Genomic DNA, 288,358 nt, shown 5'->3' on the forward strand with positions numbered 1-288,358 from the left:
ATTTCAGCAAAGATGTTTGGTTTTAATACGATTTTTGCATAGAAAATGTCTTTGGAAAACGGCTGTCAGTCCTAGCTGCTCCAGTGTTTGGAGTGAACAGCAGCTGTGTGCTTCACAGCTTGTTGATCGACCTTCACCTCAGAGATTCAAGCTAAGGTGACGTTTTCTCTGTCAAACATTTTTCTCAGAAACTTTGTGTGAATGAAAGTCCCACTTTTGGGAGCTTTTCTTTCAGTCACACTATTTTAAAGGCAGTCTGACTGGAACTTCTGGAATGTCTTGACCTGATTTGTGATCATAGAAGCTAGAAGTTATTATGGAAAAAGTGAAATAGAAGAGATTCATGCTTTCAGAAGCTGCTATGGTGTTCCGTGTGCCAGCAGCAGCCATGGCTCAGATAAGAGTTTGCTATAAAGCAGCACAAGCTGCAGCAGGTTCAAACACATGGTGTGATGAAGATGATGCTGGTGGTTCTGTTGGCCGTCTGTCTGAACTCAGCTTTGGCTGCAAAGGTGAGTTCCATCTCAGTTACCGAGTTCAAACCAGCTTTTAGGATCTGTTTTCCAACCATTAAAGTGAAATTAAAGTGTTTAAAGACAAATGAGTGAGCCAAACTGCACCCTCTGATGCCACTTTTGTGCAACAGCTATTATAAATATGCAAAAAGGTTTTTATAATGGCATCTGCTATTTTCCCCCACCCCAAACATTGATTATGTTTGGATGTATCATAAAAAATGCTGGGAAAACATCCCTTTTAAGTAAATAATTTCATTAAACAATGACATTTTTGAATGTTGCTATTTCCTGTTGTTTTTGTTTTATGCTCATGTTCATACTCATGTAAATATAAATGTGTTTTAATCTTTCCTTTATCTAATTTATTTTTTAACATTTTATAATAACAGTTCTGTGTAAATCTAATTTCTTTACTCTTTTAATTTTGGGTATTGTAGTGCTTAAAAAATAACTTTTAGTATGTTAATACATTTTATTATATTTTACAAACTTTTAGTGAAAAATGTTATGCACTTTTCAGCTGTGGCACAAAAACGCCACCCCTTGGTATTAGGTAGAAAATGCAATTGGAGGCGCTGGAAAATTATGATCTTAGAGATTTTTTTTAAACCAAAAATACAGTCAGAAACAGGTTTAAAATATGATGTGACATTCTTTTTGTCTAAAATCCTAGGTATGTAAAATTTAATTTATCATCAAATAATCAATTGTTTTGTGCACTTCTATATTTTTGGACTAAAAGTTAAGGTGGATGGAGCCCTGCATGAGCCTTCATCCATTATCAACATGCAGCAATCTCTCCTGTTCTTCTGGATAACAGTTTAGTGCTGAAGTTTGTGTCTGGAATCACTAAATAGCTGGAGATCAAAAAGTCAGTGTGTGCTCCACAAAGGCATGCAGGTACAATTCCAAAATGGTCATTGCAAAGAACGGTGCAGTCCACACTAACCATAACATGTCTTTCGTGTTCTGGGCTATCCTCAGGTTGAAATTTATCTAATTTATTTTCCGTGATTTACTTTACATGACATTTGGATTCATTCATCTTAGAACAATCCTTCCTGGTGTGGTCCTGTGTACATATTTTTTACAAGTTAGAGCCACTAAAAACTGTTAAAAAAAATTAAAATGTTTTTCTAAGCCTTCAGTCTCTTTAGATTTCAATATAAATGTTATCAAAAATAGGGCATTGGTGATAACAGTGGTATTTTAATAAAACCTTCTTACTACACTCATTGAGTTGCAGAATGCCATTCCCATGAAAAGTCTAAACATGTGCAAATGGACTTCCACATTCCAAACTCTTGCGTTCACACGTAGCTACGCAAGTTTTTACGATCCTGCGGCCCTTGAAGGTGGAAAGAATGTCGAACTTTAAAGAACCAGGGTCTTGGATTCGGTAGGGATGTAGTAATTTCGGTTTGTGTCCGCCTGGAATTCTATGACACCAAGTCTTTCGAATATTGGAGTAGAGCTGTGAAAGGAAAAGCTTGGGGCAAGATTCGTGAGGTTCACACCGCTTCGACATTTTGCACCAAGCCTCCTCCAATTGTAGCCAGCATTCAATAGTAAACAGTAACAACAACAAAAAAGAAGAAGCCCTTACCTGCTTGTACAGTGTGATTCCATGGCCTAAAAGCCCGTTCTTGAATCGCTCGTCGCATACCTGTTGTGAGTGTAGCGTAACATTGGAATAAATATCTATAGAACAAGTCAAACTATTTCAGATAATCTGATATCAATTAAAAACAATTCTGATTACAGAATGAATAATTTATTTATTAACAGCATTGATTGATGGCTTTTCAAATACATGTGAATCTACATAAAAACAGCAGATCAGACTTTGCTGCATTCTGGTTTGTTTGTTGGTGCAGCTGGGTGTGGTGCAGACCGAGGGCGGCCTGGTGGAAGGAGAGAGCATCAGAATGAGTCTTTTCAGGACTGTTGACGTCTTCAAAGGTGTTCCCTTCGCTGATGTCCCGGGAAAGTGGGAGAAACCCAAACCCCACCCGGGGTGGGACGGTAAGAGTTCAAACTCACCATGAGCTGGTGTGGTCCAGTGAGTCGTTACATCCCAGAGAAGCATCCAGATGACAAAACAGAGCGTTTCTTCTGGTTTGTGTTTTAAGGGGTCCTGAGGGCTACAAAGTATCGAGATCGATGCTTGCAGGTGACGCTGCTGCAGACAAAAACCCACGGCAGCGAGAATTGCCTTTATCTGAACATCTTTGTTCCCCAGGGGCTATCCTGTAAGTTACAAAAATTTTAAAAGATCTTCATGATGCAAAAAGTTCTGACATGGTGAATGTCTTCACATGCAGGAAAGTCCTCTCATAATTTTTACATTAAAGGGCTGTTCCGCCAACAGTTACCTTTCCAGGGTCATAGGGCTGTTGGAGCCTATTCCAGCAATTACTGGGTGTAGGTGCCCTTAAAAAAGCTGAATTTCAGAAATATCCTCAAAGATACTTCTATTCTGGGTCTTTATGTGTTTTTAAAGACCGATTCCAATGACTGATTCTCTTGTGACATTTTTCTCATGATTGAGGACATATATAAAAGAAGTTAAGCTTAAAGTTGTATTTCTTTGTTAAAATCATTAATCAGGAGCAGACGGAAAAATGCAGATCTTGTTAGTTACAAAGAAAATACCTTGGGCGGGCCACAAGCTTGTTCTATAGAACCTCTGCTGCATTCTGATGCATTCATTTGCAGACAAATAGACAAATATTTCCATGTATGTCTATTTTTTCTCATCTAAGCTGGTTTCTGGCTCAAAACTGTACAACTGGAAAACTTCAATATTCCTTACCATTTTTGTTGCACCGGTAATGCTAGATTGGGGTTGTCAGGGGCTGTAAGATAGTGGAAGAGCACACGAACAGAGAGCTCTCAGCAACAGGGAGGGGAAGGGGGGTTTCAACTGAGGTAAGCGATACAGGTTTTTTAAATTGTCAAAATATTGAGTCAAATCTTTGATCCTCGTCTTTTTCTAGTGTCCACCAACCTTCCAGTGATGGTCTATCTGTTTGGAGGAGCATTTCTGCTGGGGGCGTCCAACGATGTGGCCATTCTTGGAGACTCTCTTTATGATGGCAAGGAGCTGGCTGACAGGGGGGACGTCATCGTCGTCACTGTGAACTACAGAGTCGGCACTCTGGGTTTTCTCAGTACCGGAGATGACCGACTGCCAGGTGTTTCACTGTTTCTGGAGAACGTGACGCATACAGAATACATTTCCGGTTAATAGAACAGAGCCCTGTGGCATACCAGTGGTGATAGAGACAGACGGGGGACAAAATGATGTACAATGTCATGTTTCACGGCTAACAAGTGTTCATTTCTCTTTTAAATTAAACATGCATCTTAAAAATAGGAACCAGGAGAATGGCAATGATTAAATGAATGCCCTTCCTGACATCATTTTGACCTGGCTGAGGACCGGCACAGGGAGACCCAGACTTGGGCCCCCTTGTGGCAACATACAGTAGGCAGTAGCGTAAAGGGTCTTGCCTAAGGACTCGCACTGGATGAAGCTCAGTGTGTGGGTGATGTTTTCTTGTTTCCCATGCGTCAGTCCTACAAGCAGCCAACTGAGCCATCCAGCCGCTAGCCAGACAGGGGAAATACTTGTAAACACGCAAAAGGTTTTAAGTTATGAATTTGAGGTTTTTAGTTAAACTTTTCCAGGTTTGTGAACTTCACAAGTATGAATAAATGAACTGTTATTTCAGTGCACAACACCAGAGTTTCACATTTGTACCTTTATATATCTTTGTCACAATATGCATCCTTAAGGTTGGTTTTTCAGTTTTTAAATGCTTTTGGTTTTGCTTATTTTTTTCCGTTTACATCGAAAAAAGACATAAACCTGTCTGTTTTAGGTAACTATGGTTTGTGGGACCAGCATGCTGCCATATCCTGGATCCGCAGGAACATTGCAGCGTTCGGAGGGCACCCCGACAACCTTACCATCTTTGGCCAATCAGCTGGAGCTGCCAGTGTTAGTTACCAGGTCAGGTTCACAGACGAGCCACAAAGGGTCTCATGTTGTCGTGTCAGCAGGTTGGTTCCTGTCAGTTCAAGGCAACGTTTTTCTGTTGACTCGTTTCAGATGATCTCTCCGTACAGCAAAGGATTGTTTCGAAGAGCCATCAGTCAGTGCGGTGTGGCCCTCAGTCCCTGGGCACTCCAGAGAAACCCCCTCAAAGTCACCAAGAAGGTTCTTTACACCACAATTCATACAAAAAAAACAACATTTTAAGGTTATATTAAATATATTGACAGCCTTAAAGAGATAGATGAACTCAGGTTCTTTAAACTAAACACAAGCCGTCTCTCTTATCTGAATTTGGGCTCTTCTTGTTGCAACAGATCGCTCGGAAAGTCGGCTGCTCAAACACCAACGTGGACGAGATGATAGCCTGCCTGAAGGGTAGCAATCCTGTTGATCTAACTCTGGCAGGAAAAATCGACGTTCTACTTATTCTGGGAAAAGGTCAGAATCAAGACTTATGGGATTCATGGCAACTTTTCAAGAACTTTCCCTGCCCTGTTATGGGGCTCATTAACTGCAGGATAACTGTGGGCTGTGTCTCACTTTGCTGGAGCAGCTCAAAATGCAAACAGGAATTCTTGCAGTGGATGTCAGCTTCCTGATGCATGCTGCAGGGGTTTTAGACATTTTTAAAATAAGGATTATTGTGGGTCATACTCATTGTTGACCTTTACTAATTTTTCCCACTTCAAGAGCAAGTACATTGAAACAAATGTGTCACTTTTCAAAATGTCTATGAAGACTCTCATTCATCCAGGTTGGTTCCATTGTAGTAGTTTTAGGGGATGTCATCTGGACTTGGTTTTAAAGTTGGAAGACGTTTCACCTCTTATCCAAGAGGCTTTGTCAATTCTGAAATAGCTGGTCTAAGAGCTGGTATATATGCGCTCATGGGGGAGGAGTCAGACCTGAAACTGGAGGTGTTGTCCACTTAGCCTACGTGGTTTCGGGTCGTTAATAGTCCTTTGTCCTCAGCTGGGGGTTGGGGAGTCAGTGACTCCCTCTCCAAATGGTCGTCTCTTTCAGCGGTTAACGACTCAGGTGGAACTGGTTTGGTTTGTTTAGGTTTCAAAACACTGCCGTAGATGGATGGAAGAATAAACCTGAGACCACCATTCTTATTAAGAGAAGGTTTATCCTTCTTGACAAAGATGGCTTCTTTTACTCCTCGCTCAAACCATCCTTTCTCTCTGGCTAGAATTCGGACTTCACTGTCCTCGAAAGAGTGGTTCGTGGCCTTCAGGTGGAGATGTACTGCAGACTCAGGTCCACTTGGGTTGGCTCTGCGATGTTGGTAAAGCCGCTTGTGTAGCGGTTGTTTGGTTTCTCCTATATACTGTTCATTGCAGTTCTCTTTGCAGTGGATAGAGTACACATTACTCTGTTTTTAGCTGGGAATTTTGTCCTTTGGATGAACCAGTTTCTGTCTGAGGGTATTGACTGGTTTGAGATGAACTGGGATGTTATGTTGTTTGAAAATCCTTTTAAGTTTTTCAGACAGGCCTGAGATATATGGAATTGAAATACTGTTCCGTTTGGTCTCTTGTTCCTTCTTGTCTTGTTTTTGGAGAGGGAGTCACTAGCCGCGGTTACATGGGCAGAATATCTTGATCGGATCAATGGTCGGGTTAAAATTCACCCGTGCACATGGGATCAGAAAACCTTTTTCCGATTAGAACAAGCGTTCCCATGGCTCATACCTTTGGTCGGAATAAATCGTTTGGGCATGCGCAGTAGTGGTAAAAAAAAAACCCGGAAGAAGAGATGCGCCTCGTTGTAAAAAGACCGCTGCCACAGACTTTTGTGCAGCAGCTCCGTAACACGAGGCGATCTTCCAAACGTGCTTTTATTAATGTTATGAATAGTATGAAGCGCCTGCTCGCTCATCGTTTTTTTAATCTGTGTGGTCATTGCTTTTTATGTTGAAGAACGGAGCTGGAAGAGTTAGGACAGGCTATAAACACGCGCTAACAACATTAGCCTTGCTTGAGGACACAAAATCCAGGACCGTGCGAGAGACACGGCAATCTACATCTTGGCTGCACGTAAATATGTGGGATTAACATCGGCCTTTATTTTGCCGGGACAGTTTCTAAGGGCTGAGCAACATTTATTTCTGCTCTGAGACGTTCACACACCGCCCCAAACACGGTTCCTCCTGAGTCCTGCAGCCGCTAACCCAGAGTGGCGGGACGGCTCCCAGTCTGAATTCTCCCACACATAACAAAACAATAAAACGCACACGTAACTAAGCATCCCTCCCTCCCTTCACACACAAAGTTATCTGGCTCCTCTGCTCACTTGGTCCAAAGCGCTGCTGCCCTGCATACCCCTCGTGAAGGAGGGAGAGGCAGAGACCCAGAGGGGCGAGAGCGGAGCGGTGCTTTTCACGGGGCGTCCGCAGAGCAGCTGGTCGGTCCCGTATGAGCTCCAAAGCTTTCTCTCAGCGAAACACCGTCTATGCATGACGTAACCCAGAGCAGCAGTGACACATTATCGGAATGACCGTTTACATGCTCTACGATCGGATAAACGATCGGTATAACCCACCTATCTCGATCGGAAAGAAATTCTGATCCGAATGAGTCTGATCGGGGCAGAGTATTCCTAACGGCGCGTTTACATGACGCATTTTCTTTCCGATCAGGCGTTCTTTCCGATTACTTTTGCCCATGTAAACGCGGCTACTGACTCCCCAACCCCCAGCTGAGGACAAAGGACTATTAACGACCCGAAACCACGTAGGCTAAGTGGACAACACCTCCAGTTTCAGGTCTGACTCCTCCCCCATGAGCGCATATATACCAGCTCTTAGACCAGCTATTTCAGAATTGACAAAGCCTCTTGGATAAGAGGTGAAACGTCTTCCAACTTTAAAACCAAGTCCAGATGACATCCCCTAAAACTACTACACTTTTCAAAATGTAACCATTTGAAGACAAAGATGACATTACAGAACAACGTTTGCACAATTTTCCTTGCTTCCAAGTGACAATTTTCACTCTCTTCACAACTGTTGAATATATTGTAGGGATCCCTGGACATGACATTGAAAAATGATGAGAAATAGTTCCCTCAAATGGGCATTTTGTGCGCACTTGCCTTAGCAAGCTAGCACAAAATGCTAACTCTTCTAATTCTAATTTGTGGCCCGCCAAACAGCAACTTGTGCACACAACACAGTTCTTTGTGCACAGCAAGTAGTATTTTGTGTTCACAAATGAGCATTTTGTGAGGAAAAGTTAGCATTTTGTGTGTTCGAGTTACCATTTTGTGCACACAAGTTAGGATTTTGTGCACATAAGTTAATATTTGTGAATACCAGTTAGCATAGGCAAATAGGCATTGGTAAACTAGCACAAAAATGCTAACTTGTGCTCATAAATTGCTAATTAAATGCTAATTTGTGTTCACAATAAAGCAATTTCTACAAAATACTTTTTGTGTGAACAAAATGCTAATTTTAGCGCATTTTTTTTAATTGTCATGTTTAGGTATCTGTACATTATTGAAAGGTGATTAAAGACCAGAAATTTCTCCTAAAAAGGTTTCATGTTTTCTTGGCTAACAAGCAGGTGTGGTGATGGACCTTCTTCAACTCGCTCCAGTCATCGACGGCGATTTCATCCCCAACGAGCCAAGTGAGCTTTTTCACAACGCGGCTCAATTTGATTACTTAGCTGGCATCAACAGTATGGATGGACACTTTTTTGCCGGAGTCGATGTTCCATCCATCAACCTTGGAAATGCAAATACTACGGCGTAAGTCTAGACTCATTCAAAGATCCAGTGGCATCCTTTGAAGTCAAAGTTTTAGCTGCAGATGTGACTTTTTTGCAAAGCTCCTTTGAACATGGCACCTCTGCAGTTCTTTGCTGTCTTTGTGTTCATATGTTGTTCCACAGGGCAGGATTCCTGGACCACTGTTGTTTTTGGCTCTGTGTAATCACGTCAATGAAAAAAAAAGGAAAAACTTTGATCAACCTTTAAAAAATCAACTCTTAACCTATTAGAAATTACTCAACTGTACTTTCGGCTCCAACAAAATGAGTTCAATTCAGTCACCATTTTTTCGCAATACAGACGCTGCCAGGTTGGAGCTAGACGTCAGTAAGCAGCGGTTGGTTCTAATCGGTCTGAGTCATTATTTCTATGGCAAAACCTTTCACAATCAGGAATGTGGGCTCAGGAGAATCTGTGAATCAAATATTTCAAATTTTTGGCTTTTTGGAACCAGCGGGTAGTTCCTGTTTGGCACGTGAGGGGGGAGGAGTCACTCAGTCCCGTTCTCATGAACATGGACTCATCCTTTCTTTTGTGATCCTGTTTTCCTGCTCACGATGTATTGATGTTTCCTCTTCAGAGATCACGTGAAGGGTCTGCTGGCTGGTCTGACCAAGGAGAAGGGGGACGCCGCCATCCCCTCTGCCTTCAGTGTCTACTCCACTCACTGGGGTTCGTTTCCACCGCCAGACGTGGTGAAGAAGACTGCGACTGATATTGAGACAGATTTCCTTTTCCTGGTCCCAACTCAGGCGGCCCTTCAGCTTCACACAAACTACTCAAGGTCAGTTCTGACAGCTCCAACAGTCAGGAGCACATTCATTAAAGCTTTATTATCTGATTGATTTTAACAACGATACAATTCATATTCATAATTTGTGGTAGATAATACGATTCATACTTAATATTGCTTCCTTTTGAACGATCTGATTCACTGACCTAAAATGGATTTACGTGTCTTTGCTAAATTTAAAATGTTTCCACACATTGGATGGCTTGATCATTTTATGCAGCCGTGACACGTGTGTGTTGTCTGCTGTGATTGTACTTGGTTGTTTTTATGTTAAATTTATTCATCAAATCTAATCAAGGGTAAATATGAACAATGTCGTTGTATAACATAGTGAAGTTTAAGTTTTCATTTCAAGCTCACCACCCTTTCATTTTCCATGCTTTGATGCTGCTGTTTGTCCGTCAGCGGCGCCCGTACCTACTCTTACCTGTTTAACATGAAGACACGGATCCCCGGGTTTCCGTGGTGGGTGGAGGCCAATCACGCCGAGGATTTGCAGTATCTCTTTGGTAAACCGTTCTCCACCCCGCTGGGCTATGCCCCCCGTCATCGAGACCTCTCCCAGTACATGATTTCCTACTGGACCAACTTCGCCAAGACCGGGTAGAGATGTTGAACGTTGCTGACAGAAACCAGCCTAAGGCAGCTCAGTCTCCCGGTGTAAAGATCCACACCCCTTTTTCCAGTGATCCCAATAGTGGAAACAGCAGAGTCCCAGTACCTTGGCCCCCCTTCACCAGAAACCACCATCCTTACCTGATTATCAACAACAACATGTCTAAGTCCTCCGTCAGGTGCGAACCCCACTCCTCCCTCTCTATTGGAAACCTCATATGTTTCTTGTGTTATTTCTTTATTCTTTCCTTTGAGGCTTTTTTTTCGAGATTCTCTTAGATTTCAAAGCAGACACACACACACACACAAACACACACACACTCGCACGCAAGCACAACACCCACACCCACACACACACACACTCATAAATGAAAAAATTGGATAAGAATTACTCATTCTCAAAATGCATTATGATATATAGATTTCCCTTAAGTTTTGAAGGAGCATTTGTAGTTTATTTCTAAGGACGTATAAGACAAGTTTATTCATGAATTCTGCCACATGGACAGAAAAAATATGGTTTTGCCCACTCATGGACATGCTTTTTTAAAAACTGTACTAGATGAACAAATATTTATTAATTACTATAGTCTAAACCAGGGGTAGCTATTCTTATTTCTGCCATATACAATATATTTCCATAAGTATTTGCACCTACCTTGTTTTACATACAAATTGAAGTGCCATCCAATTCCTAACCCATGGAGTACAATATGATTTTAGTCCACCTTTTGCAGCTTTTACAGCTTCTGAGAGCGGCCCATTCTTTCAGAAATGTCTGCATGTCTGAGTGCTTTATTTTATGCAAAGTGATTAGGACACCTGATCATTCTGATTATTTGGATGGGTGGACCAATACTTTTGGTAATATATGGAATACAAATTTTCTTGGGCTTTTTCTTTTTGATAAAAAAAAATCCTGTCTTATCTGAGGTGACAGAGAAAACCTCTGGTTTGTCTCCTCAGCTATGACCTGAGATCTTATTATGTCAACTACTGGACTCAAACCTACAGCAGCCTGCAGAAGAAGACTGGGAAAGAGTTCAGCCAACGCTCTGTCTGAAGTGTCTGTTGGTTTTGCACATTTTTGAAACAGCATTAATTGTAAACAATGGAAAATTGAAATAATAAATAATGATGAAATCTTCTCTGGTAATTATTTTTTCTTCACCAAGACATTATGTGCCTCTTTCAGTCACAATTCCTCAGTTCAGTTCATAAATGTACAAACCTGAGGTAAAGACTAAAAATCAGGAGAAACCAGAATATTAAAAAAATTGATCTGCTGCATATTCTGCCTCCTTTAGGAGGCGCCACAACCAATCGTCCGCATCCATCGAACACTATCTTCTTCGTCCTTCTCACTCACACTAGCCACCCTCACGCCCTCCTTCTCTATATCCATTAACTTACTTTTGGTCTTCCTTTGTCTTTTTCCTGGTAGCTTCAACCTCAGCATGCTTTTACCAACATAACCACTGTCCCTCCTCTCAAGGTGTCCAAACATCTCAATCTGCTTTCCAGCAAATATCTCAAGAACATCTACCATAAGATGTTCCTTTGATATGTTCATTCCTGATCCTATCCATTCTGCTCACTCCCAAAGAGAACCTCAATATCTGCAGCTCTGCTACCTCCAGGTCTGCCTCCTGCCTCTGCATTAGAGTCTCTAAACTAACAACATGGTTGGTCTCACCACAATCTTCTACACTTTTTTGTTCATTCTTGATGAATGAACACATCAGACCTGAAGCCTTCCTCCACCCGTTCCATCCTGCTTGCAGATACCTCTTCACCTCTTTCCAACACTCTTTGTTGACTTAAAGTCCTCCACTTTCTCCACCTCTGCTCCCTGTAACCTCACAGTTCTCTTGAGTTCCTCTTTTTTAAACGCAGATTCTCTGTTTTGCTGCAGCTGACCTTCATTCCTCTCCTTTCCCGAGCAAACCTCCATTTACCTCCAATTGTGCCCTGTTGTCACTATACAGTAAATCACAATGTCATCTGCAAACATCATGGTGCATCCACAGAGATTCCAGTCTCATCTCATCTGTCCTCAGAGATGAGAGATCCTTAGAATTTGAAGGAAGCCAATCTCTCCACATGCACTGTAATGAATCATCCAAACCATCCCATCTTAGTGCGAAATGTTGAAGTGGTACAAGTCTCGCAAATCTTGCTCAAGCTTTTTCTTTCACAGCTCTATTCCGATATATGAAAGGCTTGGTGTCATAGAACTCCGACTGGGCATAAACCGCAATTTTTAATTTCTCCTCTATGATCAAATTTTAAACAGTTGGCACTTGAAATAAAAGCGATGCCATCCATACGTCACTACCAAACCCGAGTCCCTGACTAGTTAAGGTTCGACCTGGTCTAACTTGGTATGTACAGTGCTCAACATAAATGAGTACACCCCACTACATTTGTCAGAAAACATTTAGTGTCCTTTCAGAATCAACATTTTCTGTGAAATACTACACTACAAAATACACTTATAAAGGTAAGACATTGATTGTAAAAAAGATATGTTAATTTGCTCACACAAAAAAGCTATTGACCTAACAACATAACTCATGCCCATGTTGCAAAAAGGAATTCACCCCTGTCATAGTCTTAGGAGAAAAAAAAAATTAAGACTATAAAATTCTAATTAACAGGCATGGGTTAGACGGGTTGGTCTAATGATTCATTTAAGAGGTGTCCAGCACACAGGTGACTATAAAAGGGCATTTCTTAACAAAGAAAAGCCCTTCCCATTTCTTGCAGTCAGTAATGGCTCCCCATGGAAAAGAAATGTCATAAAATCTGAGAAAGGAAATCATTTCTTTGCACAAAAAAGGTGAAGGCTACAAGAAGATCAGCAAACAGCAAACAGATCAGTCGATTCCAACACGACAATGATCCAAAACCCAGTTCTAAAGCTACTGTTGATTTTCCGTTTAAGAACAGGCTGAAGGTGATTGACCGGCCAAGTATGTCTCCTAATCTGAACCCAATCGAACACCTGTGGGAAATTCTGAAGCCACAGTTAAGTATATCTCTCCATCCAGCATCCAGGCTCTAAAAGAGGTTATTCTTGAGGACTGGAAAAAGATAGATGTTGCAATATGTCGCCAACTTGTTCATTCCATGCTCAGAAGACTTGGTGCTGTCCTTAAAAATCACAGTGCTCATAACAAAATACTAGATGAAGTAGCTTTTGTTGCAGGGTGTATTCATTTTTGCTTCAGCCAATTTAAGTAAAAAAGAAGATTATGTGATCTAAGTTAGATCATTAACCTTAATTTCATGTTATGGAGTTAATGAAGTGTTCAATAAAACTCAACCTTGTTGAAAGTTAAATTCTTCTTTTGTTTGTTGAACTACTGATCAAACTAGTACTTTTATGCTGAGCTCTGTACGTTGGTAGCATTGGCATCTTCTTAATAAAGCTATCATTAGCAAACTAATTTTTGCTTGATAGTACTTTATTTTAAAGGAGCAAATTCATCTATGACATTGAAAGTCTGCATGCTGTTTAGTACATTGCAGTAAAAAATTCAACTTATAAACATTTTACATTTTTATTTTGGTTAATTGAGCAGATAAATTAATATTTATTAGTATAGCAGGCTAATTTTAGGCATAACTCCTCTTTCACGTCGTCTCTTCTTATTTACAATAGTTGACTGGTGCAAACTGTTCTCCAGAGATTTTTTTAGGGTGTGAATGTTGCTGTAAATTTACATTCACATGAGCAACTGGGTAACAAACTGGACAGAATCCTGCAGGAGTTTTTAACACAGATCATAACACAAAAGAGGATTTCTGAGACCAACGTTGATGAGGAATCTGGAAAAGGTGCAGTTAGAGGGACAAACATCCGCCCTTTAAGTTTTCTACTGGCAAAACATACAGGTTCCAGGAAATTAACAGCAGATGTGGCGGGGAAAATCAGAAAAAGAAGCAGGCCACCATCCCATCAGATCTGGATTTTGAAGCCTTGTTTGATAGCTGGAGAGTTTTCTACTCTATTTTCACCATCACATTCTTGTATGGGGAATCTTGTATTTCCTCCATTTGCTTTTCCCTTCCTTCTAATTCAGGTTCCCCCTCTCCTTCCTCTTGAAATGCTTCCTGACTGGAGTTCTGTGAGATGGCACACAGCCTCGGAACTCGTTTGGGTACAGCATAGTCGTCCACGCGGGGGTTGTAGGGGTACTCGTGACCTTTAGGGTCTGCAGTTGTGGCCATTATCTTCCAGGCATCTCCCTTCATCTCCTCAGGATTATCATAGACCACGGTGGCAGGGGTGGACTCCTGTGCCGGGGCAGCGACCGCGCAGCCTTCAGGCTCATCGTAGATGTGCTCTAACTTTCCATAGGTCGGCCCGAGAGTTTTGGTTTCATCCCGGAAGATGTTCCTGATCTTCATCTCGTCTATGCTGTCGTACAGAGGATCAGGACCTGGATCATCTCCAAAAGCCTGATGGGAGTTCTGAATGTCAATGGAGGCTAATGTGTCAAAGGGTAAGGAGTAATCTGGATCCTTGCTCATCAGAGGAGGAGTACAGGGGGGAATGGTCCTATCCCTCTTAACGCTCCGCCTTGAAACTGCCCCATGGCTGACCTCAGAGTATGTCTGGCCATTGTTCGGGCTGGAGCTGGGTTTGGGGCTGTGGTGAGGGCTGGGGGGCAAATTTGGATTAGTATCCGGGTTGGGGAGAGGGCAGCTGGAGATCATCTTGACCTGGCTCTTTCGTGAAACAGGGAGTCCACGGTTGTCCAGAGTCAAACTCTTCACTCCAGTCAAGATTTTATCTCGGGGAGGCTCCAGTTGAGACTAAAAAACAAAAACAAATAAATAATCAATTATTTACATCAATCAATAAGAGCTGACTGGCGACCTGTCCAGGGTGTCCCCTGCCTTTGCCCATAAGTGGCCAGGATAGGCTCCGGCAACCCCGTGACCCCAAAAGGGATAAAATGGAAGTAGATGAATGAAGGAATTAAAGGGGACCGGATAGTTTTAGGGACATTTCAGGTTTTTTTTTTAAAATCAAATTTCCAAAAAGTACAAATAAATTTACCTCGACCAAGTTTACATGCACACCATATTCCAAATAAACAACATTAATGGGCGAGTTAACTCACTGAATTTTCTATATTAGTGAACAACAAGGACAATGAATGTCTTTCCATGTTCTTTCCATGTTTTATATATCTAAAACGGTGCTTAAAGTTGAAAGAAACCTGTTTTTATTTACTCTACATGTGGAGTGATGAGGCTTATTAGTCCAGAATTTCCCCGGAAGGATTAGCTGAATGCTTCTAAATGTATTGAAAGTTTTTGCATCAAAACCTCCAATACTTGAAACCACTACTCTTTTCTTGCAAAGGTCACAGGGCATTGGGCACAGATGAATGAAAAGCACACTGGGACAAATTTAATTCCTTTAAATGTCTGCGTTGACTAAATTCTGTTAGAAAATATAGAATACAGTGGTGCCTCATTTATAGCAGGAGTGACGCACTCTACCTCACTGTGAAATCTGTGAGATATGGCTGTAGATGTTAAACTCCTCACTACACATTTAATGGGGGCTATACAAATAAAATTGAATTGAACTGAATTGAATTGAATGTACAGTAACGAAGGTTTTTACTCTTTTCTCCCATGTTTAAGCTCTCAAAGTTCAAACCATCACAGAAAAATCAGTCCAGCATTAATACACTAAAGAAAAAGATCTGATTCTGATCGAACATTGATGTTGATGGAGAGTGAGTGTTAAGGTTAACAGCCAATCAACATGCAGAACACAGTGCAGTGTTAAAAACAAACAAACAAACAAATAAACAAAAAACACGCACAATTACAATGAAAATAATCGTGAAATAGCAAAACCATGAAAGATAAACTGCAATATATACATATTCTCATGTTTTAATGTTAATTAGATGTAACGTGACCATCTTACTATTGTTACTAAATGTTTGAAATTTCCAACAAAAGTAGATGACATAAGGTATACTACATTATCTTTCCATTCCTTTGAGTGCACCTGTCTTTGACTTTATCCAGAACATGACTTTATTCTAGATGAGGTGATTGAATTTTCACATCGATGGCTTTCTCTCTTGCTGGAAAAGTTTGCATTTTTGTTTAGTGTCCATGCTAATAACTTGTCAGTCATCTGTTTTCCTACCATCTGGGGGCGCTGTTGCTGCTGTGGGGAGGTAGAGCTGTCGTTGTCTCTGTTGTGCAGGGTCTGAAGGTTTACAGGTTCGCTCACCATGCTGTACACGCCGTCCGCCTGCTGCAAACACAAACCATCAAGACAGTTTGTATTCTGCAGGAAAAAAAACAGGAAAAACTGGAGCACCATTTACGTTTAAATACTGTATGGTGGTGGTTTATCTTTTTTTTTTTGTTTCTTTGATTTAAACAGTGGAGGTTCCATCACTTGAACCAGTAACCAGTCCTTGGCGTTTATTTATTTATTTATTTTTAAATTTTGAAGCGAGAGCAGCAGTGTCAGCTGACCTTAGGAGATGGGGATTGTGGGATTTGGGTGCGGGGATGAGGCGTTGGCGGCGTCCAGCCGTGGGAAAAGGGCAGGTTGAGAGACGGGGGTGTTAGGATGGGGTTCGGAGGGGTGTCTGGTGGTCCCTGCCCCCCCGCAGAGATCTGTCTGTGGGGAAAGGAGATCTTCTGCTGGTTGATGGCAGCCTCCACAGCCTGGAACAAGGAGTTACCCTCCTTGGTGTCAAACTCAAAGTTCCCTTCACCGGAGTCACACCTGCGACCCGCCTCAAAGGAAAATGTGCACTAAAGACAAGAAACAGTCAAGAAAAGAGAGTGTCAGATCAAACTGACAATATGTGCCTCTTTCAATTACAATTTCAAAAAGTACACTCAGACTTAGGGCACTTCCAGGAAACAGGCTTCCACAGCGTGCATTCATTTCTGATAATCCACACTTTAAAGGCCATTATCCCTTACGTAATTTGTAATTTTATTTTCGGTTTGTCTATATTGCACAGTTTTTCCGTTTTTTATTTTCTTTATCTTTTATTTGTCACCTTTAGCTTTGTTTACATTAGTGTTTCAGCTGTCTTTATTCCTTCTTTTATCAAATAGAGCTTTTTGTAAACATTTAGCATGTTTGTTTTTTGCATTTTGCTCTTCAAACTTTTTTTGTTCTTTTTAATATTCTTTTCTAAATTTAAACATCCTGCTGCCACTTTGGAATTTAGCACAATATACAGCATGTTGTTCACCATGTGTTCAGACAATTCAACTGTTCCATTGTTTTCTTCAGCTAATTCATACTTTAGTGATTAGTATTATTAAGTTCCCTTCAGTGGTATTACACCTTCTTTAGCTAACTCCTTTGACGTTCTAATTTTGCCAACTTCCTTTGACAAAACACAGATAGGAGATTTTCTGTACATTTTCATTGAAATTGTTTCAGATTCTTTCAGTACTGTGTTACAGATTAATGGATCGTTCTCTAATCCTTGGTTTATTACAGTCTGGTGGTTCTCCATTTGTGTTTTTGTGGGTGTGCGTTACCTTGTCCCGTCCAAATCGTCGCAGGTACCGATACGGCCAGGAGTACACGACATCTCCCGCCCTGTCCAGCAGGTGTAGAGCATCCATGTCCGCCCGCAGGACGCCGTCGCCCTTTAGCCTGCAGCGATCAGACGCGTCCGTCTTCCGAACAGACACTCTGAAATCATGAACTGACACAAACATAAAAACCTCTTTACAATAAAATGACAGAACAAAAATAACTGGTAACTGATTTCTTCAGTTGTTTTTGATTGTTAAACAAAGACATTGTCTACAGACAAAAACAGAAGCAGGAACACTTATTGATCAAGTTATTGACTCAAAAACTAAGGCGGTTGGAATTCTATGACACTGAGTCTTTCATATATCGAAGCCTGGAGCAGGATTTATGAGATTTGCACCACCATGACATTTCACACCAAGACTTTTCCACCTGACTGTGCTACAGTCAGATGGCGACAGTCCAGTGTAAACTGGACGAGCCTTCAAGAATGCCTGTTCAGCACGTTCTTGAACACACATTACATTCTTGGTATGTACGTAGCGTTACAGATAAATAGAAGACCTGGATACTCGTGTGATTCAGTGGCTTTTGGAGACACTTATACGCTGTTGATACCCAACAGAACATGCATTTGTAATCCCGTTAACCTCATCCTGAGTCTTTCATCATATCATCTACATTAAAGCATCTTAAAGTTTTGGAGCTGAAAAAGTTAGTTTGGATAAGAAGAGACGTTATAAAAAGGAAGAAAACACTGCCGACACTTCCCACTTCTGAGTTTTGGGTGGTAGAACTGCAGCTGATCCACAGAGTAAACCACACACCTGTGAGCTGCTTCAGGATGTGGAACAACAGTAGCACATTCAAGAGCCGCTTATCATGACCTCACATGTTCAAAGATGTCACTTTTGTGGTGAAACATCTGCAGCAATAAAGTTCTTTACAAACTTTATCGCTACGACATCGACTAAAAAGCTATTTCCTGTTGTCTGACTCGTTTACAACAACTGATGCGTTTTCTTTGATCAATAGATCAACTCTACTGTTGACATGGAGCTTGACGTGAACAGCTGCAAGTCTTCTGTTCAGAATCCAGATCTGATAATGGCTCTTTCTTCTTCAGCTCTGTGTCTGGATCAGCCCAGTTTCTGCTCCAAGCTACTGCAAGTACGATTGTGAATTGTACTGTTTAAGACTAACCAAAAACTGTTCAGTTTGTTTGAAATGATCAAAAAGTACCCTACATCTTTTTCTAAAGTGTCAAACAAGATCATTAGAACAAGATGTTTGAATATGTGATGACAATTTTACAGTTAAATCCTGTTTAAATGCTAAAAGAAGGAGAACCTTTTTTGTAAAATTAGTTAAATCACTGGATAAATGCTAGAATTCTTCAAAATAATATAAATGTGTCAATAGAATGCTAGCAAAATAATAACAAAAGCTCAAAATGCAATAAGTTGAAACAAGAAGGTCTTTTATAACCATACGTGTCATACTTGGTTCACACATTTCTGAGAGCCCTATCTTATTAACATGATCATTACTTCCCTTTTAAACCCATTGTGTAAAGTCCTGGCTAAAGGTTTTGAGAGTGACACAAATATTAGTTTTCACAAAGTTTGCTGCTAAACTGCTTTTAGATCTATGTTTTAGTAGTTTCTGTTATGTACTGAAATGTAATTACAAGCACTTCCAAAGGCCTAAGAAATATTCTTCTTAGGCCGTGTGAGTAATGTGAAAACAGCACTATAAAAATAATTTCCCCCTTCCTATGGAAAGATTTTTTTCTAGTTCTCCTATTCTTTTATCGACAAGTACATGACATTTATAAAAATAGTCAGTATTTGCAGTGTTGGCCCTTCTTTTTTAGAACCTTTGCAATTCAACTGGGCATGACCTCAATCAACTTGTGGGCCAAATCCTGACTGATAGCAATCAATTCTTTCATTATCACTTCTTGGAGTTTGTCACAATTAGTGGGTTTTGTTTGTCCACCCACCTCTTTTTCAGGATTGACCAAAGTTCTCAATGGGATTAAGATCTCTGGAGTTTCCAGGTCACTGACCCAAAATTTCAATGTTTTGGTCCCCGAGCCACTTTGTTATCACTTTTGCCTTATTGCACAGTGCTCCATCGTTCTAGAAAATGCTTTGTTAGTCACCAAACCGTTGTTGGACTGTTGAAAGAAGTTGCTTTTAGAGGGGGTTTTGGTACCATTCTTTATTCATGGCTGTGTTTTGGGGCAAAATTGTAGGTGAGCCTACTCCCTTGGCTGAGAAGCAACCCCACACATGACTGGTCTCAGAATGCTTTACTATTGGCATAACACAGGACTGATGGTAGCGCACACCTTTTCTTCTCCTGACAAGCCTGTTCCAAACAATCGGAAAGAGGCTTCATCTGATTCATCTCATTGTTTTTTTTTGAGAGAAGTGGCTTCTTTGCTGCCCTTCTTGACACCAGGCCATCTTCCAAAAGTCTTGAGGGGACCATCCTGACGCTTGCTGGACCTTTTTGGATACCCTGAAGCCTTCTTTACAAGAATTGAACCTCTTTCCATGAAGTTCTTGATGATCCTATAAATTGTTGATTTAGGTGCGATCTTAGTTGCCACAATATCCTCGCCTGTGAAGCCATTTTTATGATGGCTGCCAGCGTTTCTTTGCAGGTCACAATGGTTAACAATAAAAGAACAATGCTTTCAAGGATCACCCCGCTTTTAACATGTCAAGTCTGTCATTCTAACCCAATCAGCCTGATGCCTAATGAATCAGCCTAATGATCTCCAGCCTTGTGCTCCTCAACGTTCTCACCTGAGTTAACAAGACGATGACTGAAATGATCTCAGCAGGTCCTTTAATGACAGCAATAAAATGCAGTGGAAAGTTTTTTCTTGGATTAAGTCAATTTTCATGGCAAAGAAGGACTGTGCAATTCTTCCGAGAATGTTTTTGATTTATGGTGAGAATAACTCATCTTTTGTTTTTGTCTTTTTGTTGTTTTTTAAATGACCACTTGCAGTATTGAAATATTGTGAAATCTGTTGATAATAAATTCATTATTATCCAGTTAGACCATGTTAAAATGTGTGGATCAAGTTTGAGACAGAGGGTAAATAAGGTGATTTCTTTCCTGAATAATCATGTCAACTTTCTTCTATCTTAAACTAACAAAGCGGCTGGGTAGCTCGGTTGGTAAGGTGGGAAGCTACCATGCAGGAAACCAGAGTTCGATTCCCAGAGGGGAATGAGCAATGGTACTGGGGGCAATTACCATATCAATGGCGAGCAGTTAACATCACCCAGTGAGGGTCCTTAGGCAAGACCCTTAACGCTACTGTCTCCCGAGTGCAGTTTCGGCTGCAGCTCACCGCTCCCCCAGGGGATGGGTCAAATGCGGAGAAAGAATTTCCCTTCGTGGGATAAAATACAGTGTATAAAAAAAAATAAAAATAAAAAAATAACACTGATCTGAGCAAAAAATTAACAAGTTACACAATATTATATTATTATTATCATAAATAATACTATCTATATCATGTGACACACGTTCAAGAAGACACTAAACAGTTTAGCCCATGGTGTTCTGACTGGATGAGCAGGTAGAGGCTGATTCTTCTTTTTCTGCTGTTTACTAGAGCATGTCCGCCAGCTGTAAGAGGCTTGATGTGAAATGTCAAAGTGCTACAAATCTTGTGAATCTTGCTTTAGGCTTTTTCTTTTACAGCTCTATTCCAATATATGAAAGACTTTGTGTCCCTTAATTCCAGCTGGGCCCCAAAGCGTATTAACAATTACTCCCTCATGATCTATTTTCAAACAGAATTAAAATCACTACCAAATCAGAGTCCCTGATTTGTCAACGTTCGACCAGTTTCACTTTAAAAGCGCATTTTTGTATATAGAGCCTGAAAACAGTTGTAGAAACAGGTGAACGCAAGAGTTTCATACGTGGAAGTCCAAAAAATGTGTTTATATGCTATAAAGCACATGTGTCAAACTCAAGCCCCTGGGGCCAAAAGTGGCCCGCCATGTCATTTTATGTGGCCCCCAAGGACATAAAAGTTTTTAATTTCTTAAAATAAATTTGTTTTTTGTTTATTACATATTATTTATGTGTAGTTGCTGTAATTATTCAGTGTTTGCAGGTCTTATGTGTGGATGCAGACAAATTGTTGTCATCAAACCAATCAAACCATCAAGGCTGTGTGCAGCATTTATTTGTAAAATGTAACACGTGTAACACATGTTCTTTCTAGCTCAGTTTTATGTTATTTTTCTTTATTCACTTGGACAGTTTGATTTTTCATTAATGTAAACATCTGTTTTCTGTGCAACTGTAATTGTCACTTTAAAATGTTATAGTAAATAAATAATGAGTTATTTAACATTAAGGAGTAGTTACATTTATTTTTCATTACATTTAGTTACATGTATTAGTTATATCGGGCCCTTTGAGGACAGCTACTATGCTGATGTGGCCCTCAGTGAAAATGAGTTTGACACCCCTGCTATAAAGGCTTAATCAGTTTCTTAGAATTCGTGTTTTGTGGTCCTTAAGGATACAGAACATGATGTTCTGTCACATCTCAAAACACAATACCATCCTCAGGTCCAGGGGTACGTGTTCCTGTCAGTCACTCCTGGGTCAGTTCACTAACTACCCTCAGCTGCCATCAGTTCAGTTGTAGTGACTCTCCAGTCCAGATTTTACTCAACCTTCTGGTGCAAGTCGAGGCAACAAAACCCCTCAAGAACATCGTTCAAGAATATTGATATCTTTCAAGATATAAAACATTACATTTAAAAAAAAAAGAACAATGTGGAGAAAGCAAAAGTTCATTCATTCATCTTCTTCCGTTTATTCCCTTTCGGGGTCATGGGGCTGCTGGAGCCTATCCCAGCCACTTGTGGGCGGGAAGTGCAAATCACAGCAAGAAATGACCCTGGACAGATTGCCAGTCTGTCGCAGGGTAGAGTGTCCACAATCACACACCCACGTACTCTCACCTAGAAACAATTTATATTAACCAATTAACCTATGAAGCATGTTTTTGGTTGGTTGGAGGAAGCTGGAGTCCCAGGAGAAAACCCACACATGCACGGGGAGAACATGCAAACTCCAAACAGAAAGGTCCCCCATTGATGTTCTGGTTCAGGTCCCCCAGCTGGGACTTGAACCAGAGGCCTTATTGCTGTGAGGCAAGAGCGCTAACCACTGCAACGCCATACAGCCAAAGCAAAAGTCCTTTCCAGAAATCAAATTAAAATGTTAAAAATTGAGACAAAAGAAGAAACTGTATAGGTCCAGTATTCTTGGGACATCACAGATTGACAGAGTTTTTAAAAGAAATGCATCTTCAATTTCCTCATATAAAAGTGTGATGATTAGTGTGGCACATATCCTGTATTGCTTGATGCTAAATAACCTTCAGTTGAAATGATAGACAAACGTCAACATCCAATCAGCGATCACCCATCGATCGTCTTCTGGTTTTCGTAAAAAAAAAAAAAAAACATGTTGAAGACAAAATTAATTTCCTCAAAATGAAATGTGGTTGAATGATGACGTTTGTCCATCATTTAAACTGAGAGACGTTCAGGATTACGCAGTACTGGATTTCATCATCCTGTGAGCCACAAGCCCCCGGCCTGGCTCTAGACTGGGACGCCAGTGACGTCAATCATGGTGTCAACATCAAATCTTACAGTGGCTGACTCACAAGGAGGTTCTGAAGTGTTCTTTGACACATTAACAAGGAGCTTCCGGTGATTAGAGACCCTGACACCATCACACAGCTTAGCTCCTGTGATCCATGGGCCTTTCAAACCCCTTCACCGCCTTATCAAAGACACAAACCTCTGCTACAGTCTAAATTACAGAAATTCTTCTTCTCTGGCTCTGGTTGGTCTATGCTGACATGGATATATTTGGACCTTTGGGCTTGCCATGAATCAGAATATGTTTAGAATAACAGTACATCATTTGTTAGAAATGTTTTTTTATCACAGCTGCTGCATGAAAATTAGAGTTCACAAAACATTTTAAATAAAGTTACATTTTAGAGAGAAATATGAATTACGGTATTTTAAAAAACCAAAACAATTCACAAATGTGGCCCGCAGAACATAAAAGTTTTTAATTTCTTAAAATATAAATAGGTGTATGTATTCATATCTAGGGGGAATTAGACTTGAAATATCGGATTGGGCAACTATACATTAGGACTTAAACACTGTCAATAGAACCTAACCTGACAGAATCAAATTTAAAAGGATTATTGCTAGAGTCACAATAAAACATACGTTTTCTCTGCAAATGTAATTGTCACTTTGAAAAGTTATAATACATAAATAATAATGTGTTATTTAACATTAAGGAGTAGTTATGTTTATTTCTCATTACATTTAGTTACATGTATTTGTTATATTTGGCCCATTGAGGACAACCACTATGCTGATGTGGCCCTCGGTGAAAATGAGTTTGACACCTCTGCTTTAGGGTCCACATTAACCACACCAGAAACCAAACAATAGTGTTGCATAAACCTTGATGAAATCTATATATTTAGACCCTGTCCACCTCAAAAATCTAAATCGGAAAATTATTACGCTCCACTTTAGGACAAACTCAGAAGCGGGGAACTTACAGGCAAGTTTTTTAGCCTAAAATGTTCTCAGCACGGCACTTCCTGTTAAGAAACAGGAAACTTGTCCCATCAAGATAAAAGTTGAAGATGTACTGCTTTTGGTTGGACACTGCAGAACTGCAACACCCTGCGGTGGCCTGAGATCAACACAAGTACCCAGCACAAAGTTTCCACTAGGCAGCCAAACAGAGAGTGTGACTACAAACCAGCAGAACCACAGTGGAAACTTTTTTAGGGGGAGTTTATTGCATAAGACGCTGCAGTGATGAAAATGCAGCCCTTCAATGCAGAAAAAAACAAACAAAAAGGACTTGATTCAAAGAGCTGCTTATGTTCCCACGAAATTCAGCTCTCGTACCAGAAGCAGATCCAAAAGTTTGTTTGTGTGTCGGATCATAAATGGCTACGCAAATGCTTCACAGAGAGGTTTGAAAGCTAAAAATTAAGATTTTAGCTAGATATTTTCAAGCATCAGGACCCATCACGATAAATCTACATTTTCTAAGGCAGAGGACCTTTCCAAATCCAAACCCTAGAGACCCACACCAATGAGAATGGTGTTTTTTCATTTTTCTGATTATAGAGGATATGTATAAAGAAAATTCAGCTAAAGACTACATTTCTGAGTATTTCTTTATTCAAATTGGTGTAAATCAGGAGCAGATGAGAAAAAGAGCATATTTGTGACATAGACAATACGTTGGACAGGTCACAAGCTCCCTGCTCCATTCTGATTCATCTACTTGTAGGCAACTAGGTCTTCGTTTTCTTCGTCTAAATTGGCATCTGACTCAGAATTGTACGGCTGAATAGTTCCAATATTGCTCGCCATTTTTCTTGCAGTGGAAATGTTAGGTTGGGGTGTGGGGAGCTGTAAGCTAGCGGGCGGTGGGTAAACGAAGAGCTCTCAGTTATGGGTGATGGGAAGGGGGCGTGCTTGCTCTGTGCCAACAGGCCTGTCCACAACTCAGAGATTAATTTAAAATAGACCAAGAGATGATAAGACTGGGTCTTTATGCATTTCTTTAAAGCTACGTTCACACCGACCTCAGCAACTTGCAATCAGGCGGCCAATTCCAAGGAAAATTGGAATTGGTGTTTTTGGCTTCCGCATTCAAAACTTTCCCATTCATACTGTTATGCACATTTTAAAGACAGCTTTTGGGCTCTACATACAAAACATGCGGCCAGTGAAAACACATTAAATGTTAAACCTGGTTTAACTTTGACCAATCATGCAATTGGATTTGGTAGTGGCATATGGATGATGTCCCTTTAATTCACAGAAGTGCCAAACAATTGAAAATTGATTATGGAGGAGAAATTATTAATTGCGGTTATTGCCCGGCCTCAAAAATTCTATGACACCAAGTCTTTTATATATCAGAATAGAGAAAGAAAGAAAAAAACTGGCGCAAGATTCACCAGGTTTGCTTTCAAGTTTCACACTAAGCCTCTTTTAACTGTAGGTGATGGACATCTGCTATAAAAAAAAGAAAAAAGATGAAGAAGCCCCTCTCTGCAGGACCAGTGTGAACACAAATGCTAAATGGACGTTCAAGAAAATGCTTTTAGTGCATTCTTGGACATGTGTCACATGCCCCGCATAAACATAGCTTTACAGACTAATGTCTTTCTCACATCAATAAACAAATTCTCATTAAACACCATCAAATGATGCTAAAGACTATCTTTGAGAAATGCTTTTTTTTCATGAAGCTATCATAACAAATCGTTTAATGTCTTTGATTTAATTAAATTGAAATGTTTACATGCAACTACTTTGCAACTATTGCAAATATTTACGGTTGGAAAAACTTAAATAATAAAATGTGCTAAAATAAAATGTTTCTGAAAATCTGCTTTGTGCGTTTTTTGTGTTCTTTTTGATTAGCATAGTCAGTAAAATCATGCATTTGTTCTTCTTTGTGCCCCTTCATCTTTCTCTGAACACGTTTTTACCTGAAGAAAGGTGAGAAAAAATGTGTCTTTCTTCAGCAGTCTTGGTTGGTGGTTCTTCTACAGGCTTGTTGTGTATGCCCCTGTTTCTATTTTTGAACCCATCACATGCCTGTTTGGTAACATGCACTGCGACGCATAAATTTGACCTCCTTCTGAGCTCGTTTCAGGCTACAGGAATTGCTTTTCAAACGTCTTGTTTTGTGCATCCGCTGAGCTTAGGTTACTAAACCTTAGGTTACTAAATTTAGCTGTGATAGGAAGGACGAGAGGAGGAAGTGAGATTTGGTTGAAGGTGCGACAGAGGAAGTCATGACGGCTAAAGTGAACACTGGTAAAAAAGTTAATGCAGCAAAAAGAAGCCTCAAGCTCCTTTAAACTTAGATTAATCTGTCAAGTAGGCAGGACTGACCCTCAGCTGAAATCAGAGGATTGATCACATCAAAAACTGGAGTACCTGTCTCTCTGCCGCTGTACAGGGAGTTATCCTCCATCCCTGCGCTCCTCTCCAGCTGATTTCCTCTCTGGAGGTTGCTGGACTTTGATCCTTGGTCCAGCCAGTTCATCTGCACACAAACAAACAAACAAACAAACGAAAATGATTCTATTTGTTTTCAATTATTTGCCAATAAGTGACCACAAGCATCAATTCTGACTCATTAAGCTCATTTTTCACAATCCAGCAGGTTCCTGCTGTGCTGTGAACATCAGAGCTGACTCAGCCTGATTTGTTTTGGTATTTCAACATCATAGGCATTGTATGTGAGGACGGCTGGGTTTGATAGAGGTGAAGCCTGAACAGAACCTCTACATCACGCTCTAGAGCAAACAAAGACAACAATCCCTTCCTTCCATTGCTGTCTTTGAGAACTGGACTGAGTGAGTGTGACGTCACCAATAGAAAATGGCTAACTTCTGACTCCAACCAAATTATGTCAATTCAGGCAACATTTTGGTTCAAAATCTGTCAACCAAATGTTTCAAACGTTGGACACGTGGACCGGCAGACACCACATACTGTTATTGAGGCGTCTGGTGGGTTTGTTTGTAACTTGAATAACATACATAAAAAGTATGAAAAAAGAGGATTATCAAGAATATGTTAAAAAAAAGGTATCAGACCAAGAATGGTTGTTCTGACCAATCGAATGACAACTGTTCTCTCTTCTCTATAGAACTCCATGGGAGTTTGGCTATTTGTAGCCAGTGGGTACTTCCTGTTTGGAACGCCATGGGGGGAGGGGTCAATCAGTCCGGTTCTCACATACAGTTCCTCCCCATCATGTCTACAGATTCAACCATCTTAGTATTTGTAATTATATAAAAGTAAAGATTTCATGACCCTGTTGTTGAGTAGACTCACTAACACGTCAGCTAATGTTTTACTTTTTAACCATTTACATCATCAAAGTTGTTGACATTGACGAACGAAGACTGTGTGACCTGCTGTTACCAGTCCCACTCGGACATTCACACACACTTGCCACACCAGGCAATGTAGGACTCAGTGTCTTGCCCAAGGACATGTGGGCAGGCAGGATAGGAGTTTAGAGACTTGAGAGACTTGAGATCTTGTTGTCGGTTGTGTTCAAGGGGCTGCAACCTTCAACACTTGAACACTTGACTCACAGGAGCCAATCAGATTGATTTATCACTGACCACAACCTCAAAGAAGCACCAAGTCTTTTATATGAGGCCAGAACAGTCTCATAATTCATACTTTTACAACATTGCTTTGAATTTAAGTGATTGTTGTTAATATGATAAATGTAAACGAACTATTGTTTCTTTGGCGATATTAAAACAAAGGAAACGGCATTTGTTATTTTAAATATGAAATAGTTTATACACAGTTTCCAATGACTTCCTTTTCAAAATAAAGGACACTGTGCCAAATAGCATCATTTCAATGCAGTAAATGAAGTAGGAAGTGTAATGTCAGTAGTTACATAAAAAAACAACTTTACACAGTTAATTTTGGTGTGTTACGTTTGTGAACATAATTAAGGAAAATTAAACTAGAGCTAATTAAGTGAACTTACCCCTATTATTTAACTATAAGGCGCGGTTAAAACTCTTGAATTTTTCTAAAATATCACCAGTGAGCCTTGGAACAGATTTTCTGTGGTAGAAAAATCTCTCAGTGTTTTAGCAAAACTTTTTTAGTAAAAAAGTCTTTATTTTACGAGAGAAAAGCCTAACCCTAACCCTTTAAAAAAAATAAAGTAAGTGTAAGCCTCCATCCACATTACCTGTCGACTGAATCAATCAATGCAGCTATTTATGGTGATGACATAAGACTTTAGTTTATCAAAGGAATCCGTGTGCCATGATCTATTTGGACAACTACTTAAATGCCGTGCACACCAGAAATCCACTCCAGGTGCGCAAGAATCTTCTTCTGAAGGGCCCAGTTTCCTGCAAATTCTTTTCAGTGTCAATGTCTCGTAAGTTCTCAACTTAGAATTTATGAAATTACTTTATTCTTGGAAAATATGGAAATTTTTTCTAATAATTCTACCAGTTTATTGTTGTCAATTTTTGATTTTTCTTTATCATAACGTTAACCCTTTGTTCTCGCAAAAAAAATTTCTGGTAATTTTACGACTTTGTTTTTCGAAAAAATTACGATTTTTCTCATAATTTACGTGTTTTTCTCGCAAAATGAAGTTTTTCTCAATTTTAGCACTTTGCTCCCTCAAAATTATTTTATTTTCATAATTGTATCACTTTATTCTTGCAAAATTACGAGTTTTCTTTCTCAGAATCTTTCTAATTTTTCTCATAAAATTACAACTTTTTCTTATAATATAATGACTTTGTTCTCAAAAAGTTACTAATTTTTCACTCATAATTTTGCAACCTTATCCTTATAAAAGGACAACTTTTTTTCCTAATTTTATAACTTTTTTCTCACAAAATTATGACTGGAAGAATGGAAGAACAAAGAAAGTTTTAACATTTCAACAGGAGCATTGTGGGATGTTATTCTGACTCTAAAATATAATCTAATTGGTTACATCTGAAAAAAAATTAGCAACATCAGATTAATACTTTAAATGAATATATTTGTTTTTAAACAGAAACACTATATGCATATATATGTGTATATAAAAAAACAAAAACAAAAAAAAACGCCCCTCTCACCCTCCGCGGGTGGTTGCGGAGATCAAACAAATTACACAATGTCTGGGCATTATTATGATTCATGTAATGTAAAGATTTGTAAGTAAGAATTTACAAGTATGAATAAAATGCTTTGAAATTACAATCAGTGCATTAATCAGAAAGTCCAGCTTTTTGTGAATTAATTGTAATCAAATTTTAATTGTATTCCAATTTAAAGGGTTAATTATGATATCTTTGGATTTGAGCCAATTATGAAAAGAAGACCAAAACTCTTTTACATGAAAACATTCAAAGAAAAGATGTTCCACAGTTTCTACATCATTTTCACAAAAGACACAAAGATCACTATCCCAGTTAAAGCGAGAATGTAAAAAATGATTGGAAGGGTAAATATTATTTAACGGGAATGCTCCAAAAATAGCACTGCTCATATAGCAAATCATATTGTGGCAATCTGGGGGTTAGCCCCGCCTTCAGCTTTTAAGACTCATGGGAAGTGGGGAATCTTGGTGTGTTAAATCGCTCACCATAAGTGAGGGAGCTGTGAGCAGAAGTGAGGTTAATGCTGTTTGGCTGCTGGTGGGTGTGTTCAAAGTAAACAGACAGATATGATTGTCCGCTAACTTATGTAAGTGTCGTTCTCGACAAACCGGGGTTGTGCTTTGCATGGGGCATGGGTGATAGATTCGGACATGTCCAATGGGGCCGCTACTAAGTAAGAGGATAGTGAATTAAGGCTCGGGCGCAACAGTTCTTGTCTGGATAGGGGGTGGTGATTCAGTGCTTGCCAATAGTAATTGATGCACTTTAGTTCTCCTATAGTGAAATATATGGCAGAGTATGGAACGGCCTGTAACTTGCGAATCGGAGCTCCCGCCTTTGAGAAAGAGGCACGTGTGTGTGTGTGTGTTTATGAGGAGGAGAAGGGGAGGGGTGGTGGGTGCAGGTTGCGTGGTAAAACGGCGCACGGAGACCATTGCGCAACTCCTGGATCATCAGGGGGGCTTAAATTACTCAGCTCATTTTAATAATGTCATTCTTCTCTAACTATTGCGTATATTTTTAATACTTGTCTGTATTTTCCATATACCTTTATTTTTACGGTTGTTTAGTTGATTATAGTAACGTCTAAATAAAGGCAGTAAGTAATGAAGGCTGGAAAACAGCTGCACTTTTTCAGACCATAAATAAACAATCGATCATTTGTTCATGAAAGTATTGATGATTTTGGAGGATTTTTACTGTTGGTGTTGCACAAAATGAGGAGAATGCCAAATATTTTTGGAGTAATCCCAGTGATGAGTTCTGTAATTTAGTTTTTGATGTTTTATGAGACCTAAACATGATTTTCACAATAACAGGTTTTTAAATAATCAAATCCCTCTAATACGTTTCACAAAGACACACACACACACACAGGACCAAAGACACACACACACACACAGGACCAAAGACACACACAGAACATCACACACCTAGCAGAAATGAACTTATTGCTAAAAATGATGTCAGTGTCACGGCAAGGGGTGGCTAGAGAGCCGGTAGGACCCAGATGCAGAGACTGGAGGCCAACGGGTTCTCTAGCCACCCCACGCCGTGACAGAATGGACCAGCAATTTTTTCTGGACCCAGCGGAGCGGGACATGCGGCTGCTAGAGGCTTACTGCCGGGAAGCCGAGCGTACAAGGTCTTATTGGGTCTTCGACCAGGCCCAGTTCTCCTCGTATGCCTGGAGTGGGAGCCCCCTGGACTTTACTGGGAGCCGTCTTGCCCTGAGGGGGGGTCGTCGTCGTCGTCGCCGCCACCGTCCTCGTCCAGTGGTGGTCCCGGACGCTCCACAACCACGTCCAGTGGTGGTCCCGGACGCACCGCAGCCACGTCCAGTGGTGGTCCCGGACGCACTGCAGCCACGTCCAGTGGTGGTCCCGGACGCACCACAGCCACGTCCAGTGGTGGTCCCGGATGCACCGCAGCCACGTCCAGTGGTGGTCCTGGACGCACCCCGACCCGTCCCGGCTCCCAGGAGGGTGCAGCCTGCGCCCCGACCAGTCCCGGCTCCCAGGGGGGTGCCGCCTGCGCCCCGACCCGTTCCGGCTCCCAGGGGGGTGCCGCCTGTACTCCGACAGGTCCCCGTTTCCATCGGCTCCACGCCTGACCCGCCAGAGCTCGGCTCCACGCCTGGCCCGCCAGAGCTCGGCTCCACGCCTGGCCCGCCAGAGCTCGGCTCCACGCCTGACCCGCCAGAGCTCGGCTCCACGCCTGACCCGCCAGAGCTCGGCTCCACGCCCGACCCGCCGGCCGACTGCTGGCCCGACCCGCCGGCCGACTGCTGGCCCGACCCGCCGGCCGACTGCTGGTCCGACCCGCCGGCCGACTGCTGGTCCGACCCGCCGGCCGACTGCTGGCCCGACCCGCCGGCCGACTGCTGGTCCGACTCCTCCAAGCCTGACTCCATGCCTGAGTCCATGCCTGACTCCATGCCTGACTCCATGCCTGACTCCCCCACGCCTGACTCCCCCACTCCTGACTCCCCCACGCCTGACGACCCCACGCCTGACGACCCCACGCCTGACGCCCCCACGCCTGATCTGCCTCGCCGGACGGCACGGAACCCTGGCCGTCCTCCGGACCTGCCTCGCCGGACGGCACGGAACCCCGGCCGTCTTCCGGACCTGCCTCGCCGGACCGCTCGGCCCCCCGGCCGTCCTCCGGACCTGCCTCGCCGGACCGCTCGGCCCCCCGGCCGTCCTCCGGACTCTTTGGTCAATTATGCCCGTCGAGGTTTGTCCTCCGGGGCCCCCCCCTCAGTTGACGAGACAAAGGCTAATGTGCTGGTCCATTAGCCTTTGTCTCGGTGTCCACGTCTTCATGCCATGTTCATTGTTTCATGCCACGCCACAGTGAGTTTTTGCTTTTGGTTTTGTCATCCTGCTCTGCAGCGCCTTCTGTTTTGTATTAAACCCTCTAGTCCCTGAACCGTGTGCCTCCGCCTCTGCGTCTGGGTCCTACCGGCTCTTGAGCCTCCCCCCTCACCCCGTGACAGAATGGACCAGCCAGGAGGAAGGCAGAGACAAGACTTATATACAGACAGGGCAGACAAGACACAGGTGAACACGATCAGGGCAGATGGGGACCAAAGGAAGTAAAACTCAAGAAACATGACAAGACAGGAAACCTTTCAAAATAAAACAGGAAACAGAACTTAACAAGACAAAACAAGAACTAAAACGAAAAACAAGACACAACAAACTCAAACCATGACAATCAGGAGTTGAGCTCTAAGAAAATGACAAAGGAGAAAAAAAAAACGAATAATTTGATTTATTATTTCTAATTATTAATATTTCCTGGCTTTGTTTGTTAAAATTTGCATAATTTGACAGAATATATTCATTATTCTGGATTAATATTCCTGCCTGTTTTTATTCACATTTATGTTTAAAAAGTTAAGTTAAAGTTTTAAAGGTTTAAAATATTAGCTTTAAGGCCCGTACACACCGGGACGAATATTTGCCAGGCGTTATTCGCCAGCGTTTTTCGCCACGTTTTTTGTGTTCACACCCAGGCGATTTTCGCTGACGATGAGCCAAGCGAACATGCAATTTCCTTCCCTGACATTAGATGGCGCTTAATGTAAACAGAAATACTCCTGTACACAAGGTGGCGCTGCGCAACTTTACGCTTCTTAAAGTCGCTTTTCACTCAGAAGAAGAGAGCAAGTATTTACGCGCTTGTCAGAATAATACAAAGAAAACATGAATATTTCAAGCATCAGTAGCTCCAACTGGTGCTTGGTTCGGGGATATTTTAGAATGTCCGTCATTATTTCTTTGAGGCAGTGTAGACGCTACTTGGCGTCTATCTTCTTCGCTGGTATGTGTGCTCAGCAAGGCAGTTTTGTGTTTGAGCGCCCCCAAGTTGTGTTTTACTGTAACTTCAGAAGCTCCAGACACGTGTGCAAAAGCGCCATTCTCATTGGTCGAATAGATTTCGACGCGACGCGTCGGAAAAAAAAAACGAACCCGAGGCGTTTTTTTTTTGACGCTTTGACGCGTGGCGTTTTTTCGCGTCGGTGTGCACACTCTCATTGGTGCCCTTTGTTTAGTCACGAGGCGTTAAACGTCGGCGAAAATCGCCGGCGAAATTCGTCCCGGTGTGAACGGGCCTTTAGTGTGTTCAATAAATATTTATCTTGTTCCGCCCGCAACCTAAAGTGTGTATTGGATTTAGGCCCCCTCTGCAACTGAGTTTGACCCCCCTGTAGTACGAGTCCAGAAAATTCATGCATGTTTTTGTGTGTAAAAGTGTGTAAAAAGAGCAAATAAATATAGGGCACACAAAAGGACGTCCTCAAATTGTGTTTGTGTGTGTGTATGTGTGTGGGGGGGCTAGGAGGTTTTTAGTGGCGCCCTTCATACCACTTAGTGCCCATGAAATAGCCCTCAGTCTCGAAAAGGTTGGTGACCCCTGGTCTATAGTATACTTGCTATACTTACACTCAAGTATGGTAAATGACATAAACTCCAGGTGGACTATTTTCTGTTTAGGGGTTGCACTACAGTTCAATTTGAAGATGAAGCCTTAAAAATTAAATGACTAAAAATAAATAAAATCTTATTTTAATATATTTTAAAATTTTACAATGTACAATGAGTATCTCATAAAGAAACTAAACCTAGTTCATTGTATTTTCTAAACAGTAAAATAGTTTTCAAAAGGACCATTTGTTGCTTTTTTAAGTCCTTTCACCCACTTTTAAGGTACACAGTAAAAATGAAGCTTTGATGCAACACTTAAAGAGTTGATTCTGACTCCGAGCCAGATAACGTATGGTCCTTCACTACACAGGGTTAATGTGAATTTTGACAGTTAACATAACTTTTGGGTGTCAATAATTGACACTATCTGCACAACTTTAACACTAGAACCCCTGCAGTCTTTTTTACTCTGCACATTTTAACTCCGAGCATTAACACCAACACTTAGAAAATGGGGGTGGGGTCTTACACTTGCTGTTTGACTACGAAGATTTGACACTGGGGAATTTGCTATGTACTTTTACATTTAGCTGAGTATTTTTTTTTAAACTTAAAAGTACTTTTAAGTCTCCAGAACCCGGGGTCGTGCAGGTCGGATAGCAGCCGACCCTTCTCACCCTGGACATGGATTACTTGAACTACTCCCCTTGGGCAGGATGCTAAGGTCCATCAGGACCAGAACCTCACGACACAAGAACAGTTTCTTTCCCTCTGCAGTCCGACTCATGAACATCTTTTAACTCCTCCCCCCTTAAACATTTTCACCTATATGTCCAGTTACCAGTCCACTACCTGCACCTTGATTTTCCTCTGTTTGCACAATGTATTTCTATTTATTGTTCTGACCATTGTCATTTTTTATTTTTTTAAATTTTGCTTACTGTTGTTCATTTTTTCTATTTTTACGTGTTTTATGTCGCACATTAGCACCGCAGCAAATTCCTATTCTGTGAAACTGCTCTGTTCACTGGAAATGGCAACAAATACTCCCTGAACCCTTGAATGATTTTATTTCAGTAGAAACTCTTCGTACTTTTTCTACCTCTGTATTTTTTAAAGGAAACCCCAGGATAGAGCATGATAGAGAAAAATGGAGGTGATGCATGGATCAGCATGTCAAGGCTCTTCCTGAAACCACACACTGTAGCGCTCCTCTATCTGCACGTGTCTTTTATTCAAAGTTTTCCTGATAAGAATTCATTTGTTTTGCTGCTGTACACATGCACACAACCAGCTGATTTAATGTACAAGCCCATCAGCTTCATAGAGAACACAGAGCAGCATAAACTTCACTCTGAGTCAAATGAGTCAAAATTTGTCCTAAAGTGCTGCACTTTATTCTTTTGTGCCCCAGAATCTAGATTATCCAGCTTTATATATTCAGTAGTCTGAAATGTCAGTGAGCACTACGCAGTATTTATACCCCTCTTAATGTTTTGTTTTCTTAAATTCAGTTCTATGGTCTGTTTGTTGCTTCCCCCCTCACTGTCACATCACTGTGAGTTGCTCAAAACCCACAGATGTCTTTAAATTTGAGAATTTCTGCAACTTCAGAACTCCAATAAACCCCAATGTAATCCAATACAGACACGGAGAAAACACGGAGGACTGATGAACCATTCCAGAATGGACCAGAGTGACAACACGAAAACAAGGACTCATCTAAGAGGTCATAAAAGAAGCAGAACAAAAGAAGAACTAAAGTTCTCACTTGACTAAGCTGAGGTCAGAGGTCATGATTCAGCAGTTAGAGATGGACTGAACAAAAACTGATCTATGAAGAAATCCAGGGAAAAAAAAGAGACATCAAACCTGATTCTACTTTTGAAACAAACATCTGAAATTTCCCCCAAATGTTTAACAAATATTCTGATGAAGCAAAAGAGGAACTTTCTAAACCTCATGTTGCATCTAGAGTCAAACTAACTGCGATTCACATTGAGCAACAGTCAAACACGGCGGTGGTAGGGTGATGGTGTGGTGCTGTGTTGAAGCTTCATTGATAGAAACGTGATTCTACCAGATAAGTATGAATAGGAAAAATCTTCCATGAGTTCAGAGAACTCATAGATTCTCCAGCAGAACACTGGCATCATTGTTGACAGCAGCAAATCCACGAATGGAACCGAGCGAAGGTGTTGGAGACTGGAGAGAGAAGACCCACTCCCATCATCTTTTGATAAATAAAAAAAATCTGTCATTTTCTAGGCGTGGAGTAAGCCATCCATCTGGTCAGCCGCTGGCTTACAGTCCCTCACACCCCCACCCTAACATTAGCAGTAAAATGAAAATAGCGAGCAATATCAGAGCTATCCAGCTGTAGAGTTTGGATCCAGCTTCCAGCTCAAAGACGTACATGGACCCATTTGTCTGCAAGTGGATGCATCAAATTGGAGTGGAGGAGGGAGCTTGTGACCCACCCAGCATATTTTCTATGTCCCAATCCTTTTTAAACTGTCCTCCATCATGAGAGTAAATTGCCAGAGAATGGTAAAACAAGCACAATTTTCATTGGAGTGGGTCTTTAATAAGTCAGATACTGCAAAACCCTTATTCTACTGATCATCTATCCCTGCTTTGTCTTGATCAGCATCACACAGGTTGCTGCTTCCTCTCCCAGCTGCCCCTCTATTCGTCCAAACGTTGCACTGACTCACTAGCAGGAGAGAGACCAAATTGAAATCTCCATCAAACCATCTTTCTAGTCTAGACAGAATCTGCTGAAAGTTCATGCTGGAGATATGTGTCTGTGTGGAATTTGAATCAGGAACTTGTCTGTGTACGTTAAAAAGGTTCTGCATTCGAATTCAGTTAAAAGTTTGTCTTCCTTGGATGAGAAATCTCTTTTATTTTTGCTGTATCATCATTTGTTTTCTGTTGGCAATGGACAGATCCTCATCTCACCTCATCATCCTTTTCTAGTTTCTCAAAGTTATTTAGAGTTCTTCCTCATTGTTTATTTTTGTTCATGTTTCATTTATTTCCTGTTCTGTTTGGGTATAGAATATAGGTTTTTCTTGCTGCAGTTTTGTAAAAACATTTTGTTACTTCTTAGTTTATATACTGTAATAGAAAAATCCAAGAAAGATCCATTTCCTTTACACCAAACTTCTACGTTTGTATTGTAACCAACAACACGTCTGTGTTTTGTTTGTTTCTGCTTCTGTCATGACTGTCATGTAGATCTGGTCAGATCTGCTTCTTGTGCAGGTTTCATAATGTTAAGTTCTGCACAACCAGGACGGCACTATTTTAGGTTTGGTTCCCAAATCAAAGTAAATCAGTTCTTCTGAATAATTTCGACTTGATGATTAGAAATTGTGTTTTTACTCATATATCTCTGTTTTACCTTGATGAAAGTGCTTTACACTCAGTTACATATTACACACTACCAGAACAGGAAGAGCAGTGATGGGTTCACTGTCTTGCTCAAGGACAGTTCAACACAAGGGCAAGCAAGGCGGGAATTGAACCTTCCAATCAGAGATCGTCCGCCACTACTCTGAGCCACATCCATTCTGCTGTTTATGAATAAAATAAATTAACTTTAACTCCAATGGAAATTGTGTTTTTGGTGTTTTCTAACATCTTCGTGTAGCATTTTTTAGATGATGGAGGACATTTAAGCTTAAAATTACATTTTTAGTATTTCTTTTTTCAAATCGTTGTGGATCAGGAGCAGATAAAATAAAGAGATCGTATTTGTGTCTTAGAAAATACGCCGGTCGCAGGCTCCCTGCTCTGCTCCATTCTGATGGATCCACTTGCAGGCAAATAGATCAATGAAGGTCTTTGTTTTCCTCTTCTGAGCGGGAATCTGGATCTAAACTGTATGACTCTAATATTGTTCGCCCTTTTTGTTGCACCGTTAAAGTTAGCCTGGGGTTGTGAGGGGCTTTAAGCTGTCAGGAGAGCATATAAACAGATGGGTGATGGGAAGTGAGGGCAGGCTTGCTCTGATCTAACAGTCCCACCCGCAACTCAGAGGGAAATTTCTGCTGCTCTGCAGAAAATTTCTCCTAGAAAACGATAGTTTTTTTAAACTTTAGCCTAAAAACAGAACAATCATAATCAAAAGACCACTGGGAACACTTTGAAAATAGATCAAAAGTTGATCGGAGTGGGACTAATTGTGCTTAGAGTCTTAAATTGGAAGTTTCTAGCATGCCCTTGACATCTGCTGGCACTCTTTGATGTTAGTCCTCACTTGAAGTAGCAGTGAAGGAACATTTGTCTGTTTTTGTCTTTTGTGGAAGTTGCAGCATGATTAGCTGTTGCTGTGGGTTTCCTGTCACACACACACTCACTGCAGAAGGAAGTGGAGTTGTGACTCAGGACTGTCAGCTGTATGTCAGCAACTTGCTATTTATAACAACAAACCCCCCAAAATGGATGGAGCAGCCTTTCAGCCGTTTTCATGTGAAACCCGTCTCCTGCTGCCGTGTGTCTGAAGCTGCTGGATGGAACTGGTTCGTGACCTTCATCCCGGACGAACATCGGACCCTCTCAGCCAAAGAGGAACACGAAGTGACGGTTAAAAGAGCAGCCGCAGATGTCCACACCTTCTCAGTGAAGCTGCAAGGCCGCTTCAGCATTTTTGAATGCCACATCTGCTTTTAGTGCAGTTCTGCATTATGGAGGGGGAGGTGGGGGGAGGTGGCAGTTTTTTCTTGTTTTTTTTTTTTTGTTTCAGTGGATTTAAATAACAGTAGCAGATCATTGAACCACTGCAAAAAAAAAGACTGAAAACCAAGCTTCTAGTCTCCATGTTTGCATGTTCCTCTTTGCATGAATCAGAAAATATAACGTAAAGAGTTTAAAAAAAAGCCTAATGTTTTTATTGCAGGTGGAGTAAACATAACTTTGCTTAAGAGCTGTCAATCCATGAGGCTCCACTTTTTTTCCACTGTTTTCTGTTTTTGACTGCTTTTATTGTGAAGATACTTTACATTTAACAACAATTTGACTATAAACAACTTGTTCACGACTTTTCATCCCAGAAATTGGAAATGATTTAGGCAATGATATCAGACTAATGCATGAAGTCGTTGGTTCTTATTTTTGCAACAAAGTCCTAAAACTTCCCTTTTCTGCAGACAAGTGTGAAAAACTCACTCCGAATGAGCTGTTCAGAGTTTTAAATTTCTTTTCGAAAGACCTGAGCATTAAAGAGACAGATGCTACTGTGTCTCGATGACTGCTCACAACTAGATTCTAAGAGCACGGATATTCAATGGTTCCTCAACGAGATGACCCAGAATCAAATATCAGACTGAGGAACAGTGCATAAAAAAAAAGTCAGACTAGCGCAATTCCAAAATCCTCTTTAAAAACCACTGACTCTCTGTACTTCAGCCAAAGAAGAGAGGAAGCATGAAGGAGAAGCATTTGTATTTTTCAGGAGGAAGAAAGAAAGCATTTTCTGAGCTGCTGAAATCATTTGTGTGCTATCCATGCAGAGCTGAAAACAAAGCAAAAAAATAAACTGCTCAACCCCGTATCATCAATTGTTTCTGCACATGTCTGTGACTTCTGCATTACAACAGGGTGACTTAAAAAGGTCAGTCTGAAGGTGCCTACACAGCGGCCGCATCAACTCACGTTCAACCGTCCACCTCCAATAGAGACAATGTAAACACACGTCAACCTGTATTTTAGGATCTCTCGCGTTCACGCATCGCTATGCAGGTTTTTAGGTCCGGTCATAGCCTCTTCATACAAATCAGGTTGTCACTGATCCCCGCAGACGTGGTAGTGGATTTGGTAGTGAGGAGCGTCCTTTTCAAACACGGAAGTGCAAACTGTTCTAAACATGATCATGAAGGAGACATTAAAATAATAATATGACACCAAGACTTTGGTATAGCGGAAAAAAGCTGTGAAAAAAAAAAGCCAGGAGCAAGACTTGCAAGATCTGCACCGCTTCAACGTCTCGTACCATGCCTCTTTCAAGTACATGCACTGGTATCGGGTAGCGAGAGTCCAGTGTGAACACCATATGCTAAACGTTCAGTGCATTTTAGAACACGCCACATATGCCCGGTGTGTACGTAGCTTTACAGCTCCTGAAGGAAATCTCCAAAACGTCATCATCTGTACCTCACATGGTCGCAGTCTGTTGCTGCCTGAAGACTTTTCAGGATCTTTTCATTTTCTTGTTGCTTTAATGCTAGTGTTTGGAAAGCTTGATGCAACTATTGGAGATGCTGGGCAGCTACAACAGCTTTTGATGGCCACCGCACATGCTCACACTCACATCTCAGGCAAGGACCTACACAGAGTGGAGTGCTGCTGTGGCAAACACCACAACACATCCACAAAGAGTTGAAGCTTTCAACCAGCACAGTGCCAAGTCCTCTGAACTGGTCTGTAACATGATCAACAGGACGATTCATGTTTTACTTTTCTGTGAGGAAAGACTCAGAGAAATTGTGCGATTGTGTGTGTGTGTGTGTGTGTGTACCCACAGGGAAGGCAGTCTCACACAATTTGTGAGTCCAGTCATCCACCTGGCTTCTGTCAGCAGCAAACACAAATATTTTTTCTGTGGTCTCTATCAGGAAGGACCTGGTGTCTTTGGGACATCCCTCCATCTCCACCTCAGTGACCCGGATGCAGTCCGCCAGACGGATGACCTGGGAATCGTGCCACAGCTTCTGTGAAAGCTCCAACCCCTCGAATGCTGCAGAGTCACACTGGGGTTTACCTTCTTGTGGTCCAGCTGCTTGCGCAGGTTTTTATCGTTCTTTTCCATATTTCCACCGTCTTTGCACTCGTAGAACTCCAGTCTGGAGATGGAACAGGAGCTTTCTCTGTAGAGGACGCACCACACCTTCCTCCACTTCTACACCCAAAAACAGAAACACGCAGCTCAGAGAACAAACCAGTGGGCCTGATACTAAAATGTCTGTGACAATCTCAACCTCTATTAAGCCATTTTTTACCTTTATTTAGTTTACTTCAGTTTTAACACTTTCTTTCAAAAAGTTTGTTGTCATGATTTACCATCTAAGTACAATGATCAACATTTTTCAGTAATAGTAAATACTGCCTGTCCTACAAAAATGTAGTATTTTATAAACAATTTTAATATCTTTTAAGATGTGTTACATATTACCTGCCATTATTTAACAGTATTCATCTTCATAACCACTTTTTGCTACCAATTTTGTTTACATTAATCAGCTCTTATTCACTTTTGGTACACTTTCCACATGGTTTTTCCATGTTTATTTTATTCACCTGTCCTAATTTTCTTTAGCTTGATTTGGCTGTTAAGTATAAAAGCGTACTGCATTCAATAAAAAGAAAAAAAAACTGATCTTCATTCTAACTTTTTTCCGAACAATTTCACTCTAATCTTTTTAAGAACTACAAAAGCAAAGAACTACAAACTAACCTTATCTGATTTGCCCTAAAAAATAATAATAGCAGATTAAAAAAAGTTATAGAGAAAATCCGAAAAACCAAAGCAAAAATCGGTAACAATTGTAATGAAAATTGGACAAAATTGTAGCAAAAATTACAAACATAGAAAGAAAGAATTCTAGTAAAAATCAGAAAAATTATATATATACATACTGGTATATGTCTTTGGGATTGCCTCCCAAACAATATAAATCAATAAACAGTGCAAACGAGTTAATGCTTGATACTTCACAATCATTTTTCTCTGTAATGTTAGTGGATAAAGTCAGTAGAAAGAACAGACTGGAGATATCGTGATGAGCACATAAACAGAATGGATCTTGTCTATGACACGGACACTTTGCAGCTTTTCTACTGTAGTTGCAGCTCATCTAATAGTTTTCATCAGCAGTTAGGTTCTAGTTCTTTGCTTTTGTAGTTCGAAAATTACGCAAAGGATTTAAACAGTTCACCATGTTTTCTTTGTTTGTTTCTTAATTCATGAAAAAATTAGAATGGAGATCACCCTTTTTTTTATGCAATATACTTCCATAGTTACGATATATTTTCTGCATTTATTTTTAAATCTCTTTTAATCTAGCTTTTACATTCTTGGCATGGTGTTAAGAATGGGGCTCCATCTTTAATGTTTCTTATTTTTAAACTATTATAATGTAGTCTGGCTTTTTTATAGCATTGTTCTGCTTTTTTCTTAACAGTTTTAGACTTCCTCTTTGATTTAGCTAGTTTTTTAAAAGAAGCATTTAGTTGAGTTATTTTAACCTTAGGCCAGTTGAGCTAAATACTGCTTTGTTTGGCAAATCTTTGGCAATGTTTTTACTTATCACTACTTTTTTTGCATTTTTTTATTTTTATTCTTCTGTATTTTTTAGGGGACACTATTCCACAGAGACAGAACTAATGATCTCTGCAGGTTTGGCTCCTTGGGTAAAACCCTAAACACCACGATGCCTGGTTGGCACCTGCATGGCTGCTCTTCCGCTATCAGTGTATGAACATTGTTAGTTTTTAAAGTGTGGTTTTTAAAGCACTTTGGACCTTTTAGGACAATGAAAGGCTAAATTTCTCACCATTTATCATTTTTTCATCAGACTATTTGAAACATACTTTTTTAAGCTAATTTTCCACATTTATAGGCACATTCATACCAAATATTTCTAGCATTGCATTTTGTCCACATGGGCTGAATAGTGGTGTAGTCACCTCACGGCGAGAAGTCCCTGGTTCACATCCCGTCTGGGTTCTTTCTGTGTAATGTTTGCATGTTGTCCCTGTGGGTTTTCTACGGGAACTCCAGCTTCCTCCTCTTAATTGTCCCTAGGTGTGCGTGTGTGGCCTTCTAACAGACTGATGACTTGTTCAAGGTTTACCCTACCCTCTCCCAACAGTAGCTGGGATAGGCTCCAGCAACCCTGTGACCCCAAAAGGGATTCAGTGGGTTCTGAAGACGGAGGACAGTTTGTCCTGCAGAGTTAGGCTAGTTGTAAGCTGTCTGTTTGCTGAAGTGTAAGATTTTAGCATCAGTAAACTATTTTCTTCTGTTTTAGCGAACCACCTTCTAACTTACGCCATACATTTAAGGCACTTTTTCGGCCCTTAACAGTTCCAGTCCACCTGTGGCGTAAACCTAATAGGACTTTTCCTGCTTCTTTTAGGCCCAAAATGCTTTACACTCACACATTTCACTGATGGTAGTGGCAGGGCTGCAGTGCAGGTTGGGCAGGCAAGGCAGGAACCAAACCTGCAACCTTCACATCTGAAGTTGCGTGCATCAGCGCCATAGCCACTCTGATATGTAGCAGCTATGCAATCGTTTTTCATTTTCTGGCTTCAGTTTAGATTATTATGGCACTTTTGAGCTGCAATACACTATTAATGACAAAACATTCACTTAGGTATAGATTATGTAATATTTGTGCATTTTCTGCACATAAAACTACATTACTACCATATTATTTATTGCATAGTCTATAACTAATTTAACATCACATTCCACTTAAGTTTGTGTTCTGGTTTCATTGCAGTTTTGTACCTTTCCAAAGCGCTGCTGCTGGAGGAAGAGCATTCCCTGCTTTCTGATGTCCTCCTCCATGATGGCACCACCGCAGGTGCTGCTCTACTTACTTCACCCGTCTCTACTTGAACTGCTGCTCCACCTTTTACCACGCTTGTTAATATAGTTCCTCCTCTCCTCCTTTTTTATTCTTTTTTTTTTTTTTTTGCTGAAAGCACTCTTGCCACGTCTTCCTTTTTCTGTCCCTCTCCACTTTGCAGTTGTACTCCTTTGCTCTTCACATTTCCTTTAGTCTTGCCTCTAGCGACAGTTAACCTTCTCGATCCAGCTCTGCTTCTCCACTGCTGCTGTGGTGCACCTCTTCTTGTCTCTCCTTCTTCTGTGGCGTCAGCGTGGTGCAGAGGCGTTGACTGACATCAGTGTTTCCTGCCCTCACCCTCTATTGCAATTTGTAATGCAGAACTTCAACTGGTTATAAGAGTCTCCTCCTTTCTCTACCATTTGTTTCCCCTTCCTGTGACTCCTTTTAGTTTTCTTAAACCCTTTGGTATGATCTTTAAGCAGCAGGTTTGATTTCTCCTTTCATTTTAAACACGGATTTGTTGAATCATTTAACAGTGTCTCTTTTGAAAAACTGAAAGACAAACTTGAATGAAATAGTTTGCAGGCAACCTCATGAAGTTGAAAGTCGCCCCCTGGTGGCGAAAGGGAAACAGCGCACAAGTCCTGTGGTCACCATGTCTATTTATGTCCCTCATGCTTCGGAAATTCTGGAACGAAGCTAGAGCATCTGTCCCACAACTTCCGGTATAAGGAGTTAATTACATGCTCACACATCAAATATAAATAGTAAATATACTTTGAAAGGAAGGTCTAAGGCTAGTAAAAGCGGACTGATGTTTAGAGCATTACCTTCACTTGTTTAGGCTTGTTGAATTGCATCAAAACTGTGTAGGAGGCTGATATTTTTCCCACAAGAACTACAGAATGTCCCACCTTGGCACACCACTGTGGATGCGCAAAATGGGCAGTACATTGTTCGTACATTGTCACCTGACAGGCGACAATGTACGAACACATAAATTCACTGAACACAACTGGCACAGTAGTGAGTTTTGTGATATCACTTGTCAACTGCGACTCTCGATTAAATAAGCGGTTGAACTGCTGTCACCTAGCTGACTGAAGGGGTGAGCTAAATGAGCTATCTGCCAAACGTAACTTTACCCAGTGTTAGACAAAAAGCGTTAGACGCATATGTCACCATGTGGAGAGCTGGCTAAATTTACATTTTTTAGACAAATGGATATTAGAAGGAAATTATGTTATCTAGTACAAATATCACATATCTCTCAAGGAGCGCTGAATAGCTTGGAACTGAATTCATCTTTTTTTCCAGTAAATAAGTCCGTTCCTCATTTCTATAGCATTCCACTTCCATTGTGCTTCGGTTTGTACCGTTGTGCTTTGGCTTATGTTGTTGCGCTTCGGCTTAAGCTTTCGCGTTGTCTCTTTTGCATGTAGTGTGAGCCGTTTCAGCCACCATAATGTAACGATTAAACAATGAATTGATTTATCCAACCAGATTGATCTGTCTGATGCAAGTAGTTCATTGATTCAAATCAAACTATACCGTTCATATCATTTCAAAATGAAATAAATCGATTTTCAATATTGGAAAATACCGTTTGGATTGAGGCACAGTATGTTTTTTTTTTTACTGTTTAGATACATATCTTCGCCAGATCTATTATGTATTGTATTTGGTAACGGCTTACTTTCAGCTCTGCATGGCACCAGTTAAAAAGAACCTCAGAGTGCTTTACATAAATAATAACAAAAATAAAAAATTGATTTAAAAAAGCGTGTCAATGCTCACTGGTTTTTTCCTGAGACTTCAGGGAAATTTTTTTGGCACTAGAATTTGGAATTGAAGATTCAGACACCTTTAGAAACATGGTGAACGCCCTATGTAGTGCACTGACCGGGAAGTAGTGAGAGAATTCAGACACAACCGGAGTGTAACCCTTGTGCTATCCCAGGCACTTTACCATTGGGAATTGGGTCATCTAGACCCACTAGACACTGTTGCTGAACCATTTTTCTTCAATGATTTGTGATCTTCACTGGTGTCCATGGATTACATGAAATCTTTCCACCTTTATCCACCTTTGTCATGGTAGGGAGAACAAGTCAATGTAAGGGTGGGGTCATCTAAGTTAGCACAAGGGTTAACCTGAGATCAAAAGCAGGATAATTTATAAAAATAAAGCACAGCTGAAGAAGGAAATGAGTGGATGTGATTGTGATGAACTAACAGAGCACTGACACTTTCATACTTCAGAGAGTTTTAAGAATGTAGATGTCATGTCTAGGGCAAAAATAAGGTATCAGATCAAAAAAAAAAACCGTTTAATCTCACAGTGATGCTGAAAAGTCCAACTGATGTGCCACTTCTCCTCTGTCTTCTCAGATTGTGATTCTCTAAAATAATTGCACTTTGTGTCCAACAGGTTTGGTTCACTGCAAGTGAATTTTATTAACTTCATCCCTTTATTTCACATATAAAGATGACACATCTCTCAAACTGAATTTTATTGACAGACATTTGTCCATCTCTTTATGGAGTGATTGGTTCATAAGGAAGACATCACTCCAATAAAAATGTTGTTGTTGGTATTTGAAACATATTCTTATGGGACATATATAAAATGATTTAAGATAAAAAATGCATATCTGAGTGTTTTTTTGTCCAAATTGTGGTGAATCAGGAGCACGGGGAAAATATGCAGTTTGAAAACGTTCTCAGTTTTGACATCGAAACTCAAATTGACACACACACTGACAGTTATATTGAAAATGAGTAGTCAACCAACGAAGAAATGAATGAGAAAGACTGATTGCAATCAATTTATCAAAAAGAAGGAAATGATAAACCAAGTCAAATGCTTCAGAGAGGTCTATAAAAAAGATGATGACTGTGCACGTGTGATTATCAAAGTTGTAATAAATGCCTTTGGTAAATTTAATAAGAGCAGTAGTTGAAGAAAACCTGACTATTGAGAAAGGATATCATTTGAAGCAAGAAAGTTGGATAATTGAGTAAAAAATAATTGTTTCAAAAGCTTTAGCAACACTGTTGATGATTAAAATGGAATGATAAGTATTCAAATTGCAACACCTTTATGTAATGGAATTACTTTGGCGTATTTCCATGTAAGTGGAATCACACAAGTAGAAAGGGACAGATTAAGAAGTTTAACAAGTGGAGTGGATAAAGCGGAAGATGCTAATTTGATTAACTTGGTCTCAATATCATCAGGACCGGAATCGCTACTAAAAGACAGCTTACTTATGGCCCTATCTGCTGGACTAACTCATTTAAACACAAAAAACCATTTGATGTTTGGGAATTGTAATTTGTTTCAGAGAGATAGACAGGATTGAACCACGGGTGATTGGGGGAAATGTTTGCTGAAGGCATTTGAAATTTAAAGTACATCATTGACAATTTCTTCATTGATTATCATATTATATAAAGTGCTAGCAGATGCATGACTTAATGTATTGATTTTTCTCCAGAATTGTTTTGGGTTCTTGAAGTCATTAGCTAAACAATTGCTATAGCAATTTGCTTTAGCGTTTCCTGTCTAAGTCGTACACATATAACGCAGGCATTCTACAGAGTTCTACAGACTACATCCCAGGTAGTTTAGAGTGTTTATGTTCACACTAAGCTCTTTCCCTATGTCTATAAAGCTTAATAAGGTCACCATTCACCCAAGGTTAATGATGTCCTTTAACCTCAACAGAGATCCAAGGTCGTGTCTATCAATAACTTGATTCAGTTTTGAGTAGAAAAGGTTCAAAGCAGCTTCAGTATCGGGTATAAAATTCAGTTTTTACCAATTTATCATTTGCAGATCCTGAAAAAATAAATGTGTGTTCAAAAATGCAGTACTATGAATTTTCATAAATATAGAAGGTTTATGAGGGGCTGCTATTTTCCATTTGCAGTAATTGATTGAATGATCACTAAGGCTGTCAGAAAGGACTCCAGATGAGGCAGTTTTATTTGGGTGAGTAACTTCCAATCAAGAAGAGATTGAGAGTTGGAAAAAGTTCAGCTGAATCTGAGGGGTCAGACCAAAATCGAAATCAAATCTCTAAACAAAATCAATCCCTTGGATATGCCTAAAATGAAATTGTAGATAAAATACTGAATCAACCTTTCGAGAAGAAGGAGGACGATGTCTTGCCAATTATTATTTTCTTAATAGTGTGCAAGAGAACTCAAATGAAGGTTCCTTCAAGCAATGCAAGTTTCACTTTAGGAATAATTCATCTAAATTTAACTTATGACAAAATCTAGCTACTTCCCCACCCCTGTAACCGCTGTCATCCGTGTACAGACCAACAATTCTAAGTTTAATAGAAGAGTCTGTGATGGTTCGGAGAGCCATGTTTCTCTAAGTTTGGTCAATTTTAGGAAGTAAGCTTAATCTGCAAACTGCGCTGTGCTGCAGCTGGGACACACTCGGCTTTTTGTGGTACGCGAGAGGTGTCCACTGCTGAAAACCTACCCAAAGCCTCTGGGAGAGAGGATTCATGATTTTTTTTTGATACAAAGACTATATGTGCCCGGTGTACGAAGTGCTGGATGAAAGCTTGGAGGACTTTATAGGGAAGAGGTCTTTCCCATCGGCTTACCTGTGTCAGATCAGAGCTATCGCTCGGCAGATGCTGGAAGCTCTGAACGGCCTTGAAAGCATCAACGTCTTGCATGGAGACATCAAACCAGACATCATGTTTGACAACCAACTCATAAACCCCCTCAAGTTAAAACTCATTGACTTCGGTTTGGCCACTGACACCGAAGAACTAAACAATCCACAATCAGAGGCTTAGTGTAGCTGCTGGGTTTACCTGAGGATGACCTTTTCCACTATGGAAAGTTCACACATGACTTTTTCACCAATGAGGAGGAATCCAGTCAACCCGGCTTGAGGCTCAACACGCCATCTGAATACAGTGAAGCCATGGGGGAGGTGGTGAAAGGACTGAATGAAATCCCAGACCTTGATGCCATGGCTGAGTTTCATCATGACACCTTTCCTCTGTACGAGGAGGACGACCATCATGTCTTCTTAGACCTTCTAAAGAGCATGCTGGCCGTCGATCCTCACCAAGCAATTACATCAAGTTCAGCCCTCGCTCATGACTCATATCCATGGGACACCTCTCAAGAGAAAGAATGGCCTCTCATGCTGCCTTAGCAAAACACGCGATGACGGAAGCTGGGATCAACATAGTGGGAGAGAGGTTTCCAGAGACTTTTACTTATGTTGTGAGGAAGGAAGGAAACACGTGTAGAACAGAGGGGGACATTTTCCAGCGACCCCAACACACAGTTTTTGGATGCTACACCTGAATTTCATTGTACATTGTACTGAGCCTCACTCAGTGCGAAGTGCTGTTTGTGCCACTCTTCCTGCATTACCGAATGTTATATCAAGACCTGATCTTCTGTTTCCTGACCCTGTTTCTGACTCTGTTTGCCTGCCGCCTGCTCGAACTCTCGTCTGGACCTTGACTATTCTCTTAATTCCTCTGATGCACACATGCTCACTATTGACCCCTGCCTGCCTGGGCCCGATTTAGCATAGTGGACTTTTAGCTGAGCTAATAAACCTTTTGCAATTAGATCCAGCGGTCTGCCTGTTTTGTAGTAGTAAATGTTTGCTTTAAAAAGTTTACAAGGAAAAATTTTTTTTTGTTGCAGAGAAATTGGATGGACATCACAATGCTCAAAATTCTTGCATATTTTGGTGTCCTTTTTTGTTAATATACCGCTTCATTTCAATAACTTTGTTTTCAAGAAAGCGTAACTTTTTCTATGTAAAATTACAACTCTCTGAATCATTTATTTATGATTTTATTCTTGCAAATGTCTTTTTCTAAAAACCACACAACCTTCTTCTCATAAATTGAGACTTTATTTGCATAAATGTAGGCATCCATCCATCCATCCATCCATCCATCCATCCATCCATCCATCCATCCATCCATCCATCCATCCATCCATCCATCCATCCATCCATGATCTTAACCAGCCCTTTTGGAGGTGCCAGAGCCTAACCTGGTTACTGTTTGGCGAAAGCGAGGTACACCCTGGACGGGTCGTCAGCTTGTCGCAGGGCATCTGCTTGACTTATTTTGAATAATAACCTAAAATAAACCTCCTACTCTTTGACATGTCTTTAGATAGGACATCATTGTAATTCACACTGCAAACTGAGGGTGGCAGCATTGTGTAATTGTTTTAACACTTCAGTTTTGCAATATTGGGTTCAGATGTGTGCACACTGCAGGAGAAGTGCACCAGAACCTGTGAGTGTGCTGACTCCAGCCTGTTGAGTGGATCCGCCTCTGCTCGTTCCACCACAGGCCTTTTGGGTATAGAGGAATTGCACTTGACACCAGAGATTGGTTGCTTCACCCCCTGCACCATGTCTGCCCCTGATGTAATAGCTCACCCACATTTAGTTATATTACAAAGAATCAAGATTTCCGTATTTGCTCTATGATAAACCTGGCTAGCAGGTTTTCTAAAACCAGAATATTATTATTCCCAGAGGAAAAATATAAAGCTTGATTTTCGAGACTGCTCATTTCCTTCATGAGTTTACAGAATCAGAGCCAATAACGTATAAAATTATAATTTTAGGTAGATGTCAACCAAGAAAGCATAACATAGAATTGTCTCCAACCCCAAATCTCTAAAGGCCTTTAGCCGAGGGAGCAGATCAGTGATCAACAAGGCGTGCAGTTAGAGAGCTAAGCGCGCGATGGTGACCGTGGTATGTTAGTGGGTCGCATTTGTGCACATTGTGTTCCCTTGAGTCTAGATTCCCTGGTTTGGTAACACTTGTCATGATCTTAAAACTGTGCAGAAATGCCTCTTGGTACTTTTGCTTTTACCTCATTTTCCTCGCACCATCATGTTTAGGCAACCGGGGGCTCAATTATGGTGCAGTGTGCAATTTTAGAAGTAATTTAAATGTCAGACTTTAAATGCTTCTTTTTTCAAATGTCCTGCATGAACTCAGGCCAAAATTGAAAACTATAGTTAAAAATATTTCATCTAAAATTATTGACAAAGATTTTGGTCAGAGCTGTTAGATACAGCTTATTCTTTCAGAGTATTTGTATAACAGGCACTTATTTTCACATTGAAAACATAACAGTTGTTTTTATATTTAGAAATTATAGTACAAGTACCATCTATACCACACTATAAGGCACACTTAAAAGCCTTAATTTAAAAAACAACAACAACAATGCACCTTATAATATGGAGCACCTAATATATGGAGTAATTTAGGTTGTGTTGACTGATGTATACGTGGTTTTTAGAGACACATAGTGCTCTGTCAAAATGTCAGTCCTTTTTTTTAGTTGCAAACAAGGTTGGGTGTTATTGTGAATACGCTAACATGTAGTAGCATCGGGCTGTGTTTTTTTACATGTTAAAATCATGGTTGGGAGTAAGCGTAGTCACATTTGTTTTAGCGGTCTCAGTCTGTTTTTTTACGAGTTGCAAAAAACGTTGGGAGTTGCAGGTATTCTAAATACGCAAACACAGGTATGGGTTCAAGTTGAATTAAACATTATTTATCTTACAGCGAGAAATTCACCCATCATGACAGCTCAAAGTAAAAAAGACAAATCACAGTATGACTACAGCCCACAAGATATCAGATAGAACAAACAAAAAAGTAAATAGATAAATAATTGTGCATGATAATAATAATTGGGTCTTCATGCATTAAATTGTGAGGAGAATGTCCAAGCGGGGGAGGGGAATGAAGGCATCTCTAACATTTGCATACAGTAAATCCAGCGTCTTTTTCTCACTTGTCTGGATCATTATGTACTGGACGAATGTGGGGAGGATGGCAGAGGGGGGGGGGGCGTGATTGAAGCCCCCGCTGATGAGCAGAAGGGACTACGGGTGGCGCGTCTGCATCCTGAAAACTCCTTCACATACACCTAGTCTCCTGCTTTTCTTTTTTCCACTCTCCGCCTCACATCTAAAGAAATCACTGAGTCGGGCGTCAGTCTGTTCAGCCATGTCTCCGTGAAAGACATGAGGCTACACTCCCGCTGTAGATGGGTCAGTGCCATCAGGTCATCATTTTTTTGCGGGGAAGGAACGAATGTTGCCTAAAATAATGGATGCTATAAATGGCTTGTACCCTTGTTTCCTCTCGTGGAGCTTTCGTCCGTACCTGCAGCCTCTTCGTTTCCTCTGTATTTTCTTGGGAGTCTCTGGTTTCTCTGCGTAGAGAAGGGCAGGGAGAGAGGGGCAGAGTTGCGCAAGGCCAACAACTGATTCCCGGTGTAAACATCAGAGCTGCTGCTGAAACCGTTGGGCTCCCCAGGAGAGGCTCAGAAAAATGCTTTAAAAAAAAAGGCAAAAAACCAAATACAAGAACTACAAAAGTAGTCTCCCCAAAGCACACCTACAACATAAACAAGGTAAAAATAGGGCTTTAAAGGGCGGAGTTGTCATGACCCACAGCTCAGACAACAGAATGCTTCTAACATGGCTAACATGTAGCATGTTACAAATAAGTTCTATAAGTTACTATGAACGCAGTAAATACAGTCTGACGGACTTACTACTGACTTAATGTACCTTGTTGTTCAGTGCACCTTATATGAGTCATAAATTCAAAAACAGACCATTCATTGACGGTGCACCTCATAATCCAGTGCGCCTTAGAGTGTAGAAAATATGGTAATTAGATCGGTTCCACAGGTAATCTATGGTTGCAGGAAAAGCAGCTTGACATGCAACAATTTGTGACAAACAGCTTTGAAAGCTAGAGTCCCCACAGTGTGAGTGTGTAAGCAAAAGTATGTCCCCACAACATCAGTAACACGGTCACACATGCACACACACACAAATGCCCACACACACACACACACTGGGAAACCCAGTAACACCAACCCCTCGGGGACAAATTGGTTTATAAAGTCGTCCCAGCATGCATCTGTCCATGCACTTCGCAACAATGTTGGCCAGAGGATGTGAGACTGTTCCTGTGTGTGTTGGTGTGTGTGTGTTTGTGTGGATGCAGTGGCCTGGAATGTGAAGAGAAGCCTCCTCATGATTCCCAACACCAGAGAGGAAAATAATACACTGAGGTTATACACGTCCTACTTCAAGTTCACAGCTGAAATCCAAGGAGATACTGGTGACATCGCAACGGAGGAGGAGCTTTTTTTTAATCAGGATTTCACTGAGCCTCAGTGTGTGTTTCTATGGACTCATGCCCCTGAACAATGCAAAGATGGAACTGTAACTTCTCCTGAAGTGACAAGCTGTCCTCCTGCAGCATCAGACGTTACCGCTAACCTGAGGCAGGTGGACAGAGCTTTTTCATGGAACCAAATCTAGGTCCAGCGTGTTAGCACACATTGTCAGTCTGTGAGTGTTGTTGTTTATTATAAGTCACATCTGGAGCGAGACACGAGGTAATGAGGTTCTGGAGATGCTTGTTGCCGTGGCAACCCTGTTTGAGGGTCCAGAGCTGCATCCCCAGTTGCCGTGCCAACCCTTCTCTAACGGCTGGCTTCGAGCGGTGATGTGATTTAAAAAAGGGAGCTGAGTGTGACAGGTTGATCTTTTTTATTTATTTATTTTGCTGCTACAGCCTGGTTTACAGTGTCCTTACACACATACACACACACATACATTGAGTTTTATCACAGCTGGATGCTGAAACCCATTAAGAGCATCAACAGTGAACTGCCAACATGATTATCTGAGTAAAGCTGTAAATAGAACAAAGTCATTGGGACACAGTAAATTTGTTTGTTTGTTCTGTGAGCAGTTTTGACATCTAAATACCACTCTAGATAAAAAACGAGTCCATATAAATGTTGAAGTAAATTCAGTTTATTTAACAAGAATTAATCCACAAAGAAGATATCAGCGTATAATTTAAATCAAATGTATTCTTTTGATCAACACAATTCTTTTTAGGCTAAATTATTTTTGCATCCACACAATGAAAAACTATTGCTGTTCCTTCACAGGACTGCATGATAGGTTTTCTTATCACAAATGATGACTGAGAGGAGCGTTCCCTAAACTAAGAGATATGTCGGGTTGTATGTTCTATCTCTACAAGGCAAAAGATCGTGATGGGGGTTTGAAGTATGAAGGAGTGGTTTGATCAGAAAAGCTTTAAAGACCCACTCCGATGAAAATTGTGTTTTTAACATGTTTTTGCTGCATTTTTATTTTAAATAAGGACATATGTAAAGAAAATTTGGATTTAAATAGCATTTCTGCTATTTAACTCAAGTCTTTGTGATTCAGGAGCAGATAAAAAGCTGTTTGAAAAAGCTTGTAGCTCCCTGCTCCGCTTCGTTTTGATGCATCCACTGGTAGACAAATAGATCCTTGTACTTTTTTTTTTCCTCGTCTGAGCTGGCATCTGGCTCCAAACTGTACGGCTGGATAGCTCCCATAATGCTCGTCATTTTTGTTGCTCCGTTAATGTTAGTTTAGGGTAGTGTGAAAGTTATGGAGTTGATTCAGTCTCAATAATCAGAGATGACACGGTAAATTATGAGACTCCCTTCACGCTGCAGGTCAATTAATGTCACCGTTGGCCAATCGAATGGCCCCTTAGACTTTCTCCAGCTTTCACACTGATGTCCGAACTAAAGGTGCACAGCACACAAGCATGGCGGAAAAGTTTTAAAGTCCTGGAGATGCAAAAGCCCCCTAGTTAGGAATAACAAAATCAGTCTTGTAACTCTGTTCTAACTTTAGGGGTAACACAACAGGCCAGTTGGAGGCGGACTCTCAGCCCAGATTTGAAGAATGGAGAGAAAAAAATGGGGGGGCTGAATTGATCTGTGATTGACAGGGAGGTTGGCATGAGGTAACGTAGTCATGCTGCATTTTTAATATGGAGAGTGGTACAAAGTGATGCCAGTTTCTCCTCAGAATTTCTGTGGAAGTTGAAGACTTTTCTCCTCCACCTTCTCATGATCCAGACCGAAGGGACCCGCTGTCTGAGTGCTAAAAGGACGCCAGCAGCATGGCTAATAAGGATAGAGTATTAGCAAACTATCCTGAGTGAAACATCACCAAGAGACACATCATCAGGAGACAGTTCGCTGGATTCAATGTCAAATGCATTCAACCACCGTTGCTTTGCTTCCCAGTCTACTGGAAAGTTGCAAAAGCCAGTAATTTTTGACGACCGATGGCAATAAACCTACGAGCCATGCTAAAGCTAACACGCTAACGACCGTCCGGCACAGAATCAAAGATGGGCGGGGCTTTTTGTCACATGTGTGGAAGGTGGAGAAAGTCTAAGGGGCCATTCGATTGGCTGAAAGCGAACACGCCTGCTTTACTGATGAGTTTGATTGAATGATTCATTAGCCCATGGTGACATTAATTGACCTGCAGCGTGAAGGGGGTCTCAAAATTCACCGTAGAAAAATCTCTCACAAATGTGGGGAGATTCACAAATGAGAGTGGGTTTGTGAATGCACATTATGCAATATGCACAAACTGTAAGTTCATATTACAAGTGTACCTAGTAATGATGTTTGTGAAGCATCTATTGTGCATTTCTGAAAAATGTATTGTGAATTTCTGAAAAATGTATTGTGTTTTTGTGAAACACAGTGTGCACATTTGTGAGAAACACTTATTGTGCATGTGTGAAACATTCAGTGGGCATGTGTGAAACACAACGTGTGTGTTTGTGAAACACAGGGTGTGCATTTGTGAAACACAACGTGTGCATTTCCAAATTAATATTGCACGTTTGCGTAAAATTACAATTGTGAATCAGAGCGTGTGCATTTGTGAAACACGTTGTGTGCATCTCTGAATATTGAGACTGAATTAACTCCATAGAAAGTGTGCAAACAGAGGGCTCTCAGCCGCAGAGAGGGGAAAGGGGCAGACCTGTCTTATACCAACAGTCTCGCCCAGAACTTAGCGAAGAATTGGTTTTGGCTAAAAACTCCAAAATCATTATTAAAAGTCCACTGGGAAAACTTTAACAATACAGCAAAATATGATTGGAGTGGGTTTTAAACTTTAATAAATGACACAAGCCTTGTAAACTCTAAAACGGAACTAAACTAAACCCAGAAAAGACTTGAAACCACTTAGAACATAGAGCAATAAAACAGGAGACAAGGAGGAAGAAAATTGGGCTCTTTGAGTTAATTGATTATCAGAAAACAGCCATGCAAAAATCTCAAATGTAACCTGTTGTGACTGTGACTGGAGATAACACAAACCCAAGAAAGAATGACTTAGCAACAAAACATGACCTGAGATAGAAATAAAACAGAACAATAGTAAAAAAAAACAAAAAAAAAACCCAATCATCAAACAAATTAAACCTTTTCTCAGTCCCTGTAGGTCTTCCAGAACTCAAATCAACATCAGGCAGTGTTTCCAAATAAGGTCACTGAGACATGTGTAGAGAAAAGGCGAAGTCTGGATTGTGAACAAGCACAAATATGTTCTTTGAAATAAAATAAAAACATAGTGGTATAGATCTGCTGCCCTTTTTTTTACAGGAAGCAAAAACGTCATGTAAAATGTGCTCTTTGTAAAACATGAACTCTTGATGGCATCGTTCTAGAAGGAAAAAAGTACCTCAGGGCAGTTTGAATTCTTGAAGCAGGGACGGAGTGGAAGATTAACGTATCTCAGACTGACCAGTCACAGTGCTTTGCTACTATTGATCTTTTAATTGCTCTGAGCATTTTGAAACCATGGTAACCACATCATGGATGAAATACGATGATAGGATACACGACTGTAAATGTTGCTTCTAAATGGTGATGTCTTCGTCCAAGTGAAATGTTCGACTATAAAAGGGATTTATGAATGTTTTGGTGGATTACCTTATGCAGTCGGTCATAAAATGTGTACTAAACAAATGTAATCCATCCAGCTTGATGCAGTCTGTACTTTGTCTACAAGTGGATGCATCAGAATGGAGTGGAACATGTAGCTACAAAAGGCATTTCTTAATCTGCTCCTGATTCACAGTAATTTGAATAAATAAATATTCAGAAATGCCATTTTACTTTTAAATTTCTTTATATATGTCCTCCATCATCAGAAAAATGCTACAAGAACATGTTAAAAACATGAAAACCATATTTTCATCTTAGTGGGTCTTTACAACTATGGTTTCAGTGATGTGGAGCCGCTAACACTTTTAGGAGAAGTTTTAGCCAGATGGTGAAGAACAGCAGTCTAACCTTGAAGCTACAAATGCATGAACTCGTTTCTTGAGACTGCTCACTGATGAGCTGGAATCTATCAGATAAACAGGACCTAAACTAGCTTAAAGGCCCACTCAGCTGAAAATTGTGTCTTCTGTATTCTTCTGATGATGACTGATACTTGTAACTCTTGTGCTATCCTAAGGACTTTACCGTTGGGAGTTGGGTCATCTAGACCCACTAGACAGTGCTCTGAACAATTTTTCTTCAATGATTTGTGATCTTCACTGGAGTCCATGGATTACATGAAATCTTTCCACCTTCATCCACCTTTGTCATGGTAGGAATAACAGGTCAAAGTAAGGGTGGGGGTTAAAGAAAATTCAACTTAAATTTAATTTCTGAATATTTCTTTATTCAAATCGTTGTGAATCAGGAGCAGACAAAAAAATAGCATTGGATAAAACTTGTAGGTGGGATGTAGAACCTACAGTTGGCGGGCCACAAGCTCCCTGATCTGCTTCTTCTTGATTCATCACCTGCAGACAAATAGATCCATGTACTTTCTTTGTTTTACTTGTCTCAGTTGGCATCTGTTTATAACTGTACGATTTAATACCTCCAATATTTCTCACCATTTTTGTTGCTCTGCTAATGTTAACTTTAGGTTATGAGGGTTGTAAGCAAGTGGGACAGAGTGTGAACAAAGAAAAATGATGGGAAGTATTAGCAGGCTTACTATGTGCCAATGGTTCCACCAACAACTCTAAGGTGAATTTCTAATGAACTACTTCCGTTCTGCAGAAACTATGTCCTAGAAAGTGACAAAACTTTTTAAATTTTTGATAAAAACGTCATAATCACAATTAAAGACCACTGTGAACGATTTAACAAAAAAAATCAAAGGATTATCAGAGTGGAGCGCAGGTGTGTCTTTCAAGGGTCCTAATGAAAAAGGAACGTGCCATTGATGTGCATGTGGTAAGTGTACTGTGAATCATTTGTAAGGATAACATGAGTGTGTGACACTGTGACACTGTCGTATTGTGGCCCATAGCCACAATACGACAGTGAGCAAATGTTGCAAGCATAGGGTGTGCAAATTATACCTAGGTGCCCATGGGATGTCCATATAAGTTACAATCTTTCTAACAGTTAGGTTGCTTTCAAGAAAGATGCAAGGGGACACACAAGAAGACACACTTATCACATGAACAGTGCTAATGGGCTCCTTGCACAGGGTTTGGGGGGAGGTTGAAAAAATTTGGTATGACGGGCCTGCATCTCACCTACTTCACCTTTACACACCCTGTAGAGAACACCCTGTTGTATATGTATTCACTACGACCTCTCACCCGCAGAATGGTCATAGAAAAAATGTGGATGAACATTTTCGTTCAACAGGTTCACTGAGTTGTCTAGGACCTTGATATTTCATGTTGACCACATGTGAGACCCCCTACAGGTTTACTCATTTTTCAGCCAGTATCTACCCGTAAAGAGGAGCAACATAATTGCTGAAATATTTAAGAAAATATAAACCATTATTTGAGGAAATGAGTAGATCAGACAGTTATAGAGTTGAGGTTATAATGGAAGTGAATTGTGTAGGCTGTCATCATCAACATTTTTTTTAATTTTAAGGTTACCTACCATCTGTGTTTAATACTAAATCAGTCAAAATAAGGAGCCAGGAAGACGATACACAAGCAGTAAGGTTTCCATTTTTAAATAGAATAAATTATTATCAGATATTAAAAGGACTTGATTGACTATAAATTCAGTTTGGCTGACTAGGCTTCTAGTTTATTTATCTTACGGTGTGTCTGACGTGTGTAGATGGGCCAAAGCCTAGTTTGGTGAACTTTCACATCTCACTAAATCTCCCCTGATGTGCTTCTCCAAAGGTTTTGTCAGGATTTCCATTACTGCCTTGTCATTTTGACCCTTTTATCCCACATTTTTCCTGTCCAGTCATCCACTCACCTGCAGCAAATATATTTACCACCATTTTCACTCTATTTGGGACAGGTTTTTTGGTGCTTTCACAGTCTTCTTTATGACAAACCTTCAAGTTTCCAACCCATTTATGGACTTCAAACTCCACGATTAAATCCAAACATTCTGATCTAAATCTCACTGTTGTTTGGCTTTGGATACTTTAGGTTCTAGATTTTCTTACCCTATGTGTTTTGTGTGTTTTGACCCTGAGGTTTGTCAAGAGAAACAACAGAAGAGACGAGCTGCAAGAGAAAATTGATTTGTTTGTGGATCTTGGGGTGTGTCTCTACAACAATCAAAGACAATAAAAGATAAGACACAGAGCATTCAAAGATATCGATGTTATAAACTCTATGTTTCTCTGTCCAAGGATTGAACCCCAATCCACATGGAGCTGTTACTCCTTTTGGTCAAGATATTAGTAGAAGTTCAGAGGCAGAAACTCGCCATCTTCTCATTCCCGAACCACAGGAAGTCAGAAGGGAGAAGATCTCATTAGACTGTCCTCACTCAGGATTTTCCTGTAGATTTAAATTTGGTTGTCAATTTGTGTTTATTTTTTAGTTGGTTTCATATTTCGCCTTCAACTGTCATCATTGTGCATCACCATGTCGCTGAGTTTAAATTGTTGTGTAATTTTAGACTGCACGATGCTACGATTAAGCCGGGCACATGACGCGTGTTCTTGAACGCACATTTAGCGGTGTTCACACTAGACTGTTGCTACCTGATACTAGCGCATGGTCTCAAAGTTGGAAGAGGGTTGATGCAAAATACTGAAGCGGGCCAAAATCTTGTGAATCTTGCTCCAGGCTTTTTCTATCACAGCTCTATTTTGATATATGAAATATTTTGTCATTTAATTCCAAACAGGCACAAATGTGTCAATGTTAATTTCTCCTCCATGACCAATTTTCATACGATTGGCACTTCTGTCAATTAAACGCGGGTTTGAGCCCGAAAACGGTCATAAAATGTGTGTAGCTACGCATGAACACAAGTGCCCAAAATGTACATGTAAATGTGTTTACTTTTCATTAAAGGTGGCTACTTGAATGCAAGTTGTCGAGGGCGGTGTGAATGTAGCTTGACGCTGGTGATCAGAGTGTCTGTGGGCGTCATGCGACCCTTTGACCTTCTGACTGAAAACAAAAGCTTTGTTCCTATGCCATCACAGAGATGAACTGAACTTCAGACATTTCCTATTCATCAGTGCAGTATTCATAAAAACTGTGGATTAGTCATTAGCATGTGTGCGTGCTTACATGTAAATAAATGAGTACACATCCTTGATTGCTGTGTGAATGAATGGGTTGAACAAGAATTTCTATGATGATCATACTTTGTTGTGCAGATGACAAAGCTGTTGCTGATCACAGTTTGGTTGCATCACTTTATTAATTTGCAACATTTCGTCTTTATTGCAGCTTTCTTGTGTCTTTCCCATCATGATCAAATTGTTGCAGAATCTCAGGTTCTACTGCAGAGCTTTAAAGGTTCGAAGCCCCGAAGCTCCTTCAGCAGAAGTTCAGGAGCTGGAGGCTCCATTAGACCCGCAGAGGTGAAGCCTCAAACAAATGAACGGATTCATGATGAGCACTGTGAGGCACGGTGATCACGTGACACGCATCCTTAAACGCGGAGTCGTTCCCGCGCCGCGCTCCGCCAGTCGCGCGCCTGCACTCATCTCTCGTGCCGGAGCGCGCGAACGAACACGGGAGCGCGCGCCACCGATCCAAGGACAGAGCGGCGGGCTCGCGGGTATCAGGTCACCTGAAGTCCTCGAGCATCGCCGGCGCGTCCACACGCGCCGCGCGGCACCGTACCTGCTCGGTCCAGCAGACGAGAACCGAACCCTCATCGCGCTCCGGTGAGAATCAACAGGACACCCTGCGTGGGTCCAGGTTCAGGTCCGACAGGGAGCACGACCGGAACCTCTCTCATCTCAGACAGGTGTCAGCGAACCCAACGACATCAGATCCACCATCCAGAGAAAATAAACGGAACCAGACGCAGGGAGCCGAACCAGGTGGGGACAGATCAACAGGAGACCGATCGAGAGAGGCATTCCAAAGCCCTCCGTGACTGACTTGGAACCAGGACCTGAAGCAGTAAGTGTCATTTTTTTCAAAATCAAGCAGAACCATCAGAACACAGAATCTGTAAAGTAACTGAGTATATTTACTCTGATATCTGAGCGAACACAACCATGAGTCCAGCTGTTGTCTGTGATCTCATCAGTCATTTCTCTCCATCACTTTACGTTTGTGCGTTTTTGTGTCCTTGTTCTGACTGGGATCCAAAGGTTCTGGTTCCAGTTTGACCCTAAAGCTTCAGGCCCATTTTTCCTTCAGCAGAGATGAAACCTGTCAAGTTTGTTTTCATCTGATACATTGAAAATGATCACAAATATAGGAGGATTTCTTTGAGTTGAGATGATAATCATTTGTATAAAAGAAACAAAAATAAAACATAAATATAATAATCTAAATTAACACTGATGATGTATAGTACACAAATACCAATACACTCCCAATACACAAATAGGCTAATAATTATATTAATTATATATATATATATATATATATATATATATATATATATATATATATATATATATATATATATATATATATATATATTACCCTCCTATTATTACCCTCTGCACCCAAGCGCGGGTCCTCTGCCAGAAGAAGCCTGGGAGCTTGGGGGTCCTGAGCAGTATCTTAGCTGTTCCTGTTCTTTTCTGGAATGAGAGGTCTGAGGTCTTTCCAGGTATCTATTGTAGCCACTCCTCCAGCTTGGGTGTTACTGCCCCGAGTGCTCCAATGACCCCAGGCACCACTGTCACCTTCACTATCCAGGCTTTTCTCCAGTTCTTCTCTGGTATTTTTCCAGTTTCTCATGTTCATTCATGTTCATGATGTTTTTTGTCACTTGGTACCGCCACATCCACCAAAACGGCTTTCCTCTGTTCTTTACCCACCAATATAATGTCTGGTTGGTTCCCCATCTCCATCCTGTCAGTCTGGATCTGGAAAGTGTGGCGGCAGTGGCTCAGGCGGTTGAGCAGGTTGTCCAATGATCGAAGGGTCGGCGGTTCGATCTCCGCTCCCCCCATTACCCCCCCCCCCCCCCCCCCCCCCCCCAGGCAAGACACTTCACCCTCCTTGCCTCCAGTGTAGCTCTACTGGTGTGTGAACACGTACAATAGTCCTGTTGATGGTCAGAGGGGTAGGTGCAAACTGGCAGCCAGGCCTCTCTCAGCCTGCCCCAGGGCAGCTGTGGCTACATCAGTAGTTACCATCACCAAGTACGACTGAGTAGTAAATGAATAATGGACACACTGTAAGCAATTTGAGGGTCTGGAAAAGCACAGATAAATCCAATCCATTATGAGGTACATAAACACTTATCAGAGTACCTTCTTAGCCGTCTTCTTGCCAGCATGTCTCCACCGAAGGAAAAAGTGTTGAGCCCGATGTTGATACAGATATTAAAAATTGGTGAGCGAAATATAAAGTTTCAATAAGTACACTTTCCCGATAGGGACAATGCGTAGGACTTCCAGAATATCTGCCTCTAGTTGCTTTGCCCCACCCTCGTGATTCCTGACCAAAGGGTTAAGAGATCTTTAGTTAAATGCTTTTGTTTACAAGCCTTAGTCCGGAACAGGAAAGTCCACCTGACGGCAGTCTGAATACAGACCAAATGCAAGGCTCAGGACTGTTCCGGACCAAATTAAGCAGACTGGATCCGGAACAACAGATTGTTCCAGTCTGAATACAAAGTGAATACAAAGTGTCCCTGGTGACATCTCTGATGTTAAAGGGTTAAAGCACCACACAGTTTCAGTGTCAGAGGAAAAATACTGAAAAGGAAAAACATTTTAGTGGGAAAATAAACATGTTGCAGAGGCATTCCTGGGTTCTTTCATACAAATAGCTAAAAAACAGGAATGTTTACAGGAATGCCCACTTTAAAAACTGTTGCAGGTTTGCAGTTTGGGTTCAATAAAAAGCTTATTTAAAAACTGGAAGGAAAACAAAAAAGTTTTCCTGCTGCAGCCATTTATCTGGAAAAAAAAGTACCACAAATACAACAACCAAAACAGAAACTGCCCTTAAAAAAATTACAACTCATTTACTCATAAGAGAAATCAAGTTTGTTAAAACATTTAACAGATCAGCCAATAATTACATTAATTATCAGTAGCAAACCGAAATATAAAAGCTATTTTAAACATGTTTTTGATAGTCCTTGTCAGTTTTCCAACATTATTATCTCTTAATTTTGGTTCTCTGATGCTCCAAATTTAATCTAAATTTCTTTGAATTTCTAATCTGGAATAAAAAAAACTGGTTTGGTTTTAGACTTCCTGACTGTAGGGGAATACGTTCATTTCCCAAATGACGTGGCCGGACGTGGAGCGTGCTTTTACTGCTCCTCTATACACATCTGCTTTTGACAGCTGCCATCTTCAGGTTTCTACAAAGCTGGGTAATAAAACAGATGTAGTAAGGTTGAGACACGCCTTTTCTTCCCCAATTTGAAATTATGGACAAACCAGGAATGTGATGCACTTTAAAAAAGCACTAAACACGGGTTATTGCACACCCATCTAGCCTATGGTGTTCACACAGGATCAGCATTGAGGGGCTTTGTCTTGTTTTGCTACTGTTTTGCTTGTTTTGCTACACTACATCACCTACAGTTGGAAGAGGCTTAGTGCAAAACAGAGTGAATCTTGCTCTAGGCTGTTTCTTTCACAGCTCTATTACGCTATATGGGAGACTTGGTGTCATATAATTCCAGTCGGACAAAAATTGCTATTATTAATTTCTCATTTATGATCTGTTTGCAAATGGTTGGCACTTCAGTGGATGAAAGGAGACGCCATCCATTACCAAATATGAGTCCATGATTGGTCAAAGTTTGACCTGGTGAAACTTGCGTTCTAAGGTGTTGGACATAGAGCCTGAAAAACTGTCCTAAAAATGTGTGTAGCTACCGTGAATGTTAGAATTTTGAATAGAATTATGCCTGAAACGTGCAAATATGCACTTTTAGATAGACTTTTCATTGGAAGGGATCACTTGAACGTTTCATTGGCGAAGGCGTTGGGAACGTTGCTTGACACAAACCAGAAAGTAGCGCATGTTGCAGTTCCTCCAAAAACGTCTGGGGGCAGGTTGCAGAAGAGATTAATCTAAAATTGTCTCCATTAGAATGAACGAACTATGAATTCATTTAGTTGGAGTCATAACTGTCATTTAACTTCTACTCCAACTGTCTGTACTGTAAAAACACTGAAACGTTTGATTGTATTTAACTACTATATACTACTGACATTTTAAGTTTTAATGTTGTTCAAATTAAAATTTCAAATGTGTCAGACATTCAAACAAAGAACTAAATGCTCATGAAATATTTAGTGGATACGGAGAGACGTGATCCAATAACCATGTCGCCCTCAACTGTACGAAATCATCTGTAAATGAGATAAAAGCTTTTTGTGAGCCCCCAGAGGAGTCGAAAAGTTTTTTGGAACTGAATTGAAATGCTAACAATCCAATCACATGAATCATTTAGACTTTAGACTAAAAAAAAAGCTGCTGCCCCTCAGACGGGTGAGAACTGGAGTCTCTGTAACTTTATGACAAGAGTCTGAAGATGCTGTCATGGCAACAGAAATGATTGCGGGCCCTTACGAAACACTTCTGTAATCATCTAGTGACATTCATTTATTCTAGAACCAGGTTATTGATCAGCTGACCTTTCAGGTTCTTAAGCTACAGGTTCTCTTCAGAATGGTCCATAACAAGTTGCTGCTCTGCGGGTGAAAAGTCGGCTCTTTTTTCCATTTTAAATCAGAATCCATATGATTCTGAGGTTTTGGGTTGATGCCAACTCAACCCCAGGAGGAACTCAGCTGTTTCTTATTCAGTTCTAGCAAACAATAAGCCACAATAAACAAAGTCAAATAAAAATAAAAAATCTCAGAAAAAAATGAGTCTTTACTTTAGCAAGATTTCTTTATAATGAGGTAAAAAACCAAACCCTATAAATTAAGAGTTAAATCCATGTAAAAGTATGAAAGTCTGTAGGTTGAAAAGAAAAATTTGACTTTGAATATTTTCCTCAGTATAAAAAAAAACAACTTGATCATATTTTTTTAACATTTTTTAAAATAATAAAGAAATGTCCAGAAATGAATAAAAGCAAGAATTAAAACAAAATATGCAAAAAAGTTTTCAAAAGGGAACACAAATCTTCTTTCACTTTCGGCTTCTCCCATCAGGGGTCGCCACAGCGAAACAACCCTCCCACTAGGATGAGTCGCATGGTTAACTTGGCAATGTTTTACGCCGGATGCCCTTCCTGACGCAACCCTCTCAATTCAACCGGGCTTGGGACCGGCACAGCAGCAGAGAAGGGAATAGGGAGCAGCCCGGAATCGAACCCAGGTTTCACAGACGGAAGGCACCAAAACATTATTCGAGCTTTGAAAAATCCCTACATTTTACTGTTTTACCTTTCTCGGTAATATAATTTGAAGAAAATGTATACAATATTTTTTGGACCATAAGTCTCTCTTGAGTATAAGTTGCAAATGCCCCAAAAAAAAGAAAAAAAAGCCTAATAAAGTAGAAAAAAAATCATATATAGGTCGCGCTGGTGGTATAGGTGGCACCTTTGTGAGAAATGAATTTTACAGAATACGGGAACAAGAATGGACATTTGATCTTGAAAGGCGAATCCTAATAACAAAACAGATAACAATAATAGACTAAATATCTGCATATTTCATTACCGTAACCGTATTTAGCTTTATGAAACATAGTAGTAGTCAAGTATATTAGTGCCACATATGGACAATTATTCAGATAACCATAAAGAAGATGCTCACAAGTCAGCTAAACTCTTTAAATAACTAAATCTGTTGACTTCTTTATCATTTGTGTTGCTTTGAAACAATTGTGCCAAGCCCTGTGTAAAGGCTGTGTCACACAGCTGCTACGTACAGTTTGATACTTTTATTGATCCCACAATGGGGAAATTCTACTCTGCATTTTGACCCATCCCCTGGGGGAGTGGTGAGCTGCAGCCTAACCGCGCTCGGGAGGCAGTAGCTTTAAAGGTCTTGCCTAAGGGCCCTCACTGGGTGATGTTCATTGCTCGCCTTTGATGTGATAATTGACCCAGTACCATTGTTTATCTCCCTCTGGGAATCGAACCCTGGATTCCTGCATTCTAGCCTCTCACCTTACCAACCGAGCTACCCAGCCGCCACATTTTGCCCATTTCCACGTGATTTATGTAATTAATAAGTGTTTCTGTTGAGGGTTTCGGCCGATGGGTCTTACAGTTTTTCTCAGTCTCTTTAGTACATTTCTCAGATCAGAATGAAATTCCCAAAACTATTTGTTCAATCTTTACATCATGATGTCACTTGTGCACATCATATAAGCCAGGGGTGTCAAACTCATTTTCACTGAGGGCCACATCGGCATAGTGGCTGTCCTCAAAGGGCCAGATATAACTTATACATGTAACTAAATGTAATGAAAAATAAATGTAACTACTCCTCAATGTTAAATAACTCATTTATTGATTTATTATAACTTTTTTAAAGTGACAATTACAGTTGCATAAAAACATATGTTTGCTTGTTACTCTAACATAAATCCTTTTACATTTGATTCTGTCAGGTTAGGTTATATGGACAGTGTTTAAGTCCTAATGTTTAGTTGCCAAATCCGATATTTCAATTTCAGTTCCCCCTAGATATGAATAAATACACACCAATTTTTATTTTAAGAAATTAAAAACTTTTATGCTCTCGTGACATCTTCTCAGAATATTATATATTGCCCAGTAATAAACAGACTGCAGACACTTTGTCACCTTTCCGGTAGCCGTGAGCCTGACACCCATGAAGAACACGGGGCAGGAGGCTCCGCCTTTATTTATACAGACACGTAACTTTGCGCTGCACAAAATAGTTCCCAAACAAAACATGTAGTGATATTCATCAAAATCTAACAATGCGCGTTCATGTTTGGTGTTACAGAGTGAAGGATAACAGTAATACCCCCCCCCCCCCCCAACACAAAATCCTCCGGCGGGTGGCCGTGTCGAGCACTCAAGAACGCACGCAGCGTGTAATGGAAATTAATACAATGGAAATTAATAATTAGAACGCAATAAATTTGTCGTATTTCCTTGCTAGACGGAAACTTCGGTTGTAGAATGAGGATGTGTGCTTCTGAAAGCGCGCGCTTGTGTGTGTAAAGGGAGCCGTGTGCCACGGGCAGCAGAGGCAGTGAGAGCGCGCGCCGACAAGAGACAGTGAAAGGCGCGGTGGGAGAGAAGGAGAGAACAGTGAAAGAAAGAAGGAAAGTCTGAACACAGGACTAGCAGAAAAAGTAAATTATCAGCAAAGATGAATGCGTTTAATGTGTTTATTATAGTTCCAATCACGCACCATATGCTGAACTTTCAAAAAAAAAAAAAAAAAGTGCGGTGATGAGGTCATTGTCACAGCCCTACTCGCGGGCCACATAAAATGACATGGCGGGCCACATTTCGCCCGCGGCCCTTGAGTTTGACACATGTGATGTAAGCAGTTTCTCACTTCTTTGAACAAGTTGCAATTGCTTTGGTACATCCATGCAAATGATTTTGTACAATTCTCTGCTCTTTGCTACATTATCAATTGTTTATGTCATGTTGATCAAAATGTATTATATAGTTCACTGTGCAATAGTCTTACTCCTCAAAACACCTAGTCATTAGTTCATCGTATAAGTCATTAACTGCAAAATGGTTGACCAAGTTGTCATAATGTGACAAACATATTTCACTGCATTGCAAGAGAGGATATTCGCTGTGATGTGGATGAGAATTTGTGGCCTAACATACAGGAACGACAAGAGGTGTAGGAAGACCACACCAATTCCTACTGCACTGCCTGGACTGTTGTACAGAATGTTGTCCTATCTTTTTTTTCCCTTTGTGTTACTGTTTGCAGTGGTTTTTTTCTATGTTGGTATGACATGGTCTGTCAACAAATTACAATATGAACAATAAAAGTGTAAATGTGAATCTTGTCCAGTCTCTTGCAATCAAACAAAAAAGGTGTAACTTACATTTTACATAATTGTCATCAAAACTTTAGCCATAGTTTACATCAGAACCTCCCTCTAAAGTACACACTTATATTGACAACATGACTAAGTCATTTGACTGTCTTGTTCGTAGACAATGACACAAGGACTTGACATTCTGATGGCACTGACATGTTCAATGACATAAAGACTTAGTTTGAGAGATGAACTAAAGATTTTAAAGAAGTTACAGGCTTTTGCAAGAAATCCATCGTCTTTTGCTGTTTGTACAAATTGTCTTGAGAAATGCAGACACGTATTTGCAAACTTCAATTCTGACCTGAGAATTGTACTAAAGCGACTGAGAAAAACTGTAAGACTGAGCTGTGTTTTTTCTTCTGTGTTGCTGTCCGTAATTACTGATACACACACCTACAGTGCCCTCTAGTAGTTGTTAGTGGTAAAATAACAAACACATAAGGTTGTTTATTTGAAGAAAAAAATAAAAACACGTATAAGTTGCAGCTGATTATGTCAACGCCCAGCCAAACTATGGAAAAAACCCAACTCATACTCCAAAAAATACAGTGCATAAGAATTTAGTTGTGGACACAAATGAGCATATCATGTTTTTTTATAATTTAGACTTAGGAAAGATTTTGTTTTAAACATCATAAAGTCTGAATTGAAAAAAAAAATCTTCAAAGTGTGCTGAATGGGTCCAGACGGTGTTATTGTTGGGTCCTAACCCGTTTCCCATTTGAGGTCCCACTTAGCCCCCCGTCTCTTTGTGGCACAATCACCGATAAATTAGCTTCACAGAGCGCCTTTCAAACAAGTTATTAGATGAAATAGATGATTTCTATCTGTAAAGCGAAACATATCTTTTTAACTTTAAAGGGACAATTTAATGTCTTCTTTTTTTTCTTTTTTTTGTGGGGTGGTAAAATAAGTTGTTTTTTTATCTTCTAATGTGTTTGATATGATTCAGTTATGTTTTATTTTGATCTATTATTCCTTTTTTTCTTTTAATTGTATTGTATATATACAGTATTATGTATCTGTGGTGGTGCTTATTTTTATTGTACAAAAATATAATCCAATTCTAATGATAAAAAAATGAAGGAAACAATCAAATCTTCTGTCCATTTTGTGTTGGAATTCATTTTAGTACCAAACAAAGATACATTTTTTATCTGGTTATTTCCAGATCACATTACGTCTTCATGTGGAGTATTTAGCATTTGTTTTGAAATGTGGTGAAGTGTGAACTGAGTTTTTTTTTGGCAACAATAATGTAATTCCTGCAGAGTGTGGAAGTCCTTTTCTTCAGTCTGACAGTTCCTCCTCTCCTTACTCTCTCTTTTCAGTGGAGTTGCGCAGCGTGCTCCTGCTGGCGGTGCTGCACTGCTGCTCGGTGGCGCTGTGCGGCTGCGAGCCCCGCCTGGTCAACGTCGGCGCCGTCCTGAGTCAGAAGCGCTATGAGCAGGTGTTCAAGGAGGCGGTGAGTCAGGCCAACGCGCTCTACGGCAAGGACAAGTTCAAGATGAACGCCATCTCTGTCACACACAAACCCAACGCCATTCAGATGGCGCTGTCCGTCTGCGAGGACCTGATCTCCAACCAGGTGAGATCACATGACTCAGGCCTTCACTTGCACCCTTTAGACTTCCCTTTTGATCCATTTACCCCCATTTTTCTAGCAGATTTAATGTTTATTCTTCTCCTTTTTTAAAGCTTTTTCCAGTTTTTAGGCTTTTCTTTCCCATAAATGTAAAATATTTTCTACATTTTATTTTTAAACACTCGGAAAAGTTCTAGAAGTTTTCTTAAAACAAAAGTTGATCAAACTGACTTAAGAGTTCAGGTGAATTGTTTGAGTTTACCTATTGGCACAATGGGAGCAGAAATTCACAATTGAAGTTGTTGATTAAGACGACCAAGTCCAAAGGGTTACAACAATACTGTGTTCGCACCGGCGTCTGCAACAGGTGTTCAAGAGGCCTCTTCCATTAAAAAGTATATGTAAACCCGTGTTTCTAGCTTCCACATTCAAAACTCATGAGGCGTCATTATGCAAATTGTCAAGTCAGTTTTCCGACTCTACGTACAAGTCGCTCAGCCACTGAGTGGGCATTGAAAGTCAAACCAGGTTGAACTTTGACCAATCAAGGACTCGCATTTTGTCGTGACGTATGGATGGCGTCCCTTTTATTCACAGAAGTGCCAACCGTTTGCATATTGACCATGGAGGCGAAATGAATTGTTGCAGTTCAGCCGGAATTATCCGACAGAAAAAGCTTGGAGCAAGATTTCCCAGACTGGCACCGCTTTGACATTTCGCACCAAACCTCTGCCAACTGTAGGGATGAGCGCTAGCTAGCGTTAAGGTAGTCTTGTGATTCAATTCAATTCAATTTTATTAGGATAGCCCAAATTCACTTTCACATTGAACTTTCGGTGAGTGGTTTGTATGTAGAGCAGATTTCAAAACTTGCATAGCAACGCTATGTTTTGAACGCGGAAACGCGAGTTAACGGACGTTTACATAGACTTTCACTGAAAGCGGTCGCTTGAATGCGAATTTCTGTGGCCGGTGTGAATGCAGCTATAAGCTAAAAGCGTGTTCAAGAACCGGCGTCCAGTGTGCTCTTGAATGCGCGACACGTGTGAATTCAGCATAAGACCTCCAGAAAACTGCCTAGAACATCACATGCTGCAGAAAGGCTTCATCCCCCTGCGGAGATCATGGAGTGAAGGAGTTAAAAATTATGCAGGAACAGGATTTTTCAGCTGTTGGTCGTATTAAATATTTGAATCTTGGAAAGTCTCAGTAGAAGTGCTCCAGGAAAATGAGAGGCTGTCATGTTGTTCCACTCTCCTTAAGCTGACTGCATAAATTTATAATGCTGCTCCCTTTGAGTAAGCCCCTCGCTTCTCTGGTGAAGGCAGAGCTTCTTCCTGATCCAGTGGCTTCTGTCTTCTGCTGCATTCGCACAGATAAAACCGAATTTTTGAATCTGTACAGCTTAATATTTGTTATGTTTTTAAGTCCTTTGAACATGAATAAAGAAAGCTATAAATAAAAGTGACATTTTCAGAGCTAGTTAGGCCATAAGGTTGTTTTAACCTATTTAAAAATGTTTTTAAACCTCTAATCTATGTTTTTATTTTTTCAAACAATTCTGCAAGATTGTGACAACACATGATTTAGTGACTTTTCATTTCTTATTATTTTAGTCATTACGCTTTATAGCTTTGTTTTACATAATTAATGCACATTTTTCAGTAAATATGAGGTTTAGTATCAAATTTGAGTACTGCGTTCTGGTAACAATAATATCGTTAAAGTTTCTGGTCCAAACATAAGAGATATTTATTAAAGAACATTGTTTTAATTGTCAATGTAAAGGAATTTTATTTTTGAGCTGAAACTCAAGTAAAAGCAAAGAGCGAGACCAACCCTGCAAACATTAGATAGTGAAAAAAATGACAAAACGTTAAAGAAAACCCCATGATGCCGATGCTTGATTTCAAAACGTCTTTATAAACATGTTAAGTGAAAAAGGTGGTACATGGATGCATCGGAATGAAGCGGAGCGGGGAGCTTGTGTTCGTAACTCTTTTAATCCTTTTCGTGTGTCATTTTTGTGTCTCCTCCTGACTCACAACATTTTTAATGAAGAGATTTTCCGAAATGTAATCTTAATTATCTTTTTATAATTCCTCCATCATCACAAAAATGCTACAAAAACATGTTAAAAACACCATTTTCATTGGAGTGGCTCTTTAAACTAAAATAAACCGTAACATTTCCTTCATTTCTATTCTTTTATATGCTACTCTTTTTTTATTTAAACAATTCCACACTTTTTAAGCCGGTTTTACATGTTGACACTTAGTAAAACTTTTTTATTCTTTTGACGCTTCATTAGGTAAACTTGTAGTCTTTCAACTTTTAGCTTCTTCTGCACATTCATAAAGTAACTTTACATTCAGAGCTTTCACCTTCACGACTTTCTCGTTCTTTCTTTGGATCAATCATAGAGCTGCTTTAAAAATGTCAGTAATTCATTTGAAAACACGAATTTATGGTCATTTTTGTTGACAAAGCTTTTCACTTTTTTAGGAATAATTTTTTATATTTTATACGATGACCTACCCTGTATTGCTATTTAACCCTGAACTCGGATTTCAGTTAAATTTGTTCACTTCTTTCAAAATACATTATGTCTAATGTATGTCTATGGGTTTTAATTATTTTATTTTGAAGTATTTCGAGCTGTCTTACCACCTCTATTACTGCATCGCTAACCCGAACAAACCGCCTCTCTTCTTCCGAGTTGTAAGGGGGCGTGGCTGCCTCCAGGCTTCGTTTCACGTCCGTTCAGCTTTTTTTAAATTTTTTTTCTAACTTGTCCTGTTCAACAGCTGGGCAGGCAGATGAGAACTGAGGGCCTCTTGTGTTGGACATATTTAACTTTAACAACAGGGGTTATTAATCTTCAGACAAACCAGAGGTATGTCTGAATAAACCCCTTTTGTAATTGAGGCCAAACTTTATTAATTTCACTCATGTTTGAAAATCTTTGGTGTTGGACCGGACGGAAAAGGAAAGAAGGGAAGAAGAGAGAGGGACGTTAGAGAGAGGGGGGGGGTAGGAGGGTGATAATAGGGGGGGGACCATGAAGCAGCATAAAGCAACAAGTTTACTGGTTGTTTATCATTACGGTAAGGTTCAAATGTAGTACAAAAAGGGCGGGGGCTGTCCACACACACTCAAACGTTATCAACACACCTGCTAGCTGCAGAAATGTCCACATGCCAACATGAACACAAAACAGATAGTGTTCACACACGCATACTTATGCCTTCAAACCAACTAGTGTGATATATTTCATTCGTTCAATCACGCAAACTATTAGTGCAAAGGTGAGCTGACACCTGTGTTCAGGTGAGTGTTTATGTTCTTCTAAAATGGATGGTGGAACGTGAAAAGAAGGAGGGAGAGTGCCCAGCCATCCCCACCCCAAGACCCCCGCCGCAGCAGCAGCGGCAGCAGCGGCAGCCGGAATTCACACAGACAACGGACGTTCAGCTTTTGCAAAAGCTCTCCATCTTCCGTTTTTGAACACAAATTTTGTTTCTTTATCCATTTTGATGAGCCATCTGATTGACTGAATATAAAAATCTGATGGTAGAAGCTACAGCAGAGTCGTTTAATGATCCTTCACTGAATTCAACAGACCATAATAGTCAAAACTTAATTTCTACGTCACACAAACTCAAACCAAAATGGATCTGAATTGAGGCCCTTTCTGCTGAAACCATAAAGGAATCACAGCCAGACCGGTTCTCATTGGGCAAAAATTTTGTCTGGATTTATTAAAGAGTGAAACTTTGAGTTCATTGAATTGTGCTGGAAATACAAGAACATGCTGTTTAACATACACGCAAGAGGAATCTGGTAAAGGAGACGTGAAATGGTTCAAGGCGCAAAATCAAAGCCGTGAACAGAAAAGCTGCATTTCTAATAATAGCAGGATGAAAGACACAAATAAAAGCAGTAAAAACCCTGAAGGGAGAGGAGCTTTTTCCGCGCTGATGTCACCTTCAAATTCACACATTTCACGCTGGGAAAGCGCCACTCAGGTCCGTGTTTGTGCTCTCCGAGGAGCCGGAAGACGCCGACAGTCTGCTTCTCTGAGACTGAAGTCAGACCCAGATGAGAGATCTCAATCAACCTGATGTTTGGGCCGCAGAAACACTCTCAGCCTCTTCACTAACACGTTTCCTTTGCAGAGGAATTGAGGCCAACATGGCAGCAAGCGGGCTGGACGGCAGATTAACATCTCTCAGTCTGTGCACGATCACAGATGTAATCCGGGCGTCCTCCCGGAGGACGGTGGAGGGATTATGCAGGCGCTGCAGGCTGCCTCTTCACACATGTTCACCTCAGATTTGATCCCAAACTCTCGGCTGCAACAGCCGGCCGGGTTCCCTCGCTCTGGATCTCAGAAAAAAACAATTGGAGCTGCAAGCGGGCTGAAAAACCAGAAGAAATGCTCAGATCCATTCATGACAGCCTGTGACTGTCAATAAGAGCTGGAGTGAGTGACCCCCCCCCCCTCCTTGCCCGCTGGTTCCAAGAAGCCAGAACCTCGAGAAATAAACAGTTCTCAGTTATTCTGTTTGTCACGATCACCATTCTTATTTTGCTACCTTTTCTAACATGTTCTTGCTAATCCTATTTTTTTTCATAATAATTGTCCTTCATGCAAGTTTTTCAAGTAATAAAACGACCAATCAGATACCCGGATAAAAGTACGTGGTCTCTCATTGATTGTTCAAAACGTTTGATTGACAGATTTTCCCAAGCCCGCTTTCAAGTGGTATCGGTGTGGACTTCCAACAAGCTCACTTCTGATGGGTGAAGATGGTTGCCATAGAAACCATAACTCCAACTGACATAGACCAATTACTGCTTACTGAGAATTTCTGACAAAGTGCGGACTGCATTGACTTGGTCTCACTTGGTCCTTTTCTCAGATACAGGCAATGATGACAACGCAGAAGAAGAGCAGTGATTTGTTTGGATCCATGATGCAGGAAGCACGAGGGTTAAAGTCTAGAAAAAACGTTTCCAAAGTGGGTCACCAAGACAGTCTGGGGTACTGAGCAGATTTTGACGGGACACCTCTATATCTATATCCCGTGTCATCAAAAAAACCTCCACAAACATTTTACATTAAAATCCGACTTTGACCATATTCATTTGTTTTTTTAAAAATCTTTTAACCTATTTTCGGTCCTCCCAGAGGTCTTTTTAATCATGGTTTGGCTGTTTTTAGGTAAAAATCAAAAAACTTGTGTCGCTTTTTAGGACATCGTTTCTGCAGAGCAGCAGGAGTTCATCAGAAATATACCTCTGAGTGGGACTGTTGGTGCGGAGTAAGCCGCCTCCACTTCCCATTACCTATCTGTTCACACGCTTTCCCACTAGTTTACAGCCCCTCACACCCCTAACCTAATGTTACTGGTGCAACAAAGATTGTGACAAATATTGGAGCCACCCAGCCGTCCAGTTCTGCACCAGCTACCAGCTCAGACGAGGAAAACAAAGACCTACATGGATCTATTTGTCTAAAAGTGGATCATGTTTTCTACGTCACAAATACAATCTTTTTCAAACGGCTTTTTTTCGTCGCCTCCTGATTCACAACAATTCCAATAAAGAAATACTCACGAATGCAGTCTTAATAATTCTCTCTAGATGTCCTCCATCATCATAAAAATGCCACAAGAACATGTTAAAAACCCCAAAAACAGTTTTCATTGGAGTGGGTTTTTATTATTTTATACAATAGAATACAATAATCAGCAAATTATATTAGGGAGAATTTTTTCCCCTATTTTTCTGTGTAGTGATTAACTGAAAAGCTTTATATAAGTAGTTTTTTTTAAAACTACAAATCTGGTTTAGTTCAGGAAATTAGATTTAAAAACAAGCACTTCATTCCCTTTTCCTTTTTCCTAATCATGCAGTTTTATGCTGATTCAATGATATTTAAGTTTATCTAAATGAACCGTGATCTGTTTGGTTAACAATGGTGAGATTTCCTGACATCAGAGGTCAAAGGTGTCTCTGATTTTAACATGTAAGGAAAGTTTCTTGTTACATAACATTATAGCTTTAAGACCATGAGAATGACAATGCTTTTCTCAGGCCAACATAGAAACAATAAAGTTATTAGAAGCTTCTGCCACATTTAATTTTGTAAACTTTTCGGGTTCATCTGTTAGTGCAGAGAGTTTGTGTTGCGTGGATGCGAGCATGAACACTGGTAATCATCTAATCAGGTCTTAAACAATTTCAATTTGATATAATTTGCAGTTTTTAGGCTTTGAGTCTAAACTATGTGTAAATACACGGTTATGAATTTGCTTCACTGTTTTTTTGCTCCTTTTGTTCTGTGAGTGAATTAAAGTCGACGCAGCCGAGCACATCAAAGTGTAATTGGCAGAAGCGCTTTAGACCCGTGCTTCTATATTTATGCTGTTTATCTGACAAAAGGGAGGATAAATCAGCTCAGAAATGATGCAGCCATGGACCTATGAAGCCAGGAGATGAGCATCATATCTCCTCCTGATAAAAAAATAAAAAGGGGGTTTCTCCTGCTTAATTAATCTGTCATTACTGGGCTGTACATGCTTAAAACTGTCTGCAACACACAACCATCCACAGTGAAAACACTGCTTTCTTTCTAGAACGATTTTTTAATCCACGTTTGAGGGAAAAATACTGCATAGGAGTCAAAAGTCTAAAATGCTCAAAAGAATCACGGTTGGATTGTGGACCTTCAGTATTCTCCAGCGAGCATCACACTCGTGGATAAAGCAGAACCTGTGCGCTTTAACCCTGCAGGGCAGCAGTCCTGACTGCTGCAGGAGCGCCGCTGGATCTTCTGGGGACAAAATGAACCGATGGCTCCTCTAACCGGAGCTTAAGCAGAACAAAGAACCGAGCAATCTCAAGTGAAAATAAATATTCAATGTGAGCACAATTTAACTGGCTTGTGGCGGCCAAGCGTTCATAGCGACGTCGCTTTTTGATCCTTCGATGTCGGCTCTTCCTATCATTGTGAAGCAGAATTCACCAAGCGTTGGATTGTTCACCCACTAATAGGGAACGTGAGCTGGGTGTAGACCGTCGTGAGACAGGTTAGCTTTACCCTACTGATGATGTGTTGTTGGAATGGTAATCTGTAATGGTAATGTGAGCACAATTCAAATAGGAGATAAGGCGTTAACAAAATTCCATGCACTATGGTTTTAAAACATCAAAAAGAGACGGGTTCCAGTAGGATCTTAAAAGGTCTTAACCTCTTCACACCAGAATTATTTCCAATCATGAATAAAATGTATTAATCATGATTTTGCAATCAGATAGAAGCTAAATGAAGTTGAATTAGTTAATTTGATTATATCACATAGAATAGATATAATTGTAGTTTTTTGATTCATAATTCAAAGTAAAATGCAATTCTCAATCGATAATTCTGCCTTGGAATGTGAAAATACACTTTCAATTTAGAATTCAATATTAAGATTTACAATTCAGTATGATCATTTTAAAAATAAAATATTAAATAACAAAATCAATTGCATTCTAAATTGTCATGGGTTTTTTATCATGGGTCATAATTTGAATGACAATGCATTTTGCACTTTACAATTCAATATAAAAAATAGAAAAGACATTTTAATAGATGGTTTGGTTTAAATTCATTTAAAATTCATTCAACATCAAAACCATTGCGATATGTCATCCTGTTTGTGTCAATATTCAAATGAAATTGCAGATCAGCGCCCCCTAGTGTAATGCATCATCATTTGCATAGCATCGTGCTTTATGATCAAACTTAAGACGCTCATCAGGGCAGGGGCCTGATATATGCAGATCCTAACGCTGAGGATGGAAGAGCTTTCCTCCTCTCAGCTCCAAACATGTTTGTTGTAACCAAATGTTTTTTTTGTCTCCTACACGTCAGATCATAAAGGTGCATTTTTAAGCATAATGTAGAAGGATATTTTTACAGCATCTCCAGAATGTATATATACTGAAACAGATGAATATATATGCATACATATTTATACAACACAACAAAAACATAAATACGGTGGACTAGTCTAATGGTTTTAACTAGTCTAATGGTTTAAAGTAGTCTAATGGTTTTACCTAGTCTAATGGTTTACCTAGTCTAATGGTTTAAAGTAGTCTAATGGTTTTACCTAGTCTAATGGTTTTACTTAGTCTAATGGCTTTAACTAGTCTAATGGTTTAAAATTAGACTTTGTGATGAAGATTGTCCTTTAATGTCACAGTGGATGCTAACAAGAAACTACAGCAGGCTTTTACGGTTTGATGGATAAATAAAGCAAAATCACATAACACAACCGTCGTAAAACTGGTATATAAGTCCCAGGATCAAGACTGATGTGATGAACAGAATCTAGGAGTTTTTTTTCCCCAAAATTAGACCTTCCTTCAATATCAGAAAAACACAAACAAAACGGAAATCATCTGTTAAGATATTAATTTGTTTTTTCTGTCTGTGACCCGGTACCAAGTTAGCCACACAGAGGTACTGGTACCGGTTCACAGGTTGGGCAGCACTGTTTTAAAGGACACAGCAGCCCCAAAGATGCAGTTGCAGTTGTAGTCATAAACACAGAAGCTAATTCTTTATGATTTTCTTCTCTAACCTCAAACGCCAAATAATTCCATTGGTTAGTTGAGTTTTTAATATTTTTTAACTGGACCTTATCTGGATGCGATAATAGGCAACCAGTGCATCAAGAGCATCAACTCCATCCATGGATTTGTTGTAAAGGCGGATGATGCTTGAGCATTCCACAGATGCATTCTTTTTTAGTTTTCTATCCCACCTTTGAACGATGGAAACTGGTTGGGCGCTTGCAAAACTATTGTAATCACTGCTTTGTTGTCAAACCATTTGACTGCTCTTATGTCCACGTTCTCCAGCTCAGCCTGCTGCTCTTCAAATGTCCCTCTTCTCCTTTTTTCTTCATCTCTGAGTCTGCACTGCAACTGCACCCATGCAGACGGTTTGGCTGCACATTCCCAAGGGCGGGTACGGCTTTGTTTCATTTAACCAAGAGACAATGTCACAGCCAACGGTTACGCGTTTTTTTGATTAGTCACGTTATGGTTTCACTGCACCAAAATGTGAGCAATGAAGTAATGAGGGTTTCTGTAGTCTAGTAATTGTAATTTATTGTGGTACTCCGTTACTAAGTAACTGTTCTGGAATTCAAGGGTTTTGTTTTTTTTCTTCGACCACAGTGCTGGGAATTAGGCAGAGAAAATGGTCTTAATTTTTCATATGCAATGTCTTAAAAAAGGTCTTAAAGTGAACCTGAAGAAACATGTAGAACCCCTTAACAAAAAAGGTAAAATTACTAACTAAAAAAAGGCACAAGTATCTAAAGCTGTTGCTCCTCTTTGTTTAAAAAAAATCTGTAAAACTGTTAACTGTAAAAAAATGCACAGATATCACAAGTATGATGTTTGAACAATCTTTTTTTTGAGGAACATAGAACATAGACGTATTTTGCTGGCCAAACGTTTCACAGATGAAAATGGTTGTTTTTGTTCACTAGACCTCGGGGTTACAGGGAAATCTGTTTTATGAATTCAGCTGAGCAGCTTTCAGACATGGCTTCAGCTTCGCCACACACGCCACACAGTTTCAGCTTGAACAGTCAAGCAAACACGACACGTTGCCACCTGCAGGGCACCGCCTTCAGACTGCCTGCTGCTGCAAAAAAATCTCCCCCTCTGCAGCCAAAATATCCCAAACGTCACAGCAGACGTGTTGCTAAACCCCCACAGTTGCAGTGTCTACCAGGAGCAGAGTAAACAGCATGAATTTGTTATAAAAAACTGTCTTTCTTTAGTATTTTTGCTACCTTACACCTATTTAATTGAAGTCCAACGAGAAATTGAAATCCCACCATGTTATTATGATGAAGGTTATGCATGTGCATTTTACTGGAAGACTTGCCTTTGATCTGTCCTTTTAGTTAATCGTGTGCTCTACTTTTTATTTTTTCCTTTTTTGATTGGACTAGAAGTCTATCTATCTATCTGTATGTCTGTCTGTCCGTCCGTCCATCTGTCTTACCATCCATCGATCCATCGATCCATCCATCATTCCATTCCTTCCATCCATCGATCCATCGATCCATCGATCCATCCATCCATCCATCCATCCATCCATCCATCCATCCATCCATCCATCCATCCATCCATCCATCCATCCATCCATCCATCCATCCATCCATCCATCCATCCATCCATCCATCCATCCATCCAAATATCAACCATAGGGACAGCAGTGGCTCAGGTAGTTTAGCAATCTGATACCCACTCCCTCCAGTCAACTGTTGTTGTGTCCTTGGGCAAGACATTTTACCCACCCTGCCTCCAGTGTGCCTCTGGTTTGTGAATGGGTTTGAATGACAGTCTGCTCCAGGGCAGCTGGGGCTACATCAGTAGCTCACATCACCAAGAATGAATGAGGAGTTAGTGAATAATGGACTCACATTGTAAGCACTTTGAGCATCGGGAAAAAGGCAGAAAAATCCAATCCATTTTTATTGTTATTATTTTTATTATTATTATTACAGTTTTTCTCCATTGGTTTGGCTAATTTCTTGAAACAGACATTACATTCTGAAAATTCTAAGATCATTTGGCAAAACAGTCTTACAGTTCAGCACAACACTATAGCTCACTTGCAAAATCTAATACATCTCCCAAAACTGTTCACTCATGCTTCAAAACCAAATTCCTTTCCCATGTAAAGAGTCAGTGCCACAAAAATGGCAAAGATCCTTCTCAATTGCTTTGGCTCATTTCTTGAAGCAGACCGGACGTTCTCAACACTCTTGGTGCTTTTGCCAAGATAATGTGGATGGTTCAGCGCAACCCCATTGTTTTACTTGCAAAAGCTCATATCTCTCCCAAAACACTATGATCATCCTTGGATGAGTGAACCAGGCCCTGATGAGCGGGCCACGATGGAAATTCACATTGTCCCATTCAATAACATGTAGTGGTAGGTGAGGCCCTAAGAGACCTCTCTCATTTTCAGGGATCAAATCAAAATAATAATAGATGTATCAAATGTTCCAAGGGATTCATATATCGTATTCATGGTATTATGTTCTTGACTAATTTTGACCATTGAACAGACTATTGTGCATGTGATGACTTACACAATGAAATGATGCTGACTCATTTTGGATTGAACAACCATTAGACTGAGAATCAACAATCAGTTTAGATAAACAAGATCTATTCACTTGACAATTGTGCTAAATATAGGCTACCTGTACTTAATCATTTATAAAGATGTACTGAGACTAAGATATGTACTACCACATTTGCAATTTGATGAAATTAATGAGAAATTCCATTTTGTTGTGAACAATTGCCAATTAGTTTGGAGGTTTGTCCATGTTGTTTTGAGAATGTAATTTCTGTTTCAAGAAATGAGCCAAACCAATGGAGAAAAACTGTATTAATGCCACCATGAAATAATATCTGTAATTAAAATAAATAAATGTCAGGTGTGTTGCATTGCAGAATACCGACAATACCCGAGTTGACTTTGCTTCACCTTTTGGTATTTTGGTTGTAATTGTACAATTCTTACAAAATGTGGCCTGATTACTGCACTAATGTAACACAATGAATCACTAATGCAAAAACCTTTGTGTCTGTTATTGTGTTGTTGGAATTTGGTCACGTAAACTAGTTTCAAACATTGAGATTTTGTGCTGTCTTTAGACATTTCCCTCCAAATCTTGTTTGGTCTCCCTTTATTCACCAACAGCTCTTTGACCTGTAAACATAGTTTGTAGACTTCCATGGGTGTACTATAGTGTCTATCTGAAGCTTTGGCTTGCTTTTATTTGCTGCTTCCCTGAACTTTGATGTGTTTTTTGGAAATATATAACGAGCTCAAACCACAAATTCTCATGGTTTAGAAAAGGAGAAAAAGTTTTGAGTAAATGACGCAGACGATGATACAATAGAATGAAACACAGGTCCTGTCAGAATCCGTTGTTCTCATACCTAAACTTGGATGTTGCAACTGGATGGCAACATCAACAAGAAAATCACAATCAATATTCAAGCTGGATCTGTCCTTCCTCTGCAGGTATACGCAATCCTGGTTAGCCATCCTCCTCAGTCCAACGATCATCTGACTCCAACGCCTGTCTCCTATACAGCCGGCTTCTACCGCATTCCTGTGGTTGGCCTAACGACTCGCATGTCCATCTACTCAGACAAGGTGAGACATGAAACTGTTACTTCAGACTGACTTGATTTTTATGGAAAACTTTCATGTGGCAGCATTTTCAGTCAAGAATGTTTGGTTACCTCATTTACTAAGATCTCCAATACAAAGTTGAAGGAGGATTTGTGGGTGATCAAATGAAAAGGATTCGGCGAAGGATACCAGCATCAGACTGTATTATTTAAGGGTGTTCGGTGGTTTTAATGCAGTGCACGCAATGTTCTTGGGGAACAAAAGATAGAGCCTGCAGTCTATAATGATGGTTTTATGCACAAGGTGCACGCTCCTCTTTGTGATATGAGTGCTAAAGTGGGAAGCTCAGATCAGCGTTGCTCTGTATCTGTGCTGCTGATGGCTAACAATGCCCTATAAGAGAGATCAAAGATTGGCTGAAGGTGATGCCGAGGTCTCTTTGTGTGAGTGGTTCCTGACCACAGCAGACCAGGGCTGGAAAGGGCAAAAAGCCCAAGAGACAGTCACACTGCAGGAGAGGTGGAAACTCTGTACAAAGGTAAAAGTGTGGCATTAGCAAAAAGGGAAAACCGGACCGGCACAATTAATGTCTGCTTTAATTACCATAAGTAGTTCCATATCAGCCCTTGACTCATCCAGATGCTCCCAGATTCACATGTGATATGTCTCAGTAATGTGTGCCTCTGACAGGTCAAAGTGTTCACGTGAGCAGAGATGTGCTGTTTGTCATCTCTCCTGATACTATTAATGGATTTGCATCTGCTCCGTTTTACAGTTTTCGCGTGTTTTGACAGAAATGCAACATTCCTTATTCCAAGTCAAACACACAAGTGGATTGCTTTGCACACGATTTGACCTGTCCCTCTTTCCCCTTCAGAGCATCCACCTGTCGTTCCTGAGGACGGTGCCCCCGTACTCACACCAGGCTCAGGTGTGGTTCGACCTCATGAGAGAGTTCAGGTGGAACCACATCATCCTGATAGTCAGCGACGACCACGAGGGCCGAGCCGCCCAGAAAAAGCTTGAGACGCTGCTTGAAGAGCGCGAGACCAAGGTGAGGGCCCTCCGTGTTTGTCGGTGAAACGCTGAAACATAAACCTCCTAACTGTGAGTCCTCAAGTAACTAATATGCTTATAAAGATGGAGAACACACCTGTAGAAGATTGAATACACCTGCACACACATACAAACATCAACACAACCAAACACACATACTTTAACAATAACATAAATAAAAACACCTGTGCAGACACTGAACGCGCCGGCCCATGTAACATGTACACTCAGGCACCTATGGACGTTTATGTACAAACACACCTGTACATACATGCCTGTGCACAAATGTGTACACAAACACACTTACATTTACACACACCTGCACATCAACACCTACAATGTCATCTGTACACACACCTATTTAAACACACCTGTACATTAACTCATGCTAACAAACATACACCTGCACGTTAGCATTTATAAAGACCACCACATCGGTAAAAACACATCTGTACAAATACTTTTGCATACTCACTGCGACACACACACTTGTGCACACATAGCCCACACTTTTGCACATGAATCCTGTACAGATACAAATGTACCAGCATACCTCTACATACAGCTTCTCGAAATAATCTGTACTAACATAAAAAATAAGTCTGTAAATCCACACTCTTTACACTAACCCCTGCGCAAGCACACATGTACAAATATGCATATATGCTCACAATTATGCACACCTGCACATACCAACACTTACAAGTACACCAGGGGTCTGTTTTAAGAAATACTAAATTTGGGCTAAAATGACCTGAAAAGTTAAATTCTTTTGCTGCTGCTGTAGCTTAGTTGGTGAAGCTAACGTGGTTTTGAGCAGACCACGCGTGTTAGTTATGGCTCCTCCCATTTTTCAGTCTGCAGGATCTGTCAGATTTTATTTCTGTGGCCACAGGATTGTAGTAAATTAATTTAGATGTTTTAAAAAAAAAAAATCAAAATCAGGAGTTTGACATAGAAAAGTCACAAAACCTTACATTCTCTATAATGAGAGTCCCAATAGGTAATAGTAAAAAAAATGTTAAGATAAATCAAATTTATGTCTATAAATCTTAATAAATATTAACCGGAACTCCAGTTTAAATAAATGTAGCATATAATCAACCATCTTTAAATTTTATTTTACATTTTTAACAATACCACAAATAAAGTCGACCCATCTTTATATTCTTATGGTTTTCCAATTTACCTTCACAAATAAAATGTTAATCTTTTTGAAAGGCTTCTACTTTTGTATTTGCTTTAATAAAGGGAACTTTTTTTTAATGCACCATCATTTAATATTTTTAATTTGAATAAATGTTCTCACATGCAGAGTGAAAACACATTCGAATTTATAATTTCACCTTCGGGTCAGGTTAGTGTGATCACGTTGCCATGGTGATTTCATAAGAGCTTTCTCCTGTGGGCCTGCCTGACCTTACGCTGATCAGCCTTTAATGAAACTTCCAAGTTCCCCAGCCCAGGCTCTGCTCTGTCAGGTTTCAGTAAGATTAGGTTGTGTTAGTCTTTCTTGAACAGACCCCTGTAAAGTCACACTCACACACCTGCATAGACACACCCGAGAGGTCACACCTGTGCACACATGTGCAGAATAAACGGAACAGAATCAAAAGTGTGGTTACATGTCATTTGTGATTATTTAATGGTGTGTGCTCTTTATCTGCTGTGTGTATGCGTGTGATTGTGGATGGAGCTCATTCCTCATTATCATCCTTCATGTATCCCTCCATCATCCCTGGTTGACTCATCTTTTGTCTGTCATTCCTCTTTTTCTCTTTGATGTTTCTCATCTTTCTTTTATTTGTCTTTCATGGGGCTTTTATTCCTGCCTCAGCTCTTCTCTCGTGCGTGGTCATTTCTCTTTATCTTCTACTCAAGTTCCTCTCTCTTTTTATCTGTCTGCCATTCGTCTCCCATCCCTCAGTAATACCTCTAACCATCCTCCCACTTTGATGTATTTTATTCCTTACTTTCTCATCCCTATATCATTAATTCAGCATCCATCCATCATCCTTTCATCCTGCTTGCTCCCTCATTGCTTTATACCTTTTTATTCTCCTTTTTACTGCCTTTGTTTAATTTAACATCTTTTTTTGCTCTATTATCCTCCTTTCCTCGCTTTATTCATCTCTCCATAGTCCTTCCACTGTCCTTTTTTGCTTTGATTTATTTATTTTTTATTCTATTCATCCCTCCCTCTTTGAATCCTTTTTGATTTCATCTTCATTTCTCTTTGTCACTTGACTTTAAAACCTCCTTTGATCATATTTTTATGATATATTATTTTTTTCTAAATCTTTGTTATTTATATTTCTTTTTGCAGTTTGTTGTTGAAACACTATTCATATTTCATCTCTTGTTTTTTATTCCACCTTTTATCCATATTCAGTACATCGTCATTTTCCCATCATTCCTGATAAATGCATCCTTTAAAGGCGTGTTTCTTCATATCTCCATAATCCTCCTTAGCCTAGTTTTCAATACTTCACTTTTTCCTTTTATATTTCCTACATTTCCATTGATATCTTCTCACTTTCATCCCTTCTTTACAGCCTTCTTTTAACAGCTTGCTTTGGTCCTTCTTCTTTGCTGCTTGAATCTTCTGCTGGATCTCAGTTCTCTTTCATTACTCTTCTCCTCTTTTTTCCATTTTTTTCTTCTTTATCTCCACCAAGAGGATTTGTTAAAAAAAGGATATGTAATTAGAAAAAGTTGAAACCCCCCTACCCCCCCAAGTGTTTTATTGGTTTCTGGTTTAATGCTAGAATTCATAAGCTTCATCAAAGACTGTATTTTTTTAAAGCATCGTCAAACTTTCAGTCTGGACCTAAAACTCATAAATGTTGCGACTTTTCTTTTAAAAGACTCACATTATAATGTTGATTCATCGCTTTCGTTGAGTAAAACTTACATTTGATTATCTATTATGTTGTTTCTTTACTTTGAGATCAAACATTTTACCCAGAAATAAAGATAAGAATGACTGGCGAAGATTCTGGTTCACATGAGACAAGATCTGAGCCTGGATCAACTGATCTCTGGTCCTGACCAGGCTGGTGCTAATACTAAAGCTACTGGTTTTGTTTGGTGGCTTCTGGTCCTGATGCTAGAATTACAAGAAGAGTCTGAAAGCGGTCCTGGTCATCTCTAGAACATTTGAATCTACGAATTTGTGGGTCTTAAAAAGAACATACTTGTGATGACAAAGAGCTGAGAAGAGTTCTTGAATAGAACAACCTGTTGATAGTTTTTAAAATGGAATTCCATCAATTGACCTGCTGGTCTTTACTAATCCTGACCTGAGAATGACTGCTAAATGTGCTGGTCCTTAAATTTGAAATCTCGATCCTTTTGGTCTTGACTGTTGGCTTGTTGCTGCTACAATTTGCACAGTTGGCCTGGTCCTGAATTATCTAGTACTGATGCAAGATTTGTTGTATTTAACACAAAACCTATTGATGTTCCCTGTGAAACGACGGCTTGAGACGGGAGCTGGCTAGAGATAAATGTGAACCCACTGATTTGGTTAGCAGTTTGGACCAGTGATATATGGTTTTATGCACAATATATAATATTAATAAAATATGTTTTATAATATTTGATTTGACTCTTGACCAGCCAATCTTGGTTCAACAGTAGTCAATGTTGACACTGACCCTTCTGGTCTAGACTTGGACTGGTTATCCAGATTCTGGACCTGTTGCTCTAGATTAGAACCTCAACCTTCATTACTCTTTTACCTATTAGCTCTGGATGTTCAGGCTCTAGAGGGTCCTCCCCACAGTATCTATACTACAATAGGTCAAAAAAGTTACGAGGGGTTCGTTCTTTGCATTCACAGCATCATATTTTTATGAGTCCAGAGATCTGTGCCATAGGACACCTCTACAACGATGCCAAGCATTGTGTTCCTGAGAATGGAATGAGAGCCATCACGGCAACCAGATGAACTATACTTTAAAGCCAAATGTACTCTGGCACAAATTGTAAGGAGTGTGAGGAGGTCATTAGTCTGTGATTAGCTCGACTGGCGGACTCTGACTCAGAACCATTTGTTATTAAGCATATGGCTGACTTTGACTTGACATACTTTCTTGGAATTTTGGACCTTGCCGTTCCTAACATGGACCTACGTGTTGGACTTTTTACAACGTATTACATCTAGATGAGCTAAAATATGTTAAATCAATTTCCAGATCATTTCTACAATTGGGAGCAATGGGGAGGTAGGTGTCTTACCTAAGGACACAACAACTATGTAATCTAGGGTTTAAACCCAATAACAATCAATTAGCACACATTGAGCTATACACTTATTGTTTAAACAATGTTTAAACTCTTTTAAACTTGTTTAAACTTTTGACTTGTCCATCCCGACCTTATAAGTCTGTGTGGACGTAACTTCAAGAATTGGTATCAGTTTTTCAGGTGCTCCTGCAAATTAATAATTACCATACCTGCTGTTGTTGATGATAGACACTCTTTTTAGATATTTGATGATTAGTGTTGGAGCATTTGATCTGGTCTTGGTTATGTTACTCTTATCGTCAAGATCTGGAGTCTTGGGTTTTCCTGAGCTACTCTGACGCTTCTCTTGGTTTTTTTGATGACATTGTTTTGGTCTTGGTGGAGGTTTGACTCCCTTACGTTGTCACCTTCTTAACTATTAGTCTCATACATTGTTTTCTGTCCATCTTTTGTTCCTGATTTAAAAAAAAAGCCACAAGATTATCTCTTCCCCCTCTTCTCATCCTTTCTCTTGTCCTTCTGTCCATCTCCTCTTTTCAGTTTCTCACCATCATCTTCAGTGGTCTAATCACATCAACTGACAGAGACCAGAATTGTGCAAACACATCTCAGCTGATTCCGTTGCAGTTGTCAGATCAGCTGTCCATCATGCCTGTTCACTGTTGCTGCTGTAATGAGCAGCATAACCTGACCCATCTTCCCACCTTTAAGACTCATAAACTTCCCTTGTAAGATGCTGGCATTTGCAGATTTTGTGATTGAGGGTGGCGTTCAAGTTTCAGCACAAAGGTACATAAATTACTGGATCGTCTGCATAGATAGACTCTACAGTTTGCTGATTCTTATTTTTTTTACAAAGACTTGTTAAAGGATAAACTTTACAATGTCTTAATAACTTTTTAGAGAAATCTTCAAAATAAAAAACAGCCATTTAGTGTAGAATACAAACAAAATGGGAAATTTGCAAATTAAATCCTTCCAAAGTTTCAGGGTGACTTTGTGTCTCGTAGCTTCATGAATAATTGAGACACTTTTTAAAGTGGGAGGAGAGACATGAATATTACAGCACATTAGCTAAAGTAGGTGAGCAGAACAGTGTGTGTGTGTGTGTTGTTTATGCTTAAACATCTATCTGATGTGTGTCATAAATATCCCATCAGCCCTGAGGCACTGTGAAACAGACAAACCCACAGTTAACCACGCACAGGCTTCCTTAAAGAAACACTTCTGTTCAGAGCTGAGTCTATTTATTGGTTTGAAACGTGTAATTCTTTTGTGTTTTTCATTAACTCATGGCTCTAGTGGGGATGCTTAACAGAAACTGCAATCAAGCGTGAAATGATCAAAACCCCAGGCATATTTCAACTCAAAGTTATTTTTTTCTTCTTGGCTTTAAATGTCAGGTAATTCCCAGAAAGAGATAAGATGATCTAAATATGAGGCATTGATGTGAATACAAAAATGCTTAGTTTTTATATACTATATTTTCCACACTACAGGTCACACCAGATTATAAGGCGCAGTGTCAATGGGCTATTTTGAAAGTTTATCATATATAAGGGGTGCCGAACTTACGTAGTAAGCGAGACAAAAGAGTCAGAGATAAGTCCATCAGTCAACCAGAGTTTACTAATTGCGTTCGCGGTAACTATAGAGCTAGTTTGTTACACGTTAGCCACGTTGGAAGCCTTGGCGTATTCACAATACTACTTCAACTTCAGTAAGAACAACCAGAATTATCCATATATAAGGTGCTCCAGCTTTTAGTCAAAAAATGAGGAATTGTCACATTTAAAAGACTAACTGAAATAAGTGTTTTGCTTGAAAAAATGTATTACTTAAAAAAAAAACGTATTCATGTTTTTATTTAATCAATATTGAAACTTCTTTGTGAAGATTGGTTAATGGCTTCTAAGTAGAATAAGGAGACTGCAAGTGAATGATTGGAAGACTGAATAGAAATTGGAATAAGCTGGAGCTGCAGGATAGACCAAGAGGGTTCTACAGAGTGCAACAAATATTTAAAATATTTGGACATGTACGCTTGACTGTCTATCGGAAAATAAAACTTAGTGCTTATTGCAAAAAGAAAGCTTATTATATACATGGAGGGTCCATAGAGGCTTTAGGCAGCATTCAGGCCTTTTCAACATCTGCCTCTCAGTTGCATTTCTTGGTCTGAGCCAGCAGATGTCTCCCTTCTTCAAATGCTTTAGGCTATCTCACAGCCCCTGTTTCAAAGTGGTTGTGGACATCACAAAGACCTCACAACTTTGTTGTTATATTTAGTGACTTCTCAGACCCCTCCAGTGACACTTTGCACCCTCGTTAGAGGTTTTTGGTGATGGACAGCAAAACATGTGGTACCAGCAACACTCACTGCCTTTTACTGAGTCCACCAGCTTTGTCCTGATGTATGCCCTGACACTCCTGCAAAGCAGTTTCTATCAAGAGAGAAACCTTTATATGGGATCTACATGACCCATGCATGCAATTCAGGGCAATGCTCAATCTGGAGAGACTGCTGTGCTCTCCTGAGGACTGATATTAAGCTTTTATTTTGAAGAGAGCACAGTGCTCTGACTCCTATGCCTCATAAAGGTCTACTAAGGTTCAGATCAACTGTGTGACCGCAGTTTACAGTCTTTTCCAACACGCAGGTTTAGAGCATGGATCTTGGTGGAAGTGTGCAGGCATTTCTGGGACTTAGATGTAAGTTTAATGAGAGGAACATTTGGAGCGGAGTGAATCGAGGAGTAATGGGACGCCGTGCCGCCACACCAGATTAACATCAGATAAAAGTTTGCAGCGAGAAAAGCCAAACCAAACTGTGCGCTCTTCTTGCTAAGGTGCTATCTATTCAGTGGGTCCAAGCATGCTTTGAGAAGTCAACAAAGACCTGCTATTTGATGACTCCTCAGAGTTAACATATAACAAGTCAGTCCTTGGGTGCTAAATTAGTCTGACAGGTTTGTGAATCGTCAAAGATTTTCTTTGTTCTGCTCTAAAAATAAAGCAGCTCTCTTCTCACCTTCACTCACAACTCCAGAGTTAATTTACACCTCAGACCAAATATAACTGCGAGGTTGCTTTGAAGTTCTGCGGAGACATTTTGAACCAAATATCTTTAGTTTCACCACACAAGCCTGCTCTCTGAAAAACATGGAACTCCCACTGTGTAGCACCAGTGTTTGAGATCAGTTTAGCCATCAGGTAAAACAAAATAATTCATAGTGTAGTTATGAACAAAATTACAATTCTAGACAAATATGACTCCGCTTTTCCTCTTAGCGGTACTAAAACAGGGAGACTTGCTCATGACCTCATTAACAGGTATGAATTGTGTTGGAATCTGCATGCAGCAGAAGACCCCTGATCATAGAGTTCTAGTCCAAGGTCTCAGGATTTTGTTTAAATGTGTTTTTGACTGTGCGTCAAACAGTCAGACAGACCAATCAGCCAAATATTGATAATAAGCCATAGAAATTAGGATCAGATGGTTGATAAAATTTTTGAAGACCCTAATGATGTCCCACAATAATCATCACAGCTTGGCTCATCAACAACACAGCTACTTGCACAACCCCTTTAAAGTACAGTTTACTATAAAAAATCTTCAGCACATGTGTTCTACGTCCTGTTTGGCTGCAGAACATTGTCAATCAATCTACTACTACTGTACTACATTCCATGTCTCCTGTGTAGAATTTGTTTAGTTGGCCAAATCTACAGAAATCTTTGATCATGATCAGGTCTTTGTTTTCATTCGATAATCCTGGACTTCATTTTTTTTTTCGTAGGTTTTAACTTTGAAAGAAAAGAGTAAAAATGTTCAGAGAAATGTGTTTAAGGTATGTAGTGAGAGATTTTATACATTTTAAACATATAAAAGAAATATGAAAAGTAAAGTAAAAGAAAGTAAAGTAAATTTTCGGATTCCACCCACTGCAAACTATTTTTAGGTTTATGTTTATCACATACTTTCTGTGATAAACAAAAGACTCTACTGTACTAAACTAGTTTTTACGTCTGGCTCGAATATTCACAGTAATGTATTTTTTTTATTCATAAAACCCTGTGATACAAATAATTCATATGAAAAAAAAACCAACATAAATGTGAAAAAGTTCACACTGTTTAAGTGATAAATAGAGAAGAGTGTCATCAACATAGCACTCGATGAAATAAATTTAATGCAAACAGGGCAGCATCTGACCAGAACCCTGTCGAACTGCTGCAATTGCAGTTACTTTCAACAGTCCTCTATTGTTTTAGTAGTCAAAAATACATTTCAACCATTAAATGGCAAAGCTGGCGATTTGAAAACTAATTCTTAAACAATTACCGGTATAAAGCCCATTGAGACGACTATTGTTATAAAATTGGGCTATATATTTAAATTTGAATTTAATTGAATTGGATTGAAATGATTTGAATTAGATAATACAATGTTATGTTTGCTGAGATTTTATGTTATTTTTGTATTGTCGCCCTTGGTGGACAAGAAGCTGCAGTTGACCCATGCATGCCAAATTATGAAAGCCACATTGCCTTGTTCCAAAAAGTAAATGCCAGATAGTTGTTTTACTATTTAATACACTAATCTTAAAGAACAAAGACCAGGACTATTTTTTGATAAGCATCAGTTTTAAAAGAAAACCTTAGTAATTGGAGGGTGGGGGTGGGGGGTGGGGATTATGGATGTGTATTTTTAATCACCCAGGGGGACCCTGGGGAGGACAAACAACATTTGTACCAGAATCTGTAAAAAAACACCATTATTAACGGCAAGTACATTCTCTTAGGTATATTCCTGTGACATTTAATACGTACATTAGAACATTTGCTAGATTTTATTTCTGTACCAAAACCACATAGACTGAGATTTACACAGGGTGTCGGTGGATTGTCATTTAAAGTGCAGAAATGTCATACCAGACATTATCTCTTTAACACTGACTATGTCTCTGGCAACACCTAAACAACACATACTTTTTGACATACCGTAACTCTTTGACCGTTAACGCAGTCATCTTGAATCAGCTGATTCTGATGTAGAGATAAGCGGCTTTGCATGAGAATCTGAATGAGAATCTACACATTTAAGGGGCGTCCATGTGGCAGTGGCTGGGCAGTTGACCTCTGATCGGAAGACGACAGGTTTGATTCCTGCCTTGCCCGCCCATATGTCCCCACCTTGCCACAGGTGGAAGGTGGGGCTGTGACTGTAAAGCGCTTTGGGCTTTCAAGGAAGGTAGCTGTATAAGTATATGCCATTTACCATTTACCACATAGAAGTACAGAACCATTTTCCTAATAATGGACCGGATAAACAAATGGTCTCACAAAGCAGTGTTTCCTAACCCAGGTTCTAACACACCTGATTAATCTTAACAGCCTTTGTAGAGACCGTTCAATAATTACAGTCAGGTGTGCTTTAGCAGGATAGAAAACATACAGGTCAGAGGGCTTTGATGATCAGGGTATGGAAACACTGCCATAGACTGACAGACAGTTGGACTGACAGATGGACAGCTCTGTTGGACAGGTGGACAGTCTTTGATGTGTTTGCCACTCTGGACCTGAAACAAACAAAAAAAGGAATCATTTGTTGGATGCTTTGCTGCGATTGTCTATAATCTTCTTGTGTCTGCATGTTTTCTCTGTGCACATTACTCATCAGACTAAAAACAGGAACTATGAAAACCTCGACCAACAGAACTTTGACTTCAGGAGAACACCCAAGGTATAAACTTGCATGGTGAAATGATGCACGCCGCCCAACCAATCTCTGAGCTCGTCCGGTAGTAGGCAAACACCAGTCAGCCCTGCCCACCCGCCCAGAATCCAACCCAGCTCCAGAGATAGACTTTTATCCTGGTGGCACGTCTTCTATCAACCATCTATTTTCTTTCTTTTGATTTTTCATGATTCCTGCACACTGAGAATGGGTTCACGTTAGCAGGAGAGACGCCCTTCCTCTTCCTTCCTTCTTCCTCTGAGTTTTTTTTTTTATTTTCCCTGTGAAGGGTTGCATGCAGCCAGGCTGATGCTTGGCTCTCTGCAGATATCTGAGGAACACTGCCCCCTAGGATCCCCTCACTTCTCTGCAACATAAATTTTTTGTTTTTGGGAAATGAACCTCTTCCTCCTACCTGCTTCTCCTAATTTTCTTTCCTCACTCTTCTCGAAGTTTTTTTAATTTATTGATTTGCGGTTGCATCAGTGCTCTCTAACATGCACGTCCCTGATTGGTTGAAGTCTTGAAAGCGCCTCAGTTTGCATGTGCCACCACACCACGCACAACTTTTTGCCCCTCCTTCTTTATATTCAGGCTTTGACTTTAAGTTTACTTTCAGTTCAGCAAACCTTAGACACTTTTTGCCTCCATTTTTTGCCCCTCCCCCTTCTCTTGTGGTAGCGCGGTTGCGAGGGAGCATGGTCGAGGCTTGGGGGGGAGGGGTGGTATGGGGGCAGGAGGCTCTATGGATGGAGAGCTCATGATGCATGTCCTATGATATATCTTTTGGTGTTCTGTTTTGCCGTGTTTCTTCCTGTCCTTCCTCGCTGGTACTGGTCCATTGGCGCCATGGTTTACCAGGCAGAGAAAGTTCTGCTGTTCAACCAGGACACCAACCTGACAGCACTACTGCTGGAAGCCAGAGACCTGGAGGCCAGAGTTATCATCCTCTCAGCAAGGTGGGCTACACTTTTATGGTTACTGGGACTTTAGCGATGGGGTTGGTGTTGTTGGATTCAGGATAGTTATCAGCAAACAGCTAAGTACAGTGGGGGAAAAAATAATTTAGTCAGCCAGTAACTAAGCAAGTTCTACCACTTAAAAAGAAGAGCAAAGCCTGTAATTCAATTATAGATATACCTCAACTATGAGAGACATAAAGAGAAAAACCACACTCTGATTTTTAAAGAATTTATTTGCAAATTATGGTGGAAAGCAACTATTGGGTAACATACAAACAGGCAAGATTTCTGGCTCTTACATACCTGTAACGTCTTCTATAAGACGATCCTCCACGCATTACCTGTATTAATGGCACCTGTTTGAACTCATTATCTATACAAATTACCCCTATCCACAACCTCAAACAGTCCCATTCCAAACTCCACTATGGCCAAGACCAAAGAGCTGTCTAAGGACACCAGAAACCAAATTGTTGACCTGCACCAGGCTGGGACTCAATCTGCAATAGTTAAGCAGCTTGGTGTGAAGAAAACAACTGTGGGCGCAAATATTAGAAAATGGAAGACATACAAGACCACTGAGGTCTTGGCCAGTCTTCAGATCTCAATCCCATAGAAAATCTTTGGAGGGAGTTGAAAGTCCGTGTTGCCCAGTGACAGCCCCAAAACATGACTGCTCTATAGGAGATCTGCTTGAAGGAATGGGTCAAAATACCAGCAACAGTTTGTAAAAACCTTGTGAAGACTTACAGAAAACATTTGACTGCTGTCATTTGCAAACAAAGGGTTTAAAACAAAGTATTGAGTTGAAGTTCTGTTATTGACCAAATACTTATTTTCCACCATAATTTATAAATTAATTCTTTGAAAACCAAACAATGTGATTATCTGGATTTTTCCCACATTTTGACTGTCATAGTTGAGGTATACCTATGATAAAAAATACAGGCATCTCTCATCTTTGTAAGTGGGAGAACTTGCACATTTGGTGGTTGACTAAATACTTTTTTGCCTCACTGTATAACTATGAACACTTATAATTCAATAATAAAATAAGGAACTCTGGGGCTGGCAAGCCACTTCCTGTAAAGAAAACCCTTTCATGATGGTTGACTAGTCACTGGTCTTGGGGGCGCCCTCCACGGGTGTTATATTACCAAAAGTCCTGACTCAGCCATCCAAATAATTGAGATGTTCCAATTGCTTCCATGGCCACAGGTGTATGAAATTGTCCACTAAGGCATGCAGAGAGCTTCTTTGAGCATCTGTGAAAGAGTGGGTCACTCTCAAGAGTGCAGTGAACTTCAGGGTTATTCTGTGATGTCACCTGTCACAGGTATATTCTTTCGTCAACTATCAGTGGTATAAAAAAATAGAAACAATTGGGAAAGGCAGAAACTCATGTCCAGAGGCATTCGCCCACCACAAACTTCCAAACTTGGGTTTGGTGATTGCCGGAACAATATCTTACTGCACTGTTGAAAGTTTGGTGAAGTCCCTCATGAAAGGAACTCAGGATATTTCAGCACGTCACAAGATAATCATATCCTTCTAATTTAGCTAGGACGAAAACCAGGGTACAAAACAATGAGTGTTGAAGAACTTGACATCTTAAGAACAGATTGGAGCGAAGATCTTCTTGGTTGACATGCTTGTCTTACCTCACAAATGTGCTTCTGGAAGTCTGGTCATAACTGTTGCATGAACACTCCCCTAGAGTTCTACCAAAGGGGTTTAGACGATAAGGCTTCAATTGTTGGTTCATGTTAAATCCTGATTACAAATAAGATGTTGGTTAAATGCTGGTGCTTGTATATGCAGATAAGTCAATGATTTGGGAAAAATAGTGCATTTCACGATTGAAAGTAATTTTTCTTGTATCTGATAAATTAAATGACAAAAAATTATTGTGTCTTACTGGACTGTTTTTGTAGGACGTTATCCTCTTAAGACCTGTTCTAATGATTGAGCTAACCTTCTGCACACATGGTCACAGTGATCCAGAATTAACTGCTATAGCAATATAATCCAAAATATCACAACTAGTTGGAAGCAAATAAATGTGTGACATGTATTCATAAAATCACAATGAATTGAGTGCTGAAGACAATTGTGAATTCATGATGAATGTTGGACAATTTATTAGAGAAATACAGCTAAAATTAGCGTGGAGTTTGCCTATATTTAATAAATGGTACAGTCCTAACCAACAGAAGGAGGAACCAAAATATGAAGACCTTTCATAAAAACTACACAAAGAATAAAGTATGTTTTTCCCCAAAGCATTGAAACATCCATTTTCTGAGCCCGCTTTATCCCCTTTGGGGTCATGGGGTTGCTTAAGTCTGTCCCAGCAACTTTTGGGCAAAGGCACAATACAGCCTGATGGTTTGCCAGTCCATAAACCACTACGATACAGTGCAGCCCTTCTTCAAACCCAAAGTAACCAAATTATCTGTGGAAGGTAACCAAACTTTACAAACAAATTCATAAATAAATGTTACAAGGCCACACAGAAAGCATTGATGCATCAGGTAAAAGGACACATTGTGGCCACACCCACCGCATCCAAGTACAGATAATACAATAAACTATGGCTTAAGAAGTACTAGTAAAAACTCTCTAGTTTGATCTATTTACACAAAATGTTAAGAAAAATAAATTTGGTAATACTTTACAATAAGGGTTCCTTTACTAATGTTGGTTGATGCATTATTAATCAATAATTAACTATTAAATGAAGTGTTAACAGCAAAATTTTTGCATTACTTTGCATTGCTAAGTGTATTACTTAATTGATTAGTTAGCATTTAACTAATTATTGCTTAACTTTACCTAATGCATTACAAAGCGTTAATAAAAGTTGTCTCATGCAATTGCTTGGCACGATGTGTGCAATACCTAAAAGTTAGTTAATGTGGCTGTGGCTGCAGAACACATGTAGGCCAGCTGGTGGCATCTGAAAGATAATTCTTTCCGCAAATGGATATAATCCAATAAATTACAAACAGACATTTGTTACTTTTTTTTACAACCGTTTTTTTTTATACTCATTGTCTTTATCAGGCCCCTTTTTCCAGTCCTAATGCAGCAGAAGGAAATTTCTAGGCTCTTTGTTAGATTAAGGGTTGATGTGTGGATGTAGTTTATTAGTTCACTTATTCAGAGAATCAATAAAACTTAAAATGTCTGAAAGGGGTCATGAGGTAACTTGTACAAATGTCTTTGTTTGTGTACATGTTTGTGGAAGTGCAGTGAGGACGAGGCTGCAGCCGTCTACAAGGCAGCCCGGCAGCTCAACATGACCGGCTCTGGTTACGTGTGGCTGGTCGGGGAGAGGGAGATGAACGGCAAAGCTCTGAACGAAGCTCCAGACGGTATGTTAGGCCTTTGTCTTTTCCCTCAGCCTTCCGCTTCCTCTCTTCAGGTCTGTCTGCAGCCGTGCTTCCATCCAGCTCCTCCTAAAAGTCTTTACGACAGAAGCCTAGGGCTCTTTCAGCAACAACATGGATGGTAAACTAGTTTGGGAGGAAAGAGTTGATTTGGTGAAGATAAGGCTTTACATCCATGGCCGTGTAAAGTTGAGGTTCAAACGGTTTGATTTCCCTTTATTAGTCTTTTTTACCAGTACATGTCCAATAACAGAGGCACAAACATTGCTTGTATGTGAGAACTGGAGTGAGTGACTCCTACGCCCTCATGTTCCAAACAGGAAGTACCTTCTTGCAACAAGAAGCCAAAACTCCATAGACTTTCATAGAGAAATAAACAGCTATTACTCAGTCACTCTATTGGTCAGAACCATTCTTGCTCTGATACCTTTTAACATGTTCTTGATAATCCTCTTTTTTATATTCATTGTTGCTAGTTATTCAAGTTCTAAACTGACCAATCAGATGCCTCGATAAAAGTATGTACCCACTCAAACATTTCAAACGCTGGACGAGATACAGATTCTCCCTTTACTTTCAAGTAATAGGGTTGTGGACTTCTGAGAATTTCTGGTTCCAACATGGCGGCATCCGTACTGGAATAAAATTAAATGAATTGACTTCTTTTGGTTGGAGCCTGAAATAAACAATTTTCTGTCTGTGACGTCACACTCACTCAATCCAGTTCTCCTATACAGTCAATGAGCACAAACAGCTCTAATGATGTCAGATGCAAACAATTTATTAAGCTGCTCCCCAACAGCCTGCCACAGGCCAGATTCCAGAGGAAAATCATCCAACAGGAAGTTGGATGTCAGTACTGGCTCTCATTGTGAATTGTCATTGTTTTCATTCAGAATTTATTTTATATTGCTTTTATAAGGCTTTTATTAGCATTACTTTTTCCTTAACTCTCTAAAGATACCTTAATAATTTTCAAGACAGCATACAGGAATAGACAAATTCATTTCAAAATGCTTAAATATTCAGCTAAAGAAAGCTTACAATGTAAAAGACATTTCTTAAAGTGTTTAGTTAAATGGTGAAAAGTTTTAGGAAAAGGGAAAATGAACTGATTCATGCCAAAAAATGAAGAAATAAACAGTATTGTATCAAATATTGTTTTAGATGCCACATGGTGGTTGTGCTCATAGTAAAATGTAGTTCTTGATTTTACAAATTATTTATTTATGCAGCATTTGTAGTATTTGATTAAGTGTTGTCCCAAATGATTGAGCTTCTTTTATACATAATTAATCATATTTATTTTACAGATCCATTTTTAACCAAAAATATTAACGCATTTCTCTGTTTTTATGTTTGACATTAAATAAAAGCAGGAAAGAATAGAAATCTTCTGTCAAACTTGAAGAATTCAATGTTTAAACCACAGAAATGCTGATTTTTACATTTAAAACACTGTGAAAGAGTGAGGCTTAGGCTGTGATTTCCGTATTTGCACCACTCGGTTTAGAGTTCAGAATGAAGTTCCTTACATCAGCAGGAAAATGGGTTGTAATAAGGGCTCAGAAGCTCCCGCAGAACCTTGTTGATCCAGTTCTTCTGGCTGACGGTGCGCAGACGTGGTCGTCTGGAAACCAGAGATAAACTGCAGGGAACTTTGCTGATGATGATGTGACAGTTTGTCAGGATTGTGTCTGAACTTCTGCTGAATATTAGGAGCATTCATATCACTAATATTTCCACTGAAGTGGTGGATGGAAGCACAGCTGGTCTCTCTCTCTCTCTCTATGTCTTCCTCTATGTCTCTCTGCCTCTCTCTGGTAGAGCTGTAGGTCTTGGATGAAGGAAGCTAAACCTCGTCACTGTCAGTTAGCTTCTCAGCGTCTTGGTGTCTCTCTCTGGTTTTCTGACTGCTGGTTGAACGTTTAAACATTGCCGAACAGCAGAGGCATGTTTAAAGGTTCTGAACTGCTCAGTTTCTGTTCTGGCTTGTTTTTCAACTTGTGTGGCTTAAATGTGTCTAACATCTTTTTGTTTGTTTCATCTTCTATAGTGTGTGTCGTCCGCCCGCCCGTTTTCACAGTACACAATCACATGGGCTGACACACAGGAGGGGGGGCGGGGGTGGGGTCTGTTGGGGTTCTGTGGGTGTGTGTGTGTGTCACGGGGGGAGGGAGGGGGAGGGTAACAGCTAGTGTTGCTGCGGTAACCGTGACGCGTGCCCAAACACTGGTAAGACCCTCCACTGCCTTTTGTCTCTTGCTTGATGCCTTGCCCTTTTAACCACTGGTCAGTAGAGGCCCCGCCCACTGTATCATAAACGCAGGGGGCGGGGTTTGATAATTCTGCAGATTTCTCAGTCAGCCAGAGAATTTTTTGAAGGAATTATGGAATCCAGAAAGGATCTCCGTTGGTCTTTAACTTGTCGTCTAGATTAGACGTTTAGTAGAAATTTTTTTTCCATCTCAGATCTGAACAATGATAAGAAAAAAATGTTAAAAAATAAAAGCGTTTTTTTTTCTCTTGTTTTTTTAGCATCACAGGTGAAGTCTTATCTGTAAAGACACAAGTTTCCACAAATGCACAATATTATCACCTGGTGATTCTGGTTTTTAAAGTAACAACAAACCATTCAATTGAAATTTTAAATGTCATTTTTTTTAAACTGGCAATTCCAAAAAGTTTACAGCCTTGACAATGAAGTCTAAGACTGTAGAGGAGGTAATCTCTGTCAGAAATCAAGTTTAAACAAGGTTCAGAATTCAACTTTCTTTCTTTGGTTTGTTTACTTTATTCTCTATTTAAACCTAAACTAAAGGAATAAATTAGAACTGTATTTTTAGTCTCTCTCCTTCAGAAAACATGCTTAGACCTCATGGCTTACTTTGAGGTTCATGGCTGGTGAGGGACTGATGTCAGATTTACAAACATATAACCCCAACAGAATAACTTATTCACCATTTGATTGGTAACAGTTAAAAAGTGTAGTTTCATAATCAATGAAATGCAGCTAATGATATATAAAGCACAACTCATAGCATGGTATGATTTGCAGACAACAGTCTTTTTTATTTAAGAAAAAAAAAATCAAACTGTAATTCAGATGTGCTGCCAGTCATGATAGTATCACAACGGTATTTGGCCGGTCTCCCGAATTGATATCTACTTTAGAAGAGTATTCTTCTGTAACTGAACCAGAGTCATAACTTCTTTAAATGTGATGAGTTTAAACATTTACGAGTAGTTTTTTTCAGGAATCTATAAAAGAAATATTTGTTTTTCACAGCTATGAAAAAATGGTTTTGTCTTAATAATAATAAGATCACTCTGAAATATTCCCTTCGTAATTGTGTAGTTTTATTTAAAAAAGATGAACAGAAACGTTTTTTAAGTAAAATATCTGCAAGATAAATACAAAACTCCAGTATTGTGCATTTGTGATAAAAACTGTGATGATTAATAATTCAATAAAGTTTATTGATAAACCGTTTATTTAGAAATAAGGTTGTCTGAAGGAATTCCTTAAAAAATATGCAAAAATTTTTAATTTTTTACCACAATTATCATTCAACTATTTAAATAATAGAATATCAGTTGATCCTTATATGGTTCAGACAACATTAATAGGAAGTGATTGTCTTAACTAAAGTATAACAGTAGTCTTTAAAAATGATTAAAAGATGATATGAAAGAATTTTCTGTGAAATCCACCCATGACTGTGTAGAAAAGCTACACACTGCTCACAAATCCCATCTGGCTGCTGAGTAATCGGCAGTCCTCACTGTTGCAGTCGTTTTTGCTCCAAAAACAACCTTACCTGCCGGCTGCTGCACTGATAAAAATGAAGTGATTTTTCTGCACACCTTCCTGACACCAAAAATCCTCTGTCATTTTTCTGAAAGTGCAATGAGAGCGCAATCCGGTGGTTTTGTCTCGGGTACAGCGGGTTGAAGGTTTCTTTTGAGGGGGAAATCTTCACGTTTCAGCCACTCAGTTCAAATTTTCCAAAATATTCTAGAAAAAAATATTCTAGAAATAGAAAAATGCTAGCCGCTGCTTCTAAATATTTTGTAATTCTGAAACGTTGCTCCAATTCAGAGCATATCCTAAAATGAAGATGTTTGGTTTTTACGTTTATTCTAATTTTCTTCAATTGGATTTTTCAAATGTACAACTGCTGATGCAAACGGCAGAAGATCTGACCCAGTTTTTTTCAGCAGATCATGACTTTGGGCCTGAAAATGACTGACAGATCGTAAAAACATTGAAGAGTTACCGGTCAGAATCCTGCCCCAGTGGCTGGACTGTCCCACCGAACACTCCGGTGAGGGCTATTTTAAGAAAGATGGAAACAACAATCTGTCAAGCCGTCACAGCAGCTACACAGAGAGCAGCAGCTCTGTCAACACAAAACCACCGATCAGTGGTAGTTCATGCTGGACTGACTCAGACTGCCCAGTTTCCTCTTTTTATTCCCAGCTCTTCCTTGAAAGAAACCTATAAAGCAGATCTGTGACATTCTGAATTTTTCTATGTTGTTTTTCTTCACCGAGCTTTTGTGCAGAACCTAAGAGATCAAATCTTTCAGGTATAGTTTTAAAGGTATTTTCCTAAAATTACATTTATTGCTTCTTCAATCTCTTGAACACTCAATATAACTAAGCTTAACTTTGTATTTATATTCTGCTATTTGGAAGTCTAGAGGATATATGCTGTGTTTTTTTTCTTCTTATTCTGGCAGTAAACAATAAAAAAAAAGATTTAGACAAAAAAATACTTAAATATAGATAGTCTGTGTAAAAAAATCATACACATATATTTATTTTTTACTCTGAAAAATGAATAGTTTTTTAATTTTTATTTTTCTACATATTTTAGTTAAAAAGATGCTCCTTTTCTTGTTTTCTACATAATTGGTAAGCTAACCTGACAAAGCTAGTGAATTACACAAAATTTTAGTTTGCAGAAAAAATAAATATAAATAAGTAAGAAATTAATGAACATAGTATTAAAAGGTTTTCTCTCTGGGCTTCTGCATAATTGTCACATTACGAAAAAAAAGTATCTGGATTCACAGTGGGAGCCATCAGAGCAGCAGTTAGCTTACAATGTTAGCATTCCTCACGTTCTGGTTCTTTCTAGCTAGAATAATATTCACGAAACGTTTGGCTTTCATAGTAAAGAAGTTGTCGTTTTTTTGTCAAATGTTTTAGTTAAACTGATGAAAGGTGTTAGGTAAGAGAGTACATGATAAGCTCTTTCTAAGTGGTGCCCTTAAAGAAACTAACTTGTTTACTTATATAAATCAAAAAAAGTTGAGTAAATTCCTTCTAATTTCGGTTAAATGTGACGGGGAGGATATTCTATATTTTAGGAGGGTTTTGTATTGTTTTCGTCTACGGTCACATACTGTATGCCAAAATGCCACCGCACTGCAACCTAGATGTTCCCCAGGTTTTCCAACAAAGTTGGCATGTGCCCCATGGCAGCATTTGTAATTGGGAGATGGTAAGCCACGAGACGACTGCAGAGGTTTTAAGAAAAGGTTTAAATTTAACGACCACCGGATGATTCTTGACAGTGGTCAGTGGCCGCCCAGGCACATTTTTGGAGGTTGCAGTCCAGTGACAGCCGGGTCTCCGAGGTCCCCATAATTGTCTGATGGTCAGTCGATTTCAGACTGCTACCCTCTAGCCACCCCAGTGCCCACGTTCCGCCGTCCCACTGCCACCGTCTGATTGTTAGAAATTGTACGGTAGCAGTGTGGGCGCTCAGTGAGGGCTGTTGGCATGGGCTGGGGGCCCAGAGATGACCAGACGTCAATTTAGAGAAGCCGGACGTCGTGGGTCCTCTATATAAATGAAGAGATGGCATTGATGCTGCACCAAACTCATCAAGGCGTTGATAGCACCACAGCAACTCCGAGACCTGAGAAATTGACGAGTTGCGGTTGATGTTGAGAAGTATACAAAGAACACAAAACATTGTGCTTGCTTCACTAATCATTGAAGAAGAGCAATGGGCACAAGAACGGCAAATAAGTTGTTGGGTGAGGAAGTGGTTGCACCGCAGATTTTTACTTAAGTAGACACTTTATATACTCCCGGGCTACTGGGTCGCTGGTGGCAGTTGATATGGATGGCCATCGTAGGGAGACATTTACACATCGTCCAATCAAAGCTGCTGCCAGCCAGCTTCTACTGCCCTGTGGCCACTTCATTTGGTAATGACGTCATCCTCGCTGGACAGATGCCCCCCTTACGGCTGCCATTCCACATTCATGACCACGCCAAGGATTTTCAAAAGCATTGGGCGACAGCAGCTAATCTTGAAGATTCTGCTGATGCCCACCCATCGCGCGGTGGCAGGTGTATTTGTGACCATATAATTTGATGGATGCTGACATCATCTGTTAACTTCATCTTTAGTGGCATGTTAGCTTGTTATGTGGGGAATGCTAACAGGATTAGCCATCTGTTGGTGCTCAGCTAGAGTGCAGACTTCTCTTTGCAGTGTGACTTGTTTTTGGTGAAGAAAAGCACCAGCCACAGTTCCGAGTGTCTCAGAGGGGCTTTTCTGTGCCGAGACAAACGGCTGTGATTGTCAGAGTGAACTCCCAGCATGCAGTTTGGTGGTACTCAACACTGACCCAACGCCTGAAGCCCCAAGTGTTTGCGTGTTTTAATTATTGGAGCACTTTTAAAATACCTCTGTGAATTCAAAGTGGAGTGTGAACGTGTGTAATCAGACTGTGAATGAGGACAGTGTGTGACTTCATGCTGTGTGTGTGTGTTGTGTGCGGCACAGGCCTGCTGGGCCTCCAACTGATCAACGGTAAGAACGAGTCGGCTCATATTGCGGACGCCGTCGCCGTGGTTGCTCAGTCTCTGCAGGAATTGTTTGAGAAAGAGAACATCACAGAGCCCCCGCGAGGATGCGTAGGAAACACCAATATCTGGAGAACCGGCCCGCTTTTCAAAAGGTCAGTGAACAGCCTTCAGGCTATGATCAGTTCTGATGCTGACTTTTATGTTTCCCATCTATCACATGTTTTAAATGTAAAGATAATTTGCACGAACTTGCCTCATTTTATCTTTGTCCTTCATCTTGGTGGAATTGTGGTGGTTTGCCTTCTTTGTTGTGCTTTTTGCAGTTAGGTTTAACAAGTCTAAAAGGTTCTTCCAGCTTCAAAATAATTTAGATGTGAAACATGAGGTGCATGTGAGTGTGTGGTTGTGTGGCCCTGCAACAGACCTGGCACTTGCTGGGTAAGCTTCAGCAACCCTGAAAGGAATTCAACGGGTCCTTAAGATGGATGGATGGATGGATGGATGGATGGATAGATGAGTTTAATTTGACACAAGTTGGATGTGACAGCATGGTGAAATAAAAAAAAAAGAAAACAGGTAATCACATTGAATGGCGTTTAAATAATGTATTTGTAAAATGGAGCAGAAATGAGGTATTTGGTCAATGACAAAAGTCCACCTTAACACTTTGCATTGGAACTCTGGTTGTCAATGACAGATGTCAAAGGTTTGCTTTTCTTTTGCTTCTTATTAAGAGCTCTGATGATTTGTAAAGTAGAATCTTAACCTTAAACAGGGCGTGCAATGAGCTTAATCCAGTGTGGTTCCTTAGCCTAGACGCTTCACGCTGCTGCCTAAACTATGTAGCCCCAAAGGGGCCTCCCTGGGGTGGGTCCCCTGGGTCTCCCTGTGATGTTCCCCAGCCTGGATTAAATACAGGGTTGTGTCAGGAAGAGCATACGGCATAAAACTCAATGCCAAACCACCTGTAATGATTCTTGCTTGGTGTGTCTACCCTAACTTAATGGAGTGAGTGTGAAACTTTTCTAAGACAAGCAAAGAAAATATTATGGCAGTTTGTAAAAGCAGGTGTACTTGAGTACAGGAAATTGTGTCTTTAGGACTAGAACCAGCAAACAAGTCTAGCTGACACTTTTATCCTAATAAACTTCCATGTTTCTTGAGATGCTTGCAAGATGTGACCTGCTCCCTCCTGGTCTATAGCAGCGGGGGCTCTTGTAGATGTTTCTCTTGCCTCATTTCTAATTTTAGGACCTGGATTTTCTGCAGATTCTTGACCTTAAGCTCCTTCTCTATGAAGGTTTAATTGTTTATTTTGACCTGAAGTCTTAACTAGGAGAAGAGGCTGGGCTGGGCTGGGGCAGATTGGATGGCAGGTCATGTCAGGAGCCGAGAATCCAGAAGGGTGAAGATAGATTCTGTCTGTGGACCATCTGGTAACTAGTAAATGAAAAGGGCGAGGCTCATAAACTGGAGTCCTGATGAGGGAGAATGAGCTACAGCTGAGTCACAGGTGGGAATGGTAGAGGGAGGCAGATCAGAAAATCAAACTGTCCACCCAGCTCCTGCAGAAGAAAGGAAAAGCGCACACATCACAACAGCTTGTTTGGACACTTTTAATTCACACTTGATTGTTGTGCAAGAAATACAAGGAATTTGGAAAACGTCACCGGCACTGCTCAGTACCCATTTGTCTCTTAGTCCAACTGTTTGAAATATTGGATAAAAATGTCCTGGATCCTATAGGATCGTTCAAAATGAACCAATATTGACTATGAATCGTAATGTCAACCACAAGTTATGATATCAATCAAATCGTTGTTAAAAGGAATTGTTACAACCCTACAGGAAAAGTTAAAAAAAAAGGTGCTAATAAAGGGCTAATAATATCTTGAAACATTATGAATCAGTGAAAACAGATTTATGTGTAATTGTGCGTCAGACCGACTTGACACTTGTTTTCCTCTGTGGTGTCAGGTTTAATGAGCCACGCTGAGTGTGTTCTCGGTTTCTGTGTTTTTGTCTCAGTGTGGACTCGTTTCCCTCAGCTCACAACGAGAACGCACGGCTCACACTTCACTGATCTGATCAGTATTCAGCGGAGTCAGAGTGACACAACTGGGATAATAAACCTCCCTGTCGCTCCTGCCCCCCCCCCCCCCCCCCCCCGCCTCTGGGTGACCCAAATAAACCATCGGTCAAGCTAGTGCTGTCCGATGTCATCAGCATCCAGAACATTACCTGCAGTCATAAACATTGTATTTGCATCACTAGGAGCTAACCCAGGATGGCAGCAGAGCTTTTAAGAGCCTTAAAATCTCCTAAATAGAGTTGAACTAACATAGGGCTATGAAGAGCAGTTCACTTTTGAATTCTGATGTCTTTTTTTCTGCTCAATGCAATTTGTTTTCCTTGTTTATTTTCTTTATCAACAAAAATGAAAGAAATATGTATCTTATTTGTTATATGAGGGAGCTAAAGAAAGAAAACTCATATGATGTGCTCCTTTTTCTTTGATGAATTTGCATAATAAAACTATAAAAAGAGGCAAATCTTCACTGTGACCAAAGAAACAGAAAATTGAAATAAACAAAAGAATTGGTGGTGGTGCAAAGGAACCCATAAGGTCGACTGTTTGCCAAAGCTGCTTTGAACTTTGCCCTTTTTAAATTTTTATTTTAACAATACATATATTCATTTTTTATACAAACTTTTTTAATCATTTTGCCATTTTATCCTACATCGTTTAGTGTGTCCAAAACTAGACCTGATCTGCATTTCCCTTGTGCATGTGATCTACAATAGATTTATTGTTGGATCAAAAAGATTTTAAAATCTCAAATTTAAGAAATGTAGATCACAACAATTCTGCTCTCCTTCTTTTTGGTTGGCTTCCCAGAGTGCTGATGTCATCAAAGTACCCTGATGGCTTGACGGGCCGAATTGAGTTTAATGACGATGGAGACCGGCGCTTTGCTACCTATAGCATCCTGAATTATCAGCAGAAACCAGGCCGTGTTGTCCAGGTCGGAATCTTCAACGGAACTCAGGTACAGCTCAGCTCCTACACCTGCATGCACACCTGCACAGTCTCCTGAATACACACCTAGAAACACATCTGCATGCACACCTGCACAGTCTGCTGGATGCACATCAAGATACAGTATGTACCTAGGTGTGTATGCAGGAAACTGTGCAGGTGTGCATACAGATGTGCATTCAGGTGGACACACACCAGGATGCAGACATAAATGCTTATCCAGCCACAGGTTTTACTACCCTACAAGGCAAGCACCATGAAAACCTGATGGAGGAAATCAAACTACAAGGTGTTTCTTCAAAGTTCAAAAGTTTAGATTGAGTTAAACCTGAAATAAAAGTAAATGAAGAAGATCGTATACACATCTCCATACCAAGACATGTCAAGAGGACAAGAAAACGAGCATCCTCCACCTGAACCATTTATCAGGAGCTGTACAGGGTCAGAAGGACACAGCAGGTTCTGATTGTTTGCACAGTCATTGATTATTGACCACAACAGACAAGAGCTGTGTTCAGAGACATTTCCAGCCTCACTATGAGCTGCCCTGCAAAAACCTGTGCTGCAGTCTGCCTCAAAGCCTCCCTCCTCCTGAAATATGCATACACAGATGCCTTTCTGATGTTGTCTTTTAGTCCCGATGAGATGTGCCTGCAGCAACATTACAACTCTGTTTGCTTGTTTTTGTGTTCCAGGTTGTGATGAATCCTCAGAGGAAGATCATCTGGCCTGGAGGAGAAACCGAGAAACCAGTGGGATACCAGATGTCAACCAAACTGAAGGTGATTCTTCTGCTCAGTATGATCGTCAGCTTTAATGGTTTCTTATTTTTTGGTTTTATTTTTCTCATAGAATTTTACCTGCAGTAGTGAGAGGTTTTGTGTTTTATTTTCGTGTTGTGTGTCCTCAGATTGTGACCATCCACCAGGAACCTTTTGTTTATGTGAAGCCAACAAAGAGTGACGGAACGTGCAAAGAAGAATACACGGTTAATGGAGTCCTGATAAAGAAAGTGATCTGTACTGGACCCAATGGGACCACACCAGGTACACAAAGCGCTCAGCTCCTGCTGTGAGGACCTACAGCTTTAGCAAACAGTCAACTGAAGTGTGTCTGTGTCTGTGCCTGTGTGGACAGGTCAACCCATCGTCCCTCAGTGCTGTTATGGCTTCTGCATTGACCTGCTCATCAAGCTGGCTATGAGCATGAACTTCACCTATGAGGTACACCTGGTGGCTGATGGGAAGTTTGGGACGCAGGAGCGGGTGAGTTGGTTAGAATCTACTGATCATTTAGAAACGGGTCTTCATGTATTCAATAAGTTAACAAGTGGGTTTTAAAGTAGTTTCCCAATGATTCGGGGATACTGGACTTTTGCTACCTGATACTAGTGCATGTCCCCGATGGAAGAGGCTTGGTGCAAAATGTCATAGCTGTACAAATCTCGTGATTCTTGCTCTTGACACTTCCGGGAATTGCTGCGTTTCCTTTACACAGAGGTAAAAATGTATAGAAATTGTTGAAATGTCAAAGAAACACAATTTCACAATTACACCATCTCCATTATATCGTAATTATGCAGATAAACCAGAACCAACTCACACAATAAGTCATTTAAAAACATGGCGACAATGTGAACAATACTTTAAGTTACAGCAGACACATTCAAATTTCTGTCACGGCACTAGCGCTCATCATCATCAATCAAAGGAGACGTTGGCGTCTTATTCAGACCATAGAGTGGCGAGCTCCTTTCACATGGGAGCGGCTACCAATAAAGCCATTTTGGTAGATGTGGTTGGTGGTTTTACAGAGGAGCTGTGGATCAAACAATTCCTCATGACACGCTCAACCTTCAATGAGCTGTGAGATGCTGTAGGACCTCTTGTGGTGCCCAAGGAATGTCCAAGGCAGCCAGTGGTATCCGGTTGTTGGTCATGTGACTCATTTCATGCACAATAAAAATTTTGCAGTTTTGTGGAATATGTCAATTTCGATATGCCTCAAAAACCACCTCCTCCAAGTGCAAAAAACATTTTTTCAATAAATGAGAAAAACATTTTTTGTTTCCATTAGGCAAATTTATAATCACAAGTCCAGTTTGGGCTATTTCCCAATCAATGGAAGCACAGCTACTAATAAAGTTTAGCTGTATAAATTATTCCAGTTTGGCGGGCCAGAATAAATTGTGTAACAGGCCACATTTGGCCCCCGGGCCCCACCTGATGTAAAGCCTGAAAATGGCCTTATAAATGTGCTAAATGTTGGAAGCCCAAGGCGCACATTTGTGTAGAATTTTCATTGGAAGTGGTCACTTGAATGCTTGTTGCCAAGGGCGGTGTGAAGGTAGCTTCAGAAATTCCTGCTCTTTCAGAATGTGCAAAAGCCAGACTCCACACAAAACAAAAGATCTTTTCATCTCCAGGTAAGTCCAACAGGACGCTTCTTCATACTTAAATCTGCCGAAGGGAAGCTCCAGCTAAACAAACCAAATAAATTAGCTCAAGTTAAACAGACGTTTGTGTTCAGAGGAAGACCAGCAGAGACTCAGACAAAGAACCCACAGGTCCATCAGTCTTTCTGCTCCAGAAAGAAATGTTCAAAGTCATCAGCAGTAAAGGGAGTTTGAGGCGTCACAGATCGACTACTCATGTGTGTGTTTTTTTAGCAGGGTTCTTGTTCTCTGCTCAGCAAACATGAATGTTAAAGTGAATCTTTTGCTGCGGGCGACTCTGAAGAAAGTCCGCTTTTCTTTCTGCACTGTTCTTCCCAGAGTGATGCTGCCTCTGCTGACCCTTTCTAATAGAAGAGGTTTAAATTAAACAAATTTCACCACAGATCAACTTAGAGCTCAACTTTTCTTCCCTTTTGCTGCTGTTTTCTGAAACAATAAAAAAACATGTTGTTTGTATATTCAAAACTAGTTGCAGCTTGTTCCCTCTGGGTTTGACCTTGTGAAGGCCAAAGCGTTTGCGGTCATGACTGCTGCTCATTTCCTACGCCTCTTCAGCGCCTCGCTGCTCATTATTCCTCCCAGGCTGTCTTCCTCCCATCCTTCACACCTCCTCACAGAATTTTTAATGCGTATACCCCTTCTGTTCTAGTTTATATAGAGTACATATATAGTATGTATAGAGTAATATATATATATATATATATATATATATATATATATATATATATATATATATATATATATATATGACTTACAAGTAAGTTAAAGTAAAAAGTCTCAGATCTTGACCATGAATACCAGAGTTTGATTTTTTCTCAACTTTAAATTGTTACAAAACTGAAATAATTTCTTTATAATACTGCATGAGAAATATTGTGTACTAATTTGAAAAATGAAAAGCACACTTTTCACACTAAATTAACTTAAATAAAAAGAAAACAATCTTTGTGGAATGCATGTTGCATTGTTAAAGACACATTTGATATTTCTTTTACCTTTGTAAAGCACTTTGCCACCCAGAGGGTGTCAATAATTACCCATCTTTAGTCCATTCATTTATGGTTTGCAGGTAAAAGTTAGAATGCAAAAAGAATTTAAAAACAAACAAACTACAATTTCTAAGCCACTAGTAAAGGTAAGGAGTCCATGACTGGTTGGTGACAGAACCACATAAAGTTCAGTGTTGTTGGCGTAACGATAATAAAAATCTCATGAGTGTCCTAAATCTTACTCAGACCTACTGTACCATGTTAGGGTTGAACAACAGAGGTCCAAGAACTGAGCTCTGAGGAACTCCACATTACATGAAGACTCTTTTGAGTTGCCGAACATTGACTGTATATGAGAACTGGACTGAGTGACCCCCCCCCCCCCTTTGTTTTCCAAGTAAGAAGCACCTACTGGCTGGAGGAAGCCAAAATCGTATAGACTTCTATAGATAAATCAACAGCTGTTACTAAGACAGTCTCTTGGTCACAATAACCATTCTTGTTCTGTTTTTTTTTAACATGTTATTGATAATTCAATTTTGTAATGATATTTTTTATTTATTGTAAGTTAGTCAAGTTTTTAACCAATCAGATGCCTATAACAGCATGTGGCTGTTATAGCCACATATGTAGCCCCCACCTCTAATGTTTAAAACCATTTTCTATGGGTGACTTCACACTCAGTCTAGTTCTCCCATACAGTCAATGGTGCCCTACAGTGGTTGGAGTAGGGTCCAGCAACCCCTCACCCTGAAAGGAATTAAGTAGGTTTAGGAAAAAGGATAGATGGTTCACAGATGCAAACAATATGGCTGTGTCTACCTTTTAGCTATAGACACAAGCACCTGTACAGGCGTTGACTGGTACGGGTGCTTTGGGTTTTTGGGCTTGTGGAGGGTCATGGAAAGCAGCAGCCAGTTTAAGATGCAGCTTAAGAGGGGTGCAGATGTGTCTTGCTTAACTATTGAGGTTTGTTGAAAATAGAACGTACGGTTGTTGTGCATGTGTTAATTGTCTTTTGAAGGATTGGGAACGCTAATTGAAGTTGCACCCAATTATGATGTGTGTGTGATGGCGTCGTACAGTGGCCTAATGTCAGACATTAGTAAGACACTAGTCACAAGTGTCTTTACAGCTGGATACCAGCTGCCTGTTGGTAAAAAGTGGTCACACAAATAGTTCGCTCTTATCACGTTAACAGCACTTCCTGGTCCCATGTAATTTCACCCTTCTTTTATCCCTATACGTTTATGTATAAGTAAGTGTTTGCAAGACCTGTCGCTGGAAACATGCCTTTAGAAAAAATTGTGGGAGAACATTTTCATTTAGTAATACATTTTGACTTTGTTTGGTAAAATTAAATATCTGGATCTCAGACAGCTGGAAATAAAAGAAGACATGGATCTGTTTTAATGACCTGACTTGATAAATATCCCTTTTCTCTAATACTACAGTTTTATTCTGACAATAATAAATGAGTCAGTTGTTTGAGAGCTGTAAAGATAAGTGTTTAAATTAAATCAAAAGCCTTTTTATTAGGAACAATTCATCCTTTACCAAACCATTTATTGGTTTGCTTAAAGCACACGTCTCTTGATGCTCAAATCAATCATCTTTGCTCAGTGATTAATTATTTACTTTTCCCTGTATACATAAGGGTTTTTCAGTTCCTTCTTCTATTAATGTTGTTACCATGGAATACTGCTTCCACAGCAGCTGGTGCATGTTGATGTTCGGATTCAGATAGTCTTTTTCTTAGTGCCGCTTTTGATACAGTAGATCACCAGATTTTATTAGACAGACTTAGGTGTCTAGTGGGCCTCTCTGGAAATGTTCTTAAGTGGTTTTACTCTTACCTTATAGGGCGACACTTTTATGTAAGTATGGATACATGCTCTTCAGGAATCCATGAAATAAGTTGTGGGGTTCCCCAAGGGTCGATTTTAGGTCCAGTACGTTTGAATTTATACATGTTGCCTCTTGGGGATGTCATCAGGAGACATGGCGTTGACTTTCACAGCTATGCTGATGATACACAGCTTTACATCTCCTGATGACCTTGAACTTGTTAACACTCTTTTAAACTGTGTTTTAGAAATAGAGTCATGGATGGCAGAAAACGTCTTACAGCTCAACCAGGACAAAACTGAAGTTCTAATCATTGGTTCTGAAGACAAAAGAAAGAAGATTTTACCACATCTTCATAATTTTAAACCTTCTAAATGTGTGAGAAACCTGGGCGTACTTTTTGACTCTGAGCTATATTTTATCCCACACATTAAAAATGTCGTTAAGACAGGATTTTATCATCTTATAAACATTGCCAGAGTCCGCCCGTTCCCCTCTCTTGCCAGCACAGAGGTGCTGATGCATGCTTTTATTTTCAGACGTTTAGATTATTGTAATGCCCTGCTCTCTGGTTTATCCAAAAAGTCTATTTCAAACTTACAACTTCTACAGAAATCAGCGGCACGAGTTCTGACGAGGACCAGAGGGCGGGAACACATGACACCGGTTTTAAAATCGCTGCATTGGCTCCCTGTGCGTTTCTGGATTGATTTTAAAATTCTTTTAATGGTTTTTTAAATGTTTTTATGGTCTTCGGCCTTCTTATTTAAATTATATTATTTTAAAATATGAACCCTCGCGGACCCTGAGGTCCTCCGGTGCTGGCTTTTTAGTAGTTCCGAAGGAGAGGACAAAACCTATGGTGAGGCTTCGTTCTGCCATTATGGTCCTCGCCTGTGGAACAGCCTGCCGGAGAACCTCAGGGCCGCAGAGACTGTAGAGGTTTTTAAGAAGAGGCTCAAGACCCACCTGTTTAATTTAGCTTTTAATTGATTTTAAGTGGTAAATTATTCTATTAGTTTTAGTTTAGGCTATTTTATGTATTTATTTTCATTTTATGCATCTTACTCTCATTTTTATGTTTTTATATACAACTTATGTCTTTAATTTTAGTATCTTATGATTTTAGCCCCAGTGTTTCTTGTGGGGATCTTTTCTGCCAGGGCTTGCCAGCCTGGTCAGTGGTTGTTGCTGCGGTTGTCGTCCTTGCTGGGGCAGCTGGAGTCTTACTTTGCAGCTTCACGGCTGTGAAGTGGACCCCAGTGTTGTCCCAGTTTTGGTGGGCGCTGTGGCGATGCTCCCGTGGCCAGGCTGGCTCCTGGTATGAAAGGATTCCCAAATACTGTTTCCTCACAGCAGAGCCAAGCCATACTTGTTTGCTTATTTATTTATTTAAAGTTACATAGTCTTTATTCTTTGTACGTTGGGGCCATGGGTCATATGTTTTAACGGAGGGGAGTGGGAACGGTGAATGGTGGGTTGGGTTTTTACTGTAATATTGTGTGTTTCCTGTTTTTAATGTTAAAGCGCTTCGAGCTGCACGAAATGCATGAGAAGCGCTATTTTATCTCTGCATCAGAGTTTCTAAACCAACAACATGGCTGCTCTCACCCCAGTCTTCTACAATTTTTTGTTCATTCTTGATGAATGAACTTATTACACCTGAAACCTTCATCTGCCTGTTCTATCCTGCTTGCACGCACCTATTTTCCACACTCTCCGTTGTTCTGGTTTGTTGATCCTAAGAACTTAAAGAACCTCTTCAACTGAGCTTCTTGTATTTTCACTGTTTCACTTCAGTTCTTCTAATTTACACACAGATTCGCTGTCTTGTCTTCATCCTTGTCCTTTGTCCTTTTGTCCACCCCTCTAGATGTTTCTCCACCTGCTCCCTGCTCTCACCACAGACCACAATGTCATCTGCAAAGATCCTGATCCACAGAGATTCCTGTCTAACCTAATCTCTTAGTCTGTCCATCACCACAGCAAACAAGAAGGCGCTCAAAACTGATCTTTTTGCAGTCTCCACCTTCCTCTGCCCCCCTACAGAACATCTCACCACTGTATTCTATCTCTAATTTATATCATGAACAACTTCAACGTTCGTCTCTGTCAGACTTCCTCATCCAAACCACAGCTCCTTTGTACTCACTGTTTAAAATAATCTACCAGAAAATCTGGCCAATAACAGTCTGTAATATTCCTAATAGCAACAACTTCTTACACAACATGGTCACAATATCATCTGTCACTGGAGCTTCACTCGGTTGTTATGTTGTTCTGTTCTATCCTTTACATTCCACACATTATCTCCACTGCTTTGCATATAAGATTATCTAAAGAAGGTTTCATCAGGTTGACATTTGTGGAAAGGTGCTCATACACTGAAACACGGTTCCAACAGCAAAGCTTTGGGTCTTTAAAGCAGCAGCATCGTGACATAAACCTTTGGTGGGTTAAACCTGTTTAGAGCTGCCGAGGCGTGTTTTCTTCTCTAAGGCAACTGGATGTCCTTCTTTTCTTAAGAACATTTCACTTCTCATCCAAGAAGCTTCATCAGTTCTAGTGGACAAGTGGACACCTTTGGAGTCAATGTCTCTAAAGGTGTTGACCAATTGACTATATATAATATAAATCGTTGTGACTTTCCACCAGTTCACTAGACCTGATGAAGCTTTTTGGATGAGAAGTGAAATGTCCTCAAGAAAAGGAACTCCAGCTGCCTTTGAGCAGAAAACACACATTGGTTTACTATGACCTGGGTGACTGAGAATCTCCAGAGATACCTAAGGCTGCCTTAGGTGGGAAACAACTGGTGACAAATAAAACAACTACAGTAAATGCCAATGTTATTATTAACTTTACCCTAATCTCCTTCCTGCTCCTTTGCAGGTAAACAACAGCAACAAGAAGGAGTGGAACGGGATGATGGGGGAGCTGCTGGGGGGGCTAGCCGACATGATTGTGGCCCCCCTTACCATCAACAACGAGCGCGCTCAATACATTGAGTTCTCCAAGCCCTTCAAATACCAGGGGCTCACCATCCTCGTCAAGAAGGTGGGTGGTTACAGTTGCAACTACACATTTCTAGAAGAATTATATTTTTAAGAGGCTTTAAAGCATAAAATCCTCAAATCATCAATCAAAATGTATAAAAAGTCTTAACAGGTATTCTTTTTGACGTGGCGGGTCTTACCCTGCGTTCACACTGAATGTGATTTGTCCAAATTTGCTTCCACCGGCTCTGTGAATTTGCATGGATCCGTGCCCAAAGTTTACTCAAATAACATTTGCAAATACGCATTAGCCCTTTTGCATTGAAGGTGTCACTCACAACATAAAAATGAAACACGCTCTTTAAAATACCGTAACTCTTCAACCATTTACCCATCAAAACGTAATTCCAACAGCTTCTGATGCATTAAAAAAGTGGCTTTGCACTGCTTTGCAACACTTTAGTTTCTTCCATGTCATAATCAGCTGATATATGTTAATTGTGTAAACATCTTACTACTGTTTGAATTAAGATAATTGTATAAACAGTTTAAGAGTTGTGGTAATTTAGATAATGTCTACACTGGAGCTAAAACTCCAGTGTTAAAGAGTTAGACAAATTTGTTTGTGGGAGGAGCTACTGCTCATTTCATGGCTTCACTATTTCACTAAAGATGACATAGATGGTCTTGAGAGAATTTATTTAAATTGGAGAGTTCTACAAAGGCATTAGTGAGCATGTGTCTGGGTTTGACATGATTCAGAGACTTTCCCAGTACGGTGAGGTTCACCATCTACTGCAGGAACTGCATCTGAATGATGGCCGCTTTCGGCGCAACATCTGTCTCTCTGTGACCATGTTTGATGTCTTGCTGTTCCGCTTTTGTCCAAAGAAGAAGAAAATAAGTCTTGTCTTGATGCAAAAATGGAAAATCATCATGAAGCTTGAAAAGAGCACAAACACCAAAGATAAGCTTCTCCTCCATGTTAGTTTTGGACTCTATATCACACATGATCACATCATCAACATGTAGTTATCAAAGCAGAGTTCCTGATTGGTTGATTCAACCAAATATTGACCCAAATTCCAATTTTTTAAACTTTTGTGGCATAATTTTTCTTTGTTTCACAAATTTTGTTTCCCTACCATTTTGGAATCGTGTCTCAGAACCTCTCACCCCGTGTTTAACACTAAAATTGAAACCGGTCACTCTAGCTAAATTGTGCTCAGTGTAAACGCAGCATCAAATTTTGTAATTAAAAACTTGTTTGGTCAATTGTTTTTACTTGTTTTGTAGTGTCGGAGTCTTTCAGCGTTCTTTTACCTCAATGTTCCAACCCCAGAAGTTCTACTGAAAGTAAAAACCGATTGCGGTACCTTTGAAACTTGAAACATGATCTCTGAGCACCGACACACTAACCTTGGGCTCACACTGAATCCAGTCCAGCTTCAGTGCAACCGGAATGGTTGTTACACACTGTAGCTAAGGCAGACCAGGAGTCCTTCTGCAGCAACAGGCTCTGCTGCCGACCTCCCCAGACTCCGAAGTCACATAGGTTCAAGCAATAACCTACCAGTTATATAGGAAGTACTAGTAAAGAAAGCCTTAGTCTGCCGTATTTTGGGATTATGATAACAACGCTTTTTTCTCTGTGTGACTCGTCTTCATACAATGGATAAGTGGAAGTTACTCAAAACTCACTAAAACATAGCAAGTACAGTGGAAAATAGGTTTTATTTTTGAAAAATATACCGGATGCAGTTTATGCTCGCTCACGATTGCTGATTTAGGCCCCAACTTCATCAAAAAGTGCTGCCTAATTGGAGAAAACTTCAATTTTAGGTTTACGCTTACTGTGTTGTGTGAAGGGCCGTGTAATTGATTTTGTTTATCAGAGAGGAGTTAGTGCTCTTCTTCGTAATAAACCACCTTTGTATATGTGTAAAATACTATGAGACTCTGCTGTATTTTCTGAAGGAAAACACACCGGTATTTGAACTCACCTGCAGATTTACAAAGAAAAAGTAACTTCTTTCATTCTAACAGCTCCTGTTATTCATAATGTCATCCGTTGTGATTTTACAGGTGACTTGAAGCAGTTCCTGTTGGTATAATAACGTGTAACTAACAGAGTGATGAACTTTCAATCAGTCTGAATCCATCTGCTAGGAAAGTGCTGGATGTTTGTTTGAGCAAATGATAAAAGGGGTGAGTTTGGTTCAGGTCAGAGAACTAACAGACCTGCTGCTGTTTTAAAGATCAAAACCATTTAGAGCTATTTGTGCTGTGAACTTGTCATACAGACAGCTTTAACATTACGACTTCTTCAGGCTTTTATGTAAACCAGATTTTTATATGGTAAAAATCACTGTTAAAAGTGTATGTATATAAACAAAAACAAAAAAACGCCCCTCTCACCCTTCACGGGTGGTTTCTCACCCAAGCTCGGGTCCTCTACTAGAGGCCTGGGAGCTTGAGAGTCCTGCGCAGTCTCTTAGGTAGCACTGCACTTTTCTGGACTGAGAGGTCTGAATTCTTTCCAGGTATCTGTTGTAGCCACTCCTCCAGCTTGGGGGTTACTCCCCCGAGTGCTCCAATGACCACAGGCACCACTGTCACCTTCACTTTCCAGGCTTTCTCCAGTTCTTCTCTGAGTCCCTGGTATTTCTCCAGTTCCTCATGTTCCTTCTTCCTGATGTTCCCATCACTAGGCACTTCCACATCCACCACAAAGGCTTTCCTCTGTTCTTTATCCACCACTACAATGTCTTGTTGGTTTGCCATCACCATTCTATTAGTCTGGATCTGGAAGTCCCACAGGATCTTTGCCCTCTCATTCTCTACCACCTTCGGGGGTGTTTTCCATTTTGACCTTGGGGTTTCCAGTCCATATTCTGCACACATGTTCCTGTATATTATTCCAGCCACTTGATTTTGGCGCTTCATGTATGCTTCACCTGACAGCATCATACACCCTGCAGTTATGTGCTGGATTGTTTCAGGCGCCTCTTTGCACAGCCTACATCTTGGGTCTTGTCTGGTGTGGTAGATCTGAGCCTCTATGGCTCTGGTGCTCAGGGCTTGTTCCTGAGCTGCCAGGATGAGTGCTTCAGTACTGTCCTGTAGGCCAGCCCTTTCTAGCCATTGGTAGGACTTCTTGAAATCAGCCACTTCAGTTATGGTCCAGTGGTACATCCCATGCAGGGGTTTGTCCTCCCATGAAGATCTGTCCTCCAGCACTGTATCCTCTGCTCTCCATTGCCTGAGACATTCACTGAGCACATTGTCAGTTGGGGCCTTGAGCTTAATGTATTCATGGATCTTGGATGTTTCATCCTGGATAGTGGTTCCTACGCTCACAAGTCCTCGGCTTCCTTCCTTGCGGCTAGCATACAGTCTTTAACTGAGGGGTACCAACAATTTTGTCCACTACTGTATGCAGAACAGCAGTGGGGACAGAGCATCACCTTGGTATATCCCACATTTGATGGACACTTGTGCAAGTGGATGCCATTGGCTTCAAGGGTGGTTTTCCACAGCTTCATTGAGTTTCCTATGAAGGCTCTTAGAGTCCTGTTGATGTTGTACAGCTCCAAGCATTCAGTGATCCACGTGTGTTGCATTGAGTCATAGGCTTTCTCGTAATCAATACAGGCTGTGCACAGGTTGGTGTGTCGTGACCTGCAGTCTTGAGCAACTGTTCTGTCAACCAGGAGTTGGCGTTTGGCTCCTCTGGAGTCTCTACCAAGGCCCTTCTGTGTGTTGCTCATGTATTGATCCATGTGCCTATCTATCTTGGTTGCAATGATGCGTGACATGAGTTTCCATGTTGTGGAGAGACAGGTTATTGGCCGGTAGTAGGATGGGACTGCACCCTTTGAGGGATCCTTCTGGTTCAGGATTGTTCCCCCTTCCGTTAGCCATCCGGGGTGAGTCCCATCTCTTAGCAGCCGGTTCATTTGTGCTGCCAGACGCTCGTGGAGTGCGGTGAGTTTTTTTAGCCAGTAGGCATGTATCATGTCAGGGCCCGGTGCAGTCCAGTTCTTCATACCTGAGACTCTTTCTTGGATGTCTGCCACTGTGATGGTTACTGGATTCTGTTCAGGGAGGTTGCTATGTTCCTTTCTCAGAGAGACCAACCACTGGGCCTTGCCGTTATGTGCTGTATCTTTCTCCCATATACTTTCCCAGTACTCTTCAGTTTCTAACCTTGGTGGGTCTGCTCGACTGTTTTGGCCCTGCCAATGAGCGTACACTTTCGCAGCTTGAGTTGCGAACAGCCTGTTTATCCATCTGGCTTCATTGTCTCTTGTGTACCTCTTTAGGCGGCTGCTCAAGTCTAAGAGCCTTTGTTTGGCAGTTTCCAGTGCTTCAGGTATGGGCATCTGGCTGTAACTCTTAGGTACTTGCTTTCTCATTGTACCACTTTGAGCCTCTGTCAGCTTACTTTCATCCTTCCAAGTTGCCTTGATTTTGGCCTCTAACCGTTGCTTCCATGGTGGGTGTTGTTTTCTCCCATGGTTGCTCTTATAGCCAGGCATCTCAAGGATCACTGATGCTGAAGTGTAAACCAGTTCATTGGTTTCTGTGATTGTTGTGGTAGGAATTGCCCTCAATGGTTCATTCAAAGTTTCCAAGAGACTTTCAGGCGATACATCACTTAACCGTTGTAGCTGGTGTTGGGGTTGCCTAGTGTTCATTCTAGATTGTGGGTTTCGACGCATCCATTGATTCCACATTCTCTGCATGTAACCCCTATGGGCGGGATTACTTGAGTAGTAGCATTCTAACAGAACCTTGTTCTCACATCTAGTCCATTTCCGTCTTGTTCCAGTAGCCCACTTTCCATCAGGTTGCTCTGGTCCCCCAGCACCTGACGCAGACCTTATATAAATCTATATCTATATATCTATTTATATCTATCTATCTATCTATCTATCTATCTATCTATCTATCTATCTATCTATCTATCTATCTATCTATCTATCTATCTATCTATCTATCTATCTATCTATCTATCTATCTATCTATCTATCTATCTATCTATCTATCTATCTATCTATCTATCTATCTATCTATCTATCTATCTATCTATCTATCTATCTATCTATCTATCTATCTATCTATCTATCTATCTATCTATCTATCTTATCGATATCAGAAGCTGGGTTGACTCCAACAACCCTATAACCCCCAAAATGGATTTCCTTGGGTCCAGCAAATGGATAAATGAGTGGGTTCTAAAGGCTTCCAAGCTATCCTGTAGTTTATGGCAAACAGTAAATAAGAGGCTTTTGAGTATATCTAGGTATTTCAGGTCAGACTGACTGCATTGATCTAGTTCACAGACCCATGAGGATGTCAATAGTTTCCTGAGTACCATCTGTTCCAAGATTGGATTTAGTGCTGGCTTCAGAACAAAACTGATGCTTCACTCTTTGACCTCAGAACATGACTCAGATCTCTGTGTGCTCCGGAACTACAGAGCACTAACTACAGAGAACTACTACTACAGAGCAGCTCACCAGCCTAGTTTTTGTGGGTCATGTACGTTCATAAGTATGTTGCAGTTGTAAAATGATGTACATACATGTAAAGATATTTTATATCTGCAGACATAATAAGTATTTGTAAAAACCAGACTTACAGCTTAAAAAATTGAGCTGCTGAAAGGGAAACGATTCTGATTGGTTGATCAAAATCAGGATCACAATGAGGAATAGGAGTATTTTTGTCATAAGGTTATTGTAACATGAGTTTGTGTCCACAGATACTCATAGAAAACACTCTGGTGTGTACATATCTTTTGAAGGACCTGAAAAGTATTTATATGTTTGGACATCCTTTTATAATAAACAAAATACTTCATGCGTTAATGTACTCATATGTTTTCAATTTTTACAAATTTTGTGTCCTCTAAAGCTGTCTAAATCAAGCAGAAATAATACTTGATGCGTAAACAGTATAGCATTCTTTATGCTGCTGAATGCTCCAAACAGCGTCTTTTGATTTTCAATGACTATAGAATGGAACCTGAATCAGTGGGGCTTGTCGTAGTGGGAAGCGGGGGGGGGGGGGGGGGGGGGGGGGGCAGATCTCTAGGGGCCATCTTCCTATTTGAGGCAACTCTGTCTCATTCAAAAAATAAATAACTGCATGCAACAACACGGAAATATAATTACCATCAGGAAGAATAGTTCAGAGGACAGGGTAGAGCTTATCAGAAAGAGGCTATGTTGTTTTTTACATCTCCATATATCATCTTATATATATACATAAAACATAAACTAAGTAAATTAGGGGTGTACCGATCCAACCACATCCATCTGTCTCAGACAGTTGTTAATCAAATCGACCTATACCATTAAAAACTATTTCAAAATGAAATACATAGATTATATTAATATTGGAAAATACTTGGTAGGTTTATTTTACCAAAAAATAAAAACAACCAAGCAGACAACACACATGTGATGTCAGCAAAAACTGATCAGTCCATCATTCCAGTCCAATGTGTGGAAACACTTTGAATTTAGCAAAGATGTGACCGTACAGTGTGCTGGAATGTTCTAATAATGTTCCCTTTGGATTCTTTGGATGGGGAAAAACAACAGTGGGCTGAACTTTATGATACTAAATCTGAATGAATTTGACATTCATTCTTACTTCTATACTTGTTTGTTTATACACATATTTTTTTCACACTTGATTATCCTGAAGAAATCTAAGGAATCTGGAAAACTTCACCTGCAGTGTTCATTACCCAGGTGTTTATCTCACAGTGGTTGAAGTTTTGGCTAAAGATATCCGGATCCATTTTAGGCCAGTGAATCGGATCGTTCAAAATGAACCAATATCCAATGATAATGGTAATGATGTGAAATGAATTGTTAAAATTAATTGTTACACCCTATAAGTAATAGCACATTTCATTTAGCTGGAGCCCAGATGCAAACGTAGCACATATAGCATCCATCCATTCATCTTGAGAACCTGCTGTATTCCTTCTGGGGTCATGAGGATGTTGGAGCCAACAATGCTACTTCTGGGTGAAGGCTGGGTACAACCTGAACAGGTCACCAGTCTGTGACAGGTCCACACCATCACACATATTCAAAATTTAGAGTCAACAATTAATCTCTGAAAAATGTTTTTGGGCTATGGGAGGAAACCAGGGAAAACCCACACATGCATAGGAGAACATGCAAACTCCACACAGAAAGGACTCAGGTGGGATTTGAACTAGGGCATACTTTTCTGTGAGACAAGAGTGCTAACCACTACACCACCATGCAACCCCTGCATACAACATACTAACATTATTTCAGGAATCTCAACTAAGATATGTGATATATATAAATGTGAAACAATGTGACATTTGAAACTTTTATTCTGAATTCCAGACTGTTCACGTTTAGTTTGAATGTCAAATTTGTCTCTTTTTTAACCTGCTGCATTCAATATCTGTTTTAGTCTCCAGCATACAAACAAAACATTAAGACCATTTTAAGAGTTTAATACAGACAGACGTTGCAGTTTGTTTTTAGTGAATTGATCCAATGAGAGTGTGATGCAGCTGCAGAAAACAAACAGCCAGCAGGACGTAGAGGTTCAGGAAGTCCACGGGCTTTCTCAATGTGAACATCTCAGGTCTGTGTTCTCACGCTGCTGTTCAACACTGGTAGCTTTCACTCTGGTAGATTTTTTTTAGACAGTATTGATCACCTCTAAGGAGTTTCTTTAGCTCTCAGTAGCTTCCAGCTCATCTCTGGTTGGAATATTTGCCTGGAAAATGTTCACCGTCAAGCAGAAACAGATGATCAGAGGAAGTGGGTGAAGGTCGTTCCAAACAGAGAGCAGTGGTTTGCAAACTACACAAACAGAGCTGATTTATCTCATAATGTGTGTCTTGTGTGTGTGTTTAGGAAATCCCTCGCAGCACTCTGGACTCGTTCATGCAGCCTTTCCAGAGCACACTGTGGCTTTTAGTCGGTCTGTCGGTCCATGTGGTGGCAGTGATGCTTTACCTACTAGACCGGTTCAGGTAAACAACAACAATGGATGCATTCCCAGAAAGAAAACTCCCTGCAGTTAGGTTCAGACATTTACTGACTGGACGGTCTCGGCATCATGGATACAAACTGGTAGTTATGAAGTTATGTTTGAGGAAAACTCATCAATACTGAATTGGTTTAAATTTAACAGAAAGCTTGTGAAAATGAGGACATTCTTCACCAAGAAGTGCTTTCTTTTGCAACCGATTAGAAAAGTTAGAGAAACTGACCACAAAAGCTGTGGTCATAATGATTGAATGGGCTAAAACAGATAAAAAACATACATAAAAAAAGTTAGCTGAAGAACGTGAAGTGATTGCTGCATTCTGCGGGGACTTTGCCTGAGTGTGAAGCTGTTGTGTGTCGACAGCCCGTTTGGAAGGTTCAAAGTGAACAGTGAAGAAGAAGAGGAAGACGCCCTCACCTTGTCCTCGGCCATGTGGTTCTCTTGGGGAGTTTTGCTGAACTCTGGGATCGGAGAAGGTGACCAATGTGTTCAGAACAGCTCTCGGTGCTGCCGTCTGCTCCACCTGACCTTTCCCTCCGTCGGTGCATCCACAGGAGCTCCCAGGAGCTTCTCAGCTAGGATCCTGGGGATGGTGTGGGCGGGTTTCGCCATGATCATCGTAGCATCATATACTGCCAATTTGGCAGCCTTCCTGGTGCTGGACCGGCCTGAGGAGCGCATCACTGGCATCAATGACCCCAGGGTGAGAGCGTGTCTACGGTGGTGTCTTAAGCGCCATCTCTGAGAAGTCTTTATTTTTACTTTTTTACTGTCACTATTACTAAGTGTTTGCCTTTTGTGTGACCTTATCTCCTGTGCTGTTGCTTTTAGCTGCGTAACCCATCAGATAAGTTCATCTATGCCACAGTGAAGCAGAGCTCGGTGGATATTTACTTCAGACGGCAGGTGGAACTGAGCACCATGTACCGGCACATGGAGAAACACAACTATGAGAGCGCCGCTGAGGCCATCCAGGCTGTCCGAGACAAGTGAGCTGCAGGCTTCCTGGGCGGGGAAGCAGTCTTAGCGTGTCCAGACTCAACACGTGTGTCCTCCTCCTCCTTCTGCAGCAAGCTTCACGCCTTCATCTGGGACAGTGCTGTGTTGGAGTTTGAGGCTTCACAAAAGTGCGATCTGGTTACAACAGGAGAGCTTTTCTTCCGCTCAGGCTTTGGGATTGGAATGAGGAAAGACAGTCCATGGAAACAGAACGTTTCTCTGGCCATTCTCAGGTAAACGGACCTCTTTGGTGAGGGTAGTTGGTGCTCATGAGGAGATATGGTTGGATGGAGACAAATGAAGGTAGAAGCCAAAAAGAAAAATAGAAACAATACTAATAACGAGTTAGCGAAAAATGCTAAATAGTAAACCTAACACTAAAAAAGCATGGGAAACTATTATTTTAATCAAAAAGAAGTTAACTAATGCTAAACATAATACAAGTGTTTTATGAAGTGTTAAACGCAAAACTAGCCTAATGAATTAAAGCGTAAAATCTGTTAATAAGAGGCTAAATTAGGGGCTAAAACAACTTTATGTTTTGTCATTGCACAGAACACCTGAAAATAAATGTCAACAGTTATACTCAACAAAGACCGAAGCTGTAAAAATGGTTATTTCTTTACTACATTTCTTTCTGCACCATCTTTTCCGGATTTTAGGGCGACACATTAATGCCTGGTCTGTTTCTTATTCTGTTATATACAGTATATATAAGGCGCACTGAACTATAAGGTGCACTCTGAAGCCCCTCCTACTCCTCTCATCTTCTCTCAACAGTTCACATGAAAATGGCTTCATGGAGGATCTGGACAAGACTTGGGTACGATACCAGGAGTGCGACTCCAGGAGTAATGCTCCTGCAACTCTCACCTTCGAGAACATGGCGGGTGAGGACCAGGCTCCCCCCTTCTGGTCTGGCGGTAAACATCACAAGTCACGCCATGGACTCAGATGTCAACTGTCCTCCTCAGGCGTGTTCATGCTGGTCGCCGGCGGCATCGTGGCGGGGATCTTCCTCATTTTCATCGAGATCGCTTACAAACGTCACAAAGACGCCCGCAGGAAACAGATGCAGCTGGCCTTCGCCGCCGTGAACGTGTGGAGGAAGAACCTGCAGGTAAGAACCTCAGCTGGTTGCTCATCCAGGTGTGAACCACCTGTTGCTTCTTTGTTCTGTGTCCTGAGGCGACCTGGCTGTGAATTGGCTCTTTTTGGAATAAACTGAATTCAACGTGTTCCTCTTTCTGCTCGTGCTCGGTTTTCTGCTGCCTTTGCTGTGATTTATTTGTTCTTTTGTTTTCTAGGAGCCTTTGTCCACGCAGTGTTCTGTAGACATGTTGACTGAGGACCGTATAAATGTCACAGCTCTCACATCATTAGTTTACCTTCCAGCAAGCATGTTTGTCACATGACCTTCATGTTGTGTTGCTTGTGTTGAGCGGAACGACAGCAGGAAGGTAAACCGACTGAGGCTCAGAGCTGATCAGGTTGACTTGGAGGCAGGTCAGAGGGAGGGGGAAGAAAAGAGCAGGACAGACGTGAAGTGTTGTCTGAGTGGGAAACTGGTTTGCTTCTCTGTCCGTCTATAACACACCGAGCTTTCTGTTCATTCAGCATTAGCTCAGATAAAAGCCTGAGGGAGGACGTGTCACACAGAGCACAGATTTCATTTATTAAGAATGTATCTGACGTGTCTGAAAGGGTGTCTTTAACCAAACACCTTCAAAACTCAAAAAATTGTATTTTTCTAACATTTCCTATAGATGTCTGCTAAATTTTGGCAATTTTCTTTCATACCATTGAAACACACTTTGAGACACAAAGTTAATGGAATTAGAAAGGGCCCAAAAATCAAACATCTAACAGGTAACAACTTTCTATCAGCTAATTACGTTCTGTTATATCAAACACAAAAGTGAAACTTGACATTTGCTGTTGTAGGAGCTACATTGAGTAATACATCCTGTGGGTGCCACTTTGTCATCTTTGATGGTAATTTGCAATGCCGGTTAATTACCTGACCTCATACAGGTAGGTACAGTTTTATTGTTTTTTTGAAAAACAAGTACACAAAAAAGTCACAAGCCATCTGGAAAAACATCCACACAGTATACCTGTTCAAAACACAACAAATGTACGACAATAACAGAGGAAAGAACAGAAATGAAGATCTAGGTCCAGAAAAAGGAGGTATTATCTCAAAAGGAAAGGAAACAATAAAAAAGAAAGTGACACAGAGGTCCCAATGGACCTCTTGAGGTCTTCCACGCTTTTAGAACACACTTTAAATGCTGCACAATTGTTGCACTGTAAGTCAAGACAACTGAAGGTAGGCAAAGTCAACAAACAAGCAGCCACTATCTGGGCTTAAGAGGAGCCTGTTGCATCCACCTAGTGGCAGTCATCTGTCAAACCGGCTAGTAAGACACGCTTTTGCAACATATTTAAGATGAAGAGTCGAAAGTCACAAAGAAGCAGTAAAGACGTTGAAAGAGGAACATGGATCTTCTACAGAGCACTAAGATTCTTTGTCACCGTCTTCCAAAAGGTCCTGCACATTCCCAAAGTTGCAGATCATTTTTGATTTTATTATTTACATAATCAAAAAAAGAATTCACTTTCATTCTTCTATTTCTTACCACAACAGTAGTGATGATCTTCATCCCTTCCGGCAGAAACACACCGTTCTCAGGTCAGCTAATCAACCTGCATTCAGAATTGATATCAAAGATGATAAAGTGACACCTACAGGGTGAATTACTCTTCTACAGCTGCATTGGTGTATTACAGTGACTTTTTTTGTTTTCATATTTCAAAAAGAGCCTTTGCCCACAAGTAGCCGGGATAGGCTCCGGCAGCGCCGTGACCCCGAAAGGGAATCAACGGAAGAATATGAATGATTGAATGAATGAATTTTAAAAAGAACTGTCCTAATGTAGACAGATTTATAAATTACTTTTATTGTATTCATTATTTTTTGTGTTTATTGAGAGAGTTGCACTCTAAGAATAACCTGTGATAGAAGAGACACACAAAGTAGTTGTCTTTATGTTTTACCATAATTGAAGACGTTTTAAGGCTGTAAAACTCCTTAAAACACACTTTTTACACTTTTCTCAGACAGACATGAACATTTTCAGACTTTTCTCTGTTGTTTAAACTCAAAAGTCAAAACCTTCATAAAAACAATCAGTCCAGGATTCCAGAATAAGACCAAAGATCTGCCAGTGATCGCAGAATTATGTAACTCTGACAAACTGAACACATTGCGTACAGAAGACACAGCATGGAAGAGATTGATTGGCAAGGTCTCCAGCCAATCAGGACGCAGAACACAGTGCATTGTATAAAAAAACAAAGCATGTAAAATTGCACTCAAATCCACAAAACAGCAAGACCGCAAACTTTGAGCTGCGATAGTGAGAGAACACTGGGTGTAAATGAACAAACTAGTAATGTAATGTAATAGGGATCTAAAGAGACCTATAACAATAACAAATATCATATGAATATAGATTTATAATACTTCTTTACTGCAGTTTGGTAGCGTCTGGATAGCTCAGTTGGTTCAGCACACCACTGGCATCCCCATGGATGCATTCAATGAGCTTCATCCACGCTACCACCTAACCATCTAGTCACCCAGGTCTGGATCTCCCTGTGCCAGTCCCCAGCCCGGATCAAATACAGGGTTGTGTCAGGAAGGGGCTCTAGCGTAAAAATCTCTTCCAAACCACCTGTGGTAATCAGTGACAGCTGATTCGCCGGCGACCCCTGAAGGGATACGCCAACAACTTATCTTGCGTCCTATATTGCTATTTGGTACTATGTGAATGCATAAAATGGATTTTTATGAATGAGCTGTCACTTTCACATTACAGGCTGACAATTTTAACACATCCTAATGTAAGCAGCAGACTAAATGTTTAGTGGTCTCAGAAGTGCTGTGCTACATTTTATAGCATGAACTCTGTACCTATGCATGTTGTAAACAGGCTTCAAATAATAAACAGGAAGTGAAAGCTGTAAACAGGTGAAAATGAATTAGAGGTTTTTACATGAATACTTTAATACGAATGCAATCAAACTCTTTATTCTTCAGAAAGCTGGCTTTAACCAGCAGGACATAAAATCCAGGATCTTTAGGCAGAGTCTGGAGAGGAAAGACATCAGGCTTAAAATGTCTAAATCACCTCAGTGTGACTCCTGTCTGATAAAATGGGTGGCAGCGGAGACATCAATGCATTTAATTTCTTAACTTTAATCTAAGAACAAAATAACTGATAATACTTTAAGCTTCTTTTGAGTATAAATGACACAAAACTGCCATAAAGGTTGTAGTTTTCCTCAAAATTCAGCATCAGAAAAAGAAATCATAGAAATACAGCTTTGTTGTGTCAGTATTTCTAAAGATTTAAACTGGACTGGGATCAGATTTACATCTTTATGTTTCATGTAATTATCATAATTTATTAATATATTTTTGAAGATGAATTAGAAGTTTTTATATGAAAACCATAATACAAATGCAAACAAAGCACTATCTGATTAGCAAATATTATTATCAGTTCAGAAGGATAAAATAAAACTTGATAATTAGTGTCAGATTTTACAAAATAAAAGCACAGGGCTCCATGGTAAATTTGGATGTAACACACTTAAAGTTCTTGCTCACCCTTCAAAATGATGTCTGGCTTTGTCCACATGAACAGAATAACAGATGAGCTGAGAGCAGAAGAACAGTTCCCATCAGAGACTCTCCTTCATGTTTAATGTGAAACTTTTATGAGTGCTTGTTGCTGTGACTGATCTGAGGTCAGTGCAGAACTGAGATCTCTCACAGAGCAGAGGAAGCTGCACATGTCCACAAAAAACCGTATTCTGCTCCAGGCAGACAACCAAGGAGCCCCTTGAAGAAAGAGGGCTCGTATTCCAGCAGGGCCCTGCAGCCTCGTATAACCTCCAATCAAACTTTATTGTTCTTTGAGGATGAACGAAGGGCATCTTGACCGAATGACCAGATTCTAAAGGAGACTTGTGAAGACTTCTCATCGAGACAAAAACTCAGAAAAACGAGGAATCAATGTTTTAAAGAGGATTTTAATTTTCACCATTGAAGGTTCAGAGAAAACTTAGCTTTGCTTTCTGTTTATCATTCACTCCAGGTTTAAGTTGTTGATTGAGAAAAAATCTTGATTTTCTCAGGATTTTTTCTGTGAAAAAACACTTTCCAAAGACGTTTGTTTTTGGTTGCCTTTAGCTCAGGGATTTTGGTTTAGTTTAGTTTAAGAAAGTAGACATAGAGAGTAAAGATTTTCAACTTTTTTTTTTGTTTTGTTTTTTTTCTCTTTTCTTTATTTTGCACATTTCTTTTGCACATCTCTTTACCTGCACTGTTTTGTAAATAGCTCTTTAAATTATACCACATTTTCCTTGTTCTCTTTTTTTATTTTTATTTATATTATTCTTACTCTTTTTTTCCTGTCAGTTGTTATAGTAACGAACAAATTTCCCACGTGTGGGATCAATAAAGTATTTCTGATTCTGATTCTGATGTAATCCAACGATACGGTGAAGAGAATCCAGTAGTTTTTCAAAATAAAACGTCCTTCAGCATCCGATTAGAAATAAAACAAAAAAACATTTAGGTGGTGGTTTTCATTTCTCTGCGGCCCAGTACCAACTGTCCCACAGACTGGTACCGGTCCATAAACCTGGGGTTTGGAGACCTCTGCTTTGACTGATCCTTGTTCATATCAAGCCTTCTTGCGCTGCATTGCGTTGCTTTCATTGCGTTGCTTTCATTGCCTCTTGGCTGTATGCTACAGAATGTTCCTTCACCTGCAACTCAGCAGAGATATTTCTATTCTGTCAAAACATTAATTACTGGAAACATTGAAGAAAATAGTTTATGAATTATGCTGACTTTTTGAGAATTAGAAATGCTTTTTTTTCAGACCTATTTCAACCTATGACTCCATTTATGCAGCTTCTTTCTGTTTTCTTGAAAACTTTGAGCTACAAGAAAACCCCAAAATAGTCCACCAGACTGTCATTCAGTTTGTTCTCTAACCCCTGAGACCTTCAACATTATGATTGCTTTTATGATTTATGTAGCACATCAGCGCTTATTTGAGTCTGCGGTGCCAGCAGTGTCATTACGGTGTCGCTTCACATCTCTGTAAAAATGGCTCTGCAGCTGCTATGCTGTTCTTTGTAGCCTTTTGATGACCATACGTCTTACATGTCATCTTCTCTGTCATATTTTATTCATCCAAACAACAACCAAACCAAATGTAAAGATGTAGATAAAGATTTAAATCTTTATGTTTCATTTAATTATCATAAACTTCATATATGTTTGATACTTTCTTTTATATTTCCACTAACTAATAATATTTATTTTAAACAAAGATAATTGAGAGTTCATTATAAAATGCGCTCATATATATATATGTATATATACATATATATATGTGTATATATCTATCTATAGATATATATATATAAAAACAAACAAGTATAATGCATCTTTTAAACATGTATTGGCGTGGTCCTGGTACCTACACAAACCATCATCAGTTAGAAGTTTGTTTCTTGATTCAAAGCACATTTTGGCTCATTCGCAGACATAACCAGTGGACTAAAAAGGAATATGGATAAAGTTTACTGAATGAATGTCAAGTTAAAATAGTATTTTAGTGTTAAACAGTGCACTAATGACACGTTTTGATTTAAGATGCTGATCCTCATTAAGATGAAGGTTGTTTAATGCCTGGTTGTGATGAGGTTTAGCGTCTCTTTTCTCAAGTGGCCTTGCCTGAATTACAGGAATAAGAATAAGTGCTTCATAGATGTGTTTCATTTGAGACAACTTTTAAATTGGGGTGAAACATATTTTTAACCATCTGAAGGCTAGATTTATTTAAAAAACACAACTGAAAACACAAAAGGCTTTTTTTGGCTTATTACTTTTTCGTTCCACAAATATTAAGACTATTGACTTTTTAACCAAATGAAAAAAAAACATAGCTAGGTTTGCCTTTATAAAATAATCAAAAGTCAGGAGAGCCTCGTTTAGGATTGTAGATGCTGACAGTACTTTTAGTGGAAGCGGTTATTGAAATAATTGTGCATTCTGTGTTACAAGCACCAAATTTGGCATGGATGTATCCTAGGACCCCATCTTTTTGAAAAGCACTTTAGCCATAAGAAATGTCAAGGTTTCAAATATATATAATTTATAAATATAACAGAAATATAATAGTATTATGTAAGTACCCCTCAACTTTAAATACTGTATTTTATGCACAAACAGCCCATAGTTTGGACACTGGGGAAAATAGACATTGAATATTTTTCAAACATCTGAGTGTATGACTGCCATCTTTACAAATGGCCGCCACTTTGAATTTTTCTCATGGCTACTGTGTTTTTCTGACAGAGGGGATCTTAACGTACACCCATGCGTCTGAAATTTCAACCTAACTGGCTCTGCTATCTTACACCTTGAATACAAAAAATTGATGACTGATCAATTACAATATTTGAAGTTTCAATACAGCTTTTTGCTCTCAACCCAAGAGTTGGGGGATGTTATAATACAGTGAATTTCAAATGTCTATGAAGTCTTTGATTAAATATTTCATAATCATTAATATAAACTGTCAATCAAAAAAAGTTAATTAGATGTAGTCTACTTCCAGAGAAAATATTACACTAAAAAACACAGAATTATTGTCTTATATGTTTAATACTGTTGGAATGTCTAGTATTTATTCATTTGTATATGTACACTTTGCAGTTTGATTGCAAGAGATTGACAATATTAGAATAATTGGATAGATGCTATTTAAATAATTTCTATAATGTTACGTGCATTGATTGGCTCTACTAATCTGTCTCTGAACACAAGAGGAGCTGCTCAGATCCTCAATCCCTCCGCTCTTTAAAACCCTGTCACGTTTGCAGGAGAAGCTTTGAGGCAGATGCTTTACGCCTCGTCAGCAGCTGGACGCAGCCGTCCGGCAGACCAGCATTAACAACCGTCACTTTTCCATCTGGCTTAGCACTTCAAACAGCGGCCGCCACTGGCTAACAGCTAACTGGATGATTAGCACTTCACACGGCTGTGTCCCAGGTGAGGAGTCAGCAGTGCCACTACAAAAGGAAACCATCAGAATAGGAAATCGCCCTGGGAGTGGAAGATTCAAGGTTTGAACAAGAGTTAAATAAAACAGAAAAAACAGAAAGATGAGTCAAACCAAAAAAACAAAGATGAATCTAAGACGAGACGAGATTCATGCTTCGTAGGTTAATTGGCAACTCTAAATTACCATAGGTGTGAGTGTGAGAGTGAATGGGTGTGTGATTGTGGACGTTCTACCCTGCGACAGACGAGCGACCTGTCCCTGCCTTCGCCCACAAGTGGCCGGTATAGGCTCCGGCAGCCCTGTGACCCCGAAAGGGACTAAACGGAATAGAAAATGAATGAATGAATGAACATTTTTATTAATTACCTTATGAGTAACTCCAAAAAACAGACACTCACACATCATTCAATCTCTTTACAAAAAGTCCCAAGTCTGATGCCACGTCACACTGCCCTCGGCTCCACACTTTCAGGCAACCACTTTTAATGAAAAGTCTATGTAAACACATGTGAATGCGCATTCAGGGCTTCCACGTTCAAAACTCTCACGATCACGCGTCACTACGCACATTTATCCTTAAATTTTTGGGCTCTCACTTGAATAAACACTTAAAAGTTAAGCCAGTTAACTTTGAACAACCAGGGACTCGGATTTGGTGGTGTCACATGCATCCTTTTCATATCACAGAAGTGCCAACAGGTAGAAAATTGATAAAGGAAAAGAACGTCCATTCTAAATACCATGTGCTAAAAGCTCATTCAAGAACCCGCATCCAGTGTGTTTTTGAATGCATGTTCACCCAGTGTGTAGCATTACTGTTGCAACAGTTTACAACCGGGACTCAACTTGGATTAGACTGACATTCTAGTGATAAAATGCAGCAAAAATCAGCTACTGCATCTATGCCACATGTTTCTATAAAGAGGATACCAAAGAAATTTAAGATTTAAAAAAACTAAAAAGTCCTAAAAATCAAGTCCTGGCAAGATTTCTTCTTGTGCATCATAAAACCTTTAGGTTATTGTCTAAATCCCAAAAGAACATAAATATTATCTCCCTTGTTTTTGCTTCACAAACCTCCACAAACTTTCCAAAAAAAGTAATCAAAGGTGGTTTCTCTGTAAGTGACAAATGTTCCTAAGCTTGAATGCAGGGGGTGCGTCAAAGACATAATCCAATTTCTGTTTATATAGGTGTGTGACAACTAAATTTCTCTTTAGTTAGCATTAAAGTTTTATCAGGAAAACTTAGCAGCTCAAACTACAGAAGCTGACATGTCTGAAGGATTTAAGGGGGTTATTGTCATATGCACAGTAAGAAACGGGTTTTCCTGCACAATGAAATTCTTACTTTGCTGTCTGCTCCGAATGCCAAAAAGTATACAGGAAACTGAAAATTCACACAAACATACACAGCAAAACACTGGATGTCGGGCAAATTCTAAATGTGCAAAAACACGCTTTCAGAGAGAAACAAGATAAGAGTGTATTTTTAGATCTGTTTGACAGTCTGATTGACTTTTTGTACATCTGAGAGAAACTTACAAGACTTTACAAAATTTACTTGACAACCAGTGAGCCGATCACACGTTAAAACAGGATTAAGGTGTGACGCACGGACAGAAAGCAGAAGCAAACATGATTTTATTCGACTTGTTTAGCATTTTCATAGGAGCTCAAAGCCCCAAAAATCGTGTTTTTGATGTTTTTAACATGTTCTTTTAGCATTTTTCTAATGATGGAGGATAAACATAAAGAAAAATTAACCTTAAAATTAAATTTTTGTGTATTTCTGTAATCAAGTAAAAGTCAGGAATAATGCTGTTTTAAAAAAAGGAATGAGTGGGGATGAGGCGTGGTTGCTTGGTATCAACAGTCCCCGCCCACTACTCAGAGGCAATATTTCTAACAACTATGCCGTTGTTTTATACTGTTTTGTTTTTTAAAATTTTGGCTAAAAACTGCATCATTACACCATCATAACTAAAAGATCCCAGGGAAAACTTTAAAATGAACTCAAATGATGATCAGAGGGGGAGTTTAGAAAAGATACATATTGAAGTGGTCAGAAAACCATGCTGCATTGATGGTAAATGACAAAACATAAGCATTTTTCTGGAATATCATCCAGTGCTTTAATGACTGAGTTTGTCCCAGTATGATGGCAAGAAAAGTGTCTCTTTGCTCTGACATGAACATCATTTACAGATACAAGTACGTATTTTGTTTTTGTGTGGATAAAAATTGTCATGCGCTTTGTGAATGTTATTATATTTTTACTTGGATCTGACCTTCAACAGTTTCAAGTTATTTTGTTATAAGGAAAAAGGTAAACTTTTACCTGATTTGAACAGCAGAATTGTCAGTGAAGAGCAGAGTGTCATCTGCATTGCAGCAGAACCTGAGTGTCAATGACAATTAGAAAATGAAGGTCCAGTTTGGTCATGAAATAACAATAATATTAAGTACTAAAGGAGAAAAAATGATATTAAATAAAATAAAAAATAATAAATGTGGACAGAATTTGATGAAAGAGTGTCAGTTTTACTGAAAGTGAGTTCCAGAGTTGGAGAGCAGATCCACAGAGAGCTTTGCATCCCATGGTACTGGCTGATGAAAAATGGAGGACAAGGATATGAATGAGCAGGTAGAGATATGCAGGAGGTCAGATATGGATCAAATGGCTATGAAAAGAGAATTTAAAATGATTTCTGAAAAGAACAGGGAGTTCTTTGAAGGTAGAGGTGATGTGGGGAGAAGTAGTCTTTGGCGCCAGAGTTCTGGACCAAGTGGACTGAATCATTGGTGGTCTTTAAATACCTATGGGTTTTTAGTTGCATTGTTTTAAACAATGTGAACATATGTATGCTTTTGTCTTGTTCTGTGTGGGACTCTTGCATTATTTTCCTATTCTAAAATCAAAGTCTTCCACTGCTCTGTCCTTGGTGGGCTTTATTGGGACTGCATTCTGGGCCCAGCAGTCTCAGTCTCAGACATCCAGTTTTGCCCACTAGGTGAAAAAGTTCTGCTAATATTTTAAAATTGAACTATGTTCTCATTTTTTTTATACCACTATGAATTTGTTTGCAGCAATGATGTATGAAAACCCAAAGTTTTTCTTTGTTGTTTGGTTTTGTGTTATACTTTGCTCTTGTCATCAAACCCCATGAACAGTTACAGCATGTCCCCTTATGGTCTCCCAACGCTTTTATCCACAGTGACGGCACAAGCTAACCGTTGTAATCCTCAACCAAACACCCACACAACAGAATTGTTATTTAATCTGTGGGTACGTTAATGGCATTGTGAGTCAATTTGCTGTGCTTCATTACACACAACAAAAAGAAAGGCTGAAAATTAAACAAATTAATATAATTTTTGTCCCGTTAATTGCTCGGTTAAAGATTGGAGTTGTCTTACATAAAACACATGTTTTAGTGTTCAGCTGCTATAGACAGCTTTCAAGTAGGTGATCAAGCTATGCTTAATATGTTTAACTGAACATAGATACAGAATTGTTCAAAAAGAAGCTTTATAATGCTTGTCATTACATAAAAAAAGGAAAATTCAATGCAAAACAGATAACTTAAGTTGGTAAAATATTATTATTATAATGATAACATTTTGAACAGTCTTAAGCGAAAAATGACAAATCAATAATAGAACAAAGTAAATCTAACACTAAGCTGCGCTAAAACAATAAATAGGCAGCAGCTAATCAACAAAAACATGCCAAAACTGGAAATACATATGAGTAAATATGTACTCCAAATACAAGCTAATGCTAAAAATGCTAAGTGTGAAACTAAGGTGTAAGCTTAACTTGACAATTGCTAAATACAAGCTTTGTAAAACATTATATCAGATTGAACATAAAACTGTTTCTAGTTGACCGACCTTTTTATTTAGAATAGTGCTTTTGTTGTTTTTAACATGTTCTTGTGGCATTTTTCTCTCGATGGAGGACATATTTAAAAAATGGAGCTTTACACTGGATTTCTGGGTTTTTCTTTAGTCAAATCACTGGCAATCAGGAGCAAACAGCATAAAAATGCTGTTGGAAAAAGCTTGTAGGTGTGTTGTAGAAGCCACAAGCTTCCTGCTCTGCTCTATGTTAGTGCATCTACTTGCAGACAATTAGATCTATGAACGTCTTTGTTTTCCTCGTTTGAGCTGGAATCTGGATCAGAACTGTACAGCTGGATAGCTTCAATTCTGCTCACCATTTTTGTGTAGCAGTAATGTTAGGTTGGAGGTGTGAGGGGCTGTAAGCTAGTGGGAGAGTGCGTTTCAGATGGATGATGGGAAAGGGGCAGGCTTACTTGGTGCCGACAGTCCCGCCCAAAACTCAGAGGGGACAACGTAATGAACTATTGCTGCTCTGCAGAAACTATGTCCTAGAAAACAACACTGTTTTATTTTTATTGGCTCAAAACGGCATAATCATGAATAAAAAACCACTGGGAACATTTTTACAATAGATCAAAAGATGATTTATTGATGATGAGTCCTAATTAAAGGACTTTAAATCCAAGTCTTAACTAACTAAAATATGTTACTTTATTGTCAGCATCTATTTAAAGAGTTAGTTCATAAGTTAAATTATTTATTCAACCAGAAGCAGCACAGGTGTGACGCATTTTATAGCTCTGCCCTTTATTTAGGTGTCTATTATAACCCTGTTTGTTTTTGCTGTTCCTTTAACAGCAGGATTATGTTGAAGTGATTTTGTGTACAACCCAGCAATTCATACAAATAATCCTGGACTCTTATGAAGTATAACTTAATTATATTTAAAAAAGGCTGTTAAAAGTGGGGTTTGATGGCAAGAGTGCTGATTTCCAGCCCTCATCTGTACTTAAAGATATTCCAACAATGATGATGATGATGATGTCATCATGTCAGGCTCACCATTTACCCCTTCTCCCTTTTAGAAGAGATGATTTTATAAAGGAAGATGGTTAGTAAAAGCTTTTATTGTGACATCGTCCATTCAGGCCATCTTTGTACCCCCTCCACCTCTGTATCCACCCCCATCCATCTTTCATTTTTCCACTCTGTGTTCCTGTGTTTGAGTCTGTTGTCGCTGTGTTCACCTGCTGTTGTGCGTCTCTGGAGGTGTTGGGTAAAACGGATCAAACATCTTGTTTTACTGAAATGCCATTTCATCTGAACATAAACTAGTAAACAAACACAAAGAAAGTACACGAGCTTCACCAAAGCAATCATACAAAAAAAATGAGCAAATACTTTTTTACAGTCTCCTGAATTGATTTATAATCGATCTTTGCTTTTGCTTTTGGTGATGTCACAATGAAATGGTTTATTTTCAATCATAAATGAGTTGTTTTCTTGCTGAAAACGCTCCCATGTGAAGAAGGGTTTCAATCACCTGTAGTCTGAACCAACTGTAAAGTCAAATCCAAAACTGCTGAGAAAACAAGGACAGATTTAAGACAGATTTAAACCGGTCTGTGATTACATGTAGGCAGCTTGTTAGCATAGCATGATAGCATCGTAGTCTTTAGCATCGTCGCATCAGTGTGTAACAAAACCACTGTCTCCAAATCAACACTTTTTATTAAACTCAGATGATCACTGGCTGGTGGGAGGACTTCCTACTAAAGTCAATGATCATCTCCTTGGTCGTTGATGTGTTCAGCACAAGACCATTGTCCCTGCTCCAGGAGGGGAATCTGGTGATGAGCACCCTGTACTCACTCTCATCACCTCCTTTTACACACGCCACAATAGCAGTGTCGTCCGAATACTTCTGGACATGACAAGCTGCAGATGCATAATTAAAGTGCATTTCCATCGATTTTTCATTGGAAGTGGTGTTCGTGTTGCTGAGGGTGGAGTGAAGGTAGCATTATCAGGACGAGTCTCATGCCAAGTCTCGGGCTTTTGAAGAATGCTAAAAAAGTTAAGTATTTTCTATCCAAATTTTGCCTTTTTAATCAGCTGAAGAGGTGACAATAGTTAACTTCAAGGTTTTCCCCTAAAGGACTTTGGACTAAATTAACCTAAACTCCTCAGACTGAGGTCCAAAAACAATCCAAGAAAGTCTTCATGGATCACCTTTCAAACCTCGTCTAGTAATCCAAATGAGGAGAAGTCCCGATCTTTGGTTACATTTGTCAAAACTACATTGGAAGGACATGCTAGTTGCTTCATGTTGTTCCCTGTGGTACAAACCTGATTGGCTCTTGTTGTAAATCAAATTTATCGTCTCTAGCACATCAGACTTAGCTGTAACTCAAGTTCACGTCAAAGTTCTCAGCTCTGCTGGGAAGCCTAAATCACAGACGTCCAGTTTATCAAACTGCTGGTTTGAATGTGCTTGGTTATGGTGAGCCTTACGCACAGACTGAGACTCGCTCATACAGAATAATCGCAGACTTTGGAGGAAACAGCAGGAACAGACTGTGGGCTGCAGGCGGTTTCATAACCTGCTGCTAAGATGAGCAGATGGAACGCAGTCTCACAAACGCACGCTCTTCACACACTGGACTCACTTAGTCAATATATAGAAGAAGAATGTTTATTTCATAAAGCTGCTACTATCAAATAAAACAAGTGTAACTACCCCACGTGGCCTAATCCCAAAATAGACACTAAACCATTCCTTATCCCCACATCCGCAATGATAATCCTCTCGAATGTTTTTTGTTTGAAAATAAACATTGTCATTAAATACAGTCAATTCCTGAACTCTCTGTCATTTATAACTTGTAATGAATGCCTCCAAATGAATTCTGGAAGGTGAGACTAAACAAAATGTTCCTGACAAAGAAAACCCAGTAATTCCTAAATTAATCTCCAACAGATGGTAACAGCTCCTCCCGCTGTTAATTCCCTCCTGAGCTTCTTTTTTTTAACGCACAAAATGAGCAGGGATGACCAATTTAGAAAATCTGTTAACCATGAAACTGTTGCTCTTTACACTGAGCCACCGATCCAATAAATACCAAACAAGCCTTGTTTTTGTTTCGTCTTTGAGAAGCTGGTCAAAACTTAATGATTTAGGCAGAATCCAAATTCCTCCTCTACCCCAATAACCCTCCAAGGGGAGAGATATGGTCATTAGTTGTCGGTCATCAACGTTAGCGCATAGCTGCCAGTGCTCGGAAAATACACAACAACGTTGGTTTTATAACTGTAAAAAGTTGTGGCTGTATCATGCTATTTTAAGCCCTTTCAGAGTAAGCTAAATTCATTTATGTACAAATATTTACTTGTGGCACACTAACAAATCTTTTAGGAAAAATTAGTTATTTTCGTATCTTATTTTCCCACCCGGAAGTAAGACAACTCGATCTTTGTGGCACCACCTTTCCCTCCTTGTTGGTGCCGCCCATTTCATGACGTCAACCTAGAACTGGCCTCGGCAGCGTGTCTGGGTTTTGCCCCTTCAAAAGAATCCTGTTGCTATAATAGAACTTGGATTCAGTTTCAGTTGGTTCAGTTTCAATCAAAATCACTTTTTCTAATTGATTTGGTTTGCTGTGCTTTAACATACAGCGCTCTTTAGAGCAGAACAAGGTCTGAAGGGGATCAAACCTCCTGAAAAGTTTTTCACTTTCTACAGCTGATTGACGAACTATGACCAAGAAACACAGTGTTCCATCTCTATATCACGGTTCACCTTTTGTGGTTTCAGCAACTTTTTTGACTTAAAAAGTGAAGAGACTAGACAGAATGGCTCAATAATTGACATACCGTATATCTTCCAAGAGTGGCCCGGGTGTTTGTTCCAAAATTTGGCAGCTGGCTCGGTGTTTATGAGAAACAGGCGTCTATTGGAAACCGGCGTTGATTCCGTCACAGAGAGAACGATGATGGCTAATGGGTGCATTTTGCGGGAAAATTCAGTCAACAAATGCAGAGAAAAACAACAGATGAACATTTCAGGATTTGTTGAAATGATGAAAATGTCGTATTATGTTATGATTTGCTAATGTTTCTTTTACCTTTAAGCATCAACCTCTGTATCAAAAATCCTGAAGACACCCGCGCCTTTCCGTCTTTGCTCAGCAATCCATGTAAAAACCAGTTCCTCCAATCCATCGCTTGCTTTCTTTGCAGCTTCCCTGGAAAATCTCTCAAACGTCTTCTTAATATCGTCTTTTCATGGAAACGTTTAGGATCCAGCCCTAAATGTCGTGCTGATTTCTCACCAGAATGTTCTTTGGCCTGTGCCGCCGCACCACATGTGAATCCCATCAGCGTTTCTTGGCCAGGTCTGCCTGATCGCTACACTGGCTCCCCTTACCACAGAGACACCTGGCGTCTGCGTGACTAAGCATGGGGCGAGGGGGGGATGGGGATCTTACAGGAGCTTGGCCACTATCAGCAACCGGCGTCTAAAGTAAAGAGCATCTGTTAGACCCGCCATTTATTGGAGACCGGCCACTTTTGGAAGATTTACGGTATATAAACGTGTGCTGTGTCCAGATTCCTTTACTACTCACCATTTAGTGTAATATGTTTTGTACAAATCTACAATTCCAAAATTTTCTTGGAGATTTCCTATAATTCTCTGCACAAAACTCAGTAGATTAGCCAGATATGCCATATATAGACAATATAGACTAATAAAGACAATGCATTTAATGATTTTTCATGTGAAAAAACTGTATTTAAATGTATTTTTGATAAAGCATCCAAGTGTTCATCATCAGAACACAGTGGATTCATTAGTCAATTGTTCATATTTATTAGGTTTTTACTTTTGTGAAATCTTCAAATTTGGCGTTTAAAGAAAAAAGCATGCTGTTTGAATTGCTGTTAAATTCCAGGGGACTAGATGCTGAAGCCCTGCACTATGTAGTTTTTTAGTAGTTAGGAGGTAGGGAGGGAATTCAGACATGGCCAAAAAGTGATAGTCCTTAGTGTGACACTTTAACATGTTTAAAGTACCGTAAAAGTTATTTTTCTGTCCTACTTCTATAAATCTAATGATAGCAAAAGCTTTAGTTTTTCTTGGTTTTATGTAATGAAAGGGCTTCAAAAACTACTTGTACTATTACTACTTTTTATTGTAACTCTGTCTGCAATATAAAGTCATTTGATGTTACACTGTTTTCTATATTACAGATTCATGATCAGTTTTATTGATACACTGTAATCCCTGCTCCCACCCCAAGTACGTTTATGTGTCGTATAAAGTCAGGGCACCTTGATACTATCCACACTGAGGGCTTTTCAGTAGTCCAGAGTATTCATCAGTGTAACAGCACACAGGTGTGTGTCACCTCCATCCGTGCACGACGTGCGACAGTCTGTGTGAGTGGGTGGCGCTGCTGTGTCTCTGCTGCGTGTTAATGTGTGTGTGCACCTATCATATGATTTATTTTAGGATAGGAAAAGTGGTAGAGCAGAGCCCGAGCCCAAAACCTCTTTTAGGTCCATCACTTCGACCTCCGACCTCAAACGCCGTATGGCCCCCGGGGACGCCACGGTAAGGAGATGAAGACCACCTCCTGTCCTCTTCTTTCTTCCAGCACTTCATTCCATCAGTTTTCTGTCGGTTTCCCATTCCAACCTTTTTTGGTTTTGCCAACCTTTAGTTTCATCACCAGTTTTGTCATTTTTTTCTCCTCCCTCCTCCTCAGCTCAATCATCTCCTTGCTGACTCATCACGGCTGTCTATCTGTCAATCAGCCATTCTCTCACCTCCATTAGCTCACTAGTGCCTCTAAAGACAGACAGACGAGAGGAGACAGGGTTCAGCTCGTTGGCTTTTCTTCTCACACCAATCACATTGTCCTCTTGCAAAGGAGAAGTGAAGAGGGTCAGACTGTGTGCTCTCTTTTGGCTGTTCTGGTCCTGTCCGTCCTTGTCCTCCGTGTTTGTTTGTTCTTCTCTCCCTCTCCTGTCTTCTCTCTGTCTTTTTTCATCTCACAGTCAGAACAGTTTTGTCTTCCTCCAACAACCCCCTCTGGTCCTGGCAGGTTTCCCAGCACTGATTGATTTTCCTGCTCTAACTCCTTCAGCTCTGCCTTTTTTAAACAGATTCTCGGTCTAATAAATTTTTCTCCCACAGGACCCCGCGCTGGTTTGGAAGGCTTTGCTCGGTCACACACCTCCAACTGTCTGATTCAGTGCTTCTTTGCCACCTGATTTAACCTTTCCTCTCAGATGTTACACAAATCTGCTCTGATTTTGTCCATTTTGCATCCCCTCTCTTCCAAATATTTGGAGGGGAGTTAAAATGGCATTGAAGTTTGTGTTCGTGAGGAGAACTTGCCTTTCCTGACCGAACTCGGGGAAACAGACTCATTTCTCTCTGTGGTCATCTTTCTTTATTTTCTTTATGAGTGTTTTTCTCTTTCACTGGGTTTGAATGGTGTCCAGACTACATGCTGTGCGACACACACACTGCCTCTGTCCTCCTCTGCAAGCACGACCGACTGTAGGCACCAAGCGTCACGCCAACACGCCAACATGGATCCTCCTGTTGGAGCACAGAACGCATTCAGTCATGTTAGCAGCGGTAGAAAGTAAACTGCAGAATTGACCAAGATGGTCTTTATGGTCAGAGCATTGCAGAAACATTTGAAAAGAAGTTTTAAAAATGAAAACTTCTGTGTTTTATACAAGTGACTTAAAATACTTTCCAAATTTTGCTCATAAATCAACAGAAAATTGTGTTTTTAACCATCAACAAGAGCAAAACAGATGCCATTTGCAACAAGCAATGAAGAAATCTTAATTCTTAATTTCAAACACATTTAAAATAAAATTAAAAGCATTATATTTATTTGTGTCTTTTTAAGATGTTTATTTTCCTTTTTTTCTTTAAGATTTTTTTAAAGGGGACAGTGCAATTTAAAGAAGAAAAATAAAAACGTTAAACGGAGTTAAAAACGCCAGAATTAAACAAAAGCTAGTTTTCAGCTGTAATCCCTTCGCCAGGATTTTAGAAAGCATAAACTCATGTACTTTAAAATACAATATACATATACAAACACTTTATATACAAATAAATAAAATACAGTATCACAAAATATAATGAATCAATGCCAAAAGTATAAAATAGCTTAAGCAAATATTTAAAGAAAAAGGCTATGCTGAATACCTTTCCTACTCTTAAACTGATAACAAACTACAGTAGATACTGCGGGAATATCTAGTGCTCTGGATCTTTGAAGGAAATTTGGACGCCACGCTCATGGAGTTTTTTTTAAATGGAAAATATGACTTCATCAGTTTCCGAAAGTAAACACGTAATACATTTGAAAAGACTATGAATGAAAGAATATGAATCCACTGCTTTCGAGTGAAAAAAACTTGTATGGTTTAAAAATAAATAAATAAAGAACTTTTGTTTTCTGAATTACCTTTATACCTGTGTATCAGGAAAGACCGAAATTTCATACATGGAAAATGCGCAAAAATTTATTTAATGGCTGTGTGACACGGCCTTTAAAGAGGAGCGCATGAGGCTTGTACGGCTAGAGACGTTGTTGAAAACAGATTCCGCGTTTGTCATGGGTGTAAAGTTGTATCATAAAGTATTTGTAATTATAAAGGAGGTTCTACAGACTTGTGACGTACAGGTGATGATGTTTTACGGTGTCCTTACCCCAGGCTCTAGTCATTATTAGGTGTGAGTACTGGCTCCTTACTGACTGCACCTGAATGCTGCACTGAGGGGGTACGGCCATAGGATGTCCACACAAACTCTGTACTGACGGTTTAACATCTAACAGTCAGGCAAGAAACACTTATCGTGTGAACAGCACTCACCACCCTCCTTGCGCAGTCCGCAGGATTTCGGAGAAGGTCGAAAAACATGAAAAATCCGTACGACACGCCTGCGTCTCACCTACTCCACCTACTCGTCACCCTGACTTGCGTATAAGTGTTTACCACAACCTGTCACCCCGCAGCATTAAAAAGTTTTCTCTACGGACTCAACAATCGGTCTTGATATTTCATACATGCCCTGTACAGAATTCTTTGCTCACAGATGCCCCATACCCACCCATAAGGGTAACTGTTACTTTCCTTACAGAGAAGATGGGTCTAAAGGCAGGCCAGTTTAGCCAATCTTTTTCATTTTAGGTTAGCCATTACCTATTGAATTCTTGAACTTCATTATAACATAATTACTGGTATGAAACCAATTGAGATTACTGTTGTTGTAATGTTGGGCTATATATAGATAAATTTTAATTTAATTTAATTGAATAACTAAGGCAATGGTAGGTTCTGTATATGCAATACAACATACAACAAACACAAAGTGATATGTAGCAACTTTAATACTGAAAACATTCTGGCTGGACGTAACACAGATTTACATACTACAACACAGTCAGACGCTCAGGTTTGGGAAATTCATAGCAACTTGTGCTGGAAGTAGAACCATCAACCCTTGATGCAGAGCTGCTGCCAGCCTCTGATCCTGCTGGATTAAAGTTTCATGTCCAGCATGTCAGAGTGGAGCTTCGGAGCAGATAACATGATAGAGGCAGATGTTTAATTTATCAGCAGCTGCCTGAAACCTTCACTTACACAAGATGAGGGATTTTAAGTGACAGTTTACCAAAATCCTCTGGCGGTCAAAAGCAAAATAAAACATGTAAAGTAAAGCTAAATGAAACTGACTATTGGCATTGTCTGGTTCTAAGACGGGTAATGTGGGAGGTTTCTTAATCCACAGATAAATGAAATTTTAGGTGGGTAATTCTCATCCATTTACATGAAAGCTTTATCTCCAATCGCCAAACAATCAACTCCTTCACACAAAATGATGTCATCTTGTTACAAAAAAAGTTAGAAGAAGGCCAAAAGCTGCCTCACTATTCTTCACAGTAAAACTTGAAAAAGGCTCGTGTTGAAATGAGAGCTCAAGTGTGCAGAGCACCATCTTCAGTGCAAACTTAATGTTAGAAGAAGCAAAATCATAGCACAGGTTTCAAAATGCAATCAAACTCAATTTGTTGAAAATATTAGGTTGGGTCATACCGAAGACACTAAAAGTGCAATGTAACGCCTCCTTGCTTATTTCTAATGCTGTGATCACATCGAACACATTTCGTGTCCGCTGCCTCTTTTTAGTCAGGTGTTTAATTCACACTTTTTGAAAATTTGTTCATAAACCTGACTGTCCTGCCGCGTGTGGGAGGAGCCACTGTCCAAACTGTTGAAGCTCATCGTTACATGAAAGAAAGCAGTGACAACATTTACAATCAACGCATGGAGGCACAGATTAAGTTAATCGATTGGGTTTATTTATTTCAAAGAAGTATACAAAAGCATCAGTAATCACGTTTCCATGTTTTGGTTCATGAGACTCTCCTGTATGGTGTCTAATGCAGGAGCGTCACAGCTATGACTGCCTCTCACTGCCCCCTCGGGGATGGAAAACACATTTCACCCACCCAGGTGTGGAACAACCAGTGAAGCGTTGAGCATTTCTTTTATTAAAACAGAAAGAATCGAGTGTTTCTCACTTTTTATTGCTTTTATTTTTTTTATTTTATGTTTTTCTTTTCTTTTATTTGTACTAAAATATAAAAAAAGTAGGAAAAGGATAAAGTCAAAAAAGATTTATGAAGGAACTTGATAAAGATAAATATCTTAAACCATGAGAAAGGAACTTTGTAGTGACGTCTCACTTTAACTTACCGTAGATTGTTAATTTCATGTTTTCTTGGTAAAATTAATGAGTAAAAATGAACTTTAGAGATGGCTTAGCCTAAGTTTTGCTCAGTTGCTGGGGCGGCAAAGTAAATAGATTTGAATGATTTGGAAAAATTGCCAATGTAAATACTTTTTCTTTGTTCATCAATTTTTTGATAGTAAAAATCTATAATGATATGTAAATAATACTAGAAATGCTACTAAAATTAATAATTGTTATAAATGCATGAATAAAAATTTGTTCAATACTTGAATGTTGAGGGCTTTACATTGTTTTTCTTCCCATTTATGTATAAATTTTGCATTGACATGTATTTTATAAGTAAACTTAGCAGTTAAGTCATGTTTGTATCTGCAGGCCTCACAGAGAATCTATATTTTTACTACAAATGAAAAAAAGTAAATAATATCAACTGTTACTGCCTATTTTTCAAAATATTTTTTTAAAAACCTTCATAAATTTGAATTAATATTTCTGCCTGATTCACTTTGCTGTATTTAAAATTTCAGCCATTCTTTCCCACTTAAACATCACAGCACTGAGAATAAAGGCTGAGGGAGTCTAACTCAAAAGACATATGTCTTCAAAATAATTGTAAATACAAAAAAAGTAATAAAAATCTGAAATATTTCAAATATTTCCTGGTTTTTACATGAAATGTTTTGACATAATCTTCAAATTCAACTGGAAAATTAGAGAAATATGAATTTATTTGCTGTTTTGCAAAATAAAAGTAGGTTGATGTGACAAAATACAACTTTACAAAAGTTCTAATCTACATGAAATCCTTGTTTAAATGAGATACATCTGTAACAACCAGGAATGCTAGAATTCTCTTCATACTTTAGCTCAATCACTGAGCAACAACATTTAAAGTGAAAGAAAATGTTAAATCACCCAAAACTCCGATTCTGCGTTTAATGAAGTGTCTCCCTCAGTGGAAGCCGTGAACAGAGCTCTTGTGATGTTTATGAAAGTTTAAATACAGAGTTATAAATAGCTGCAGGAAGCACAGCAGGTTTCGTTTTGCTCAGAAACTCCTAGACACAGTAAGAACATAGAAAAGGCTTTCATTCCACCGCTGCTAACATTGATCTCAGAGGGATAAAAAAACATACTAAAAGACTGATGTAGGGGAAGTCACAGTCACAGCTTTTGACTTGAAGTTTGATTAACCTGTGTGTTGTTTCTTTTCTCTGTTTCTGTCCTCTTTATGTAGCCGTACCCGACTGACATCACCGGCCAGCTCAACCTATCAGATCCGTCCGTCAGCACCGTGGTCTGAGAGAGGCTGAGAGGGGGGTGCGAGTGAGCTTCACTGCTGCTGCTGAGCCACACACACAAACTCACGCACACACACACACACACACACACACACACACACACACACACATTGTGCCTAAACACACAATACTAACGCAGACGGACAGGAAGAGGACAGGACAGCTGCAGGTCACTGTGCCAGCTCACCCAAACCTCCTGTCATGAGGAATGAAGTCAACATGAGTGTCCCGCCTAAAAGCTTCCATTCGGACGAGCAAAAAGAAGCCGACCGTCTCCAAAAAGAGTCCCGCGTGTCCCCCCTGTGCACACAAACCAACATGCTCAGACATTCATGTTCCAGTTCAGTTTCAAAGAGCTTGTTGACTTAACTGTCCATCTGCAGGAAATCTCTCCATATGTGCAGATGATAAATTCATTTCATCAGCTCTTGAAGTCACTTCAAGACCCACTTCGATAAAATTGTGTTTTTGCTGTTTTCAACAAGTTCATGTAGCATTTTTTTAAATAATGGAAGACATACAGAAGGAAAATTAAGCTTAAAATTACAACTGAAAAAGAGAGAGTGAAAAACAGACGGATGACGGGAAGTGGAAGCAGGCTTGGTCCTCACCAACAGTCCACAACTCAGAGGTGAATTTCTAATGAGCTCCTGCCGCTCTGCAGAAACTATGTCCTAGAACATTTAGAAGTTTTTTTTAGATTTAGGCTAAAAACAACATAATCATTGTTTAAAAACACCTAGAACACTGAAAATAAATGGAAAGATGATCGGAGTGGGACTTTAAATAATCAAACCATTGAAAAAATATACAAACTTTAAAATATTTTAAGAATATTGACTTTAATCGATGTTAGCTGATGTCTAGGGGTGGCCATATGTCAACTGTTCGGGATAAATTATATTGATATTCATTGTTTTTGTTTTAATTTCCCTGGAACTCTGGTGCACTAAAAATAAATGGAAAATTACTCTGCATTCATGTGGTGTTGGAAGCCTTGTACTGTAGTTTTTCTGAGGTTCATGTGTGTTTTCCCAGTCGGACACTCATTTTTTTCAATCATTCCAACACCACATGAACGCAGCAGTTCTCTAAGTTTGTGTTTTTCCCTGAGGGGACATCAACCCATTTGTGCAATTGGCACCAAAGTGAAAACAAAAGCCACAAATTTTGAAATAAAAAAGCCAAAATGTTCTGTTCTAAAAGGTAAAATTGTCAAATTTTCTAACCCTATGTGACCCACGAGTCAAAACGTTTGCCCACCCCTGCTGTAACCCCAAAACACCCTATGAGGAGCCCAAAAGCTACAGGTCCTGACACAGGCAGGGGTTATTCCATAAGGCCCTCATAAGGTTTACACCCTCACACAGTACTCATCCAGGTCATGATATCGCCGCTAACATGAGCGGTTAGAACTGAAGAAGCTGCATCAAACGTCTTCTAACGAACCTTGAAGTCCCTTCACCAGGAAGTCCCTCAAGATGAAATCTCATTTTCAAAGGAGACTCTGCCAAAAGGCGCGGACACACATAAAACAAGGTTCCCGTTGGCTTGAAGGACAGAATCAGTTTCTCACATGTCTTCATTAAGAGCTGTGTCCCGAAAAACACTCTTCTATTCTCTAGACAGCTGCTTGATGTGTCCTGAAAATGAGCAATACACACACTAACACACACACATGTAACACATACATAATCCATGTACACTGGCCTTGCTCTGCTTGCAGCTGTTTCCCTCTTTCAACCAGAGGATCTTTTTTTTTTCTTTTGGTTGATCTCTGTGAACTGGTTTGCTGTACTTCCACTTTGATTTGTCAACCATCTGGATGGACAGTAGGTCTGCTGTAATGCTGGTTTTTCACTGTTGCTCCAGTTGTGTTGTAGTCGCTGTATCTCTCATCTCAGAGATACTGGAGCACCTGTCAATCACAGAGTGTGGAAGGCGGGTGGAGCCTGCGGGACAGGAAGCAGTTCTTCAGCACAAACGTCCAGCTTTTTCCTGACTTACCGATCGTCCCGGCACTGATGCGGTTTGGTTCAGTGCTTCATGAAAAGGCTTTGTCCTTTGTGTTGAGGATTTCTCTTCATTTTCTTTTCCAATCCAATCACTGTACTGTAGAGGGCGTGGTCATGAAAAAAAAGCACTTCATGTTTGTCGTGGTTTTACAATCTATTAGCTTCTGCTTCACTATTTTATGCTAAAAGCAATAAAGAAAATATTACCGCAAATTTTTACCGCAAATAGTGTGAGCAGTTCATATTTATTTAAGTACAATTAGCTAACCCAGAAAAGTTTGGAAAACCAAAATATAAAGATGAAAAACTTTCCGCCATTTTTGGAAATTATTAAGTAAAAACTATAAACATATTTGCTTTTAGTCCAGTGCTTCAAGCCTTTATGTTGTTGATTTTACTATAAACAATCTGTTCTGACTGTTGATTGATGGTACAATAGAAAACTTCATCTTAAAGTGTATCATTGTTATATTTTTACCTTTTAAAAGTATTTTAGGATCCTAACACAAGCACTTACTTTAAATTTAATTACATTCATGCGTATAAATGTTAGACTTTTCACTAGAAAACCTAAATGGTTATTTATGATGTCATTTTTGAGCCACTTAATCAAATATAGATGAAATTTTGAAATCATACAATAATTTTAATATATTTATACGTTTAATTGCAACATGCTAATTGAAGTATTTTTAATAAGCTATAATTTATCGACTTGTTTTTTGACTAAATGTATTTTACCTATGAGGTCTTGTTCAGAAAACGCCCCCTTCTTTAAAACAAGTGTATGTTTGTATTTGCTTCCCTTCTGAAAAGAGCAATCCTTTGTAAAAAGGAACAAAGCACTTTGCTCATTAATGGTGCAGCAGCGCCCCCTGCTGCCTCCATTTAAAAATAGCAGCTGAAAGAGAATCTTAAAAATAAATTTTGTCACTTTTTGGACAACTAGACGAAGTATAGATGCGTCAAAAAGACTGAAAGAGGAATTTAATGTTTGGTCCCATTTAAATGTTGACATGTCTCACCACAAACCGACTCTTTCTGACCCACGGGACTCCATCCATATTGTGAAATCCCAGTGCATTCTGGGAGATTTTGTCAGGTCTCTGTGTACCCCCTCAGCTCTGTCACTGGTGTTGTGTGGAAACGTGCTAGCTTTTCTGCAGGTGTGTGGAGTTGCCGGGTTTCTATGCTGAGTAGAGTGTTGTCGCTGCCGTCGACACAATAGTTTGTGTGCACATGTTGTCGTCAGCAGCATCGCTGGGAACAAAACACAACACATTTCTGAGAGTCTGCAGAGATTTGCTGCTGCATGAAGCAGAATCACTTTTGCATTCAGACCTTTGACGGTCTAAACTTTAAACAGGACAGGAAATGCAGATTGGACTTTTAAAAACATTGTTTTGAGTTTTTAGTTCTTCATTTGTTTCTTTCCCCCCCCAGAAAACATCAGTTTGACTCTGAATCTCTGCAGACTTCATAATACAGTAGTTTAAAGTGTTTTTCGTTTTTTTTTTTTTTTCTCGGCGATGTGAAGCGTCAGTTGATGACGATGCTGCATCAGAGGTGAGCTGCAACAATCAATCGTGGGATGGAGAGATGTTTTCCAGACTTTCAAAGCTCCTGATGTTCTGGAAACATTTGAAGGTCAGAGAAAAGTGACACGTTTTGGACGACCTTTTGTTTTTTGACTGTTTTCCATTCTGCCTATGAGGGTTAGAGCAGCTGTTGGGACATTTACAGTAAAAAAAGGGTTTATTTATTTCATTTATGATTCATTTGGTCATTTCAATCTGTTTTTGTTCTTTTTTGATGTTAAAACAACAAAAAAAAGGATTTTCAAACAGCAAATAGAATCATTCTTTGCTGAACCTTCTGTAAAAGTTACGGATTCATTTCTTTCTTTACCTTAGAAAACAAGTTTTGATATAAAGTTAGAGCTTTGTCTCTAAAAAAAGTTTTGATTCTGATTTTTGTTTTTTGTTTAAAATATGAACACATCTTCCACAAGCTTTTAAAATGATTTTTAATGTAATTCTACACTTCAGTAGGTTTATTAAGATTCCCTGACATTTCTGGAATCTGACAGTAATCTAATATTAAAAATCAGTAAAGTTGTTGAACAAATAATAAAGACATAATAATAGTTTTTTAAATCAAATTATAAATATTCCATCAAAGCTACTTGACAATCTAGCAAAGAATTCATATATATATTATGTGTTTCTATCACTTAGGAAGCATTTTTGCTAAATCAAAGTCTGCTGAAACAGCAAATTTAATTACACATTATAAAATCTATTTTATAAAGTTTCCCAACTTTAGGCTGCTTCATAGTAATCCTGTCGACATACTCTCATTTCTTTACTATTAAGCTTAGTGGCAGAGGGTGGAGCGACTGACACGGGGGTTCAAACCACACTGTAAAAAATGTCCATAACATTTGTAGTGCAATGCCATGAAATGCTAACATAATTCAACTGTGTACTTGATAAAAATACAAAAAAAAACAAAAACTGATGGACGGCGGGAAGTGGAAAATAACTGAATATACTTGCTATTTTATTTATAAAAACACGCTAAAAATGTTGATGTTTTCCAGGGAAATATACGGGTCACAATAAAATAAACACGGTTGATCTGTCATCTTAAACACAATAGTGCCACCATCGTATATCATTATTTTGCTGTCATTATTCTATGTGAATTTTTTGCTGTTGTTTTTTACTCATAATAATAATTAAAAAAAAAACTATAATTTCTTAAAAATGTTATATATTCTTTAATATATGACTGTTACAGTAGAAGCCCAGCAAATTTACAGACTGTATCCGTAGGTTTTATCAGATGATAGTTTGTGAATTGAAACATTAGATTATGTAATATTTACAGTGTGCCTGTAAAGCTGTTTACATAATCAACATAATAATCAATAAACATTGAAGAACATGTTTTTAAATCATTGAAGGTCAGTTTCGGCAGGAAGGGGTTAAACTCACAGCTTCCTAACATGGTTCTTTGCGAAGCTCCAAAATATTCATAATTCATTGAATAAAACTGACTGCGTTAAAAATGTAAAAGTAAAATGACACGGCGAAGGAGCTACATTTTAAATCTGACATGGATCTTTTTATAGCCAATTTTGCTTCAGACTATTGCATACATGTAAACATTAAAGATTAAAAGTGTTGCTTACATTTTTTACTTAAAAACTATTATTTTAGAGCAAATATTTTGCAAAGTAGTACACCTAATTGACCTTCGTTTGATATCAAAAATTTATTACTTAATGACCTTTTCTCAGCAGTGATCTGTTAATTAGGAAAAGTGGGCGGGGCTTAGGCGCTCATTGATTGATCCTTCATGGAACGGCCTCTCTGCCGTGTATGAACCTGCATCTGCAGACAGATTGTCCTCCGAACCACTAAACTGGACTTAAATGCTCTGGATCTGCTTGAACTTTCCTCCTCTGGACTTTTTCCATCTTATTGAACTGAAGCTGTGAGCGTCTGTCCCAGAAAAACTGATCAGTGTCAAAAAGAAGAGACAAACCTCCAGATTGCATGTTTCATCTCCACTCTGCACTGTCACCTATAAAAGTTTTATAGTGATGACACATCCCAATCCCAAAACGTTTGCAGTTCCGGTGAGTTTGGGGGTTTCATTCAGACCCAACAGCAGCTGCAAACACATTTCACTCCAACGCCATCAGCATTCTTCCTTTCATTTTTACAAACAATAAAAAAAAGAACTTTGCAAGTTAGCAAGTTAGCAGTTATGGATGTTTTCCTGACAGGTCAATTCTATTCATTTTATTCACTGTAAACAAAACTTTATAAATGTCAAAAAACACATTTATAATACTTTTTGTTCTTTGTGAAACATCAAAAAATGCAAATGTACTGAACACAGGATCATTTTCATTCTTTTAACTATAACTTTTGAAAAAGTTCTAAAACTTCCAATTATTCTAGCCTAGAATTGTTTAAATTATTTATTATTTACATATTTTACCCCTAATGAAACCTTTTATATGTTTTTTCATAGTGTTTTTTTAACTTAATCTATTTTTCATTTATAACCATTTAAAATCAGAGGGAAGACATAGAAAAGTGTAGATTTTAAAATCCCTGAAGATAGTGTTTTTTGTCACCAGAATGAATCCTTTCTGAGTTTCATTTTTGTTTTTCCACCACAACATCAAAAGGAAAAGTCTTCATCTGTTTGGAGTTTGTCACATTTGTGAAGATGTTGCACTTTTTTATTGATCTTCAGTTTCTTGTTTTGCTGAACTTTGTGGCTTTTTGTTCGGGAAAAGGCCCGTTTTTGCTTGAAAGTTTTTTTTTTGCAGCTGGTCTGGTTGATGCAGCTCACCCTGGTGGTTGAACTATGATGTCATGATGTGATGGTGATGTCATACACTTTTCTATTTCCTTTCTTTATTGACTTGTTTCTGAAGTGCAGGTCAGGTCTGTGTCTGTACGGAACCTGTGATCTGGTTTAGTTTTAGTTTGATTTATTGTTGTTCATCGTTCAGAACGTTTCTATTCTGTCTGGAAGTGAACAGACCTGCAAATCTTTTGGAATTTGTTACTCGAATTCTGTCGGAGTTTATTTTTCGAATTTTGCTGTGAAATAAGTGTAACCATAGCGACACAAAGTTTTTTGTGTTACACTAAACTCTAGAGATCCAGTAAATGTTTGTGTCACTGAGCTTAATCTGCGCACCTGTGGGTCTTGTGAACAGCGCTGTTTAGAAGAGTTTACAGTAATAAATGAATATTTATTCTACTTTAAAGAGGTTTGTTTGCTTTACTGAGTGTCTTCTGTTCGGTTTGGGGTCAGGGGGTCTGCTGGAGCCACATCCCACATATGAAAAAAGCCTTTTCAAAACACCAACGAACACTTCAGAACAAAGAAAAAGCTTCTAATAAACAGCATGTAAGGAAACCACGGTTTTACATCAGAATTTCCCGCTAAAACAGGCAGAGTTTCCTACACGCAGACAAACAGAGAAGGGAAGAAGCCACAGGTAATACGTCCAGAGTAGAGTTGATGCCCCACAGTGGGGGTAAAAAGGTCACTTTACCCTGAAACATCATTTTTAAACCAATTTACAAAGGAACATCACTTTTTTTCATTTTACCAAGAGATTCACTTAAAACTAGATTAAGATAATCGTCTTCTCCTGGTTAATATGTCATCTGTTCATCTCATCTCCAATCTCTTTGGTCCGTTGCCATGGTTACTACATTACCATGGCGAGTGCAGTGAGTTGTAACAGAACAATAAAAGTGTTTTTTAACCGAGGTGGAGCTCCTGCATGGATTCTGTGGGTTACTTCACATCATGACAGCAGATGGCAGAACGATGTATCCACTGCTGCACAGGCGCCGAGTTCTCTGCAGTCAGCCGGAAAAATGGACATACGTGCTGCTACCGCTGACAAGACTCTCAAGAAGAAGAGTCCGTCTGATGAAATAAAAAGAGTCTGTTTGTTTTTTCCTGATGCTAACCCACAAATGCTTCAAATATAGTCATTTTGGTTCCTATCAGAAGCATTGCATGTCAGAAATACCATGACAAAAGCTCCTCATTTTGGATTTTTCTTCCTTTCTTTTATTTTGTATCACCACATTTAGACAAGCCCCTCACAATCTTTAAAAAAAACGATTTTTGAACAACTTTTTGTTTTTTCAATCCTCAAGGACCCATTTTGGTGGCATTTTTTTTAAGATTGAGGATATTTACAAAGCAAATTAAGCTTAATACTGCATTTCTAAGTATTTCTTTATTCAAATTGTTGTAAATCAGGAGCAGATGAAAACGTTTTTAAAAGATCGTATTTGTGACGTAGAAAACAGGCTGGATGGCCTCAACTTCCCGGTCCGCTCCATTCTGATCATCCACCTCCAGACAAATAGATCCACAAACGTCTTTGTTTTCTTCGTCTGAACTGGAATCTGGATCAAAACTCTACGGCTGGATACCTCCAATATTTCCCCCCATTTTTGTTGTATCGAAAATGTTAGGTTAGGGGTGTGAGGGGCTGTAAGCTGGCAGAGTATAAACAAATGGATGATGGGATGTAGGGGCAGGCTTACTCAGCACCAACAGTCCTGCTACGCCAAACTACGATACAGGTTTTTCAATTTTGGCTAAAAACAGAATAATCATAATTAAAAGACCACTGGGAACACTTTGAAAATAGATCAAAAGATGATTGGAAACTTTAAAATGATACACACACTTCTAATGAAAAAAAATGGGTAACACTTTATATTAAGATTCCTTAACAAGCTTTGTTAACACATTAACAAGCATTATAAATGAATTTATAGGGTGTTAGTAAGACATTTATTAGTACAATAAGTCTAATAAGGTTTATTAAATTACTTAGTTAACACATTTACAAGCATTATTATTAGGATGTTTTCAAGATGTTAATGATGCATTTACTGATATTATAGGTGCCCACCTAGAATCAAAGATGATCAGGTTAACTAATGTCCCCATTGGCTAATGAATCTGTCAATCAAACTCATCAGCAAAACAGGCGTGCTTACTTTCAGCCAATTGAATGGCCTTGTAGACTTTGCTTTCACACAGGTGACGAAAAAAGCCCCGCCCATCTTTGATTCTGTACCGGTCGGTCGTTAGCGTGTTAGCTTTAGCATGGCTCCTGTAGGTTTATTGTCTTCGTTCTTCAAAAATCACTGGCTTGTGCAACTTTCTTGTGGACTTTGAAGCAAGGCAACAGTGGTTGAATGCAGTTGGCATTGAATGCAGAGAACTGTCTCCTGGTGATGGGATTTGCAATGAATGTTTCACTCAGGATAGATGCTAATACTGTATCCTATTAGCTATGATGCTAGAGTCATCCAACACCAGTATATATGTTTTTAATTTTTTTTATTTGTCTGAATTAAATTATTATATATCTTTTACAGAACGATTTGTGTATGTTTAGTCTGTTTTAATGTCATAAAGTTCTTTTTACAATCTTTATGCTTTGTGGTTGTTTGTGCTAAAAAACGTCCACACTTTAGATGAGGTGCTGCAAAACAATTAATAAACTATTAACAAAGTTAATTAATACATTTGTAAAGCTTATAAGCAGTTTAGTAATATGGATTTAGAGGACAATGGTCTGACTTTAGATGTTATTAAATCTTATTAACACTTACAGGAATTTGCAAGACATCTATAATGCTAATAAATATCTTACTAGCATCTGACACATTAATAAAGCCTATTAGTTTGTTAAGTTAGTTAATAAAACTTATTAAGCTTATGAACACTCAGGCTTGTGTGAGACATCTATAATGCTAATAAATATCTTACTAGAACCCCAAACAATAATAATACTTCTTAATTTGTTAACAAAGGTTGTTAATAAATCTTATTAAGCTTATTAACACTGACAGATTTGTTAGGCACCTATTATGTCAGTAAATGCATCATTAGCATCTTGAAAACATCCTAATAATAATGCTTGTAAATGTGTTAACTAAGTAATTTAATAAACCTTATTAGACTTATTGTACTAATAAATGTCTTACTAACACCCTATAAATTCATTTATAATGCTTGTTAATGTGTTAACAAAGCTTGTTAAGGAATCTTAATATAAAGTGTTACCAAAATGTTTTTTATATTAAATGCATTGTTGGACAAAGACATAAATAGTGAATGTGTATCTGCAGAAAAGGTGTGTGATGTTCAGGTCTTCCTCCTGAAGCCTTTACACAGAACGAAAAGGCTTTGTAGGCAGAGATCTTTAAAGTAGAAAAAGGCTCTTGATAGGGACACATGCAGCTGGATGCAGAAGATGCTTGAAGGATCATTCAGGATTTCAAGAACCCAGAGGTGAAGATTTTTTCTGATTCAAGGTGGGGTTTCTGCAGGTCTGCAAAGAAAGATCCAAAACGTGTGGCCTGAACAAATGCAGTTTAATGGGGGGCTGCAACTGGGCTTTAAAAATTGGGTAAATTTTCTTTAATTTTCCCAAATATAATAATTAGAAGTGAGGCTGCAGCTTGAAACATTTTCCTACAGCTGAGGGAGGAGGAGGATGCTGGAGGTGAAGAATGTGTGTGTGTGTGGGGGGGGGGGGGGGGCAATCACAAGATAAGGGGGATTGGTAAAAAGATTATAAATGTTAAAATATTAAGCTTATTTTTAAGAATTTGTCAATAGGATCAAAGTGAAGGTTTGCAGTTTGAATGCAAAAGCAGGAATCAAAAGAGAGACTTGTTTCTTTCTAAAGAGAACTGAGCTTCAGACAGAGAAAAACACTTTTGGGTTTGGTGCTACACTTTCAGCTGCAGATGAAAATGAGAAATTCATGTTTTTGATAAGCTGCTCAAATAAAAGATAAAAGTTTTTGCTGCTGACAGCGATTAGAGTTTCTACAGGGAAACAATTTGAACAAAAGCCAATTTTATTCAAAAGATCCTACTCAGGATCTTACTGATTCAAATAGGAACATTTGACTGCACATGTTCTGACTTCTGATGCAAAAGTCTTCAGCGTGTTTTCCACAGTCTTCCACAGAGCCGCTGTGAACGATCAGAGGACTTTCTTCCTGCAGCAGAACAGTGGAGGACTGGGAGCTGTGGGCCTCAGCAGATGCTGCTGGGAGGATGGAAAAATGGTTTTGTCATCTAAAGAGATCCCTTTAAGACGCGAGGAAACCACATCCAGCCTCACAGAAGATCGGGAACAACGACCTTTTCTTTACCACTTGTCTCGTCTAGCCCTTCTGGAGAACTTTCTGCAAGATCTCATCACCTAAAGGTGGTAAAAGACATGAAAGAATGGAGCAAAACCTGATGCTTCAGGTCCTACTATATGCAAAGAGGCGGCCTGGTTGGTAAAACTATGCTGTCTTTTAAATTCGAATGTGTTTTTTATATTTTATTGTTAAAAATCTTCCCTGTTTCATCACCGAAATGATTTCTATCCTTGTGTGCTGCACCTGTAAAAAAATAATCAAACCATGTGATATTTAACAGCCAACAACATTCCAGTGGATTAAGTACAGTCTTACAGACATCACTGCTTCATTGTCTCGTCATGTACCCAAGCGTACATCTGGATGTTTAAGCCACGCCCAACATTTCCTGCTCGCATTACCTGGTTACTCTAAGTTGGGCGTTAACATCAAACGTCTAACTGTCACTCAAAAATTAGACATTTGTCCGACACTGATTTAAAGATGGATGTTGGTGGGAATAAAACTGTTTCATTTCTGTGTTGTTGTCCTATGTTTTGATGCTTGCATTTCCATCTCCTTTGACACACAGCTGGAGGGTTTTCTAGTGAGGGTCATTAAGTTCTTGTCTTTAACAATAACCTGAGTCCCGATTCTCTGCTTGGACAGCAGATTCTTCTCATCTTCTCAGTCCAGCATCAGTGTTTGGGTCAGCAGCACATCAGCCCAAAGAAACTTTCTGGAAAATACAACACAAACACTGCATTGCCACCTACTGACCAACCCAGGAAGCTGCATCCTGCACTTCCTCTCAGCACCTCCAGTGGATTAACAGGACAGACGCAGCTTTACCCTCTAACAGGCAGATGACAGGAAGTGAGGCCTGATCAGGAGTGAAAAGTATTTATGCAGCAATCCAGTCAGTAGGCAGCTTATATTGAGTTGTAAAGGTTTACTTTTAGTTAATCAGTACCTGTGACACCAGAAAAAGGACCCAAAGACTCAGGAGTAAAGTCAAAATTTGAGGTGACAGTTTAGGGCGATGTTGAGTGGGTAACGTGCAAATAAATGAGGAATATCATAAGAAAGACAGGAAGAGAAACAGTAAGCAGGTCCGGGTTTTAAAATTTAAAAAATGTTATTTTATATTTGGAGGGGAAATGCCCACAATGCCATATTGCCCGTTGACATCGTTGATAACATTGATGTCCATAGACATGAAAAGTTTAATTCTGGAAGAAAAACTTAACATAATTTAAGACACAAACATGCATTTTACAAAGACTCTGAGTACGGAGAGGGCATGGGGCCTCCTCCTGGAGTCAATGGGGAGGGGGACAGACCGGAGACGCAACAGAGAAAGTGTAAACCAATATATGGTCGTGAGATGCAGATGGACCAGTGGAAATCCAGCAAAACTCTAAAAGAACTGAAAATGATAAAAAAAAAAAAACAATTAAATCAGAGGTTTTTCAACCTGAATGACACTGAAAGCTTCTTGAAGTTTTTTACAAAGACTTTTGTAACTGAGATGCTTTCAGATCTCTGCTGTTTGTTCTTGTGATCTTTCTGAACATTTGGACTCTGCAGCTTAGATTTAGAAAAGCTTTATCTTAACTGTCACTAAATCCAAAAAAAAGTCAATTTAACTTGACAATATCAAACTCTTTTTGTGCAATGTCTCAAGATACATGATCTTGAGATCATCAAAGAACAAGAAAAGAACATGTAATTTCTTTTTTGTGTATTATAAGAAATAAACGTTCTCTGACTTGAAGCCCCTTTTATGTTTTCCTGGTCATGGTTAAGCTGACAGGCAGACATGATCTTATAAGATTGAAGGAATGTCATGTTGTGTCATTATATTTCCCTCCAAATATTATTGAAGGAAGGTTTCTTTGATCCGACGGAGCTTTGTTCAAATCCCTTTCATTACTGGAGCATTTGACTGGACCTGTTTCTGCCTTGGTTTGGCGGATGAAGAGTTAATAAAGGATATTAGCAGGGTCACGGGGCCCCCCCGGGGGAGATGTGGTCCCAGCGCCGGCGCTCTCTGTCTCTCAGTCTGACTCACTAACATCCCGGCAGACAAACAGCCAAAGGACACGGCGGCAAAGTCCCGGCAAGCAGTTCAGAATGTGACGTGAAACTGTTATTAGATGAAAGGTCACATGTTTTGATGAATTCCAGTCGGGCTGGATCGGAGTCTTCCTCATCCCTGGTTGCCGGTAAAGTCACAGACGGAAAAGAGTCCAGAAAAGCCCCAGCTGTCCCCAAATCAGTTTGCTTAAGCAGGTATTACGGACAGCTGAAGCAATTAGCGAAATCACAACAGAGATTTGTTTTGGGAACTCTTTGTCAGGCAACAACACGTCTTCAGAGATGAGAACTCTCTGGGATTAGGTCATGTATCTTTGGTCACTAAAAAGTAGGATTCTTGGGCAGAACAGAATCCTCTTATCGTGGCTTCCAGTACTTCCACTAATTCCTCTGAGCTGGCAGGGAGGCAAACCGACAGGCCAAAAGCTGCCAACCAGAAAACTCATTTGACTTCTTCTGTTACTCCTTGTTGTGAAGCCAAGGCCCCATTATGGAAAATGACCTGGAAGAATCTAATGTTGCAGTTCCTCAATGACCACTAAAGGCTGGTTTCAAGAGGTGGTTTTTATTTGATCTTAATTTTATTTGTAAAGTTTGTCGGTTAATTAAACTATTTTATCGTGGGGTGGTCGTGATGCAGAGGTAGAGTGGTCAACCTTTGATCGCAGGTTCGGTTCTCGCCCTGCTGCTCATGGTTTGACGTGTTATAAGGCAAGACTCTGAACCCTACATTGCTTCTGGTGTTTGTAGGTTGACGCCAGCATTCGGCAGCGGTGTGTGTGACTGTGTGTGAATGGGACTGTGACTCTAAAGCACTTTGGGCCTTCTAAGAAGGTAGTAAAGCTCTTTATAAATATACACTATTTACCATTTCAATAGGCAAAGTAAGATCATTTGTCTAGCACATTTTGTGTACAAAATGCAGCTGAGGACAGGTGGGTCTTTCACCTGGATTTACAGTTAATAAACTGAGTCTTTCAGCTAATCCAAGGCTTTCTGGAAGTCTGTTCCAGGTTTTTACCCTCCAAGATCCTTCAGGATTGTAGGAAGCTTGAATGGGAGAAATCAGAAAAATTGGACAACTGGTGCATAATTGGTGCAGGCTTCCTGTGGGAAGTTATCAACTGCACACTCCTGTGTGCGACATTCACGAAGGTCAGTAAGGAGCCAGTGCTCACAACTCACAAATGACTAGAGTGTGGCACAAAGGCACCGTACCACAGCAACACTGTATGTCAGAAGACTCTTTAACTTCCATTAGTTTCACCAATACTCACCCATGCTCATGAGCTCTGGGTCATGACCGAAAGAACGAGGTCCCGAATACAAGAGGCTGAAATGAGCTTTCTTTGTAGGGGGGCTAGGCGCTCTCTTAGAGATAGGGTGAGAAGCTCAGTCACCCGTGAAGGGCTCAGAGTAGAGCCACTTCTCCTCCACATCGAGAGGAGCCGGTTGAGGTTGCTCGGGCATCTTGCCCAGATGCTTCCTGGAGGCCTCCCTGGGGAGGTGTTCCTGGCATGAGAGAATAGGCCTTTCGGGTGACCCGAGAGACATCTCGGAGTCCCCCCAGAGGAGCTGAAAGAAGTGTCCGAGGCGAGGAAAGTCTAGGCATCTTTGCTTAGACTGCTGCAACCCGGTTCCGGTTGAGCGGAAGAAGATAGTCATACCAATACTTAAAGATAGATTTACCACATCCACAATTGTACATTTAATTTTAATGATGCTGCTTAACCCTTGTGCTATCCTAGGCACTTTAACATTGGGAGTTGGGTCTTCTAGACCCCACTAGACAGTGCTCTGAACCTTTTTTCTTCAATGATTTGTGATCTTCACTGGTGTCCATGGATTACATGAAATCCTCTTCACCTTTATCCACCTTTGTCATGGTAGGGATAACATGTTAATGGTCATCTTGACCCCATAGGATAGCACAAGGGTTAAGGTGGCTGTACGAGCCTCACGGGAACTACAAGCCTCACCTGTCTGCAATCCTCCACGGCCCCGGACAACCCAAAAACCTGCAACACCCTTACAAGTTATCACTTGCATGGGTACATGTGACCAGGGCTAAAAAAACAACGACTTTAGGTCAGATTGTGAGATGAATGAAGTTTCCTCTGCTCTCTGACTCATTGTGATCTTTCAGAACTGAACCTGTTCGTTTTTATCAGACTTTTCCTGTAAGTGAGAAAACCCTTCAGTCTGCATTTCAATGCTTTATTGACACTAAATGTGGTTCAGAGCACAGAAACAGAGAGCTCTCATATTTAGGTTTGTAGGTCTGTTAGTGAAAAATCTCACTCTGACCAAAAATTATGCAAATCACACCAGACAATATTTGTTTTTTTGTTGTAACAATGTGCCTTTTGTGTAAAATTCAGAAAAGTTGGTCAGAATCTTCAAAGCCAATCAAAATTAATCTTATATGATTATCTGTTTTGGCTGTGGCTCACGGGGGCACGACTACACCCTCTGCTGACCCCCATCAGCCTTTCACAATAGAACAAATATCCCCCACCCCCACCCAAACCTGCATATTTTACTTTGCTGGTGCAGCTTCAATAGACATCAGTGACCACTTTGATCAAAAATGACTTTATTTTTTAAAGCAAAAAAAATCCTGTTTTGCTTTGTTTTTGTTGATTGAAATGTTGTTTTATGTTATGGATTTACTGTGAACTGACTGTGTCTGCTTGCAAAGAGATGCCCAATCCTCTGCTATAACTGTGGCTTTGTTAAATCAACTTAGACTTGAATTGAGATAGGAATGAAAAGTGCATTTTTTATCTGCTGTAACAGAACCATAAACAGCTGAATAAATAAGAATAAAGAAAGTATGGTGGATAACAACGTTTTTTTGTTTCTGCTTCACATTGTTTTTGAGGCTCACTCCTTAACATTTTTTTAACTCCTTTTACATTTTAAAGAGCTTTCCTGGGAGGGAACGGAGATGTGGGTGGTGGATTGGTCATTAATTTGGATGTCTGCCTTTTGGAGCTTTAGCTGAATTCTTTGCTGTCAGTTTTAAAGGAGGGAGGAGGTGAAAGGGTGACGTTAAGTGTCACAAACCAGTGGGAGGTCTTTTAAACATACCACTATAGTGGAAGCTGAATGTTGTGATGCGTGTGTGTGTGTGTGTGGGGGGGGGGGGGACTGTGGCAAAGCAAGAGAAAACACACAAGAACTGAAGATGAGACACCATCCTCAGTCTCTGCTAATTGTTTGTAACAGGAGTCATAAGTTTTAAACATTGAATGTTTGACCTCTCTTAAGGTAAAGTGGAAGAAAAACAGCAAAGCTGAAAGCTCACAGAACTGTAACAGATGAGATTTGTCTTGTAGAGTTGAATTTACCTCATAAAGGTGTTATTCTGTGCCCCCACTATGTTTTGCTCAGTGCTATGAATTCACCCAGCAGGCAGTAATCGGCTGCAACAAACCTCCATTACTGATTCACAGCAGAATTCACGCTCATTATCCCATTTGCAGACAGCTGCTGCTCGTCCCACTGCTCGTAAACGCCACTAACAAATATTTTCTTCTCTTAATTCCATGGAAACTCCAACCGGTAGAAAACAACAGTTTTTAAAAAATCAATCATAAAGTATTCTTGTCAAAGTCAGAGCTCTGTCACCACGTCCAGAGTTCCAACCACACTACATGGCCCAGCAACCAAAGCACACACTTCCTGGAGGCGAGGGATTATCCTTAGATCTGCTCATAGCTCTAGCCATCAAACTGGATAACCTGCTGAGAACCTAGCGGCCGTGCAACCCAGCCTTAGCGAACGTCATGCCCGTCTCACCACTTCTTCTGACCACGAGCCGATGCAACTCGGCTCGACCAGACTCTCTCTTTCTAAAGCACTTTTCTTTTTAAAATTACAAATCCATCAAAAATGATGTGGGGTATGGAAAGTTTCGGTTGGTGTGTTTGGGTCAGGGTGCAGTGACCATGTAGGTGACGTGACAAGAGTGACGTTTTACCCTTGTGGCATTGGGCCTTTTCTCCCGACAATCAATAAACTAAACTTTGTCTTCATCATACGAAACCACTTCAGGTTAAAGGTTCTTACTGAATGGTTCAGGCTGATGATGGTGGTGATCAAGATGGCTGACGCGCCTCCTGACGGAGACTCTAGAGCTTCCGTTTGTGGAAATTGCAACTCGGACCACTGCCAACTTCAAGTCACCATTCAAAGGCTAAAATCTGAGCTTAAGAAAAATACCAACTGATAGATAAAATACAATCAGTTACCGCTTCCCAGTTGAATTATATCCCCTACCACCAGCAGTCAGTCATTGCGGACCAAGCCAGTCACTCCCTGTCTCTGACACTTCCATGGTCTGGAGGAAAGCTTGCTGAAGCTCACTGCACCGGCTCCGACAGCAATGTTGTGCAGCTTCGTGGTGGCGTTATAGACAGATTGGAGCCGACAGACGAGATTCGAGGTCCAGCCGAGTCCAACCCTGGAGAATCGGTTAGGTTTCCACCTGATCTGGAGCATGAAAAGGCAGATGCTGGTCTCAGGGACCAGGCTCTCAGCTGTACAATCAAGCTGTAATGGATGGACGGAGGTAAAATGCCTCTGTTGAAGGGGCCCTGGGCTAATATCTGATGCTCGGCTAATCTGGCGTTCTTCAACTGATATACCCTGATGGCTGTAGAAGATCCGGGCCCTGCTGATCTCCCAATGAACCAACAGGACCCTTCGGGACCGGGGTTGTGTCAGCGTAGACCTTTAGCAATCTTCTCCAACTTCTGGTGCCGGACTTGACTTCACATCCATGGCTACGATCAGGGTTCTGGATCGAGAAGCGACTTCCACTGCTGCCTCCGGGCCTGCTTCGAATGAGCCTGACTGGGCCACTGCCTCTGGACACACCTCGCGGGGCTCGCTTGACACCGCTATCCTGCCGGTCTCCACCACGAGACTGAAGTGCCGTCGGCTGCTATCAGAGGCGGTGACCAGACCTTTGGTCGAGCCCTTCCGAGAATTGGAAAACATCTTTCCCCGAGGCTCTGGAGGACCCTCCTGATACGCTTCACCCAGGATTGCGGTCTGTCGGGCACTCTGGTCCCCAAGCTGTCTGTGATGGGAGCCCTGCACTGGCCCCTGGATCGGCGCCCCGTCCAGTTCTCATTTGTGAGATTTTATTATCTGGCATCCCAATTTAAGAGATGCCATCCACTATTCTACACCAATTTGGAATTATCCCGATTTTTTAAGCAATAAAAAAGCCAATCAATCTACACACCTGGGCTACTAAGGGTATTACACATCTCAAACATATTTTAATTCCAGTGGTCTAATACCATTTTCCTAATTTATCCAGGAATACGACATCAGGAACAGTCAATTTTTAGAATATCCCCAACTTAAATCTTCAATCGAAGCAAAAGTTTTTGCAACTGCAATGATTCTAGATGTTCCAACTGCTGTAACAGATTTAATAAAAATAACCTCAAGAAAGAATCTTCTCTCTAAAATATAAAAAACAATCATATTCTCAGATGAGTCTTTATCACTTCCCAAAACAAAGTGGGAAAATGATCTTTCTGTTGGAGATAACACTGAGTTCTGGGCACAAATATGTAAAAACATCTATATTGTGACAAAAAACCACTAATTTACAACTATTACAATACGAAATCCTCCATAGAATTCAGTACACAAGAGAGAAAATGTCAAGAATGGGATTTGGATCAGAGATCTGCCCATATTGCACTCAAAATACCCCGGACACATATATTCACGCAACTTGGGACTGAAATTACCCAAACTTTATCTACCGTCTTAGCCTGCCTCGTCCCTTTATCACCTTTACTGTGTCTGTTAGGAGAAATCAAAGAACACCATAAACCTTTCTATATGGAAAACTATAGAACAAATTTCTTTAGCCATTTCATTACCTTCTTCCACTGACACGACCGAACCACTATCTGTTTGTTCAGTTCTCATTAAGTTCCTAAACGAACATTAAGTTTTATCTGAGAAGCAAATACGTGACTGTCTTGGCCGCTGTGGTGTTGGGGGGGGTTAACCTTGCCTCTGCCTCTTTTTCTCTCTAAAATACCCTGTTTATCTCATTTGCAGGCGTCTGATGGTTACGGATAATTACTCTCAATATTTTTTTTTTTCTTTTTTGTTCTTTTGTTATAATGACAAGATGATTATTTATAGTGTGGCTGTCATGATGGTTGCAACTATTGACTTTTAATATCAAGAATATAATGAATATATATTCTTATTCAGTACGTTTACAGCCTTTCCTATCTATATGAATCTCTAATAATGTATCCCTAAATATGTACAGTTGGCAGAATGCATGATGGTTAGTTTAAGCTTGTGGATGGAATTCTCTCTCGTTGTCCTTTCATCACTAATCACACACTCACACACACACTTTTCCATTTTTTATAACCTCCTGTTTTTCATGTGTTAGTATCGGTAGGCATCTTTGTTTGTCAGATCTGTTTCTGCGTCTCTGAGCAGAATTTGGCCCCCACCACATCCATGTAAAGTCAACAAAATTTGCACACACCAGGTGAACATTTAGCATTTTAATCAATGTGTTTCTGAGTCATTTGATGATGCTGATTGCAATGCTAGCACTTTTAGCCACATGCAGCTTAGTTTGCCGTACAGAAAGAGAAAGGGGAGTTAGTCGTGCGCAGTGGCTGCTCAGAAAGTGGAGTCGGGTCAAAGGTGGGTTGTGAGGGCAGCGGTGGTGCCTACACCAAAGCGGCAAGGGCAGCGGTGGTGCGTAGAAGCAGGCGGCAAGGGTGGATGGCACATAAGGGTGGGCGGCGAGGGCGGGTAGCGCCTGCAGGCCATACAACGCCTCTAACGGCTTTAATTTCATATTGTGACGCATAGACAAAAAGGAATTCTTTTTATTGATCAAAGTTTACATTTACTGTTTTGGGTATTTTTTTTAAATCTTTTTTTGTTTTTGTTATCTTTGCCTTTAAAATGACAAAAAGTTTAGAGAAAGTTCACTGATCATCAATATGACGAATTTGACACATTTTGATAATTAAATGTTTTAATCCAGAACATTCTAAGAGATATGTTGATTTGAATGTCAACACAGAGAGGAGACATGTAGTGATGTCACATAGGTTGCTTGGCAGCAAAAACAGTTCATATAAAAAAACTGCAGTTGGAGATTCAGAATCACTTGCAACTTTGTGCGATTGAGTCAAGTTGTACAATTTGAAACTTGTAAAACAGGTTTTTATCATCGAACTACTGAAGATGATGGAGAAAGAAACGAATAAGAAGCATGATCCTGAGGCGGATATGAAACATCATCCGGGTTAGCGACAGTTTTGTAGAATGTTTTGTTTTAATCTGCGGCGGCACTCTGAGAATGGAACAATTTTTATTTGTTTTCAGAGATGACATCTTTTATCTGCAATTGTTCTGTTATATTATTGATTCCAAAGATGTTTGACAGAGTTATTACAAATACATGTAACAGTTATTATTTTTTCTATACCAAGTTTTAATTTTCTTAAATTTGATCTATTCAAAATATTCCTATATTTTATTAAAAAAAAGGTTACATTTTTTTTTCTTTGTAAGATATTCCTTGAGAAAATGTGATTTCCGTTGTATTTAAATGTACTTTACTAACGTGAACAAAGTTCTGCAGAAACATGAGAGTTTGATGGGTGTAGGTTAGGGCTTGATGGAGTGGAGCTTTGTTAACAGATTATTAATGTATAGAAGAGGAGGCTTTTTCCTTTTCACAGCTTAAAGTTTAAAGAAAGTTCATTGAGCATTGATATGAAGAATTGACATGTGAAAACCAGCAGTTTTTATGCGTCAGTTAGTGATGTCACATAGGTTGCTTAGCAATGAAAAACAACACATTAAAACTTGAATTGAAGATTCAGAATCACTTGCAACTTTGTGCTTATTGAGTCAGGTTGTACGATTTCAAAGTTGTAAAAAAAGCTTTTATCATCGAACTACTGAAGATGATGGAGAAAGAAACGAAAATGAAGCATGATCCTGAGGCGGATATGAAACATCATCCGGGTTAGCGACAGTTTTGTGGAATGTTCTGCTGCAATATGTGGCGGCACTTTAAGAACGGAATCATTTTTATTTGTTTTCAGAGATGATTTCTTTAATCTGCAATTTTTTTGTTATATTTATGATTCCAACGATGTTTGACAGAGTTATTACAAAAACATTTACCAGTTATTATTTTTTCTATACCAAGTTTTAATTTTCTTAAAGTTGATTTATTAAAAATATTCCTATATCTTATTAAAAAAAGGATGAAATCATTTTCTTTCTAAGATATTCCTTGAGAAAATGTGATTAAAAATCACTTGCAACTTTGTGTGATTGAGTCAAGTTGTACGATTTAAAATTACGTTTTATCATCGAACTACTGAATATGACGAAGATTCATGATTTAAAATGTTAGAAATATATTATAAATTTTAAACGATCTTTCCTTTAACAGTGATTTTCGTTTGACTGGTTTTTGTTTCTTGAAGATGAGGAAAAAACAAGCAGCAGCCGGTCTAAAAGAGTCCCGGTGAAAAGAAAGGCCTGCTCTGATGATGACGGAGAAACAAAAAAGAGGAAAGTTGACCCATCTGAGCCTGCAGAGCCCATGAAGCCCACCGGAGTAAAGAATAAGAAAGAGTTTCTGGAGAAACTGAAGAAGATCGTGGAAAAGAGCACCTTTTTCAGTCGAACCAACACCTCCTCTGTCAATACCAGCGAAGGTAGATTCTTTAAAGAAACATCAGCTACTTCCAATCTGATACAGTTTTTTTTTTTTAATCAAATGGCAGTTTATTTGTAAAATCTGATTTTAGTTTTTAGGGAAAAGTTCCTTCCATCACAGCTGAACTTCTCTTTTTGTTTTCAGATGACTTTGAAGCTAAATACGAGCAGATGGAGCAGTTGGGTGAAGGAGGCTTTGGATGTGTTTTTGGCGGCTTCCGCAGATCAGACAACCTGCAGGTCAGTGTTTGTCATGCAGCTGCAGTGAACGAGCTTCAGGCTTTCATTGGAAAACACATTGAAAACATGGATGGTTTTGCTTCATCTGGTCCATGTTAGTTGAAGGTTTAATCTGAAATGTCTGAGTTTGTCGTCTGTCGGATGTTTCACCTTCAGATTTTCTGACCACATGTGTTTGTGTCTTGCAGGTGGCCATCAAACGCATTGAAAAAGGCTTCGATCTAAATACAGAGGTGGTGAGTGGGAGTCATGCAGCGCTGCAGAAGTCATGATGAAGATCTCTGCTCTGAATGTGTTCCTTTGCAGTTCTCCTCTTCATCCTCTCTTTGTGGTGATTCCTCAGGATGAACACGGACAGTTCATTTGCGCGGAGGTGGCCGTCATGCAGAAGCTCAAAGACCCACAGCTACAGTCTCCAGATAAAGCCTCCCCCGTGGTTCTGCTGGACTGGTACGATCTGAAGGAGGAGATCATCCTTGTAATGGAGAGACCGATCCCAGCCACAGACATGGAGGATTACCTGAAGAGCAGAGGAGGCAAAATAGAGGAAGATGAAGTTAAGGTAGGCTTGTGTTCACATTCTCTATTTGTTCCAGATGTTCTCTTTCTACTCCTGAAGAAACTTCCTGAAGTTCTGATCTTTGACTGAAATCTGGTTGAACATGTTAGTTCAGTGTTTGACGCAAACAGACAGAGAAGTTTGCAAAGATTAGAACTAAGAGAAAAACAGACCCTGTCCTCCTGAGAAGCAGCTCTAGAAGTTGTCACTCCTTTTCCTCATTGGGTTTTTGTGATGTCTTCCAGATCATCATGAAACAGCTGATCCAGACAGCTGTGGATCTTGAAGAGAGGCACATCTTCCATCGGGACATCAAAATTCAAAATGTCCTGATTGAGACGAGCTCCAGTGTCCCGCGTGCTCGCCTCATCGACTTTGGACTGAGCTGTTTCACTAAGGAGACATCCGTGTTCACAGACTTTGCAGGTAACAGATCAGCATCTGCCATAAAGGAAACCACTGAGGAGCATCACCTGACCTGAAGCTGCTGTTTTTCAGGCACATTGAGTATTGCTGCCCCAGAGTCTATGTTTGGCTCTGGCTACAGAGCAGAACCAACCACAGTGTGGCAGCTTGGAGTGGTTGGGAATGAGGCTTTACATGGAGTGGGCTTCAACACCAGAAAGTTTGCAATGAATAAGCTGAAGATAAGGGAAGACCTGTCCCCGGGTAAGAAAACTCTGTCCAGAAGTTCTTTCAACACTTGGCTTACCGTAGCTCTCACCTTCACCATTATTATTATTCATCCTTCTTTTTTTCAGACTGCAAAAGTTTTTTGAAGAAGTGTCTGAGGTTTTCCCCTGCATTCCGGCCCAAGCTGAAGGAGCTGCTGCAGCATCCATGGCTGATATAATCTGACACACACACACACACACACACACACACACACACACACACGCACGCAACCACACGCACACACACACACAGACATCCACAACATTACAGTAACATCTTAACAGAGCTGGACGATGTGAACAAGATATCAACTCTCTGTGTTTTTGTCATTTATTACAGCAGCTCTGCCAGCAAACCTAAAGAAACATCTTCATCAGGAAAACAGACAAGAGAACTTCAAAAGAAGGCGGGGTCACATTTAGATGAGGTAAGGAAACCTCAACACTACAAACCATCACTTCCTTAACTCTCTGCTGTCTTTGATAATAATATTCTGGATCAATGAACTGTGTTGTTGTCATCTGTAGATTCCACTGGTGCTGCCACAAAACCACAAAGAGAAGAAAACGAATAGGTTAAAAACAAAAGCAAACCACAAAACACATCTTCAGCAAACCAAAGAGCGTCATAAGAGGGCGGGGTCACATTTAGATGAGGTAAGAAATCTACGACACAACAAAACACAAAATGGTCCAAAGACCAAAACGGTTGGAGCATTTGGACAAAATTCCCTCTTTGTTTATTAGTAAAATCTGATTTTATTTTTTAGATCAAATAACAGAATATTTCTGTGTTTCTATGTCCAGATGAGTCTGAGATACTTAAATGTAGTTACTTAAGTTACTTCTCTACTTTAAGTTTTTATAATCATTTATTTTATTTGTGTTTGTTTTTGTGTATTTAATTATTTAATTATTTTATTACATGTGTGGGGATTGGTGTTTTGTGTTCATGTTTGTGTTCATGTACAGCACCTTGAGCTGTTCTTTTTACATGGAAGGTGCTATAGAAATGAAATTAATTTGAATTTATGCAAAGACACAGAGACAAATCACTCCTTCTTACATTTTACTCCAAAAACTTGATCCTGTAGCCTGATCTCTACCAGCATGAATACAGGCAGTTTGTGCTGCATCGATGGCCTCCTCAGTGGATGTACATTTATTTCATCCATTACATCTTTCAGTCCATCATGCAGATGAAGTCTTACTCCAACAAAGCGAAATGAACGCACAACTCATGGATGTCAGCATCTTGTGTGACTTGCAAAGCCTAAAGTAGCCACTAACTTACAAAAACCTGATGAAGGAAAAACATTAGCAGACTTTATCATAAGGATAATAAACCAGAAGGAGGTGTCCAGTGCAAATTGACTGCAATCTGACTCTTTATCTCCACAGGAAAGCACATCAGTGAAACCAGGCGACTGGGTGTTCATCAAAGTCCTAAAGAGGAAGAACTGGACCAGCCCATGGTGGGAGGGACCATACCAAGTCCTTCTAACCACACCCACAGCTAAAGACGGACATGTCGCCATGGTGACCCCTAAAGGAATCAGCCTCAAGACAAAGAAGAGTTTATGTCATCAATACAGAGTAAGCAAAAGAACTCCCATCCCAGATTTCAAGAACTTCTTGCAGTCGTTGAACAAAATGTTTTCTGTCTTCCAGGTCCCCAGAGGCTGGAGGGATTCCTTCTGCAGCTCTTTCAACCCCTCAGCCATCGGTGAAAGGGCCATCTCTCGTTGAATTGCCTTTCCCGAGGGTTCTTCCTAAATTGGCCTCACAGGGAGTTTTACCTCGTCTTCATTGAGAGCTTGGGTTGGGGGGCGGAGCATGCACCAACCACAGCGGGGTTCTAATTACAATTGGGCAGCAGAAGTAAAGAGTACCCATCACATGTATTAATAGATCAATTTAGACTCCTTAAATTAGAAAATAAACTTTTATTATAATTTGTATATTTTACTACATATTTTACTTAATTAACAGATTATAAACAGTGGCTAATTCTAGTATTATAATGCTAATTTCTGCACATACATTGTTAATTTGTGGGCAAAAATTGCTCATTTGTTATCACAACACAAAATGCTAATTAACAGGCACAAAATCCTACCTTTGTGCAGAAGATACTAATTTGTGTACACAAAATTTTAATTTGTCCGAAAAAAATACCAAATTGTGTTTACAAAATGCTCATTTATGGAGAGAAAATCCAATTTATGAGCATAAAATACTAATTTGGGTGCACAAAATCTTATTTATGTGCCCACTAAATACTAATTTGTGTAACAGAATTCTAATTTGTCCAAACAAAATACTAAATTGTGTTTACAAAATGCTAATTTATGGGGACAAAATCTAATTTATGAGCATAAAATACTAATTTATGTATTAAAAACACTAACTTGATGCAACAAACTATTAATTTAAGGAAACCTAAAGTGTCTCTGATTAAAACTAAATGACGAGAACCAAACCAAATTGCCGTGAAATTGTACATTTTTTCTTCTGTTTTTTAACCATAAAATCATCAGGAATTTCTGTAGTCAATAAAAATGGGACTTTTTACTTCTTACATGTGAGTCTGTGTCTTTTTGTCAGATGTAATGTTGTCATCTTGATCAAGAATAGAACATTTCTGCTCAGTAACAAATGATGGAACTGGCTGTGTATCTGTGATAGAAAAACATGAGTTTCAGCATTTTGAAAAGATGTCAAAGGTTTTGGTTCCATCAGCACAGATGTTTGGATTGTAGCTTTTATAGCTCCAAGAAGCTGCATTTGTTACATTTAAAGCTAATTTTAGATAGAAAGACAGATATTGTTGTTGTTTTTATTTGTTAATAAATGGACAAATCCATTCTAGATTAAGAGGGAGCTGATGTTAAATATGATCAATGTGTCCTAGATCAGGTAAATGAACATTTCTATGCTGCTGCTTTTCATGGAGCTGCAGTCAAACATACACTAGTTTACAACCATCACACCTCTGGAACAAGTGGGACTGACTGCACTTTAGTTGAATACAGATAAAGTTGAGTATTTTTGGTTTGAATCTTCAACAAATGTTACAAAATGCTGTAAACTCAACACTTGAAATAATCCCAAACAAATAAAGTGAAACAGAAAAAAAAGGAGAGAACAACAAGACCTCTGACAAAGAAAAGTGGAACCCTAACTCCTAAAAGTTGTCTATCTATTCTTCTACTCATCTGAGGCGTGGAACCAGCGGTCTAAGTGGACTATCGAATCAAAGAAATGATAAATATAAATTAGACATGATACATACAACATTTGTTATTATTATTATTATTATTATTATTATTATTATTATTATTATTATTATTATTATATAAAAAACATACATGATCAAATAAATATCTTTGTCAGAAAAGCTGAAAGAAAGAGAGAATTTATAAGATAGTAAAAAAAAAGGAAAATAATAAAGGTGGCTCTTATAATGAAAAAAAAAGTAACATTTACAGGCAATAAAATGAGATAAAGAAAATAGTTCACTCTGAAAGGAAGTAAGAAATCTACAGACTGAAAATTACAAAAAAAAAAAAAAGAGGAAAGAAAACCCTGTCAGGTCCTTAGCTCACTGCAGCACAGACTTGACAGCTGATGGCGCCCAATAAAACCCCAGCAGGGTGGATCAGAGATGGACTGCAGGCAATGGTGAGGACTCCAACATCAGCTGATCCAGAGAGGAACTGGAACCTGGAGAGGAACAACAATCAAAGAGCCATGAGGGCATTCATCGAGTCAAGAAACATCAATAAAACAAAGTGTTTTAAGGCTTTTTCATTAACCTAAAACAGGATAGATGATAACGTGACAACAGCTCATCGTGTAAACAATGCACCCCCAGATCATTTCAGACGCAGAAATGGTGGAAAATAGTCAGAAAGAAAGCAGCAGATATGCCTCTTATTAGGTGTAAAAAAGTCCATGTTCAATAAAAAAGAGATCATAGTAAGAGAATGATGAAACAAATCAAACAAAAAAAAAACAGTCGAGCCGGTGGTAGGGGGTGTCCCCGCCTTCTTCTTCCTGTCACCAAGAATGTCAGTAGGATCAGAAAACCTAGCTTTCTTTCTTTTTCAGACTTTTTTTTTTTGCAGGAGTTGTTCAGTTGTAGCTTTACCTACACGTCCCTAAATGTAACATATTTGTTCTATTCTATTGTAGTTTGTGTTTACTTTTTTTACTTGCCACGCCTCCACTGTCTATGAATGATCCCATAATACAGCACTTCAACTGCCTAGAGAAATGTAGCTCTGGTTACAAATCAACTACAGATCCCATAATGCAGCACTTCAGCTGCCTAGAGAAATGTAGCTCTGGTAACAAAAAATCAACTACAGATCCCATAATGCAGCACTTCAGCTGCCTAGAGAAATGTAGCTCTGGTAACAAAAAATCAACTACAGATCCCATAATGCAGCACTTCAGCTGCCTAGAGAAATGTAGCTCTGGTAACAAATTAACTACAGATCCCATAATGCAGCACTTCAGCTGCCTAGAGAAATGTAGCTCTGGTAACAAATTAACTACAGATCCCATAATGCAGCACTTCAGCTGCCTAGAGAAATGTAGCTCTGGTAACAAATTAACTACAGATCCCATAATGCAGCGCTTCAGTTGCCAGGCAAAATGTAGCGCTGACAAAATATCAACTACAGATCCCATTGTGAAGCGCTTTAGCTGCCCTGGTGAATACTTTTGGTAGAGAAAAAGTTAATTCATGAAAACAGAGCCTTTAACCCCTAAGAACCCATAGTGACATCACTGTAACAGAAAACATTTAGAAATGGATTCTGTAGGCAACATGGTTTGTGGAAAAAAACAAAAGTTGAACAACAAAATACCGCTTTGGGGTTGTTTTTGTCTTGAAATAACATTTTACAACACTTAAAAGCACAAAGAGTTGATATTTGATGATATAAATTTTACATAGTCAAAAAAACAAAAAACATTTGACTAAAAATTTGAAGATGGGGTTGCACAGTGGTGCAGCCAGAAGTCACAGCAAGAAGTCTCTGGTTCAAATTCTGGCTGGGGGACCTGAACCAGAACATCAATGGGGGACTTTTCTGTGTGGAGTTTGCATGTTCTCCCCGTGCATGCGTGGGTTTTCTCCAGGGACTCCAGCTTCCTCCCACTGTCCAAAAACATGCTTCATGGGTTCATTGGTTAATATAAACTCTCCCTAGGTGTGAATGTGAGTGTGCATGGTTGTGTGATTGTGGCCCTGAGACAGACTGACGTCCTGTCCAGGATGTCCCCTTCCTTCGCCCACAAGTGGCTGGGATAGGCTCCAGCAGCCCGTGACCCCAAAGGGAACAAATGGATTATAAGATGAATGAATTTGATGATGGGTGTATAAAATCAAATAACACAATAGTTTTAGATTTGCCGGCTTATTATTGAAAAGACGTACAAAACAAAGTAATGGACGTCCACTTTAAACCAAATGACATTAAATCTTAATTTATTTCTTTTATGTTCTATAGTGGCCTAATTCTAATTGGTTTAGGTTCAAGTTTAGTTCCTGAAGTAACTTAGTTTTATCAGAAATGTAAGTTTAGTTCTCTGTTATCACATTCTATTCATTTAACCTTAAGTTAAGTTTCTCTGATCTTTAAACCCTTTCTTAGTCATTTTTTTCCCAACAAACAATTCAGTTTCACCAAGAAAAGAAAAATGCAATTAAAGGTCAAACTCAAATGATTCAGCAATAATACTGAATAAACCCGTCAATTACAAAGTTCAATCTTTTATTTTGACTTATAGTTCAGACTGGGAAAAAATAGAAATGGTAATGGCCACAAGGAAGCTCCGTAGTCAAACGGGTCCTCATAAGGCTTCTGCGTCGGGACGAGAACAGCACGAGTGTAACGGAGTAGCCAGCGTTTCCACTCAGCAGGGCAAAACATTCACATAAAAAACACCCACAGGTTGACCCCGCCCTCTCCATCCCACCAGCACACCACTGATTGGTCCAGGACAGCAACTGAAAGACAGAGTGGGACGCAGCCTGCAGCTCTGTCTTAATACTTCATGCCTTCATCTAACCTACCTCACCCCTGCTGTCGCCCACAGCATGCCCGTAAAAAAATGTGTATGAACATTTTTACTCTACTGGCACTCTGAGTGATCCACTGCGTGCCTCGTGCAGATTTGCCCATTTTTCACCTGCTGACAGCCTGTATCCATCCGAAAGAGTAGTTAAGACTACAGCTTCACCTGCTTTCTGTGTCTGTGGAAAGTAATTAAGATGACGGGAATGTACGGGTTCTGTGCTTTAGTTTGGTTTTTATATTGTTTTTAGTCATGTTCTGACTCGCCCCTTGTCAGTCACACCAGTTTCAGGTTCATAATGATCCACAGCTGTCTTCCTTTTAGTTTGTTGACCTCTATAGGTGTCTGGTTGTCAGTTCATCCCTGTCAGATCATCTGTTCTGTTCTGCCTTGTCACCCCTTTTTTTGTTGTTGCTGCTCCTGTGGTTTTTGTCATATTCTGGCCAATTTGTGAAATGTTTAGGTCTGTCACCAAGCCTGATTTCCTGCAATATAGGGGCCTAAACCACCAGTTTCTGACAAGGTTCATATTTATTTGTATGTGATTTCACCTAAACAGAGAGCTGTAAAGCAGTCTGTCTTTTACCATCATAGTGAGACTGAAGTAGAGCTGTCATTGGTGTGTGAAGGAAGTCTCCCATCGCTGTGAGAGTCTTGGTATTAGCACACAGTGCTGAGGGGATTTTCTCCTGTTAAAAGCAGAATGACCTTTGACCAGAGCAGGAGTCTCTATGGCCCAACGGACAGAGATGGATTCTGATGTCAGGACTGTTTGTTTTCAAACACTTGATGGTTTGTTTGTGACCTGAATATATCAGGATTTGTCTTTTTATCTGCTGTTAAAGCACAAAACAACAGCTATCAGTGTCTCACCCCAGATAGATGTTTCCCACTGCTCATAATGATGGCAGCCCAGAAATCATTAGACAGGACATGCTTTACATTGTCAGGGTAACATACTTCTATGCATAGTGAATCCGTGAAAACTGGGTCCAGATATGAGTTACACCAAGATAGGAACCAGATAAACATTAGTCACTGATGTAGTGAGTCATCCTCTAAAACAAAGACGTTATCCAAACACAAACACATGGAAACAGTAAACCAGAAATCACATTCAACACAGGATGATTGATAAAAGCTGTTTTATTCAAAATGTGGTTTGTTCTTTAGTAACTGTTATTTTTAAAAATAATGGTTCCTGTTTTATGTTTTCAGAGTTTTATAAAGTATAACTGGAATGACTACAGGCAAATATAATGTTTTGGTGTGGTGCTAAACTTTTTAAAAGGCATATTTTATGCTTTTTTTTTAAGCCTTTCAGAGTTAACTATATCTATCTATATTAATATATCACCTTTGACACAGTAAAGAACAATTTTTAAAATGAAATATAAGTTGTTTTCGATCCTTGTGGGTGCCGCCCATTTCATGTCAACCTGGAGCCAGCCTCTGCAGCGTGTCTGCGTTTTGCCCATAAAAATGAACGCGCTTTTGCTGATCACCAGTAGCTCCATGGAGAAAGTGGGTGTGTGTGTTAGCCTGGGGGCGGTGCTGCAGCGTAGACTCTTCCTGGAAGGGGCAGTCCCTCACTTACGTCACAGTGTGAGAAAACACTCATTTTTGTGGATTGGGAGGGGCTGGTGCTCGGAGCGAAGGTTTTTAGAGGAATACTTAGAAAGACGAGAACAGTTAAAAATGGACCTTTGGGGTTGTTTTTAGTGAGTAATGAACATCACAATCCACTTGAAAAAAATCAAAAACATCGATTTTGCATGATATAGGGCCTCTCCCTTAAGTCAGTCCTCTGAGTTAGCTTTGTAACTGCCAAAGCAGGGCCCTCAGAAATAAGTCAAAGATTCTTTAATTTTATTTCCTTTAAATAAATAAATCTGACAATGGGGTAGGAAAAATGGTCTTACCAAGAATTCTTATTTTAAGAAAAAAACTCCAGTGACTTAGACATGTTATCTAAAACTAAGACTTTTTGTTTTTAAAAAACTTCCTTGAAAAGATTATTTTTCTTGCACGACAGAAAATGAAAATAATTTTCTCAAAACAAGGCCCGTTTTATTTCCTTAAGATTCAGTTTTTGGAGTGTATGCAACTCTGTAGATACAAGCTGATTCAAGGGAGAAATGATACCTCAGTTTTTCCATTCTTTCATTTTGAGGCAGTGAGGCAGTGACTTCCTTTATGGATCTTTTATTTTGTAAATGAGAAGAGCCTTGCTACACAATGTCGTTTTAAAAAACAGCAAAAAATAAGTTTAATTCTTTTAAAAAGTAAAAAGTACTTTTATGTTTCACTAAAAGGGAATTATAGGTTGCAGTTATTTATTTTTAAACATTGTTCAGAGTTAGTGAAGGTGGTAAAATGGGGACGGGTTGGATCTCCTGTCAGTGAATCTGAAGATGACTTGTGTTATAAAGAAAATGCTCAAGCTTTTCTGTAGTAGCTTTCATCCTTACATTTTATTTGGAAATATGCTGTAGATTTGGGGTCATTTTAGGTAATGATTAGTTTTCAGGGGTCGATTTTAGGTTGATTCAATTTGGTTAACAACTTGCCTCAGACAGATCGTTAGATCACTGGAATATAAATATAGTAATCGATTCAGTCAATTAATCATTACACCCCTATTTAATGGTTTCTAATGTGTCCGTATGTGTGTGAGTGTGTGGCTCTGCAATAGACTTTGCAAACTGTCCAGTGTGTGTGACCCACCTTTACCCGACAGCTGCAGGGATAGGCTCCAGCAGCCAATTGACCCCAAAAGAGTTTAGTGATTTCTGAAAATTGATTTAAGATCTGTTTTACCCCAATCACAATGCCCAACTTAAAAAAAAACATTAAAGACACATCTATCTATCTATCTATCTATCTATCTATCTATCTATCTATCTATCTATCTATCTATCTATCTATCTATCTATCTATCTATCTATCTATCTATCTATCTATCTATCTATCTATCTATCTATCTATCTATCTATCTATCTATCTATCTATCTATCTATCTATCTATCTATCGTCTCTGTTGTTTCAGGGTCTCACATGGACCCTACAGAGTCCACATGTTGGATGTCCATGAACTGACCACGTCATGGTTTGGCTTTTTGCTGAAGCCCCCCCCCCCCCCCCACGCCCTCCCCCAGCTGAGTGTTTAATTAAAACTTTTGTAGTTGGTGTAGACGCAGCAGGTCGACCACGGGCTTAGGGATGTGAGCGGCGGTTGGGGGGATGGGGCGGCTTGAAGTGGGGTGAGCCAAAGAGGCCTCCACTAACTAGACAGATTCTGGATAAGCTTCTTCCACCCCCACTCCCCCGCTCTCGGAGGAGGGAGTGGACTTTAGGGAGGGGGAGATGATGTGTGACAATCCATTGATCCCAGACATCTCATAATAATCCTGGACTGGAGTCCAAGCTCGACTAAAAGCAACTTCTCTCTGAGTGAAGGTTCTTTTTCTAGCAAAGCAATGCAACTGTTGATCCAAATACAATCATAGGTTGAGGTCTGCATGTAAACTGGTGTAACCCCGTATCTCATGTGGTTTGCCAGATCTAAAAGTGTCGTCATTTATTTGTTAAATCCTGAACTTTCTGAATGTTTTGTGTTTATGTAGTTACAATAGAAAAAACAGTTTAATTGTGTATTATCACACTGTAAATATTGCTAATATATCTGTGCAAAAGCTATACCCAGTCAACATGCTGTCCACAGGAATAGACACCAACAGTCAGGTAACAGAAGTATTGAATACCTTTTCAGTCAATTTTCCTTAAGTTTATCAGACTACACGACTTTTATATTTGTGCTTATATGTTTGATTGATTCCTTCTTTGTGTTGTAAGTTGTCTCAGTAAACGGAGTTTACTGTCTGAAAAAAAATCTGCAGATTTTTGTTAACTTTTCATTTTGATTTATTTCTACTGTTTCGTAACCCTTTGACACCCATTGATGCAAATATGCCCCAAACCACTTTGACTCCTAAATGTATTTATTTTAGCAACTACATGGAAGCAGTTATTTATCATAGCTGGAAATATTTTCAGGCATCAAGGGGTTAAAAGAAGCAAACTGGAGACAAAAATTGCTCCCTGAGCTACAACGTCATGTTTTGATTCCAGATTAGAGTGTAAACATGTTAAAATTCCTTCAATCTGACAGATTAGACTCGTCCCCCTTTTGCTGAACATCCTGGAGCGGATGAATGACTCCGATCCGAGAGTCCGTCCCGTGTCTTCCTCCCCCCCTCTCTCTGCTGGGGTGATTACTCCATCCCTGCAAGGTCCCTCCAGTGCCTCACACACACACTGACCAAGAACAAAACCCTCCAAACTCAGATTCTCAGTGGTCCGGCATGGAGGTGCTGGTGTCTGCGCTCAGCCTTTAAGTTGGAATAAAAGTAACAGGAAGCTGGATGGAGCATCCTCTCACAGTGACATCAGCAGCAGGTTAACCATGGAGTTTGGAAGAGTTTGGGCCAGATATCAGAGAACTTTGCTGATTACTATGATGATGTTCAAATTAGGTAAGTGACCCCTAGCAGTACCCACCAGTGCATTAACTTTATAATCCTTCTCAGAAATCAAGTATTTAGACAGATTTATATAAGTTAAGCAAAAACAAACTTTTCTCGGGTTCCAGGTATTGTCTGTATTGATTAAAAAGGTATAAATAATCAATGACTGATCTTTTGTGCGTTAATTTGTACATTTTTGTGTGAAATGACAAAAATAATTGTCTCAAAAACTTTTATCTTCATTTTTGCTGTTTGCCGCCCTTCGACCAGTTCAAACGTTCCCTCAAATGACAAAACTGAAAAAAGATCTTTCAAAAGAAGTCAAGTGGAAAACTTGGAGAATGTTTTTTTTTGTTGTGATCATAGCGTGAAAGGATGCAGTCACTCTGTGCACCTCATCCTCATCCAGTCCCCGCCTCCCACGGCGTTCGCTGTGTGTAAAGAGGCTGCGGCATGTGGGTCCTGGTATCAGGGGTGTGTCTGGGGGGGGTGTCGAGGTCGGGGGAGCAGCCAGTCAGCCCCCAGCAACCCTTTGAATCCGAGTTGACCCATTTTTTTCCCCGTGGCCTTCATTTGTGTACGGCGTCTCAGCCTTGTTTAAATGATGGCACCGCGGCTGCAGGGATTGGCTGCTGATGGAATTGTTACTGATCTCCACGGTAACAAGCGTCCAACTGCACTGCTGTGCAGAAGTTTTTGTCTTGGGTCTGAATGGAAGGGTGGATGGTTGTTCAGCAGTTTGCGGAGTGGAGTCTTTCTTAAAGTGGAAGGTATTCAGGTATTTGGGCGAGTTGTGATTAAAGAGCAGCTTCCAGAGGTGGACAACCTCTAGCTTCACTCCTGTCCAAAGGCCTCTTAACTTCAGGCTGTGACCTCCATGAGTCACAAAAAAAGAGACATATTCGGAAGGAAAAATTAAGCTTCTCTTTAATTTGGTTAATTTACTCTTAAATGTGGCCACTATGCATGACACCAAGTCATGAGAAATCTGCACTTTAAGTAAAACCTCACAGACCCACTCCGATGAAAACTGTATTTCCAGTGTTTTTAATGTTCTTGTGGCATTTTTTGATGACAGAGGACATATAAAAAAAATTAAGTAGAAAATTGCATTTCTAAAGTTTTTCTTCATTCAAATTGTTGTGAATAAGGAGAAGCCATAAAAATGCGGTGGGAAAAAGCCTGTAGCGGTGAGGTGACATACAGTGTAGGTGCTACAGTGGGCAAGCCACAAACTCCCTGCTCTGCTCCATTCAGATCCACTTGCAAACAACAAAATCCATGTACATCTTTTTCCTCGTCTGAGTTGGAATCTGGCTCAGAACTGAACGGCTGGATAGCCCAGATGTTGCTCACCATTTACTGTTGCACCAGTAAAGTTAGGTTGTGGGTGTGAAGGGCTGCAAGCTAGCGGCAAAATGTGTAAGTAAAGGAATGATGGGAAGAGGAGACAGGCTTACTCCGCATGATCCATCCTGCCCACAAATGAGAGGCACATTTCTAATGAACTCCTACTGCTCTGCAGAAACTATGTTCTATGAAAACAACACAGGTTTTTAGATTTTTAGCAGGGTTGAATTCTATGCTGCTGAAAAGAAATTAAAATTAAATTTAGAAAAATTTGAAAAATTCGAAAATACATCAAAAGACTCCTTAGTAGTACTCAGAAAGAGCAGTTTCTCTAAACTGTAAGTATTAAATATCATTTTTCTACATGAGATTGAAAAACAGACCATGTCTTGCCACCAGACCAGACAGGAATGTGTTCGATAGCTTGGATAGGAAGAAAAAAAGATGAATGTCTGTCTGTGCGTAACAGTGAGTAAGCCTGGGAGGATTTGAGCTTTTTTTTTTTTTTGTGTCGAGGAAAGCACCCACCTGCCCAAGAGCCTCTGGAGCACAAAGCTGAACTCTGGAGGAGCTGCCCAGCTCTTGTGGTGATTGAATCAAATTCCTCTGAGCTCAGTTTGTCTGTTAGCCAGGGGCTTCCCCTCCTCTGGGATCTGCACACAAGAAAAACAGAAACTCAGGAAAGTTAAAAAAAATGTTTCTTTTTGTCTAAAGTATATCTAAAGTTTTCCTGATATGTTGCTTTTTTGGATTTACTGAGTAAAATCTAACTATTTACAAACTAATAAGAACTGTTTCCACAGTAGTCAAGAAAACCTTTTCATCAAGTTTCAAATTTAAGCACTCACTTGGGTTTCTGATGTTTTTAACATTTTCTTGTAGCATTTTTCTGATGATGGAGGACTTAGATGAAGAAAAAGAAGCCTTAAGTTTTTAATCCTAAGTATTTTTTATATAAATTGTTGTGATAGGAACAAACGAACAAATGCTGTCTGAAAAAGATTGTGATTTGTGATGTAGAAAATATGCTGGGCGGGGCACAAGCTCCCTGCTCCGCTCCATTCTGATGCATCACTTGCGGACAATTAGATCCATGAACGTCTCTGTTTTCCTCCTCTGAGCTGGAATCGGGATTCAAACTGTATGTGTGGATAGCTCCAATATTACTCACCATTTGCAGTGATTCTATATAGGTTGTGGTTTTGAGTGGCTGTAAGCTAGTGGGAGAGAGAGTAAACAGAGGGCTCTCAGTTATGGGTGATGGAGGGGAGACTGGGCTTCCTCTGCACCAACAGTCCCACCCACAACTCAAAGGTGAATCCCGCTCTGCAAAACCTATGTCAAAGAAAACAACACCAGTTTTTAAATTGGGGCTAAAAATCATAATTAAAGACCAGTGTGAACACTTTTACAACAGATCGAAAGATGATTGGAGTGGAACTTTTGGTCATTACTTTTCTCTAAGTTTGGAATAAATAAATATTCTAAAATTACTGAAGTTATTTTTTTGAAAGATATTTTTTTTCGCTTTAGCAGATCTTGTTTTTCTAATTCAAAGCTGGTATTCCAGGACTTTTTTATTTGTCTCTAGAAGGTCTTTTTTCCACTGCGGTGACTCAAAAACACAAGAAGAGCTTTAGCATGTTCCTAAATATCATTAGGCTTCCATATTTAGCATGTAAGATGAATTACTGCAGATCTGTCGACAACATCTTAAAATTGTTTTGCGTCTGTTGATCTAGTTAAAGCCAAATAATTGACATTGGTCTGTAGTTCCTTCCCACATCATGTCCTCGTCTGCAACGGCACAGCTACTGTACAAACACACAACTATGGCAAACTGTTTAGTTGAAAGTGAAAAAAAAAATCACTTTTCACTTTTCAGCATTAACCTAAAGGCCGTGTCACACAGCCTCTACGTGCACTTGGAGCATTTTCCACATATCAAATTTATGTATTTCGTGATATATGTGTGATAAACGTAATTCATAATTGTTTCTTGTGTCATTTGCGTAATTTTTCGATGTGCGCAGATGTCCGTTGAGGGTTTTGGTCATTGGGTCTTGACATTAACTTGGTTTGGAGCTGTTCAAACGTTGGTCAGTTGAGAATTACCCAGTTTATGTGTATTTTATGTAGTTAGTTCGCAATAATTGTATAAACTTACACAATTCTGCGTGATTTTTGTGAGATGCATAAACAAATTTGTGGCTTTCCACGTCTAAAAGGTCGTATCACGCATGTACAACCAGTGTATAAATTTTATGTTGCGTATACGGTGCACATATCACATTCGAATTACGTAATTGACGCACAAATCTCTAATGAATTGCAAAAAAACAGCACAATAATTTAACAATTCATGTTTTATGTTGTGATCTTTACGTGGTTTATTCGTACTTCTTCCGCGGTTTTTACATGGTTTATTACTGATACATATGTAAAAATTTCACATAAAGACCACAACTTTTCTCTCTTTTTCCATGTATATTCACAAATGACCCATTTTCCTCTGTGCAATATGCGCTAAATATACGTAAAGGCTGTGTGACACGGACCTAATCATGGAGTCAGAAGTATAGTTGCTCAGTCATGGCACAGCAAACAGGTCCTGGATCACATCTCACCTTTGTGGAGTGTGCAGGTTGTGCCTGTGTGGGCTGATACTGTCTGAAAAGAGACCTTGTCATGCAGAAATGAAGCAAAAGGAGTGTAAAGTGATTCAAATAAGAATAATACATTTTGTTTTTTAGTAAAATTGACACAAAACTAATTTGAGACCAGACAGGCGGAATAAATGTCAACATGTTGACCTACAAACCAACAGGAAACAACCACAAACACTGCATTAATGAATTATAACCCAATCAAATATAAATTATTTATATACGGAAAACTCACCAAAAATTCATTTTTTCTAAAATACACTATTTTTAAAGTTTGTTTATTTTTTCAGTAAAAACATGACAAATTAGTAACCATGTTATTAATAAACCCTGATCATTACCAGTAGTAGCTGTTATTGTTATTGTGCATCAGAAACAAACTCCTGAAATGTATATTGTAGCTCGGGTAGCCTAAAATGTGTATTAATTTATTGCACATTTAATATCTTCTATAAATTTGGACCTATTTATGTCCAGTCCGAAGTGTGGAGGCTCCTCTCCTTCTTGATCCTAAACAGGATTAATCCGATCCAGAGGAGGAACAGATGGATGCATGGCTGTATGATAGCACAGTGTTTCCTCGGAGTAAACACTTGAAATCCACTTTAACTTCAACACTGAGGTGCCAGATTGGCACAGGGACAGGTCGCAGGGGCAGGTTGCTGCAGCACCAGCAAAATATGCAGAAAATGGAGCTTAAGAATGCAGCTCCTCACGGGGAAAAGATGTGATTCTTTTTTTGTGTGCATTTTTTGTGTTTTTAGTCTGAGAGAAACGTTCAGAGAGCTTTACAATAGTTGTTGTTTTGCTGTCATCTGCGTTGCGCTGATATAAACCAATCTGTTGCATCATTATTTCTTACGTGACCAAAATTCCAAAAGCTTTTTTTAAGAATCAAAATGTAAATTTATCTGAAGGCGTGGAGCTAAATTAGTGTGTGATGGGTGTGCGTTAAAGTCTGCAGGGACGTGCTGAGACCTCTGGAGAGCGTCAGCAGTTTGACCTCCTTCTTCAGACCTGCTAACAGCTCGCTGCTCTGCTCAGTGTTACTGCTGGTACCAGTCAGTGCCACGGATCAGTGACGGGGTGGGCGGCTGGGGGAGACGCTCTTATCAACTCCCTGGAATGTGTGAGGAGTTGATTGGGTTTGGATGAAGGGGTGAAGAGTGAGGAAACCCTGCTGCCTTTAAACGCCCTGCTTAGAATAGAGAGAAGGGGGGGGGGGGGGTTGTTTTTGTTTGGCAGAAGAGTACATTTATGACAAAAAACGTCAGATAAACCTCCTAGATTTAAATTCATACACCTTTAAAGGCCTTGTTTAAAACATAATGTGTCACAGTAACCAAACGGGTTCACAGTGCAGGCCTGGGGGGCCATCTTCAAGTGACTGCCCTCCTTAAATCCAGTCTTCAACTTGATTGTCAAAATCAATTCATTATAAGAAGCAATGTGTCAGGAAACAAAATTCTCTACTTCCTAAAAGCAAAATTTTGAAATCAGCATAAGAATATAATTACAATTGTGACTTTCCAGGAAGTTAAATGGGTTTTATGTAAAGGTTTTTTTGTATCACATGACTATTGATGTGACTCTTTAATGATGGTTCTTAAATATGAAAATAATGTTTTTGCTCTTGTCGCCGTTTGTGATCTTGTGGTATTTTTCTGATGATAGACACAAATTAGGCTTCAAATTCCATTCTGATGCATCCACCTGCAGACAAATAGATCCAAGTAAGTCTTTGTTTCCCTTGTCTGAGCTGGAATCTGGATCTAAGCTATACGGTTGGAGAGCTTCCATAATGCTCATCATTTTTGTTTGTTCATTTTGTTTTTTTCATTTGCAGGTGTGAGGGACTGTAAGCTAGTGGGAGACAGTGTAAACAGATAAATGATGAGAAGCGGGGGCAGGCCAAATGTCTTGACCAAAACCCAGAGGTAATTTTCTAATGAGCTACGGCTCTGCAGAAACTAAGTCCTAGAAAACAAAACAGTTTTTATTTTATTTTGTTTAAATAGGTCATAGTCATAATTAAAAGACCCCTGGGAACACTTTTCATAGATCAAAAGATGATCGGAATAGGACTTTAATACTTATAAGCTTGAGGAGCTGAACGGCACTAAAATGTCATATTTAAAAGAATATAATCATTGTTTAAATGTTTGGACTACGTTTGGGGCAGCATACATGATAACAAAACCCTACACTCTTTCTGTTCAACATTATTTTTAATGTAAATAAAAAAAACTTGAATTGAAGGTGCCACACAGGCAGAAGTGCCTTGCTTTGAGGAACGGAGAATCCTGACAGGTGTAATGAGAGGATGGGAGGAGAAGTGAGGAGGAAGGTTAAGTGTTGGGAAGACGTGATAGCTGGGAGCTGTGAAATGCCCTGGAGGCATTGAAATAAGGAGAATGGGAATTGTGAGTGTTCTGTTGCAGGAACACTGGTGTTAGCACGTGAGCTTTGAACTGAGCCTCCATAAACGGAGACTCCATAAACTGAGGCTCTACATGGAGCATTTCTGTTTCCTGAAGGGAAACAATCAAACACCTTGGCGGCAGAGGAAAGTCTTCAGATTATGTTGACTCCAGAGCTCTAGGACAGTTTTAAAGTGGAAACCAACATAAAGCTTAAACCTAAATTCACACGGGGCATGTGTGTTCAAGAATGTGCTATATGCAGTCTCATGAACATACATTCAATCTACGGTGTGCATATCGGACCAGCACCACACAAGCAAGAAGCACCAAGGGAGGGGCTTCTTTTCCTTTTCTACTGTTTACTAACACATGTCCACCACCTGGATTGGAAGAGGTTTGGTGCGAAATGTCAAAGCGGTGCAAATCTTGTAAATGATTCTCCAGAACTTTTCTTACACAGCTCCATTCCAATAAATGAAAGTCATAGAATTCAGAACGGGCACAAACTGCAATTATTAATTTCCCTTTCATGATCATGTTTACAATGATTGACCCTACCGTATTTTAAAAGGACACTACACACACTTCTCTACAAAATCCAACTCTCTGATTGCTCAACTTGTTTAACTTTCAGTATGCATTTAGTGAATGCCCGATTTGTACATATGACCCAACAACTAAGGGTGTAGGAAAAAATCAATTATTCATTTGGCGATAGTATCATTATAAACCCTTGTGCTATACTAGGCACTTTAACATTGGGATTTGGGTCATCTAGACCCACTGGACAGTGCGCTGAACCTTTTTCTTAAATGATTTGTGATATTCACTGGTGTCCATGGATTACATGAAATCTTTCCACCTTTATCCACCTTTGTCATGGTAGGAATAACACATCAATGCAGGGGGGGGGGGGGGGGGTCATCTAAAATAGCACAAGGGTTAAAATGCTGTCAGGACGATATTTAATTATTTATGGGCGTCCTTCGGTGGCTTACTCCTGTTTTCCACTTAAACCCCAGACGGCTAGTTGGCAACATTGCCCACTGAGCCTCTTTGAGCAGCTCTACACCACACAAAACGACTACAATATCTCAACAAGAAGCAGCTTGTTTTGTTGTTATGAGACTTGCACTTCTTATTTTTAACTTAGGATGGGTGCCAAACCAAAACTCTGTGCAATGTTACTGTCAGTATTCAATTCAAGGATTCAAGGATATCATATAAAAACGTGTATTGTGGTGCTTTTTAGCTCAGAGTGAACCACTGCAGCTGTGCAGCAACTAATGCACGGAGCATCTGCCGAAATGCTATCGGCAAGTGGGCCAAAGTTCTGTGGACCTCCCAGCACTCGATTCTAGTTTAGCGACCTGATGGATCAAAGCAATGTGGCGATGACCGTTACTAGTTTACTTCCACGTGTGAGAAAGTGGAGCTGCAGTGATGCAGTGCGGACTTTGATGTAAACAAAGCATCTTAATCACATTACAGCGCTCTTCTTGTCAGGCTGACTCATCATCACACTTTGTTGTTTAGTGGTTTGTTTCCCCCCTTAGTTTTGAAGCACCGTTCAGGCTCCGGAACTGTTTAAAAGTACAGGAGAAGCTACATGCAGCAATGTTGAAAATAAACAGCATTTCCTAAATCATACGCTTAGAACCTTATTGGTCAAGGCAAATTCGTTCCATTTTTTTTTTCTTATACTGACAAATATTTGTTGTAAAAATCAGAAAATGTTGACTTTTCCATTGTTTGTCTGTGGCGGACCAAAAAAAAAGAAATGAAAATGTGTTTCAGTGCAATATCGTGATATGTATTGTACCGTGGGACGCATATCGGGATACATATTGTATCGCCAGACTCTTGCCGGTTCTCACCTCTGCCGACAACAGACTAAAAAACCTGCGTAGGAACATGTAAATGTGAGAGTTTTGAACCTGGAAGCCCAAAAATTAGGTTTACAGGCATTTACATAGACTCGCTGTTGAAAGCTGTCGCTTGAATGCAAGTTACTGCGACTGTTGTGTAGCTTCAGTCACAACTACCCTTACTGCTAGTCAGTGGCGGCTACTGGTCTGTCAGAGAGGGGAAGCTCATTTTTGGCCTACAGCATAAAATTGTCTAATTATTTAAAAGAAAATTCTGCCCTACTAACGTTATATCAATGAATGAATGAATGAATGAAGGAATGAATGAACGATCTAAAAAAAAAAAATTAAACTCTGTAAAACTGAAACAAGGAATGTGGTGTATAATTGTGTGAAATGTATGATGAAAATCAAGCAATTTTGCCAAGCAAATATCAAAGAAATAGGTTGCAACAGTTTTTATTTCAACTGAACTTGAGAAATCCGCGATGGGACTGAGCACGAATAGCTTCATTGATTCCTTATAGTACAGAATCGCTGTCAGTCAAAAGGATATGCAGTGTTTCGACAGACCTTCCAATCATCACGCAGAAGCTCAGAGTCCGGGCAACCCCTCTCCCCATTCACCCCCAGAGACGCTGAGTGTCCGTGGGTGGAACATTATTGCAGCGTTTATCCAATGACTGTCTATTTTCGAAGCGCTGGAAAAAAACGTTCAAAGCAGCCCCATTGAAGTCAATGGACGCTGGGCTTCTATAGGGAAATGCACTGTGACGCTGCGGGAATGTATGAAAAGGAAATCGAGTAAGCGGACCTGCTATATGTAACTGATGCTGAACGAACTCGTCGTTGAGATGAATGTTTTCCAACGCATTTTTAGTCAATAAAATGTTAATACAATAGTACATATTTGACCATTAATTTTGTGACATTAAAACCTTGCAGTCTGAAAGAAATCGCCACTGCTGCTAGTTTTAGGCTGTCTACGAAAAACAGGCGAACCTGTACAGGGCACGCAGGTGGCCCACAGTATATAAAGTCATAGACCACTCTGTGAGCCTGTAGGGTGACAATGTTCATGCATGTTTTATTCCTACGGGCATGCTGTAGATGACAGGTGGTAGCGAAACACATAAACAACACATAAGGGTGTAGGTTACGGTTAAATAGATGAGACGCAGGCACGTCGTACTGATTTGTCACGTTTTCAACCCCCCTGAAACTTGAGCACGGCACAACGAGCCCATCAGTGCTGTTCAAGTGATAAGTGTGCGCTCCGTGAACATGAAAATTTCTAGTTTGAGGATAACAATTGTAATTGGTCTTTGTTGTTTAATGTCACTCATGTTAGAAAACGTTTTTTGCTCATAACTGTTTAGTGTTTTCTTCAGATAGTGCAGTATCTACTTTATGCCTTCATCTACATACATCAACATCTAAATTGTACAGACATGTTTTTAATGAAAAACTCTTGGTTTATTTTCATCCTAGGGACATTATGACATAGATATTGCACTGACTGCTTTGCATTTTATCTGTACGTTCTCTCTTGAGCATTTTTACTAGGTTAAAGTTGGGGTTTGAACCCAAGAGGACCTTGGCTGCAGATGACAACATGGTGCCTTGACATCATAAGCTTGACCAAAACCGGATGTTTACGTTGTCCCCTCATTACAGTCAAAAATTACTCTTTTTTGTTGTTGTTATTTTTTTTCAAAAGAGACTAATTTTACTGGTGACCCTAACATTTACATTTTAAACTTTAAACCTTTTAACCCTTGAGAAATCAGCGGCAAACCTTTTATGCCTTTGACATACTGCAAATCAGTACAAATCAACATAAGTCAGCTGATTCGCAATTTGCGTCAGTATCCAACACTTTATAGCGTCTTTTTACTTATATTTATACCATGGTCTGGGTGAACACTCAATTCTCATTGGCTGCTGGGTGTGCGTTAAAAAGTGATATAAAACACAGCTTCGCTTAAATGTTTTGTATCACGGCGCCGTCTTCTTTAAAACAACCTTTTGCTTCATCATTTGGACAAAAACAAGCAGTAAGAGGTGAACTTTCTCTCTGAACTGATGCTTTATTCAACCCATCGGAATGATCAGCATATATACATCGCTTTATATCGCAGAATCTTGACTGCAGCAGTGGTGCACGTAACAAATAATTCGCTTTTTGTGGAAAAAGCGATCCAAATTGGAAAAAAACAAGAATTAAGGACTAAAAACTGCTTCCTATTTATTTCTTTTGTATGTGACTATGGTATAAGCGGGTAAATGGCCTTCGAAGTATGCATTATGACTTTTTAACACACTTCGCAACCCGGAGGATGGTTCAGGCTTCCACGGCATGCGTTAAAAATTGATAATGCATACTTCGTCGGCCATTAACCCTTGCGCAACACATTGCTAGTATAAAGAATTGCGTACCAGATGAAAAGCCGCTTTTTTCCGCCACAGAATCATCTGACTTACTTTGATCACATGAAGGGTTGAAAGGTTTTGGAATTCAAAAGAATGTAAATACTGGAGCTAAAGCTCCGGTGTAAATGTTTCACAAATCTGAACACTTTTTAAAAACAATTAACAAAGAAATAAACCAATTACAGTTTTTTGCCCCATTTTAAGCTCATCTTACACACAAAAACCTTATTTGTACTGGAGACCGAAACAGCTGCGATTTACTCACATGAAACAGTTTTATAAAAGGTGCCTCATTTCTGAAAACTTGTGGAATTTCTGCTTCTGGCTAAGGATGTCTGGGCGCCATCTTGTCTGCAGCCTGGACCCCCTCTTTGGACCTGTGACATGTCTGTAGGTTTCCATCACCTGGGTGAAAGAACTAAATCCTCCATTGATTTATAAAATCATGTTTTAAGTTTAAACAACATTTTTAAAACACAGTAAATTTAGTGCTTTTAAAGGGTAATGAGCAATAATCCCATTTAGAGATTGTTTAAAATGTAGCTTTGATTTTTCATCACCCATAGTAGAAAATATTTTTTTTTTATTCAAGAATTGGATTTCTTGAATTCATTTCCTGTCTTTGCAGGCCTTCTGTGCACAGCAGCAGCCGACAGATGCTTGTCGTCTCCCTGTAAAAATGGTGCTACGTGTCTTTACCATGAGGGGGAGTATGTGTGCGTGTGCCCCAACTTTCCTGTGAAGTACACAGGCAAACACTGTGAGGAGCTGTATGACGCCTGCAGTACCACCTCCTGCACAAACTGCACTAGTCAACCGGGGACTGACGAGTTCATCTGCCACTGCCCAGACGGCTACACAGGTCCCAGCTGTGAGCAGGAGGTGGATGAATGCCACAGCAACCCCTGCATGGGGGTCAGATCTTACTGTGTGGATGGAGCAAACAGCTATGCGTGCCACTGTCCCATCGGCTGGGCGGGTGAGAACTGCCAGGATAGTGTAACCACCTGTTCAACACAAGCATGCCAGAACGGTGGCACATGTGTGGACGTTCCCGACGCCGGGCACCAGTGTCAGTGTGTTCCTGGATACCAGGGAGAAAACTGTGAGGAGAATGTGGATGAGTGCTGGTCTGAACCCTGCCAGAATGGGGCCATCTGCAAAGATGGGGTCAACGGCTACCAGTGCTTCTGCGTACCTGGATTCCAGGGTTCCCACTGTGAACTGGACATCAAAGAGTGCGCCTCTCAACCCTGTCAGAACAACGGCACATGTCTGGATGAGGTGGATCACTACACCTGTGAATGCGCCCCAGGTTTTGAAGGTATGGACTTTCTAAGAGGTGATCAGTAACTAAACTTAGGCTGCACATGCAGTGTTTAATCCAGATATGGTTGCTATGACCCTCTGCAGGGATGAACTGTGAGGTTGAGATCGATGAGTGTGAGCTCCACCCCTGTCAGAATGGCGGCATCTGCATCGACCACATCGCCATGTATTCCTGTGAGTGCACGGCCGGATTCCAAGGCCAGGACTGCGAGGTCAACATTGATGAATGCGCCAGCATGCCCTGTTTGAACGACGGCAGGTGCATTGATGGCATCAACAGGTACGTCTGGACGCACACATGAGTTGCTCCTCAAAGACACTGACTCACCGTGAAAGCTTCATTGTAGAGTCTAAATTTGAACCCTATAGCGACTCCTTGTGGCAATTTTTTATTGTCTGTGTGACTCCGGAAACACATGAACCCTTGGACGAAAATGAACAGGACACACATTTTCTGCACACACAGAGGCCAGATCTGAATTCTTCCCCTACCCTTACGTCTTCTCCCTACCCCTAAATTTAGCTCTCCAAACAGAGATGTTTCCGAGCATGGATTGTGCTACCGGTGTACTACAGGTGCTTACATATCACCAGCAGACCCCGTGCGTGCAGCATTTGCATCCGGTCAGTAAAGAGTCAGTGAGTAATTCACCAATGACTAGAGCAGGGTTCACCAACCTTTTTGAGACCGAGGGCTATTTCATGGGCACCAAGTGGTATGAAGGGCGCCACTAAAAACCTCCTAGCCCCCCCCCAACAACACAATTTGAGGAATTCCTTTTGTGTGCCCTATTTTTTTTGCTCGTTTTACACACAAAAACATGCATGAATTTTCTAGACTCGTATTACAGGGGGGGTCAAACTCAGTTGCAGAGGGAGCCTAATTTCAAAACAGACTTTAGGTTGCAGCCGAACAAGATAAATATTTATTGAACACACTAAAGCTAAACTTTTAAACCTTTAAAACTTTAACTTAATTTTAACTTTTTAAACATAAATGTAAATAAAAAACAGACAGGAATATTAATCCTCACATTAATGGATTACTCAACCACCTCAACCTATTCTCAAAATCTTTACATTACATGAATCATAAGAATGTCCAGAAATTGTGTAATTTATTTGATCTATTTAAACTTTTGTAATAGACCCTTACTTTTAGTGATTATTTTTTAAGTTATATTTTTTTACATATTTGGGTTTTCTTTGTCTACCTTTGTCTCAGAATTGATATTGTTGTCATTGACAGACATGCGGTGGTTGTTTGTTGAATATTTGCTTCAATAAAAAAAAAAAAAAAAGATTTTTTTTGGCTGCATTCCCTGCGGGCGCCACAAGGGGTGCTCGCGGGCGCACTGGCGCCCGCGGGCACAGGGTTGGTGACCCCTGGACTAGAGTGTGGCATAAGGGTACCATACAACAGCATCACTTGTATGTCATAAGTGCGTGAAACTTCCATTATTCTTACAAATACGTCTCGACAAACTTACCACATGCACAGCAATTTTCCTGATGACCTTTAAGGCATAATTCATACCAGACATAAGATCACGCTAATGTCCATCCATCCATCCATCCATCCATTTCCTTAACCTGCAGTATCCCTTTCTGGGTCATGGGGTCGCTGGACACTGTCCCGGCAACTGTTGGGCGAAGGCGGGGTACACCCTGGACAGGTCGCCAGTCTGTTGCAGGGCTTCACAATGACTCCCACACACATTCACACACTTAGGTACAAGAGTACCCAATGAACCTATGAAGCATGTTTTTGGACTGAAGGAGGAAGCCAGAGTCCCTGGAGAAAATCAATGCATGCACAGGGAGAAAGTACAAACTCCACACAGAAAGGAGCCGGGATTCCAGCCAGAGCCATCTTGCTGTTAGGCGAGAGCGCTAACCAATGTGACACCATACAGCCATGCTAATACCCAGAATTCAATTTAGATTTTCCAATCTTTATCTGACAACAAGAAAACTCATAAAAAATAATGACTTGTTAAAACAAAAGATCCTGCTTACTAATATTAAAATCCCCTTCTTCAGTAAAGACAGAACTAATGTGGGCCCCGATCGACCTCTCAGGCACACAATCGCTTTTAAAGACACAATTAAAGCTGGAACTCCTGCTTCCTGATCGCCTTTAGTTTGTTTAAAATGTTCTTAATTTTACTTTGAACTTTCTGAGAAAAAAGGAATTTGAAGATAAGAAACATGGAGATTTTGAATAACAGTTGAAACAGAAATTCCTTTTGATGATCTGCAGACCACAACCTGAGAAACAGAAGCCTCTAGTAGAATTTTAGTGCAGTGCTGGGTTTGTTCGTCCACATGATTATGGATAAATGGATATACTGTATGCTGAAGACAGGATGCAAATACTTTCCAAGTTAGGTGAAAACTTTTATTCTAGTAATTATTTTGAATTACCTGCATATTTATGTTGCATCCTTTCTGTTAAACTGTGCCCGTAAATGCATTTGCATTATGTATACATATATGCGCAAAACTTTATTGAAGTTCTAAAAATGTAAAAAAAAAAACAACAAAAAAAAACACAATTTCACGATCACACTGTTTCCATTAAATTCTGATTATGTGAATAAACACAAACCAACTTGTGCGATAAGGTATCTAAAAACACGATGACGCATGTGAGCAATACTTTGGTTTACAGCAGATACATTTAAATTACCTCAAAGGCACTAGCGCTCATCATTATCTATCAAAGGAGACGTTGGCGTCTTATTCAGGCCCTGCAGCAGCAAGCTCCTTAAACGTGGGAGCGGCTATGGAGGAAGCCATTATGGAAAAACGTGGTTGGTGATTTTACAGAGGAACTGTGGATCCAACAATTTCATGTGACACGTGTGACCCTTTGGGACCACTTGTGGCGCCTGCTGTGCAGTGCCCAAGGCAGCCATTTCCTACCAAGAAGCGCACCATCATCTGTTTGTTGGTCACATGACTCGTTTAATTTGAAAAAAGTGTTTCCATTGCAGTTTTATCGAAATATGTCAATTTTTATAGGCCTTAAAAATCCCCTACTACAACTTTTTTCGATAAGTTTGAGTTTTTTTCGAAATTGTCTTGTTTCTATTTGACAAATTTATTATTGCAAATCGATTTTGCCAATTTTGTAGTCAATGGAAACACAGCTAGTGATGTCAGCTTTCATTCAGTTTTTACTGCGGTCATTCAGTGATTTCTGCCCACATGGAGTGGATGAACCCTTTGGTTAACTTTTCAGAGTTGAGTTCAAAGAACATTTTGGCATTGTGTTCCCTTCAGCTCTGGAATGAATCCACATTTATCTTCAAAACACATAAAGCAGTGAAGCATGCAGCACACCTTGTCATGGTCACTCAACAACAGAAATTTCAATGTTGGTTCAGTGGTTGTTGATGTGAATTAACTCCAGTGAACATAATGATGATGGTGATATATTATTTTGAAGGTATACTTTATAAGACAAAAAAACAAAAAAATGGGGGGGGGGATTCAATGTCTGAAAGGGATTGAGAAGAAGCCCCATACGTTCTCACTTCACAGTACTTCCACTATGTAATATGGTCTTGTTTCATCTCTATTGAGTGCACATTCAGATACATATTTATGAGTAATTATTTTCACAGTAACAAACACACATGAAAACATACAACACACATTGTCACGAATCAACACGCATTTGGCCTGCAAAGACGCCAGCCCACTGCTGCTTGGCAACACAGCGGGATGCAGATAACAGGAAAACAATTATTGCCTCATAGGAAATTGGTGAGCAGAGATGCACCAGCATGCCTCACGTCATGCGCCTGCTGGCCTTGTGGGGCCAATGCATCATCCAGCAGGTTGTGTCTGCTCATTGTTGTGTGGCAGACAGTGAAGTTAACCAGGGATAAGAATTAATCCACTTAGAGTCACACAGACGGGTGATGAGTCATTAGAGGGATGGTGGTGCTCTGAATACCCAGTTGTGATGCTGAATGGAACAGCTGCAAACAATAATGCGTGAATGAACAGCCAGTTAAGCAGATGTTTTTAAATTTCTTATTTTGCACAATGAAAAATATAAAACCTTAGTCACTACTGTCCTTCCGGGTGGATACGGCCGTGTGCGAGTGAACAATGGGCAAACTTGTTTTGGGCATGGAGGTGGCCCGAACAAACTATTAGGGTTGTAGACCGCTCAGTGAGTCCTTGGAGCTAAAATGTTCATGCACATTTGTTTCAATGCTGTGAGCGACAGGTCGTAGCGAACACTGAAGCAACACCCAACAGTAAGAATGGGGGGAGTTGGTGATATGCAGGCAGATCATAAAGATTTTCCATTTTTTTTAACCCCTCAGAACCATGTGCACTGTACAAGGAGTCTGTTAGTGCTGTTCAAGTGATAAGTGAGCACTCTGTGTTTACAGCCTGGAATGATCGTAGTTTGTGTGGACATCCTACAGGCACTTTTGTATCACCTGCACATGTCGTGTGTGCGGCATTTGTACGTGGGGTTAGTAAGGGGCCAGTGCGCATTTATGACTAGAGTGTAGTGTATGGAAACACTGTGTTTCCATACATCTCCAGGTGTATATCATAAGTGCTTGTTAATTACAGTCTCTCTGTAAGTATCTCACGATACACTTACCACATGTACAACAATGGTATATTCCATTGGTATTGCGTCCTCTGAGGTGTCTCTATGATTCTTAAAGAGCCAGCAAGACACACCTAAGCTCCTTTTAAGATGCAGCCATTCCTGTCTATGCCCCCCAGCTGCCCAGACGACCCATGAACTTGTAGTAGCCGTACTGGGTAGCCTCCTGTACCGGGTGCATGTGACTAAAGGCTAAGTAATAGCACAAGTGAGAGGAGCCCTAAGAAAGGTTTAAAAGTGCTGAAGCTTGTTAAGCAGTCTGTCTGTCTGTAAAGCTCTCAGAGATGTAGTCATTTGCTATTAAACAATACGATCGCTGTTAAATTGTCATATAAAATAGGATGAACAGCACATAGCATTTGTCACAGATTCATTTTTTAACCTTAGTTTTTATTGAAAAATATTTCTCCTGGTCGAGGGCGGAGCGAGAACTTTTAATAGGAGGGAGCGGGAGGCAGGCAGAGAACCAAACACCTATAATTATAACACACTATTACAAATGAATTGATTAAAAAAAAAGCTTTTGCTATGATTGTAATACTTAAAGAAGCTTGTATTGAGGATTTCTTAATCTTTGTTAACAGTGATACTAATATTGACTCCAAAATTTTGGGAGGGGGCAAGTGTGGGGCAAAGCCTTTTACTGCAGGGCAGCTGCCACCCTTGACCCCCTTAGCTCCGCCCCTGCTCCTGGTCTATCTGGAGCCGGATGTGATGTTTTGTTGTGCGTTTTCTGCTCTGTTGCAGCTATGAGTGTGACTGCGATGGGACAGGGTTTGAGGGCGACCACTGTGAGGACAATATCCAAGAGTGCGCGTCCGACCCCTGTCAGCATGGAGGCACCTGCTTAGACGGCATCAACCAGTACAAGTGTGTCTGCTGGCCAGGTATTGTGCAGCTCAGCACACGCACCACAAACCAGCTGTGGATAAGCATCATAAGAGAGAAAACTGGCAATTTTGTTGCACAATGACCTAAAGAATGTTCTGGAGAACGATGAAGAATTTTAGATTTAAATTTTTATGAAAAACCTTTCAAACCTCCTGTTCTTTGTGCCCCCCACCCCCCTGTAAACAGGCTATGAGGGAGAGAATTGTCAGATGGATATCGATGAGTGTGAGAAAGGTCCCTGCGACAACGGTGGTACGTGCTTCCAGCGCTCAGACGTCCGGAACTACAAGAATCTCCCTGAACTCAGCGTGACCACGTTCAGTTATGGCACTGCAGCTGGCTTCATCTGCCTCTGCATGGCAGGATTTACAGGTAAGTTTCAAAATAAAGAATTAAAAAATCAGAGTTTGTCTTCTGGTTTTGCCTGAAAAACCTGCTCCATTTACAGGCCACAACTGCTCTGTCAACGTGGATGAATGTGAGTCTGCTCCATGTCAGCATGGGGGGCGCTGTCAAGATCTGGTCAACTCTTATCACTGTTTGTGTCCAGACGGCTTCACAGGTAGGAGAAAAGCCTCTGCTCCTCTTCCTATCTTGTCTCTAAACAGGAGATATTTTCTCAGCAGCAGTTCCTCTTTAGATACAGATCGAATGCAGGAGCTGTCCTCGATGACCCTAAGAGAGTCGATGCCTTTGGTATGTGGTCTCTGAGCCAAAAGGCTGCAGCTGCTTTGCAAAAGTTGAATTTGACTTCAATCGAGCACAGGTCTGCAGAGTTACTACAAAATAACACCTGCATTCATTTATAAAGGCAACATTTCAGTTTTCTGAGAAATCATCATCACCTTTGTCAAACATTTCAAACAGCATCGTAGAAGGATCTTTGTTCATGAATATCTAGAAATGCTGGTGTCAGCCACCTGGCTTTTGCCCCATGGGGATGGTGGTGGGTAGCTGAAGAGGGTTTTTTTGTCCTTGGTAACAACTTAAGGCCGTGTCACACAGCCATTAAGTACATTTTGTACTTTTTCCATGTATGAAATTTTGGCCTTTTGTAATAAATGCTTGGCATACGTCATTGTTTTTTGCATTCAGCGATGTGGGAGATGTCCGTCGAGGATTTCGCCCGATGGGTCTTTACGTGAATTTGGTCGGTTGGGAATGAGTTTAGGTGTATCTTATGTAATTGATACACAATTGTTGCGTAAATGTTACTCAGTTTTTGCGAGATGCATACCAGTAGCGCTTTTAGGCACGGGCAGTATCCTACCTGCTACAGGTAGAGTTTAAATGTGGCAATTGACATCATTGTTTATTTTTAAACTTTTATTTTCCTCTCAAACTTTCACTATTTCTTTAATTGCATTGACAGCTGTATATAACATTAGTGGTAACCCTCAGTACATGCCATAACTCATGTGCCTGCTGCAGGTGTTGTTATATAAGTAATTCCTAATGTCGAATGAGCTGTGAAGGTTATGCAGCACTCCGCTGATACTAACGGGACAAAAACAGATCAGTCATTACTTTAATAATCTTTTTTGGCAGCCTTAACATTTCTGAAAAGTTCTTTACCCAGTTAACTGGAGATTTTACCAGTTATGATGGGTTAGTTGTGAGCCTGTTTATATGAAGCTTGTATAGTTTGTAATATTTTATGTTTGATAACTTTTATTATGCGGTGCAGAATTATGTTAAACATCTTTTGTATCTGGCTGCACGGTGGCGCTGTGGTTAGCGCTCTTGACTCACAGCAAGAAGGTCCCCGGTTCAAGTCCTGGCTGGGGGACATGAAAAACACAATATCTTACCTTTCTGTGTGGAGTTTGCATGTTCTCCCCGTGCACGGTTCTGTCCAGGATCTCCGGCTTCCTGCCAAATTCCAAAAACATGTTTCATAGGTTGATTGGCAACTCTAAATTGTCCATAGGTGTGAGAGTGAAAGGGTTTGTGATTGTGGACATTCTACCCTACAACAGACTGGCAACCTGTCCAGGGCGTCCCCTGCCTACACCCACAAGTGGTCGGGATAGGCTCCGGTAGCCCCCTGACCCCAAAAGGGAGTAAACGGAATAGAAAATGAATGAATGACTGAATCTTTTGTATCCAGTTCTCAATTGTAATTGTGTTAGGCTGTTGTCGAGGATAAACAGAATTCTGTTGTCACCCTGTTGGGGGGGGCACCTAGGGATTGTCTCGCATGGGGGGTAATTCACTGATGCATACGCAAATTTTTAGTTTTCCACGATTGTTCCACGTATGTCTAACAGAGTTTTCACAGACGTACAACTGATGTATAACTTTGATATTGCGTTTAAGGCGCATATATCACGTTCATATTACGTAATTGACGCACAAATCAATAATAAATTGCATACAAAGAGTGCAATAAACACACTGCTCATGTTCTATGTTGATTTACGTGTTCTTGTGTGGTTTTATTCATGATACATCTGTGAAAATGTTGTTCACAGACCAGACCACTACTTTTCTCACCTTTTTTCACTTATATTACTTAAATGACCAATTTTCATACGTGCAATATGCGCAAAATGTTCCTGCAGTTCCTGCAGACAGACTTTTAAGCCTGTAAAAGTCTGACCTGACTTACACTGCAAAAACTGGCCCTTGAGAAATAAGTTAAAATTCACCCAATTGATAGATGTTCTTTTAAAAATAAAGATAAATATTAAAAAATTACCCTACCAAGAATTTCTATTTAAGAAAAAACATTCTATTCACTAAGACCTAGTTATTTCGACTAAGATCATTTTGTTGTTGGAAAACTTTTGATAAGATCATTGTTCTTGCAAAACAGAAAAAATGACAATTTTTCTTGAAACAATGTTCTTTTTACTTTCTTAAGTTGCAGTTTTTGCTCTCTTTTGCGTAAGAGAGCTCCAAATAAAACCCAGGGTGGACAGAAAAACCACCAGTGAAGGTCGCAGGACCTCAGCGTCCAGCAAGAAAGGCTTATTTCTCATCCTGCTAATTGTCCCTCATGTGTCCAAAACATTATTTCTCTTTAGAGAAGCTGAGTTTCATTATTTAAACGAGAAGAATAAATGTTGAGATTGAAGATGGTAAGCTTTATCTCTGAATAATTGAAAAAAGTATTTTTGATTTGGAAACTATTTGTCATTGGTTTGTGAAACAAAATGATTGGATCAGAAAGAGGATGACAGTTCATTTGTCTTGAATTACCTTAAAAAATGAGTCTATGAAAGAAAGTATATAGTGGGCATCAATACCCACATTTTGAATGAAGCACAAGACACATGATACAGGAATGTGTATGTGAAAATTTTATCACTTTTGAGCAAGGGACTTATGAGATGAATGAAAACACATGAATAAATATATCAATTATAATTAAATGAAAAAAATAAAAATAAAATTCACCTCTGAGGAGTTGGCAGGACTGCTGATGCACAGCAACCCCGACCCCTTCCCCTCCAACCATGTATCAATGGGATGTATCAAATGGAGCACGGCACACGTCACAAATACGATCTTTTTCAAACAGCATTTTTTAACTGCTCCTGATGTACAATGATTTGAATAAAGAAATAGTCAGAAATGCAGATTTGAGCTTAAATTTTTCTTTGTCCTTCATGATCAGAAAAATGCCACATGTTAAAAACACCCAAAACACACCTCAAGTACAACAGAGGATTTTACACTCATCTCTCATCCTATGAATCAGTGTTTGTGATGTTTCTCCAGTGATCACAATGTTTTGTCGTCTTTATTGTCGTTCAGAGATTAAGACGGAGATTCTTGGACTTGTGGGCTAAACAAATCCTCCTTCCTCTTTATTCAATCCCTTTGTACCTGCACCCCATGTCCTGAAAATTGTCCTCACATAATCCTTCAGTTAAAAAAGGGAAGGTTTGTCCTCATTCCAACTTCATAAACACAGCATCAGCAACAGCCTGAAAGGAGAACTGAACATTTCAAATATGTCTTCAGAACTTATCTCCCGTCTGAAATCTGTGTTTGCAGCTCAGTGAGAGCAGAGGAACAGTAACAGTATGCACTCAGGGCCTCATTATCACTGTTTATGCAGACGTCTTTAGTCATCATTCAGTTTATCTCCTGTTTTCCTGATAAAATGCAGTCCTAGTCATTATTTAGCTTCAGTCATCAGATGAATAATGCTCCTTTTTAATAATGATTTCACGTTCACATGCTCAGGGTTAGATTTCCCTTAAAAATGTTCATGTCCTAAAGGCGTTGAGCAAGCAGCAGTTAAATCAGAACTTTGTTCTTAATTACAGCAAACAAAAAAACACGTCGTAAATGAAATGTGGAGCAACCACATTGCAGATGTAATCATCTTAATCATAACTTTGCTCTCAAACCCTTTTCACTGGTTGTTGACACACATTTTCCCAAACGCTTTGCATTATGAGCTATAACTTCATTTGTGTGTGTGAAGGAGGGTCTAAGGGCAGCGAAGTTCAGGGTCTGTCTAGTTTAGTTTAGCAATTAGCTATGGTTCATATTTTCGGACTGATTCTGTTTTTTTACAATTATTGGTGTTGATCCCGTTGAGACAGCTGTGTTGTGATATTGAGCTAAATAAAGTTGAATTAAATTGTGAGTGTTGTGTACCAGTACGACTCGTGTCTGTGTTGACAGAGTTTATTGATAAAGTTGTAGCACAATTGAGCAATAAAGTGGCACAAACAAGAACAACCCAGTTAACTTTTTTTTTCTCTAAATGCAAAAATGCAAATTTTCCGCTCAGCTATCGTTACAAACCTTACATTATATTGAGGGTTTTAGAAAGTAAGAGCCCACAAAATTTCGAATGAACTGTTACCGCTCCGCATAAACTATTTATTTAAAAAAAGGTCGGTTTTTAATTTGAGCTAAAAAACAACAACACAGCATAATCATATTTAAAAGACCACAGGGAACACTTTAAAAATAGATCAAAAGATCTATCAGAGTGAGACTTTAAAGATTTATGCTAATTTCTTTAAAATGTCTTTCAGAAATGTGACATTTTAGAGCTAAAGATCTTCTAGAGGGCTACTTGCTAACAGAAATGCCACATTTACCACCATGAACCCCAAAACACATGATCCCACGTTTCAGTTTAGCTCTGCTCAGGCACCCAGCACCTCCTGCTGCCCCCCGCCTAAAGCTGGTGGGCATCTGGGGGGGAGAGTTGGTGCGCCGCTGCACAACATTCCTCCTGTCAACGGGTGGGAGCCACATGGAGGCTCACGGCTGAGCTGCAGTCAGAACAGGAGCAAGTGGTGCGAGGGCGGGAAGAACGATTCCAGGGTGGGACGAAGGAGGGCAGAAAGGCGAAGGTGGGCAGGGCTGCCTGGTAATCACTTCTGCGTGTCTGTGGAGGAGTGGAGGAGTGGAGGAAGCTTAGAAGGGAGGCAAAGTGAAGGAGAGGGCTCGGTTGTGTCCTGCCATCACCAGCGGGAAGAACTTTGTCTCGGTGGAGGATGGGTTTCCTGATGCTGCTGCTGCTGCTGTGCTGCGGTGGGCCGTGGTATTTGACAGGTACAGAAACCTCCACACAGAGGAAACGGCGAGCTCTGAATGTCTGGCTGCAGCCTTGGCACAAACAGGACAAACAGCTTTGCTTCGCTTGGAGTACTTTAAAGGACTAAGTTAATGTAAAGTGACTGAGGGCTTAATGCGGCTCTCTGAGGCAACCTGCCGATCTCTGAAGGAGTGAAGTGAGCATGAATATCTGACTGCATCCCGCTGCCCAGTCATCATGACATGCCTTTAATTTGAACGTTTGTAGTTTCCTGAAAGGATTCATTCAATCCAAATGAACTTTGTTTGTCTTTGTACTGCATCTTTTGGTCATTTTAAGTTGAAATATGACTAGTTTCAACACTGACCATCATTGTTGTTGTGTTTTTCTGAAGGTGTACACTGTGAAGAAGACATCAACGAGTGTGCCAGCAATCCCTGCAAGAATGGTGCCACCTGCGAAGACTCTGTCAACTCCTACAAATGTCACTGTCCCAAAGCAGAGGGCAGTCAGGAGCCCTGGGGAGGGCAGGACTGCGATGTCAGACTGGTCGGCTGCCTGCAGCATCAGTGTCAGCACGAGAAGAGCTGTGTTCCCGTCCTGAAGGACGATGGCGCTCACAGTTACATGTGCATGTGTCTGCCTGGCTGGAGCGGAGAACTCTGTAACACCTCCACCACCTTCTCCTTCTCCTCCGAGGGCTACATCTACCTGCGGCTGCCTGGTTCCAAGAACAGGACCAAACGAGGGGCGGATGACAAAAGACAGAGACTCCACATGCAGCTCCGCTTCAGGACCACTTTACCAGACATGCTGCTGCTCTACAGAGGCAGCATGGAGCGCTTTTTCACTCTGGAGCTTGTTCAAGGCTCCCTTCAGGCAAGGGTGAAGTCAGCAAGGGTCCTGCAGGTCTCCCATCCTGGCCCGGTCAATGACGGGAGATGGTATGACGTGACTGTGGCCATGGACGAAAGGCTGGTCATGACTGTTACAGGGCCAAACTGTGAGAAAGGATGCCAGGTAAAGACTCTGGGTCAGAACCACCTGATCTTTCTCCACCCCGGCTTCTTCCAGGAGTTCTATGTTGGAGGAGTGCCACAGGAATACCTGACCAACTCCCTGAGTGGGAAGGGATTCATTGGCTGCATGGAGGACCTTGAAGTTGACCACAAACTGCTGCTGCCCCAAGATCTCATCAGAGAGGACAACAAAGACATGAAACTTGGATGCTACAAAAAGGAGTGGTGTCAGGACGACCCGTGCATGCAGCGGGGACAGTGCGTGGACATGTGGGTGCGTGCCAGCTGCCGGTGTCATCGGCCTTTCTACGGAGAGCGCTGTGAAGGAGGTAACATCTGACATCCCCACCACTCATATTTCTGCTCTGTTTTGAAAGGAAGAATGTGGGGAATGCGCTGCTCGATAAATACCCTTACAGCTAAAGCAGAGGGTGGAGACGTGCAGAAGTCAAACAGAGCCGCTCATTTGGGGTTGTTTTTTAATGCTAAAAACATTAAACTACGTTTTTTTTTTCTATCTGTAGAGAAGCATGAAATCTGCTGCATATGAGTCATAAAACCACAACAGCTCCGCATATCAGGGCCATTTGTGCACTCGGACGATCCGAGCCAAAAAAATACAACAGTGCATCCCCAGAAAGTAACACTGTGTAGCTACAAAAAACAGATTAAAAAATCGATAATAATAAGATACTGAACAACAAATCATAATAGTAAATGTTTCTTTGTTGGGATTTTGAAGCTCATTTGAGAATTTATTTTTCTTGGTCAATTATTTTGGGTTGTAACGGAAAACATACGAACAGTCAAAACACAATGAAATAAAATAAAAATACTTAAAAAAATCAATAAAGCTTAAAGAAATTACAAAAATAAGACATTTTAAAAAAAAACATCATCCAATTTTGATCCCATGGGTTCTTTAGGAATAAATACACTGACCAAAAATATAAATGCAACACATTTGTTATTGCTCCCATTTTTTATGGTATGAACTCAAAGATGTGAAACATTTTCCACATACACAAAATAACCATTTCTCTGAAATTTTGTTCACAAATCTGTCTAAATTTGTGATAGTGAGCACTTCTCCTTTGCCAAGACAATCCATCCCACCTCACAGGTGTGCCATATCAAGATGCTGATTAGACAGCATGATTATTGCACAGGTGTGCCTTAGACTGGCCACAAGAAAAGGCCACTCTGAAATCTTCAGTTGTATAACACAGCACAATGCCACAGATGTCGCAAGTTTTGAGGGAGCGTGCAATTGGCATGCTGATAGCAGGAATGTCCACCAGAGCTGTTGCTATGGAATTGAATGTCCATTTCTCCACCATAAGCCGTCTCCAAAGGCGGTTCCGAGAATTTGGCAGGACATCCAACCAGCCTCACAACCGCAGACCACGTGTAACCACACCAGCCCAAGAGCTCCACATCCAGCATGTCCACTTCCAAGATCGTCTGAGACCAGCCACTCGGACAGCTGCTGAAACAATCGGTTTGCATAACCACAGAATTTCTGCACAAGCTGTCAGAAACTGTCTCAGAGAAGCTCATCTGCATGCTCGTCGTCCTCATCGAGGTCCTCACTCCAGTTCGTCGTCGTAACCGACGTGAGTGGGCAAATGCTCACATGCGATGGCATCTAGTACGTTGGAGAGGTGTTCTCTTCATGGATGAATCCCAGTTTACACTGTTCAGGGCAGATGGCAGACAGCGTGTGTGGCATTGTGTGGGTGAGCGGTTTTCTGATGTCAATGTTGTGGATCGAGTAGCCCATGGTGGTGGTGGGGTTATGGTATGGGCAGGCATATGTTATGGGTGAAGAACACAGGTGCATTTCATTAATGGCATTTTGAATGCACAGAGATACCGTGACGAGATCCTGGGGCCCATTGTTGTGCCGTACATCCAACAACATCACCTCATGTTGCAGCATGATAATGCACGGTCCCATGTTGCAAGGATCTGTACACAATTCTTGGAAGCTGAAAACATCCCAGTTCTTGCATGGCCAGCATACTCACCGGACATGTCACCCATTGAGCATGTTTGGGATGCTCTGGATCGGCGTATACGACAGCGTGTTCCAGTTCCTGCCAATATCCAGCAACATCGCACAGCCATTGAAGAAGAGTGGGCCAACATTCCACAGGCCACAATAGACAACCTGATCAACTCCATGCGAAGGAAATGTGTCACACTTCATGAGGCAAATGGTGGTCACACCAGATACTGACTGGTTGTCTGAGTCCCCTGACCCCCTCACTAAAACAAAACTGAAGATTTCAAAGTGGCCTTTTCTTGTGGCCAGTCTAAGGCACACCTGTGCAATAATCATGCTGTCTTATCAGCATCTTGATATGGCACACCTGTGAGGTGGGATGGATTGTCTTGGCAAAGGAGAAGTGCTCACTATCACAGATTTAGACAGATTTGTGATCAATATTTCAGAGAACTAGTTATTTTTTGTATGTGGAAAATGTTTCACATCTTTGAGTTCATACCATAAAAAATGGGAGCAATAACAAATGTGTTGCATTTATATTTTTGGTCAGTGTAAATACTTTAAAGTCCCACTCTGATCATCTTTTGATCAATTTCAAAATTGTTCCCAGTGATTTATAATTATGATTATGTCTTTTTCAGCTAAAATAAAAAGAAAATTGCATCTAAGTTGTGGGCAAGACTGTTGGTGCAGAGCAAGCCTGCCCATCTCCCAGCATGTTCTTCCTCTAGCTTACAGTCCCTCACACCCCCAACCTAACATTAGCAGTGCAAAAAAAATGCCCTGCAATTTTGGAGATCTCCAGCCGTATAGTATTGAGCCAGATTCCAGCTCAGACGAGGAAAACAAAGACGTTCGTGGATCTGTTTGTGGATGCATCAGAATGGAGCAGAGCAGCGAGCTTGTGTTCCACTCAGCGTGTTTTCTACATCACAAATACGATCTTTATCAAACTACATTTTTGTCTGCTCCTGATTCACAACAATTTGAATGAGGAAAATTCTCAGAAATGAAATTTAAATCCCAACTTCTTTTATGTATGTCCTTCCTTATCAAAAAATGCTGCTTTTGAGGATTAATCAAGTTTATTAAAAAAAACATTGACCAACTTTGACTCCATGGTTTCTCCAGGGTTTAATAGATATTTTTAAGGAAAGAGTTTTGCTGTTGTTTCAGCCTCTCTGTTTTTTTCCGTTTTTTTTCTGTATAGGACATACTTTATACACTCTGTCACGTTTTAAGTGTTTTTTTTTTACCTAAAACGTAGAATAAAGCTGCAGACAGTTTATAATCTGCTAAAAGCACTAAACCTGTTTAGACCAAAACAGTTTGATTGACTGCTCTTTAATAAAGTGGCTACAGGCTTTCTAAACTCCTGCTTATGAGACTAACACACCCCGTCTAATTAAACACAGTTGCTTCATAAACAAACATATTCGTACTCCCCCTTTTTTTCCTTTTTTTAAAGAGTTGGTTTCTGCTCAATGTCTGCTGTGTAACTCCCAGTGTGTTGAAATCATGTCTGACCTTTTTGTCTTTTTTTCCCCCTCAACTCAGAATACCCGTCTTGGACATTTGGCCATGAGAACACCAGCAGCTACTCCGTCTTTAACATCTCAGAGAGCCATGGACAAAACTTCACACTTTCCTTTTTGATGCGCTCCCTCAAACACAGCGGCCTGCTGCTGCAGTTCCAGCGGGAGGACAAGCCCTATCTGAGCATCTATCTGAAGGAGGGCACTGTGGCTCTCTACAGCCCTACAGTCTACACCACTCTGTTATTGGAAGCCAGATCAATCACCGACGGGAACAATCACTTGGTGACCATAAAGGTTCACAATGGCCATGTGGACTTCCCTAAGGCCGGACATCATCGCGCCTTAGGGAATGTGAGTGTGGAGGCGGGAGATGTGGCCTTTGTTGGGGGGCTCCCTGCAGCCAGGAGCATGAAGGCCTGGGGTGGACACTTCAAGGGCTGCCTGCAGGACATTCGGCTGGACCACAAACATCTGTCTGCAGGCACTGGTCCAGAGGGGCTGGAGGCTTATCAAGGCAGCTCAGAGAATGTGCTGCAAGGATGCCAAAGTGACAACACCTGCAAGGTAAATGAATATAGAACAGGTGTGGCTCATCTGCTAAATAATCCTCAGTTTAGTTACATCCCAGAAGACAAATGGACATAAAGAAAGAAGATTTTTATTTGTCATGATACATAATAATTCAGGGTTGTACCATGGTCGCAGTGGTTAGCACTCTCATCTAGTTCGAATCCCAGCTTGAACCTTTTCGTGTGGAGTGGGCATGTTCTCCTCGTGGGTTTTCTCCGGGCGCTATGGCTTCCTACCACAGTCCAAAAACATGCTTCATAGATTAATTGGTGTCTTAAATTGCCCCTAATCCCTTACACATATTTTACATAGTTTATACACAATTATTACATACATCTTACGCAATTGTGCAGGATTTTTGCAAGAAGCCTATGCAAATTTGTGGCTCACCCCTGTACCACTGATGCATAACTTTCATATTGCGTTTATGGCGTACATATCACATTAAAATTACGTAATTAATGCACAAATCAGTAATGAATTGCATCTAAACAGCCCAATAATCATGCACGGTTAATGTTCTAAGTACATTCACGTATGACTAATTTTCATCCGTGCAGTATGAACGAAATGTATGTGGTGGCTATGTGAGACGGTCTTAATACAAACAGCTTTAATCACACACATGTACTGTTTGTTCAGTGTCTTCGATCTAAACGTGCACATAAAGACAGAATTTATTTTCCTTTATGACTCTAAAGAAGTGGAAGCATAAAGAAGTCACAGGTTCTTTTCTTATTGGCTGTTTATAATAGGGCTTTAGCTTGACTGTGTTGCACTTACTTACCCTTTTGAACACTGATCTGGTGATAAATCCCTTTCTTCTACACCCTCCTGCTCAATCCTGCAGCTTCTACTGCTGACAGGTTTTCCGTGTGTAATCCACCCCCCTTGGTTCATCTGTCCACAGGTTAAACCCTGTTTTAATGGTGGTGAGTGTGTGGTCACGTGGAACGACTTCAGGTGTAAGTGCCCTCACAACTTCTCCGGCCAGCGGTGTGAGACGCGTTTGTGGTGCATTGAGAAGCCTTGTCTTCATGGAGTGCACTGCAAGGATCTCCAAGATGGATTTGAATGTGAGTTATACTCTCCAACGTTCTTACAGACTTAAGCTTTGCTTTGATAAACTCATGATCAGTGTGTTGCTAACTACAAAATATGTTTATGATAAGGTAATGATATAGATTTATAGAGGTTATAACTTTATTAAATACAGAAGTACATAATTTTTTTAGTTGCTGTTCGGAAGTGATGAGGTGTTGTCGTTAAGGAATTTGACAGCCATTTGATCAATTTGTCTTTTAAGCTTGGTTTCGATTCAAAATAAAAACAAAGTCTTTACACAAATGACATGACAGCCAGAGCAACTCCAACAGTCTATGTCTGTGACAGCTAAAACCTTAGTTACATCTGCTCTTACGGGTGGATACGGGCTGGCTGGGAATGAAAAGTGGGCAATCCTGTACAGGGCACGAGATGTCAAAGACCGTGTAGAGTGAAAATGTTCATGCGCATTTTTTTCTATAAGCATGCTTCGGCGACAGGTCGTAGCTAACACTTATAGAACACGTAAAGGTGAAGTAGGTGAGACACAGGAACGTCGTATGGATCTTTTATTTTTTCAACCCTTCCATGTGCTGTTTAAGTGTTAAGTGTGCACTCCTTGTATGAAGCCTTACTTGGATAAATTAAGAAATTAATTGCAGTTTGTGTGGACATCCTACTGGCACATACTTGTCACCTGCACACCCCATGCGTGCAGTATTTGCACACGGTCAGTAAGGAGCCAGTACCCGCACCTTACTAATGACTAGAGTGCTGCGTAAAGTACACTGTACAAAATCATCACCCATATGTCATAAGTGCATGAACATTTTCAGTATCCTTACAAATACTTCACGATACACTTACCACAGACACAACAATGGTCCATTTTCATGACATCCCTTAAGGGAGCCGCATGAGCCTCAAGAGAACTGCAAGACTCACCCGCGCCTTTAGTTAGGCTTTACCTAAAGGCCTTTGAGGTACTTACTTACACTCTTCACCTCTACAGGTCTGGGTGAAGCCACTTTCCAAGACAACTCCCTGCGGTATTCTGCCTACAGCTCCCTGCAGAGCCCTGTCAACAACATCACCATTGACTTACGCACACGGGATGAGACTGGGACCCTGCTGCGGTCAGATGGTGGCTCAGAGGTCTTCTGCCTGGGCCTCCTCAACTCCAGTCTTCTAGTCAAACTGGACAGTGGGGCTGGTGCCCCGCTGCTGGCCTTCACAAGTGACAGGACGATCGCAGACGGGGCTTGGCACCACATCCAGCTCAGCATGGTGGAGCCTGCACAGTCTCTGTCTCGCTGGAGCCTCACAGTGGATGGCCAAAGAGCTGGTGTTAGCTTTGGAGTGGGAGGAAACCTCAACTTCCTCAATGAAAGCAACATTTGGCTAGCAGAAAAATTTACTGGATGCTTAGGGGAGGTGAGAGTGGGTGGTGTCTACCTGCCACTAGTGAACATAACAGACGCTCCACAGCAGAGTCAGTTCACCAGACTGGGAGGACATGAGCCAATCCTTGGATGCCAAGGTTCTCCAGTTTGTGATTCCCAACCCTGTCTAAATCAGGGCGTCTGCCAGGATCATTTCAATGACTTTAACTGCAGCTGCCGGCCAGGATGGGAGGGGGAAGTGTGTGAGGCTCAGACGGATGAATGCTCTTCATCTCCCTGTCTCTATGGAAAGTGTAAAGATCTCCTGGCAGACTATCACTGTGACTGCGAGCCAGGATATAAAGGAAAAAACTGTGAGGAAGAGGTGGACAACTGCCTGGAGTTCAGCTGCATCAATGGAGGAAGATGTGAGGAAACTGTGGGAACTCATAGCTGTTCCTGTCCTCCTGGCTTCAAAGGGAAACGCTGTCAGTGAGTATAACTTCCAAGTACTTGCTCATTTTCACAGCTGTTTTTGGTGGTTCATTTGTCATCAAATTACTTTTTGGCGCATGTTTCTAAGGCTTAAGAAGCACACATGTCTTCTTGTTGTCCTGAATGTCACTGGAGTAACAAGTCTGGATTTGAGTTAAACACACATAAAAGACAAACTGACACAAATCCATCCATTTTTTAAACTCGCTGAATCCCTTTCCGGGTCATGGGGCTGCTGGAGCCTATACTAACGACTGTCGGCCAAAGGAAGGGCCGTACCCTGGACAGGTTGCCAGTCTGTCTCAGTGTCAGAAAGCCCCACACACTCACACCTATAACAGCGTAGAATGATGAGCTGACCCACAGTAGTTTTAGACCACATGTGTCAAACTCCAGGCCTTGAGGACCGGTGTCCTACATGTTTCAAACCAACCCTCTATTCTAGCACTTTATTGGCAAAACACACCTGATCCAGGTAATCAGCAGCAAGTAGGGTCGGGTTCCTGAAATAGCAGCTGGATGGTGCCCCTTGAAGCCTCAATTCCGACACCTCTGGTTTTAGACGAAGAAACTGGAGTGCCCAGAAAAAAGTCAGGCTTGGAAGAGAACATACAAACTCCAGACAAAAAAGAATCCAGGCAGGACTTGAACCCGCCTCTTACTGTGAGTCAGAGAGCTGACCGCTACATAACCGCGCAGTAGGAAATTCAAGCACTAAATAGACAGGCTTTAAATTGTGTAGTTGCAAAACAGTGAAAATAAAGGCAATCATGATAAGGCCGCAAAAATACATTAAACGCTAACAAATATAAGACAAGTTTTAATGAAGAGGCAAATAATTTTCCAACTAAATTATGACCAAATCTATTTTTACATCTTGCTAGGTCAAAGGTCAAATGTGTTTGCACAACTCCAACAGCTTTTGAGCACAATCAAAATGTCTCATTTACAGTTCATTTGTAGCCACAGGCACTTTCTGTCTCGCTGATAAAAAAGACATCCAGGCAGCACGTGGTTTGTTTGTGAACATCTTAGTAGAGCAAGGATGTGCTTCGGGCAAACCATGCAACTATCCAATCAGTGAGAAGCTTCATAACCTCCTTAAGAGGTGTGTAACTTGGAGCATTTGACCCATTAAACCCACAGCAGTGCACCTGCCAGGTAAAAGGTTAATAGGATTTGGTAGTACAGGAAACAGATCTACTGGTGTGAGAGGTAAAGGCAAATGCAAGAAATGCAGCAACTGTAACTGAATTTGCAACTTTTGCTAATACAACAAGCAATTCAAATAAACAATATACACACATCACTCTCAACAAAATGTTACAGCGGAGTCCTCCCCTAAACCTTTGGGGTGTGACTTAGCCTTCAGACTTTAATCTTAGCATTATTGAATAATGATTTTTCTGCAAGTTTTATTATTCACCAATTGTGCAGGTTGTCCCACAATTGGGGTATACCTGTAATTATGTAACTATGAGAGATGAAATGAGAAAGAAAATAAGATTCAGAAAATCACATTGTCTGATTTTTAAAAAATGTATTTGCTCATCTTGGTGAAAAATAAGAAATTGGTCAATAACAAAAGTTCAGCTCAATACTTTGTTATATACCCTTTGTTGGCAATAACCTTGGTCGAATGTTTTCTGTCTTCACAAGGTTTTCACAAACTGTTGCTGCTATTTTGGCCTTTATTTACTGCCTCACTCCACTGGCTGGATTACTCCTTTAAAGTGTGATATAGTTTGCACTTTTGTGTGGTAAAATAAGAACTGTACAAATGTGAGGAACACCTGTTTCCCACTTTTTTCTTCAAAAATGAATATACTTTCAGCAGATTTCTGGCCTGTTAAATTAAAACATTCCCTGATTTCAGAAGCAACTATAAAAACAGAGAATATTCTTGGAACTTTGTAAAATCCAAAGATTTGTTCTTTGATGTGTTCGCCTACAACCCAATATTTTGTATCATTCCTTTCCTACACTGAGGTGCTAAGACGTGATCGTGTATATATTTCTCTATTTAGTGGTTATTTTAGACCCTAACCGACGCCATGCAGGTTATACCAACGCTTATAGGCCAAGTGTCATTCAGTCAATAACTGAACCATATGGGTTCAAATCCCATCAACAGGCTGGATGACTGCATTCTGGTGTCTGGTGTGTTAACTGCAGCTCCGGAACATAGAACATTTAGCAGAACCCCAGTAGCTGTCGTTTTTTTCATACCAATCATTTTTTATAGATTAGTCAAATCTGTAAGAAAAACGGACCGATTTGATTTTTGAAAAAAATGTATGTAAGTGTAGTTTTATATAAATCATATAGGTTGTCATCATCAGAACACAATAGATCCATAAAATGTCTTTGTTAAATGTTCATGATTGCCATGATGTCCCATTTGCCGTTTAAAAGAAAAAGTAGTGAGCATGTCCCTGTTCTGCATTAAAATCCAGAGCACTGGATAGACCCACACTGTATAGTCTTCTAGGGATACGGAGAAGTGAAGGAATTCAGACAAAGCAATACTTTCTTTCAGCATGTACGTCTGCAGCATATTTGCATGCAGCAGTATGCATGTCAAATGCTGGTTATGTCCATCACTTGATTAGGTTTCGGCAACAATCAATGATGGAGACTTTTTTCCTGCATGGAACCTTCTGCAGTGTGGAAGGTGTCTATCACAGAAACCCAGTTCAATTCCTCCAAGTTTTTTTAAATCATCACTCAATAATATAATATTTGGGGTTACAAATGTTGAATCTGTTTGTCCAACAGGTGGCGTTTCCCTCCAGTTGCATGTGATGCAAACACTAAGTGTTTCAATGAAGGGGTTTGTGTTGGAGGAGACTCTGGAGGCAACTGCTCCTGCAAACCTGGATTTTCTGGCGCCAGGTGAGAGGGGCAGTTGGAATGTCTTTTATGTATATCTATACTGTTGCCACGTTCCCATGGGGCATCTGACATGCTAAAAGGGCTTTCTTGAATCTGAGTTTTGCATATGATTTTCACTCTGGACTGTTGATGCCATACCAGCACATGTACCTACGGTTGGAAGAGGCTTGTTGTGAAATTTCAATGCAGAGCTAATCTTGCAAGTCTCGCTCCAGGGTTTCTTTTTCACAGGACTATTCCAGTATCTGAAATATTAATGTATCTGTCCGTACACAGACTGCAATTATTAATTTTTCCCTCAAGATCAATTTTCAAACAGGTGGCACTGCCGTGAATGAAAAGGGGTGCCATCCATAAGTCACTACCAAATGCCCCAGATCAGTCAAAGTTTGACCTAGTTGAACTTTCAACTTAAGTTCAATGGCCACACGTTATGCCCCAAAAACGCGTTGCAATCCGTGAACGCAGTGTTAAATGCAGAAACCACAAATTTGCATGTTTAGATATGCTGCAACGTTCAACAACAACCTGTATGGGGTTTCATGAACGCCCATCCAGCTGGTGGTGTTCACACCAGACAATCAGGAAGTGGGAGGGAGGGGAATTTTTCTTCTCTTGTTTTTTTACTGTTGACCAGCGCTTGTCCGCGATCTACAGTTGTTAGAGGCTTGAAGTGAAAAGTCAAAGTGGTGCAAATTCTGCAAATCTTGCTCCAGGCTTTTTCCAACAAATGAAAGACTTGGTGTCACATAATTCCAGCCGGGCAGCAAAAGCGCAATGACTGATTTCCCCTCCATGATCATGTTTACAATGGTTGTTGCTTCTATGTGCGATCAATGCATGCCCAATTGTACGTAGAGCCCATGACTGGACTTTAGAACTTGCATAGTGACACGTAAACACGAGTGGTCTGGACACGGAAGCCATAAAGTTGGGTTAATGCAGGTTAACATAGACATTTTATTGGAAGTGGCCGCTTAAACGCGAGTCGAGGCAGCCGGTGTGAATGCAACTGCAGACTTTTCATTTGAAGTTTGTCTTGAACGCTTGTTTCCAAGGGCGGAGTGAACGTAGCTTAAGAGTGGACATTTGTCTGTGGGAACCACTGCAAAGGCTCCAGACGAGAGTCCTGTTTGAGCTCAAACTTTGTAGTTTTGTGCTGTAACACAAACCCTTGATATGTTTCAGGTGTGAGGCAGAAATAGACGAGTGCAGTTCCAATCCCTGCCTCAATGGTGCGACCTGCCAGGATCAACTCAACCACTTCAAGTGTGTTTGTGTCCCAGGCTTTCATGGGAAATTTTGTGAGAATAATGTAAGTGACACACAAAAGCTCCTTGTTGGGTCTCGTCTGCACCTCTGCACAAAAACGTTCTTCCGATTCCAAATTTCAAATCCCACAGTCAAGCCCTTCATGCAGTCCAACAACAAGGATCCACTTTGCCGATATTACCCGCTCCAGCCTTCTTATGTAAATCTGAGGGCGCTTTGCACCACAGGGTTCAGAGTGTTTATCCCTTTATTTCTGCAGATCCTCTCAGGATCAATCACATTAGCAGAAAAACCTTTACGGCTTTTTTTTTTTCCTGCTTGTCTCCACAAATGTTTGCTGGTTCAAGTCTAGTCTAATCAGAGATTTTAAGAGGCTTTTCTGAACGTGACACTAATTTTCTGTTGTTCATCTATATTTTCAGTACAAAAGTACATTACAAAAAAGAAATGTTTCAGTCAGTCTATACAAATTGTAAATGTCACCAATTAATGTTGTTCTAACTATTCTGTCCCACAGCAGCCCAAGACTGCAAGGACAATAATGTATTGTAACTCTTCTTAATTCTTCTTTGAGACGTCAATAAAATGAATGGTGCTAAAATCTCTTATTATCTTGGAAAAAAATAATAAAAAATCCACTAACAAAGCCAGGGATATCTTAAAGAAGTTTTTAAATTATTATGGGATAGCTGCAGGATCTACGGCTTGGCGGCTATTTTGTGGCAAAGTGTGAAATCTGGTGATTCTCTTATTTTTGCTCATAATGGAAAAAGAAAACTGTATTTTGAGCATTCTTTGCAAAATTTCACGCAGCTGCTACCAGGCCTACAACTGCAACCTCAAGTTTTGTTGACCTTTGACCTCGGGAAAAGGCTATCATTTTCAATGAAAAAAAAAAGACACGATTGGTAGCTTCTCAAAAATTTAAACTCCTCCTAGGGATTTCAATCTATCACCTGCTAACTCCTCGAGCATCATTGGGAAGCTGGTTGGGGAAAAACTGTGGGCTAACTGTGAGGCAGCGTTCCCCTTTTGCGCACTGGTTTTTTAACAAAGTATTGTTAAAATTTAATACACGAATCCCTGGCTCATGCTGAACAAACGGATATGACATTTTAGGAATATGGCCGTGGTTAACAAAAAAAATCTCAATTGATAAGGAAATCCAAAAGTTTACTTTTGCAGATTCTTCTAAAAATTACATAAACCTGTTTGTCACCCCCAGGCAACCAAAAAATAAAATGGTTGCTAAGGAGATGAAACCAACAAAAAAGCAGCCTTTTTAAAATGTCACATGCAACTTTGACCAGAGGCAGAATTGGGGGAGTTAGGGGCCTGTGGCAGCTGCCCAGTCAAGGAAGAGCAGGCATAAAGGGGAACATGGGGGGAGGCAAGGGTCAGAGGGTGGCACCTGCGAGCCCAATAACGCTGCGTGCAGGTTTAATTTCATATTCATGTATAGTTATATTGTTATTCATTTTTGCTGTCTCAAAATAAACCAGTAAATACCCAAAATCCCTCTTACAGAAGGAGGAACATAGGGAGCGAGTACCGTGGCTGGCAGTGACCATCCCGTTGACAACCCTGTGTGTGCTACTGGCCATCCTCATCGTGTTCTTCCTCATCATGACGGCGCGAAAGAAGCGTCAGTCCGAGGGTACCTACAGCCCCAGCTCCCAGGAGGTAGCCGGCGCCCGGCTGGAAATGGGCAGCGTGCTCAAGGTGCCTCCAGAGGAGAGGCTGATCTGACCCCTACAGCCCTGGATCACCATCAAAGGCGGACAGAGCTGTGCAGTGTGGTGCTGCTGTTAAATTCATGTCCTACCAGAGAGTTTTAGGTCAGCTCAGTGACAGGGAGGACTCTGTCAGGTGTACGGGTGAAGAAAACAAACATCTCAGAGAACCTGGAGCGGCCCTGATCCTGCCCATCTTCTTCTGAAGTCTTAAGGATAATCTGCCTCACTTACATTGGAAACAAGGAACCATTTTTTCCCTGAAGAAGGTGACAAAGTATGACCGGAAGGAAAGTTTAATCTACGGATATTTTCAGCACCAACACGGTTTCAGGGAACTGCCTCACATTTAGGAGGAAACAAGAGATCCTGAACAGTCTTCTGCACTGGATTTATTTTTGGGAATGTTCGATTTGGTAAAATAAAGCCTCAAAATATGAGGATGAAACCAATGTGATGACAAATGTATGACTAAAGACGCGTCTAAAAAACTTTGATGGACCCCACATTCAGGGAAGGAAGCTGACCAAAAAAGGACTGTGTGGGTGGAGACCTCCAACTCCTCAAATAACTGCTGTATGGGAGCGTCAATGTGCACACAGCCGAGCCTCCCATCCTTGACTGTTTTAAGTCTTCAATGTTGCGTTCTGTGTATGTAAATGTGATGTAAATATTAATGGGTTATTTCCAAAAGGGGCAATTATGGCCAAAGGAATTGCTGTCAGCGTCTGAGTGTGAAGACTCCCAGCAGCAGAGACGAAAGTTTGAATGTTTGTTGTGTTAGGTTTGTGGCGCATTGTGGAAGCTGAAGCTAAAAAAAAAAAAAGGCAGGACAAATAGGTTTTACAAAGAGACGTGCTTTCAGCGGCTGTACCAGGATTAATGCAATCATGTAAATACGATCGTCGGCTCCACGTCTCACTGCACTGGAAAGCAGGGCTGATGTAGAAATACGAGATGACTCAATCTTATGAGTGTCTTATGTATAGAGAAAATAGATCATTCTAATTTATCGAGGTTTATTGTATTTTTTTCATAGAACATGTTGTTTCCTGCCAGGAATTAGGCTTTTCTCTTGTTTTAAATCTTTGTGGTTAAACGTTTGGTGACTTTAGCGGAGCCCATTTTCAGTCCATTGTGTGCGTCGTGTTTAAGAAATGTCACGTAGCTACTGAGATGCAATTTCTGAGAAGGCTGTTGTTGTTGACAGAAGAGTCTATTCTAAGAGTTTGCATTTGAAGTCTGATGCCACTGTATTTGTTTGTACTCCACAAAGGTCTGGCTCCTCACTTGCCTTTCACTCTGTTCTTACTCAAACTGCCAAGGTGACCAACCCACTGACCCCGGTGCTTTCACGGTTAAAAACAAAGGTGCTTCTCTGACCTGGATGACATCGGACGCGCTGCACGGCTTCTTTCTAGTAGGAATGTACCACAAGTCCCCAAAGCAGGTGATAGTCAATATTATCAAATGGAGGGATTTCAAATGGAGGAAAGGCAGGATTTGGATCCTGTTGCTGAGTCTGTGACAGTGGTTTTGAGAAACCCATGGTGACTCTGCTTTGCTCACATGTGCAAATATTAGAGCAGACAGATCAACTCTTGTCCATTTTCTTTGTTTTTTGTTTTTGTTTCTTAGGTTGTGTTTGCACTATTACCTTAATGAGTGAATGAAAACCATTGACTGTATATAAAAGCTAGACGGAGTGACCCCTCCCCCTTGGCTTTCCAAACAGGAAGTACCCGCTGGCTCCAAGAATTTAAAATCCCACAGACTTCTATAAAAAAATAAACAGCTGTTACCCAGACATTCTATTAGTCAGAATAAACCTTGTTGCTCTGATACGTTTTTGAACACGTTCGTGATAATCCCATTTTTTTTCATGGTATTTTTTCCATAGTGCAAGTTATTTAAGTAATAAATTGACCAATCAGCCGCCTCAGCAAAAGCAGGTGGTCTCGTGTCAAAACGTTTGACAGATTATGCGTATGCTGCATGTTGACTTTCAACAAGCTCACTCCTGATTGGCGACGGTAGTTGCCATAGAAACGTTGACTCAAACCGATTTTGACCAATCACTGCTTGTTGACGTCTTTTGGCTCCAACTTGGCCGCGTCTGCTGATTTCGATTGTGTCCAAATCCCGTCACTATTCACTAGACATTGCACTATAAAGGTGTTCACCATTCTGTAGTGCTGTCTGAAACTACAATTCAAAAATCGAGTGCCCTAGGATTTTCCCAGAAGTCTCCCAGAAATATTAGTGCACATCAATGCTCACTACAATGGGTAACATAGACCACAATGCATTGCAATTGAACAATTCTTTCGAAAAAAATGTATTTTATTTTTTTAAACAAACCATCAACTTTTTTAATCATCAGAACAAAGTAAATCCATGAATAGTCTTGCTTAATGTGAAATAAGTGATGTCATATTCGACATAAAAAAAAAAAATAGTGTGCATGATGTCTGAATTGCATTTCAAATCCAGGGTATTACATTGTATTTATTTCGTTAGAGCCAGAAGAAAGTCATTTTCTCTGATGACATCACTCTCACTCAGTCCAGTTCTCACAGACAGTCAGTGGTGAAAACATGAACTTCATGAAATGTTGTGAGTAGCTTGTGAAGATTTGATATAAAAAGTTTAAAGACGACAGTTTTCTCTGCAAACTTCCAGACCACCTAGTGCTTTCTGCAGAAGACACTATAGATGTAATCCTACATCTGATGTTTCTCATAATGACACTGTTAATAAATATAGGAACTTTGCATTACTGAGCACAAACAAGTTTTTTTTATTGTTATCCTTGTGTTGAAACAACTTATTTCTTTCTTTTATCTGGGCCTTAATTCTGGAAAAACATAATAGAAACTCCAAAAAGTCTAGTTTGTCTTTGCTGTCTGTTGAAGCCAATATCTCTGGTGACTTTACATATTCTGGAAAGTTCGGACACTTTTGCTTTTTTGTTCTTATCATTCATGTGCAAATAAAAAATAAAGAAGGAAAATAAATGGTGGGCAATGACCTGTTTTCTTTCTTTTTCGTCTGTTTTACTGCAGTCAGTCCTGCAGAAAAACAGAAACCTGAATGCTTCACCTTAAAAACATCAGTGTGGCTTCACAAAATCAATGCTCCATGCTGTAATTCCATTTTTTGAACAGGAGAGGTCGCTCCTCTGACACATGTTGAACACAGCATCAAACCAGACTATTATATGTACATACTGTATGTATATATATATATATACATCCTGTTTATACCTGTCTAAAAAATGTACAATTTAATATTTAAAAATCAGGAAGGACGTTTTTGGTCGTGTGTGAGTTATTGACGTTTTTAAGGGTTGAGACTGCAACACCTTTACCTTTCTTTACTTTAACAGGAGAAGTTCTGCTCCAAAGCAAAAGATTAATTATTTTGGTCTGAATTTGAGTGATTTACTCTGAAGTCAGAATTGTTGCAAAAGCATTGTCCGTGTGTTAAAAACTTTTGTACCTGTAATAAGAAATGTATGTGTCTGAATTTTTTCTGTAGAAACATAGTTGGTTTGTAAAGATTTCACACACGGACAGAACACTTTTACCGACACACATCTCTTCTTAGGTAAAAAATGTTTTTTCTGACGGGCAAAGTACACAATCTTTTTACAGACGTATGATTTCTCTGCTACGGAAACAAAAGATTTTTAGAGACACATAAATCTCTGATTACAAGTACAACTCCTTTTTTATGCACGGACAATACCTTTGCAACAAATCTAACTTCATAATTCACTCTCAATAATCTGACTGTGATGAGTCTCTATTCTGATTTACTGTTGTCATTTAAAAACAGTGTGCACCATTTGTGCTGTAAGCACAAATAAACTCAGAGCCAAATTACAACTGTTCATTCATTTGTTTGTGTACATGTTTTTTTTTATTTGTGGGAATTAAACTGTGTCCAAGTGAAGGAAAAATATTTAAAAGTGATGAATGAAAGAAAATCAGTCAATAAAACTGTGAACCATACACAAAACACCAGTCAGGTAAAATCTAAATTAAAAATTATTAAAATAAATAAATTAGTCAACATCTCAAATAAGTTAAAAATCAGAATATTTTCAAAGAAAGAGAATTGTCCTCCATGCTCAGCACTTACGTAGTTTGCAGAGAAACCCCGCTCCCCCTTCCTGTCACCCATAACTGAGAGCTCTCTGTTTACACCGCCTGCTTACAGCCCCTCACCCCTACAACCTAACATTACTCGTGCAACATAAAGAGCGATATCAGAGCTATCAGTCTAGAGCGGGATGCCAGCTCAGACGAGGAAAAGAAAGGATCTAGTCGGATGCATCAGAATGGAGCAGAGCGGGGAGCTTGTGGCCCGCCCACATTATTTTCTAGGTAACAAATACAATCTTTTTTCTTGCCCGTGATTTGGCCTAAAGGCTGTTTTGACTAAGGGATCAAAGATGAGCTTTATCCAAAACAGTAGGTGAATTAAGTTAAATCTTGGAGACGGAAAAAGACGGGAAAGCTTTTGGCCTCCAATCTAGTTTTTTTTAGCCATTACAAAAATGATCAACAGATTTATTCTTCTCTATATTTGTTTTTCAAAGTCTAAATGTAATGAGTTCTTCAACAACTTCATGGTAAGTATTGAAACAGATATTTTATTGGAACTATTTATAATTAGGCTTGCAGTCTGTCTTTACTTCTAATAGATCACAGGAAGCTGTATGTGTGTACTCTCGGCTTGAAAGTTACATTTCATTATGGTAATTTTTGTCTTCAGAGAAGAGTACAAGACACCTCCTTTCACCCTGGCTCCTGCACCTCCACTTATCTGCTCCTCTTTCTGCCACACTGAATGGGTGGCTGGCAAGAGACAGGACTGACAGACGAGTCCTGTTCCCGGGTTAGTATCATGTTGGTGGGGAGCAAATCCTCCCGGCGATGTCAGCCGTCACGCTGCCAGCTTGAGGTCTAATGAGGGAGACTGCTGCACCTCTGCTTTCCCTCCCCAGTGTCAGGAATTACCCGACAAATCAGCAGTGCATTGCAGGCTCACCACAAATGATATGTTGACAAATGCAGATATTTCACTTTTAATTGACACTAAAAGACAGAGATGATCCGGCTGCCAGAGCTTCTGAGGGGAAAAAGACAAGACAAGATGCGGGAGAGAATGGAGAGAGCAACACAGTGGACAGGAGGGGCGGGGGCCGCACTCAAGAAAGAAGATGTTGGAAAGGATCTTGGGAGAGGTTTAATATTCGCACAGGGTGTCATCTTTTTCCTGCGCTTTGGCTAAAAAGGAGAATAAATGAATGCTGAGATTAAAAGGCGGTTCCTCTGGGACCAGTCAGTGTCAACTGACAATGGCTGGATCATGAACCAGTGTTAGGATTGGAATATCAGTGATTTACTATACAAATTATGAGTCTGTTACAATTAAACTTTTCTATTGAGATTAATGGTGGTAAACTGATTGTTTTTTTAAATGAAAAGAGGGAAAATTGGTGTCTAGTCTTCTGGGCGAGAGGAGTTTCTTCCTGGATCTGGGAAATCATTTTTCTGTCATGTCACCTGCCGAGGAATCTGTGCATTTTAAACACACACTCAACTGAACACACCTGTCTGTATGTGCACCTCATGTGCTGTAACCCTTGTGCTATCCTAGGCACTTTAACATTGGGAGTTGGGTCATCTAGACCCACTAGACAGTGCTCTGAACCTTTTTTCTTCTATGATTTGTGATCTTCACTGGTGTCCATGGATTACATGAAATCTTCCACCTTTATCCACCTTTGTCATGGTGGGGAGAACACGTCAAAGTAAGGGTGGGGTCATCTAAGAAAGCACAAGGGTTAAGTTTTTGCTTCGAATTGTCTGTAGAAATAAAGTGCATGGAAATTTTCACCGAGCGATCTATAACCTTGATATTTCACGCTGGCCACCTGTGTGCCTCATACAGGTTTACCCATTTTTGCCCGTATCCACCAGCAAGGGCAGTGACTAAGGAATCAATTTAGCATCACCTGATAAGGAAAAAAATCAGAAACATGTTTTTTACATAATTGGTAATAAAGATATTCATGACGGTTAAGGTTAAAATGGCATCATTTACAGTGAAGTGTATCTTTTTTTACTTTTTTTATTTTCCAATCATGACTTACTGGTCTTAATAAACCTATAGATATATGTATTTTCCTTATGTTTATCTTCCGTATTATTTTTTCAATTTGATAGCTTTAAATAAACCATTTCTAGGTATTGCCTTAAAATCTGTGGCTCATCAAGTTCACTGTCATCCATGAAGGTGAACACACCATAGTTTTCAGTGCTGGACTCTGAATGAAACCCACGTGGGTGTCAGTTGTGGGTCACACAGATGTATCTTCAGACATCCAGCTGTCAGCCTCCCAGGTTCTTAATAAGAAAGGTGGATGAGAGTGAAGCTATACAGATCTATAATATCATCTGCATATGGTGATCTAAATTTAGGTGGAATCGAAAGTATGCAGATTTAAGAATCGGAAGGTCTGGACTGAATACTTGAACTTCTGGAGGCGGGAGAGCTAAAGATGTTGAGCATCTCTTTGATTGACTTGGATAGATAGGATCAGGAATGAATCCATCAGAGGAACAGCGGGTTTGGTGATAAATGTATGGAAGCAGAGTGAGAGCAGGAACAGTGATGATGTTGGTAAAAAGATGCTGAGGTCTGATCTACCAGGATCTACCAAGGTCTTTGGTCTGAGCCAGGAGGATCCAGAGGAGAGGGTTGAATGGAGGCAAAGGATTTGCCATGGTGCACTAAAAAGACACATAGGAAGACATGGCCTATCATTATCTGCCATGTAGTCCATACATTTCTATATGTAAAAGCACCAAAGTCAGGTTGACGGGAATAAAAAAATAAAAATAAAAAGTCTCACCTTTATTGGTTTATCTTCAAATTTTGTTGAGGATCTTGGAAGAAAAATTGTCGTCAAGATGTCAGTTCACTGAGCTGTTCCACTGAGAAGCTCCCAGCTGGATCTCATATAATCGATGTGCGCTGTAATAAAAGAAATAAAAGCCAGAGGAATGCTGTTCCATCAACACATCCCTTTAGATCTCCATGACGACTCAGTGGGAGTGTGGAACAAACGGATCAGCGACGTCACTCAAAACAAGAAAGTCTGAGGTGAAATAAGGACATTGACCAGAATTCCAGGCATCCACCAACCACAATCACCCCCCCCCCCCACCACAACCATTACACACACATGCAGTTGTCATGGAAAAATAATTGCTAAAGTTAAAAAATATGACAAATGATTTGCTTTTTACTACCTGTCGCCCTCTAGAGGTCATTTAATAAACTTCAAGACCTTTATTTCTTCTCAAAAATAATCATAGATGAATATATTTGTGCTAATAATAGTTTTTATTTGGTGTCTGTTTAGTCACTTAAATTTCCATAAATTTCGAATTATTTAACATAGTATTGCTCTTTTCGGACCGTATTTATTAATAACCATTTATTTTATTATTATTTATTAACTATTATTTTAAAATGTTCAACATTGTTATGTTTCTAAAAACCTATGTGGTATATTGAACTATTTGAGCATTTTTCTTCTAACTAATGCATTTTTATTTTTTTATTCAATTGATTTGATCTTTTTTAAAGTTTCTGCAGATATTTAAAAATCTGATGAAGTCATGATTATCATTCGGTTAGTTTTTCCTTCACAATTATCCAAAAACCTGTAACTAATCTAATTTAAATCAAATTTTCCCCTGTGCATTACTTTTGTATTCTTCAAAATAATAAAAAAGGTTGTATTTCTTAAATTTCTGTGAGGGCTGAATACATCAGCGCAGGCCCCCAAACCCTCAGCCATTCAGCTGCTTTTTGAGAGTGCCCCCTGCTCCACCCCTGCTGTGGTGGATATGGCATAGGCCTTTGTGCATACAAAAAAGGACCATGCATATTAAAAACCCCAGCAGGTCTGGTATCACCTACTTCCATAATCCATATTCCTTTAAAATCAGAAGAACAAAAAACCTGCAAGCGCTCAGCTTTAGCTTTCATTACAATACCTTCCCTACTGTTGCCTTATGTGGACGAGAAGACCGGGTGGGTTCCAAGTCCGGCAAAACGGTGTTGCCCAAAGAGCATCTTTAGAAATGGGAGGAATAATCCATTCAGTACCGCTGATAAACGGATAGAAGAAAAAACACTTTAAAAATAGAACATTGTTTGCTGCATAATGCAAATTCTAACTGCAGATGCATTTCTCATTGCAAGCAAAATCTTAACAGAATAATAAAAAAAAGAGACACAAAAACTGAACAAACTTAGTTAAATAAAAGTCCATTCCAGAGGAAGGCTCTCACCTTATTAAGTTCTGTAGAACTAAAACACACAAATAACAAGTCTATTCTTGTATATACAAACATTATGCTGACTTGTGAAGCTGTGTTTGAATCACACTTCCTGAACAGGATATTTCTTCTTAAAAACAAAATAAGATGCACGCAACCAGAGGAAAGACAAGAGGGGAAAGAAAGGTATTTGGGGAAATGGGTGGTGATTAGCTGCATTTGAGTAACTTGAAATAAACATTTTACTCCTTAGAAAGTAGTTTAACAGCCTCATACTTTTTACTTTTACTGGAATAGATAAAAGCTAAACTGTTCTCTCACTCAGCTACAGTTGATTTGTTTTATGTAGCTAGTTTTATTTTGTAAAATGTGTTTATTCTGATGCACAAAAACAACAAATACCTGTATGAAAAAGTAGCTGTTAGTGTTGGAAAGTATGAAGAAGGGATGCTTGCCTATGTAGTTCAGCTTTGAATTTATTACCATTTTAAAAACATCAGAGTCTCCAACAAATGTCCTTTTTGCTAAGGATGCATGGAGGAGTGACAAGAACATTTATTTAATCATTGAGATTCACAATAATAAAAATAAATAAATAAAAACAGGACAGGGTGTTATTCTTAATTATGAGCTGTAATTAATTAATCTACTATTTTTAATTGAACCTAATAACTGCTGTAAAAAGATTCATTTTGAGGTATTTTTATTTGATTTTGTGACACTGTGGCATAATAAAAGATGCAAATACAATTGAAGAAGTGCTCATCTTTTGAACCGTCCAGTGGTCTTTTAATTATGTTTACGCTGTTTTAGAAAAAAATAAATAAAAAATTGTGAACTGGTGGCGCGGAGTAACCACTCCCCATTTCCCATCAAGCAACAAATACAGTGGGCAATATCGGAGCTATCCAGCTGTACAGTTTTTAACCCGATTCCAGCTCAGATGAGGAAAACAAAGGAGTTCACGTATCTGTTTGTCTCCAAGTGGATGCATCAGAATGGAGTAGAGCAGGAAGATATTTTCTACAACGAAAATGCAATCATTTATAAACAGTTTTTTCTTCTGCTCTTGATTCACAAGGATTTAAATAATAATAAAAAAACAACTCAGAAATGGAGTTTAAAGCTTATCTGACTAATTTACAGAATATAATCTCTACAAGATCAGAAAAATGCCAGAAGACCATATTATAAACACCTAAACCACAGAAACAAAAATTGAAATATTGAGCACATTTCAAAAATTGCAAGGTATTGGAGTAAAATATCACATCAAATTATTGTAGATCCTGAACAAGATAATGCTACGGTTTTGTTGGTTTCAAACAAACCATCCAGCATCTTGGAGCAATACTGGCTTCAGCACAGTAAGAGGCTGCTCAACACAGGATACAATGGATTAAAGAGAGAGGTATAAATCTTCTGAATGAGGTTTTTTTTTATTGTAATGAGTGGCAAACAGGAGAGAGGAGGATAGAAAAAGGTTTGATATAAACATTAAATATGTTTATTAAACATTTAAGAATAAGAATAATAATGTCCTGAGTCGAATCTCGTGCAAATCTAGTTGAACTCAATCTATACATCTGTGAAAATTACCTTACCGTGAAATAAATGAGTGATGCTTATGTTGCAGCCAGAAAATTTTACGTTAATTTACTTTAATTAAGGCATGGTCCATGAAAGATGTGAGAAACATTTCTTATTTTAGTTATTTATTATATTCTTTTATTTTGAAAAGACAGCAGTGTCTCCATGTTTGCAATGTGCGCATGTGCAGAACCGGGATGCGCTGAGATGTTTCTTTTCTTTTTGGCCATCACGTTTTTCCTGTCTTGCTCTGGCTGCCTCAGAAGAAAGCACTAACTATAAAAGTATACAAAGTCCGGGTGAATAAAGTTGCCAAAAGAAGACGAAGTCCTGTCTGTTTTCAAGGGTGCAACACTTAAAAGAGCAGAAAAAAACCACGTCAAATCCCTTCCTGAGCTGCAGTTCATTCGTTTCAACATGGCTTTCAGTGACATCTTGTGGTTGAAAAGAAAAACAGCAAAACATCAAATCCTTTATTTTTGGAGAGTGAGGATTGGACATAAAGAATCCTTCATCCAGAACTGCACCCACTTCTTTATTGTTATGATCTTTCTTCTCCACAACAGTTTCTGTCTTTGGGCATCGACAGACATTTTAGTAAAGACCTTCTGGGATAGAAAGTTGGGTTCTTGTATTACGGATAGAACTTGACTAAATTCATGGGTAGAGAGTTAAATGTTTTAAAATAAAATGTTTTATCTATTATTGGATGAATTGAATTGTTGAAACCGAGGTGTTACAAAGAAGCAAAATCTAAAGATGTATATATTTAATAAAAACAAAATTTTATTTATATTGCAGTTTTAATTCAAAATGCTTTTTAGATGGCTAAATTACAAAATCAGAAAAAATCCCTCTTTTCATAAAACAAGAAAAATGTATTTTAAATACTTGTGAAGTGGATGCTGAGGAGGTTTTTGTCTAGTGACCTTTATGTCATAAAAAAGGAAGGATTTTCTTGCAGATTCCAAAGTTTTCTTGGCGTGAAATGTGTTTAAGGTGGAATGAGGATTAATAAGCTTTTTGAAAGTGAAGTAAATATTCTTTTTATTTGATGTATAACCTGGCTCTTCCAGATGGGGGTGTTCTCTGTCCTCACATCAGTCTCCAGTGGTCTTTGAGGAACATTTGATATTTCTGAGTTAGCATCAACATCAGGACTGGAAGGCGAGTTTTCTGTAACAGGGCAAAGTCAAACATAGATGTATAAATACAGTTTGGGTTTTTTATAGCAAGGAACAAAGGAGTGTTATTATATATTCCAAAGTGTGGTACAAAAACTGAAAAGGTTGTGGTGGTGGTGGTGGTGATGGGGGGGCTCTAATGTGCTTTTAGACTTAAAATGAGTCTTCCCGGGGACTTAAATGATGGCTAATCGAGTTACTGTCATTTCTGTTTTCGGGGATTGTGAGGAGCTACTGTAAATCTTTTCTGCCTGATCTCTACATGGAGGCATTGACCGTGTCAAAGCTTATTACAGTCTCCATGTCTAAGTTCATGACAACCTTCAGAGTCTCTCCCGGTACAGCAAGGTTCATCATCTACTGCAGGAGCTGCATCTTTCAGCGGTACCTCTGTGTCTCTGTGACCCAGTTTGATGACTTGCATGTCCCGCATTAGTCTGAGGAAGGAAAAAACAAACAAACATATAAATACATTAAATTATTGATTTAAATACAAAACATCTAAAAGTTCAGGAGGAGAACGATCAGATTCTCCATGTCCTCCATGTTGGTTTAGGATTCTCTGATCATCAACAGTTCACAGACAAAAGCTGAGTCCCTGATTGGTTGATGGAATTCAAATTCTTCATCAGCGTTCAAACATTTGACCTTTGGAAACATTGGATTTCGATGTCCAAAATGCACTGCAGGACCTCTGAGTGCATCTGTACATTGACTTAACATTGAACCTGGACGTCACTGATGCAAATCAGGTTTGGTGAGAACTCAGCTTTGAAATTCAATCTTTGTTTTAAATTAAAGACAAATTGGAACATTTAATGCCCCCTTTTCAGATTGGATTTTTTTGTCATTTAATACCTGCTAAGCAGGTAAGTAATCCATGAGCTCATTAATGTTACAGTTAAAGGTTTGTGTCCATTAAGACATCAGTATTTCTAGTCAGTCTTCTTTTTCTTCTTCAATAAACCTCTCTGTCTGGACTGGAAGTTAAACCCGTTGTCTGCAGCTTTGCATGTGGTCATTAGAATGTGTGTGAACTGTCTGCATGTGTGTTTGCGTGTGTGTGTGTGTATTTCTCTCATAGCAGTGATAGAAGGCGGATCAACAGGGCAATAAAACACAGAAGAAAGAGCCCAAACTTTGAAAAGCACAATCATGCAGATGTGTTTGTCACTCTGACAGTATGTCTCAATTAAGGCCCAAAAAGCTGAGCTGAGCTGCCAGCTTCCCTGACCCCCTCCCCCAGCCCCAACGCACATACAAAGACGGCGTTGAAACAGCACGGGGGAAAATTGGACACAACAAAGACGGAAAAGAAAATAGAAAAAAAAAGCTAAAAGGAAGACGACTTTAGATATGACAGCAGGTGAAGTTTAATACTGGACTCGACGCTAAATTGACAAGTAGAAGAAATCCTCTTGGCGGGACTGGAATGGTGGGACCGGCTGGAGCAGTTGTTTGTACGATTCCAGTGGTTCCCTTAATGGGAGCAATAATAGCAAACAGTGAAAACTCACATCTCTGTCATTTTATCCGCCAACACACACACACACACACACACACCCACACACACACACGGTTGACATAAAATAAGTTATCCAATAGGTTCATGCACGTGCAACAATGAACATTTTGAAGGATGATACGGCTTGCAGCTGTGTTAAACTCCACAAGGAAAGCTCATATTAAACACTGATGAAACACACACACTTGTGAGGATCTGCATATGCACAGCCAGACGTCTTCCGTCTTTGGCCCAGCTGTGGCAAAGAGCCAGCTGATGGTGAAGAGTGATGAAGGCTGCTGTGTCAGTGGCTGGCTTGGTAGCCGCTTAATTAATCTCCAGATAGACAAAGACGAGGAAGTGTTTGTTTCTGTGTGTGTTTGTGTGTGTTTGTGTGAGAAAGAGGGGGAAGCAGAAAAGAGCAAGAGCACAAAAACAGGGACAGGTAGAGTCAGTGATAGTCCTAAAATACTTGTCTGTCTTTCTGTCATCTGTTAAAACACTAAGGTCCCATAAGAAGAGACCCAAAAAATATTAAAAAGCTTTGTAGTGTGATCTTTGGCATTGTCGAGGATTCCTTGTCTTCTATTCATGGAAAACAGGAGGACAGATAAATGGGCTGGATCTGCATGGAGTATGGATGGCTGAGCTACGTTGTGTGGTAGACTTTCAGTTAAAATGGGTGTAAAACTTGAGTAAATTGACATTTATTTTAATAATAACAGAAGGGAAACACACCCCTAAGTGAAAAATGTACTGCATAGTCTGTTAGATTTACTAACAGACTATGCATGTACTGACTACTACCATATTTTTCGTAATATAAGTCAAATTTTTTTAATAGTTAAGATGCGACTTATATGTGATTTAAAAAAAAACGTTAAAGTGTTTGATATTTTCCCACTAACAACCACCAGAGGGTGCTGTAGGTGGGTGTAGTACAGTTTGCCAATGAAAGCAAAGCAAAAGAAGAACCAGAAGGGCTGCCCTCTGCGAAGCAACATAAACAAAGCAACATAAACGATGCAGACTTTAGTGGATTTTGTTGTTTGAAGTGAAATAGAGAGTTCAGTTGACTTGTTAGCATGTTTTTTATGCTACTGTTATCTTAATAATGTTCCATATGTTGCGCTAATATACTAGATTGCTCCCATGTATCATGAAGCTTAATAGGCATCATTGGGTTACAGTAGTGAAGCGTTCAAGTATTCAGTCTGTGATTGTTATATATTCCTTTATTAAAGTTGTCTTTAAGATGAAATGTCCGTTCTCATTCCTGTATTCAGTAAAAAAGATTTCTCCCAAAAGTGTGACTCATATATCTTTCTTTTTTCTTTTCTTCTTTACTATGCATTTTTGGACGTCTGTGATGTATGCTAGATGTAATAATAAAGTTTATTTTGGGTAAAGTGAAAGAATGTGGAACGCCTTTAGGAACCACATGCTTAGTTTTAGTCAGTTTAGCTCACAAAAGTAAAAAAGAGAAAACAGAACAATGTTATTTCATACGCTAATGTCATTCTAGATGCTGTTAATATTCCAAATGCTAATGTTGTTACAAACACTAATGTTCTTCCATGCGCTTATGGTGTTCTAGACCTGGGGGGCCCACACTTTATTGGCATGCGAGCTACTTTTGAGATGACAAGCTCTAAAAGACCTACCTATTTATCTACACATGCACACTCACACATACATATACATCTGTAAAATGAAACAATAATGTTGAAAAACGTCTGTACTTTTCTGGTTTTCTTAACGCTGATTATGAGAAGCTTTGTTTTAACAGAATTTGTCTCCTAAATTCTATTTGTGGTCCTTCTTCCATTTGTCTAGCTGATGTTTTTTTTAGCATTATTTATTCTCATCACACATTTTTGCCTTTATTAAAGCTTGTTTAATTAATTTACTTATACCTCTTTGTTTTTCCCCAGAATATTTTAGCTAAATATTGGATTCCATGGTTTAACAATCATCCTTCTTTGAAATGCAGTTTGCAACAAACTATTGATTTAACTGTTATGTATTTAACAAACAAAGCGTGTTTTTTTTTGTTCGTATTTTTCAACATTTTTCATACTTCCTATCAGTCATGCACACATGTGCATTGTACACATTATGGAAAAATGCTTGCACATATTTCTTTGAAAGCACCAATGCTACTCTTTTGTTAAGGTTTTGTTGTGTTGTCAGATTTTCTGTGTTTCTGTTTCAGGTTCTTGCTTCAATTAGTCACAGCTGTTCCAGGTCCAGGTAATTACAGTGGTCTATGAAAGCTGCTCATTGTCAGTTCTACTGTTTTTCCCTCTTTTGTTTCCGTGTTTTAGATTTTTAATGTCTGAAGTCATTTTATTTTTTTTGTCTAAAGATTTATTTTTATTAGGATGACTTTCCCACCAACAAACTTGTCACTAGAGTTTGGGCTTTGTCCCCATCATTTCTGATGAAAAAATATGTTGATAATATACAATAAGAAGAAGAAATGGATCCCCTGAAGATAAAAAAAGACAATCTTTGCTAGTAAATACAGTTCCAAAAAGTTTTTAAATTTAATGATATCTTCTTTGACAAACCTTTTTCAGACTTACATGTCTACCATTCCAGAGATGACTGGATACAAATGTGACTCAACACGCTTAGTGTCCCTACACACGATCTGTTTGTGATTTAGCGTGCACTCTGTTTGTGATCACACATATTTTTGTGTGTTATTGTGCTACATGCATGGGCTTGCTATGCTTACCTGGATGCTGGATGTGTCAGAGGTCCCCTGCTGTGGAGCTCTGTGTACCAGGGCTAATTAGGTGTAAAGGGAGGTGTGTGTGTGCATCTGTGTGTGTGGGTGTGTGTGTGTGTGTGTGTTTGTTTCAGCAGCACCTGAGCAGGGAGCTTGATTAAGCTATGTAATCTTCTGCACGAAGAATCAACAGCCAACCAGCTCCCTCCGGTGCGTCCACCTCTCTATTAAAAGAACCCCCCACAACCACCCCCACCCACATAGAAGCTTACGCAGCCATTCTTCTGAAAACATTCACTTCCATTCATAGAAGGACTCTGATCCAAGCCTTAATTAAAAAAACAAAAACGAACCATGCCCATTAAATTCCTGTCTAGAATCTGAGTCTCCAGACCAAACCTGAAGCCGTCCTCCCATGTATGATCATCAGTGCCCCACACAAGGTTGGTGATGACACCAGCAAAGGTCTTAAACATGGCAGCAGATGCACCTCATCCTCCATACACTCACACACACACTCAAACACACCCACTGTGCAGGTGGCCTAGGCAGCAAGCACCTTATGCTTCCTCAGGGAAAGTATTCTCTGTTGCGCACCTGTTATTCACAGCTCCCCGTCTCAGAGGTGAACCCTCCTAACAGAAAAACAGCTGAACAAACCCACAGTGTCTGCCTGTTTCTGCCAGCTGAGCTTTGTATTGACATTCGACATTTTAAAGCAAAATCTTTGGGATCAAACCTTCTAAAATACATCATTCTACAGCAGACTTTCAGACAAGAGGCGTTAATCACTCCACTAAAGCTCATAAGAGTACTGTAGTCTTTGTGAAGAAAATGTTTTGACACTTTTCAATACACCTAAAATGATGAAAAGGATTCTTACAGAATTAAATCTGTTCTTTCCATCTGTTTTGCCCACCTACACCTACATCAGGGTCGCTGTGGTCCGTTGGAGCCTTGCTGCCTTCAGGTGCGGTGTACTCCACGATCATCTAGAATCTGCAATCTGCAACATACAATATAGACATAAAAAGCGCTACTATGGAAGATACATTTAAAACAAAATAGACTGGTATATCAGCTTTCACAACTGTTCTGGATGTGATGCATTATTATGGGATGTGCACTGACTTAAGTAAGTGTTTCCAGTGATCAAATGACAAATGTGGACATTCTGTTATGTCATACTGATGATGGACACATCAGGACTGAGGATTCCTGAAAGAGCTGACATACAGTAAAAAAGTAAAGTTAATAAACCTCAAGTAGCATGAGTTGAAGGAGATCTGTGCTAATTCTTTAGAAAGCAATCAAGACAATGAGGCAATCTGTTGCCTCACACAAAACTCTCTTACTATTTTTCAACAATAAATGACATTTTTTATCAGTGTCACTAGTTTTGGCCGTCTTTCTTCACGGCTGATGTCATTGCCATGTTTCACATGTGACCAAGCACTGATGGAAATCTATATTGGCCACACGTAATATGTGCTGCCAAGATGCACATTGCTTTGAGTGTCTCCAAGGCTAAATGTTGATGTTGGTTGCACGTACCAACCTAACCCCTAACCTTCCTCTCAACATCAGTAAAGACCACCAGAGTTAAACCATATAGGGTGCTCCGGATTTTAGGGTTCATTGTCGTAAAATATGGTATTCATATTTAAAAAAAAAAAAAAAGCAAATTACACCTTTCATTGTGGACAGATTATCACCAGCATGGTGGGACATAGGTATGACTTTCTCCATGAGGCTGCAGGAGCTTTCCAAAGATTACGTCTACATTTTCTGTACATCGCTGTATGCACAGCCACACTGGAGGTATCTGCTGCTCACGCATCCACATACGACTCCAATATCCTCCCTCCCTCAGCAGTGTGCTGTGGGAGCTGGTCAGCTGCGTCAGTCAATTGATTGCAGCGTGGAGGAGGGGGAGAAAAAGGAGCCGCAGGCCATGAGCAGCGGAAGAGGTGAAGACCTATCGAAAATCACTGCACCAGGAGCATTTTTGCCCCATACGGGCAAAGCACGCGCTCAGACAGCTGCCACAGCCCTCCACATCGGGCCCCATCGCCTACTGAGAGGAAGAATGTTAACCTTGTAAAGTCCATGCTGTCAGCGGGCCAACTCTATTCACAGCTCATCTTATCAATTAGGCTGCTGGAAATGCAAGCCTCTTCCTTGGGAAAACATTGATAAATCCGATTTGTGAAGACATATCGATCCATAAACGAGACAGTGATTCATACAATATACATGTGAGGCTAAATGTTCTGTATTATTTCCAGTTATCATTTATGCCATTAGAAAATACACATTTTGGAGTCCTATGTTTTATGGAAACAAAATGAAATAAAAAAGGTTACAATTCTCTGCTATTCTCCCATATTTGAGGCTCAAATTACAAGAATTTTTACCTTATTTTTGTGACTTATTTAAGAAAACATGACAGAAAAGGGAAAGTGAACTTTTGATTTATAAATTTAAAAAGCGTGGATATTTAAAAAGAATTTAAGAATTTTCTCCACTGATTCAGTTATATTCTGTGTCAAACAAAAAAAAGTAGCAGTGTGAAATTGGAAATTTGAGTTTTTTTGCTGTTGTGTTTATAGTCATAACGCTCATTTAATTGTCAGTTGAATCATACATGTAGAGTTTTATCTCTTCTTCGTAGCTTATAAATGTTAAAACATTGAAAACGAAACTTTGGACAATTTTATGACAAGGTGAACAGAGAAAACACGTCATGAGAATTTTAGCCAAGTGTAAGAAACTGTTTCAAATAGACGCATTTACTCCTGCATCGTCCGTTTTCTGTGCAGGCATTTAAAAACATTTTTCATGTTTCAAAATTTCAAAATTACTGAGATGGCTGGTTGGACACAGAGGGTGCAGTACCTTACAGCACCTCCAGATGCCACTGTTGCATCAGTCACAGTGAGACTGCTGAGGCTCAGGTGATGAAAGCGCTGGACGAGATGGCTGTAAAGGAAGAAGAGCTACTTTCAGAAGCGGAGAAGTGACGGGGATCTCTTCTTCTCATCTCTGTTGTCGTCTTCAGTCGCACCTCCCCATTTGTAGTAATCCTGGACTTGAGCTGCTCCCCCTGCCTGCTTTCCAGCGTGGGATGGAGGGTAGACCACGGTATGGCAGACTTGTAGGCTGCCTAATTAATGCTCCAGAGCCTGAAAGGTGTGCATGTGTGTGTGTGTTTGCACTTCAAGTTGTATGCCCCCACCCCTCCCAGCATCCCACCGCACGCACACATAGACACACAAAATCCACCCCCCCCCCCCCCCCCACCCACCCCCTGAGTGGGAAGCAGACTGCAGGGGCTGGTGCAGGAACAGAGCTGGGATCATGGAGGCAGCACTGCAGGCATCTGCCCCCAGGAAACAGCACCAGCCCCACGCAGCTGGCACCGAGGCCAGGAAATGGCACACCTCCTTAGCTACACGCTCTCTTCCCCCATAAACACACACACACACACACACACACACCCACACACACACACACCCACACACACACACACACATCACTCATGAAAACACTCCTGAAAGTGTACATCAAACATCTTTTTTAAATGTAAGTTTAAAAGAAAGAAACTGTTCAACTGGGAAGCATTTTTCAGCTTTTCTTTGTTTAACATTTCCGATTTTTAAATACAATAAAAAAAGTATCTGAACAAAAGGGGGGGCATTGTTAATTTCGGATTTAGCACGGAATAAATGCCCTTCTGTATCCAACGGCATTATGGTGGTTGTCACGGGCATGTGGTTCTATTCCTTGTCTGCGTGTGCGGCAAGTGGGTCTTTGTGCCCCCACTGTGTGAGCACCGGGGCAATTTTTTTGAGACATTATCTGTATTTTATGCAGAGTGCCCATCATGATATATAGCCAGTAGATGACCGACTGACAGACCGTCAGGCCCTCACCTTGGATTATTCACACGCTGAGGAGGCTGCTGTGGGCCTGGCCGCCAGGGCGTGCAGGGCGCTAACAGGCCCAGGCCTCAGCCATCCTCTTTGCACCCACACACAGACAGGACTGCGGGGTACAATTAGGCGGATAGGGCGCCATACTGCTGCTCACCTGTCAGATACGCTGGCGATGTGCGTGGGGTGCAAATTGACACAAGTGCCACAACTGGGCCGACAGGAGCTCCACGGCGGGGACAAATCTCCGTAACAAACCTTGGTGTCCTGTCAGTCAGAGCAAGGGCCGCCTCACGTTGACCCCTCAGACCAGGCATTGAGCTCCACCTCCTCCTGGCAAACGCCAGCCGCAGCAGGCCCTGTCACTGAGCTGAGATGACACGGTCACATGCAGGCACTGCCAGCACCACCATCATCCTCTCAGTCATTACCTTCCATCAGGCAACCAGAAAATAGACTGGTAGAATCTGTAGGGGGAAAATGACCTAAAGGTCTGACCTGAAAATGGCACAAAAAGCTAGAGATGGTGCTGCTCACTGCTAAAATAATAGTCTGCGTCAGCGCACCTGGTCACTAGCCGCTGGCCATGTCAGTGCTTCATAAACAAGACAGAGAAGCACAATCTAGACGGAGATTCAGTCCAAAATTGGCTCTTTGCTCAATTCTGAAACTTGAAAGCACACATGGAACCCAGAGTTCAAAGTTGACAAAGTTTTGTTTATTAGTAATGCAAATGGAAGCAAACTTTCTGTGCACGATTCTGACAAAAGAGCAGCGCAAGCCCGGAGCTGGCGCTCTGCTAATCCTGTTGTCTAATGACAAACCGCCATTTGGAATTTGCGAGGGTAATGCACCGCCAAATTTACTGACGTCTGCGCTAATCTACTTAATTCTCTTTTAAAGGGAAGAGCGTCCACTTGACTAAGTGCCGCGTTTTCACTCCAATATTGACGATTTAAAGATGGGCAGAGTTATGGGGGCAGACAGGTTCACGAGGCTGGCCAGGCTGCAGAGTGCGTCGCAGGGCTGCGGCAGGGAAGGGTGTCGAGAGCCCAGGCTGGATGAGGATTCAGAGGGAAGCCACTTTTTTTATTCAATCCCTCCATTCTGACTTCAAAATAGGAATAAACCAGAGGAAGATAGCACTCAATTAGGCTTTCCGACTCCTTTAACTTAATTAATGGCTTTCCATACTGTGGACCATATGAGGGCCAAACGGTGGGGCTGTAAGTAGGGCTGGTCCCTTTGGCAAGGCGGACTCATCCAAGCCCATTGTTCTCTATCAATGGACAAGGCTGATTCGTGTAATTAGCTGTCAGCACAGAGCCCTCAGCAGCTTAGTGCTGTCCGCTCAAATCAAACTAATGAAATGCAATCCACTCAAATGTCCTGGATGCATATCAGTAACAGGCCTGCGCACACGAGAAGGGATGCAGGGGGAGCCGGCTCCGCCCCCTCCCTCTCCTCCCACCCCACACACAAAAAAATCAAAAGTAAAGCGTTTACATCCACGCTCATTCATCTGTTAATTCAGCGTATTTTTGACAGCCAATTATTGTGGATAAGTTGGGCAGCACAGGAGGTGTCTGTGTACAGGACTGGACCTTGCACGGTGGGTTGAAGAGCGCCTGGACCCTGCAGCGCTCAACCATCTGATCCTCCAATGTCAAGCAACGCAGGATCTGTGCACCAAACCTGAAGTACACAAAACAAATCAAACTTCTGATGTATTTCTAAAGACTCACTCTAATGGAGGACAAATATAAAACGAAATTAAGCTCATAATTGCATTTCTGAGTATTTCTTGATTCAAATCGATGTAAAAAGATTGAAAAAGAACATATTTTTGATGTAGAAGCCCCCTGCGCCGCTCCATTCCGATGCATGCGCTTGTAGATAAAGGGATCCATGTAAATCTTTGTTTTCTTTGTCTGAGCTCAAACCTCTACGCCTGGGTAGCTCCGATATTGCTCGCCATTTTTGTTGCACCGCTAATGTTAGGTTGAGGGTGTGAGGGGATGTAAACAGAGACTTCAAATTTGTAATCAATTCCTCCGCTCTGCAGAAACTATGTCCTAGAAAAGGATGCAGTTTATTTGATTTTGGCTAAAAAATCAAATAAAATCACGATTAAAAGACCACTGGGAACACTTTTATAACATATTAAAAGATGATCTGAGTTGGACTTTAACAGTATGAACACGCAGCTTTTAGCTTATGATTTAATATTAACTGATTGTAAAGTTTTTTTCACAGAACAGGAAGGTTTTGTTTGTGTTTTCTTTGTGATTTCATTCAGGCAGCTCTCCACCTCTGATTTTGAATTTAAGTTGTTATTTATACAACATACATACAGCATAACATGTAAAATATCTTGTTTCATGAAGAAAGTTGGTTTTTAGTGAGATTTAAAATCAACTGATATGAAAAGATAATTCTTGGCCAAAGGTTTGAAACAGTCTTTGAAAGACTCAGACAACGCATGGCCTCATGGATGTTAGATTAGAGTTAATTGCTGTTGTAGTATTTGTTATGTCAGGGGTCTGCAACCTTTAATGCTAAAAAAGTTAGTTTTTTACTGAACAAAACCCACAGACCCATTTTACCATTCATAGAAATACTCTTGATTTCTGTTTTTTCATTAGGCCATTCATTTATTAAATTGTAGCTTTTAAATATTGTCAGAAATTGAAATATGACAGCTTTATATTTTCTACAAATAAAACTATTTTTGACTTTTAACAGCAGGGCATCAGAGTTCCTTTCAGAATAAAATACCGTGTCAAATAAGGTCCTCCTGCTGCAGAAGATTTACTTAAAATAAAAAATGTAGAAAAAGACAAACCCAAACCTTACATTGTCTATCATAATGGATGAATGTATAGATAGATGATGGACAGTAGATTAAACCTTTTCCCATCATTTTGCTCAGTTATTACATATGTTAAAAATCTAAATGATTAAACTTAATTAACTAAAATTACAAACCCAGTATTTAATCAGATTGTGTGTGGTTTTCTTTCAAAGCTAAAGAGCCTCAATGGAGGGATAAAAGAGCAAAATGTGGCCTCCGGTTGCAGACCCCTGAATTATGTTAACTAAACGGCAACACTATGACATGCAGAGGCAGTGCAGTTTAAAGGATTTGTAGGATGTGTTTATCTGTTTTTGATCTGTCAAATGTATTCACATGATTATGCTTTACCACTTTAGGTCTTTTTCTGAAAAGCAATTTGCTGCGTCAAACTGGTCATTCTCAGCAACTGTTTGCAGCTCTGATGATGCTTTAGCTATAAATAAAGCTTTATCCTTATTGGCAGCAAAAGATTCTTACCGAATGTACATAGCTTTATTCTTATTTTAAGCTCCATTTTTCAGACTCAGCTATGCTTTTGTTGGGGTACAATTAGACCTAACCGGCTCATAGTCCAGAAAAAAACAACCAGATTTTCCTTTAAGTTTTAAACATTTCACCACTTAATGTCTCTCTTTCTTACAAGATCCGAGGCCAATGATGTGCAGGAAGTTGCTGGGGAGTCTGCGTTTGTCAACTCCAGCATCCTTCCCATCAGTCCTGGCTTTCAGGTTTGAACAGAGTCAGCACAAAACCAAAGAATTAGGAGCCAAATGAAGTTACACGGTGAAAAAGAAGTGTTTTCTTACAGACCAATATGAGACAGACGCAGAAAAGGAGAGAGCCTGTCATGAAACGATCTAACCAAAAGCTGCACAGATAAATGTGATAATCAAAATAGGACCTTAAAATTCTGAGTTTTATTAAGATGTACATGTGAATATAGACATCGGCTGAATCCTCACAGGCTATAGCTGACTGCTAAGTCTTTGTTGACTGATCACACTGTGGATGTTTCCTTTGTTCCACAGCTTCTGCTAACTTGAGCTACATCCCATTTGGCGTGTTGCTGTTTACATGTCTCACTAACATTGTTTAAACACCATTTGTTGTGCATATTAACGTGTTTGCGGTATCAAATTATGCTGTCAGTCACTTTACTCCTCCCTGCACCTCCCCTCTCCTCTCGCAAGCTGCTTTGTGAGGGTGTGTGTGTGTGTGCAGAGGATGATGCATAACAGACCTAAGGGGAATTGGGAGCAGTCTTTTGCTGTGTTGTTGGTGGGCTCATGACGGCGCTGAGCCGTGATCGGGCTGGTCTGGACTACACGGCCTCTCAGCCTCGGGGGCTCAGGCTGCATCAAATGCTCCGTAGTGTGTTATCACTCTTTCTCTTCATTTTAAGAAGTCGTCTGTACATTTAAATCACTTTGCCCAATGACAACTCTTCAGCGCACGGATGAAGGGACAGGGGGCCAACATGCAGAAGAGTCTGACTGTAAACAGCCTTCACTATTATTATTGTGAATGATTAATATTTATACAGTTATAGAAATGGGAAAATCTATAAACTTTGACTTGTTACTCAGATTTGAGTTACATTCAACTCCTGTTTAATTCAAACCCCAGTGACCTGAGATGTGATTTAAACTTCAGCTCCAAGACCTGAGATTAAGTTTAAATAAAATAATTTAAAAAAAGACATAATGGCTATGCATTAAATTTACTTCATTTAGTTTAGGTGTTGATCATCAGAAGGCAATTGAATAACAAAAACTCAAACGCACAAACGAAAACCGGAGGGAAAATACCTCATGAATAAATATAATCATTCAATAATATGACCACATATATAAAAAGAAGAAAAAACAATCATAAGCCAACGTTACTATAACGTTTTAAAAAATATATATATTTTTAGAAATATGTTACTGAAATGTTTTTTCAGCCCCATTTAAAATGTAATCCATATATTAACACTTTCAAATCCAGTTTGTTGACAATCTTCCATCCCTAAACATAATATTCACCTAAAATGTTTTTCCAGTTTGCTTGATCCAAACTTTGAGGTTTGGTGTATTTAAATAAATAAATGAAGAACTTCTGTTGCGCACACTCATCTGGACTGTATATTGCATGACCAAGGACAAAAGTTTGGTGCAATAAATGCAGCTTTTGCTGTTTCGGGAAACCTTTAATATTCAAAACAGCCAATGTTTGGAACGATGTCAATAAAAGACACTATATTCTATTTATGAGGTTTTGCTTATTGTCTTGATTAAAGATCACTTGTGAAAATGAATGTGATTAATCAAAGGGGACAGACATTCCCTTGGGGGATGGTGGGATGGGGGGGGGGACTGGGATAGTTTGAATGGGCAAAGGATTTTAATAAGTCTCATACTTTTATTTGTTTTTTGTTTTTTTGCTAAAAACTACAGAGTCCCTAAAGGGATATTAAAGGAAAAAACACAATAGAAGTAAAAAAAATAAACTAACTGGTCTTTACCAGTTAGTAACTGCTGCTCACCAGTTAGTAACCCATTGATTCCTTCCTTGGGAAACCCAACCAGCTTTTGATTCTTTGACTGGATGTACTTGCTCCCTCAATATAGCTGTCAATAGCAGAGCCATCATGAATATTCCGACGCAGAAAACATTGAAACTCTCCAAATCTGAGGTTCTGTGTGCCTCGGTTACCTCTGACAATCCTTGGACAGCAACCCGGTCTCTCAACTGCATTTATGTAATAGCCTCCGAGGATTTTTGGGTCACTGCTAGTCATAAATGCGTTCATCCATATTATTTAGGTGAATATCCGTCAATGCAGCCATTCATACAAATACCAAATGGCTTCAGTTTGTCGTAAGAATCCAAACACCAAATATATTTTGGACCCCTTTGCAAAGTAACTGCGGCGATGCAGATATCTGGCTCTTCAGAATTCAACACCCTGTGGGTAAAGTTCTTGTAGAATGAGACGGACAAGTTCTCTCCTAATGTGCAGCCTATTTTTTTTTTTTTTAACTTGTCCTGTCCAACAGCTAGGCAGACAGATGAGAGCTGAGGGCCTCTTGTGTTGGACATATTTTACTTTAACAAGAGGGGTTATTAATCTTCAGACAAACCAGAGGTATGTCTGAATAAACCCCTTTTGTAATTGAGGCCAAACTTTATTAATTTCAATCATGTTTGAAAATCTTTGGTGTTGGACCGGACGGAAAAGGAAAGAGGGGAAGAAGAGAGAGGGACGTTAGAGAGGGGGGGGGTAGGAGGGTGATAATAGGAGGGGAAGGGGGGTAAGACCATGAAGCAGCATAAAGCAACAAGTTTACTGGTTGTTAATCATTATGGTAAGGTTCAAATGTAGTACAAAAAGGGTGGGGCCTATCCACACGCACACTCAAATGTTATAAACACACCTGCTAGCTGCAAAAATGTCCACCTGTCGACATGTACACAAAACAGAAAGTGTTCACACGCATACTTATGCCTTAAAACCAACTAGTGTGAAATCTTTCATTCATTCAATCATGCAAACTGTTAGTGCAAAGGTGAGCTAACACCTGTGCTCAGGTGAGTGTTTATGTTCTTCTAAAATGGATGGTGGAACGTGACAAGAAGGAGGGAGAGTGCCCAGCCATCCCCACCCCAAGACCCCCACCGCAGCAGCAGCGGCAGCCGAAATCCCCCCAACGCCACACGGGAACCGGCAGGGAACAACCGCCGCCCGGGCGACCAAGCCCGCCACCCAGGCCAGGGCCAGCAGGGCCGCCGCAAGGCCCCCAGAGCCAGAGAGCAGGGAGGCACGGAGGGAAAGAGAGCGCCGCCCCAGCCCAACCAGGAGAGCAGCCCCCCCGCCGCGCCGGGAGCGCCCAACGCAGGGCCCCACCGGAGAAGGACGCCCACAGCCCCAGACGAGCACCCCACCACCACCCAGGAGTTCCGGGCATACCCCCGCCCCTACCCCAGGTACGAGCCAGGACCCCCCAAGGGAGACCCGCTCCGCACTCCAGGCAGCCATCCGCCCGGCCCACGGTTGGTCCAGGGAGGAGCAAGGCAGGGGCCCGCCGCCCCCGCCCAGGAGGGGGGAACCCCGGGGAAAAAAGAGGGCCCACAAGGGGTGTTATAAATATGGCCCGACCAGACTCGGCCATGTTGGAAGTTTGGCGGGGCCCAGCGCTCAGGGGCAAGGACCAGGACCCACCCCCCAGGGACACGAACACCCCCGGCTCAGGTGTAATATGAACCCCCCCACCGTGCGGAGAGAGCACCGCCGGGCCCAGGGAGCCAGCACCCAAGGGACACGGCCGCCATCGCCAAGGGGCCCGCACCCCCCACCAGGGAAGGGGTAGGGGACAGATGGACCCAGGTCCCACCTTCCTTGCAAAATGTGTGTGCGTGTATGTGTGTTTGAAAGGGTGTGTGTGTGCATGTGTGTGTGTTTATGTTGGAATGTATATATTGAAGGGGGAGGGGTGTGTGTACTAAGGGGGGTGCAGTTAAAATTGGCGAGTAGGGCACTAAGGGGACATCTCCTCATTACTCACAGTGATGTCCCCTCACCCTCCCCACCAAGGGGCCCTAAATGTCTAAGGTGCGGTTAAAATGTGCAGCCTATTTTGAACGCACTTTGCATGCATCCACCGATATTCATGGAGTTTACCGGATGATTTTAATTCTTCCTGAATAAAAGTGGTAACTAGATCTAAACCGGTGTAATCCCTACGCCGAAACAAACTGGATGACTTTAAAACTCATTTAAGATGACCTTCAGAGATGATATAATTGTGACGGTGGGCAAGCAAAACCGCAATATCTTTGTAGGCAAGTCCAAAAGCAAAGTGAAACTCAATTAGCTCGTGAAATGCTTCAAATTAGCGCAATTGATTGACACGTTCCACATAAACATAGTGGTATTCAGTAGGGATGCAACCATTCACTTTCCCAACCATTGGGTTCAATAGTATCACATACAGTTTTGTTTTAGACTGAGAATTGTAGCGTCCCTACTGACTACTATGGCGCCAGCCCCCCGTCACTGCACCATGTTTACTGATTAGATATCTTAAAGTGGTGTTGTTCACCGTAACTCTTCAACTGTTAACAAAATTAGTGTAGTTCACGCAGGGAGTAGCAGCCATGTGCTGTTAAACAAATAACAGAAGTCAACTGTTCACGCGATTAACGTAAAACAGCAGATTCTCTCGACGCTTTGCACCGTAACTTGAAGTGATGCATATGGGTGCAAAGCTGTTTTTGAAAAGCCGTTTTTTCCCTCTGTCAGAATCAGTTGACTCATTTTGATTACTTAAACAGTCAAGGAGCGTGCCTTATTAAGTGTCGCTGGCGACATCTCCGGTGTGAAAGGGTTAAAAAGCTGTTGCGCAAAAAGTACTTTATAAATAAAACAGCCTTGCCTAGTATTTCACTGACATGGTACTTCTTCTGTTTGTGCCAGAGTCCTGGTCCAAGTGAACCAAGAGCGTCTTTCTCCAGCTTTGCAGTGTTCACTTGTTTGATTCGCTCAATGACTCGAGAGTTTCACAGCTGCTAAATGCACCAAATGTTGGAGGAAACAAACCCGGATTCAGATCAAGAGGTTGACTTGACTCTGTCATTATTTAGGAAAATAGAGTAAGGCCACAATTTGAGTTTCCCTACTGATTTTATGTATTTAAAATCTTTTAAAATTCTGTTATAATCACGTTTTTCACTTATCTTAGCATGTCGTGTAAGGGCGTTGTGTTGCTGAAGGCCATCCTCTCTGATGTACTCGGAGTTATGGGAGAAAACTAACTCTGTACCATGCAGAAACAATTAATTTTTTGAAGCAAACAAGTCATATACTCTTTAACATAACAAAAAATACAGTCAGTCTAAAGGGCCCCAAATGCTGGTGCAATTGGCCCTGCGTTCCTCTTAATGCTAGACCTCATGTGGCTGGAATGTGTCCGCAATTTCTTCCTGACAAAGGTATTGATATGATGGACTGGCTCGCCCATTACCCCAGACCTGAATCATTCATGTCTTGGTCCATCCACCAATGCCAGGTTGCACCACAAACTGGCAAATGCTTTGGTGCAGGTGTGGGAAGAGATCCCAGGACACCTAGACAGGCGTTGCAGGGAAGTCATAAGGGCACGTAGAGGCCACACCCACTACTGAGCCTAATTTTGAGTCATTTCAATTATAGACATTATATTGAAGTTGGATCAGCCTGCTGTTTGTTTTTCCACTTTAATTGTGAGTATGATTACACATCCAAACCTCCATAGGCTAATACATTTGATTTCCATTTATTATTTTACTTACCAGTCCTATACCAGGCCTGTAAGGACAACTCTATGCAAGAATGTTCCCTCGTGTGTTTTGTGTGCCTAAGTATTTAGGGAATTGAAAAAGCAGTCAGGTTGTGGGTTTAAAGCTATCCGCATCAAGGCCTGGCCAAGCAGGCTCAGGTATGGCAGTTTTTAAACACAGCTCATTATTCATTACTGTTGAGCCAGGCTCCTTTAATTTGTGGAGCGGGGCAGCTGGACCAGCTGGCCACGCATTAAACACTTCAGGCTGCTCTCTCTAATGGCCACAAATTAGATCATTACCTTAACAAATGGGAGAAGAGGCTTCCTGAAGCCAGGATGCAGCTTAATGGCAGAAACATGACAGAAAATGTTGCACACATTTCTATATGGCAGTTTCAATTTTGTTGTTCATCACTTTACTTTACTGTTTGTGCCAGCATGCCATGCTCACAAGGTAATAAAGACATTGATTTTAGTGCTTTGCAACACTTTATATGGAGATAATTTACTGGAAATTGGATATTTAGGTTTAAAATGAACAAAACAAATTCTGCACTGATTCACACTTTAAATGGTGCCAAATGTTAGCCTGGGTTACCCATTGAGCACAGTTGTACCCAATCAGTTCAATTACTCTCCACATTTTGATTTCACATTTCAAGTATTACATTTCCTTTATAAATAAATAAAATCTGTGAAGCTCTAAAGAAAAGCACCTGCAGCTTATGCTACTGTCACAAATACAAGTGCCACCGCACAATAGGAAGGAATCTTCAAGATGCGGTGCCTTACTTTTTTTTTAAATTGCTGGCATGGTCATAGATGTAGACTGTGAACATCAGGCATCATTGAATCAGGCGGGGATGACGTCATTACAAAATTGGGCGGCCACAGGGTGATTGCAGCCAGATTGCAGGCCACCGGCCGCCAGCCGCCCGGTAGCTGGGGGTGTGTAAAAAGCGGCACATATTAAAATTTTTAGACATCATTCCTCCCAAGAAACCTAGCAAGGGCAAAGCTCCAGTCCCCAAAACAAGGCTTGCGGTGGTTCAAACACAGCAGGATTCATGTCCAGGACCCATGGTGGTCGGGATTGCCAGATTGTCATCTGGTCATTGCCAGGCCCGCAGCCCATGTCAACATCCCTCATTGAGTGTCCGGACTGCTATCGTTCAATTTCTAACAATCAGACAGTAGCAATGGGATGTCAGAAGGAGGGCAAGGGGGCGGCTGCAGCCGAGGGCGGCAGTCTGAAATTGGCTGATCATCCGACAAGTTTGGGGACCATGGAGACCCTCCCATCAGTCAATTATTTCGCTTCTGCCTTCCAGACACTCGCCTGTCACTGGACTGCCATCGCGCGACCCGCCGACCACTGACCATTGTAAACATTTTTTAACTTTATTTAAAACCTCGACGGGCATTATCCCGCTTATGCTATGGTCACTTACAAATGAAATATATATTCAGTCAATTACCGGTATAAGCACTTTAACCTTATTATTTTTTGGTTAAAATCATTTTAGAATAAAAAGGCTACTATTTGGTACACGTTGCGACACGTTGTCATGGTAACGGCTACCGATCCTGCGCCAACCTTTCTCTGCCACAGTGGAGGAAATTGGTATATAACCTAAACATGATAGAAATTAAACAAAGCCTGTCCAGTCACATGAAACAAAGTCTAAATAGTTGAAATTCCTTTGGCGTCACCTTGTTTTTTGTTCTTAAGTGTTCGAGGTTGAAAAAAAAACCTTTGTAGTGTAAAATTTAAGGTTGGAAGTCTGTTATACTAAAAAACTTAATGAATCCACTACTTCATTTGTATTTGCATCTTTTATTATGCCACAGTGTCACAAATTCAAATGAAAATACCTCAAAATGAAGCTTTTTACAGCAATTATTAGGTATAATTAAAAATATTATTAATTATTTGCAGGTCATATTTAAGTAACCACTCAAAATAGTAACTGCATGATAGCACTAGATATAACATGAAGTCATGCCCTGTGAAGCACTGTTGATTTATCCAGATTGTATCCCAGCTTTGCCCAACTGTAGCTAGGATAAGCTCCAGCAACCCCATGACCCCAAAAAGGATTAAGTGGGTTTTGAATATGGATGAATGGATGACTAGATGGATAGACGTGAGGTCCCATGGAATTTAGCACAAATTAGTTTTGGTAACTTTTTCTTTTCTACAGGAAGAAACATGTGTAGTGAGATGGAAACAAAGAACCTAAATGAGGGTTATAAAAGGTAGGGATGTCATGTCAGTTACATGAAAGTATGTGTAATGCTTGGCATAGAGTATGCATGTGAAAATGTACGGCCATCTGAATCTGCGACGCACCCAGAGAGGCCTGACGCCGGTCCACAAACAGTTCCTTCTGGGTCAAAACTAACTGGAGCAGCAACGTTAGGGCTTTGGCTCTGATAATAACCACTAGCGTTTCAGTTGCTTTCGCTTGAACAACCCAGCGCTGCTGATACTGTCCATTATTCCCCGCCCACAGAGTCCCTCAACTCCACTGCTGAACACGCTTATTCAGGCCAGCGCTCGGCCAAGGGATGTGAAGTGGAAGGAGTGGTCAGTGACTGGACAAGAACCAAAACAGCAGTTTTGCGTGTTTGAAGTCGACAGCAAACATTTTAAAGTTTATCCCTGAAAATGATATCTGATATTTTCACTTTTCAACAAAGTGACAGGCCATTTTTGCTCCTTCAGCTTTAGAGATTTAGTTTCTGAGTGATTCTTGTCCATTTTAGGTTGAGATAAACAGAATGAGATAACTAAATTGGATTGTCAAGAAATGTTGGATCTATTCACACTGCTGCTGAACCTGGACCAGCATGGCGTGAACACTGTTCCAAGTGGCCACAAGTGTAAAATTTTAAATGATTCTAAATAAAAACTGCTGTATTTCATTTCATATCAGTATTCTAACCAGTCAAAGACATTTTTTACACAGTTTTTCCCTTTTTGTCTGAAACGAACAGTTTTTCTCCATGTTTCTCTTCTGATTGGTCAACTTCTTGAGGCATGATCGCATTGCTGTCTCTTAATTTGTTTACTTGGAGAGAAGGAACAATAGTCTGTAGCCAGCAATCCATGTTTCTGTCTCCATGATCGGAAACTGACTTGCAAACAAAAACTCCCCTACCGAAGAGTTTTGTAAAGAAGGTCCTGACTGCATCACATGGAGTTTTCTGAAATCATGACTGATACCAGGTGTATTGAAAAGATTCCAGTTCCAAAGAGGAGTCCATAGGAACTTTGTGTATTCTTCAGAGACTGTGCTTGAGGAAGGGGGCTTCATTATGACTCCTTGTTACACATAGGCCTGGCTTCTGCCCACTCCCTCTCTAACATGTTTAAACTGCCTTCTTAGAAAAATGACAGAAATGATTAGTATTTTTTGTTATTTTCTAAGCTTTGTTAATAATTTTAATAATTTTGCTTTTGTCATTTGCTTGTTATAGATAAATAAATAAACAGCTGAAACAGCCCTAAATGCCAACTCCAACTCACATTTCTTAGTGTTTTTAACAATGGCATTTTTCTGATGACAGAGGACGAATATTAAGAAAATTAATCTTAAAATGGTATTTCTGAATTTTTTTTTCATTTAAAAAGTGAATCATGAGCAGAAAAAAAAGCGTTTAAAAAATTGTATTTGCATTCTGATGCACCTACTTGCAGACAAATAGATCCACTTATATCTTTGTTTTCCTCATCTGAGCTGAAATCTGGCTAAAAACTGTACGGCTGGATAGTTCCAAAATTGCTCGCCATTTTTGTCGTACCACTAAGTTTAGGTAGGTTGATATGAGAGGCTGTAAGCTAGCGGAAGAGCGTGTAAAAGAGTTCAGTTATGGATGACGGGAAGGGAAGGTGGGGTTGCTCTGCACCAACATTCTCGCCCACAACCTTGAGGTGATTTTCTAATGAACTAATGCCGCTCTAAAGAAACTGTGTCCTAAAAGCGAGACACGTTTTTTTGATTTTGTCTAAAAATGGTAATCATTTTCAAAAAACCACTGGGAAAACTTTTACAAAAGATATAAAGATGATCAAATTGGTACTCTAAACACACCAATTAATATAAACTTTTGAAGCAATGAAAAATAACATATGAAGCAGAAACAATTATAAACACAGCGGAAAACTTTTGATTCCAGATAAAACTAAAAGTAAACCTGATAGCAGACGTTTGGACCAGCACTAACAATATTTCATGCCTTGTAGATTTGAGGCCTTTTTAACATTATTGAATTGAATAAATGGCAAAATAGGACTAAACCCAGAATGTCTTTCAGTAATGCAGCTGTCGTGGTGAAAAAATAAATCTCACCTTGAGATGCAATTTCTCCCTTTGAGCTGCAGACTTTTCAAAACCTTACTTCTGTAGCAATGACTTTACCTATGACTTTGTTCAAAGTCCACAATGTTACTCCTTCAAGTTCAGGAGATGACCCTTGTAAATCACCTGAAAGGGAAGATAATCCATAGATATTGAACAGAAGGAGAAAGACGGGCCTGCAAAGAGATTAATGAACATGATGAAGCGCTACATGTCGACACTGTCTTTGTGGCAACGGTGCACAGCCCATCTTAGGTGTAAGCCGCAAATCTGACTGCAGAAACAGTTTTATCACTTCCATATGTTGTTAGTTCCTTTGCAGATCTCCATAGACTGCCATCTGTCACAGCAATCACATCCACTTATGTCCATTTGACATTCTCTGAGTGCATTTCCTCAATGGACATCTCACACTTCATAAGCTCGGTGGTGACTTATTGGCCTTGTCCCGTGGCACCCACAGGAGTGAAGGGAAGATGATACTTCAGCACCCACCTGAAAACACGACGGCAAATAAAAGCGGATTAATAAGAGTACGAGACAGCAAAGTCAGGGGGGAAACGGAAGTGCATAAAAGTGGAGGCAGCTTTGAAAGCTTTATGACATTCCATGTGTAGACAGAGAGGAGGGGGTGTTGTGTATGTGTGTGTGTGTGGATGTGCGTGTGTGTAGGGGGTGGCTCTGATTTTCCACAGTGGTTCCAGAACCCCACTTTCATTAGTGGACTGGCCCATAAAAGGGCATCCAGAGCCCATTTTGCGCCAGCTCCCTCTGCCTCCGCCATGCCGCCTGCCCTATAAAACATCTGGTGACACAAGACCACAACTGTTTCAGTTAAGGCTGTCCACTGCACTCATAAACAGTCTTGGGTTTAATGCAAAGCAGAGGTGGCATGGAAGTCCAGCGCCAGACCGGACTAGATCTATGGCTCCCATTCAGTAGTTTAGCCTCTTTAACTTTGCAAGCCGGAAGTCTTGTGTTTACTCAAACATCAGCACACAAATAATACATCAAACAAACTAGATGAAACACACACACATACATAAACAGCCCTAGGATTGGTGACACTTATATTTGACAGGTCAAGTGCGTGGGACACCTTTTCAGGTAAGTCCAAATCAGCTTCCAACCGTCTGCTGGCCATCAGCCCAGAAAATTATCATTTCCAGGTGAAACAATCAGTCAGATCACACAGAACACAGCGGATGAAAAGAAAAGCAACAGCTTATGAGGGGAAGAGGGGCTTTACTCACAGAGATGTCTGTCCATATTTAATTTAGGGCAGGCTGCTGTCGAGAGGGCTGGGACCCAGACGATCAAAGGCCAGCAGCGGCTGCTGCAGCTCCTAACCACTTAGCACCTTTTCACTGCCTTTGATCTGATAATTAAGAGGCTACTCCAAGAGCAGGTGGCACTGATAAGTGTACTGGTAAACCCACAGCTGAGTGCATGTACTGCCAAGTTCCTGTTGTACAAGTGAAGGTACACTCAGACAACACAAAGGCTCCTCCATTGCCATTCAAAATAAAGCCAACACACTAAACAGCAATGAGCAAAAAAGTTCAAACCAGTGCGGTGAGAGACAAGGCGGAGAAGAAAGTGGCCGTATCCTGATGGAAACTGTATACAGCTAAGAATACAGAAATAAAACAAACCTGTAGTGCAGTGGTCCAGGCAGTTCTCATTCAATCGAAGATTCTTGACATTTAAACACAGGAAACACTTTAAACCATCTTAAAACAAGACTAGATGAGAGCAGGAAGTTAATAGTCAGACGGTTAAACATCCCTCATATGTTTTCCTGCATAATTTTGCTCTCTTCGGAAATCATTTGGACAACCCTGATTTGGATTTAGAGATAATGTCCCAAGCCTTTATGCTTTATGGGAAAGCAACAGATCTGTTTGTAGTCATTCTGAATAACACGTTATATATATAATAGACATATTATATACCTGTTCCACACCTATGACATATACTGTATATGGACTAATAGGTTGACATATCAGTTACAACACACGTCTGTGTTACCCCTCGTTGCAGATCAAAATGTTTTAGGTTTCACAGAATTTACCAGCAGTGGTTGAACAATTACATATAAGCTCAAGATGATTTTTTTTATTCATTGGCCTACTTATCACCACAAAAACAACAACCACAAAAAAAACAATTTAAAGCCATTGAGATAGAAATCACAATAAATAAACCTATGGAACAATAATGTTGTATTTAGGCCAGTGAAATAATAAAACACCTTGCAAGATTTTTAAAAGGTTAAAGTTTTACAGAGTAATAAAATTCTTCTTTACTGCAGTCTTTCCGTCTTTCTGTCTGGAACAGCTCACATGCACTTTTTTTCTCCTGTTGCCTTATTGATTTAAACCTGGTCTCGCCATAAATCACAATGTCATCTGCAAACATGATAGTCCATGGTAATTCCTGTCTAACGCCAGCCTGTCCATCTATACACACTTGATCGACTGGATATCATTTCATGTCAGTTCTTCTATGCTTGCCTTATTGGGTGCCTTATTGAGTGCATAGTGCCCTCAACTGGACTGGAAATAAACCTTATTAACCGGGGTTCCATCTGCATCAGAAAACAAGCTCACAAATTATCATTTAGCCTCTCATATCACGGACACTCATACACACACTGGGTTTTGGTGACACCTGTTATGTTCACAACAGCGTTAGAAGTTTAACACTGAATTTGACTGTCTTCTGCTTTCACTTGAAACGATTTTGGATGAACATTAAACCCAAAGCAAATCTGCCAAGTGCCAAACCCAAAGATTATAAGAGCTGAAAGGACAGAAGACATGGAGCTGTGAGTGAACAACCCAAAGAAGATAATGCATCTATTAAATTCCATGAGAATGGAAACTAAAATACTTTTAGGCCCCATTAATTTCACTCACAATATATTCTAAATAAAAAACAAACTAAGTTTTGGCCAAGAGTTCACAAATATATGCGCATAGTGAGCTCACATTTGAAAGTATCGTTGATGCAGTGGCATACATTAGAATCTTTAATATGCTAGCACTTATTTTGTAGATTTTTATGAATTCACCGCATTAATCAAAAACTAAAGTCAGAAGAAATACATGTAAAAATATTCATTTAATGCAATTAGATTTATAGAAAATCATTTAATGTCATTAATGTGCAAAAAAATGAAACCATGACTGACACGTTCAAAGCTAAATGTCAAGTTAAATACAGAAAAATAATCAATGTAAATATGGAGGATAAAACAGACTTATCTAAACAGCTAGGTTGATTCCATCAAGGCAGTAGGTTGAAAGTCAGTCGACTGGACTTTTTTTTTTTTAAACATTTTTATTACATTTTATTACATTTCACTTCTTCCTCAATTTTGAGGAACAAAAACATGTTAAAAAAACATTATTATTTTATTCTAATTATTTATGTACTATATTATCTGTCCAAAAAAGCTGCACCGTCAATGAACAGTCTATTTTTGCACTTTTGTCATATGTAAGGTACACTGAACTATGGGCCAGACAAGAGTCAGAGACAAGTCCTTCAGTCAGTCAGACTTTATTATTTGAATTTACTGTAGGTCTAGAACAGTGTTTTTCAACCAGTGTGCCGCCGTGGGAAATTGCCCTCATTAACTGATCTAAAAACATTTGTTCATCCAAACAGGCCCTGATAAAACACTGAATAGTTAGGAATATGAAAGTTCATAAAATACATTTTTCTTTGTGTTTATTTGATTCTATTAAAGATATTTTGATAAGAATGACGGTACCGCGATTTAGCCGTAGCTTCAGCTGTTTGCGGATATGTTCCGCCCCTTTAACTGTCTCCACCAATCATTCTTGGAGGCTTAATAAGACGTTATCAGTCTGATCAATCAGAAGTGGTTAAAGTCCCCTTCCCTGGTGGGGGGTGCGGGCCCCTTGGCGACGGCGGCCGTGTCCCCTGGGTGCTGGCTTCCTGGGCCCGGCGGTGCTCTCTCCGCACGGTGGGGGGGGTTCACATTACACCTGAGACGGGGGTGTTCGTGTCCCTGGGGGGTGGGTCCTGGTCCTTGCCCCTGAGCGCTGGCTCCCGCCAAACTTCCAACAGTGGCCGAGACTGGTCGGGCCATATTTATAACACCCATTGTGGGCCCCCTTTTTTCCCCGGGATTCCCCCCTCCTGGGCGGGGGCGGCGGGCCCCTGCCTTGCTCCTCCCTGGACCAACCGTGGGCCGGGTGGGTGGCTGCCTGGAGTGCGGAGCGGGTCTCCCTTGGGGGGTCCTGGCTCGTACCTGGGGTTGGGGCGGGGGGATGCCCGGAACTCCTGGGTGGTGGTGGGGTGCTCGTCTGGGGCTGTGGGCGTCCTTCTCCGGTGGGGCCCTGCGTTGGGCTCTCCCGGCGTGGCGGGGGGGCTGCTTTCCTGGTTGGGCTGGGGCGGCGCTCTCTTTCCCTCCGCGCCTCCCTGCTCTCTGGCTCTGGGGGCCTCGCGGCGGTCCTGCTGGCCCTGGCCTGGGTGGCGCTCCTCCTCCTTCTTTTTACATTCCACCATCCATTTTAGAAGAACATAAACACTCACCTGAGCACAGGTGTTAGCTCACCTTTGCACTGATAGTTTGCATGATTGAATGAATGAAAGATTTCACACTAGTAGGTTTAAAGGCATAGGTATGCGTTTGTGAACACTATCTATTTTGTGTACATGTTGACATGTGGACATTTTTGCAGCTAGCAGGTGTGTTGATGACATTTCAGTGTGTGTGGACAGGCCCCGCCCTTTTTGTACTACATTTGAACCTTACCGTAATGATAAACAACCAGTAAACCTGTCTGCTCTATGCTGCTTCATGGTCTTACCCCCCCTCTCACTATCACCCCCCCCTCTCTAACATCCCTCTCTCTTCTTCCCTTCTTTCATTTTCCGTCCGGTCCAACACCAAAGATTTACAAACATGGTTGAAATTAATAAAGTTTGGCCTCAATTACAAAAGGGGTTTATTCAGTCATGCCTTTGGTTTGTCTCAAGATTAATAACCCCTCTTGTTAAAGTAAAATATGTCCAACACAAGAGGCCCTCAGCTCTCATCTGCTTGCCTAGCTGTTGGACAGGACAAGTTAAAAAAAAAAAAAAAAAAGTGGTTAAAGTCTTCACTTCCTTGTTCCGATTCTGCTCATAAAGTTGCTCAGTTTCAACAAAAAAAACCAGCTAAAACTCGTCTTTAGCGTTGTAGATTTCCACAGAATCCGGTGTCAGACCGTGGAACAAGTGAACAAAACAATGAAGCTCAGAGACGAGAGTCTTTCTGCCCTTTTGCGGCAGTTGTCACATTACATCTCCCATGATGCATTGGGTTAAAGTGACAGCGTCTCAGCGCACAATGAGTCTTTCTTGTTAAGCATCTTGAAACCACAATGAGCACGCATCAGACAGTTTTTAAATCTTCCAACTTAACTTTTATGACATCTTTTAGAAAAAACAGCTGCAACTTCCAGCTTTTTCTGCCACAATAATAATCACAAAAATGCACGTGAGATTGCGAAGGGGCTGTAGATCAATACAGACTACGAGTTTCTCCTTTTTTTTTTGGATGCTGGTGTGCTGCGGGATTTTTGTCAAGGTTAAAGTGTGCCGTGGCTCAAAAAAGGTTGAAAAACAGTGCTCTAGAACTTGTTTGTAAAACGCTAAGCGTTGGCCATGTTAGGAGCTGGGTTAACATGTTTACATCTGTAAATAAAGAGTTCTATGGAATAGAGACGCCATGCCAACCTGTTACTTTAGTCCAATGTACATAAAGAATGAGATGCATATTGGAAAGAGAAGAAAACAATGTCACACAGCTTAGCAGATTCAGTAAAGTGACCAAAAATAAGAACCAGGCTGAATTAATGTTTTTGTACAAGGTGCAACAGATAAACAACATTGCAAACCTTTCTGTAAATACATACGTTATTTGGAAATGCAATGCATACCTGATACTTGGGTGTTATTATATACAAATGATACACTAAAATTCACACGAACTGTTAGACTCCTTGGTCCATGTTTAACATGGGTCGGGAGGCAGCCAACATTGTCCCAGACCCCTTGTCCCTGTTGAATGTGGGCCAGCCCACGACGGCTGCGCGACGCGGTCAGAGAGCACTGGGAACAGTGCGCCCTGCTCAACAGTCAAGTCAGGCCCCATTCCTCCCACAGATGGGAGAGAGGGCGCAGTGAGGACTTCAGTCCACGACCAAGGCGCGGCGAGGTCCGGGTGGGGGGCGCTGTAAAGCATGCTGCAGCCAGGGCTTGCCAAGCCAGTCGTGATGCATCCAGCGAGTGCCAGAATTATTTCAAATATAAGGAGCACCAGATTATAAGCATGTTGTTGGTTTTTTTTAAATTAAGACTTTTAAGTGAGCCTTATAATGTGGAAAATACACTAGTCAGAAACCACCAACATGAAAATTAAAAAAGGTTGATATAATGAGTCTTTTACCTTCTATCAATTGCAAACTTCCTAAAATTGTTAAACATTTTCCTGAACCCTTTTTGATTGTTCCAGCCTTAATTTTCCCTTTACGACTGCGAACCGAGCACACAAAACTGCTTGGAATTATTTCTTTCATCCGTCAGTAACTATATTCCAACATGAATAATAAAATGCAAAATAAAATTAGCATGCAAGACTCAAACTTCAGAGAATTCATTGCAATCTTTTATCAGAAATAGGTCAGCTTTTTGTTCACGATATGCCAGATGATGAATTTCTTCGTCCTCCTCTCGAGTCCACCTCTGTCGCCTGACGGGTGAAAAAAGGTTTGGGGCGAAAATGAGACAAGGAAAAAAATAATTGGACTTCCCTCCCCCAGTCCTTCAATCTTCTCGTCTGCTCTCCCCCATTCCCATCCACCGACATAATTAACATAGTTCAAGTCAGGAGGCCTGGAGGAAAATCTGCTGTTTGGACAAAAATATGACCCGTAACATATTGTCTCCCTTATATACAAGCATGCAAATGGTGCTGGTAGCTCTGTCCAGTGTAATGAAGCCCTTTAAAAAAACTGGCAAAGTCATTCATTCATAAAATCCCAACGTGTGACTATTATTCTAATTACAGAGCACGTCGTATCCAATTAGCCCATTGCTTTTCCTCTGTTTCATTCTTGATTAACAGAGCCCTGGTAATTACAGGTTTCATGAGAGGGGGTTTTTAAGGCATTAACTGGCCCTCACAGCAAGCTGTTAACTCCATCCTCGTCCATTCCGTGCGGCGAAATCCAGCAATCCATCCCTGCGCTACCAACCGGTCGGCTTTCTTTTCTGTTGTCTTTGTCTCACACACCCACTTTCACCACAGCACGAGTTAGCCAAAGAGCCTTTATGTGTAGTAATGAGGAAGAAAAAGAAAAGCTAAAAAAAAAACAACATAAATTGGGTAAAAGCGAATGGAAGGTAATAGCGACAGGAACGGTGGTGAGGCCAGCGTGGACAGCAGTGCCATGTGTTAATTACACATGTATAGCCTATTAGATCCAGAGAGGACACCTGCTGGTGGAGGAAATAAGGCCTTCACCAGCGTCTGCCACATAGAGTACAACCAAGCCTTCTGTCTGCTGGGGCGACGCTGGAGCTCCGATTGTATTTTCATAAGGTGCCTGGACTGGAGGACGCACTTAACATTCAAATCATTCTCACGGGAGCCATCACAGGTTGAAATTGAAATGTTCCAGGTTGAAGGGTCATCACTTAGAGTGCTCAGCAGCTGCTGTCATGTCAGGTCAACATCATGGTTAGGGTGTTGCAGATGAACGGAGGGTGAAATCAGACACTCCACCATGGCGTGGCCTCACTCACACCAACAAAAAGCACTGTTTTGGAATGTTTTTTAGGGGGGGGGGGTCTGCCACTCACAAACCCAGGAGAATATATCCTTACACTGACCACGCGCCTGACAGAAAGTAAACACTGCCATTTCTGGTCAAAGCAACTAATGAATGAATATGTTTACAGGATCTATGCATTGATCCATCCCATTGAATGAAAGAAATCACAAAAATAAAAATAAAACAAACACTACCACTGTTTAAAGTCCCTTTCTGATAATCTTTTGATTCATTTCCAAAGCATTCCCAATAGTCTTTTAATTATGATTGTGCCGTTTTCAGCCAAAATAAAAAAAATCCCATCTGAGTTGTAGGCAGGACTGTTGGCTTGGATTTAGCCTATGCTCATTTCCCATCATCCCTTCGTTTACACGCTCTCCTGCTAGCTTTACAGCCCTTCACAACCCCAAGCTAACATTAGCAGTGAAACAAAAATGGTGTTTATTGTCGGAGCTGTTTTGAACCAGATTCCAGTTCATTTGCGGGAAAACAACATTCATAAAACTATTTGTTTATTTTTTTATATATGTCCTCCATCATCATCAGCAGAATGCTACAAGAACACATCAAAATTACATATCAAGTTACAGTATTTTTATTTTGTTTATCTTCATCATTCCAAGGCTGCTGCAATTTCATTGTATCACCATATACAATGACAATAAAAGGATTCTGATTCTGATTCAAAAACAATTTTACTGTGTCTTTATTCAAATTCGGCCGTTGGAAATTAAAATATGGCCGTTATTGGAACCACAAAAGACACGTTTGTCTTTTTTTTTTTTTTTTTTTCATTTAACCTTTATTTACCCAGGAATTGTCCCATTGAGATTAAGAATCTCTTTTTCGAGGGAGTCCTGGCTAGAGGGGAAACAATAAATTACATTTACAATAAAAATGTCAACATTAAAAACAAATAAAAATTAGAACTCATGTAAAACAGGTACAGTTAAAAGTGACTTTCTCCTCAAATTTCAGCTTGGATTTAAAAATATTCAGAGGAATGAGTTCTTTTAATTTCCATCTTTTCTGTAGAGTGTTCCATGTGGAGGGGGCAGAAAAGACAAAAGCCTTTTTCCCCAGTTCTGTACGAGCAAATGGAACGGCGAGCGATAGATGGTCATTTGAGCGCAGTCCGTATGATTCCACAGTCCTCAGCTTGATCAGGCTGCAAATGTAGGAAGGTAAAAGTCCAAGAAGAGATTTGTAAATAAAAATGCACCAGTGTGTGAACCTCCTGGTGGACAGAGAAGACCATCCCACTCGAGAGTACAGTTCACAATGATGAGTCGAGGCCTTGCAGTTTGTCACAAACCTCAAAGCGGCGTGATACACAGAATCAATCTTGCTCAAACATTGGGCTGTTGCATTCATATATAAAAGGTCTCCATAATCTAAAATGGATAAGAAAGTTGCTGTGACAAGTCGTTTTTTAATCCCAAATGAAAAACAACACTTGTTTCGAAATAAAAAACCCAGTTTCAATTTCAGTTTCCTAACAAGATTTTCAATGTGGGGCTTGAATGAGAGTGCATCATCAATCAAGATTCCCAGATATTTGTACACGTGAACCAACTCAATTTCATTTCCTTCTAGAGTGGAAACTGTAAGGAAACCCTGTGGTGTTTTTCTAGAGTTTGAGAACAGCATTAATTTGGTTTTGTCTGCATTAACCGTTAATTTTAGCTGGAGAAATGTGTGCTGTACCGTATCAAAAGCTTTTTGCAGATATTTAACAGCAGTGGTAGGGGATGGGTCAAAGCAGTAAATAATTGTGTCATCAGCATAAAAATGCATATTTGCATGAGACACATTTTGATCTATATTATTTATATACATGACAAATAGGAGGGGTCCTAATACAGAACCCTGTGGCACCCCCGTGTGTACATTTAAGAATTCAGAACACAAACCGTCCTGTCTAACACATTGGGTTCTGTTCTTCATGTAATTTGTGAGCCAGGAGACTGCATGATCTGAAAGGCCAAAACTGATAAGTCTTTGTTTTAACACAATGTGATCCACAGTGTCAAATGCTTTTGATAAATCAATGAAGAGTGCAGCACAGTACTGCTTATTGTCAAGAGCAACAAGAATGTCATTTATCACTTTTGTAGCAGCAGTAATGGTACTGTGCTTTTTCCTGAAACCCGACTGTAATGTTGAGAGAAGCTCATTTGAGTATAAAAACTCTTTGAGTTGCTCGCACACAAGAGATTCAAGGATTTTTGACAAGACACACAAATTGGAGATTGGCCTGTAGTTGGTTAAAACTGCTGGGTCACCTCCTTTTAAGTGGGGAGTAACAAAAGCTGACTTCCAGATGGAAGGAATTTCTTGAGTTTCAATTGACAGATTAAAAAGTGTTGTAAGAGGCTGAGCAATAAAATCAGCAGCCATTTTTAAAAAGAAAGGCTCTATCAGATCTGGCCCGGGAGGTTTTCTGTGGTTCAGAGTTTTAAGAGCTTTATGAACTTGATTTACAGTAAAAGGTACAAATGTAAAGGGTTCACCGGAAAACATAGAAGAGTTTACACTGTGGGGCACTGAGGCAGCTCCTTTGTAGTCAGAGCAGGAGCCAGATGATATAAAATGATTATTGAAACAATTTAAAACCTCAGTTCTGTCATAAACTGGGACTGAGTTTTTTAAAACAAATGAAGGAAGATCATGTGAACTTTTGTTCACAGAGAAGGATTTTATCACCTTCCAAAATTTCTGCGGATTGTTGAGATGCTCAGTTGTGACAGATAGATAATATTCTGATTTAGCTTTTTTAATGAATGAAGTGCATTTGTTTCTCAGTTGTCTAAAGGTGGACCAGTCCCTGGCTAAGTCTGTTTTTCTGGCTTTGGCCCAAGCCCTATTCCGAAGGTGAATGATGTCCGATAGCTCTCGGGTGAACCAAGGATTATCTCGTCCTTTCACTCTAAATTTCTTCATTGGAGCATGTTTATTTATAATCTTTTCAAAGTTGCCCTTAAAAAATGACCAAGCTAACTCAACATTGGGCGTTAGGCCTATGCGCTCCCAGTTAACCAAGGATAAATCATGACGGTAGGCTTGTTCATTAAATTTCTTGAAATTTCTCCTAATGACGATGCGTGGTTTACATTTGGGGATTTTTGCGTCTCTGCATGCAGCAACAACACAGTGATCACTCAAATCATTACAGAAAACACCCGCAGATGAAAATTTGTGTGGAGCATTTGTTAGAATTAAATCAATCAAAGTAGACTTTTCTGGACATTTAGTATTTGGCCTAGTTGGCTGACTAATCAACTGGCTAAGATTTATAGAGTCACAGAGGGATTTAAAGTCTTCAGAGGCCGTACTTGACCAGTCCCAGTTGAAATCTCCGACCATTAACAGTTCGCCATAATTTATCCTGGAGAGAAGATCTTTTAAAGATGATAGTGCCTCCTTGGTGGCAGATGGGGGCCTATAGCACCCCACTACTGTTATGGACAGGGATTTGGCTAATTTCACATTCAAGACTAAAAGCTCCAACTGTTTAGGGATGGACTTGGACATGACTGTTGATGCTTCAAATCTAGATTTAACATAGATGGCTACACCACCACCTTTTTTTGGCCTGTCTGTTCGATACACATTGTATCCATTTACATTTATGTCTTCATTTGTGATAGATTTAGTCAGCCACGTCTCAGAGATAATCACAATGTCCGCTTCAGTTGATGTAAACCAAATTTTAACCATGTCCATTTTGGGAGCCAAGCTGCGCACATTAAGATGAATAATTTTGAGCCCAGATATCAACTTTAAATCAGTAGGTGTCTGAATACATTGCACTTCAGGCCCTGGGTTTGGCTGCACATTTCCAGATAAAAGTAAAAGTAGAATTATCATCAATCTTTGCTTTACATTACATTTCAATACAGTATTATTATATGTAGAGGCCAGTTCATACAAAGTAAGAAAATTTTGGAGTTTAGGTAGCACTGTAGATTTATCTGTCCAAAAGTTTGGGTCCATGACCAGATGAGGCTGTGGTAGCCCATACACAGCATTAGAAGTACCGCTATTGAAAGAGTCCAAGAACCACATTCTGTTGTTATGGGTACTCACCCAGGGAGCATTGTTAGGCCTCAAGTCCCAGACTCCCAACAAACATATCAAGAAAATGAAGAGTGCCATTTTGTCCACTTGCAGTGCAGATTTGCAGTTTAGGTCAGACTGCATCTGGAGGTAAGCATTGACAGCCGAGCTGGGGCTGGAGATTGGCAGTGCAGGCCTAGCTGGAGCTGGAGATTGGCCGTGTAGGCCGAGCTGGAGCTGGAGCTGGAGATTGGCAGTGCAGGCCTAGCTGGAGCTGGAGATTGGCAGTGCAGACCTAGCTGGAGCTGGAGATTGGCCGTGTAGGCCGAGCTGGAGCTGGAGATTGGCCGTGTAGGCCGAGCTGGAGCTTTTACATGGATGATCAACATACTATTTCAGTGGTGCCGTGTTCGGATGTCTGCCAGAGTGTCTGAGGATGAGGAGGGCTTTGAGACCAGCGTGTTTCATCATAAAGGTTGGGGCAAATGGACAACTTTGTGTAGAACAAATTTAATAAATGTGATCATGTGATGTTGTGTTTATAGTAAAATAATGACACACATAGAAATCAAAATGCATTTATAAAAGGTGCTGAAAAATATGTACAAGAAATGTGTTAGTGGGTTCTTCCACATGAGATTAAGAAGCTCATGGTAGATGAAATGGAGATGGAGGAGGATACAGACATGTCTGAGGAGCTTTTGGGGGCAGTTCCCTTGAGGCTATTGCGACCACCTGAATGGACATCATGAAAATGGAACGTGTGATTGTCGTCTGTGTGATAAGTGTATCTTCAAGAGTAGGTAAAGTATTTATAGGGATAAAGTTATGATGTACGGGTGATGGTGTCATATAGTGCCCAAACACCACATTATAGTGGTTAGAAAGGTGCACATTCTGGCCGCTTACTGAGTCTGTACAAAAACTGCACAGGGAGTGCATGTGGTATGTAAGCACCCATAGGATGCCTGAAGTATGTCCAACAAGCAACACTCTGATTGTCTAATTTCCACATTTCTAACAGTCAGGCTGCACTTAAGAACCCCCCACTTATCATTTATACCGCACTAACAGGCTCCTGCACAGTGCACAGGATTTGGGAGTGGGTTGAAAAAAAAAGACAAATCCATACGACGTGCTTGTGTCTCACCTATGTCACCCTCACTTATCCTTACATGTTGTTTAAAGTTACATTCACACCTCGCTCGGCAACGCCTGTTCAAGCGACCCCTTTTTAATAAAAAGTCTGTATAAATGCACCTAAATGCTCATTTCTGAGTTCCACGTTCAAAATAGCTACGCATGTTTTTATGGCCGTTTTTGAGGTCTACGTAAAAAACGGGTAGCTGTTGAATGTGCATTGAATGTGCTAAACCAGGCTGAACCAATTAGGGACTCACATTTGGTGGTGACTCAAAGTGTTGCTGGTTTATCTGTTGAACCCCGGCGACAAGCTTGTTTTTTAAAATAAAAATAAACCAAGGCCACGCTCCTGACATCCATATCTGCCATTGCAAGGATGCTAGCAATTAAGCAAACCATTTTCATTTTCATCCAATCGTTTCATCAAATCTTCAGATTTGCGCCACTTCTACATCTTGTACCAAGCTGCTTCTAACTGTAGGTAGCGGAAATGCGCCACTAAACAGTAGAAGAAGAAAAAAGCCCCTCCCTGCTTGTCCAGTGTGAACACCATGGGCTAAACGTGTGTCCAATAGCTCGTGTCAAATACCCAGTGTGAGCGTAGCTTGTTTATTATGACTTGTCGGGCGCACCATGCCTGTAGCAAAAAAATGTATGAACGTTTACACTTTACGGGTTCAGTAATTGGTCTACGATCTTAAAATTTCACGTGGGTCACCAAGGTGTCCAGGTTTGCCCATTTTCTACCCACAGACTGCCTGTCTCTACCCGTAAGGGCAGTTGTGACTACATGGTGGACGTACATGCCAAGAAACCTGTGAGGAACATTTCTAGTTTCTTTTTCAAATCTAGGTTTGTAAATAATATTCGATTTATTGATAAAAAAATAATCGCGTCTATAGTTAGTTTGGAAAAATAGGTTTAAAGGTCTTAAACAATTGAAGTCATGTTAGTCGCTACTTTAAAAGATGTAATAATGAATATATTGTCATGGTGCCTCTGTCAGACTCCTCCCCCTCCAGCTCTGCTCCTCCTGATTGCCACCAGCTGTCGTCACTCAGCTCATCTTCCACTGCTGCTCAAAAGGAGACCCAGCTCCACAATTCAACACCAGTTCGTTGCCCCTTATGGTGACTACGCCTGGTCTAAATTATGCTCTGGTTTATCCTACCTTGTTCTCGTTTTCGCTCTAATCCTATTCTCCTGTCTCAGGAAAAGGACCTTTTCACGAGTGACGTCAGCGTGGACCTTCTGCCAAACCACCTCAAGAGGCCTGAAGCCCTCACGGCTCACGCTAACCGCACTAATCTCTCCAGCCACGCCACAAGCCACGATCTAGTCCGGACCTCGTCAAGCCTAAGCCATCTACATCCTTGGAGAAATAATAAATCTGTTCTCACCAGCCACTTACCTGTCTTCCTTCTGGGATTCAGCATCTGGGTTCATCTTGCCTTGAGAAACATGACATATATATAAATAAAATAAATATATGATGTAGGAAAAAAACAGTTGTATTTTGAGTTAAAATACACCATAAAAAACTATTATTAATGTCAACTTGAGAAGTCCGGTTAGCACCAAATTTTTACCATGGATTTTTTAAAATGATAAATATTTAGAAAAAGGCACTTTGAAAGAAGCAATTCAGAAAAAAATGAAAACTTTACTTACTTAGCTATGTGACAGTAAACTGAGCTGGATTTTGCGCCATACCCAGTAAGGCAGGATTTTTGGGGAGGAAATGATATGATCCTTTTCACACCAATCAGGGGAGCTTGTGTACATCTTGCCTTGGGTCTCACATCCTCATACATATTCAAAAGCTCTCACAGTTCATTATAATCTCACAAAATCTGTACTTCTTCTTGTCTTAGACGGCTGTGTTACATTCATTAAAAGGAGAAAATACAAAGCCTCCCCAAATTATAATGATACAAATTCCTAACGCAATTAGAACTTAACTATTCACCGTCTTACATTAAGGTCTCGCATCAGAAAACATCAAACACAAGCCTGCTTAATGGACGTCTCTCCAGCACAATTAATACTCAAGGACAAACAGTAAAGAAGAAGAAGGAATCAAAGATGTCTGATGTTTCACTTTTTAAGGTTTTTTCTTTTTTTTTATCCTTCAAGGCCGTTTGAAACACAGGTCTAAAAAGTAAACACCTTTTGTTTTTCTCTGTCAAGAGTCTTTCCTGGGAGGAAATGAGTGGGATCCAGCCAAACATGTCTGCTAAAACAGTCCAGAGCACAATCAGGACAAAATAATTATACAAGCACATGCAATAATTAAACTTGAAGAATAAAAAACATATCCAGTGATTATAAAAGTGTTTAATACCAGATAAATTAGAAGGACTTTTTCATGTGGCCATTGCTTCATTTTTAGTAATCTGCAGGATAAGAACATCGGTCTTTGTAATATCCAAAAAGTACATTGGACTTTGGAAAACGTGGAGAAAAATGCACATATTTATGTGTGAAATTGGCGGACCTGGCTCAGGGTGTGCAGATCAGTGTATGTGCGAATGTTACATCAAGCCAGATGATGATCTGGTTGACTGGTGTTAGCAGAGCTGATCTCACAGCTCCTGAGCTGGGAATGCCAATCGTCTCTCTTGCTGCTTTCCCCGAGTAAGCTTGCTGTGTCTAATGAGACAGGCAGACAAGGAACTGTCACACTGATGGGGGCGGCTGACACAGGAAAATGAAACCCCCAACATGTATGCTGGGATGGAGAAGAAAGACTAGGAGAGACCAGGAGGCTGAAAGACTGTGGGAGGAAGGGGAGGAGGGCACGCCTAACAGCTGTCGGAGGGCTGAATGACAGGTCAAGGAAGGTAGCTGAGCAGCAAAACTCATCCAAGTGACAAGAGACGAAAGGGACATCCCTGCATACACAGCCTGGCTGCTAACTCCCCTGCCTTACTTGTCTTTGTCATGTGACAGCCCTATAGGGCCGGTCCTGTTCCTCTCAGGGACTGTTCACCAAAGAAAAGCCTGTGCAGAACGAATGCCATTGATCTACTCTTAGAACCCATAAATCTTTAGCCAAATTTAAGTGGCACTGTTTCTCTTCCGACTCCTTTTTATTTAAGTTGGTAATAAAGACGATGTCTTCAATGATGCTTTCCATCAGGATATTGCAAAGGATATCAGGTTATGGCTCCAAGATGCCCTGCAGACATACCTTTCCAAGTGGTGACTATGGGATTATGTCTCTATTACAGTGATTTTATTTGACAAGTCGTTCTGTCACATCTGAAACGGCTGCTTCCCTTGAAGAGCCAGGTGCTCTGTGCGCTCACATCCGAAGATTGCCGAAGATTTGAGACAGCGACACTTGCGTTTCATCTGCAGAGAAAGCGGAGCTCGGTCTTGGTGACACTCCCATCCTTCAAGGTGTTCTTGTTCCATCTGCCAAGGGGTCCAGCGGGAATACCTCTCTCTGAGCTCCCTCCTCAGCCCCAGCAGCAGCCTTTCATGTCAGACAGGATACCAGACAGGGATCCCAGCTAGCATTCGGCTTTGCTTAAGACTCATGTGTTGACAGAGTAACGTTCTCTAACCTCTGAAAACCGGTAGTTTTGATTTTTTTCCCCCTGCAAACTGAAATTTGGATGCAAAACTAAGAGCATTAGAAATTTACGTCACACATTTTTAAAAGGAAGCACAGAGCTGTCAATATGGCAACTCAATTCTCTGAGCAATGTACTATGAAACTTTGCATCCTATTTACTCAAATAGTAACAAAAAATATGAAGATTAAAATAGAAAAAAAGGCAGTTTTTGAAATTTAATTTTACCAGTTTACACTTATTTTAGAGGTGCTACGACAGAAGTGATGATTAAAAACTATGGATGCCTGACTTTTAATTATTTTTGTTTCATCCATCTGTATGAAGCTCATCTGCTGGACTATTTAAATATGTAGTCGTAGGGTTAGATAGGTGAATTCTACTCCAAGGGTTCTGGTACATCGCCTGTCTGTCCTGGAGAGAATCCCTCCTTCATGTAGACATGCCTGGGGTTTCTTCTATTTTTTCCGGAATCCGTTTTCTTTTTAGGAGTTTTTCCTCAACGAGAAGAAGGATCTAAGGGCAGGGATGCCCAGTTTAGCTTAGTCTGTTTAGTTTAGTTTAATTTAGCCAATACTCATTGAATTCTATGACTTCATCTTTATTATGATTTCATGTTCCTTATACAATTTCCGATATAAAGATCATTTAGACAACTATTGTTGTAATATTAGACTATAGAAATGAATTTGAAGTGAATTAAATTGAATCGTTCTGCAGTTGAATCTTTTATCCCTTGTGCTATCCTATGACCCCACCCTTACATTGACGTGTTCTCCCTACCATGAGAAAGGTGGATAAAGGTGAAGAAGATTTCATGTAATCCATGGACACCAGTGAGGTTCACAAATCATTGAAACAAAAAGGTTCAGTGCACTGTCTAGTGGGTCTAGATGACCCAACTCCCAACGTTAAAGTGCCTAGGATTGTTTTGTTTATGGGTATACCTAGGTGTGTGCGTGTGCTCTGCCACTTTTTAGATTAAAAATCAATAGGATATTTGCGCACTATAGAAAACTGACATACTGATAGAAAACTAAAAGTCATTTAAAAATGCCCTCAAAGGAGGAACATGCAACAACAAAAATACATGCAGCACTTTGTGTATCTGCTGCATGGTAGTGAACTAATAAAATATTGATAAATGAACAGTTGAAGTAATAAATGTATGAAGTAATAAATGTATGTGCCAAAACCAAGAGCTACACCATTTTGTTAAGCTTTTCTTTATGTTGCTTTTTTATGAGGACATACCATATTTTTATGAATAAAAAAAAGAAAATCTATTAAAACATGATTTCACAAAATATGGGACCAAGAATGGACAGTTCATTATGAAAGGCAAATGAAATGGATAGCAATAATAGACAAGATAACCATAAAGAGCATGCTAACAAGTCAACTAAACTCTTTATATCACTTTAAATCATGAAATCTCTTATATTCTTCATCTTCTGTGTCGCTATGGAACTATTCCACCAATCCGGACGGAAGACTAAGCTGCGCTTCTTCTGCATTGTTGTCAGTAGAAATACTGATACAAACACTTAGAGTGCCCTCTAGTGGTTGTTGCTGTTTTTTATTTTTTTCAATCACATAGAAGTCACATACATCTAAGTATAGGTTGCACCCCCGGCCAAACCATGCATTAAAGCATGACTTATACTCTGAAAATGCCGTTTGTCTGGCCATTTATCCCTTTAACTAAAAGATCAGGGGGAAAGAAATTATCAAAAATTGATACTTACCAACAAATAGAAATAAAATAAAAATGATAAAACCTTAGGTGACAATGAAACATTCAACGTTATAATTGAACTGGAGGAAGGCTGCTTCCATGGTGGTGTTGGCCATCCCAGCTCATTTAATAGATCCAGTTTTTACAGTTAGCAGTAAAGCAAATTGAGAGCTAAACTTTAAAACTAAACTAAACTTTAAAACTAAACTAAACTTTGAAACTAAACTAAACTTTGAAACTAAACTTTGTTTTTTACACTATTATAAATGTTTTAAGGCTAGAAAACTCATCACCAAAATTTATAGACTTTTCTCAGACAGGTATGTACATTTTCACACTTTTCTCTCAAAGTTCATACCTTCATAGAAAAATTAGTCCAGGATTATAAAATGAAAACAAAGACCTGGGGGCGACAGTGGCTCAGGTGGTTGAGCGGGTCGTCCAACGATCAAAGGGTTGGCGGTTCGATCCCCGCTCCCACCAGCCAAAATGTCATTGTGTCCTTGGGCAAGACACTTCACCCTCCTTGCCTCCAGTGTGGCTCCACTGGTGTGTGAATGTGCATGGATGGTCAGAGGGGCCGTAGGCGCGAACTGGCAGCCACGCCTCTGTCAGTCTGCCCCAGGGCAGCTGTGGCTACAACCAAAGCTTACCATCACCAAGTATGAATGAGGAGTGAATGAATAATGGACACAATGTAAGCGCTTTGAGTGTCTTGAAAAGCGCAGATAAATCCAATCCATTATTATTATTATTAAAGATTTATGTAGGGTTGGAGAGCTGCAAGAATATGTACAGGAAACACGGACGGCACTTTGACTGACAAAAAAAAGCAGGCTAAATCGTGCTGAAAAAAATTCCTAAGACAAGACTACAAAAGGTGAACCGCGGCATGGCGAGGGAACACTGTATTCCTTCTCAGTTTTAAGGGGCTGATCCATTTTTATCTCACTTTGAAAGTCAGATTGTTTTAACTACAATGAAAGCAAAATAAATGGCAAAAAAATAAAAAGGAAACAGTGATTTAACACTCAATGACAAATATATTCCATGAGAGGAAAGGAGCAGGAACAAAATTTAAAAACATATGAAACTCAAGCTCGGCTTCAGCTTTTAAATGCTTAGAATAAAATAAGATTTGCCTTTACAGTCACTGCAATCAGTACAAGTTCCAGTTCACCAAATTTACTACAACTTTCTTTACATAGTCATCCTTTTTGTTTGAAAGCTATAGGAGTTATTTCATATGCATTAACTATTTAAATCAACAAACAGAAATACAGTATAATGGTTGCTCTCTGTCACCTATTGATAGTGTCAAAAGTTGAACTGTGAATCTAGCAGAGGTACGTATGCTGTACCAGCTGGAAGGTCAATTGTGTGTCCTGTCTTTGCTGTTAAACACACATACAAAAACAGCTGCGGGCCGAAACCGCAAAAGCTGTGAACCAGGCTGCACTTCAACTCATCATTTTAGTGTCGGTGTGGTTTTTAGTGTCTTCTTCTCACTATGTAATGTGTCTCTGTCCTATCACAATTTCCACTAGTCTGTTGCGTCCCTAAAGAAACACATTGAGCTTGTGCATCTGGTAGGGTACATTTAATTTGTCAGGGGACAATCAATTCAATCACAGTCAAGGAGGCACAAATCTGTGCAAATTAGAGGTCAGTTAGTTTTCGTGATTGTGATTGTCAGTTCAAGCTAAAACCCATTGCAATGGTAGAAGTGCAACATGCAGCAAAGAAAATAATTTGTATTTGAAAAAGTCAGTGATTAAGAACAATGCAGGGAAGATTGTTCAAGAGGAAGATTGTAAATAAGGATGAAGATGTACAAGCTGAAATTAGTAGAGGAGAAAAGGTGCATTTCATGTTTTGATCAGATTCTTGATAATTTTTTCCCCCACAAAACCAGGCCTTCACTTTTATATACAGTCAAGTTTTATTCTTCACTTCATTTATGTATATTAGTGCTGTAATTATTCATTTTAACAACAGTACAATTCATTTTTATAATGTGGTAGCTGATCAAATTCTCTGACCTAAAATGGATCCAGGACATCTTTAGCCAAAACTTCAACCAGTGTCACTCAGAGATAAATACCTGGGTACTGAACAGAGAAGGTGAAGTTTTCCAGATTCCTTCTATTCCTTTCAAGATAATCAAGTGTACATTAAATAGGTGTACAAACAAACAAACAAGCAAACAAGAATTAATAGAAAATCCATTCACATTTTAGTTTCCTAAAGTTCAGCCCTCTGTTGTTTTTTCACATCCAAAGAATCCAAACATTATTAGGACATTCAACAACACTGTATGGTCACATATTTACTAAAATCCGAGTGTTTCCTTACATTGGACTGGAATGATGGACTGATCATTTTTTGCTGCCATCATGTGTGTCTTCCGCTGTGATGCTTTTGGTCATTTTTGATAGTGTAATAAAGTAAACCTACCATGTGTTAATCCAAATAGTATTTTCCAATATTGATAAAATCTATTAATTTAATTTTGAAATCATTTCAGAATGGTATAGGTCGATTTAATTCGATTTGCCTCAGACAGATCAATCTGGTTTGATATTTTGATTTATTGATTAGTCGTTACACCCCTAACTGTATGTACTGCTTGCCTTCAAAAAAATGTATGTTCATGTAATTTGTTATAGTACTGGCATAAGCAAAAATCAACTTTCACCCCTGGGCGTATCTAAAAAGGTAAGCAACGGGGGTGCTACCACCTAGTCACCAAACACCTAGTCTCAAATATTCTCCCTCTGTCTTCTGCATTCGAGTCCTCCACATCACAAATGCATGAGATTTTGTGATATTTTTCAGTACAATTATTTGTATTATCTTTGCATTAACTGTATACAAGGTGCTTTCTGTAATAAAAATACCATCTATTTAACTGTAAAGAAAATTTCTGCGTGTGGATCTTTACCTCAGAAAGAAAGCTGTAGAAGTCAAACCCGAGTGATGGCTCTAACACTCAACAAAAGAATGAGATTCCATTTCCTTGAACTGAGAATATGCAGGATTTCCTGTCTATATAATCAAATGTTGGAAACATTAATGAAAACCAGAAAGGCTTACACTCATTGTATGTATCTGTTGGAAGGCTTTTTAATTATTGCTCAAGAGCTTAGGTTTTGTCTATAAAGAATGACAAACTGCATGCTTCTAAAGGACTTTTATATACCAGACAGCAGTGAATGCCTAATGCTTTCACCGTCCAGAAACACAGCTGTGGGGGTTTATCTCTGTCTAAACCTTTTCATGAGGGACAACTTAGAGAACAAGACTCACTATATGCAAAGCCTAGGTTGACCCATTTTGGGGTTTTTGGATTGTCCAAGCTCATAGATGGTCATAGAGACGACCAGCGGGTGTGAACCCTTTTAGGTTCATATGTCCACCTCAAGGGATGTCATGAAAATGGAACACAGCATTGTTGACATTGTGGTAGGTGTATTGGGAAGTATTTGTAGAGATAATGTATGTTACATGCACTTATGATGTACAGGTGACGCTGTCGTACGTTAGATACTTGTCAAGCTGATAAGCCCTTTTGTGCAGAATTCAATCGGGTGTAGGCTACCTTACCGGTCTTTCATTCCTATGTTAATACCATGTACTACTTTAACAATGCCATACTGTGGCTAAATGATGTAGGCGGCTGAGTGTAGGACTGGCGCATGGGAAGCCAGGGTTCGTTTCTCAGAAGGCAAGACCCTTCGCGCTACTGCCTAACTATGTAGCCATAATGGTGCTCAAGTCTGGGTATCCCTGTGTCGGTCCCTAGCTCGGATAAAATACAGAGTTGTGTCGGGAAGGGTTGTAAAACCTCTGCCAAACCAAATGTGCAATTCTGTTAAAGCCGATTCGCTGGGGAGATCCCTGATGGGATAAGTTGAAAAGTGAACAACAACTTGCCCATATACTGTACTGATCATTTAATTAAATCTTGAAATGTTTATCTGGTGTTGTTACCTGCATTTTGTGTGTGTAGGTACAGTACCCCACTATATTTCAATGCCAAATAAACCAGTTTTTCTATTGCCATTCCAATTGCAAGGCGAATCTCCAATAACCACTCATCTCTTTTGAGGAGCCGTATGAATAATATGCTAGGGCTTTATTTGGAAGATATTGATAAAGCCACTGTTTACAGCAGATCGATCATTTTTTTATGTAGATATGCTTGCAGCGTTCTCCACATTTCACCATTGACCAGTTTCTTTTCCGGAGAATGTGCCAAGGAGCGAGAGGATGAAAAGGAATTGGATCTTTCATAATTTCCTTGTTTTACTTTTGGCTACAATTTTTTTTTCTGTGGCTGTACGTTTTAACCTCTCTATATCTGTGGCTCAGAGATTTCCTAAATGCTTGTTTGATGTGTACCTTGAAACATTTTTCCAGAACATCCATACTAGGTCATTGTCTTTTCATGACAACAGTACAGTCACACATCCTCTTATCCAGTGGATTCGTAAAAGCAGAGATCAATACGCATTAGTGTGTTGAAAGAGACCACATTCATCGGGTGAAAGTATGATTAAAAAGGGGAGTACCTTTGCTTTTCCAGTGAACCAAAGCATAATGTGTTTTGTAAAGTGTGTGCATTTATAGACGGGGAAAAGGGCCTTCAAAGACAGAAAGTTTTTTTCTTACAGAGATGTCTGGTTACGTGTAAGCTTTGGTAGATGACAACAACAAACTGAATGGTATAGATTTTTTTATCATGGTGCAACAAAAATGGACAAAAAGTGAAGAGTGTGAGAGCAGAGGTGGGAAGAGTGGAGGAGAATGGCATCCCCGGAGAGTGCAGGAAATTGGTGCAGATGACTGAAATGGTCAAGCAGGGGAAAAAAAAGGGGGAAATAGACAAGGACGGCCAGTTGGTTCAGCTCATGAAAGGCACAGGCTGAAATGGATGAAGCAGGAATCAATACAAGTACTTCAACTGAGGCTAAAAAATGGCTGAACTCAACACAAAGTGCTTCAGGCTTCAGGGCTTTAGAACAGTGTTGAGTTGAGGTTCTCTAAGGGGTTATCTGTCAATGAAATGCATGTGTGTTGTATACTTGTCCTTGTGTTAGCAATGAGCAAGGAGATGTGGCCTATGAGGCCTCACTTCTCCACTGAAGTGGTAAATCAGCCATCAGCCATGTGACAGATTCAGTGGCCCGCTGCTCTGCCCAATGAGACATGACCCTCTCAGCCTTGGTCCCGCCTTCTCCTCGACCACTCTTTGATATCCCTTCTTCGCTCCACTGCCCAACTGATTGGAGGGGGCTCACCCGCAGCATTCCTCCAAACCAGCCGAATGGAACAGCTGAATTTATCCCATCATGCAACAAGAAAGGCCCAGAGGAACCGCAGCGGCCTTTGGAGGAGAAGTGGTGTGAGGGCCAGGGGCTGGGGGTAGGGGAGCTATTCACTGAGCCCCCTCAGCCTTGCAGAGCGAGGTCAGCGGCCCATAATGCTGCTAACCTGATGGGATCTAACAACTGCTTCCTGTCTGTAGGCATTAGAGGAGACAGCAGTGAGGGAGCCAAAGCGCATAGACTGAGATGCAGGGTGCTGTCCACGACTACAGACACGGCACAGCTGCCAACAACAGAGCAACATGCTCAAGTACAAAAGTTTGGCGTAGAAATCTGTTCAGATTAGTTTTCAAAAATGCAGCAACGTATGAGTAAGGGACAATTTTCCAAATTTAGCAATCACACACATGAAACCCTTCATTGATTGGACAAAACTTTGCTTACAGACAACTAAAGTACAAATAAAGTTTTGTATATGCACCTCAAACACTCTCATACACACATTTGAATTACATACAGTACGTGGGATGTTTATATACAGACACAAAGACTATCAGAATGATAACTGATTTTTGACACGTATTAAATCATCTGTGTTTCTATGTGTCAAAATTGTTAACTTTCTAAATGAACCCTTTAACACTGGAGCGTTACATAACCCGCTCTTTCAATTACCATTAGTTACTCTTTGACCATTTCAATGTAATTTTAATAGATTCTGATGCATAGAAAAGTGGCTTTACACACTTTATGAACATAACATTGGTGACAAGCTGCTTTTTCTCAGTTTTAGTATCTAGAACGTCAACTTCTCTGTTAAAGGGGTTAAACCACACCCCTTTCACTCCACTCTGTGGACTCAACTGTGTGCACTCAACTATTTAGACCACCAAATCTCGTCTTTTTCCTCAGTCGACAATGGATACCTTTCAACTAAACACATTTGGGGTTATGGAACATAACAGAATCCAGATACTATCAAAATACTTTATTTAGTTGTATAAAATGCTGTCAGATGGTTTTATGAAGTACCCAGGTTTTTACAGGGAAAAATAAAGTGCTTTATTTGCATCTGACACTTCTTTTAAATTTCTTCTTCTTTTAAAATCCCAGTTTCAATTGAACATTTTCACAGAGTTATTGTAAAGTTAAGTATGAAGTACTTACTTTCTAATCTAAACCTTTTTTAAATCTTTCAATTATGTTTATGCCGTTTTTAAACAAAATAGGCCAAAATATAAAAAACCTATGTCGTTTTCAAGGACCTTTGAGTTGTGGGTGGGACCGTTTGCGTGGAGTTAGCCTGCATTAGTTTCCCATCATCCCTTTGTTTACACTCTTGCCCATAACAACCCCAACATAACATTAGCAGTAGAACAAAAATAGTGAGCAACATTGGAGCTATCCAGCCCTACAGTTTGAGCAAGATGCCAGTTCAGATGAGGAAAACAAATACGTTCATGGATCTATTTGTCCATTTGTTTATTGAACATTCTTCAAGAATACTTAAATACATTAGAAAGCTAATTCCTGTCATTCGCATAAAATGTAAAATACCATAACTCACAGACACTAAGTAGTACCTGACCAAAGAAGGCAACATATCAATTTATCGAAATTTTAGAACAAAACAACATGTGAGCACAAGAAATAAACCAAACAAAACATTTGCATCAATTTGGCATTTAGTGTAATGCTTGCAGCCTTTCTGATGCCACTTTGTCTATGTAACTTCCACTGTGCAGCAGCCTATGTTCCGCTTGCTTGGGAATCAATCTCATGTCACACTAAAGATCTATAAATTTGAAAGTCCTGTATTAGCTGTTCTAGTACTACACGTCTGAACACAGATGTTGTACCTTGAACTTGCTGGATCCACTCTTTTAGTTTGGAGACTACAGCTCAGGAAGTCCACCTCTCAGCAGCTCCACTTACCACTTTCAACTTTTCTTAGGTTTTTCATGTTTGTTTTACCTCATGTCGCCATCACTGAGGATCGTCACATTTGCCATCTCAACTTTTCTATTGTCCAGCACCATAATGTCTGGTTTGTTAGTCATAACCACCTCATCTTTTTTGTAAATACCAGCAGTGGTTCTGATCTTTCAGATCTTTCAGTTTCAGATTAGTGATACAGGTGCTCGTCCGCCCACGTCTACTCTTCTGATGTCTTGCCTGGTGTCTTCTCTAACCCACTGGCCATTTTGCCCAAACAAAATAGGTGTGTATGACCAGTAACTACAAACTGTGCACAGTTTTGTTATTCTTTTTATCATGTTATTATATGCATTTTAGTGTTTTTAGGACACAGAACACAGCTGTATTTTACTTTTTACACCTTGTAACACTGTGAAATAGTACTTTGGACATTTGGCCTGTCGTCAGCTTTCTAGCTGCACACTTTAATAACAATTGCCAGTCACATTAAAGACCCACTCCAATGATTGGTGTTTTTTGCATATTTCTATGGCACTTTTTTCATGATGGAGGAAATATATGCAGTAAAGATAATTTGACTTAAAATAGCATTTCTGCATATTTATTTAAATCCTTGTGAGTCAGGCGCAGATATAAAATGTGTTGTTGGAAAAACCTTGTGATGTAGAAACTACAATTGCTGGACCCCAAGCTCCCTCCCAGCCAAGTGGGCCCTATATGGTTTAAAAGTGGGCAGAAAATGTGGGCCCCAGATAGGTACAGTTTCCATGGTGGCCCCACCTGTGTTTGCCCACATTGGTTAGTGGTCTCTTAGCACAGCTCCTAAGAGACGCAATGAGTAGAGGCCCTGACACCCGCTGTCCTCCGAACGCAATCCACGTCCCCGCGAGATTGAACAATGTGGGGTTTCCATCTGCGATCTTGATCGAAGCGTAAGGTTCAAAGTCCGCTGCAAGTGTTGTGGTGACCGCCCCCACCTTTCCTGTTTGTGTTGTCCCGCCAGCTTCATCGGCCGCTTCCCCTCCTGCTACCCTAGCCAGCTGCCCGGTGGACAACTGAGCTGTCCACTAAAGCCAATGTGGGCAAACACAGGTGGGGTCACCATGGAAACTGTGGACAAACATATCTGGGGCCCTACATTTTCTGCCCACTTATAGGGCCCACTTGGCCTTGCTGGCTCCGCTCCATTCCGATGCATCCACTTACAGACAAATGATTCAGGTACATCTTTGTTTTTCTCGTCTGAGCTGGAATGTAGCTCGGAACTGTAGCTCGCCATTTTTGTTGCACCACTAATGTTAGGTATGGATGTAAGGGCCTGTAAGCTATTGGGAGGGCGTGTTAACAGATGGGTGATGGGAAACAGGGACAGGCTTATTCCGCACCAACGGTTCCAACCACAACTCAAAGGTGACTTTCTAGTGAATTCCTGCCGCTCTGCAGAAACTATGTTTTAGAAAATGACACAAGTTTAAGTTTAATTTAGCCTAAAATGGTATAATGATAATTAAAAGACTGCTGGAATGCTTTGAAAATGTATCAAAAGATGATCGGAGTGGGACTTTAAAAAATATTAAGCCTTCAAAGTTTCATTTGGCAGTAGGAAGGCTGTAGGTGTCCAATCGATTAGGTTTGTCAGTTTGTGACGTGCAGAAAATGACATCTATGGATGTGAGTATAACACCTACAGCACATGTTCTATACAAAAATCCTCACCTTTTTGTGAGTTTCCAGCTAATAAGGGAAAGAGATGCTCTAATACTTTAAATCTGATCATATTTACCTTTTTGGGTTATTTTAAATGTGTTATCAAATGCACCAGACAGCAAAAACGAATCTGCTGTAAAAATGATCATTGAGAGCTGTACATCTTCAGACATTTACAGCAAATGGAAGATGAAATGAATACTGCATTACCCAGTAATGCTGAATTAAAAACCAAATGAGTTGAAACAATTAGATTAATTTTAAATGCTGACAGGTTAAACTGTGGAGACTCCTGAAAAAAACAGAAAGTTTTAATGTGTTATTGCAGTGCAACAAACACTGCAAGAACTCAAACCCCAACCTGGAAGATCTAGATGGAATTAATATATTTCTATTATAAAGGACACTAATAATGCATTTAAGAGTATGGAAAGAAAATAAATATTCTTAAAACCTGAGTACAAGTGAAATGTCTCACTTGGAGCATGAAATGGCTTTCATAAGGTAAAATATGATTTCTAAAACATTTTTAGGATTTTCTAACTGCACTTGGACAAACCTTTGTCGTCCAGAATTTCAAATGTACCTTATTTCCTGAAGGCAAGCCTAGCTTAACTAAAGATGGAAAGGTTTGCTTCAAAGTTAACACCTTTCTGTACTTACTGGATGTAAAAACATGTAATGAAAGCTGAAAGCCTGAGTAACGAAGCTCCCAAAGTTGTGTTCATCTTTTATCCCATTGTTTGATGATTCATCAGTTAAGCTGCAATCAAGCAAATCGGCCTCTGTTGGTTCCGTTTTAACTTGTGTTGAGTTCACTCCTAGATGTTTGTCTAAAAAGTGTTCATAAACCACATGAGCCAGGTGAATTTACATGTGGTGAGGAGGAGCTGGAGCCAACCTTTATATTACAGGACCAGGAACCGAGAGCACTCAAGTGCATTCAAACCAGAACGTTTGTTCTGGATTATCGGGGGAAACGAACACTTTAAGGGAACCAAATGTGTTCTGTCTGAATACACCCTTAAAATCAAAACTAGATGTTGAATGGCGTTCTGTGAGAACGCAGCATTAGAATGACACTGCAGTGTCAGAGGTGCTGGCTCTGTGCAACAAAACAGACTGATCTGGAAGCATAAACCCAGTTGGCATTTGGAGTATGGGATTAGCAGCAGAGTGAAGCCACTGGGAGTGGAACTCTCTCTGGGCTCAAAAGCAGGCCGCATGTGTGCTCCCATTGACACCTAAAGCCACTGTGGGAAAGGCAGTGTTTGCTCTTATTTCAGAGAGCAAACACTTTGCCTTTGCCACACACTGTCCTCTGGGACACGACTCGCAGTTGCACTTGCACGCGTTCAGCTTGCATCACTTCAGACCTGAAGTAAACTAAAACCCTGCGTCAGTGAGAAATAGGGATTAAGGAATTTACTCTGACCCGCCAGGTGGAGCCGAGACTTTTCAGGGGATTAAAAGCTTGCATGGGATCTCAGCTCAGACAACTAACTTTGTAAAAGTAGTGATAATTTCATGGTTGTTCAGTCTGTTTGATATGTATATGAAACAAGCTCCCCAGCCCACAGCACTAGTGTATTCAGTTAAGTAGATAGAACAGTAAAGATTATGTGATATCTACTGGCTAAGAGCTCACCCCTCACACAATTTTAAGTCACATTTGGCACATATGACAAACATGCTTCATGTCAGTTTTATTTACAGTGTTGCCAAATGAACTGCTAGAGTTGGAAATTTTTTGTTGGAAATTCAGCTCATCCAAGTTTATTCATAAAACACAAATTCACAGCAAGATCATCATATAGAAACTTTTAGAGAAAAATAATTTAAGATGTGCCAGTTCAGTGTAAATATATTTAAGTCATAAAACAATTAGTTTTGGTAGTTTTGGTAAAAAAAACCCACAAGATTTCAGAAACAAAATATATACAACATATTGAACCCGGTGGTCTACGAATTAACTCATAAAACATTTAACTGACTTTGTTGTGAAACGATCCAGTCCAATCCTGTTAGATAAATGCAGTTCAATGTCAGACTGAATGAGGCTGACTGGAGAACTCAAATTTTTTTAAATCTTTTTTTTGGGCTTTTATTTTATCTTCATCCTCTGTAAAATATCTGCAGCTGCTTTAAACTTTATTTGTACACTTGATTGCTGTCATTCTTTTTGAACTGCTGTAACAATTGAATTTCCCCAATGTGGGATCAATAAAGAATATCTGTATCTTGATTTCATGTAGGTACCAATAAAATGGAATCTTTCAAAATGGCCAACTTTAGCCTCATCCAACTTTTAAGGGGAAACCAATTAATTAATAAAAATTAAGAATTTAGATAATTTAAAACAGTCACTTAAACTTTCTAGATATAATCATAAATAATAACAAGATAATAAAATAAATAATCAGCTTGAGCAACTTTATTGGCAGCAACTTCGTAACATTAGACCAGTGTTGTGCCGGGAGAAATTACACATTTTCACTGATCTAAAAACATTTACCATCTCCAGGTTATCAGCTCCAAACAGGCCCTAATAAAACACTGAATAATTAGGAATATGAAAGATCGTAAAATAATTTTTTCTTTGTTTTTATTTGATTCTATAAAAGACACTTTGATATGAATGAGGAAACCGCTTCAGCTGTTTTTGGAAAACTTCCTCCCCTTTAACTGTCTCCACTAATCATACGTCATCAGTCCGACCAATCAGAAGTGGTTAAAGTCATCACTTCCTTGTTCAAATTCTGCTCATAAAGTCTCTCATTTCCAACAAAAAAAACAGCTAAAGCTTGTCTTTAGTGGTGTCGCTTTTCACAGAATCGAGGGTCAGACTGTGGAACAAGTGAACAAAACAATGAAGCTCAGAGAAGCGAATCTTTCTCACTACATCTCCCATGATGCATTGTGTTAAAGTGACAGCGTACAATGAGTCTTTCCTGTTAATGGTCTTGAAACCACAACAAGCTCACATCAGTTTTTCAATCTTCTTCATGAACAGCCAAACATCCCAGAGTTTGGTCCAAGTCATATTTCTAACTGAAACACTTTTGTAATAAGGTCTGGATTATTTTATAAATTAAATTTCAGAAGAAGTAATAACATTTAAGAAACAGGATTAAGGCGAAATGGCCAACAGACACATTTAAATTAAATTGAAACAATTTAATCATCTAAAAAGAAATAAAACAGTTTTGTGAAAGTTTTCGAAGACTTCGTCTTTGATTAAGACAAAAGAAAAAATAATAAAACTTCAACATGTTCACCTTTTGTGTAGCTACAGAAAACATAAATATAATGTTAGTCTTTTTGTGTAAATTTTATCAAAGATATTGTGATCACACAATTGTTCAAAAATTATAGTTGCCTTTGCACCAACATTGAAAATAATATTTAAAATCTAAATCATTTTTTTAGAAAGAATTTATTTCTTTTTTTTGTGAGGTAAAATAAAATTGCATGTTAATAAACTGTAGGGAGAAAACAACTAGGGGAAAATTTCAAATAATTTAGCTGAAAATTATTACTGAAAACGAACTTGACTTTTATTACAACTTTTAGAAAAAAACAGCTGCAACTTCCTGCTTTTTCTGCCACAATTATCAAAAAAATGCATGTGAGATTGCGGAGGAACTGTACATCAATACAGACTTTGTATGATTATGATTTTCTATACTACGTATTTGACGAGTATGACAGAGTTTCTCCTTTTTTTAATTATTTGGATGCTGGTGTGCCACAGGATTTTTGTAAAGGATAAAGTGTGCCTTGGCTCAAAAAAGGTTAAAAAACACTGCATTAGACAACTGAGTATTCTACATTATCATTATGGTCTGTTGGAATGACATTTGAAAAAACAATTATTTACTTCCTGCTTGATTTTATACCATTTTTACCAACATAAATGTGTTCACATGTGTGGTTTCAAACCAACATTGCTGTAATTCTCAGTACTAGATAGATTTTTCAAGACGTATCGATATCGTTTACATCCCCTGGAATGTATAACAAAGTAGTTAATATTGTGTACAAATAACTTTTATTTTTCAGTAAACAACACAAATAACCAGGTCTGGAGGACTTAACAAGGCAATGTTTAAAAATTCGACATTTTCCTCTTTTACTTGCTCTCACATTAAACAGCCCATCTGTGTAAAAACCGCTGCCTGTTTGTGGAGAGAATGGCTTTAAACAAGCTCTGAACGGACAATAAAAAAACAAAAATATAAACGAGAAAAATCAAAACCAGGCTAATTCGGAGTGCAAATATTTAGTTTTGTGACTATTCTCAGTGAGCGCTTGCACCTCCTCACAGATGCACATCTGTCAACACAACCTTTTCCAACTTCTCATTTCTAATATTGTTGGTACTTGAAATGAGTTTTCCTTTGCATCACTTGCAGGTTTTAATACCTCAGACAGAGCTGACCTTCATCACACACAAGAAGCAAACTCTGCTTACGTTATTTCCAGCCAATGCTGAAATGCCAAATGCAAACAGTAGTTTTGGATTTGACTTTTTAAATTGTACAGCACATTGGTACAACATTAGATCTTTTTACAGTTTTCCTCACTAAGGTAGTATTTAACTCCTACAGCTTGAACTGAGGAATCCACACAGCCAATTTTCTTTTTTGAAATAGTGAGATAGAGCAGGAGGGATAAAAACAGAAAAGAACGGTTTCCCTTACACATATTCCAAATTACAGATGAGAGCTGGAATTTTTGTAGGAGTTGGGGATGGGACATGGATTTCACCGTACAAAGTTACACAGCCAAGTTGTAACCTAATAAATGTCTCTGTTACTGTTTCAAGCCACTGTTTAGATAGCATTGTTATGACTTTTGCAAGTGTTTGATTGGATCATAGCATTAATCTGCTTATTAAATTTAAATCAATGTTTACTTTGAAACCCCTAGTTGTGAGAGTAGAGCCATTCACGTTGGGTCAGAAAGCCCAGGTTGATAGTGGGGAGTCTGCTAGCAGCCAAAGCAAGTAATACATGGACGGATGGAGCTACAAACCATCCATTCATCCATCCATTTATCCAGCCATCCATCCATCCATCCATCCATCTAGCCATCCAGCCAGCCATCCATCCAGCCAGCCAGCCAGCCAGCCAACCAACCAACCCCATGATCCGCTGAATCATGGGTTGCTGGAGCGAAGGTGGGGTACACCCCAAACAGGTCACCAGCATTGACTGTATAAGAGAATTGGACTTAGTGACCCCTCCCCCCGCCCGCTCAAAACAGGTAGTCCCAAAAAGCCCAAATTCTTCAATGGAGAAATAAACAGTTATTATTTAGTCATACCATTTGTCAGATCAACCATCCTAGCTCTGCTACCTTTTTTTTAACATGTTCTTGATAATCCCCTTTTTTCCCACTATATTCTTTTCTTTATTTCAAGCTTTTTAAGTTATACACTGGCCAATTAAATGCCTCAATAAAAGCATGTGGTCTCATGTTGAACAGTCAAAGCATTTGATTGGCAGATTCTCTTGCTTTCAAGTGGTAGAGGTGGAGCCTTCCAACAAGCTCATTCTTGATTGGTGAGAGTGGTTGCCATAGAAATGTTGACTCAGACCAATTACAGTTATTGGCAATTTTTGATTTTTTTATTGTGAATGTTGATTGAATTGACTTCATTTGGTTGGAACTGGAGATGAGTCACTTTCTACGGGTGATATCACACTCACTCCTTCCAGTTCTCATATACAGTCAATGGTTGCCAGTCTGTAGCAAGGCAACACATCCCACATTCACACCAGGTGACAATTATAATCAAAACTCCATGCAATTTTCTGCTGTAGATTTGTCATTGTAATGTATATTGCACATACATGTTCTAAACAGACATTTTAAAGAAAACTAACGAAATCCACCATTTCTCCCCAGAAAACAACAAAACCAAAACATTATTAGTCAAGCTGTTGTTTGTTACCGGCGGTGAAGCAGCTGCATTGCAAAGCAATGACCTGCTGTCAATACCGGCAGTGAGGAGGCTGAGGATGAGGAAGGAGATATTAAATCCTGGCAGATGGAATCAAATAAAGGCCCGGTGCAACACATCTGTGACAGTCGGCACCGGCCGATCGCGGCCATAGCAAATTACTGGCATTGAGGAGGAGATCTCACACACACCAAATGTTACAAAGCAGCACAGCTTTGCTTTTAAAACGGCTCTAATCTGCATCATGACAGCACTGATATGAGCATTTTCCTTTGCAACATGGTCTGTTTTATGAAACCAGCAACAGGTATCATTTTCCCGTGAATAGAACCTAGAACATTCCTCGACGACATGCCAATTCCTTGCCAACTGTCCAGTTTTCATGTGTAGGCTATGTTGTCTGCATCCGCTTGGCTAATTAGGACAGTCACGGCAGTGTAGGTTTTAGGGCAGATCAAACAGAAGTGTGTTGATAAGGGAAGTCGAGAGAAACTAAATTCAACCAACTCTGTTATATCACAATCCCTGCTCCTTTAACCTGATTAAAACATTTCAACAAAAGCCTCGCTTGCCTACAGAGGTAGAGCCGTAGTTAAGCTCGGTGTAGAAATATCACAGCTCCCTCATTAGTGAGAGGGGATTTCAGTTTGAATATCTCACACAGAACTCTGAGAGATGCGGCTGTATTTACATTTAAAAGATTCAAAGTGGCCGTCTGAAGCTAGCTACCTCTTCCCTTAATTGCTGGCTTCAGTTGTCCATGAATACATCCACTTTATTGCTGGCTCTCATTACTAGACCGTACAGAAGAAAGTCTCTTTCTCCTCTGTCTCCATCCAACCACCCCCCCGCCGTCACTTAACTCCCCCTCTGTCTCCTCTCCGGCACGGCAGGACCACATCAGAGTTCTCCCAGTGGCCAAGAGACACAAACAATCGAGAGGGATTAGACTGTAATCCTGTTTGTACTTTCATCTGCCACATATTCAAAGAAGAAACTCTGTGAAGCATGGAATTCTTCAAGGATATGCTCCATGGAAAAATAAGAGCAACTGGTGTAAACAATGTGATACCACGAGGATTACGCCTTTTAAATGAAAGGCATACAGTGAGCTTGACAAGCGATTTAGGTTTTTTCTTTGAAAAAATAATTTTCCTTTGTTGTGGATTGAAACAAAGAAAGATTCTGTTGAAAAGTTAACTGAGGGAGGTCACTTTCCATCAAGATCTGCATTGTTTGTGTCATCTTGACCAATTTTTAGGAGATCTATGTTTGCATTTTAAGGCAAAAATCCACCAAGATCAGCCTAAACACCCCTTCAATTAAAAGGTTTTTTAACACGTTCTTGTGGCATTTTACTCATGATGGAGGACGTTTCGGAAGAAAGTTGTATGGTTAATAGCTTCAATATTGCTCACCATTTTTGTTGCCTCCTTATGTTAGGTTGGGAGGGGTGAGGGGCTGGAAGCTAGGAGGAGAGCGTGGGAACAGCTGTCATTTATGGATGATGGGAAGGGGGGTGGGCTTACTCTGCGCCAACGGACACTATTTCTTCATATTTCTCCGCTTAGAGGGCTAAATGTAGAGGTAGGGAGAAGCCATAGGGGTAGGGAACGATTTCGGATTCTGCCAATACATGACACAGGTTTTTAATTTTGGCTAAAAACGACATCATCATAATTAAAAGACCACCCGGAACGCTTTTACAATAGATCAAAAGATGAACGGAGAGATTTTAAATGTTTGAAAACTGTTTTTTACCAAAATCTGTTTTACTTTACCGACCAAAGTAAAGTTTCTGTGTCAGCAGATTTACCTCCTATAATATTTCCTGATGTATTTTTAGAAAATGCTTTAAAAGCGTTTTGTGACCAAGCAAAGATAAGGAGAAGGTTTTTGGTTGTTGTTTTCTTTTTCTTAACGTTTTCTTCCTGCGCTTTTTAATGTCCTCACATGTATACATCGCTTATATTTTTGTGTATTACTGAACAACAACAAAAACAGAAAAATTCAGAAAAATCCTGTTTTCCTTTTGCTAAGAAGCAAGTAATAATAACAAAGCAAAAAAAACTTTCAGTTGACCCGTACTATGCCTGGTGTGATGTAATAAAACAATAAATGATAAATTGTTATTAAATTTGTAACAGGTATTGCACTTTGCATGTACACATAGTGGTAAACAGTAGGGATGAAGCATTCAAATTCTCCACGATTCAGTTCAATGGTGTCACATTCAGTTTTACACACAGAATTGTGGCATCCCTACCTTGTCTCTCCTCTTTTGATGTTCCAGTGTTTTTTCTTTTTATTTTACAATGTTTTTACTTTTTTGAAGTGTGCATAGACTAAACACGTGATGGTGATGAATTTTACTTTTCATTTGATTGTTTGTCAGAGGCAAACGGATTTGAACTTAGATTGTATATGTGCTTTTTTTAAATCACACAACTATAAAAATGTAAAACTAACCTTTACAAATTCATGGAACCTCACAAACCAGACAACAACAATCACATTTTGAAAAGTTGCCGCCCATAACATAGTACTTAAAGTACAAATTACCAGTGCAATTCATCAATGTGAACTTTGTGGTTGGAATTAAAGCGTAATGACCAAAAATATTCAGATGCTCAAGCATCAGAGTTTTATTAACATTTTACAACATAAATAGGTAATTTTTAATATATTTGTTCTAAAGTAGTCAGAGAATTTCCCTTGTAGGTCTACTTTTCAAGGATAGTGTCAAATCATTATTTTTCATTCATTCATTCATCTTCTTTACCGTTTCTTCCCTTTCGGGGTCACGGGGTTGCCGGAGCCTATCCCGGCCACTTGGGCGTAGGCAAGGGATTTCCTGGACTTTATTTTTCATTATTTTTCAATGAAAGCTAAATTTTACAAAAAATCAGTACTTTTGATAGATATTTAGTTATACATTAAATAAGACTTTTTTTTAATTCTTTCTTTTTCATTAAAAACAATAGGTGTAGCAGCATCACATTTCTGCAGCAATGCTGCCAAACGGTTCATGTAACGCCTGTGATCCCACAGTTCAGCGGTGAGTAATGGAAACCGGTGAGCATCAATGCTTCATTCCCACAGGGGAGATTGAGACTGCCATATCAAAACAGGAATGACCTTGTTTCCCTAAGCCCTGCTTCCCATACGCTGCACCCCCCCAAACACACACATTTACTGTGTCATTCAACACAACCTACACATTCACACACGCTGCCCCAAACACTATTGTATGCACAACCAGGCAGATTCAAATGTGGCATTTTTGGAAAGGAAAGCTTAAAAGGATCATATAGGTACGGATTAGTTAGTGTCCTTAATGCACATAGATTGTATGCATGCAAACTCAACCAACCAGAGAAGCAGAATTGGTTAGGATTGCATCAGGCAGACCTGTAGTTAGATCTCATATCTGTAGCAGGAGCACATCCTTTTGTCAGTGCAGTTCAGGCTGTGTTGTTTAGCTGTCATCACTTTGACTGCCCCAGAGTCCTGGGATTCTGGTGGAGGTGATGGCTGTCAGTCAGCCTAAGAAAAAACCTGAACAGGCTCTGATTAAGTCAGTGGAGTGTTAAAGCTTGCTAAGTGCACTTCAAACTGATTCCTGCTGTCACTCTATGTTTAATTTCAATTTTGAAAGAGATGATGACGGCACTGGTGGATGTTAAGTTGTTTAACTTGTTAACGGTTTGATTTTAATGGCTTTCAGTCGTTGTTGTGAGTAGGAGAGCTGGGACAGACACCCCACTACCTTGTATAATAAATTTAAATTGTCAAGATACAAATTCAGGAAATCTCTTGGACGGAGGTTTCCTTTCTTAACCATTGTGCTATCCTATGGGGTCCTGATGATCCGATCCTTACATTGACGTCTTATCCCTACGATGACAAAGGTGGATAAAGGTGAAGATGATAATCCATGGACACCAGCGATTACAAATTATTGAAGAAAAAAGGTTTACCTCACTGTTTTGTGGGTCTAGATGACCCCAGTCCCAATGTTTTGCCAACCTAACCCCTCTGAATTCGCGAGCTGACAAAAAAAAGGCAATCAATCCATGAAAACGGTAACACAGAATGCTTCAAAATTTTAATCCATATTCAAGAATTTAGACTAAGTTTAGCTTTTCACTGAAAAGGAAAACATCTCTTTATGGAACCAAATTTAAATCGTGCTCGTTGATGCTGTTGTTGTTGATGCTGCTGCCACAATGTCGTAAAGGCCTTAGTAGTCACAACTGCCCTCATGGGTGGAAATGGGCTGTCTGCAGGTAAAAAATGGGCAAACTTGCATGGGTCAGGCAGGTGGCCTGCAGAAAACATCAAGGTTTCAGGCCTTAATGTGAGCCATAGAGAAAAATGTTCATGCACATGTTTTGATGTCTATCGATGCAAAT

At 40.1% G+C, this 288,358-nt stretch overlaps 5 protein-coding genes across 11 annotated transcripts; 4 read left to right on the forward strand and 1 right to left on the reverse strand.

Annotated features, from left to right (window-relative positions):
- The first annotated feature begins 440 nt into the window (after window positions 1-440).
- Window positions 441-10,917, forward strand: LOC101174676 (bile salt-activated lipase-like). 2 transcript variants are annotated; one of them, XM_020706242.2, is made up of 12 exons: window positions 441-512; window positions 2,396-2,543; window positions 2,651-2,770; window positions 3,518-3,715; window positions 4,406-4,536; window positions 4,636-4,743; window positions 4,896-5,019; window positions 8,151-8,340; window positions 8,942-9,145; window positions 9,560-9,757; window positions 9,841-9,948; window positions 10,736-10,917. In XM_020706242.2, the coding sequence occupies exons 1-12, from the start codon at window positions 453-455 to the stop codon at window positions 10,830-10,832; spliced, it is 1,686 nt and encodes a 561-aa protein (XP_020561901.1). In that variant the 5' UTR covers window positions 441-452; the 3' UTR covers window positions 10,833-10,917. The 2 variants fall into 2 exon arrangements, with proteins under 2 accessions (XP_020561901.1, XP_004072947.2); XM_004072899.4 differs by having other exon boundaries at window positions 8,154-8,340.
- A 1,277-nt stretch (window positions 10,918-12,194) lies between these two features.
- On the reverse strand, window positions 12,195-43,676 carry LOC101174926 (docking protein 2). 2 transcript variants are annotated; one of them, XM_004072900.4, is made up of 8 exons: window positions 43,069-43,676; window positions 40,315-40,452; window positions 40,076-40,243; window positions 26,399-26,507; window positions 17,327-17,496; window positions 16,295-16,579; window positions 15,957-16,100; window positions 12,195-14,593 (listed from the first exon to the last, which is right to left on the reverse strand). In XM_004072900.4, the coding sequence occupies exons 1-8, from the start codon at window positions 43,126-43,128 to the stop codon at window positions 13,778-13,780; spliced, it is 1,890 nt and encodes a 629-aa protein (XP_004072948.1). In that variant the 5' UTR covers window positions 43,129-43,676; the 3' UTR covers window positions 12,195-13,777. The 2 variants fall into 2 exon arrangements, with proteins under 2 accessions (XP_004072948.1, XP_011477896.1); XM_011479594.3 differs by having other exon boundaries at window positions 15,957-16,067; window positions 43,069-43,609.
- Window positions 43,677-60,013: 16,337 nt separating this feature from the next.
- Window positions 60,014-147,750, forward strand: LOC101175170 (glutamate receptor ionotropic, NMDA 1). Of its 3 annotated transcripts, XM_011479595.3 has the most exons (22): window positions 60,014-60,452; window positions 68,822-69,078; window positions 81,203-81,337; window positions 82,194-82,370; window positions 92,307-92,369; window positions 93,225-93,322; window positions 96,581-96,702; window positions 103,529-103,703; window positions 106,451-106,601; window positions 107,287-107,373; window positions 107,502-107,637; window positions 107,729-107,856; window positions 114,776-114,940; window positions 122,805-122,923; window positions 123,304-123,416; window positions 123,495-123,643; window positions 123,772-123,929; window positions 124,011-124,172; window positions 124,720-124,829; window positions 124,914-125,059; window positions 141,456-141,557; window positions 146,971-147,750. In XM_011479595.3, coding segments are annotated over exons 1-22 (2,820 nt in total). In that variant the 5' UTR covers window positions 60,014-60,451; the 3' UTR covers window positions 147,037-147,750. The 3 variants fall into 3 exon arrangements, with proteins under 3 accessions (XP_011477897.1, XP_011477898.1, XP_011477899.1); XM_011479596.3 differs by lacking the exon at window positions 92,307-92,369 and having other exon boundaries at window positions 60,015-60,452; XM_011479597.3 differs by lacking the exon at window positions 141,456-141,557 and having other exon boundaries at window positions 60,016-60,452.
- A 19,143-nt stretch (window positions 147,751-166,893) lies between these two features.
- LOC111947928 (serine/threonine-protein kinase pim-2-like) lies at window positions 166,894-172,673 on the forward strand. 3 transcript variants are annotated; one of them, XM_023958743.1, is made up of 11 exons: window positions 166,894-167,186; window positions 168,385-168,618; window positions 168,765-168,859; window positions 169,048-169,095; window positions 169,203-169,421; window positions 169,664-169,844; window positions 169,917-170,087; window positions 170,180-170,520; window positions 170,621-170,749; window positions 171,494-171,688; window positions 171,764-172,673. In XM_023958743.1, the coding sequence occupies exons 1-8, from the start codon at window positions 167,126-167,128 to the stop codon at window positions 170,269-170,271; spliced, it is 1,101 nt and encodes a 366-aa protein (XP_023814511.1). In that variant the 5' UTR covers window positions 166,894-167,125; the 3' UTR covers window positions 170,272-170,520; window positions 170,621-170,749; window positions 171,494-171,688; window positions 171,764-172,673. The 3 variants fall into 3 exon arrangements, with proteins under 3 accessions (XP_023814511.1, XP_023814510.1, XP_023814512.1); XM_023958742.1 differs by lacking the exon at window positions 166,894-167,186 and adding an exon at window positions 167,709-167,914; XM_023958744.1 differs by lacking the exons at window positions 166,894-167,186; window positions 170,621-170,749 and adding an exon at window positions 167,709-167,914.
- Window positions 172,674-180,510: 7,837 nt separating this feature from the next.
- Window positions 180,511-220,777, forward strand: crb2 (crumbs 2, cell polarity complex component). Its single transcript, XM_023958745.1, has 13 exons — window positions 180,511-180,717; window positions 192,077-192,772; window positions 192,862-193,057; window positions 198,170-198,309; window positions 198,500-198,685; window positions 198,762-198,875; window positions 204,220-205,173; window positions 208,413-208,957; window positions 209,874-210,039; window positions 211,020-211,881; window positions 214,663-214,779; window positions 215,968-216,094; window positions 217,579-220,777. The coding sequence occupies exons 1-13, from the start codon at window positions 180,648-180,650 to the stop codon at window positions 217,798-217,800; spliced, it is 4,395 nt and encodes a 1,464-aa protein (XP_023814513.1). The 5' UTR covers window positions 180,511-180,647; the 3' UTR covers window positions 217,801-220,777.
- The last annotated feature ends 67,581 nt before the right edge of the window (window positions 220,778-288,358 follow it).

Source organism: Oryzias latipes, chromosome 9 (assembly GCF_002234675.1).
Source record: "Oryzias latipes chromosome 9, ASM223467v1".
Taxonomy (NCBI): Eukaryota; Metazoa; Chordata; class Actinopteri; order Beloniformes; family Adrianichthyidae; genus Oryzias; species Oryzias latipes.

Excerpts from the sequence above, each read along its gene's own strand:
- LOC101174676 (XM_020706242.2), top strand. The coding sequence starts at position 453 with ATGAAGATGATGCTGGTGGTTCTGTTGGCCGTCTGTCTGAACTCAGCT. Across the intron at positions 3,716-4,405 it reads CGGAGATGACCGACTGCCAG|GTAACTATGGTTTGTGGGAC; the intron begins GTGTTTCACTGT and ends TGTCTGTTTTAG. Across the intron at positions 9,949-10,735 it reads ATGTCTAAGTCCTCCGTCAG|CTATGACCTGAGATCTTATT; the intron begins GTGCGAACCCCA and ends TTGTCTCCTCAG.
- LOC101174926 (XM_004072900.4), bottom strand. The coding sequence starts at position 43,128 with ATGGAGGAGGACATCAGAAAGCAGGGAATGCTCTTCCTCCAGCAGCAG. Across the intron at positions 40,453-43,068 it reads AGCAGCAGCGCTTTGGAAAG|AAGTGGAGGAAGGTGTGGTG; the intron begins GTACAAAACTGC and ends TTTTGGGTGTAG. Across the intron at positions 26,508-40,075 it reads TGTGTGAGACTGCCTTCCCT|ATGAACTGGCTGGACCAAGG; the intron begins GTGGGTACACAC and ends GTTTGTGTGCAG.
- LOC101175170 (XM_011479595.3), top strand. Across the intron at positions 92,370-93,224 it reads ACTTCAGGAGAACACCCAAG|GCAGAGAAAGTTCTGCTGTT; the intron begins GTATAAACTTGC and ends ATGGTTTACCAG. Across the intron at positions 124,830-124,913 it reads CACCTTCGAGAACATGGCGG|GCGTGTTCATGCTGGTCGCC; the intron begins GTGAGGACCAGG and ends TGTCCTCCTCAG.
- LOC111947928 (XM_023958743.1), top strand. The coding sequence starts at position 167,126 with ATGATGGAGAAAGAAACGAATAAGAAGCATGATCCTGAGGCGGATATG. Across the intron at positions 168,619-168,764 it reads CTCTGTCAATACCAGCGAAG|ATGACTTTGAAGCTAAATAC; the intron begins GTAGATTCTTTA and ends TTTTGTTTTCAG. Across the intron at positions 169,845-169,916 it reads CGTGTTCACAGACTTTGCAG|GCACATTGAGTATTGCTGCC; the intron begins GTAACAGATCAG and ends GCTGTTTTTCAG.
- crb2 (XM_023958745.1), top strand. The coding sequence starts at position 180,648 with ATGGAGTTTGGAAGAGTTTGGGCCAGATATCAGAGAACTTTGCTGATT. Across the intron at positions 198,876-204,219 it reads GTGTCCAGACGGCTTCACAG|GTGTACACTGTGAAGAAGAC; the intron begins GTAGGAGAAAAG and ends GTTTTTCTGAAG. Across the intron at positions 210,040-211,019 it reads TCTCCAAGATGGATTTGAAT|GTCTGGGTGAAGCCACTTTC; the intron begins GTGAGTTATACT and ends TCACCTCTACAG.